Source organism: Thamnophis sirtalis, unplaced genomic scaffold (genome assembly GCF_051295495.1).
Source record: "Thamnophis sirtalis isolate CommonGarterSnake01/CBP01778 unplaced genomic scaffold, rThaSir2_p1.2 scaffold_3, whole genome shotgun sequence".
Taxonomy (NCBI): domain Eukaryota; kingdom Metazoa; phylum Chordata; class Lepidosauria; order Squamata; family Natricidae; genus Thamnophis; species Thamnophis sirtalis.
Window position 1 is genome coordinate 63,371,733 of NW_028261383.1, and position 288,358 is coordinate 63,660,090.

The following is a 288,358-nucleotide window of genomic DNA, read 5'->3' on the forward strand; positions in this document are numbered from 1 at the left end:
GCAATTTGGGAGTCCTCCTGGACCCACAGCTGACTTTAGAACATCATTTGTCGGCTGTGACCAGGGGGGCATTTGCCCAGGTTCGCCTGGTGCACCAATTGCATCCCTACCTGAACCGGGAGGCACTCGCAACAGTCACTCATGCCCTTGTGACCTCAAGACTGGACTACTGCAATGCGTTCTACATAGGGCAGCCCCTGAAGAGCATTCGGAGACTTCAGCTTGTCCAGAATGCAGCCGCGCGAGCAATTGTGGGTGCACCCCGGTACATCCACGTTACACCTATCCTCCGCGAGCTGCACTGGCTGCCTATTGGTCTCTGGATACGCTTCAAGGTGCTAGTCGTCACTTATAAAGCCCTTCATGGTATTGGACCTGGGTACTTGAGAGACCGCCTGCTGCCAATTACCTCCACCAGACCTATTAGATCCCACAGAGTAGGCCTCCTCCGAATCCCATCTACCGGCCAATGCCGATTGGCTACCACCCGGAGGAGGGCCTTCTCTGTGGCTGCTCCGGCCCTCTGGAGCTCCCCGTGGAGATTCGGACCCTCACCACCCTTCAAGCCTTCCACAAAGCCCTTAAAACCTGGCTGTTCCGACAGACCTGGGGTTCACGAGTTCCCATCCCTGCTCGAACTGCGTGGTTGTTGATTGTTTTTAAATTCTTTTGTAGTCGCTTGTTTGTTGTTTTTCCCCTTGTCTGTATTCCCTCCCTTGATTTGTGAGCCGCCCCGAGTCCCTCCGGGAATAGGGCGGCATATAAATGCAATAAATCCAAATCCAAATCCAACGAATGCTGATGATGGAGCAGAGTGGACATGTGAAATTTCTCCAGCTGCTTGATGTGCCTTCAGTACAGAATATTTAGGATTCATATTCATACGACAGAAGGGATAATCAACGATGAAATCCAAATCCCAGCTTTGTGGAGTTTCAGCTTTGTGAAGATATGTTGTGTTGAGTTATCTAGTACACAGCTGCCCCAGTGCCTGGGTGGTCTTGCTGATTCAGGAGTCAATTTCTTTGTCCAAAGACCCATTACTTGAGATGATGCTTCCCAAGTATTTGAAGCTGTTCACATTTGTCAGTTGGGTATTGTTAACAGGGATTTTTGATTCTATGAACCTGGTGTCTGGCAGGGATTGGTAAAGTACTTCAGTCCATTTCAGGCTGATGGTGATGCCCAGTGGTGGGTTTCAAATTTTTTTAGAACCTCTTCTGTAGGTGTTTAATTGTTAAAACTATTCCACACATTCTTGACTCTGAAAACTGGTTTTCTTTTAAGAGATCATCTCCAAGACCATTGCATCTACCTATTAATAGAGAATAAATATACAATGAAGTTCCTTCTTCATACACAATATTTATCAATTTACCAAGTCCTCTGCTTCTGAGCCTCTCTGTAGTATCAAGCAGGCGCCCACTGAAGAAGAATGGGAGATGAAAACATAAGGCAATTGCTATTAATCTTAAATAATATCTCAGCTAGGGCTGCACAAAAATGGCAAATAGACAAGGATGGGAAAGGCAACTCATGACTGAAACTTCTCTTCTGTAGATGCCCTAGTTCTTGAGGGACTCTAACTCTTCATTTTTAACGAAGTCTTAAAAGCACAGTTGTTGAATATGTTTTTAAGTACGGACTATGTCATTACATCTTTAATACTTCTGGTGTCAATTTGGTTATTTTTATTTTGTCTTTTAATTGTAAACTACCATAAAACCTAATAAATAATAATCAGGTGGCAATGCATAGCTGCTATGTTTGTACCCATTCCATTAGCACTGCATTTGCTCTATATTTCTTCCAAATATTGTTGCTTGAATTGTCCCTTTATTCCTCTCTTCTGTTTTCTGCACACAGAGTAAACATGGATCCTTGCACATGGCAAGTTTTTAGCATTTTTAGCAAGGGCTAGCATTCAGCTTCAACACAAACACTTAACCTTTACAGGATCATAGCACCTTTACATACATTACATTTTGATTGAGAGGAGGGTAAAACATAAGCAATACAGGTAGTCCTCAGCTTATAACCATAATTTGGACTGGAGTTGCATCACTAAGCAAGACAATTGTTAAATGAGTCACGCTTGATTTTATAATCACATTTTTGCTGTGATCATTAAGCAAATCACAGTTGTTAATTGAATCACACAGTTGTTAAGTGAATCCAGCTTCTTCCATTGAGCTTGCTTGTTGGAATCTGGCTGAGAAATCACAAATGATTATCTGCAACCATCATAAATAAATAGATGCCAATTGCAAAGTATGATGAACCAGTTCCTGGCACGTCAGGAGGGGAATTAGTCAGTGTTCCAAGTAGCCATGTGAGAGGGATTTGGCTAAAGCACAGCTGCAGCAGGACAGCCCTGAGATATCAGATGGAGAAAGCATTTACGTAGCTGCAGCTGGTCAGGGATGATGAAGAGGAACTGCCTTCTGCACTGATCCAAGAACTTGTATGGCAGAGAAAAGGCAGGAGCAGCAAAGGTCAGCCTTACCCTTGATGGGCTGCATTGGAAGCTGGCTATTCAGTTCAGTAGACAGATGGAGGTGATGCTGGGAACAATGTGTTCATTTCTATTGTGTGTTTTCTGGCCATTGTTATTCCTACATTGCTTTGGATTGACACCGTGCCTTGTCTTGCATCATGCCTTATGTTGTGGATTTAATTTTGCCTGATGGGTTTATTTTGATTGGGAAATTTTCACGTGCTTTGTGAACTCATTTGCCATTGCTCTGTGGACTAGCTTGGTCTGCTTGTGGCTGGACTTACTTGGGACAGTTCTGGGTTTTTGGTGAAGGGAATTGCTGGGGAATATTAATAAACCCATTAAAACCATGGTTATGTGTGTGTATGAATGGGACAGTACACCAAGTGCAGTGGTGGGATTCAGCCGGTTCGCACTGGTTCAATCGAACCAGTTTTAAATTATCCCCACACACACACCCCACTATGAAAGTGGATCCTGGGTGCTGCGCTGCAATGGAGAAATGGACAATGGAGCGGCCAGTGTGAGGGAAGGAGGCTGTTTTCCCTCTTTTTTCTCCCTGCTCGTCTTCCTCCACTTTGATAGTAGGAGGGTAATCATTTGCCTGGCCAAACTAACTCCATAGTTTTCCCTACATTGCGCCCAGTTTCGATGGTGCTGCCAACTTAATTCGAAATCCCTCTCACTTTTGTCCACAGACTGACCAACACCCCCTGCATGCAGCTCCACGGGAAATCACTCCCTCCACTTCCCTCCAATTCTTCACCTTCCCACGCAATCTCTCGGGAGCATCAACTCTTGCTCAATGCTAACCTCCATCCTCATTCCTTGGAAACCTCGCCTTTTAAAGGAGCCACATTCAGAAGGCTGAAACAGCTGTGAGACCAATGTGCAGATAAGCACCCCCGGAAACAGCCTTTTGGCAAAGGGTGGAAATTTAACAACCGGTTTGCCCAGGGTCAGGTTGGCCGTCATGGCAGGCTTGTTCCGCATGTGCGGCACAGCTGGAGGATGGGGATGGGCCACACCTCCCACGATAAGTCAACCTGACCCTGGGCAAACTGGTTGTTAAATTATTTGAATCCCACCACTGACCAAGGGCCTAAATTTTGATCATGTGACTGTGGGGATGCAACAATGAACATAAGTGCAAGGACTGCTTGTAAGTTTTGTCAGAGCTGAAATGGTTACTAAATGAAAGGTTATAAGTCAAGGACTACTTAACTACTCTTTGTTGTAACAGTTGAAATAAAAAAGAGAATTGCCCAGAGTTTTTCAAGTGTTTTTCTGCATTCTTGCAATTGTAACTGTTTTAAGAAGTGCTTTTATTTTCAAAAAATACAGAATCTATCCAATATTCCAGGAGTATCAAACTCCCGTCGTTACGGTGGAATCACGTGACGTGTTGGGACTTTTCCCCTTCACTAAACCGGGTGTGGGCGTGGCTAGCACGTGACACATTCAGCCCATAGGCCTTGAGTTTGACAGCCCTGCAATATCCTATTCGATGAGGGCAGCCACCCTAAGACCATCATCAGTAATCTACTTACTCTTATTTTTGATCCTGAGAGAGAATTCATATAGTTTAACATGCCTACAAACTGTACATTGCACTAAGCCAACAAAATATATTAAAGTTTTTCAAAAACGTGATAGCTAATCCAGTAAATTATGGTTTAAACAAAGTATATTTCAGTTCATCTAAACCATCACTGTCCAACCTTGGCAATTTTAAGACTTGTGGACTTCATCTCTCAGAATTTCCCAGCCAGGTTTGCATAAGGGTGTCAAACTCAAGGCCCATGGGATGCTTAGATCTGGCTCGCGGGACTGCCCTGGAAACATAGGTGCCTCTACCAGTGAAAACAGAGCTCCATGTTCGCTGGCAGAGGGCTGCAGGAGGCCATCGCAGTCGAAAACAGAGTTCTCCCTGGTCTTGTCTTCCTCCACTGGAGACAATGGATTCCACAGCCCCATCGGGGCTACAGGTGCCCCCGACATGAGTGTTGTCAAGATGGCCACACACCCTGGCCATCACACCCCAGGACAAGCACAATGCTGATGTGGAAATCAAGTTTGACACCCCTGAACTAAGCCAAAGTTTGCAAATCAGAATAAGCAACTTCATACATGCTAAGACAGAGAAAGGATAATCACATTTTTAGTTTAATGAACTGTATTAACCAGCTTAATGTCATTTGCTTTGGTTTTATGTCATGTATGCAGAGTTCATAAATTATGATAAGAAGTACACATGGCTTAGTGCAATGTATAAACTAAGGCACTGTTTTTGCCTCTCTGTATGTTGACCCTTGGCAGAAAGGTTTTATTATTTTTTTCAGTTTTCTCCACAAAAAAGATTGTAGAAAACACGACAGAGATCATGTGGCGTCTGATTTACCCATTAAATCCAGTGGATTTAGGCAAGGCGCTCAAAAATGTGCAGCATTGCCTGGCAAAGCTCTGCTACAGGACTAGGAGGAAAGTTGGCTTTCTGCCCACCTGCCCTTTCAGAAAGCGCTGAATAATTCTAACAGAATAATTCCAATTCTTGCAGACCTGATCTTGCAGATCTGATACTTGTCAGTATTTTGAATTAGCTGCATAGTCTGTAAAATATTCGCTTCTCTTTCTCTCTCCTTCTCCATCCAATCTAATTGGTTCATTTTGTTTATAACGGCTTATAAAAAATTGCCGACTGTAAATAACACGTGGCAAATTATTCTTCGTAGATCCAAACAGTGTAAAAAAAAACATCCCAAAACCAAACCCTTTTAAAGCCACGCTGGCGACCTCCAGGAAGCAATCCACTTTTGCTTCTTCGCTCGCGGTATAAAGCGCGAACAAGTGGGAAGGCATTCCCTGGATCCCGTCAATACGGACTTGAGACCGCCCTACGGTTTTCTCCAGAGAGCCTTTCCCGGTCTCAAAGGGCTTTTGGGAATTGTAGTCCTAGGGAAAAATATATTCAGCAGGTAGATTTAAAATTTTTTAAAAGCCTCAGCGCGCTTGCGCGGACGTACAAGGCTTTGGTAGCGGTTACCAGTGCGTGGCAGGAACCGGAAGGAACCGGAGGTGGGGCTTCCATCAACTGACGTGTCTTTCTGAGGGAAGCGTCGGGAGTTGCTGCTGCTGCTGCTCGGCCCTTCCTTTTCCGCGTTGAGGGCGCCGAGATGGGGAGTGAGTATCGCTGGACGGCGATGTAGGCGCTGGCGAGAGGCGACTGTGGAGAGCAGTAGCGGGCGAAGGGAAAGAGGGAGGGAGCCCGCCATTCGCCGAGATGGTCTCGAGGAGGAACGGAGACGCTGCTGGGAGGGGACGACCAGTTATGGGGTGGGGAGGTTGAGGGTGAAAGACGCGAAATGGCGGCTTGCGGGAGGCAACGAGCGTCCTTGCCTGGAGATGCGGCGAGACGGGGGTCTGTGGGGGACAGACAGGCTGTGGAGCCCCTCTGAATGGTCGCCAGGTGCGCCCGCTTAGGCTGTCGGAGTCGGGGGGGGGAGCTTTTTGGCGAGACAGACGGTGTCGGGGGGGGGGGCATTTCTGGGTGATTGAAGGGCGACTATCCCGAGACAGTAACTATTCAAGAAATAGTTCAGGGGACCTCTTCCGAGCTCCGTCCGTCAATAGGAAGAACAGTTCGAGGCTGTCTCCTTTATCTTGCAAAAATGGGAAGGACATAACAAAAACATTAAAGTTCGGACCAGGTTCGGATTTTCATCGGAGCCTATGTACACGCGAGATTGTTGGAGGTCAAATCTGAAATGTTTTGAAGTATTTTGTGGAATCACAAATAAAATACTCCGCTTTGTCGGGGGATGCAGAAAATACGACTTAAGCAACAGAATGGTCAATGCCTGGAATGCACTACCTGACTCTGTTGTTTCTTCCCCAACCCCTCATAACTTTAACCTTAGATTGTCTACTGTTGACCTCACCTCATTCCTAAGAGATCAGTAGGGGCGTCCATAAGCGCACCAGTGTGCCTAACATCCCTGTCCTATTGTCCTCATTTATTTGTTCCCATTTCTTGGGTTCTTGTTCAGGTTTATTTTATTCATGTTATCTTGTACATGAGTGACAAACTAAATAAATAAATACAATGGATGCTTTCACAGCAAATAGAAATGGGGTTAACTCTTGTGTTTGGGGCCTGGGTGTAGTTGCAAACCGAACTGCATCCGATTATAACTTTGTGCAAGTTTAAAAGGCCAGTTATCCCCAGAATATGATACATGATCATCCTGATTGTCCATTTACAGCTGCTGTCAGTCTTGTGCTTGCTTCAGAAAACCTAAATCCCACATGAAATGCTGCGCTTCTTAAGTTCCCTCTGACAATGTTTTGAGGCAAGCTAGAGTCCCTCCCTTCCCCCATGGGTTGTATTTGAACATGTGATGTTAATTGTTATAAACTTCTTGGCCCTTGATTGGTCCTAAATATTATCTATGTTCTTTCTTACAATTTGTTAGGATTTTAATCTTCATTTGTTACTGATTCCCCCCCCCCTTTTTTTTTTTACTGGCTTCCTTTTAAGATATTTAGAAGCAGATCAAAAATAATCTTAATAACGTGCCTCATGTAGATTGATATTATCAGCAGTGCATTTGTAATAGTTTGAGTGATAAGCACAAGGTGACCTGAAGGAAGTCTTGTAGTTTTAATATTTGTGGAACATCACAGGTAATGCTGAAATCAACAGCAATCATCACAGTGCTCTTACAAATTGTTCTTGTTGGGAAATTAAAGAGAATGCAAGTTAGGTATGCCATTGTTATTACAAACTCCTTGTTTTGATTGTCTTTGACTTCAGAACACAGATTTAGTAGAGGTAACGACTTAATTTGTATATGATGTGATGATCTTCCATTTATTTTTCTTCAAACAGGACTAAGCATTATGTGTCTATCTGTCCAGATCATTTTCTATATTTGATTTGTTCAAGATCATAGAATCATAGGGTTGAAAGAGACATGGGAGGTCTTCTAGTCCAATCCCCAAAATATAGATAATTGCATAGATAACTGTATAGCTTAACAATTAATAGATTTTGAACAAGCTAAGATTTTTCTTTTTGATGAATCTTTGTTAATTGATGGATGTCTGCTTAATTTCTCAAAATTTTCTTCACAGTTAAATTTCTTGAAGTAATCAAGCCCTTCTGCGTTATCTTACCAGAAATTCAAAAACCAGAAAGAAAGGTAATATATACATTACAGAATTATAGTTTTGGCAGAATATTTATAAAAGATTAAAAGGAAGAAACATTTTTGTCCTTTTCCCTATTTTTTTAAAAAAATGTATTCCAAAGTTATTCAGTTAAACCCTCTAGGTCCTTTTGACATCTTATTTTAAAGGAACACAATAGTAGGGTTTGAACGGAAAGGCAAAAATGAATATCTGTCCTGCAAATGACAGCAGTATGATTAACTAGAATATAATATGTTTATTCTCTACCTTGAATAAAATTATGCATCATTTGCTTGATGGCAGAATTCAAGATACAATTTTCTCATTTGCACAGTTCAGGCTGCCAATCCAACTAGCAGAATTAAATGTTGCTTCTAGAAAAGGAAGGGGAAACAAGCTGTTTGTTAAAATGGTTCTTTTTCTGTCCCCAATAAAGGGGGTTGGTTGGTTTTCATTTTGCCATAATATTCTGCCTTAAAGGCATCAGAGAGCTGTTCTTACAGTGGTCCTTGCCTAATTAGCATATATGGAAAATATTTGGCTATCACTTTTGATGACATTTACTGAAATACATAGAATTTTACTTATAGATATCAGCATGACTATGCCTCTACTTATGATTTCTAACTGAGTGCCTATAGGAATTTATGATACCAGTAATTTCTTTGGGGTCAACTAAAGGATAATTTTAACTGGAAAGCTTTGTTTTTATCAAAGTTCTGCTCATGTTATTGTTTGTGTGTGTGTGTGTTTTAGTAAAAGCAATGTGGAAATGTTGGAAATTTAAATATATTGAACATATTGCATTTCTGGTTTCTAAATTACAATAACAGATATAATCCTATATGACAGCAATTGGAGAGTCCCTCAGCCTTCTATTTAGCATTTTTGGAGAGTTGTCAGGGAAAAGAAGTAAAGAAGTATTGAGCTTCTTGAAAGTCATGTACAATATTAGCTGTTTTTCTCAAGGATATGTCATGCTTTGTTCTAGCCAAATGTTGGCAATGACAATTATTTTAACAATTTCATCTCTTATTGTAGATCCAGTTTAAAGAAAAGGTGCTATGGACAGCTATCACACTCTTCATCTTTTTGGTCTGCTGCCAGGTATTCATTGAATCCTTAGTCCTTGAATCCTTTCTTTAAAACCAAAGTTAAAGAGCCAAACCTATGATAATTTTGCTTAATTTTTTTTTAAAATCCAGATTCCCCTTTTTGGTATTATGTCATCGGATTCAGCTGATCCCTTTTATTGGATAAGAGTAATTCTGGCTTCAAACAGAGGTATTGAAATTCACCTTAATAATTTATTCTTTTTGCTAAATTTTATTTCTGTCTATCATAGCAAACTGGATTTCTCCTTTAAGTGAGTTAAGCATTTTGCATTCCCACTGACTTCAGTAATAATCAATATTCCATCTAATCAGTGGGATTTAAATATGCACTATTTTGGTTTGGATATTGTGATTGTAAAATGGGTTTTTGTGGGTTGACCATCATGATGCTGTCATTACAAATATAGAATATAGAAGGAACTGAGGCTGAGAAATTGATTGACTTTAAGTATAAAAAAGGGATTTCCATTACTTTGTGTCAACTCAATGTTATAGGACAGTCATTGTATAATAGTTAAGGCGCCAGGATAGAAACCATGATATTGTGAATTCTAGTTCTCTCTTAGGCAAAAAGCAAGCTGGGTGACATTGGGTCAGTCACTCTTGCCCAATGTTGACTTGAAGGCGTGTGTGGACATGCACACGGAGAATGCTATATATTAATAGCTAAGTGGATTGCCTGGAATTGAAGGAGAGAGTGAATCAGAAGTTATTGGTGTCGAGGGATGGAACTGACATCGCACCGATACGATGTGCGATCTTAGAGCTCCAAGATCATTGTCGATATATCTGCTGCTGGACAGTCCCTTTGAACCTAAACCATCCCATAGAGATGGTTATGGAGAAGGGCACATCCTGCTGATCCCAGGGACATCGCAAAGTCCCTGGTAGGTCCAGGAGAAGCTCTTTTTTCCGGCCACAGAGAAGCAGGCATTGAAGCTGCTGAAAGTTGGGACAGCTCCAGAACAGAAGAAAAGCGAGAGAGAAAGTGTGTCGAATTAGTGAGATAAATTTTATTATTAGAGAAGAGAACACCCAAAAAGATCAAAAGTAAAGTTAAAATCGAAAACAGAAGAGGTTAAGCGGTGAGATTAAGCCTGAGTCAAACTTAGTATGTTATCTTTATTTATTTATTTTTTTATGGATGGAACTTTTACAAATGCTTTTTACTTTTTAAACTGGATCGGTTTTTATTTTCTTCTTCTATTTTGCTTTTTTTAATACTTATTGATTAAGACTTTCCCTCTTTTCTCTTTTCAACGCTCTATTGAATTTTTTTCCCCTAAGAACATTTTTCCTTAAGTTTGGAATATAAAGAGGGGAGGAAAAGCAGAGGAAAAGAAGTAACACTGCTGCTTGGAGGCTTGGAAACATTATTTTTCTTGTTTTCTTTGAACATTTGATCTACATATCAAGGTTTTGAGCTTGTTTATTGAAAATGATAGCGAGAAGAGCACGGACTGTTTATACAGGTGCTCCTCTGGAGTGCTATCAGTAGCTGGATTGGAATGAAAAGAAAGCCTTGACTTGAAAGAATACAGTGAACTTACTTGGAATTTAATAAAAAAGCTTTGGATGATATAGTGGCAGCGTTTACTGTCTGGAGGAATGGCGCAACATGAAAAAGAAAAGGAAGTAACATTACAAATGATTATGCAAGAAATTAAAAAAATACAAATAAGAACAGAGAGCATTGAAAAGAGAATGGAAAATATTGAACAAAGAACAGAAAAATAGATGAAAAATTGAGAATATTTACCAAATTATAATGAAATTTGAGGATAGAGTTCAAAAAATTTAAAATGAAGGAATAATAGTGATAGTCAAACAAATGAAGTATAATGATAATGTATACAAACATTCAATTTGATATGTGATTTATATAAATTGCAAGTGATGACTATGGAAAGGAGGTACAAAAACCTTGTAACCAATCAACACACTGTATGTAATGGAAGATAGTTTTATGTTTTATGTCTTTACATAAAAAAATGTAAATAAAAAAAAGTTACTGGTGTCTTAGCAGTGCTAAAAGAGGCCATGTTTCCCTTTTTCCCTCTGCCTTTAATTTAATAAACTGCTGAAAACCAGCACCTTTTAGCTCACATAATCTGGTAAAACTCTCCTCTGCAGTTTGAAACATGCATAGAGGGAAAGTTGATAAGGTTAGTATAATACTAGTTCATATATTTTAACTCTGTTCTGCAGGTCATTTAAACAACTTTATTTTTGTGTTATATACTATATATCATCTTAAACATTTTATTTATTCTTTAAATTTGTACTCCCACTTTTTGTTATTAGTTGGCAATGCAAGTTCCTACACAGGGACAAAGATAAAAAGCATGATTCAAATTCCAAAAGTTCAGAATTCTTTTAATTATGCCTCTAAATTTTGATTTGCCCGGAAATAATAGCTTATGTGCAAAATCTTTACAACCAGCATTTTCTGTATGTTTAAAAAGCTCTGTCAAATTATTATGCTTCAATAGGTTGGAAAATGTTGTTTCTAAAGGATGAGGCTTGCTCATTCTGCTAAATGAACTGTAATAATTCAGCTTGCCTCGCGAAAGCAGGTTCTTCTAATTTGATAATATAACAGAATGATCATTTTTTTGCAAATTGGCAAAGAATGGAGTTCCATTGCAAATTTAAATCTTTATCTTTGTAATGTCTTGAAATGGCCAGTTATCTGTGTAGGGCTGAGCAGGAAAGGATTGGTAGGTCTTTCATTCTATTTTTGATTTCCAACAGGTACACTGATGGAACTAGGCATTTCTCCCATTGTCACATCTGGTCTCATCATGCAGTTACTGGCTGGTGCCAAAATAATTGAAGTTGGGGATACGCCAAAAGACAGAGCTCTCTTCAATGGGGCACAGAAATGTAAGGAACAGGAAATTTTAAACAATTTTTATTCTAGTCCAGGGGTATCAAACTGGTGGCCTTCGGGCCAGATGAATCATGCGCGAGCCATGCCCACCATAGCTCCGCAAAAAAGAAAAACACTGTGAAACATCTCGTGATGGCAATTTAACGAAGCAAGTTTGACCCCCGTGTTCTAGTTCATGCAGCTAATAGACAGTGGACAATATAAATTGACCTCTCAAGAAATTTGGAATGTTAAATTACATTCACTTTTTTTCTCCTGTAATTCTTTTCAGTGTTTGGCATGATTATTACTATTGGACAATCTATTGTTTATGTAATGACTGGGATGTATGGAGACCCATCAGAGATGGGAGCAGGAATCTGTCTCCTTATCACCATTCAGGTAACTTTTAAATTATTAAAACTCTTCTGGATGTAGACCTAGGATCCGTAAATATTTAAAAGATTGAAATTGGGCCCTTTTGCAAACTTGCTTAACCTAGCCCTTTCTCTGCAAAAATATTAAATGCTCTTGACAATCATCTGGAAGCTTCCTTCTTAGGCAGGAAATTTACTAGGGAAGGTTCTTACTTCTGGGTGTATTAATGTAACAACCAAAGAGCTAAGATTTACACATTTTTCAACTATATGTTTTCCCTTCCAGTAACACTATTGAGAAGGTAAGAGACTTAATCAACTTGGTTGAAGCTGACACAGAAACATAATAGCCAAAAAGGCTGCTCTCCTTAATAAGTGATCTCCACAGCCAAGTATTTATAGAAATTGTTGTGCCTATTTAATTGTTTCTGTATTGTTTTTAATTAGTAACATTTTAATTGAAGTGATTGATATCTTATACATTTCTCCTTGTAGCTTTTTGTTGCTGGTTTGATAGTCCTTCTGTTGGACGAACTTCTGCAAAAAGGCTATGGTCTTGGCTCTGGCATTTCTCTCTTCATTGCTACTAATATCTGTGAGACAATTGTATGGAAGGCATTCAGCCCAACTACAGTGAACACTGGCCGAGGTAATCATTCTCTGAAGAGACATATATCAATGCCTTGGAAGTAAGCAAGAAAAAAAACCTAAGCTTTTCCTATTTGTCCAGTATCCAGTGGCACAGCATGTTGAGTATCATCTGAAAAAGAAAAATTGCAAATTAATAAGGATAAGGAACCAGAGTACTGGTTTGCTTGAGTTTTAATGTGTTATGTTATCTTTAAGGAAACATGGCTACCTGGAACCCTGGATATCTCTGTGAAAATGTGTGTGTAGTGGTAAATTTAACTTGTTGGCAATTCATGCAAGAATTGGCTGAGTGGGAAACTTGTATCTCTCATTATCAGCAGTAATAATAGTTAAAGGAAACCCAGGGAGTTTTAAATGAGTGGATGGAAAACCAAGCAGCAAAGCATTGTTTTCTGCAGTTTAAATCCAATGCCTAGTTCTGTGAAGGTCCTGAACAATTCATCTTATAATTTGTACTGTTGATGTTTAAAGGTGCTTCTGGAAAGATAAAAAAAATAGCCCAGAAACAGGAAATACATTATAATGCAAACTTGGGTTTTATATTTGTATTTGCATGTAAGGAAACTCCATTCTGTTGAGCAGACATAGCGTAGTGCTAATAATGTTGACTCCTTATTGACTACTTTGTATATTACACTTCAGCAAGAGTGGTTTTTTCAAAGGTATTTCCCCAGCACTTGTGCAGATGAGACTAAGATTTGGTAATGCATATATTGCAGACTTAATATATCAGATAAAGCTATAGTTTGTTTTAATTGTAATTTATTGAAAAGGTAATTGTGACCTAGTTCACATAGAATCCTCAAACCATGCAAACCACAGTGGATCAAAATATGCACACTATATTATTGTATACTGTTTTAATTTTAAAACAACCAGATTGTTTTTTCAGAAAATTGTTAGCAGTATGCAGCAAACCAATTTTGTGTGGATCAGGAATGCTGGAGAAACATTCCCTTCAGTTAGGGAATTTATCTCCAAATATGTTTATAGTTCTTTTTCAGTCCTTCACAGAGGGTCCATTTATTTCCATATGATTAGAATTAGTAGACAATGATTAATGTAGCTTTATAGGCCTTTGGTTGCTTTTTATTATTGTTGTTAAAATTGTTACCATTTTATTTACTTTCTCTTTTATATATTAATTTCTTAACCTATTTCTGTTTGTTTTATCAGTTTTAGCTTATTTCTTACTGTCCTTGTAATCTGATATTATAAATTAAATTTAATAAATGGCAGTTGTTAGTTTCACAGTGCGATTTACATTAATACTAGTAATCACATGACTAAGAAGAAGGAAGTGTTGGGGTTTAATCTCATTTTTAGAGAATGAATCAATGTTAGGAGTAATTGGAGTATACAGAATATTCTAAACTGCCAACTTTTAAAGGCAAGGACTTTAAAGCATCAACAGCTTTTCCTATAGTAGTTAATAATTTCTTCACCTGTTCATTAAAAGGCATGGAGTTTGAAGGCGCCATCATTGCCCTGTTCCATCTGCTGGCTACTCGCACAGACAAAGTTAGAGCTCTCAGGGAAGCCTTCTATCGGCAGAATCTCCCCAACCTTATGAACTTGATTTCCACCATCTTTGTCTTTGCTGTTGTAATTTATTTCCAGGTATGTAACATTTTAACAGTAACAGAGTTGGAAGGGGTCTTGGAGGTCATCTAGTCCAACCCCCTGCTCATGCAGAACTATACTAGGGAGAGATATAGAATGACAATTTAAAGTTTAATATATTTTCATATTCTATTCAGGCCTGGAAAGATATTTATTTATTAAAGCCATATAATTTCTGATGAAATGCTTATTAATACATCACCAAAATATGAAGTTAGAATATTTCCACAAGGTTTATTGGAGAAATGTAAGATGTACCATAGATTAGAAGTGATACTGTGTTAATGTGAGTTATCCTTTTATCTTGGTGTAAAGCTAATTGAAACACTGTATATTTCTTGCTAGCAGAAGTAAGATCATAATTAGAGTTGTGGTTTCACTTGGTGACCACTTCACTTAACAACCAAGTTGCTGGTCCCAATTGTAGTCACTAAAGAAGGATTACCTATATAAGCTAATAAAGAGAGGGAAAAATGTTGTTTGAGATTGCTTTTTAAAAATAACCTTGATTTGATTGACCCTTGGGGCAAGTACTTTTGTGAATTACATTTTCTTTGTGTTTATATTTTAATTACTTTCCCTTCGTGATCCACAGGGATTTAGAGTGGACCTCCCTATAAAATCTGCTCGCTACCGTGGACAATACAATACCTATCCAATCAAGTTATTCTATACTTCCAATATTCCCATTATTCTTCAGTCTGCATTGGTTTCCAACTTGTATGTAATTTCTCAGATGCTCTCTGCTCGTTTTAGTGGCAACATATTGGTTAGCCTTCTGGGCACTTGGTCTGTAAGTATTTTGTAAGTTCTTCTCCATAACTGTACTTAAAAATTCTTCTAGCAAAGGCACCCCAGAAAAGATAGGTTTACAGTACTATACTTTTAAAAACTTGATGAATTCTCTAGCCCTTTCTTCCAAGTAGAAACCCACAGAATTGCATTGTATCTGATTTTTATTTATTATTTGTCTTAAAAGTGAGATGGCCTTTCATATTGAGCCTTACTTAATTTTTTGTCTTATTATCAGTTCCTTTGTGTTATATTAGCTTTAGTATATTTTATTATGTTATGCTAACAATGCATGCAGACATCTTTGCAATGCAACAAAAGACCTATCACCATTATACATAAATATTGCTAACTTGACTAAATTGGTTGCTAGAAATTGTGTAATTACTCACTCAAGAAAGTTTAATCCAATTTTGCTGAAAGCAATCTCTCTTCACTGTAGGATACCTCAACTGGCGGTCCTGCCCGTTCATATCCTGTTGGTGGTCTTTGTTATTACCTGTCGCCTCCTGAGTCTTTTACATCAGTTTTAGACGATCCTGTTCATGCAGTTGTTTATATTGTGTTTATGTTGGGTTCCTGTGCTTTCTTTTCTAAAACCTGGATTGAAGTCTCTGGCTCATCTGCAAAAGATGTAAGTAAACAGCATAAATCTCACAGCTTTAGATACATCAAAATGCTGCGGTAAGCACTTGAAAAAAAAATTCATGGAAAGGTCAAATTCAAACAGAACTATAGGATACGCCTCATAGCAAGTCAGGCTGTTGTATTAAATTTGGTATTGTTTCGTGCCTGACCCTGACACTCCAAGCACTTTCCCCTATGCATCTGGAGATGCTGTGGATTTAATCTGGATCTGTTGCTGGATATATGCTAGAAAATAGGCTTACCCTTGGTTCGTTTACCCTTGGTTACTTAACATCCAGGCCTACCCTCCACCCCCATCCCGCCAAATCTTGGGTGAAATAAATCCCTGGCTATGCTCATTCGCTAGCCATTCATTCTTCTCAGGGTACCAACATCTCTCATGTATGAATTTATAAAGGTTTATAACTCCTTTCTATAAATTATTCCCTGGGATTGAGAAGATGGCATTATGTTTTAATAAATTAAATATTTTTTTCTGTTTAGTTCCCATATCCTTGTACTATTTCTGATTTTAAGAACTATTGAGGTTCTTACATTTTTATAGCAACCAAATGTAGTGATTCTCTTCACAAAATGCTAATTTTTTTACTTATTTTGGAGTACAGGTTGCTAAACAACTGAAAGAGCAACAGATGGTTATGAGGGGTCACAGAGAAACCTCCATGGTTCATGAACTCAACAGGTGAGTTATAAATCTGTAGCGTTATTGCTATTTGAGCTTTCATTTGTTTCGGAGAAGCAGAAATCTACTTGCAGATTTAATGGCCTTTCTGTGCTCTCTCCTTGTTACTGAAATTCTAGTCTTAGAAAATGTTCTCCATAATATTTCTGAGAATGCCTGCTTTATATTTGTTAAGGCAAAGGCAATAAATTTCATGGTTTGTTTATTTTAAAACGGCAACTTTTTCACTACTGATGTTGATGTTAAAAGAAATAAATAATCACTTTCGTGTATGTAACACAGAAATAAAAGGTACATGCAGCCTGGTTGTATTTTAATTGAATAAAATTGAATGCTTATACAGGTAATCCCCGAATTATGACAGTTCACTTAGCAACCATTTCAATCTAGCCCCCCCACCCAAGTACTTACGACCCAGTGCCGAAGTTATGAGGCCATCATTCACCCTTATTAACGACTGCAGAGGCACTGCAACATTCGTCCTGCCTATTCCCTCCCCCACTCCTCTGTCAGGTCTTCACAGGCATGCCTGTGAAGACTCACATTTCAAAGATCTAGTGAGCTGTCTCCTCTCCAGGACAAGTGCGCCCTGCTCAGCTTCTCTGACTCACCGAGGCTGGCTGCCACTTCTGGAATGGTAGGCAGCTTCAGTGAGACTCCTCCAAAGGAGACTCCTCCAGGCTCGGTGTGCCGAAGTAAGGCTTTGGGGCAGCAAACCTGCGTCACTTCACACCTCTCATTAGCGTGCAAACACTCCCCCCAGAAACTGGAATGACCTAATCTCACGGAACATCAGGTACCCATTCTCTGCAAAAACGGATGGGTGCCTGGAGTCGCATGAGACCATGACCCCAGAAGTTTCCAGTCTTCAGGTGAAAAGTGTTTGAGCGATCCTGGGGCAGTTGGAAACGAAATGATTTGCTCTGTTTCCAACAGCCCCAGGGTTGCTCAAACACTTTTCACCCGGACGGAGATTGCAAGCTTAGCCTGCATGCAAATGATCATCAGGATCTGAACTTCCCTTCCTCAGATCAGCACATGGGTTCCCTCTCACACACAGGGAAGGGAAACTTCTACACAGGAATTTCCTTCTGCATATTGAGGAGAGCTGCCTGCTCTCTTGGCAAGCAGCTCTTTCACTTTATTCATTTAATAACCTACCCCAGGGGTCCCCAACTCACAGGGCGCATAAGCACGCAAAGTGTGAAATTAGGTTGCATGCATGAAACCATCCCCTCCTCCCCCTGCCATGCTCCAAGGAGCCAAAACCACTAATCTACAGTTTCTTAGAAGCTGCACCTGAGAGGGCTGAGATAGCAGTTGTTGAACAAGGCAATCACATGGGCACCTTGCTTAATGACTGCAACAATGTAAGAGTGTAAAGGGCAGGGTCAATTACTGTCATAAGTTGAGGACTGCCTGTAGTTTGCCTAAGTATTTTCTGCAGTAGCTATGCCAGTAGACAATTTCCCTTAAATCTTTTGGCCTAACTTGTACTTTGTTGCTCTTCCTTTTTTAGATACATTCCAACAGCCGCCGCCTTTGGTGGCCTCTGCATTGGTGCCCTCTCTGTGCTGGCAGACTTCCTTGGGGCCATAGGATCAGGCACGGGAATCTTGTTGGCTGTCACCATCATTTATCAATACTTTGAAATATTTGTAAAAGAGCAGAGTGAAGTTGGCAGCATGGGAGCACTTCTCTTCTAAATGCAATATTGTCTCATGGACCTAGGGACTGGCAAAGAGTGTTTTTAAGTTTTTGAAAATCAGGTGAAAGAGATTAACAGTTACACAAAAACACATGGGCATAACGCATTAATAGAAACACTTCTTTTAAATGTGTGAATTTTTTTTTTCTGAAGCACATTCCTTCGGTTCAGACTTTATTGGTATTTAGTTGCTGTTTTATAAATAGCTGGAAAATGCGTAAAAAAACATTTTTAGAAAAAAAAAGGTCTTCTGTTCTTTGTTATTGTTTGAAACAATTCTCTAAATTGGTTTAATCTGAGGGCCTTTTCTCCCTACTTCAGACTGCACAATTTTGTCCCGAAGTTGCTCGAAGGTTTTCTGGGTTCATTATTTAAATGAAGAGTGGATGGATATTTGTTGCAGGGTGACATTTGTCTCTTTCCCTGGAGTGGGGTGGGGAAATTGAGACTCTTCCCTCCCCTTCTCAAAATCACCACCCAAATTTACGTGAGGGGCGGGGTTCTTTTGATAAGCACATACATTAATTTTTCTTCTAGAATACCACACTTAGAACATCCAGATGTCTAGTCAAGCAGAGTCTGTTTTCAGTGCTGACTACTGCCTTTCGACTGTTGCTTTACTTCTGCCTGGGATGATAATAGGTACCATCTGTTGGTAGAAATCTCAGGTCATGTTACTCTACAGCAAGGCTATCAAACTTTGGGCCCACAGATCGGATGCGTCACGTGCTGGCCACGCCCACACCCAGTTTAGCGGGGGAGGGACTCCTGATATGTCACGTAATGAGACACCCCTGCTCCACAATATTTAAGATCATGTCTTGCAATGCTGTACTGAACAAAGGCAGCAAATAGTGCCATAGAGGAAACCTGAAATTTGTTAATTTGTCTTGTATTTATTATTTTTATCTCTTGACAAGTGTCGAATGCAGTATTTCTCTTGGAAGTTACTGTACTCCTAATAAGTTTTATTTGCCATGAGATCAAAATAAATTCTAAGCTAGGAGGTATGATGTTAACTATTAATCTGCTGCTTGATAAGTATGTGGAAGCCATTTACAGTAGAACCTGCATATTGATTCAAATGCTTATTGTCTCCCCACCAATTGCTCTGGAATAGTGACTACAAGCCATGCAAATTCTTGTCCACCTAAGAGGAACCCCTTTCTCTCCAGATAGTTTTATATGTTTTTCTAAGCTGAGGTGATGGTGCTTCGTTAGAGACCAAGTAGCCATTGCTTGCTTTCAGGGTAACACCTACCAAATAGGACAAGTAGCCATAACATTTTAAGGGTTATCCACTGCTTATAAAGTTCCATGAAGGCTTGACATCTGTTGAGATATATCATGGTTGTAAGGTGTTTTGTGTATTGTACAGACCAAATTAAAACATGGTATAATGAGAAGCATGCAGATAGAATTAATGGTCGTGTTGGCTCTTGAAAAGAGAGCAATGAAGTCCTGGGACCATATTACGGGCCAGTTGTTTTTCTCAGTTTCAACATGTAGAAATTTATGCCTTGACAAAAACACCACACATATTGAAATTAGGTCAAAAACTAGTACTGAGATGAAAGTGCCAAACCTCTGGCAGTTCTGCCATTTTACCCAGCAACAAAATCCCAGGAGCAAGAAATTGCTAACACTAATGGTATGCAAGAAGCTGAGTGTAATGCAGTAAAACTGGAAATAAAAGCTTAGGATCTTCTCAAGAACAGATACAGATGGGGGGATTGGTAGATACTGAAGACATCTGACTGATAAGATCTCCAGAGCCAGCTTTGCTGGAGTGGGTTCTTCAGTTAATAGGCTGCTGTGACATGGATATATTTTGGGCTATTTTTAATCCCAAAACAAGCGAAGAACATACCTTATGGTGCTGTAGTGCAATTCATTTGTATGGTCGTCTAGCAGGCAAAGCTCAAGGAAAGAGTTGTGTTCTGGATCAATTGCAAATCTGAATTTACAAGGTTATCTTAGTACTCCTTTTCAGAATACTTGTAAATCAATCCTTAACTTCATGAAATATACAACTTTTAAAATGTAACTGATAGGTAAATATTACATTGTATATTGCATTTTTGTCCATCCCATCCTATACATTTTATCCTATGTACTAAAGGGATCAAATAAGTTTCCATCAATTTCAGAACTGGAGCAGCAAAGCATCAAATTGAAGTGATTTGAAATGTCAGATCAGAACCTTTGGATAGATTGTGTGTATTACTGAAACTATCCCCCTTTCTCAGTTGAAATTTACAAATTGTGGAGCACTTAATCTGATCTGCATAGCCATATTGCAGAGTTTGAACTGAATGTTGTGATTGAAACAAAATTATCTTCTTTGTGCATAAAGCATTATTCAAGGATTTTATCAAATATTGTAGTTTTTGCCTCACGTTTGAACTATGACTGCCAAACCAGTATTTTAATTGATGGTATTAACATACCATTAACTTTATGCACTACAGACAAGTCCCATATTTTTATTTGCACAGGCAATAAAAAGTTGAGATATCCACCACTGTCCCTCTTCTATTTCAGTTGCATAACATTTTAACTTCAGAATAAAATTATTTCCTTTTGCTATTTCTCGGTTCAGTTGTTCTTAATAGAGATAAACTAAGGTGACCTGAGATGAATCCTTTTGTAATTTAACCTTTTTTTGAAAGGCAAAAAAAAGATGAGCAAGGTTTTCTTTTAATTGAATGTTCCATTGATTAATCAAACATATGGCTGCCAATCTCACGAAAAGTGACACTCAGTGGCTTATAACGTAAAAAGCAATACATATTTAAACATTAAAATGTAAAATCTGTATTTAGACATATTGAAATACAACAGTTAATTGGGATGCATTTGCTGATCCACTTGCCATGGTCACTGGTTACCTGAGAGGGTTTTTTATAAATACATCCATGCACTGACACTCTTCACTTGTCAGTTGGAAGAGACTCCAGCTAATGCCTGAAATATGAAACATCATCTTAAATGCTGTATCAGAGGCTGATAGCCTACACTTTGGTGGATTGAAAAGTTATAAAATGGCTTTAGCTACAAATTCATTTCCAGGCTTGGTTGCCATGATAAATAAAACATTCTGTTTAGCTCCAGAACAAAACCTATAACAAAAATTAAAATGGTCGTTTCTGGGTTTATGATGCATTTTGAATTATAGGTAGTCCTCGATTTACAAATTTAGTGACCAAAATTACAATGGAATCATACAAAACGTACAACCCAAATTTGAAGTTAAAACAGCCAGACCACCACATTCCAGACACATGATTGCATTTTGGCAATTGGCTCACCTTTATAGCCATTTGCAGCATCACAAGGTCATATGACTGATTTTTTTTATGTCTTTTGACAGTTTCTGATGCTTCTAGTTTCCAGTTTAAAAATGCCTGTTAGATGTAATGGATTTACCTAATAACAATAACTGCTGTTTGTTTAACAACTGCTGCAAAATTGGATCCAGTCACATGATACCTTGACTTAATAACGACAACAACTTAAGATCCAGTTCCAGGCACATTGTGGTCATAACTTGAGGATTACTTGCATACCAAATAGCATACATTTGACTTTCCTCTAAGCTGTTGATTGCCTACTTAATGAAAAATTGATTGTGTGTGTGTGTGTGTGTGTGTGTGTGTGTGTGTGTTTTAAACCTACATGTTCTAATTTTTCCTAGGACAGAATATACTCTAAATGTTCTTGATATATTTTATGGTACATTGTGACTGAAATGTGTGCTTTCTTCATGTTTTGTTTCCAGATAAAATCCCATGTTTATATTTCTTGCCCAATGAGTTTAAAGAGTCATTCATCTCATAAAGGCACCGAGAGAAGGATCACCAACAATATTCAATAAGCAGCATTTTAGAGGTCTCCTTTTAAAATCCCACTCAGTACCTCAGAAAAGGGAATACAGTAAACATCTGGCTTAAGAATGTATTCATGAAAGAAACTTTCAAATTGCAACACTTAAGTATCCACTAGAGGATGCTGTTTATTGCAGAACTAAGCTATTTGAAGTAACTTGTCAACCATATGCTGTTTCTTTGCATAGAAGTTACATATGGAAAAATACCAGACACCTTATGGTATATACTTGAACTTTTATCTGTAGTTTTAAAAACATATTTGGAATAGTTGCCACAAAAGTACTTTTTAGTTTTCTACAAGACCTTTCAAACAAGCAAAAGCATTACTGCATAGCCCTTCTGAATAAAGGTTTATAAAATATACAGAGTACTCCTGAGTGAGAGGCGCGTAAAATGTGTAAGCCACCTATTGCTGCTGAGGAGAGACTGAGAGTTGGCAGGAAAAAAATCCTGATCATTGATAGCATTATTGGATATAATGCAAATATGCAAACAAGTTGTTTGATAACTTGCAATATAAACAAATATGTTTAATCACTCAGATGTATTACATCTACTGGTGAGTTCTAGTTCAGTTGTTTTACAGTTCCTATGTAGAAATGGTTTTTCGCCTTATAACCATGTCACTTAGCGACAGAATTGCCAATCACAATTGCAGTCAGTAAGTGAATTAGCTGAAAGCATGCCCACCGCAAGCTTTCGTTGAAGCTCAACTGTTACTGAGAAATGTCTTCTATTTCTTAGGAAGAGGAAACAATATGTTCAAACTGAACAAGATCAATCAAATTCTATTACCAGCTGAGCTATGCCATTGTTTATATAGACCCAAGCAAGTTGGCATTTAATGAACAAAATATTTTCTGAAGCTGAGAAATTCTTGATCATATTCATCAATTAATTGTATGCATGAATTAGCCAATGACAACCATTAATAAGGGCAAAGAAGCTACCCTGAGTGCCAGTTTTAATGACTTGAAAAATCATGAATTGTTACAAGGAAAGTGAAGAGTGTAAGGATGTTTTGTTTCTTGATTGATTGACTGATTGATTGTAATACAATTTATAGATTTAAATTTTTCTTATAAAATAGCAATAGAAATAGCACAGACATATACTGCTTCACAGAGTTTTACAGCCATTTCTAAGCAATTTACAGAGTCAGCATATTGCCCCCATCAGTGTGGGTCCTCATTTTACTGATCTCAGAATGATGGAAAGCTGAGTCAACCTTGAGCCTGTTAGGGTAGAAGGAATCGAACTCCTGGCAGTGAGCAAAGTTCACTGCGCCACCACAATTCATCAATGACAATTTCTAATCTAGAAGTTTTGCTGTGCTGTAATAATACACTTGTGAAAACTTGTTCTTAGTTATTCTGAGACCAGTAACTGGTCTCCATTGTGCTTCCAAGCTAAGTAATATAGTTTTGACCTACCTAGTGACAAGTGTACTTCATCACAAACTGACCAGCAAAAGCAAAGGATTTGTTAAAAAGGATACTTTATTAATTGGGCTAGCATCAAATTAAAGCTCATCTATTGTACATCTCTCCCACTTGTTTGGAGGGGGAAAGCATTTTTGTTGGTAGAATGTGTAGTTCTGCAAATAACCTGCAACCTCTTAGAACAGGTACAGCAGTTTTTAGGAATGGTAGTTTCAATATAGGCCTAAGCTACTGTAATTACTGAAAATAAAGCCAAAGTTAAGAATCTCTAAGTAGGGCCCACAGAGTTGCACCAAAGAAGGAATTTTTAATATCCCAGGAACAATGACTAGTCTTGTTAATTGTTAAGTCATAAAATCTTAAACCTGACTTGCTGAAAAGATCATACTTGGAAAGAGATGCAATACATGTCGAGCTAACGTGAACCTGACAGTGTCATTATATTATTATAATTAATAGTATGTTCTTCATCTTTTACTCTAGTCTGCAGTAATCCAATCCATGGTATCTTTGTGATTTTCCAAGGTGCTTGAAGCTTCTTACTTCTGTTTATCTCTTTATTCAACATGCAATTTGGTTCAAAAGGCCACTGCTTTTATGATTCCCATTTTATAGGGAAAACAAATGTGTGTAGCTTTTTCCCAGTCTTTATCCTTCCTTAATTCTGTGTAGGTTACAGCACAATCCCAGTGCAATAGCTACTGCCAAACTCTCCTCCTCATTTGTATTCATCTCAGGAAGATCAAGAGTTTTCTGACAATGAGAGCCATTATGCTGTATTTTCTCATCTATGTGCGTAGAGGGTGCAAAGTCAAAACTACCCTTTCCTTGTCAACGGATGTGAAGGGCCCCATTTTTCCCCAGAGCTGCAACAAGCAGTTGGATATAGCCTATGATCATGAACAAAGAATCACTAAAACAACTTACAATATGTCAGACCACATGACTGAAGCTAAATGAATAACAATAAGACCCAGTTTGAAGAATAGGCTGTTAGGTGCAGAGTTTCTAATGAATCTGAAAGCACACAAGGAGGATCTTTACAGCTAAAGCAAGTTTCATCTGTAGCTCATTGGTAGTATTGGTCTACAGAGTTAGGAACATTCAGGTGTTATCTAAGGATTGGGAGCTACACTTGAATTCATTATATCCAAGGTTGATTTTTATGTTGATACTAGCTGATAATCCCGGCATTGCCCAGAACAAACCCCCCTTGTTTTTTGTATGAACCAATGCCCCTTACCAGCGGGACCCCCCTTGTGGAGTACTGTGAAGCCATTACCATGGCAACTCCACTGTGCTGTACAGTAGAAGTCATTTTAAGGCACAACAGGCTATATCTTAACAGAACTTGAATCCAAAATGCACATTATCACTGCCAAAAGTACTGTGATTTGATACAATAGATATAATTCATTCCTTTTCATTGCAGTGGCCCAGGTGTTCCAGAGTTATGCTGGAACACAACACACACACACAAACACACACACACACACACACACACACTGAGGGATGTTAGGGGTGTCTGACCCTCACAGTATTTTTTTCCAGAGGGTAAGTCATCTGTGTACCAAGTTTGGTTGAAATTGCTCAAGGAGTTCCAGAGTTATGCTGGAACACAAACACACACACACACACACACACACACACACACACACTTGAGAAAGATTTGGGATACAAAATTCCCTTTCCCCTTCTGCCCTCAATTCTTTTTATGATTTCCTATTTTTTCAACTGTTAAGGCTTAATTTGGTAATTTCAGCCACATACCTTTCCTCCTTTAAGATTGCTTAAAACTGGATCATCATTCATTCAATGGACAAGATAGCTTTTCTTCTGAAAGGAACAGCCACACTGGAATTTCCTCAAGTCCAGTCTGTCCCCAGAGGCACAAGTGGCTGCTTTGACTGGTAAGCCAGCTATGATATTACCTGGAAAATAATTGCCTAACCCCAGTGATTCCCTAGCCTAATAATCTCATGTTTGCAGTAATGAAGGAGGCTGCCCCTGAAGATGGTCTCAAAGTTGCAACTTATCCAAATGTTTAAGTGGGACAACTAAGTGAGATCATAATCTTGAAAGGACTGTCAAGACTGCCTATTAAATACCATAATGGACCCAATATAAGATGTTGGCATTAACCTATAAAGGCCTACATGACTTAGGATCTAGGAATTTAACAGGTAATTTTCCCTAATGCCATCCAAGACACTAACAACCCCAAGGGGGAATCTTCCTGCCCCAGGTTGATCCAGTTTACAGTAAGGTAGTCAAAGGTAGAATATCTCAGTGGAAGGGGACCTGTTAAGGGAACTGCTTTCTAAAGTTAATGTGCCTATTGACTGCCATGCCAATTTGCTTTCTGATTTAAACTGAAAATATACCTGTTCATGCAGCCACTTTAGAGTGACTTTAAGACAGTCTTGTTTTATTTTTTTGGATGTTTTTTTTAACATGTATGAATTTAAGGATGGTTCGTCTTACTGCTGGTTTATTTTAGATAGCTCTTTTGTAAACTATTCTGGGCCTTTTTGTGAAGAACAGTTTTATTTTATAAAGTAGAATAAATAACCTCCCATTGGTCTTTTGTTTTTGGTAGCTACTGTCTCCAATGATGGAAGAAATGGTACCTTGTAGGTTTTACTCATGACCGACTGCCACTATGCCTACTACATTAATTCTCTTCCAAGAATTGCTGTCTTAATTTCAGAAAATTTGGAAGGAGATTAAAAAATGTGGTGGGCTGTTATCATTTAGCTCCTCATGCTGGCCCTTCCCTTTTTCATCCTGTTTCTGCTTCCTTCTGGCCATATCTTCCATTTCCCATCTTTTACTTCAGTAGTAGGAATATCTCTAACAATATTTCCTTTCAAAATTTCAGTATCATATGAACTGACAACCTCAATTCTATCTTTAATAAATGGTTATTTTAATTCACTTTTTCTTTGCTCACCATTCTCCGGGTCTCTGCAGATTTGATGCTGTTCACACTAAAATTGAAGGAATAAGATGATTTTTATCAGTCACAGCGCCAACTGAGTTAGTTCACGGGGCATCATGACATCAGCACTTTTGGATTAAGCAAGTAAATGAGGAAGAACTTAAAAGGGCCCCTCCGGAGTCCATTGGGAAGAAATAGCCAGAGAGATTAGTATTGGAAACCTATAGGCTCAGAAAAATTGAATTCAATTATTTTATCTGAGACAAATACATATGATGTGCATGCACACTGAACACTTTTTTAGAAGTCATACTTTCATATAAATGTAAATCCCCCACCCAATTAAATTGACTCCTGATGACTTCACGGGCATATCCACATAACAAAATAAGAGTTGGGAGGGATTTTGGAGATCTAGTCCAACCCTCTGATCAGGCAGGAAACCCTATACCATTTCAGACTATTGATTTACCATTGCTTTTTCCAGGAAATGTTTTCAATTCCTAGTCTTGCCTATAGCCCTGGTATGTCTTGATGGACTCTGGTGTAGTGCCTTCTGTCATGGTCCCTTCCATACATACCATTATCCTCCTCTGAGATCAACCCTGATTCTTTTGGTCTTTTGGAGGCTTTGAAGATCTTGCTTACTCCTGGGCTTTGGGGACAGGATGTTAGAGGAGCCCAGTATATTTGTGTTTTGTATTGTTATGTGGTACTCAGTTATTACATTAGGATTATTTGTAATTGTATCTTTGTTTTGTTTTGTTTACAGGGCTATTATTATGTCGTCTCCTCCTATGTGAGCTGGTTGTTAGCTGCCCAGAGTAATTTATTTAAGATGCTCAGCCATATACATTTTCTTAATCAATCAATCAGTCAATCAAATACTAGCAAACTCAAACTCTGTTTGCTTTTCATGATTTGTTAGCTAAGTGGGCAATAAATAAATAAATAATAAAGGTCTTTGTAGTCCATCCTATTGTGAAAGCTTTTATGGGACTAAATAGGTAGCCTCAACTGAATAATGAATGAACACTACTGTTTCTCTCTTTTGACTATGCTAATGAAAGTATTTGCTGTATATATTCAGTATCGTTTCCTGAGTGTCTCCCTATTATAGATTCTAAATGAAAGTTTTCTAAATGACAGTATGTATGTAAGAATGCTGTTTGCATGAATGTTCCTGATGCTTTTGTAGAGTTGGGGCAGGTGTCATGTAGTCCCAGTGGTAAACAGAGATCTACCCTTCTGCCTGTCTCAATATAACTATGAATGTTTGGAAGATTGAAGAGAAGGTTCCAAGAAAGAAATCTTGACAGGTGGCTAGGGATATAATTTGTGAAACTAATATGCATGTTTCGTAGAATATATGAAACTAATACAGTAGGTATGGCAATTTGTTGATTGTAAGACAGTTGCTAGTCAAAAACCCTTCTACTCTAAAATTGCTTCAGTTGTTTCATGTATACAATACAGGGGGTGAATGTTGTTAACTTTAATTGTAGTAAGACTTGTGGACACTCTGAATGAACAAAATGCTCATTGAAAATAATGAGGGTTTAAGGATTTGAAAAAAGCATGTGAAGATGGCTTATGCTATAATCCTGGCAGGCAGTTTCATAAATGTGGCATTGGAAGGAAGGAAAGGAAAGGAAAGACTTTTAAGGAGCAGGAAAACTTTAGATTACAGAAGCTGATAGAGATAGATCAGGGATGGGTTCCTGCCAGTTCTAACCTCTTCTCTAGAAAAGGTTCCACAAATCTACAGTGCTGTTTAGAACCGGTTTCAGCTCCCTCCCCCAGCACATCCGCACATCATCAAGATGAAGAGCGAGAGGAGGAATTCTGGGAGTTGAAGTCCACAAGTCTTAAAGCTGTCAAGTTTGAACACCCCTGGGTTTTTTTTTTCTAAAGGTTTAGGGGTGCAAGGGTCTTGTAACCTGACAGCTTTAAGACTTGCGTGCTTCAAATACCAGAGTTTCTGAGCCAACATTTTGGTTGCTAAGCAAGAGCGTTTTTAAGTGAGTTTCACCACATTTTACAAGTTGGCCACACCCATCAGTCACATGGCTGGCAAGCCACTCCCACAAAGCAGGCCACACCTACAGAAGAGGTTCTAAAAAAAATTGAAACCCACCACTGAGATAGATGGACCAAAAAGAATAATAAGGACTCCATTAGATATAGAGAAAGAAGTAACAATGGTTAGGTTCAAAGATCCTGATAGCAGACATGGTTTCCAATATAGGATATAAAACTTATTATTTTGTAGCAAATTGCCTTCATTCTCAGAACAAATTACTATACTGTTTTACATCATTAATAATAACATCTGCCAAGTTATCTCACCTCATCTACATGGATGTTTTGCCTTATGGCAAAACACCATCTGAAATAGACCCGCTGTTCAACAATGTCTATGCAGCCAAATTACTACAGTGGAGTTTGGGCTGGACAAATGTGCTCAATTGTGGGAAATAGAAAAACAGAATGAATCAAGGTGACCAATGGAAATAACAAGTGTCTGGATGAGCTATTGATGATCAAATGTCTAATTACTGCAAACATCCTTCAAGCTCACAAATCAAGCATACTGAAGTAAAGAAGGTTAGAAGTGAGAGTAAAGAAGATCCTAATGTCTAAATTCAGTGGAGGAAATGCCATCAAGGCAATGAACTCTTGGGCCATTCCAGTCATTAGGTACACAATTGGAATAGTGATCTGACATCAAGCAGAACTGAAAGCTCTGGATAGGAAAACCAGAAAAATAATGACAATGAATTATGTTTTTCATCCATGCAGAAAACTTCACTGACCTCCTCACAAAAGAGCATAGTTGGATGTAGAATGTTGCAAGTATCCCAGACAGTTGAAGTGGGGGAGGGGGATATTGGAAGAATATCTGAAGGACAGTGAAGAAGATGTAATAAATCTAGAAGACAATGGAGACTAACTGAATGCTGGAGAGACAAAACTGACCTACAAGAAAGACCCAAATGAAGAACAGAAAAGGGGCATAACAAAGCAAAGGTATTTTATGGCCAACACATGGGGGGGGGGGGAACCAAGCAAAGTAGATAACAACAAGACCTGCAACGTATGTTCCACTCCCAAAAGTATCCCGGAGTTCTGAAAAATGAACAGAAAAAAGCAAAATAAAGATAAATTCAGTATATTTTTTTCTATCTGGAAAGATGAATTCATTTGGAAAGTTTATAATTTGGGAAAGGCTTACAAATGGAAGACAGTCAGTAGAGATTTTGTCCTTCCCCCTTCCTCTCTCTCATGATATAGCAAGCAGTTTTGAACTTGGTTAATATGTAGATGGAAGATTATCAAGAAATACTACTGCTGTAGGCTAGGGTGGGAGAAAAAAAAACTATAACACAAACTATTTCCATATTATCAAGAAAACATTGATGTGCCCGTGAGGCAATCAGAAGTGACTGAAGTAATATTCAGTGACTTGAATATTGCATAATATTAGGACTTGGGTAAGCCAGTAAAAATGTTGGACAGTTGATCCACTGAGACAAGACAAGAGCTATTGGCACAGGTGATTTAAAAGGCTGGATTCAAATTTATAGAGGGATTGAATCTGGCTTTCAAATTGGTTTTTAGGCTCAGAAACACCATGTTTTTTTACTCCCCACTCCACCCCAGTGGGAAGCAATGGGAAATGACCGCAATTTTTGTGCTTTTCATGTGGATCTGAAGTATCTTGCTTGTGTAGCCTTTGGATGTGATGGACTTCCCACATAACTCTTGGCATCTGAGGTATGGAGGCCTGGATTAGGGGAAGCTTTTGTCTCGTGGCCTTATATTTGCTACCATCACACATGCTCAGAGAGGAAATCCCTCCCTCCCTCCCTCCCTCCCTCCCTCCTCCTCCTCCTCCTCCTCCTCCTCCTCCTCCTCCTTCTCCTCCTCCTCCTCCTCCTTAATAGCTAGGTAATTCTTGGCAATCTACCATGTAGCTTAATCCAGTGTTTCTCAACCTTGGTGACTTTAAGTCCTGTGGACTTCAACTCCCAGAATTCCCCAGCCAGCATAGCTGGCTGGGGAATTCTGGGAGTTGAAGTCCACAGGACTTAAAGTCACCAAGGTTGGGAAACACTGGATTAATCTATGAATGAAACATTTAAGATAGGTGGTATTGTACACTACCTCTGAATGCATGCCATAAAATAGGAAGAACAATATATTATTGAATTAGCAGCATAGTGAGCCACCTTTTTCAAAAGTAAATCTCAGTCTAGTTTCTAATACTAAAAGATCTCCTCCAATTCGTTGCTGTAGAAAACACCTTCATATCGGCTTTTTTATTTTAAACAGTAGTTTTTCTTTCCAAACTTCTTCTTTCGATACTTGTTAATTCCAGGCCCACCGTCTCTATCTCTTCTTTGCATTGTGTGAATGACAGACTAATAATCTCCCCAGGCCCATGCTTAGCCCAGTAGCAGGTGTCCTAGTACCCACGCTGCATGCCACCTTCTGAAATTTATCAAGCATCTTCCTTCAACAATGATTTATTATTGGCATAATTTGCCTTGATACAATGAGCCGGCGAACATATTTCTGTACTTGGGTGACAGGCATTTGATGGCTCTCTAGGCTTCTACTTTATTTAGTTTTGAGCCTCATATGATTTTGTTACATTTCTGCCCCCCACACCCCCGCCCCAGCTTTCTATCCTCCCCACCCAACCTTTTCTCATTTTGTTTTGTTTTGTATGAGTGTGTGTTTCGTGTAACCCTGGGCCAGCTGACAGCGCTTGTAAAAACCAGAAGTCGATCTCGCAGTGGCTTTTCACCATTAATCAAGCTGCCTGGAATTGGAAAGTAACACTGACAGGCTTTTATCTTGGAGAGAAGGAGGATGGCAGATGTATTTTATGGTGGATGAGCCTTCACGGCTTCTATTAGGCTAGGACTTCAGTGGTACAAGGTGGTGGTTTGGGAGGGGGAGGGGGGAGAGAAGGAAAAAGAGGGAGGTGGAGGTTTGGAAAGGGGGGGGAGCTGGTGTGTGTGGGGGGAGTCAGACAGGAGAAGCTGGGAGAGGCCTACAGATAAATAGATCCGTCAGTCAGGCAATGTGAAGGTCTCTAGGCGGCCAGCCATTGTAGGTGACAGAAAAGGCAATCAAAGACAAAACAAATCAAAAGGTACATCTTATCAGCAGCAGGCCAGCTGGACTTCCACAGCACTCACAGGCCCTGCGGAGGGCAGGAGAAATTAATCGTGCTGTCGAGGCCAGAGAAATTGTCGCCGCTGAAGGTCCAAGTTCAGACTAGCAGAGGTGGCCAGCATTAAAGGAGAAAGAGAAGCGGGGCGGGCGGGGGGGAGTGAGAGGAGCGCGAAGGCAAGCAGGCAGTCCCACCACCGTCTTTCTCTCTTTCCCTCCTCTCCCCTTCCCCCCCCCCCCCCGTTGCCTCGGTCTCCTGACAAGTGCATTCATCGTGAGATGATAGCTGGGCACCTATGATTGGTACCTTTAATAATATAGCCCTCGCTCAGCTGTCACCCTGAAAGAACAATTTTTCCTCCCGCTTTTCTCGATGCAAAGATACATTCATAATGAGAAGGGTGACAGAAAGTGGGAGCTCAGCGAGCCAAGGAAAGTTTGGAAGAACATTAATCAAAAAGTGAAGCCGGAGGTGATGGTAGCGTCTGGGAGTGACGGGCACCATCAGTACGTGGTGTGAGGGGTGCCTGGGTGCACTGCAGGTGGACCTTACAGCTTCAACTTCCTGTCATGTTTGGGCCACCCCACACTGATGATACCCTGGTAGGGAGGAAAGAGTGATGGTCTCCTTCCACTTCTTGAATGTGTATCAACTTTGCAAACTTCAGGCAGTTATTCGAAATAATCTAAGAAATACTTGGCGGAGAGCAGATTATGCAGTAGCTCCCCAAATTGCGATATAAATTCTCACCATAAGACCATTCCTTTCTCTTTGGCTTCTTTTCTCTAATTCATGATGATGGTTGAACAATGTCCTGCAAGAAAGAATGCCTTCTCTTCAATATCCATGCCTGGCTTCCTCTCGGCAACTGTTATTCCAAATGTTCAGCCCCATCATCACGGTGATCTCTGCAGCTTTATTTCATGAAAAGTGCTACTTTTGGTGAACAATAGTTTGTCATTTAGGGCTTGGGTTTATTTAATAGTCAGAAAAGCTCATATTTTGGTGCATTTTTATAGTTAGCTGAGTTTGAGTGTCTCCCTGGCAGAAAGATATATACACGTTGTCCTCGACTTACGACAACTGAGCCCCAAATTTATATTGCTAAATGAGACATTCATTAAGTGAGTTTTGCCCCGTTTATGATCTTTCTTGCCACAGTTGTTAAGTGAATCACTGCAGTTGTTACATTAGTAACACAGTTATTAAATAAATCTACTTCCCCATTGACTTTGTTTGTCAGAAGGTCATAGAAGATGATGACCCTGGGACATTGCAATCATTATAAATATGAACCAGTTGCCAAGCATCTGAGTTTTGATCGCATGGCCATGGGATGCTGTAATGGTTGTAAGTGTGAAAAACAGTCATAGGTTACTTTTTTCAGTGCTGTTGTAGCTTTGAATGGAGGACCTCTTGTACTGTAAGACTAAATGAAAAGATAAATTATGCTTTGATAGTTTGACAAATGCAAATTCTATATGGTTATACCAGTGTTTTTCAACCTTGGGGACTTTAAGTCCTATGGACTTCAACTCCCAGAATCCCCCAGCCAGCATAGCTGGCTGGGGAATTCTGGAAGTTGAAGTCCACAGGACTTAAAGTCCCCAAGGTTGAAAAACACTGGGTTATACAATATATTTTTCACTTTGCCCTATAGAAAACTTTGGAAGTCCAGATTTCTTCTTAGAGTCCCTATGGAAGACAATATTTGGTCACAAACATGCATTAAAAATACTACACCCCCCCAAAAAAATCTGAGGTTATTTTGTGACTGTGTAAGTCATTCACATTCAGGATGGAACACATTCCTAACCCTGTGTCTGCCTTAGAATAGTGATCTTGCACAGACCAGATTAGAGACAATCGTAGATTTAATCCTAAATGGTCATCTGCTGAGGGATGTAGTACTGTAGAACTGATGCAGGCCATTGTGATGTTTTATTCAACATGCATATAAATAGGAAATAGCCAGCAGGAATCTAAAAGAGTCCCATCTAAGAGGAGAACAAGTGAGAGCTCAGCTAGAAGACAATGAGAGGAAACTCAAATCTGTCCACAATGCCTTAGATCAGGGGTCTCAAACTGGTGGCTCATGGGCCGGATGGATCAGGCACAGGCCACGCCTACCCCAGCTCCATGAATGGGTAAAACGTCGCGAAACATCACGTGACAGCAATGTGATGTGGCGAGTTTGACACCCGTGCCTTAGATTATTTAAAATTACAATAATTGAGCATCAATTGAAAAGCATATCATAAAAGGACACCCATCTCCAGGAAAACACCAGCAGACCACTAGCAAGAGCTGGGGGAAAACCTGAAAAGTAAAAGGGGATTTCCTTCAGCCACAAAGTAGAATGGTACGTGAGTTGGAGGGAAAGCGTACGGTGATAATAAAGGATGGGGACGGGGGGAAGATATTTTTCACGCACACATGCATAGGGGCAGCATGGAGGGGGTCGTGCATGCATGCACAGGGAGGCAGGGTGCATGGGATGGTGTCATGCACACATTGCATTATGGGTGTGGGCACGCGATGACAAAAAGTTTAGCCATCACTGTACTATAGGATACATACCTTAAATGCAGGGGTCAGCTGCTATGGGTTTGCCCGGATTCGGGATAACCCGTAGCTAACCTTATGGCCGGTTTGGAGAACCTCCAAATCCCAGCCCTTGTTGGCCCTGCCCACCCACCCTGCCCCTGCCAGAAGTCTCCACGCAGCCTGTTTTGGATGCGAGGTAAGTGCAGGGCCCTTGCAGAGGCTTGTGGAGACGTCCTGGAAGCTCTGGTTTTCACCCTCCCAGACGCTGAAGGAAAGCCTCCAGAGCCTGGGGAAAGCAAAAAGTCCCCCAGCCATGGTGCAGGAGGCTGACTAGGCCATGGCCACCATGGCCACGCCCACCCAGCAACTGGGCAGAGAACCCTTTGCTGAAATTTTTGAAGCCCACCTCTGCTTGAATGCACCTATTATATGCCGAAATGCATTCCAAGGAGGGAATGAGAAGAAAGAAAATGCAGATTGAGGTAAAGACTGAAGGTATTCTCAGGCAACTTCAGAATCTACAAAGTAGCACCTCGTGGTTCCCTAATGGCATCTAACCAAGGGTTCATCCCAAATTATTGCTGAAATTGTAACTTCGTAGCAAATATGCATAACTTAATCCTCATTGCAGTACTAAGGGGGAAGAGTAAGATATCTATTGTGACCCCCGTTTTTAAAAAGTGTTTTAGAATATTTGTTTAAAGCAAAATGGTGGAAGCATTAAAAAAGAAACAGTTATGTGTATAGCAATAGCAATAGCAGTTAGACTTATATACCGCTTCATAGGGCTTCCAGCCCTCTCTAAGCGGTTTACAGAGTCAGCATATTGCCCCCAACAACAATCCGGGTCCTCATTTTACCCACCTCGGAAGGATGGAAGGCTGAGTCAACCCTGAGCCGGTGAGATTTGAACAGCCGAACTGCAGAACTGCAGTCAGCTGAAGTAGCCTGCAGTGCTGCATTTAACCACTGCGCCACCTCGGTGTATGGAGATGACTCTGTTGTATTTGTCTACTTGGACTTTCAAGTCACTTTTTACAGACTTTTTTTTTTAATCAAAGGCTCTTGAGTAAACAATGATTGTGGGATAAGAGACATTGTCCTTTTATCGATTGCTAACTGGTGAAAATAGAAAGCAATGCATAGAAATAAAAAAAAGCAAATTTCTCAGTAGAAGGATTAAGAAATAAAGTCCTCAAAGGATCTATGCTGGGATCAGTGATTTTTAAGTTAATGATAAATTTTGTTGATTTAGGGATATGCATTGGCTGGCTGAGTTTACAGATGACACCAAACTGTGCAAAGAAGTGAAAACTGAAAATGTTTCTCAGGAGCTCCAGAAGAATTGTTTTAAAATGGGTGAACAAGCAATCAAACCAGCTGCAATTCAGTTTAAATGTGTGAATTTAATGTATATTGCACATGGGCAAAAGTCCCAAGCTTCATTTATATCGTGACGTGGTTTGAAAATTGGAAAACATATTTGGAGATCATAACTAGACGCTTTAGTGGATATGTTGATTCAAGGAGCAGCAGCTGTGAAAAAACAAATCCTGTATCAGGTGTCATTTGGAGGGGAACTGAAATCTGACTGCCAACATTGTAGCGCTCTCTGGAGCATCTATGGTACATCTGCATCTAAAACACATGGTAACATTCTCCTCATCTCATTTGAAAGGGTATAAACAGAGCTGAAGTGAGTTCCTACCTATTTGGTCCGGTTCGGCCGAATAGGTAGTAACTCTGGCGGCACCATCTTGATTTTCTGTTCTGCACATGTGCAGAACAATCTTCATTGAAAAAAATGTAGTTTATTCCTTTTTTAAAATGTTATGCGCTTGCACAGATCATTTTAAGTGCAAATGCGCATGCAAAAATTTTCAGGTTAGTAATGGCGGCCAGAACCCACCCGTGAAACAGAGCTGGAAATATTACTGAAGATAGCAAGAACAAATTATCAGGAGGCTTGGATATTTCTTCTATAAGAAACAACTAGAAAGTCAACAGTTCTTTGGCTTCAGAAATGATTGATTTGGGGGTGAGGGAACATGACCGAGGTGTATAAGCATACCTCGTATGGAGAAAACAGGCAGATCAAGGGTTTTCTTCTCCCCTGGAGACACTAGGACCAGAACTCACTCTGTGAAGATGATTGGAAGATTTATATTATAGAGAGGGAAAGCTATTTCTTCTTTAGTGCTTAATTAGCCTATGGGATCCATTATCAGAAGACAAAGGGATGGACGGTAACTTGGACAGCTTTAAAAGGGGAATAAGATTTATGGAAAATACTTTGACTGAGTCTTAAAGTCTCACTACCATTTTGCCTAGCGGAGAGTATGAATCCATGCATCCGCCCCAGTTGCAGGAACAATGGTGAACACAGGGTATGTGAACACCCTAGAGACATATGGTTGTTGAAATGTATTTGAATATAAGTAGCTCGGGTTGGTAAGGGATACGATGGATCAGTGGCTAAGACATTGAGCTTGTCGATCGAAAAGGTCAGAGATTTGGCAGTTCGAATCCCTAATGCCGCTTAACGGGGTGAGCTCCTGTTACTTGTCCCAGCTTCTGCAAACTTAGCAGTTCGAAAGCATGTAAAAATGCAAGTAGAAAAATTAGGAACTACATTTGGTGGGAAGGTAATAGCGTTCCATACGCCTTTGGTGTTTAGTCATGTTTGAGTTTAATAAAATAAAATTTGTATGCCGCCCACTCCCCTTGGGACTCTGGGCGGCTCACAACAAGACAAAAAAACATTTAAAATTTAAAATAAAATACATGCCAGCCACGTGACCATGGAGATGTCTTTGGACAGCGTTGGCTCTTCAGCTTTGATGAGCACCACCCCCTAGAGTCAGGAACAATTAGCATATATGTACAAGGGGAACCTTTACCTTTTAGCTCAGGTTGGGCTGTTGGTCTGAGCTCCAAGCTTGGGAATTTGGTTGCAAAAGTTTTGTCACCATTCGAGGAAACATCGTCAGTTGAATAGTTTTCACTGACAATGTCTCCTCAAATGGTGATGAAACGTTTGCAACCAAATTCCCAAGCTCGGAGCTCAGACCAACAACCCAACATCTGGTTGTCCATTGTGAAAAATCAAATGATGCCTTGACCTGATCCAGAGGGTCTATTATGATTTTATCATTCCCTCCTCTGGTCAAGGTGAATCACAGCCCTACAGAATCATGCCTTTCTAGGGCTCATTAATTCTAGTGATGATTGTGGTGGTAAGCAATGCCCATAATCTTTTCACTAATTCAGGAGAAACATAGATGATAATTCAGTGATTAATATGTAGACATTACTGTTGCTGAGTTTTACAATCTCACTCAAAATAAAAGTGCAAAAGCCCTAGAAGTGTTTAGTTCGACCATGTGGCTTCACTTTTTTTCTACAATTCTGTCATCTGTCTAATAGATCCATAATAGCTCCCAGAGTATTCATGATCATTTTGTAAGGCATAATAAACATTTATTATTTTGAAGTGCTACATAATAGCATTATAATCTTTGTTGTTCTTAATATTATTTACTATAGACCAATATGCTTCTATTATGTGTATTTTCTGTTCTTAAGGTTTTTCCCCAGAAAAAAACAATAATCTTAATTAAGAATAAGTGTATTATTATATTTTGAGCTTTTAGCTAAAGACACTATTCCTCTGAACTTTTAGTAGTTTGCATATATTATACATTTAGAATAGAATAGAACAGAACAGAACAGAACAAAACAGAACAGAAGCTGGAGGTCTTCTAATCCAGTCCTATAAACTACCATATTTTTGGACTTAGTGTTACACATGATTCAGATAAGGGCTTGTTTAATAACCAATAATAGTTTAGTATGTTTAGCCATGTTTGAGCCATATGTGATAGGAAAATTCTATATTTGCATCTTCAGATTACTAATGATTATGGAGAATTTAAGTGACAATATGGATGATAGACAGACAGATGAATAGAACAGATAGATATACACATAGATAAACAGACAAGACAGACAGACAAATATTCAATTATATCTATATAGAGGCGGATGGCATGTATAATATTAAATTTTCATTATGCAAATAAATTCTGAAGAAACTACCTACTATTCAAAGCATTCTTTTGGAGTATACAGTATTGAGAAGAAAAAAGGAAATATACTTACCCTCCAAAAATCACTATGTACTTTAAAAAAAACTTTAAAAAATTCAAATGTACATATTCATTTAGAGTTCAGTTTCATAATTACCACAGAAATTGGGGGTTTATTATATTTCTTACTAGACTTAATATTTTTTACTGGGCCATTAATAAAATAGTTGAGCTGATTTCTGTAATTTTTGGATTAGTTCCAGTATTAATATGATGAAGACAGTTCTGCAGCAGTGAGGCTTCATCTGAGGGGTGGGCAGTTCTACTAGTAAGAAGTCTCATATTATCTTGTCTCCTCCGTCCTCCACTCCCCAACAAGGTGGAATTTCTGGTTTATTCAGAAATACCTTGATTGTGACTGTCCAAGGTAAGCTTTGGATGAGGTTACCTTTCCTCTGAAAGAGCAAATGTACAACCTGAGGATCCTTCTGGATTCATGGCTCATATTGATCCACGAAGGAGGCTGATGGGGCCGTATGGAGGATGAAAACAGGACGCACAGAGGCCGAAAATGGGGCCCATGGAGACAAAATTTGGGACGCGCAGAGGCCAAAAATAGGGCATGCAGAGGACAAAAACAGGGTGCGTGGAGGGCAACAATGGGAGTGCATCATATGGTCAGGTGCATCTTATGGAGCAAAAATATGATAGATTGCAGATTCATGGATTCTGTACGGACTGCCTTTGAAAAGCAACTGGAAACTTCAGTTGATTCAAAATGCAGCAATTAGATTAATGAGTGTCAGCAGCAACTACAACATTCAGATGCCAGATAAATTACTGATGCTTTTCTGTTCAATTAAAGTGTTCACATTGAAGTATAACAATTCATATAGTTTGGCTCCAAGCCCAAGTATGGGCTATCTATTTAGGTAGAATCTGCCTGGCCTGTGCAAGGGAAAGGATGCTAACTCACAGTTTTATTGGGTAATGGACTCGTGTTTCTATAATGTCCTCATACTTCAGAATACTGTAGCCCCAAAGCAATCCCCGAAATTTTTCTTATTGGTTATTGCAAAGCTGTTGTCATTTGGCCTTTCTCATTGACTATTTTTATCCAATATGGTCTTGATTGATCGGTTTTATGATGTTTAATCCTATTGTTGTAAGCTGTCTGGAATTGTTGGAACTAGATGATTTATAAATACTTGTCAATATTAATGTAGGCGCCTATATATTCATTTGTGTAATTTTATTTTTTCCTTGTTATGCTTTCCTGAAATTTGAGTAGACAAATATATCGGAAAGACATTAGCTGTAGGTTTTGAGTAATTTTCCTCAAGATTAATTGCTGTGTGTGTGTGTGTGTCACATATGGAGAACTCTCCAACACTTTCTTTTTTCTTTCCTGTTCATTTTCTTATTAATAATCTCTCTTTCCAATAACAGCTGTCTGCTGGAAAAACAATAGTTTGCTGTTATCAGAAATAAAGGCCAAGTGATTAAAGGCGAGTCTAGCATTAGCAGTTAGTCTGTAAAATGGGGTCAAGATATTTCTTTCTGTAAGTGTAGGTGAGCAATAAAATGAGAAGGTAAATCCAATTAAACAATATTTTAAAATATTAGTTTCTGGCTTAATTTCACCTTGTTTTCTAAACACATTTAGAAGTTTAAGTACTGCACTCCATGAGATGGTGACTAGAGAAAACAATCAATCAATCCGTCAACCAATCAAATAAATGATCAAAAACATTCATCCATATAAAGCAATGAGAATCTCATGAGCCAGATTATGTGATATAGTTTGCAGTATAAGAAAGTTGAAAATTAAATCAGATTTTGTAGAGAATCCAGATGCAAATGGGTGGCTAAAACCTCTCAAGTGCATGCTTCTGATTTACATATTGATGTACCGGTAATTGCAAAATCCAAATGTTTTCTCAATAAATCTCTACCTGCCATTTAGAGATGTCACAGAGATGTGGCAAACTTTTCTAGTATGTATAATTGCTTTTCTTCCTAGGTTCTAAGGAAGTTAATAAGATTACATCTAAAAGCTTTGCTTTTTCGCCACTGAAAATATGTTATCATTCTATTTAAGAAGCTATAAATATAGTGCAGGAAGTTCCAATTTCACACATACAATATTTTTTCCACTCCCCCCCCCACTGGAAATCAATATAAGAGGGTTGTTTTCTGCTTTTTAGCATTTTGAATACCTCTTTTATTTTTTCAAAGAAGAAACTCCGGTAGTGTTTTTAAAATATATTCTTATTTTGTTTTGTATGTGAGAATTAACAGATATATCCGAGTGACTTCTCAGACACTCATTTCTGTCTGAAGTAGCAACAGAAGAAAATATTAAAATTGGGCTTCTCCTGCTCTTTGTGCCTTTGAAGATTTTTAACAACATATAGTAAGTCAAAATGAGGCCATTTAAATGGGTACCGCTTGTGCCCATTCTCTGTTATATTATGGGCCTTGTTTAAGACTGTTAAATAAAAGGGTATAATAGCTCAGACTAAAACACTGAATATAACATTATAAAAATAAAAATAACTTTAGTGCATAAAATGAATTATTTTATCTAAAAATATAATTCTAAAAAAATTAAGCATACACAAAACAAGTTTATAAGTGAGGTACAGGTACCTGTCAATGGCTTCTTCAGCTTCAACCTCAATAATACACGAGCAAACAATTGATACAAACTCAAAGTAAACCGTTACAAACCCGATTACAGAAAATACGACGGCTCTACCTGACTTCGTTGTTACATCCTCAAACCCGCACAGCTTCAACATTAAACTGTCTACTGTGGACCACACCCCATTCCTAAGAGATCCGTAAAGGGGGGGCGTGCATAAGCGCACCAGCGTGCCCACAGTCCGTCTTACTGTCCCCATTTATTCATTTCCTTTGTTCATGTCCATGTTTACATTTATACCTGCTATCTTGTACATGTTTGTCAATCTAATAAATACAAATGCTAATATAATACTAAAAACATCCCAAATGGACCCTGAATTTTACCAATTGCTATCTAACGATACCATTCCACGTCCTGTCCTATGGTTTTCTAAGGAAATCCGCAAAGCTTTATGGTAGTTTTTTAGGGCATATAGATAGTTAGCGCAGGAAAGGCGGGAATATATAAAAACCTCATTGAACATCTTGCAAAAGGAAGGGAAAATATAACTGGAATAAGAATTATTGGAGTATCCATTTTACTGTATACAAGTAAAGGACTGCAGGTACCGGTCCCTTTAAGATATTTTCTATTTTAAACTTTTGTTTTGGGATAGATAGAGATCCTTGTACACCCTTAATCTTATTATACTTGTACATTTTTATATTCAACGCCCATGGAAAAAGAGGTTAGCTTAAAGGGCTAAGATGAGCTTTTACATTAAAAGCACATGAAGAATGTAATTTTGCCATATGAGTATATACTATGTGATAATCCTTCATGTCCTTTTCCTGAGGCAAACACTGTAATTTGCATATGGGCACATACATTGGCCTCGCATCTACTTACTTGTTTAGAGACAGTTCCCAACAACATCAATGCTCACGACCTAAACAAAACAATCCCAATTGCCGTGCTTATAATATTCATCTGGCTACTATATCTTCCACCCACTCTAGGTTTAATATTACTACTATTTTTCACACCAAAAGTGAAATAGTACAAAATATGGGCCTGCTGTAATTGTTGTTAGATTATGTGTCACCCTGATAAGATGTAACAAATATTTTCCTACCCAGCAGGGCCCGTTTCCCTGTGGTTAATGGATGGAGAAACTTCTTCTAGTCTGCAGGCAATCGGTCGTAAAAACTTCGCTCTGAAGATTAATGCAAGGGCAGCAATTCTTGAAAATGGGCAGAGCTGCATTTAAAATAACGCGGCTACGTTTTAACATTTAATAATAAACCTTAATCTATTGCAATGGGATTCGTTTTGATTGTTCACTTTCTGCTAAATATATAAAACAAATCCTTATTTTTCATTTTAAATGAAAATTATCGCTTGACTGAAGAGTGTGATTATTTTTTCCAACTTAATCAGATGAATATCAATAGCACTTAGACTTATGTACTGCTTCACAGTGCTTTACAGTACTCTTTAAGCGGTTTACAGAGTCAGCCTATTGCCCCCAACAATCTGGATCCTCATTTTACCCACCTCTGAAGGATGGAAGACTGAGTCAACTCTGAGCTGATGAGAATTTAACTGAATTAGCCTTCAATACTGCATTCTAACCAGTGCGCCACCACAACTCTTAATATCAGCTATACGATAGGCATTTTCATGGGCAATCTGATATCAGTAATTATGATGGATATCAATACATGGGAGTCCTCGACTTGCAGCCACAATTGGGAAAGGATTTTATTCATATAACCCTATTTTAAGATTGACAATTGTTAAGCAAATCACCATGGTTGTCAAAAGCAAAGTGAATGCTGTGGTAGTGTGAATCCATTCTTCTGAATGGGAAACTGGCAAAAGAGTTGCGAATTGCAATTATGTGACCACGGGATGCTACAACCGGTCGTAAAAGCAAGCCAGCTGCCAAGTGCTAACATGCAATCACAATGCATGTAGCACAATAAAGCACAGCCAGAAGTATTTTACAGGTTGTAAAGCCCCTAATAGGGGATTATCATAATTTTGAACAGTCATTACGCGAGGACTACCTGTAAACCAGATAAACTTTTAGATATTTCCTATTTGACAATTTTTAACCATTTATTATCATTAGCTTGTCTCTTCTGGACATTTTACAGTAGAGGTGTCAAATTTAATTTCACTGAAGGTCGCATCAAGGTTGTGTTTGACCTAGGAGGACCGAGTGGTGGTGGCCAGAGGATGGGCATGCATCCCATTTTTTCTCTTTCCTTTTCTCATTTCCTGTCCCTTCTCGCATCGTCAAATGCAACAGCGGAAACTTTTCTCTTCTTGTATTTTGTTTTTAGTTTGTTTTGATAGTCCTCTGCCAGGAAAAAACGGAGCTCGGGGGGCCCTGCACACCCACACACCCCGTGGGCTGCCAGAAGCTGACAGGCTGAAAACGGGGTGCAAAATGAGCTTCATTTTCGCTAGCAGAGGCACAGCAGGCCGAACCATTGCTGTTTCCAAGCCGACCCCGTGGGCCAGATCTAAGCACCCCGCGGGCCACATCTGGCCTTGAGTCTAACACCCATTTTACAACTATTAACTATCTGTTGAAGAAAGCACCACTACTCTCCCAAAATTGCTGTTTCTTAATAATATATTTTGAATTAGGTCACATTTAGCAGAGGAAAGACACTATGGTTAGTACTTTGAGTCTTCTGGGAAAACAGCACTAAAGCGCTCCAGCGACACATTACTTTAACCTAGTGACATGAAAGCTGCCAGTTCAATTCTCCATACTATATCCACGTGAAGGTTCTAAGCCAAGAAAAATAACAATCCAGATGACCTCTCCTGATGACTTTGCACAGATGCTAATTGTCAAGAGAAACGTTCTGAGGGTAGTGCTTGTCAACTACATAGTAGTCTCAAGCACCATCATCTAGATCAGTGGTAGTCAACCTGGCCCCTACCGCCCACAAGTGGGCGTTCCAGCTTTCATGGTGGGCTGTATGGGTTTGCTGTAACTCTGCTTTATAAATTTTATAAAGTAAAGTTACTTCCCTACTTTATAAATCACCATTACTGTGGAACCGGTGGGCGGTTAGAAAATTTTACTACTAACAGAGATACAAAAGTGGGTGGTAGGTATAAAAAGGTTACCTATCCCTGATCTAGATAATAAGACTAGGCCTATTGTAAACAAAGTCTAAAGGATATCGTGGCAACTGGAATTGAATACTATTGGGAAATCAAAAGCCACCAACTGGCAAGCATTTTCCTATCTAGCTCCTCAAAGAAATCGATTTCTTTTCTTCAGATTTGGCTTGAGCCTTCAGTCTGAAATTCATATTTGCACATCACAGTGTGGAAGAGGGAAAATACATCAATTCCTTTATACATAATACATAAAGCTATAAACAGGTGTTTAATAATTTTAGAAAATAAACAGTTTTGCAAACAAAACTAAGGTTAAAGCATCCAAATCAGCAATAATTATGTGATCTGCATTATGTTCTCAGGTTCAGGCACACTATTAAAAATGTAGTATGCCCCAAGTTTATAAAAGTTCCAGAAATTAATTATTTGCATCAATATTTCCAATGAATTATACTTAATAACAGGATGGATCTATTTCTTTTTAAACAAAGATCTATTCCAACTATCACTCATAACCAACTTGATCTGCTGTCTGTTAAGTTTAATTGTGATATTAAATCCTAATTATAAGGAACCATTAGAGCTAATTGACAAACTATTCCTTTAAAATAATTCATTAGGACCTCAAAGGATTGATCTGGCATAACCTAACTGGAAATATTGGCTATTTAACAAAGATCATATACAGATCATGATTTGATAGTTTCAGCAGTTGTAAGTACTTTAGTATTGCAATACACTATGCATTTTTAGTGCTTCTAAAATACTAATTCGTTTTCACCAATTGAAGTTTAGGTTTATAGATATACATAGGTTTGCGTAAAACACTGAGGTCAAAGGAGCCTTTTCACATTATGCGCTTGTTGGAACAAAACACCCTGCATTTTGTCCCAAGCTTGGGAAAAAAACCCTGCATTGTGTAATTATTTTTTAAAATAACCCATTCACGGAAGAGTATTAATCACTAAACCAAAAGGCACACATTTTTACTGCCATTTGCCAGAGATAGTAAATATACAGTAGAGGAAGACAACTCAATTTAGTATACTTCTGAAACAGAAATATTTTGGAAATAAAAAACTGCTATCTGCCAGAAGGGAAATATATTGGCATTTACTATGGAGAAATTAAAAATTCAGAGGTTGTAATAAGTTGTTATACCTATGAGTTTTATGTGTTGTACTTTATTTTTCTAGGTAATTCCCCAAATATAACAATAAACATTTATAGAAGAATTATGCTCCTATCAGTTCCCAGGTTTTGTAAAAATATACTGTAATTGGGTTTAAGCTTGCATAATAATGTTAAACAGAAGCAGCTGTGAGTGAGAAAAAATATTATTTTCAATCAACCACCCTTTCACTAGAGATTATAAAAAAGCCCTATTTGAATTTCATAGAGTGGCATCAAATCTTCCAAAGTTGTTGAAGTGTATATATTTGCAAGAGATCATAAATCATCCAGCTTTAGACCTCTTAGCTACAGCGTTGGCCATCGAAATTGCAAAAAGAATATCAACACTGAGAGCATTCTTGATGTACTTACAAGCAAGACTAATTCCTGTTTTGAATTAAGAATGCTGCCTCCTTCCTCAACTATACCAGTTTAGCAAAAAAAAACTTACCACTTTACTTACAGAAAATGTTGAAACAGGTAACTTTTACTGGGTAAAAGTTCTTCTTGAAAAGATCAACATTTGAGTCACAAACCAAAATTAGTAATTTTTTTTAATTAAACATCTCCACAATTTTAACACAATATTTAAAAAGTAATATATTCTGTTTAGATATGAATACATGAGCAATCAAACCTAAAACAATCAGAAGAATTTGCCAGATGCATCCATTTCATATAGCACAAACATGAGATATCATGTTACCACAAGCCAAGATATCACCACCAATAATTAGGAACAAAGATTTGATCCTACTGTAAACAAGTAATTTGATATATGAAGTTTTCAGTTCTTTGAGATAATTATTCTGCCTCTTTCTTTGAAGAACTTGGAGAATGTATAAATCAGTTCTGAATGCTAGAAAGCTGAACAAATGTCTTTACTTCATGTATTTTTCCTGTTGATCAGCCAGGATTTTTGCTGAGGATTTGGCATCATAGAAGAGTTCATTTATTTCTTCAACATGTTCTTTGTCTATGCTATCTTTCCCATTTATTTTGGCTAGCAGATTGGCTGGGGTGAGTAACTGCACAGCATACCTATAGCCAAATAATAAAAACAATAGTAATAAGCAAAGATCAAATAAACATGCCAATTATAATTACAAACAAAACAGAAAATTTCTCAAGAGACGTATAAAAATATTTATTATAAATGCAGCAGCTTGGTCTCCAGATGTTACCAATATATTTTGTGGTTGAAAATATCAAAGACTTAGTCAAGACACTAATTATATGGAATTACAAAAACAATTTGCAGTAGACAATGATGCGATAACCTGTGAAACAAAATTTAAAAATCTCTTGCCTTTACTGCAGAGAAATAACTGCAGAACTACAGAATCCATGTTCACAATTATGACATTTTACTATAAGCAATAATTTATGTTCCAAACATTCTAGCCCTAATGCAGATTTTATGTTAAGTGCAGTGGCTGTGTTACTAAAAGAAAGCTTTAGAAAGATGGCATAACAAACATTAGTTTAATCTAGCTGAATCAGTTAAACTCCATGCAATGATCTTTATAAATCAATTACCAAGAAGTATTTTGATTTTGCATAACACTTATGAAGGGCTGCAAACATTTCAATAGTTCTGTATCATTTGGAAGTTAAAGTCTTCAGAAATCACTGGAAGCTACAACAGGCTTAGCAGTTGATTCTGATTACTTAATGAAAGAATTGTAAAATGCAGTGTGAAAAAAAGCAGCAGTTATGGCCTATTTTTATAGGATATGAACTTCTGCAATTATTATTTCTACTACTTTTCAGTTCTAAGTAGCTGTTTGCCTAAGAATTGCTGGATTAAAGAAGAGAAAGAAGAGAAGGAAGAGGGGGACTAAAAGTGAAATGTCAGAGGGAGAAGCTCTAAATTTGGTCATTATTGTGGATGAGATATTTCACCAGATGTCCTATGACAGTTAGATGAATACTAGCTGTCTCTTCCCGTCCAACTTTATCCCACTTCCAAACTGAATATCATTATATATTTATATTTTTCATACTTACCTTAATGTGGTTTTGGTGCCAATTTCCCCAAGATGATTCAGTGCTTCCTCACTAATATTTATGCTCTCTATTTGAGCTCGAAGTTTTATGATCTGATGAGGGGGGAAAACAGGATAAAAATGCATTTATAATACAAATTGCCTTTGGGGAAAAATATCTTACATTTGAGTATATGGCATATTGTAGCATCTGGGGTTTATAAAATCATATGTTTTAGGGGGAAGTTTATTTTAATTCTGACTTTATATCCAATTTGAAATATACAGTCTCAGTTCCTTTAAACTTATAATTGGAAAAATACTAGGGGGAATTCAGTGATAACTCTTTGTATTTCTAAAACATGAAAGAAAATGAACGGACTGACCCAAGGAACTACAGCGCACCAATTCCCACTTGGAGTACGGAGCAGCCTAATTTCTTTGGAAAGTCACAATTGCTCTTTCAAGGCTCAAATGCATATCAAAGTTTTTAGCATCCTGATAAATAAGATGGTTAAAGATGTAAGAAATTTTGTCTGTTAGTGTCACCCTCCCACAAAACCATTCAGATAAATCTAATCTATCATGAGCAGCCTCCAACTTGTACTGGTTTGAAGATTTTTGTAAAGTTGAAAAAGAAGATATCGCCAATAAGTCTGAGTACGGAGAGCGCTAACAAAAAAGTGGCACTAGGCTCCCTGCAGCCCATATTACCAGCTGAGTGATAAGGGGCAGACTGGATAATGATGTTGTGTTATAGTGTTGAGATAACTCTGGAACTGTGAGTCTCATATAATACAGGTATTTTTCACTTTGGCAGCTTTGTAAACAAGATATCAAGAAGCACTCGTTTAAATTAAAGCCATAAAAATGCAACACCAAGAGAATCAGAACGTGGAAGAGGAGAAGAGGGGGATGACCATGCAATTGGGATTTATATAATAAAAGATATCTGGATTATAAGGTTTCTTATTGAGGTTTCTTTTTGTACTGTTCATCACTGACGAATAAAGATTAAGTAATCATCTTCCTATATCTAGACTTTTCCTTTCTTTGTGAAGAGTTAATATCTCCAATTCAAAACTGAACTCAGTTCTTAAAAAAACAAGCAGATGGACTTTGCAATTCCAACCACAGCGATCACATTGGTTTTCAGTTTAGGTTTTTTGATCCATAGTCCAAAACATCTTAAGGCAAGTTTACAGAAGTTTCAAAAAGGGCATGTGATGTACCGTTTCACAATTGTTGTCCATTTGAACTGAAACAACTCTTTCTTCTTTACATTCTAATTCATAAAGCCAGAGGGTAACCCTACATTGGCTAAAAGATGCACGGTTTTTTTGGCTTTTGTTTCATAGCAGAGAATGGAGTCATGCCTCATAAAACAGCTGGGCCTTCACATACATTTTAAAGATTTGCACAACATTTTAGTTCTTTCAACCTCAAATATTAGAAAAAGATGCCAAAAATCTTTGGCGGCAAACCATCAAATTTTGGAAGAGGGATCAGAATGGAATATAAAAGCGCAAAATGTAGCTTGACTTGGTCACCTGTCTAGTTGTTTGAAGATTTAAATACAAGAGTACAATTTTGGCACATACAGATTCTTTGAAAAAATGACAAATAAATCCAGCAAATAATTTCCATACAGTAAACAACACTCGCTGCTGAGATCAAAGGTGAGGCACCTAACCTTGTAACTTTTCTGTCAAAGCCAGTGAACTGGCTGCCAATTAGCCATCAAATCATGTTCCAAGTTTGGACTTTGATATACAGTTCTAAACAACTTGGTACCACTTCTGTGGTTACAAATCTGGGGTTGATCATCAACATTACCGAGAAGTCTCAAAGAGGATAGCAAATCAGGAAAAAGAGGCACATCTTTTTATCTGCCCTCTGAAAGTTTCTCCACTCTCAAAATTAAAAAGGGATCACAACTGTATTGCTTAGATCTGTCTTGAAGATCTACTTCTTCAGCCAGGCTATCTCAATATGAATGGTTTTGCTTTCATTCTTTCCACATTCAATTTGCATTGCTCTTCCAAGAGTTTAAATTGACTGTTAATCTATTACATTTTAACAGAGGTTTTAAGCTGTAAACTGTTTCAAAACATAATAAAAGTATATGGGGTACAGTATATAAATAAATATTCAATATATAAATTCTATTCAGGCAACTCTGAAAAATAAAATAAGAATTTAGATTCTACAGTAATTAATACTTTGCCCTTTAAAATGGTATTAATCTAGTATCTACTCTTGGTGGTTTTCCCCCCCACAAGAGTAAAGACGAGTAAAGCAATTTCAGTGTCTCTTCTTATGTCTTCATTTCTAGCCCTCTGAACATGTTTAATGTCCTTTGCAATACACTCTTCCGATTCTTTTGAATGCTTCTGAAATATGACGCCCAGAACCCAGCACACTACCTGAGGTAGGCGTTGACAAATTTAGTTATGGAAATTTTGCTTTCAACTGAAACAATCTACTTTTCTGTCCTTTGCACTAAATAGAACGAGTTTCCATTTAAAAATATTCAGAAAGAATGCATAGAGCATTATATTTAATTTAAAGTAAGAATTATTGCTTTCATGAAGTCAATTTCTCCATCTCACCTCCTTTGTGACTGATTAATTTAATCAAACAATACAGAAGCTCATCTTCCAAATTCTTTCAAAAGTCAACAGTTCATAAAATAGACTTTTAACCATTTAACAACCCACAGGGGAAGATTCAGTGGCAACTTAATGGGATATATAATTTATAAATGTCCACAGAGAAGACTGACAAATTCTACCCAAATCAAAGCTGCTTGAAGTTATGCAATATGATATCTTTATCATCCTTCATGCCTCTGAAAAAGCAAGTCACAATGTGGAACGCAATATAGGAACCCTTGAATTGATTTTCTTGACAATGACACAACTTCTGAATTATCTTTATATACAGATTAAGGCCTCTGTGACACCATCTGTACCCTGTGATCACTCCTAGTATAATTTACATTATTCTGTCATATATAAAAAACCATCCCAAATATCAATGCTGCTAAAAATTTTTTAAAGCAACACACAAAAGCCTCCTCATACTAAAGGAAATGAGGCTGTACTGGTATATTTACGTTCAACAAATGTTTCTGTTCCTCCTTGGCACTTATCCAGCAAGAGAGACTATTATCTGGTGACAATGCTTTCCACCACTGACACTATCTCTTAAATAATACAAAGAATTGACATGATAAACTGCAGTAGCTTCTTTATGTGTCAATCCATAGTACGGAGACACTAATGAGGGGAATCTTTGACCAGATATTTCATAATAACATTCAAGAATTATAATCAATGTTTCATGCACTAAGATGGATCTGGGGATTTCAGAAATATTATTTTGCATGTTGAAAAACTGTGAAGGCCAGATTTCTCTTTGAAAGCGTTAACAAAGGTTGCCCTGTTCTCTCTAGATCAATTGAATGATGGATACATTAGTACCGTAAGGAACTAATGGCAGAAAATGAACTCTAGGAATTTATACGTGCACACTCTTCAAGACACTAAACATTTTAGCATGCAAGTGCTTTTCTAATCTTAAGAAAGATGAAGTCTTAAACCCCTGTATTCCATATTTGTGTGCCTAGAAATATATTTGAAGATAATTGTTAGCAACTGCTTTGTTAATGTAGCTGGCCCACTATTAATGTAAGTAAAAATAAAAAAACCAAACTGGAGGCCTTTGCACAGATTCATCTGGTGTGCCAATTTGGCCCTTTTCTGGATCAGGCGGTCCCATTGCTAGCCGCTACCTAAACTGTTTCTTGGTTTGACTATTGCAATGCACTCTGCATGAGATTGCCCTTGAAAACTACTTGGAAGCTACAACAGGTGCACAATGGAGTAATGTATCAGTATAAGTCACTGTGCCCATGTGACTCCTCTACCTCATGAACTGCACTGGTTATCAATTAATTATATTCAAAGGACTGAGTATAAACCTTTACAGCTCAAAACCAGGATATCTCCAAGGCAGACTGTCTACTAGTGCCCATCTGGTAAGATCTGGCAGCATTGGAACACTCCAAGTTCCCCTGCTAAAGTAATGTCATCTCTTTGGAGATGGGCCATCTCTTGCCCCCACCCTACCTGAGACAGTATTCCCCTGAGGGCAATACGGTACCCACCATAATGTCCTTTATTAAACAACTGAAAACCTGGCCATGTCAGTAGTCCTTAGGAATAAAGTTAGTGATCCCACTTCTGATATTGACTTGATTTTTACGTTTATAGATTATATAACTGTAGCAAAGTTTCCCTGACATCAGCCCTTAACACTTTTTGTTTGTCCCCCTTTTCTGTTGTTTTAAATTGTAATAGTTTCATATTGTACATCACCTAGAGTTGCTGTGGTAATTGAACTGGTTTCATTAAAAAAAAAAAGCAAATATGAAGTTCAAACATATACTTAAGCATAATTTTCAGCCAAGACAGACTTGTTCATGCATGTGACTGACAGTATAGTATGCTAACGAATAGAAAAACCTTTGAAAAATAACTTCAAAATAATTTGTAGTCACATTTGTATAAGAATCGGCTGCTTTATTTTACACTTTAATTACCTAAGTAAAGTTCCATAAAGTCATTTGCTGCCCATTACCCAAATGTTATATATGAAAGAATTACCTGTTTCATTTCTTGTGGTGTATATAACATAGTTCTAATTATCATTACCCGGTCCAGAAGATCCAGAGGTATCCCATGTGGAGAGATAATATCTTCGGTCCCTCTGAAAAAATATAAAGGAAAGTTTAGGCTTCTATATAACATCAGCATGCAATTTAACTCTTAACCTCCTTCCTGACAGACAATTATTTACATAGTCTAAGATTTTTTATTTTTTGGGGGGAAAACCTCATTTCTCCATTAGAGGGCACCCCAGTTTCATATGAAACATCTTTCATTTCAGATTATTACTTAAAATCCTTGATTCTATTTGGGGTTGATAGGGCAGAATGGGATAAGGAATGAGAAAGTGACTAGCGCTCAAGTGCAGTAATGTATCTTTCCTTCCTTAAAACGAAGAGGGATTTATTTCTAAAAATGGAATTAAGAACGCATATTCTTTTTATAAAATTATATATATATATATATATATATATATATATGTATGTATGTATGTATGTATGTGTGTATGTATATGTATGTGTGTATGTATGTGTGTGTATATATATAATTGTGTATATATATGTGTGTGTGTATATATGAATATATATATATATATATGTGTTTTTATTTGTGCTGACTTTAAGTATATATATATATATATATATATATATATATATATATATATATATATATATATATATATATATATATATATATATATATTCATATTCATAATTGGCTGATAAATGGGAAATTTCAGATTGTAACAGTCTCCACTATATGAGGCCAAAATATATTCTGAAAAAGTAGGGGGAATACCTAATTTATAGAATTTATGAAGAAATAAGGCTATATGCCTAACAGAGAGAGAAAAGGATAATATGATTATCATTTTTGAAATGCCATATTTATTTTCTATGTCATGATAATAAGGTTTGTTTGTTTTAGTGTGCAACTCAATTTTGAAAGATCACATAATTTAAAGAACAACAAAGATAGGCCAAAAATTATACTGTTATTAAGTTTGCTTTAGCTATTGTTAGGATAACTGCTGCTGCCTTATTCCTAATATTTGGAGTTAATACTGTTATAACAGCATTTATATTTTTAAAAACAAAAAAAATAGAGAAAGCATAATATGTACAGCATCTAGAACAGTGGTGCCCAATGTGGGGCACAGGCCCCACAGGAGGGCAATTTGATTTTTAATGGGGGTATTTTGAACATTGTTTAAACCAAGTTAATGGTCTTTTAGGCTCCGCATGAGTAGAGTTCACCTTTTGAGTAAAATAAGAATTATATGTCACAAGGAAGGCATCAGGATTTTAGAGATGCTTAGGTGGGGCATAGCCAAATAAAGCTTGGGAACCACTGATCTAGAACAACGTCAAAGAGAAGGAAAGGGCACAGGAAAGGCACCAAAGGATTTTATTCTTTTTTTCCTTGCATTTTCGACCTTTTCTTCTTGATGTAATTTTATTATACTAGTTATATGTTGCTTTGTGAACCTTGTTTTTCTTCTATCATGAACAGAAATTCAACATAATTAAGTAAGTGTTCAAGAGAGAAACAGTAAAAAGAAGAAACACATTTTTAATGTCTTTGCTTCATATTCATTACTGTTGCTATACCTGTAGAAAATATGATGAGCTGTGAAAATATTCAATCAAACCACACTTATCATCTGGAAGACATTTACAAGCTTTCAGGTATCACTAACATGGGGCCATATGAATCATGAAATAGGTCAGAATTTACAAGCTCTTGAAGCAATAGGGATCTAAAAGCATTTCCATCCTAAAATCAAGTGCTAACAGAAGACTAGAGTACACCAAATCACCAACAAGCTTAATAATCAAGGAAGCATAATTGTTTTTGAAAGTTAAATCATGACACCCCAAAGACAAGAAATATTTTTTCTTGATTTGTATCATATACAATGAATATGCAGAAAAGAAGGCAAAATTTAAATACATAGATGAACCCTCAAAGATTTTAGATAAATTTAAGCAATATCAAAATGATGGCTAAAAACGTTTGATATTTAGCTCTTAGCAGTATAGCATACAGTTAAATCATTGAAAAAACAACAAATCTGATCATGCTAAAATTAGCATTAGCTGTTATTGTAATTATACATTAAAAGGTACAATGCCAAGACATACTATAGTTAAATATGCACTGATATTTCATAACATGTACATTGCATAATGCAACCCCAAAACTTATTTCAATGTAAAATAATTTGAGAAGCAAAGACAAAAGCTGTCAAGATCAAAATGATATCTATTTCAGGCTATGAAAAACAAGCAAGTCAAAAACGGAGAAACGGAAACTGGCGGGTACAGAAGCAGGAGAATAGTCAGATAGCGTCAGTGTTGAAAATTATTAAACAGCATATTGAAAATTCATCTGGGGAAAGAGCAAGGCAAAAAAACAGAGTAAATTTGGATAGCTGGGTGTGTGTGTGACACAAGAGAGGAGGAACACCCCCCCTCCATTCTTCAAGAAACCCACTAAATCTTGATCACTGCAACATGAAATCTCTCTCCCCTACGAGGAAGGACTAAGCTTTAAGCACCGTACCTGATTACGCAGTTTCCCCGGTTGGAGGCAAAGATGACTATCGGAGCAATAGAAGATTCCAACGCTCGATGCAAATATGTGAAGCACTCAATATCCAGCATGTGAACTTCGTCCACAAAAAGTACGCCGGGGACTAACTCTGCAATGCCTTGATCGATGTATTTATTCACCACCTTGTTGATTTCGCCTCGAAGCTTGTCTGAATGGAAAAGAAACAGCAGACTTCTAGATATCATTTCATCAGTATTCTTTCCCCAAAAATATATAGCTCCATAGAAGCATATCTAATGTACAAGACCATTTCTTTAAAATACATTTAAATAAATGACGTCAGGCATTTTTTCATAAATACGATGCACATACAATGTTGGAGTGTTAACTTTTGGACAACACCCCCCCCCCCAAAAAAAACCCTCTTAAACGTTTTGATGAATCTAGTTTCTTCACTTTCCCTATTATAAAAGGTATTCTGTGAGATACTGGTTTGTTTGGCTCAAGACTTCTGGCAGCAAAACAAACATTTATACTAGTAAATTTGCTAACCTACAGATAAGCCCTGAGCCGATATTATTTGTTACCTGCCAAAAATTCAGGATTCTTTCATTTATCTGTACTATTCCTAACAGTTTCCTACATGATCAGACTCTTTCTAGTTTTGGTGAAAAACTTTAAAACAGTAAATTATCACTGAATGACACTTTCTCAAGTTTCTCATTTTTGAAGTATTACAATTTGGAATAATCTCTTGTAAATGTTGTCTTTTAAATGACAATGTATATAGTGAAGTGTATAACAAATAAACCAAGTCAAATAAATATTTATTAAAGGTAGTCGAGTTATGACTGGAATTGGCCGGGAATTTCCAACGCTAACACAATGTGGTTGTAAAGTAATCACTTAAGTGATGGCACTCCTTGCAGTCTCCGTTGCCATTGTTAAGGACAGTTCATGTGTTGTTAAGCAAGCACCTCCTTGCAACTTCCTTGTCGCCTTCCAACAAGAAGTCAATGGGTGTGCAGTCGACAGGCAGCTAAATGGCTGTTGCTAAGTTGGAGAGTGAGTGAGGGGTGTGCACGTGGCTGAAGATGCATGACAGAGTGTGATGGGGCTTCAGGATGTTATGAAAGTGGCCAGGGAGGCATGGCACAAGAGCAGTGTAAAAGATGGCTAGGCTGAGCCCAAGGGAAGGGTAAAACGCATCATCAGTCTTGAGACTCTTTGTGCCCACAAGAGATCCAGCCCTCTTTCAATTCTGTTGATTCTTCTCTACCACCAATTTTCTTTGACTCGAGGTGGCGCAGTGGTTAGAGTGCAGTACTGCAGGCTACTTCAGCTGACTGCTAGTTCGGTAGTTCTGCTGTTCAAATCTTACCGGCTCAGGGTTGACTCAGCCTTCCATCCTTCTGAGGTGGGTAAAATGACCCGGATTGTTGGGGGCAATATGCTGACTCTGTAAACCACTTAGAGGGCTGAAAGCCCTATGAAGCGGTATATAAGTCTAACTGCTATTGCTATTGACCACTAATGGTTCAGATTCTTATAGGGAGTATTAGCAAACAATAAATTTGTATTCATTTGAACCGCCTTGGCTCTTGACTTCCTATGCTTGACAAGCAGCAAAATTTGGCCCCATCGCACAAGAGGTTAAAGAGGCACAGTGAGTGCAATGAGGCTAAGGGAGGATGTGTTGCTGGCTGGCAAGGGTAATGTGAGTGAAGAGAATCTGGGATGGTGCACAGGTGGGGGAGACTTACCGGTATAACTTGCAACTTCCCCATTGTCTTTATTTCTAGGAAGCTGGGTGCTGCAACCATTTTTAGTTTGAACCGGTTACCAACAGCCCAGATTGTAAAAATGTGACTGTGGGAGTGCTGGAATGGCAAGAACCTCAAGAACTAAATACAGGTAATGCTCAGTTAACAACCACATGTTCAATGTCACTGTACTTTTGAATGGTTACTGAACAAGTGGTTGTTAACTAAACATTACCTGTATTAAGACATCCTCTACTGGTGGCCATTTCAGAATGAATGCAAAATTCTGTAATGTATCAATATTGTGACAAACTACCTTATGCTAGTTTCATTAAGTGTAATCACATTTGTATTAGACTGTGATTTCCAACAATTACACATTGATTAAATTTCATTCAATTTTAATGATCCCAAGCAATACAGACCTTGTTTCCTCTATGCATAAAGATTGCTTTTTCATCGCCTCTTTTAAAAACTTAACAAGATGCATTAATGTATCACCAAATTAAATAGAATTACTTCAATAAGAAAAAGATATTTGGAGCACCTGTGATTTCAGTTTTCTTTGGTTTCATTAGTTGTCCCATCATGGAAAGGATGTCTTGTCCACCCTACAGAAAATTGATTTGTGAATTAATGAAACTTTTTAAAAGTCTAATAAAGGACTGCTTGTACAGAAAGATTTATTAAGAATATAAGAATGTTGAGCTAAAAATGAAGTTTTCAAGTTCTTTATATCAACCAATTTCTAGTAACTATTTTAAAATTGATAGTCTATATGAAAATCCACCTATGTAATATCGATGATTTTTAAAATAAAAAAAAATGGATGTTTTTATTTTTATCAAATTTATTTTAATAAAATGCTTTTGGAGCAAAAATCTAAATGTAGTTGTCTATTTAACATACATTAATAATTTAGTTTATTCAGCATGAAATGGAGCTTAATTATGTAGCATGAGGCTTTATATTCTGCAATATTAGAACTGTCGGTAAGTCAACAGCGGGTCAGAGGGGGAACCACTCAGAGATGACAATTGCTCTTTAAAAATTATGATTTAAATCAAGTTGATTTGTCAAATCCACTCTGCCGTTAACCATTTTCCTTTTCTGTATGTGCATACAGTTTCCATTCGTACCTGAGGTCGAGCATTGGCTACATCCAAATCATGTAGTGTGACATCCTGGATAATTTCTTTCTTCTTGTGCACATCACCCTTTGGCAAGGGAACATATTCTTCAGCCTCAAGGTCAAATTCAGTAGCATAGGTGTCACACCTACCTTGCCTCTGTGGAGAAGAATTCAGAAATCATACACACTATATTTATAGTTAGTGTTATTACAAATATTCAGAGAGTGACATACAGGCTGATAAACAAAGGTCTTGTTTTATAGTTATGCACACGACAAGCTCTGGTTGACAGTTTTGAAAATGCCAGACTTGTCCTTGAAAATGAAAAGCTATGAAATTCTACTGTCAGGACTTTTCTCCATTTTTCTGGAAATGAAGAAAATGGAGTAAAGGACGAATCCAACTGATCTGGTAGAAAGTGTAGAAATTGTTTTAGATTCCTTTGGACATGAATGATTTATTGTTTAATACAAAATATTATGCTTGTCCATTAAACACCAAGTATCTCTTTATACTACATTTTAAATCAGATATGCTAACTAACGCAGCATTTCCTTCTAGATGCATATATCTTACGACAAAAAATCTACAGGAATAAAGATTAAAAGCTCTATGCATTTCTTATAAGCATGACTGGAATTACTTTAAATCTTCTTGCCTTGCTTTTATAAGAAATACACAAGTTTCAAGTCAAGTATTAAAAATCAATGAGGAACATTCATTGCAATTGTAACCCAGGGTCTCAGATAAAATTACCTTATTTATGAATTGCATTACTACTTTCTTTAGCGGTGGCATTCATGTAAGAAAAAGAGATTTCAGACTTCGAGAAAAAGGTAACATATACTAGAAGGGATTAAGGTTGTTAGGACATAAGACTTTTTACCAAAGGAGACAGGAAGGCAGGTCAAAATACACAGAGCTTCACGGCTACTTTCTTGCTTTACCTTGACAGCTCCACTGTTTGCTTCAATATAAATTACATCGCCAGCTTCTACCCTTTCCTTTTGCAAACTTTCAAATATGCTGGGATCCAACTGGAGTTAGAGAAAATAAACAATGATTAACTACATTAACATCAAGATCAGACAACCTGGTTTTATAAAAATCATGTTTGATTCTACAAAAAGCCATCCAAGAAGCAATATTTATAGTACTGGAAGAACATGCTCTAGGAATTTAGATTTATCTACATTTAGAATGAGCTAATTTGTCAAATTCAACTACTAGTTAGATTGATTTAATGCATTCTGCAATTATAATATAAATATTTTAAATTCAACATTATACTGTAGCATTCAGATGGCATTTCAGTTGCTTTTACATATTCTTCTTATGCCATCATTTAAACATCAGATACTTTGGAGAGGTAAAACTCTAAGATGGTTTAACAGTGGTTAAACCCTCTGATTAATTGGCTATAACTGATTCAAAGCCACCGTCATATAACTCATAAAACCCATAAAAATTTATAAAACACACTAACTAAATTCACACAAAATGCTAACCTAAAAACTATACTTTTTAACTCATGCCAAAACACCTTTTAAATGGACCTTTCAGTTGATTGTTAATGACTGATTTTAATTGTTTTTAATGGGATATTTAACTATTGTGAAATTTTGGTGGCTGTCAAATTATCAGGCTTTGTAGGGGGAAAAAGGTGTGAATAAGGCATGGTAATCACCATTACCCCAGGCTGCAGATTAGGAAGAAGGCCGGGGTGTTTAATATCTGCCAAGTAAAGCACTGAGACTAGCCTTCCTTGCCCTGAAATAAGAAAAGCAGTCAGAGAGGCTCATCATGTCCTTGGGAAAGTCTAAATTGCAGGAAAAAAAACCTGGGATATGCTGCTTTAGAGTGCACAGAAAAACTTCAGTTTATAAAATCCAGTGCATTCTTGCCCTGTTTAGAATATTAGTCAACATGTCCTAGGCATATAGCATTGTGTTTTGTTGTTTCCCCCTTTTTTTTTCAAAAGGAAAGGTGGGACGAGGTAACTTGGTGCACAGTAGGAGTGATGGTAACCAATATTTTAAGTCCCTGGCAATATTGAACAAAAATACTTAGAAAAAGCCCCATTGGTCTTAACAGGCTCACTTCCAAGTAAGTATGAATAGGATTTCAGTTTAAATGAATTATACAGCTCTTGAGAAATTATTTAGTAATTTAAAATGTCAAGTTTACATCACCGAGCAGAAGAAATGTTTATTTCAACTGTTTCTCTCAATGGGGGATAGACAGCATCTATAAACAAAAGTACATGTGCCAAGCTAACTGAAAGATAATTGAAAATTCTAACTGGATCTTATATCCATTTGCAAAATAAACCTATAAAAGGAGACAAGTAAATTAAAACTTCCTTGAATCTCGTTTATCTGTCTTTTTTATTCAAAAGACAGAACTATTAAGAAGCTGAAGAACATTTGAAACATGACGATAGCTACCTTTAGCTGTTTAGTTCCTTTTGCTGTTTTGAGTCCAATAATGACATGACTAATGGTTTTGCCGTATCCTCCCATAGGATTCTCAGTTTCACAGGGAGTCAATTCTGTGACTTCTCCTTCATAAACTTCCTTGGTTTCTTTAATTCTTAGTCCTGTAAATATTAAATATACAAGTTACAGGCTGCCATTTTTATTGGATTATTCCAGATGGTCAACACCTCCAGATATGCTTGTCAATTCAATGGAAAGATTTATGGAAAATAAATAATATATTCATAATAATAAAAATTCAAGTAACTATGAAGTTTAGGACAAGGAAAAAGAAAAAAAAGTTGTTTTTCTCTGTATGTCCCCTCTGTTCACAAGATAATCAAATTTAGTTTGGCAACCATACCAAGCATTGGGGCAAGTCATGAAAAGGTATAACATCTTTAAAACACTATTCCTGGATGCAACACCCCATTGTTTTCCACTTCCATTGCTATTTCTGATACTTATCTTGTATATTTTCAGTGCTTCTAAACTCAGGTTCAACTGATAAGAGCTAAAATTATATGTTGTTTTGTAAATTTGTCTTTGTAAATTATTGCTTATCCCACTGTACCATAATTTAAGAGTGAAAATATATGTAACCACACAAGAATTTTTTTTAAAAAAATATTACATTGCTGGCATTAAAAGAATGTTTGGATTACCAATGTTATTTTAAAACATTAATACTTTCTGAAAGAGAAATCAGCCCAATTCAATGGATGTGGAAAAATTTCTGTCACTAACATCAAATATTTGTTTAGAAGCATCTCCAGCCTAACATCCAGAAAATATGAAGCTTCAACAATGTAGCTGGCTGTTAAATTATTGCTATCTCTAGGAATGACAAATGTGTTTGACACAGGTTTCAACTGTTGGTTCAAATTTCCAAATCTGACAGGTAACTCTTCATCACATCAAGGAAATATTGCAGACGGTGCTCTCTCCATCTTTGAACTCTCTCTCCATGAACCCTGCCAATTTAATTGTAACTTAAAGACCATAGATGATTGAAAGTCTCTTTCTTAGAAAAATCAATGAGTCACTTTTTTCAGTTCCAAGGACTGACGGAAACATTTCTTCACTTTAATGCTACTGAATACTTAGATAATGGTCTGTGTTGTATCATAGGGAGCCCAGGGGAAATTAACAAATGTTGGACGCAATAATAAAAACAATTAAGCTATATTTAAGCAATACAAAAGTCTAAAAGGAATAGTGATATTAACTGTCAACAGAAAGTAACTGAAGATTTTATGTGCAAATGTTCATTCGTCAAAAGGAGCAACTGGATGTATAAATTGAAATTTAAATATTTCAGTTAATAAATTCAATTAATAAAAAGAAATTTAACTCCAGGAACAAGTTATTTGACCTGTAAATTGCTTGATCAAATTTATTTGACAACATACCCAATTAGACTCAAAAAGTATCATTTGTATTACTTTTGACTGGTTTTAGCTAACATATCATAATATAGAAAACACCAGAGTTCATACAAAGACACTAGGAGACAAGTCAGTCACTGTGCAAGGACACTGAAAAGAGAAGAAAACAAATGTGTCCTTCCAATTAAAGGATAAATGCTATGCACTGAATATAAAAACATTGGATGGTGCATGGATTTAATAAATAAATACATTCTTACACACACACACACATTTTTTTCTTTAAGTCTCTTACCAATAGCTCTTCTGAAATTTTCCATCAAGACTTCTGTTTTCTTTATTTCAGTGGAATATACCTCACTTCCAACCATAGGACAAAAGGGAACCTTACTTCCTAGCTCTTGAGCAATAGCTAGAGCCAAAGCAGTCTGAAGACAAGGAAAAAAAAATCACAAAATGTATAAATACACATTTAAATTACCCAACTAAAACTAATTTAAATTAGTGCAGAAAAATAATCATCTGATTTTAGTTTAATGTCTATAAAATAAATACTCTGGCTTGAATCCTGAATTGAATTCTCCTTCTATAAAATATTTTCTGTGTCAGCTCAATAAATCTCTTTTGGACCCCTGAATTAGAAGGGAACTGACAAATAATGAATGTATCTTTGCCCATTCTTCCGGTGGGAAACTCTGCTGATCCCAGTGCTTCCTGAAAACAGAAGAAGCTCTGGATTCTACCATTTTTATTCTGACCTCAGAGAAAAGAGACATAGAGACCATTGGGACAAAAGTTTTGATGTTAGTTGGCAGCAATTTAGCCTTTGAAAGCTATAGTACTTGGAATATGACATTATTGATTTATCATAAGAAGAGGAGTAATAAACATAGGAATTAAGTAATTTTTAACATCCATACTACTGTAAGGGTAAGACTTCACAATATTTGTAGCTGGGGGATGCATTTGGATTTTGACTGGTATGCCATTCCTCCAAAAGGAGACAAATCTAGGATAATAAATGGGTGAGAATAGGGGAAATGCAATAACTGATAATTACATATAATGTTAAACTATCTAAGTAACATTTCTTGGATTAGAAGGCAAAGTTAAATCATTTCATTCTTACCAAGTTGGAGGGCAACAAGAATTTAAAAGAAACATCTGCAGGGGTTCTAACCAAACTCAAACTATGTCAGCAAATCTGAAGAATGACTCAGTAGTCAACGGATAGGAAGCAGTTTACACATAAGTGAAGAGGAAACAAAGAGCCTTTTGATGCGGGTGAAGAAGGAGAGTGCAAAAGTTGGCTTGAAACTCAACATTAAGAAAACTAAGACCATGGCATCCGGCCCTCTCAATTCCTGGCAAATAGATGGGGAAGTAATGGAAGTAGTAACAGCCTTTATTTTTCTGGGCATCAAGATCACCGCAGATGGGGACTGCAGCCAAGAAATTTAAAAATGCTTGCTCTTGAGGAAGGAAAGCTATGGCAAATCTAGACAGCATACTTAAAAGCAGAGACATCATCCTTCCAACAAAAGTGCATATAGCCAAGGCTATGATTTTCCCAGTTGCAATGTATGGCTGTGAAAGTTGGACCATAACAAAGGCTGAGCGCCAAAGAATTGAGGTCTTTAAACTATGGTGCTGGAGAAGACTGCGAGTCCCTTGGTCAAACCGGTCAGTCCTAGAGGAGATCAACCCTGACTGCTCTTTAGAAGGCCAGAAGATGAAACTCAAGTACTTTGGCCACCTAATGAGAAGGAAGGGCTCACTGGAGAAAAACCTAATGCTGGGGAAGATTGTGGGCAAAAGAATGGGATGACAGAGAATGAGGTGGCTGGATGGAGTCATCGAAGCAGTAAGCGTGAGCTTAAATGGACTCTGGAGGATGGTAGAGGACAGGAAGGCCTGGAGGAACATTGTCCATGGGATCGCAATGGGTCGGACGTGACTTCACAACCAACAACAATAAAAAAGGAGAGTTAATGAATGTGTAGCTATTTCATAATACCCTTTATTTCACACTAACACTTAGGATCACCCAACACAGATGAAAGCCTTACATGGAAAAGGAGTTGCCACATGTTCAAACTGGCTTTACAAAAGGGGAAGGAACAAGACACATGATGCACCATGGATAATTGAGAAAGCCAAAGAATTCTAAAAACAAGTACATGTCTGCTTCATTGATTATAGAAAGGAATTATATTGTGCCATTCACATCAAAATGTGGAATGTGTTTACGAAAATGGAAATCTCAGAATATCTTAGTTCTCATGTGAAATCTATCCCAAAATCAAAAACCAGTCTGGACAAAATAGGAACAGTAGTGAAGTGGTTAGAACGCAGTATTGCATTCAAATCCTATCCATAGCCTGGAGTTTGATCCTGGCAGGGCTCGAGGTTGACTCAGCCTTCCAAGGCTGGTAAAATGAGGAGCCAGATTTTTGGGGCCATTATATGTTGGCATTGTAAACAACCCAGAGAATGCTGTAAAGCACTATGGGGCAGTATATAAGTCTAAGAGCTTAGGAAAGGAAGCTGGATTGGAAAATGAGTGTTGTTTCAAAACTGGAGCAAGAAATACTACTACTACCTTATGCTGCTGATGCTATTCTGATTGTTGAAAATGCCTATGATTTGCAAACCCTAGTAATCAAGGTCATGGAGTAGATTAAAAAAGAGACAAGGTAAATATAAAGAAGACCAAATTAATAACACAAGGTACATCAACCAGTGGAGATATTAAAGACGTAGATAGTTCCTTTATAGCAGATAGTGACTGACTATCCGCTATAAAGGAACCAAGTAAATACATCACAGAGTAGACTTGGGAGAGTAATGGTGAAGGCTTTGGAAAAATATATTTAGATACCATATGTCTGCAATACAAAAACAGAATCATGCAGCAAAGTTTTAGTCTGTAACACTCTATGGAAATGAAAGCTAGGTTTTGGAAAACAGTTCAGAAAAAGTATTAGTGTTTTTGGTGTTACAGAAAACTTCAGAGAATATCATGGACAGCCAAAGAAACTAACAAATATATCATAGAAAAATAATAATCTAGAGCTCTCACCCTAGGCACCAATAACCAGCTCAAATTATCATATTTTACATTTATTATGCAAAGATTTAGCTAGAGAAATTTAGCATGCTGGGCTGAGAAAGATGGAGGGAAAACAGAAAAAAGAGGACAACACAAGTGGATGACTCAATTAGAGAGACAATGGGTGTGCCACTGGAAGATCTAAAGGATTAGTTTGGAAGTAGATTGGCTGGAAAAAAATTAGGTGATTATTTAAAAGCTGGCACCAACCTGATGGCACAAAATAAATAAAAAATAAATTAGCATTTATCCCTTAATGCATTTAATTATTTTTCACTTTTACAATATAAAAATTATTTTACTAATTTCAAGAGATTGCACATAGCCTTTAGTTTTAATATAATGCATCTGCTTTGTAAAAGGCATTGGTAAGTAATCTGCTAAGTCCATTGTGGCTCTAAAATTCTTTTGGGGAATAATTAGGAAAAAAAAGCATTTTCATCATACACTTTTATAACTTAGTTTGACATATGTCTTAGCAGAGAGAAAATAATTTTATAAATTGTCTTAAAATTGTCAATTTTTAAGTAGATTTGGGTTATAAGAACTAAAAAGAAACAAAAAAGAAATATTATGGCAAGATTTGTGTGTGTGTGTGTTTATACAGGATATTATGGGATTTGGTTTACATACAATAGGCTGTTAAACCAAATTTTGTTATGCCTTAGCATTTTATCTTTCTAGCTGGAACATTTGGATGATGCAGCTCCAGAAACTACCAAATTCTTTAGCTGCTCCAGAGAGCAATCTGGAGAGTGAATAGATAGCAGTTTGGTGTAGCAGTTAAGTCATTAGGCTAAAAACTAGGAGACAATGATTTCCAGGAGCACCTTAGGCAGAAAGTCAACTGGGTAGCCTTGGGCCAGTCACTTTCTCTCAGCTCAAGGAAGGAGGCAATGACAAACTTCTGAAAAACCTTGCCTGGAAAATACAGACTGCAAAACTTGGAGACTATTCAGGCAGTCTCCAAGAATCAGACATAATCGAATAGAGAAAAAAAGACAGCACTATAATGATTACAATTTCTTTATTATTACTTTCAAGTTAAGGCTTTCCCCCCAATTATTTTAGCATATTATGTCTATAAACTACAAGGAGTTGGCCTATACCTCTCTGGATAAAAGGATATTGAACTCAGTATTCTAAATCATTTTCTCCAAAACAAATGTCTCATGTTAAAATTTGGAAGATATTACATTCATTTTGTTATTGCTTTATGATCTCTAGTATCTCATGGTATCTTTTCCCTAATTAAGATAATTTTAATTGCTTTGTATCACTTTTAAAAACCGTTTTATTACATTGTAAGTTGCCCAGAGTTGCTGTATCAGTGAAATGGGTTGCATAAAAATGTAATAAGGGAAATATATAAAAAAGCAAGCAAGCTATTATCAGTGTCAAACGTTAACAATTCACTAATGGTATAATACTTGAAAAGAAATGTACTTAAATATTATTACACCAGGAACTTAAGTAACCACTAATGTATTTAAAAATCTGCTAAGAAAGAAATTAAGAAGATACCTTACCTTGCCTGTCCCAGGAGGTCCAGCCAGTAATACCGCTCTGCCAGCCATCTTCTTACTTTTGATTAATTCCACAATAACACCACAAGCCTTCAAGTAAAATAATTGGAAATTTCACTGAGTTTGATGCAGCATAAGGATCAAGGGGGGAGGGGTTGCATTTTTCATCTAACAGTGCGTTTGTATAGGAGTATGTGTGCGGGGGCGGGGGCATTTTTGCTGCTAAGGAGACTCATCAAGGCAGCTACGAGGCTGGATTGAGGATGATGAGATGTGAAACCGGGGCTAGTGATGGGGAAAACCGGGTCCTTTGCGGAAAGATCTCCCAGAGAACCGAAACAAGTCTCTTACCTCCCGCGCGTTCTCCTGCCCCACCAGCCCGGCTGCCGCTGGCTTGGCCGCCCCGCTCTCGTCCAACCCCAGGCCCTTGACATGGCTGTGGGCCGCGATGCGCTGGGTCTTCGAAGTGCTTTTCACCTCCTCGATCTTCATTCCGCTGGCGGCGATTAGAAGCCAAGGAAAGGCCCGGCACACTCAGAGTCACTGCGTAGCTCTCAGCCGCCCTCGCGGAGTTAACGCCAGCACTCGCGTGTTGCCAAGGTTCCCGGCGCCTAACCGTTTTATGCCCCGCCCCTTGCTGCCTATTGGCTAGAGGTCGAGAAATCTCTCTTGTCTTTGGGCAAATCTTTTGTCACTCAGGAAGTATAAATTTAGGCTCTGTAGGGACAATTTAGAGTTGTGCACTTTGGAAGGTGCTCCGGTTTCACCATTAACTGCAGAAGAAGAGTACCGCGTAAGAAGTGGTATTTGGAAAGCGCTTTCGTACAAGCGTTGAATTACAGCACTGTAATTCTAACACATTCTAACAACAATATTACTAGATATGTTAGTAGCGTTTACAGAATAGGAGTCTTTGATTGGAATATAAAGTTACGTTAGATAACAGTTTTTTTGCGAGAGCAAAAACAATGAAGGAATTTAAAGATGAATATGGCCATTATAGATAGTTGACTGTCCCAAACTCAGTAGATTAAAAGTATGAAGCGTATAGTTTGTTTTGAAACAAAACTAGTGGAAATTGAAGGGGGTTTGTGGAAATTAGACTTAAATTACACAGTGATGTTCCTGACTGGTTGGCGGCAGTTTTATTATAGCATTACAACATGCTAACTCTGATTTCATATTATAACTTTTGTTATTTACAAAAAATAATTCGTGTGCAAAGGAGATCTTTAATAATGCTTTCAGTAATTGGTTAAGATATGTATACTTTGCACAAATGAAAAGGTAAATTTTTGAGGATCTCTCTCTGTCTCCTTGGTTTACCTTTTAGAGTTCATTTATGCAAAATCCATACATATCTAAAATATAAAGTAAAAATGTTCATAATTTCAAAGTTTTGTCTTATCTATCATAAATACATGATATAAGACAAAAGACTGCATAAGATGTTCTGAATTATGTTGTGAAAGATTACAATTTTTACATTATCTTCGTCTATAATGATTATTCAGAAAATCTTGGACTTGAAAGGGCAAAAGTTAGTAAAATAATTTGTCAGTGTTATATATTTTAATTTAAATTATATCATTCCAAGGCTCTATTTTAAGGTTTAAATATTATTTTTAAAAATACAGATGTAATGATTTCAACTGAAGAGAATATATGTAGCAGGAATCATCTATTACACACAGTGTAAGCACTGTCATAGCCACCATGTAGGATAGACAGACACAAATCTAGCAGAACACATCCATGAACATCAAGTAGCAGTCAGAAGATAATGAAAATTCCTTAATCTCATAACATAGACTCAGCCATATTTTTAATTGGGAATCTGATCATCCAAACCAAGCTAAATCCAGAAACATTAGGGAATTCCTGGAAGCTTGAGATTCAGACAAATCAGCCACCAATGGACACATTTATATACCATTCAAGAGGCATCAACCACAACAAAATGAACTAAAAAAGAAACAAAAGACATCATCTCCAGCAGCCAACATCCAGATAAGTAAGGGTTAACACCAAGCAAACAATGAATCTGAAAACAATACCCTGATCAAGGAACTACCAAGGAGAAAACTATACCCCACCAACACTTGCAGACAAGTGTTGTGTATATATAACTGGGAATAACCCATCTTCAGTTCCACTGATGATGTTATCTAGCTTGGTAATGAAATGTCTGCAAGCAATCTACCAAGCTTAGAAAGCAGAAAAGACTTCATAGAAGAAATGTAATATCTGGCTATTGTCATTTTCAGTGCTGCACCAAAGTAAGTAATATTTAAAATTTGATTGTACCATGTATTAATTATTTTTAGCAGAATATTTATTTTACATCCCAGGCAGAGCTGATACCTTTACTAAGTTAATAAATTAAAAATCTTATTTTCTTTTGACCCTGAAAATAAGTGCTTGGCCTTATTTTTAGGGAGGTCTTATTATTTTTGAGGTGCAGGAAGCGGCAAGAGTGGTCACCTCATGGCTGCTGCTGTGTTGCAATATTTTTGGGGAAGGCTTATTTTCAGGGGAGGGATTTGAAGAGGCAAATAAAAAAAAGTGTTTGCACTCTGCAAACCTCCCCTTCCGTTTTTTACGGAAACTGGCCATTTCCCCCCCAAAAGGCATGGATAGCCTTTAGGGGGCTTGCAGAGTGCTCCTGGGGGTGGGGTGGGGGAAACGAACAAAAACCAGCCCATGTTTCATGAAAACAGGCCCGTTTTTTATTTTTTTAAAAAGGGCATGGATAGCCTTTAGAAAGCTTATAAAGTGCTCCTGGGGGCTGGGGGTAAAATTGAGCAAAACATTTTTTGCTCATTTCTGCCCTCCCCAGCCCCCAGGAGCTCTCTAAAAGCTTCCTAGAGGCTATCCATGCCCTGCATAGCCATTTTGGTGAAGGGGGCGGGGTTTCAGGAGGCAAAAAATGCTGTATTCAGTGTATAAGACACACCCAGATTTTCAGCTTCTTTTTTGAGGGAAATAGGTGCGTCTTATACTCTGAAAAATACGGTATTTTAACACATGCGCCCAAAAGCCGAATTGGGCTTATTATCCAGGGAGGTCTTATTTTGGGGGAAACACATAATCAAATGCTATTACAAAAACAAGAATAACCTATCAAGATACCAAGAAATAGATAGAAGAATGATGTTTAACATTCTTTAACATTCTTTAACAACAAAAGAATGTTTAACATTATTTTTTAACCCAAAGATTTAAAGTAATTCAGAGTTGCTTTGTGAATTGCTCAGTGGTTAAAGACATTGAGCTTGTCAGCTGGAAAGCTGACAGTCCAGGTTCGAGACCTGAGTGCCATGTGATGGGATGAGCTCCCATTTCTTGTCACAGCTCCTATCCACCTAGAAGTTTGAAAGCATGTACATGCAAGTGGATAAATAGGTACCCCCTCAATGAGAAGGTAACAGCATTACGTGCACCTCAGCATATGCTCATGCTGGCTTCATTACAATGGAAATATTTTCAGACAATGCTGTCTTCCTCAACTAAGAAACAGAGATGAATTGGACATGACTGGAAATAGGAAACCTTTACCTTTAGAGTTGCTTCAGGCCATATATTGGTCTCATGTTTGAATGCACTGCAGCCATACTGAATAGTTTTAATGAATTCAAACAGTGACTCAGTGTAATTTCTAAACTGGCTCCTCCCTATAATACACTCTGTAAAAAATACCATGAACAGAGAGGATGGCATCATAAATTAAAATAGCAACAGAAAATATGTTTCAAATCATAAACTTAAACTATGTTGCATACATTGTTTATTTCTTATCCTAAACACTATTGATTTGACTCACTGTGTCAAAAATGAATCCATTTTACAATAATATCTAACTCTCTCATTTCATAGTTTTCATATGTTGTTTTTAAAAACATGTTTGAGACCATACAAGGATTATTGTTCATTTACTAGGAAATGAAATAGCTAGAGAAATAGCTACAGCAATGAACTTGCAACAAACCTTTTGGCATTATTAGGAAAAAACCCTGAAATACCACTTACTTTTCTTCTAAATATTGGTTGTGAATAAAATTTACATTGGAAGGAACCAGGGAGGATCTTTCTGAAAAAGAAGGATCAAATGTAAGCGTTTATCTCTTAACAAAACTTTATTAAAATGATGGTGTTTTTTGCCATTTTTAAAAGTATTTTACTATTAAAATAAAAAGAAAAATAATGGTATCAAAAATGTAACCCTTGCTCTATAGCTTTAATCAATTTATTTAGTCAGTGTATCTTCTGCTATTCTCCCTGCAAGCTAACTCACTTATGGTACATGTGTGTCTGAACAACCCACCTGTTACTGAGCACAGATGTCATGTGATAGCCAAGGAGGGACTGGAAACTTCCATTTTTATCAGACTAAAGGTTTGAGTTTACAGGACATAGCCTAGAGTCACACAAGCTTCCAAATTTCAGTGGGACATAGTGAACTCTGAAACTGTCAAATAGTATATTATTTTTGGAGAAAGAAGATTGTGTGAGTGATCCTCACATTTTTAACTTATCCCAAAGGTCTGACTTCCTGCCCTTTCTCCCATGAGGTTTTGAAAAAGTTAGTAATAGCAGTATTTTACAAAACATACAAGAAAGGAAATTGGAGAGGTAGACATTACATCAAATTAACAAAAGAGAAAAAAATGTTTTTGTGATTTCTTTTGTTTATTTGTGATTTATAAGGGTTGTACTTTTGAAATCTTATCAAGTTTTCCTTTTCTTTGGTCTCTTCCATATCTTTGCTGGAGGTCAATTTTGAAGGGTCTAGGATGGTAAACTAGAAATTTCTCAGGCTATAATATAATACAGTCTATATAATATAGAACAACCATGTTGATAATTAAACAGCAATGAGAAAAAAAGGATTATCAGTTCCTATTTGTGTTTTCTTTTTCAACTTTGTACATTCATGAAATAGCTAAATAGTTCTGAAACCAGAAGACTAGTTTAGGGTAATGTCATTAATCAACAGATAACTTTTGAATTTATACCAATGGGAAATCCTTCATCAGTTAAAAAGACTATTTGCAGCTGTGCAAGCTGATGAAATGAGAAACCGGGGGTTGTAAGTTTCTATTCACTTTAAGTTCATTTTTAATGAACCAATCAAAAGTAACTCGATTTTTATTGTATGCTTTTCTTGGCATTTGTGCCAAAGCTTATTGAAATGTGTGAATAAGTATGAGAAAGTATATAGTTACATGAATATAGGTATTTCTTCAAAATGTATTTTATAAGAAGTCTGTGGAGATTCTCAGTCATCCAGGTCATGGTTGTCCCAATGGAACCTTTTATAAGAACGTTGTGGATAGTGTCTTGAATATTTTATGTTTGCCTTTAGTTTTGAAGACAATGTAAGCTTATAGCCGAGTTTTATTCGGAAGCCAAAGTGGCTTTGGGCTAAACAGGCAGAATTTCAGGCTTTCCTTGTGCCTATTGCTGACTTCTTGAAAGAGCTTTTAACCTGCGCCTGCCGCTTTCCTGGAACTGCTTTAACGCGGACCGTGTTGCCGCGGGGGTGCTGTTGGGAAACGGACCAGTTTGGAAGCGAAGTGAGTAGACAGAGAGCGAGAGAGGCATCTATGGCCGGTGCGAGCGCCGCTTCTGCTGCCCCCAAGTCCGGCGACCCTCGCCGCCTGAATGTCAACGTGGGCGTTCTGGGTCACATCGACAGCGGCAAGACCGCCTTGGCCCGGGCTCTCAGCACCATCGGCTCCACGGCCGCTTTCGATAAGGCGCCGCAGAGCCGAGCTCGGGGCATCACCCTGGACCTGGGCTTTTCTTGCCTCTGCACCGAGCTGCCTCCGCACCTGGGGCCCGAGCCTGGGCTGCTCCAGCTGACCCTGGTGGACTGCCCGGGACACGCCTCCCTTATCCGTACCATTATCGGAGGTAAGGAATGGAGGCCGGCGAAATGGTTGACCGTCGGGTCAGGTTGTAGCCCCCACTAAGTCTTCTGCTTGGACTCGAGTGCCATATACTTTACTCTCGCCGAGAGATTGCAGGAAGAACGAGTAAAAACAACTAACCACCAGCGGGATGGTAGTGGTGAAACTGCTGGATTAGGAATAGGAGACCCAGCCTTTAGTCCACCTTCAGCCATAGGATTTGTTTGGGCAATCCCCCTCCCCCCAATCAGCCCAGGGAAGCTGTTGTGGGGACCTGCAGGTCTTGTACAGCTCTTAGATTTAAGTCCATGCAAAACTTATTAAATATTCCCCAGGAGCTGTTATTGCTCTGTATAGTAAGTTATTGCTCACATGCTGAATTCTTTAGTGCCCAAAGTAGGATCCAATGGTTCTTATTGTGCTTTGGAAAGAGAAAATGTCAACAAAATTCTTGGAAAGGAGGGTCAATTATTTTTACATGAGTCAAAGATGTTCTGACTTTAGATGTTTTTCCTGGACATCTCAAAAGTGATTTGATCCAACAAGCCCAGCCCCCTAGTTGCATCAAAAAGAGAGGAAGCAAAAGAGAAGTGGTGGCAACAGGTTTTTTTTTAAATGGCTATTTAGAAAAAGAAGACACCACTCTTTTTCATCCACTTGATCATATTTTTTTTCCCCTCTGGCAAGTGTAGCATTGGGATATGGGCCTAGTGCATGAACCTTGCAACAAGTGGATGACAAAGTATGGTTGATATAAGTGTGAGAGAGCTTAAATTCCCAGAGGATTCTCCTTGGATTGTGATGATGGTCAGACACCCTACATCAGTGAACCATCCCAGCAGGGATTCTAGTTCCTCTGTTGACTAAGCAGCATTGCTTTTGTAGGAAAAAGACATCTATCCTAAGTGTGTTTATTTAGAGGTGGATGACTTTAATATAAACTTCTCCATGTAAAATCTTATTAAATATAATTGTCTTGAGTTTAGAAACAACTAGAGCAGGGCTACATTCTAGCATTTGGCTTATGGGCACTCTGTGTGAGTCACATGTAATCTCCCATCTGAAATATTTTCCTGCAGCCACTAGTGCCAAGGAAGGTAGGCAGGATATGTCATCTCTTCATATCTTCTTCCCCATGAATGGCATAGGGAATTTCAAAGTGAAAGGTGCTAAGGCAGTCTATCGGCAACAAACTTCCTGTTTTCTGGAGCCTCAAATCCATCAGCAGCTGATTTTTTTCCAGGTTGAAAAGTGTTGAGATCAGTTCAATGTATCATCCTGTTGCAACATGAAAGGATTGGTGGATTAGTATAGTAATCCCACTTTGGCATTAGAAAGAGGAGGAATGGAGCATGCTCTTTGTAGAATATGCCTGACTCCCTTCCAAAGGTATAAATAGAAAACAGGTGACCAAAATATTAGGGATTTTTCCTTGCACTATTTTTTTAAAATGTTGTTTTATATTACAATGTAATATCTCCTGTTTTCATACTTTTGTTTTGAATTCCCTTTTGAAATTTTAAAATTTCGCCATACTGCCCTGAATCATTTTTGGAATTGAATGGCTTATAAATAGGATAAATATAAATTAAAAAATATCTGGAATGACAGGGCAATAAGAATGTGCTCACGACCACAACTTTTATCTGAATTACTGAGAGTCTGTTGCAATAAGCATTGATCTCTAAAGTGTTATTGATTGAGAGAAAAGTACTACTTATCTTTAAATAATAGAACATCTTGTGTTGGTAGATTCCTTCTCTTACTCTTTGTCATTGTATTAAGGTTATTTTATTCTGACTGGCTGATGAATTTCCTGTTATTGTTTTTTCTATTTCCATATTTACTTATTTTCATGTTTCTACCATATATTGATTGTGTGATTATGTTGGTTCATTTATTTTTAACCATTATTTAAAGAAATACTGGAAAAATGAACAAATTTTTAAATACATACACATCTTTCAAACACATGTATTACTGATCTGTGAACAAAGTCAATGGAGATTATAACACATAGACTTTAAATATTTCTTTTCACATTTCTGAAATGTTGTAGCATCTTCCTGATTGCAAAGTCCAGGTAGCTTGTAGCATTTAAAATTAACTTCAGTATACCAAGCATCTAAAAGACAGTAAGTGGGTCACTAATTTTTGCACTTTTAAATTCATGGTGTAAAGCAGCTTTTTATAATAGTTACTAAAAATATTTAATAATTCTAAAGTTGGAAACTGCATTTTCAATTTCTGGATTTTGGAAAGTGCTAAGATAATATGGAGACCATTCAGGAAGCAGACTTACTTTTTATATTTCCTAATTGAAATATTTCACTAAAAGTAAAGAGGAAGAATTAAATTATTATTTTTCAGGATTTTGCCTTGATTATAGAACTTTTTTAAAAGAAGAAAATATGAATGTTTCCATTATAAGTAATATGTTGACACTTCAGTTGTTATATGATTGTGGGTCAAATATTAAAGAAGGATTTAAAAAATCTGCTTTGAGTTCTTGAAACTGCTTTGAGAAAGGCAGGGTACAAGTGAAAGAAATATTAATAAATAATATTATTCTTTTTATATCAGATTCAGAATGTCCTCTATTTATCAGACCAATCTACAGGCAGTCCCCAGATTAAGAATGAAATGTTACTCAAACTGTTATATTTTTATGTAAATCAGAATAGGTTATTTAGTCAAATGTCTGTGTTGAGTTCCAATTTGTTTGACAGATAATTCTTCAGTATAAAAAAAAGTATACTTTATTGTAAAATTGAGATCAACAACACTTTCTGACTATAACCTAGCTGTACAGTTGAAGATAGTTCTGATATCAAACTGGAATTGCAAAAATTTTAGAACGAAAGAACATGGATATAGAGACCTCTGTTTGAATAATTTCATAAAAAGAACCTGCCTGTATTTGATGGCAATCTGAAGGTCTAGGTGTGCTTGTGTTAAAACCGCTTCAGTTAAAATTCAATCTCACAGTGGTCCCCATAGAATTAATTCACATAATTCATCTCTCACTGTCCTAAATCTGACTCAAAACAACAAATGATGTTCTTCCTTAGGGCGATGAACCTCTGAAGTGGCACCGTGCTTTCATGAATTGCTGAAAACCATTGAAAATAGGCTGTATATTAAAAGTGCACACATTGCTTTATGACACCCATGAAAGCATTGAGTGTCTTCAGCAGCTCATTAGCTTGAGGAAGGAGAATGCCATCCACCATTTTGAGTTAGAACATGTTGCTGGTCAGTTGTCTGCCATTTTAAGTAACAGGTAGCCTGCTTGTAACTATGCATTGTCGATAAGTTCTGACATTCTTAACCTCGACAAAACCTGTATGTCGAGGAAACCTTTTTGATGTATATTTCTTGAAATATGGATAATTGTTACTTCACTATTGGAAAATCTATTTAAATATTACTGTTTTTAATTCCTAAGTAAGTGGAGTTACACTTTTAGTTCTTATCAGGATTGTTGTTACACCTATAGAACTAAAGATTTTTGGACTAAATTGATTTTTACACATGTTTCTAATAATATTTTCATATTTAAGACCCAGACCTGTTTAAGATAGCAGTTTCTTTGTTTACACATGTGATTAAAAGCTCCAGTTTTCAAAATCATGTTGTCTCTAGATACCATGATTCCATTATGCTGGGCAGTACTTGACCTTGCAGATAACTTTTCAAGATATCAGAAAGATACTTTCCTTAGGGATAAAACTTTAGCTTTAAATAAATGCAGAATATTTGGACTGAACAAAATTGAAGAGAAATGGAAGATGGAAGTCATATTTCATTCTCCATGCTTGCATTTTTCTTAGAGACTTTGCCCTTGAAACAAAGCATATCATGCATTAAATCAAAATAATTTTTACTTATATGCTGGAATAGAGAATGCTGCAGATAGATTCCATCCCTGACATTTTGAAGAGGTTGGGTGGTAAGATTAAGTTTATAGTCAAGTTTGATTTACATGTTAAATTTAGCCTCCACTTCTGTTTCCATTGCATTTCTATCCCAGGGTTTTTGTTTTGAGATGCACTTCAGAATAGCCAATACTAAAGTATCTTATTCAAGGACAGCTGTCAAGGTAAGGCTTTTTAGCCAGTCCGGTTTTCAGAATTATTCTATAAATGCCTGAAAAATGTCTATATTTCCAATTAACCCTGAGTGGTTTTTGCTAGAGTTCATTGATAGGGAAAGCCTGCTGAGAGGTTATACAAGTTAATCTTTCAGAAGAAATTCAATCCCCTATTTTACTTTAAGACCACTCTGTGTAGCAAAGTAGTTTAACAAGTAGCAGATTTTTTACTTGCTGATAGTTAATTTCATGCCCTACAAAGGGTCAGCACACTAATATAGAAGAACATGATTACTTCACCTTAGACTCCCCCCTCCGCCCCCACACATACAGAGCACTAGCTGCTGAACTGTTTGTTTAAAGCTATCTGTTTTTAAGATGCTGTTTATCTAGCTGACTTTGAGCAAACTTTTATAAGTCCGTTCTGTTATGGCTCTCCAATTTATTTTTATGGAAGTGGGGAAAAAAGCAAATTCGTAACAATATTCTATTGAGAATCTGGCTTGACACAGATTGTCTGAACTCAGGGGAGGATCATAGGCAAATGTGTAGTTTTGTAATTTCTTAAACTTGTCTGTACCTTTGACCTTTTTACTCTTGACCGTAGCTTCGTTGTCACCATTTGTCCCTGCAGTTCTTTTCAAAGGCTGTTGCCTGCAAATGTCTGTTTCTACTTTGTTGCTATGTTCTTTTAAGGAAGGGTATTAATTTATACCTGCTATACTGAAAGGGCCAAGACTTTAGAACTCTTTCAAGGAGTTGGGGGAAGGAAGTGGGTACCAAATATAACAACAGTGAGTTTTGCTGTTTATATTACTGAAATGAGCATCTTGGAAGGACAAAGAATTGAAATTGACGAGAAAATTGAATTTAAGATTGCCATAGAAGATTTTCTCCCCTCTTCAATGATTCTTGTGTGTTATCTCTGTCATTGTTTTTAAAAAATTATTGTTGGCTTATCTCTCAAGCATTTAAATTTCATATTCCCTGATTGGTAGTGAATGAGTGAGAAATTTTCTTACTATAAGCATCATGATGATAACAAGACTGTTCTCTGTTTTTTTTTAGTCTTCAGGATACACTAGATTTTTTACACTACTAAGAATTTCTTACATACTAGTACAATCATTCACCCCAAGATATGTTTTAGAAAAAGATACTTTCCTGGGGAAATTATTTTTAAAAATAATCTATTATCTCTGTACTATTTTTCAGTGATTTGAAGAAATTTATTTGAAATGAGCTCATATGGTTTTTATTATATAGCCATGTATCTGTAGAACCTGAGATGCTGTTTGCCTCTTGATCATTGTTATGCAGAATGTGTGATATTCAGAGAATTTGTGGTGGTCAAATTCTTAATACATTACCCACCTTTTGCTTTTCCCCTGCATATGTACTTTTGCTGGGCTGCTTTGTTTCTAACTCACTCTTTGTGATATTAAACTGGAAAATAAAATTGGATAGCCGGCAGGAAGAAAGTAGCCAGTAAGAGCAGGGTAAAACATCTTTTCTATTCCTCCACATGATGAAAATTGCAACCTCCAGTTCAGTCCTTTTTGTAATGAAGGACTTTGACCTTCCAAGAAAATAAACTAAACTTAGAGGCCAGTTGGATTTAATCTTCAGAGTAAACATTTTAGGTTACCTCTGTGTTGCACTCTCAAGCAAAGTGACTTTTGAGTAAAACTGGTTAAACATTCTGTCTGTCTCAACTGAGCTCTGTCTCCACTGAGCTGTTGAGACTTACTATAAGCAGATTGTCCTTGGGTTGTATTTGCCAGTTAATCACTCTTCTATTGGATCAGAAACTTTTATGAAGTATTTTATTGTTTTTAATTTGTAAAGCTATTTCCCTCCTTTATTTAACATTTATCTTTAAAAATTTGAAAAGATCGTCTGCTGGAAATTCTAGTGCACAAGAGGGCAGTATTTGCTTGCAAAGGAAGATCTTTATGATAAACATATGTAGTGAGAGATCCTTTAATTTGAATTAGGACAAAATAAAATGTAGAATCTGGATAGCCTGAAGTTCAGTCATGAATTTCTTTTTTTCTTTTCAATGATTTTGAAAATTACCTTATTTGATTAAATGAAAAAGTGTGTCAACACTTTGTTTCACTAATTTTCTTTAGGTTTTTCTGAAATATACCCCTTTCTTTTTCCTGAAAAAAAAACTCTTAAAAAGTTTGATTAAGACATATATAATTAATCTTTTACATTGTGTTAAAAGTTATTCATTTAGAAAAAAAATAAAAACTATGCATATAGAAAAAATAAAAGTACAGGAAAATATTGTACTTTTCTGATGTAAAGTATAGTGTGTATACACTATACACCTTGTATAACAGTGTAAATGTTCTGTCCCCTCAAAATAACACAACACACAGCCATTGAAGTCTAAACTACTGGCAACAAAATATGAGGTGGTGTACTCATTTCTGTGATATACTGTGTATGTGCATATGTACTGTATATACACCAGTGATGTGCGGTGAAGCTTATGGCTGGTGAGGCAAAAAGAAAGAAAGCGGCTTTTGCCCACCCCGCAGCAGCTATGTCCGAAATAGAGGCGTCCCTCGCCTTGCAGCTATGTCCGACCCAGCTGCGGGGCGCGGGACACCTCTATGTCAGACAGAAGCGGCGGGGCGCTTTCTTTCGGCTTTTGCTTGCCCCGCAGGGCAAACACTTCCACCTTGCAGGCGCCAGAGCCGCAGGCCACCAGGAATACGTCCCGCCCACAGCAGAAGAGCGCCGGTTCCTGCCCAGGTTGGAGCAAGAGCTGCGGAGATGAAAGGCGAAGAGGGGTGGGTGGGGTGTTCCAAGAGGCCTCCTCCCCTTTTTGCGCTCCACAAGCCAGGCCTACAGCGGTAAGAGGCTCAGCTCTGCTTCTACCGCCCTCCCTGCTCCAGAGAAGCCGGCCGCGGGCGAGTCTCCGCAGCCCCGTTTCCATCTCCAAGCAGCCCCGGGAGGAAACGGGCCAGCCCTGCTTCCCTCCCCGGACTTTCCGGGAGCGGAGGACCCGCATTCCGCTCCCCCTTCCAAGTCCCGAGTGGCCAGCCTCAGCTTCTACCGTTTTCTGCCAGAGCTCCGGCAGGCCCACCGAGGAGGAGCCCGGAGCGAAAGCCACCTCCTGCCCACTCCGCCTCCTCCTCCCAGGCCCGCCTGGCCTCTTCCTTGCCCTCTGGGGGCAAGAGGCGCCTGCCGGGCCGAAAGCAGCGGAGCGGGCCCCCAGTCCAGGCCAGACCGGTGTCCAGGTCGCAGCGCTCCAGCCTCCCTTTCTTCAGCTCCCCCCTCCCCAGCCAGCCAGCCCACCCAGCCCATTCGTCCCCTGGCGCAGCGAACTCCAGCGGGCTGGGCCTGGCAAAAGAAAGAAAGCACCAGCCCGCCAGCAGAGGCGGGTAAAAGCCCCGCCTCTGCTGGCAGGCTGTCCCTCTCTTCTCAAACAAGCTGCCCTCCCTGCCTCTCCCCCTTTCCTCTCTTCTCAAACAAACTCTCAAATTGAGAGAGAGTTTGTTTGAGTGAAGTAAAGAAACAAACAAATACACACAGACAAATTACTTACAATGAAATTAATTACTTACGTGTCATGGAGGATTTCAACTCTCCTCTTGTCTGCCATGATGAAAATGTAACAAATGTAAAAAGAAAAAGGCAAAAGCTGCTGCTGCCAGAGTCTCCAATGGATGACTCTGCTGAACTGTTTAAAAAAAGTCTCTAAAAAAGTGCCCTCTACAGGAGGAGGTGAGAGAACCATGTGCCTCCTTTGCATAAGGAATTTTTCGCCTTTTAACCCTTGCTTAACTTTGCTCAAGTGATCATAAAAATAGTCTAAAGGAGGCACATGGTTCTCTCGCCTCCTCCTGCAGTAAAGCACTAAGCAGAGTCATCCACTGTGACTCTGGCAGCAACTACCTCAGCCTTTTTCCTTTTAATTTTTCTTTTCTTTTCAGGATGACAGTGGTGAGGCCCTGCCTCCCCTGCCTCCCCTGACTGCACATCCCTGATATACACCCACCCACTCATCCACACTCATAAAGACCTTCAAATAAGCTAGACACAAAGAAAAGAAGTTAGAACAGTGTTGTTAGGTATAAAAATGGGCAGGAGTTTTAATGGCCTAAACTTAAGCTAATGTGGTTTTTAAGCATATTTTCTGTTTGATTTTGATGGCCATGTGATAGCAATATTTCATATTTTCCTATGTTAGATTGTATTTTTCTAGGATAAATCAATGCTTTAAGAGGAGCCCTAAAATGTAACTCAGAATGAAATCCAGCCTGTTCATGGATATGAATAGAAACATTCAATAGCTTATATTTCTGAAAGTGTTAGTCTAAACTGTTACATCAGGGTAGCTTACCTTTCTTCAGCAATTGAGGAACAACTGACAATAAGGAGTTAGCTGAGATTTTAAATGTAATAGAAGTCCACAGGAAGCTAGTTGCTTAAAAAGGGGGAGGGGAAGAATGTCCATCAATTTACATTTAATAATAATAATATTTCATTCTGCTTTCGTAAGACCTCATGTGGTGTGTGCTCTACTAAATTCTGAGCATTGTATTTTGTAGAAAGATTATGGCACAATGGAAAGTATAGAGAGGAGAGTAAGGAAAATGATGAGAGGCCTGCAAATAATAACTTATGAAGTTTATGAGTTTAAACTGGGAAAGGCTCATATTAAATGCAATCTGATAATCTTATCATGCCATTGATTGTTTTCTATTGTTCCAGTGTAAATTTATGACAACTTCCAGACAATTTAAACCTCACTTCTCATTGGATATGCCCAGCTTGGCTAATGACAAGCCATAATGGCAGCTGTGATTCAAAATATTTAGTCAATATCAAATTGGAACCATCACTGATTCCACTGGTTCAATTAGAAGGAAGAATTTTTATTAAATATTGGGAAGAACATCCTAATGATCACCTGCAATGCCATTAACCTTCAAACCCTTCCATTGATAAGGGTTAGTGAATTTAGAATCAGCTTTCCTCTTTGTGATGCAGTTTACATTCTCAGTTGAATACTTTCTCAAAACTTTATTTGTTGCAAGGAGTTTCCACAATTAAAAAAAAAAACATTTAATTTTGTGCCATCCTGCCAACTGCATGGCAGCATTCTAAATGAGCTGTTTGATTATGTTATGTAGAGCTGAGTAAGTTTAGTCTCTCCTCCCTGGGATGGGGGTGGCAGCGATTTGAGACTTCATGATCATCTTGGCAACCATGGGCTTGTCCTAGGACATCACTGGTTCAATTCACATGATTGGCACTTTTAGATCTGGTGTTTAATTCAGAGCAGATGTGTCACAATCTGCTTCAAGGAAATTTTTCTATTAGTCCATTGTAATCAACAAATCACTTCTTTGTGATGGAGTTAACTGAAGCTACCAATATCTGCAAGGAGGAGGACCCATTAAGTTGGTGTGCCACAAATATCTGATGGATTTAAAAATAATTCTGATGGCCTTCATGGAGTTTCCCAGAGATCTGAAGGGTGGTTCTGTTGGATGTCTTTTAAGTTCTAGAATGTTGACAATTAGGGTGCTCAATAGATCAAGCAGTCTCTTTTAACTCACTGATCCTCTGCAGTCCCTTGATTTATTGAGAGGTTCTGTGATATGAAGTGACATTTGAATAGGAAGTGAATGTGACTAGACAGAAATAAGAATCCAGATTTGAGCCTATTCTTTGGCAATAAGGAAGGCAACGTGAAATTATTTCATCTTTGTCCATCTGTGGATAGAAGTGTTGGTCACAGATGGACTTTGATATTTTCCCTCTAATCTTTATCCTATGGAGGGCTTGGTTATGAGTATTCTCTATAGCAGCCCCCCTCCATTTGTAATGGTATTTTGAAAAAACCTTGGGAGACAGGTGAAGGAATGGTGTCTAGGGAATGGTCTGGTAAAAGAGGGTAAATCAGCAGCTGAATAGTGGGCAAAGCATGGCTCAGAAGGGACCCTGCCTAATTTCTCAAGATGAAAAGGGAGATATTACTTTCACACTTGCAAGATTCTGTTAATGTAGCCGTACAAAAAAGTAGAATTAGCTCTTAGAATTAAACAGAATTAGTGTTTCCTGTCTAGTCTATCTGATAAGGATGACATCAATCTCGCATGTCTCATACTCCATTCCAAAGAGAAGGATTTCAGTAATGGCCTTATTTCCCTTCCACCTCATCAGCATTGGCACCCACAAAACAAGAAGAGGTTGCCCTGCATTCTGAAGGGAAAGGAGAGAGTGCCCCCCTCCCCGTGCACTGTTCATGTTTGCAAACACCTGAAGAGTATGACAATTAGAATCCACTCCCACTCATCTCAAGAATGGTCAGAAAAGTATGTATTGTTTCAAATCTAGATAATTGCCTAATCAGAAGGAAAGAAGGAAATGAATATTTAACAGCTTTCTATACAAGATAGGGCAAGTTTGAATATACAAACTCAGTTAACTATGGAGCTGTTTTTTCCAGTTTCATGAATGTCGTATTTTCAGGAGTTTTAGCCAAATATGTGATGTCAGATGTGTATTACAAAAATTACAGGACAACAAACTCTTCGCCAAACTGGGAAAATATGCATTTGACCTGCCTCAGTTAGATAACAGAATCCCCATAGAAGGCATACAAATGGATGCAGAAAAGGTAGAGGCATCATGGAACAAACACACACACACAAAAGTGATAATATGAAAGAGGCACTTTCTGTGCTTTGCTAACTGTTACAGGAAATTTATCTCTAAGAATGAGTTGGTAACTCTCCTGTTTGACCCAAGACCAAGTGGCATTTCAAGTGTTAATTTGCCCTGTAAACTTGGGTGGAGGGAGTAATGAGCCTGAAGGGGAAGCTTGTTTGTTTTATTAAATTTATATCCTATCCATCTCACTGATAAGGCGATTTTGGCCCGGCTTACAAACAGTAAAAAGATAAATAGAAAAAGAACTAAATTTTAAGAACTATGCAAAAATTAGAATCAATGAGATAGATAGCACAGGGATGAGATCTATTTACCCCAACAACTACTTCCACCTCTCCTTGGTGCCCCAAGTCAACTGCCAAAACCAAGTTTTAAAACCTTTCAGGAAGGCCAAAAGGATAGGAACAGTTCTTACCTACAGTGGTACAGTGTTTCACAGGCCTATGAAGACAGAAGACAGCGTTTTTCTGTTTGATTCTGCCTGTTGGAATTCCTTAGCAGATGGGGTACGCAGCAAGCTCCTTCTGCTGAAGTGAGTGGGGCAGGTTAGTCCCATTGGATGAGATGACTCCTCAGATATCATGGTAAAGGTATATGGGAAAGATCTTGGGAGATGGGTTGAAGACATGTTGCCTGGGGAATGGTAAGTTAAGAGAAAGCATAGTCAATAGCTGGATAGTAGGTGGAAGAAGAGGCTCAGAAGGAACAAGAGGCTCCGTAGTTTGGCTATAGGTTATAAAGGAGAACATGGGAGATTTGTACTTTCAGATTTTAATGTAACCTTAAAATAAAGTAGAATTATCTGTTCACGTTTCTTATCTGGTCTACCTGGTAATGCTGAAACCTTTGGAATAGCTTGCCCTTGAGGCAATAATAGCCCATAGCTTTGTAGGCTTCTGGGGACAGCTGAAAACTAGGCTCTTCCAGAAGGGCTCCAGGGATTAATTATACCAGTGGTGCCTCATTTAATAAATACAATAAATTCAACTTACTACTTTTAACTTTAATTAAATCCAAACTTAATTGGATGACTGATTTAATTAGTATTATATCAAGTGGCATTTTATTTATATGTAAATTCTGGAAGCTGCCTAGAGTCCTTTTGGTTTCAGGTGATACATAAATCTCATAAATAAATAAACAAAATGTTTAGTGTGAGTGTATATATCCAGAGTAGCCCCATGGCGAGCTGGGTGGCAAATAAATTTAAATAAATAACAAATAAATAAAATATATAAATGAAAAGTTGAAAAAAAACTTCTGACTGACTTTCTGGATTGTGGTATTAGTTTTACCTGCTTAGGCTTTTCTTAAGCCTACATCACTCTGTTTGTGCAATGTTGTATGAAGTTGTGTTAAGGTACTGAACCAGAAGCAGAAAAACCTTAAATCCACCCTTGCCCATAAAGTTTCATTGGCTGACTTTGGGCCAGTCACTCCCCCTTATTTGTTTTATTGCTCAATTTTTAAGCCACCTCAATTGTCTGAACAATTCTAGGTGATTAGAAAATATTGAAACAATAACAAAGCTGAGCTTATCGATCAGAAAGGTTCGACGGAATGAGCTCCCATTACTTGTCCCAGCTTCTACCAACCTAGCAGTTCAAAAGCATGAAAACATGCAAGTAGAAAAATAGGAATCACCTTTGGTTGGAAGGTAACAATGTTCCGTGCACCTTCGACGTTTAGTCCTGCTGGCCACATAACCATGGAGACATCTTCAGACATGCTGGCTCTTCGGCTTTGAAATGGAGATGAGCACCGGCCCCTAGAGTCAGGAACGACTAGCTCATATGTGTGAGGGGAACCTTTACATTTACCTAATATAAATTAATGTATTGGGTAAAGAAATTCCAAGAATCAAGAAATAAAAAATTCAGTAATGTTGCAAAGTCACAAATAGCCCTGTCCTAAGGCCTGATGAAAAATATTTTAATGTCTTTCTTAAATGATAAATAACAGCTCTGAAAGTAATTGAAGGGTACATCTATTATATAGGTAAATCAGAGATTTTTAAACTTTCTTCATTCATAGTGCCCTTAGTCTTTCAGTAAATTTTTCACAGTGCTCCTAGGCCAAAGCAATATTTAACTGCATACTCAAACAGTGTTGTGAGGCACCCCAGGCTGTCACAGGGATGCCAAGGAATATTTAACTATTTTAAAAAAACACTAACAGTTTATTAAATAGTAAAATATCCTGCGGCACTCGTTTGAGTTCACTTCATAGTTATGGGAACTGAGAAGATAAATATTATTAATGAATAATGATTCCGACTTATTTACTATGTTTTGGATACAAATAGTAAATAGTAGAGAAAATAGGGGAGGCAAAAGTGAGGGAAAGAAAAGGGGGGAAAAAAAGGAGGCATTGACTTCCGACTCCCTTTGGTGAAGTAGAATAAAGTATTAACATCAAACCTTAACTTTTTACTTTTACATAATAGTATAAACTAGGCATTACATAACAACAAATCTATCTAATTGGCTAAACTCCAAAAACAAAGGTTTTTTTGCCCCCACCTCAAGCACAGAGTCCAGAAGCAATTTCCAAGTAGAAGTAAAAGTATTTGTATTTTTTTCCTTGATCAAAACAGTCAGTTTAGCCATCTCTGCTAACTCCATCAATTTTTGCAGGCATTCATCCATTGTGATGAACAGCGGCCCTTCTCAGACTTAGCCCATTTAATGTTCACTGTGATCATAGTTTGGCAGACCTGTGTAATAACTTCAGAAAAAATGGGTAGAATAAATAACAGAATAAAGAAAATGGATAGCTAAATAGGGGTACATAAATTTTATAAGTAAACAATAAAATGTGTAGATTGGGCTACCTCAAATATATTGAAAAAAATGCATAGGATAGAGAATTTGTCCAAATTTTTTTTTAGTTTTTTTTAAACTTTTAGTTTATTTTTCCCAGTCACATCTACTTGACCTACCAGAGTAGAGAGGCAGGGAATGTTAGGCCACTGCACACCAGAAAAACTAGACACAAGGACAGTTTTTCCCCGAATGCCATACTCTGCTTAACAACTAATTCCCACAACACTGTCAATTTACCAAGAATTTATTACTATTCTTCTTCTCTTCCTTCCTAGTATCTATCTCTCTCCACTTATGACTATAACCATGTTGCTTGTGTATTTCAATGTGTATTGTTTTTTCTGTTTCCTAGTATGGTTTGATAGGTTATTAGTAACCTTGACTATCACTAAATGTTGTATCTTTTTATTCTTGATGAATGTTTTTTTCTTCTCCTTATGTACACTGAGAGCATATGCACCAAAACAAATTCCTTGTGTGTCCAATCACACTTGGCCAATAAAGAATTCTATTCTAAGTCCCCACTCATAAAGAAATCCATCTAGGGCAGGGGTGTCCAAACTTGGGAACTTTAAGACTTTTGGAGTTCAACTCCCAGAATTCCCCAGCTAGCCATGCTGGTTGGGGAATTCTGGGAGTTGAAGTCCACAAGTCTTAAAATTTCCAAGTTTGGACACCCGTAATCTAGGGGGACCAAGGAGAAAGGCATTCTCTGTGGTGGTTCTCTCTTTGTGGAACATTATCCCTGCGGAGATAAGATTGGTCGCCACCTTGACACTCTTTTGCAGTGCCCTGAAGACATGGTTTTTCCAATGGGCGTGGGGACCCCAGAGTGAGATGGAGCCCCTCAAGTGGCTCATTTGATAATTGTTGCCACGGGGGTGGTGTGGTGGAATATTACTGCTTTTTTATTCTTGCATTACTTGGAATCACTGAGTGTGAGTTGGGCAGCCATATAAATTTTCATAAACAAACAAACAAACAAATACCTTCTACCTTCTTATTCAATAGGATCTCAGGATAGGTTACAAAAATCCCAAATGCCAGTAGCTAAAATACTATTAAAAAGCCAAAATGATAATACTAAGGGTAGCACAAAGACTGCAGAAATTTAAAAAGTAATTATAGATCAGACCCAGGCATTTTACAGCCTGTGAGTAACATCTGGCCTTTCTGCTGTCCTTGTTCAGCCTGCAGCAGCATTGGCAATGGGAAAGGGTATCAGCGATGAGAGGCAGGACAGCATCAGTGGGGGTTGGGATTGCATCAACAGGAATTAGAGTGGCATCTGGCAAGGGACGGGGCATCTGTGGCAGGGGTGGGCCAAAAGTAATGGTCCTTCACTGCAGTCCCAGTTTCTCACCTGGCCCCTTGGAAAAATTAATTGCCCAGTCTGGTGTAGAAGTGAAAAGAATGAAAGCCAAAGTAGAATTAAAAAAATCCGGAAAAATTGAAAATGTGGAACAGCATGCCACAACCATGTTTTCATTTGAAGACTGATATTTCGTATTGCAACCTGTTGTATATGAATGAAAAAAGTTTCCTTTGAGATTAGATATAACAAAAAAATTACTTCAGATATTCAGGTTTGATGGTTTTAGAATGAAATAACAATATAAATAGAGGCTGGATATAAACTAAGTTCAATGATGTTTTAAAGAGAGATACAATGTGATCATAATAATCAGTTGTATATTTTTGTTGAGCATCGTTAATAATTATACAGTATTACATAATAGTTTGTTAGCTGCATATGTCATGTGAGAAATATTCTGAAACAACATTAAAAGACAGTAACCTATAAAAATGCTTACAACTTCTTTGAGATGACACATGCAAGCAAAGATTTGCTTAATTCTCTGTAATTTCCCTCTTGCCAGTTCCATGCACAATGATTCTTATATAAATTTTCTAGAGAAACTTTTTATTATATAGAGAAGATAAACATCTTTGCAAATATATATTTAGTAATTTTGGATGGGGAAAATTAATTTGGGTTGCAGTGCAAGCATATTGTCTCTGAAATCTATAAAATTATTACGTTTAACTTGGTGTTGGATTATAACCCATAATATTTAATTCTGATAAAATGCCTACAGCAATTAATCATACATATATTCTCTGTTCAGTTTCTCTAATTTCAGATAGATATAGGTGGCTTCCTACACAATAATTGATATTAAAAAGTTTGTGTGCAGTATTCTGTGAAGAATTTAATTGCCTTAGCATCCTAGTATCCCTAAATCACACATGCTGTAATATTTTTGTCATATTAATTAGCTCTGCCCTGTTAAGGCTATGAGAGACATTATTAGCTTTCACAGGAGAAATTTTCAATTTTTTCCAAGAAAGTTGTAAATGATACTTTTATCTTGATATGCATATTGTGCTTATTAGATTGATCTTTGAGAATATTAAGCATGATGCACAAAAATTATTTCTTTTACAGCAGTTTTACTAGGACTGTGAAAATGTTCCGTATTAAGCAGTTTTAGATTTTTCTACACTGACTTCCAGACAGTAAGTTAAAATATCCTTTCAGGAAGAACTGAATGATGTTAAACAGATTATTGAGCACATTGCTGGAATACTTGCACTTATTTTTTCTTCTATCATAAATGCCCTTTCTGTGGTTCATTTACAATAAAGTGTGAATTAGTAATTGGCATACTCTCTTCAAAGCAAGAGGAAACAGAAGGAAAAGAGTACCAGCTTGGTCTAATGGTTAAGGCTCCAGGCTAGAAACTAGGAGACTATGAAAAGTGGGAGTAGATCTAATCTCCTGGTTGGGTAATTTTGGAGCAGTCACTCTCTCTCAGCCCAACCCATCGCCAAGGTTTGTTGTGTGGAACATAGAAGGAAGATGTATTAGATATGTTTGTTGCCTTAAGTTATTTATAAAAAGAATAAAGACAGGCTATTTTTAAAAAATATATAATAATAATAAGCCAAGGCTTCCAAGTTTCCTTTGGCGAAGAACACATTTATGACTTATAAACTTGCCATAGGGATGCGATGGCTCGGTGATTAAGACACTGAGCTTGTCGATCAGAAAGGTCAGCAGTTCAGCGGTTTGAATCCCTAGCGCCGCGTAATGGAGTGAGCGCTCGTTACTTATCCCAGCTTCTGCCAACTAGTAATTCGAAAACATGTAAAAATGCAAGTAGAAAAATAACAAACACCTTTGGTGGGAAGGTAACAGCGTTCCGTGTGCTTTCGGCATTTAGTCATGCTGGCCACATGACCACAGAGACATCTTTGGACAGCGGTGGCTCTTTGGCTTTGAAATGGAGATGAGCACTCCTTCCTAGAGTTGGAAACGACTAGCACATATGTGCAAGGGGAACCTTTACCTTTACCTTTTAAGCTTGCCATAGAAGGATCTTCTGGAGTTTAAGCGCCTTTTTTAGGACAAGGTATAAATGGGTAATGAAGAAATTTTATCAGTATGCTACTTGTTATACTATATACTATAAAGAAATGTGTAATAAAACCCGAATACAATAATTATAAAAATAAAATACCCCAAAACCAATGGTGGATTTGGCTAACTACACAAGCACACAATTCAGCAAGGGCCCAAACATCCTAAACCAAAGCCTGGGGGAACAGCCAGTTTTTAAGGTTTTCCAGAATGCCAGGAGGCGGGAGCCACAAAGAGATCAGGGGAAATCTAATTCCAGATGGTGGTTGCTACAACAAAAAAACCATGCTTCAGAGGTCCTAATAGATGACAATGCTTTACTAAATGATCCAGAGCATCCAAATACTTACCGGATTACACCTGCCAAGCTAATTCCACAAGAGGTAGGCAATCTGTCAAATAACCAGATTCTATGCCAGGTAGAGATTTATAAATTATAATCAGCACTTTGGTCCACACCTTGAAACATAGTGGTAACTCCAACCATTTTTATGTTGTAAGCTGCCCAGAATTGGATGCAAGATGGGCGGAAAATAAATGTCATAATAAATAAAATAAATAAATTGTATTAACTGGTATAGCTTGTGGAGAAGAGGTATAGTGTCACATAAGCATAATATTCATCACTGTCTGCTGTTCTGCTTTTTAAACCAATTAAAACTTCCGAGTGGTATTTAAGGGCAACACCAAAGAAAATGTATTGTAATATTAGAGCTGTGACACTAGGGCAGGGATGTCAAACTCAAGACCTACTGGCCAGATCCATCCTGTGGGGTGCTTAAATATGACCCACGCGGCCAGGCTGGAAATATCAAAAGACCAACCTGAGGTGCCTCTGGTGGCTAAAACGGGCTGTGTGCGGCCCCTCCCCTTGCCTCTTTTCACTTTCCATGGCCTCCTGCAGCACTCTGCCAGCTGAAAACAGCCTGAAAATGGCCCAAAAACTGGGCTGAAAATTTCCCAGAAAATGGGCCCCAAAATGGCCTGAAAAAAGCCTGAAAATTGCCCCAAAATGGTTCAAAAATGGATTGAAAATTGGACAAAACCCAGGCTGAAAACGGGCCCGAAAATGGCTGTTAGAGTGCTGCAGGAAGCCATGGAGGGTGAAAATGAGGCACAGAGGGGCTGTGTGCAGACCCCCTGCACCCTGTTTGGCTGGCAGGATGCTGTAGGACACATCCATCCCACTTCCCGCCCCCGTTCTCCCCCCGGCCTGCAGAGGAGAACTGCAAAGCTTATCCAGCCCTCAAAGAAATCCAGTTTGACACCCCTGCACCAGGGCACAAGTGACACCCTGAATAGCCTTATTTAGGAAAGGGTGCAATAGATATACTAGGTAAAGTTGTGCAAAGACCTTCCTGGCCATCAGCTAACACCTGCTCATTGAATACTTTCAGATTGCACACCACTTTTGAATGCAAAATGCAACCCATCTAAGATTTAAGAATGGAATATCTCCAGGTCCAGGTGGCTCCAATAGACACTTCCACTTGATTTGGGACTAAGTTGGAAGTGATTCCTATACATCCAAACTTGTACCGCTTCCAGGGATTGGGTTAGAAACTCCCCCCCCCCCAACATCAACGGAAACTATTCTAGAGGAAGGAAGAGAACCACCATATAACAGTGTCTCCTATCTCCAATCCCTGGAAATGACTCAGAAGAATTCTGTGATCGATAGTATCAAAAGCTGTTGAAATATCAAGGAATGCAAGGATGGATGGACCATCTCCATCCCAATTCCAACACAGGACATCAACAAGCACATAATGTGCACATGATAATGTATTAATTCAAGTAATATAAGCATCAATGATGTACTGTAAGTAATGATGGTACTGTAAGTTTAACAATGAACGTTGGTATCATAAAAGCCAGTCATAATAATTTTGAAAGTTAGAAAACCATCATAATAGTTAAGGCATGTAATAAGGAATTATAATATTTAATGACATTTTGATAAGTTGATTGACTACTTATATCATCAATATGAAAGTTGCAATTCCTAATCAAACCTGTGAAATATAATCCAGTCTTAGGAAATATTTATTAAACTAGTTACGGGCTTATCTTCTGAAAGTGGTATGGTATGTACAGATGGTTGCTATCTTGACCTGACCTTGGTCAAGTAACTATTTGTAACACTTACATATCTAATCTCAGCTAACTACTTTTGTCCATTGCCTTCATCTTCTACTTTTTTCAGCCTTACCAAGCATAATTTACTCCATTAGTTACTCATGACCATAGTATGTAAATTTCTCTCTGCTAATTATTGGCTTATGTGAAGAAGTGTCAGCCTCTGTTTCGCTACTTGCTTTCGGCTCCCATTGAAACGGGGAGGGGGAGGCATGGTATTTGGGAAGGGAAGTTTTAAGTACAGGAGAGATTGTGAAAAGGGAGTTTTGTTCTCACCATCTACTGAGCATGCTGGAGATAGTGGATGGGACCGCCAAGGCCAACTGTCCTGCATACCAACCTGATGATGTTTTTTGAAGATGGAACTCACATGACACCTGAGGGATTTGCAGATTGGACTAGGGATGGGGTTACCAGGGGGAGGGGGTTGGGTCACATATTGATATCTATGATTACGCACTCTTTTGCCTCAGAACTTGCTTTGCTTAGCTGCTATCTTTTCATAACCAGTAAAAGTACTCTTAATTCTGTGAAATGGAGTTATACAAATACTGTGATGTTTTATTTAGCACCTCTTGACATTTCAAAGTCTCCATAGCACTTACAAATGCTTACTGCAAAAATTGGTAATTATTGAGTTGTATTAATTAAGGTTTATATGCTATCTTGTAATTTCAGTTATGATGATGATGATGAGGATGATGTGATGATGATAATGATGAGGATGATGATGATGATAAAAGCCTATTTACAACAGAAATATGATACACAAACTTAAGTGTACCTGACTTTAATAGATATTAATTTTCAGGAAAAAAGACTAAACTTGTGAGACTTAACCTTGTACTATTTTTTTAAATATAATTTATATCTCACATTTTATGAAAAAGCTGAAGTTACTATCCATGGGTTCACTCCTAATTTAGCCTTCACAACAATCCGGGTGACTGTCAGGACTAGTTGCTGCAGTAACCTTGACAAGATTTTCAGAAGTTGCTTGCTCTTTCCTTTGTCTAGGGATGGGAGAGAGCTACTGGACTTAAGTCACCTGGATAGCTTCACATCTAAACTGTAATTAGAACTCATGCCCTGGATTTTAGCCTGGTGTCTTAACCTCTACACCAATCTGGCTCTATGTTAAAGAGTTAGCTTCCTCATTTACGGAAGTCTTAATATGAACTTAAAGGAGTCAGCTTAATATACCGTATTTATCGGCGTATAACACGCAGTTTTAAAACTAAAATTGGAAGCTTAAACCCTGCCTGCGTGTTATACGCCGATCTCAGCCTGGCGGCAGTGTCACACAGACTGTGGAAGGAGGGGGAGGAGGAGGGAACCAAAGAGAGCTTTTACCGAGTCTGCGCCCCACAGCCAGGACCGTCCTGGCGCCTCCAGCCGCGTTTCTTCCTGCAAAGCCATTCGGGCAACCCGAGAGTTCCGCTTGACGCCAGAAGGGCTTTGCAGGAAGAAACGCCGCGTTTCTTCCTGCAAAGCCCTTCGGGCAACCCGAGAGTTCCGCTTGACGGCCTCCCCCCAGCCGCCGGAGAAGTTCCCTGCGCGGGGAAGCCGGTGCGCGCCGCTGGCTGCCTGGCCGCGCTTGGCTGAGCTCGCCGCCTTCCTTCGGTTTTTAATTTGCGAGGCCGTTGCGGATTGGCGGAGGGCGCCGGCTAATGGGGAAAGTCGCTCCTTTTCCAGCTGGCTCCGGCGGCTTTTGAACTTTTCTCCCCCTCGGTTTCTGAACGGCGGGAGCGGCATTCCCGGGGACCGGGTTGTGTGGGTGGGGGTTAGGCGTCGTTCCCGTCCCCCTCTCCCCCCCACCCCGGCTTCTCAAAGGCGCAGCAGTCCTGCAAGGTGTAGAGGTTGGGGATGGCGGAGACAGACAGACAGACAGACAGACAGACACACACACACACACAAGAAACGCCGCGTTTCTTCCTGCAAAGCCCTTCTGGCGTCAAGCGGAACTCTCGGGTTGCCCGAAGGGCTTTGCCTTTGCAGGAAGAAACGCGGCTTGAGGTGCAAGGACGGTCCTGGCTGTGGGGCGCAGACCCGGTAAAAGCCTCTCTTTGGTTCCCTCCTCCTCCTCCTCCTCCTCCTCCTTTCTGGAGCCCCTTCCTCAAAGATTTGGTACCAAAGCAATGGCGGTGAGGAAGTTGTGTCTTTTGGATTTTGCACTGTTGTCTTTTCAATGGTTCTCAGACTGGTTGAACCTTTAGCAGCTGGGGTGATATTCATTACTGTTAAGGTTACAATTGGATGTGTTGGACAAATCTTAAAAACTTTTATTAAAACGTTTGACTTAACTAAAAACGTCTTCCTTTTTCTTCTTCTTCTTAAATATGATTTATTTATTTATTTTTACTTCAGAAGTTTGATGACCGTTGTACAAACTAATCCAACCTAAATGTAGAGGAGGAGAAGAAGGGGGGGGGATTTAAAAAGAGCAGAGGAAAAAGAAAAGAAAGCATGAAGAAAACATAAAGAAAGGGATGGGAGGGAGGGAAGGAAGGAAGGCACTTTATGTTGAAACAGAAAATATTATATAAGGAAGAAAATGGAAATAACTTTTTGCTCAAAGAGGTGTTTTTTCATTTCATATTTGCCTTTTAAGAGGAGTTAATGTTATAATTCATGTTCTAATGTTATAAATTTTAATCCAACATTAAGTTCCGAGCTTCCAAGTCATTTATTTTTAATGAAAAAAATTTTTACTCAAATTTTTGTGTTAAAATGGGGGATGCGTGTTATACGCCGGTGCGTGTTATACGCCGATAAATACGGGTAGTTAAATTGCTTAATTTAAACCAGAAATATCATGGAGGTAACTGGGTGATTTGGAGCAATCACTCTCAATTCTAATCAGTAAAATTAATTTTAGGTGATATTGATAATACAAATGAGAACTTGATCAATGTTAAACATAAAATATATTCTAATATATTCTAATTAGAATTTAATCTGAATCAGTTTTTATTTCCCATGAAACTTTCCTCATAACCTTTAAGGCACTTTCCCCAGCTTAATACTAATGGTGGTGGGGTATTTTTACATTCTGTGTCTTAGGTTTTTTTTAACATGAATGAAACATGTTTGATCTTTTCAAAGATCTTCATACTTGGCAGCCTGTAGATCTAATGTAGGTAGGATGATTGTTAAAGGTATAATATTTAGAAATTTAACTAATTTAAGTAAAATTTAGGGGTCAACATAGAACATAATAATGCTAAAAATGTAACCAATATCTGTTTATAAATAATGTAAAAAATGGTTAGAATGATTTGTAGTAATCAGCTGTAAAATCTTGGTGATACAATCCACTTTTGATAGAAATTTCTATTTGCTTTTGAACAGAAAACAGTTAACAGATTATTTCCCCAAAATGAATTAATTCATGGGCATATTTTGGCTCTATTATGTAAATAAGATTGTGGGGTTTTTTTGCTCTCTGTGCTTTTATGTATCAAAAATTTGAGCTTAAGTTGCTCTTGTTGCTATGAGCCCAGGCTCATTTAGTAATTTCAGCATTTCATTAAAACATGATCAATAGTCTTTTAATTAAATATAATTGTATCTTATCAATGTATTTTGAAATTAGGGATTGCTGTGGGGTTATTGAATGTGTCTGACAGCACTTTCAGCAGGTTTTTAGCTGAAAACAATTAATGTTCAAGTGAATTGGAAAAACAAGAAACATGCTAAATTAGTATTTTCTATCATTTACCTGTCCATTTTAACAGTCTCTGGGATTTCAAAGAGTTGCTTGCAGTAAGATCTTTAACCAGTTCCATTAGTATCTCACCTTGGTCACTTTGGATGTATACATGTAACTAAGATAATTACAATTGCTTTTTTATAAAACATCTGTAGAAATGCCATTTCACTCATTGAGTCAACTTCCTGCTCAGGATAGAAATCCAAATTAAAGCCCTGTAACAAAAGGCCATCTCATTTCAGTATGAATGTAGAAGGGGAGCCCATGTGGATAGGGATATAATTACTGTACATCCAAGTAACTTCTGCTAAAGTTTGGCTTCTTTGATTATACATGAGCTGAGGGCTATGAAGAAGATTGGGAGATGGATGTGTATTCGTAGACCTGTTCCATAATGATAGTGATGGTAAAAAGGATTTCCTGTTCACAACCACTAATTAATCCTTACAGAATTTCCAGCAACCCTTTCCAAAAAGCTTTGGGTAGTGATTTCAATCTGGACCTCTGGAAGGTTAGAGGAATTTTAATAGCACAATTTAAAAACATAAAAGTTCAAATCCACCACACTTTAGCTTCCTTTGTTACTAGCTTTCATTTAATGTATTAAATAAAATAAAAGTGTCTACCATACTGTTTTGTCTTACTTCATTAGATTAGTTTGAAATTTTAGAGCTTGACAATATGGAGAAAATGTTTGACAAATTTCACCCTCCACAAATATGCTCTACATTTTTTATGTACAATACCCATTTCTTGAGTAACAGTGTTAATGGGCAGTTCCATAATACACAAACTTAATTAGGACAATTTAACTTTACTTTGGGTTGGGTCTAATTTTGCCACTAAATTTTGCACATTAAAACTCACTTGACTGCTTTGTAAGATGATGTTGTTTAATAGAAATGGGAAAATGCAACTGAAGGAAACTAAAGTTAAATAAATAAAATAAATAAACTGCATATTATCTTCTGGAGCCCTCAGTGATACCAGCCAATTCATTGTTTAGATTAATTTTTTCTTGCATCTCCCACTCATCGGTGTAAGTGCTTAGTGGTTTATTGTACCTTCTATCTACTTAGGCTAGTATCTTGAATGGATCAAATAAGCTCACATTAGGATTGCTTCAATATGTAATACATGTGACAGATTTTGACATATTTCTTTAGTACAAAATTTTATTATAGGTTATGCCTGGATTGGAATTATAAATTCATACATCCAGTCATTCGTGAATTTTATATGTGCATATAACATTGTGAAATGTATAGGTGATCTTTAAAGTCTTTCATTGCAGGACTTATCTCCTAATGTCATAGCCTTGAGTTCTATCCTTAAATAACTTTGCCAACTGATGTTGATATACAAAAGAGTTCTTATTGTAGTGGCCTTGTTTACATTGCTTCTTGGTAGTTCATTTTTTGATGTATGGCAATCTTCTACAGTTTTGTCATCTTCTTCTAATATTAACAAAGCTTACAAAACTTTGTCTAGAGCTTAGAAATTAAAATAAGTTTTTAATTTCTGAACATTTGTCTGTTCTTTTGGTTAACTTTATTAAATGTTATGTCAATGCCATATTGACAAGTATATCATTACTTTCATTCTCTGCCCTAACTCCAAGGTCTATGTCAGTGATGGCGAACCTTTTTCTTATGGTGTGTCAAAATTGTCCTCCCCAGCCTCTGGAGGCTTTCCTGAAGCCTGGGGAGGGCGAAAAACGGCCCCACCCTCCCGGCCTCTGGAGGCTTTCCAGAACTGACAGCTGGCGTGCCATAGGTTTGCCATCATGGGTCTGTGTTGTCATTCTGTAACATTATCTTTGATAGGAGATAACATTTAAGTGGGAAGATAGTAAAGAAAGGGATTTCTAAAAGAGGCATGCAAATTGTGGATGAGGAAAGATGTGTGGTACCATAAAATTAATGCAAGCAAGATAATTAGGGCTATTGTGAGAGGAAATCCTTTAATTCATTAATTATATGGCTTTAACTGGTTAGTGCGATGTAAAAATGTGTTACAGCTCAATAAACCTACTTTCTGAAAAAAAGATTTTGAATGAAGATGAAAATTCTTCTTCAGTGTGAGATAAAAGTTACCATTCACAATTTAAAACGATACTATCTCTTCTATTTCCTTTTTTAAAAATCTAGTCTAAGTATATAGAATATAGAGAATTCAAATAAACTAGAATTAAAAAGTAATTGCACAGTTCTCATTACTGTTCGGATTGTGAACACTGATTTTTTCTCAGTTTCTCTTAAATATCTTTGGTTTTGTTTTGGAGAAGGAAAGCCATATTTGTCAGCCTTGGGAAGTAGTCCAGAAAGGAGACCAGAATGGTCTTGTCTGACCATCGTCTAGGCTGCAGCCCTTCCTCCTGTCTAGCAAGGTTATTCTCACAATCTATTTACATTGGGCTACCCGTGATCCCATTTTATCTCTTCTTTCAAGGTATAGAAAGCCACATGAAATGAAGATGTATTTTATTTAGAAATGGGAGAACTCTTTTGCTTATTTACTATAGGCATTTCACCAGCTAGGGCAGGGATGTCAAACTCAATTTCATTGAGGGACGCATCAGGGTTGTGTTTGATCTCGGGGTGGGGGCATGGCCAGGATGGGTGTGGCCAGGGTGGGCATGGCCAGCTCAACATCACTTGTGTGGGGGCATCTGTGGTGGCCTGGACAGGGCTGGCAGAGGGCTGCTGGCAGAGGGCTGCCCCGAGCTCTGTTTTTGTTGGCAGAGGCACTGCAGACAGTCCTTTGCTGTTTCCAGAGTGGCCCCATGGGCAAGATCTAAGCACCTCATGGGCCGAATCTGGCCTTCAGTTTGATACTCCTGAGCTAGAGAATTTGGACTGTAATGAAGAAAATCACAACCACCTAAAGTAGTTTCTTTACAGATAGTAGGGGATTTTTGAAAATATAAATGTGTTAATGGCTTTACTTTGGAAAGCTTTATTTATCTTGTCTTTAATTCATGCTATTAGTTTGGCAAAGAGATGGAAGAATTATGATAGAGAAAACAATTATATAAGATTAGTGATGAAGGAGCTGAGCTGTTTTATGACTGGTATATTTATAGCCTGATTAGAAACTGATGTTGATTGTGACAACACTAGATTTTTTAAACAAAGAATCAGCATTCTGCTGAAAATATATTTATCATGTGCATTTGATATAATGTTATTATGTATAATAAGGCCATAGATTTTTAAGACTATATTTTCATAGAGTATAACTTTTAGCAAAGCTGAATCAAGGTGTCTTTTATTAGCCAGCCAGCCAGCCAATCAATCAATCAATCATGTTTGGGTTTTACTATACTCACCCAGTATATTTGCAATTTCATTTTAATTTAATCATTAAGACATCCAGAATCTAATAAAATCTAGCAAGGTAAAACACATAAACCAAGAACAATCTAGTAAAGCAAACTAATAGTTAGTCATAGGCTCCCAATTTATTTCTAAAATTAGATCAACTTCTTTAGCTTCTAAAGTCAGGGGCTAGTCTAATTTCCAGGGGTGGCTGTTCCAGAAACCTGGCACTATTTATAGAAAGGCAGTTCCTGTGTGCTTTGCTCCCAGGTATGTCCAAAAGTCACCATTATTCTTTCATAATAAAATTGTTTGTAATAAATTACGTTTATATTTACATTTTGTAATAAAAGCAAGAGGAGAAAAATGCTATCCCAGTTGTGTGCCTAAGTAAATGATTTTAAACAATTCAGAAGTTGACATCTATATCTGCATGGACAGGAGGGCAGCTAAATAAGAGGCAGAGACAAAAGAACAGGGGGGGGGGGAATGAGAAGTGGTGTGTTCTGAGGGGGTGTTTACTTAGTCATGAAAAAGTAATCCGAATAGCTGCTGATTGTGAGGGAAGCTTATTGTTCATTGTTGAGGATTAATCACTATTTCCTGTGATTTCCTGTGAAATTGAGTCTATAGGAGAAATATAAGGCAACTAGCAGTGGTGGGTTGCCAATTTCTTTTACTACCAGTTGGGTGTGCTTGTGCATGATGCTTCTGCATATGCACAGAAGTGTCTGGGTGGGTGGGTGGAGCCTCCCATCACCGCTACTACTGGTTTGCCCGATCCGGGCTGAATCGGGGTCAACCCACCTCTAGAAACTAGGATTTATAAAGCAGGCTTACCGAATACAGGTGGTACAACCATTTGTCTAATGGCTCTTCAATGTTACAAAGACATTGAAAAAAGTCATCTATGGCTTGTCCCCTTGCTTATGACCACTGTAGCATTTCCATGTGATCAAAATTTGGGTGGATGGCACGTATTTTTAAATGGTTGCAATATCTTGGGGTCACATAATCATTATTAACGACCATGTGATTTGCTTAACAATGGTGGTTAAAAAGGTAAGCTTGTGTGTGACTCAATTAATGATCACATTGCTTAGTGAAGGATGTTCTGACCCCAACTTTGGTTGTAAGTCGAGGACTACCTGTAAGTGAATTGGGAAAGCCAAGAATGGTTTGTGAGGGAGTTTTCCATTTTAAAAAATATCTGACAATTTTCAGTTCTGCCTCCTATAAAAGCATCATTATGTTTCCATTTCAGTCGTGAAAGATTGATTGAAAGGTTTAAAAAAAATGTTAAGAAAGTATCTTATTCCTGAGTTATACTAAACATAGAAATATTAACATCTGTATTTAAGAAGGGAGAAGAGAGGGTAGTATACAATTCTATGTTAGACTCCTAAGCATTTAGGTAGTATTTTTTCAGTTTGTCAAATGTGCCTTTGGTAGGTAGAAATAATTTGATTAGTTTTCTTGTATTCTGAGATCTTATCAGCTTTTACTATATCAGGACAATTTTTCTGGATCTTTTTTATAATGGACTAGCCTTCTCCAGTTCAACCGTGGGTGGTTCATTCTACAAATTAGCAACGTCGTTTTGTATCTTGGTAGGTTGCCAGTATAGCCTGTGGGCTAATTATGCTCCCTTGTTGGTGGAAACTGTTGACCATTTGCAATGCCTGCTGACAATTGCCTGCTTGGTAGACTGAGTTTCGTAACCTTGATTTGGAATGCATGTCTAATGTCTTCCACTCGGACCTTCAGTCTTGTTCATAATGTTACGTTTAATGGACTGTTTCAAAACTTTAATGTACAATTTGGTTGTACAAGGTAATTTACCACCCTGATTATATTGTACTAGTACTAAGGAACAAAACAGCACAAACTTAAGCTTCATCCTAACCAGTCTTTTACTGGTTTGCCCTGAAGCTGAATTGCAGCCAAAATTTTTTTGTTTTAGGGAGTAACTTTTTACACAATAATATTGGTATTACTTCTGTAATGATTTTCCTAACTCTGAAACTTTAAATATATTATGAAATGATAGTGAGAGAAGAGAGTAATCAATCAATGTCATCTAATAGGTAAGGCAACTCAAGTTGCTTGTGATGGTTATACACTGTTTTAGCAATATATAGCTATGCACATTTAATAATAAACTATGTTTTGTTCTCCTTTCTGAAAAGATTCTATGGACTTAAGACTCTGAAGGATTCATTTACATAATAGTGGTTAAAGGTTTTTTTTACATTATTTTACTTTAATTGAGTATGATTGTTTCATTGTACTATATGCATGTTTATTGCTGCATCTGGTTTTAATGTCTTAATTGCAGGATTCAACTTTTTCTTCATTAAGCCCCCCCTCCATTATAAAGTTACAAAGAATAATATTATTATTGTAGTTAATTTTTATCTGATGTTTTCAGTAGTTATTAAATTATTGGTGAATCTCTGAATGGCATGTTTCTATCTCTTTTAATTTCCTTTCTTCATAATTTAAAGCAATATGAAACTGAAAACGTTTCTTCAAATTCAAGATTAGTTAAAGTATGTTTATATTAATGCATTGTCATTGTGAAGTAGATTTTTATAAATCTAAATTGTTGAATTCTTTTCAATTTTACTTCAAAAGAAAGTGATTTCATTTCTTTTGGCTTTATATCCAATGTCCAGGGTTTTCTTTAATAATAGAGGCACCTATATGAGCATTTCCATCACTTTCCTAGAGAAACTCTGCATTTGTAAATTGTTTTGTTTTTTCGTTTGGGTGAACCAAACTTAAGAAATATGAAAGTAAAACTGAAGGAAAATAATAGGAATTTCAAGTATGTTGAGTATGGGTGAAATAATTAATTTCTTAAAGACTATCCATAAGAGTATAACCTGGTATTTGTGCAGATTATAAAATACTTCTTAAACATTGAAGTATGAAGGTCAATAACTTACTTGCCTTCATAAAATAATTATATGCATATTTTGCTTATATGCATGCTTTTCTCTCTCTCTTTATAAATGGATCTGAATGTCCTACATTTGTTGTTAGGGTGTCAATACCTGAATTTTCTCCAGTTTAATGAGAAGAGGTTGGCGAGTCAGAAGAGGTACCTGACTTGCATCATTAAACATTACAAGAGGGGAAATTAAGGCATTGGGTTGGCGTCATTTTTTTTTTCTTTTGTAAATCTTACTTTTGATGGAAAGGGAGCCCTGTCGCCAGTAAGTCCTGCATGCATAGACTCTCCCCCCGCTGGTAAAACAATGAACACATTCAGGCACAACTCATGTTTTCAGTTATTAAAAAACAGAGCCGTCTGTCTCTGCCTGTGACTTTAATCTTTAAGCCTTTATTCCCTGTACCCCACCCCCTCTTTCTTCCCCCAACCTTTTGTTTGTGAAATGCGGAGCTACAGGATATGTGGGCCTTGAGTTTTTTTCCCCCTTCACTGTATTGTACATTCCTTCTGTAACTACAGATGTTTATAACTATAAGTGATGTTATTCCAGGGTTGGTGATGGTGGGAGGAAGCTAGTAAACTTGCCTCTTAAGTGGCATTTTTGATTTTTCATTCTTATTTAAAAGATCTATGAGAATTTTGTGGATCGGCTAGTATGTACTTGGGACTGTTCACTTCATGAAACAATCGTTTAAAGTATTAAAAACACCAGCACTTTTCAGTGTGAATCTTTTTTTTTAAAGTATCATTATTCTTGGTGGGTTTGAGCATAATCAGTTTTGTCTGCTGGCAATAGGTCGCATGTCCTTTAAAGTTGTGTCTTCAGGTTGCGGGATTTACAGTGCTATGTGCTACATGTAAAATTGAATTGAACTTTGAAAGTACAAATAATTTTATCTGAGAGACTATATTCCTTCCAAATAAACCATTCAACATTATTGTCAGCATTATCTGGACTTTGCTTCAACATGTGGCCAAGAGCTTGACATCAATAATGAACAACCAAATTTTTTTTAATCTTATCTGTATCACCCAAAGAAACAATCTCTCTTGATTTTTTTAAAAAAAATATATTGGATGCTTTGCTAAGGTGACCAGATTTTAACATTGGTAAAGAGGGACACCATTGATGGGGGGGGGGGGGGGGGTTGATTAATTTTTTTTAAAAAATTGGGACTTTTTTAAAACCCCGTGGGACGTGGGGCAAATTGTTCACGTGTGCATGCTCACATTTGTGAACCTGTAGGATTCATCACTGGTCCTAAGTCACTTTTTTTAGTGCTATTGTAAATTGATTAGTCATTAAATGAACTGTTGTAAGTCAAGGACTACCTGTACTTTCTAAACAAAAAACCTGTAACCATATATCCCCATAACCATTAGTCTGATCAGCCCTTGTAACATATATCACAGCCTTCAAGATGGGGACATCTGCAATAAGAGATCAAAAAAGATAGTTTTCAATTATAGGCTGGAACCAGCATCTTGACTATTCTGACTCCCCACAACCCTACTTCATGTTAATATAAAGAAATTAGGTGGATACAATTACATATTGAATTCAAATTGACTTACAATCGTGTATGTGTGTGTGTGTGTGTGTACAGAGTATATCTTATACATATAGCATTGTAAAGGTGAAATTTCCACCTATTGTCATGCATATACTGGCTGCAAAAAGGCGCAAGGAGGGGGTGAATTGACAGCAAGGGGTCCGTACCGCCGCTTACCTTAAAGCTCTCGCCTAGCCGAGCTCTGGTGTTGCAGCCACTGCTCGCCATTCCCTCAACTTGGATTTTGCGCTTTAATCAGTGGGGTGTGTGCTGGGAGGAATCTCTCCTCTCCTCCTGGCACACATCTCCCTGCCTGAAGTGCTTCCTCTCGCCCGCCCGATCTCTGCTGTGGGCGAAAGAGAGCTGGGAGGACAGAAGAGATTCCTCCCATCACACACCCCACTGAAAGCGCTTTAATCAGGGTGCGTGCTGGGAGGAATCTCTCCTCTCCTCCTGGCATGCACCTCCCTGCCTAAAGCGCTTCCTCTCGCCCACCCGAACTCTGCTGCGGGCGAAAGGGAGCTGGGAGGACAGGAGAGATTCCTCCCAGCACGCACCCCACTGAAAGCGCTACCTTAGACTTAGTGTGGATGGGCGGGGGAGCGAGCGACAGTAGATGGGCGGGGGAGCGAGCGAGCTATAAAAGTGGGACTTTTTGAAAACTGCACGGGGCGCGGGACAAATTGTAGAAAAGTAAACATACTATCCGGCTTTCAGTGAAGTGTCTCCTGGCTCTAATTCTAATAATGATGACGTTATTGATCTATTGTAAAAGATTGCTCTAAAAATGACTACCATATTTTTTGGAGTATAAGACGCACTCCCCCCCTAAAAGTGGGTGAAAATTTTGGTGCATCTTATAGACCAAATATGGGCCTGGTTTTGGCCTCAGCGCAAAGCGTTTTTACCCTCCCCACCACCAGAAACACTCTGCAGTGCTCCACATGTTCCGTTTTTGCCAAAACCAGACCTATTTTTGTCCTTCTGAACCCTCCGGACATCCAGTTTTGTGCCCTCCCCAGCCCCTTGAAGCACATTGCAGTGTTCCACATGTCCCATTTTCATCAAAAAGGGCCTCCTGACCCCTCCTCACATCCCGTTTTTGCCCTCCCTAGCCCCAAGAAGCATTCTGCAGGCCAAAAACAAGCAAAATGGTCCGGGAGACCAAAAACAGGCCCATTTATGGTGAAAACTGGCACATTTATGCCAAAAACAGGATGCATCGAGCCCAAAAACTATTTTTTCCTTGTTTTCCTCCTCTAAAACTAGGTGGGTTTAGTAAATTGCACTTTGCATTCATATCTGACTTAGAGAAATTGGTGTGTGCTCTATGTGTAGTAATTTAAGAAGTAAGCATCTAAAAGCCCATATTTGGTCATTGCAATTTGGAATAAAATAAAAACACTTTTCTGCATTGGTACGTTGTATAAGAATGTGTTTTAATTGAAACTAAAACTACATGTTTTCAATCTTCTCTGCTTGCATGTAAAGGACTAAATAGATTTATCATATTTTACTATGGTTTCCCATAATAATAATCTCATAATTTTAAATTTACTTATATGTGGGAAATAAAAAAGTAGGTGTAGAGTATTGTTGTAAACACTTGGTTTCAGTTTATTGTATAATTTTGGAATTTGTTCTTGAACTGCATGTGCAAAATTACTAATTATTTATAAGAAATATTTATATAATTTTGCTAAGTTGGAAGAAATACTATAAAAACAATCTTTGGTTATTGGCATTATGGCTGTATTCTTCTGGAAACTGGTAAATAAGAATGCAATTTTCTCAACCCCTTAAAATTCAGTTCTTGAAAATACTAGGGAATAGGATTTGGAACCTGGTTAATGACAGATAAATCATAGAACCGAATCAGAAAACAAGAAGCTAGAAGCAAAGCAATCCAATGGGCTCTTACATATACAAGATTTAATACCAGAACCCAGGAATTCAGTATCAATTACTCTCCCTTTGTAGATCTAACACAATATAATGCAGGAGTTCCAAACTTAACTGTCACGAGTGCTGCATGAGAACTAGTTTGTTAGCCTGAGGGCCCCGACACTGAAGCCTTTTCATGCAATGATACAAAAGACTTTAGTGAGTTAAAAAATGAAGAAAATGAAGAATATACTGTTAAACATAGAGCTGTTGCAGCACAGCTCTGAAATATCCGATTTTGACCACTTAGCTTGCCGGCCTTGAATTTTTTAATTAACCAGAATGCCAGCATTTGGTTTCATCATAGTGTTAATAAATAATAGTGTTTTCCAGAACCCTATCTATGATGATATAATCTGGAAAATTCATCCCAATAAGATCTGCCCAAATCTTGCTTTTTTCTTTCTTTCTTGGTATGCACAGAGATCTTGCTTACTTTCTCCTTTCCATCTAAGATATTTTCAGGCCAGATATGACCTTATTTGTTTGGCTGTTTTCTTGTTCCCTCTTTTAAGCAGCCTCAGCTTCCTAGTCCATCATTTTCACACGCCAAGAGTAACTGCATTGAGAGTTTTATACTATCTCTGAATCACTGCTTATCATTGAGCAGTGGTGTAAGAGGCCTCCAGCTCTGACTGTTGTACGTAGCAACTGGTTGGACTAAGGTTAGTTGTAAGGCTGCTGCTGCTGCTAGACCACTCCTCTTTCCAAAGTAGCATGTGGTGAAGGCTTATGAATCCAAAATCCTAAGAATCCAGAATCCTAAGAATTGTAAAAGAATGGCTAACAGTTCAATTGTGGTGTACATCAGAGATGGGTTCCTACCAGTTCGCACCAGTTTGGTAGAACCTGTTCGTCAAATCTACCGAACCGGTTAGAAGAGCTTCCACCAGTGGACCCAGAAAGCAGGCCATACCTACAGAAGAGGTTCCAAAATTTTTTGAAACCCACCACTGACACACACATACACACACACACGGACATGCACACGCGCGCACACACACACAGACTCACAGAGAGAGAAAGAGAAATAAATAAATAAATAAAAAGAAAAGAAAAGTGAGAGATGAAAGAAAAAAAGGAAAAAGGGACAGAGAGAAAAAAGGAAGGAGAGAGAGAGAGAGAGAGAGAGAGAGAGAGAGAGAAAACACATGGTTGGCAAGCCACTCCCACAAGGTCACATGGCCGTCAAGCCACTCCCACAAATGAGGCCACACCCACAGAGTAGGTTCAAAAAATGTTTGAAACCCACCACTGGTGTACATTCTGTATTATCTGAATATGCTGAGCTTATTTAGAAGATCCATTTGTTAATGTTGGCATCCCCTCAAAACCTTTCCATAGAGATGTTCAGGGTATATTCATTCATTCAATATTTTATCCTGAAATTATCTTGCTTTTGAACCAATAGTGATGTTGTGTGTCTTTTAATGTAAGGTCTTGGGACCACAATATTTTTCTTAGTTTATTTAGGATTCATTGATTAGATATATTCAGTTCTATTTATCAGGGTGCATTTATTAGAAAACTTTATTTAGGTGTTAATCAAAGATATTTAAGCTTGTACCTGAGAATTAAAAATACAATATGCCTTTTTTCAAGGACGATCTGAATGCTCTGGATGATGGACTTGGATATTTATTATATGAAAAAATAGTCAATGTATCTTTAATTTGACCAACATATTTGTAAGAGGTATTTCATTTTAAAATCTCAGGTTGTTTTGATAGTTGCATAGGTAAGATGTGTTGCTACTGCATTTTGGCCAGGGATATGTATGTACAAAAGCTACCTTTCAATAGCTTTTTAACTGTGAATTCTATTCACAATATTATTTCATTGACCTGGTTCACATATAACATTCAACTATTTCTTACTAAAAGAAAGGTAAATAAAGTTTAGAACCTTATATTTCTTGCCATCAAATTGCATATTTTATATTGTTGTGCTCGCAATATTCAAGTCTATTAAGATTCTTTTCAACCATGAGAGTCTGTTTCCTGTGATATTAATAGTGTCCCCTTCCCTGTCTCTCAACTTTATGACATCTGTAAATTTGATGGACATCTCTTCTAGCCTCTTGTTTGTACCATTTATGAAAATGTTGAACATCACTGGATCCAGGACAGAACCCTGGGTGCACTATTGCATACTTTCTTATTAGACTAATGTTTGTAGTAGCTAGCAGTTCCTCTGTGTTCAGCTGTCTCATTTAATAGCATTTGTTTCAACTCTGATAGTCATCCTGTGGGATTTCATATTTAATTTATCAAATTCAGCTACCATATATGAGTGAAGCTACACAATTTAAGTGAACAGCTTTAAAATATTCTGTTGTATACAATGAAAATATGAATTTAAAATTATTACAATAGATACATCTAAGCAGAGTAAGCTCAGGAAGAGACCTAGAATCCACTTAGAAGCTATGTTTCTCCTAGTAGGTGGAGAAATCATCCAGGCATGGATATGACTCCGTCAGGATCCAATCTGAGTGGGTCTACAAGCATTAAAGATACACCCACGAGGCTCCTCCTACCCAGCTTTGACTCAGTTGATCCTTCGATTAGCTGTGTCTGTGTATCTCTCCTTGCTAAATAATTCGATTTTAAACTAAATTCTGGCTAGAACTTTCCAAATTTCTTCAAATTGGCTCAATTTCAAATTTAATTCAATTGGATCTTTTTTCCCCCGCTTTGGAGACTTTGTAACCTTCCCAGAGGCTCTTGCCTCGTTAGCGGCTAGTCTACGAGGTTTTACCTCAGGCTCTCATTATTTGGCTGATTGCTGCAGCCGCGCTGCCCGAAGAGCTGATCGCTGCAGCCGTGTTGCAAGAAGAACTTGCGATCATCGTGATCTCGCCAACTGAAGAAGCTTCAAATTGCTGCAGCTGCCCAAAAGCCGCTTGAGCGCAGGGCGTTTTCGCATGCCGCCGCTCTTCCTTGCTGCCTCAACAGCGTTCCACCTTTTGGCCTCAGACATTGCTTTCTGCTGGGCGTTCTTTCTCCTGGCAGCGGGGCCATTGTCGGGTGGCAAATTCTGTCGAGTGCTTAGCCGCCTTGTTGGTTCGCTCCCTCAGCCTTTCCTCAGGCCTGGTCTACTCCGGTGACCATTTTCTTTGGGTGGGAAAGCTGCAGGTAGCCATTTTGTGTGCTACCAACTGTGAGTAATGTCAGCCAACGAGGCTTCTACCCCTCAAGGGGATATTCCATCTCCTCCAGCCACCATTCCTCCTTCTCTGCCCTCTGAACCATGGAGTAAAAAGAGAATCTCCGTTTCTCATCCACCCTCAGCCACACTGGCTAAGGCCTCTAAGACTGTTCAATCTCAGGAGGCCTCAATCGTTACCACCCCTGGCTTATACCGTGACAAGGCCTCAGATTCTGCCCCACGAAAGGCCACCTCTAAGACTAAGCATTGCACTGCTCCTCTCTCTGCCCCAGTAGTTTTTCCCCAAATAGTGGTCAATCCTCCTGAGGATCTCTCTACTGACACGGATGGGGATGTTTCCACCCTTGCTTCTCCCTTGGGAGGATGGGATAGGGTTTCAGGAGGAGTATGATTCTGAAGGGGATGGCAGTGTCACTCGGGACATAGATGTGGGTTCCCCTTCCCCCAGAGCTGTTACTGTCAATCCTAACAATATGGCTGACATCATAGCAGCGGCTATAGAACAGAGGATTGCAGCAGGACTTCAACAGCAGGGCCCGATTGCTAGCACTACTCAGTGTTCCACTTCTAATAAGTCAAACAAGGGCCATTCTTCCCGTTCTCAGGGGACTACTCCCGGGAGCACTTCTCAGCGTTCTGCTGCAGAATCTGAGGAAGAGGTTACCCGGGATTCTGATTTTTCGAATGATGAGGACTTGACATCCACCCCTTCGGCCTTAGTGGGTCGATTCAAGCCTGCATTGTTTCACTCTCTCTTATTCAAGGCCAAAAAGGTCTCTGGCATCCCGGCCTCAAAACCATCCTCAACTACAGAGGTTGACACGTCTGACACCACAGACACACTCTTTTTGTGTCCACTTGTCGAAAAGAATGTGGTCCCTTCCCCAAAGCTGTTCTTGGAAGTAATTCAAAATCAGTGGGCTTCTCCTGGGGCGGGACCTCTCCCTTCTACTCTGGACAAACAATTGTACAATGTCAGCCCAGCGCTTTCTAAGTTCTTGGAAGTGCCTTCCATCGACTTACCTGTGGTTTCTCTTTCATCACCTAATGCAGCTTCTAATGCTCCAGAGGACACTCTCGTCCTGAGGACAAATGCTTTGAACAGTCATTAGTTAAGGGTCATCAATCCTCCGCATGGGTGGTCCGGGCCGCCTCTTCTGCCTCTTTCTTCTTGGCTGAAGCAGATGCAGGACAGAATTCCTCCTGCTGATTCCTGTTCTCATCAGGACATCTACAAGCTCAAAGCGGCAATGGAATACGCTGCTGATGCCTCTCTGGATGCTGGTAGGTTCTCCTCCAAGTTGACGGCTTCATCAGTCACCACAAGACGTCTTCTATGGTTGAAGCAATGGCAAGCGGAGGCCAGAGTAAAGTGACATTTGGCTTCTTCTCCTTTTTCTCCTGATCTGCTCTTTGGCTCACCTTTGAAACCTCTCTTAGTAGAGTCCAAGGACAAGCAAAAGGTGCTTCCTTCTGCCAGCCACAAAACAGATTTTAAACCCTCTTCTTTTTTCCGTAGGTTGTCCTTTCGAGGGACGGACAGGGGATTTGCCTACTCCCGTCCTCAATGCCAAGCTACCCCGAGACAGGGCCTCCATCTCAGGACAGATCCAACCGAAATTCCCAGCGTTCCTCCTACAGGAAGCCCTTCAAGGGCAGCTCCAACCGTTCCTTCTGAAAGCAGAAGTAATTCTATCAGGGACTTCCCAATTGGGGGCCGTCTTTCAGCTTTTGCCGATCATTGGGACGACATCACCAACGATGCCTGGATCAGGCGTACCATCTGATTTGGCCTTGCCCTGGAGTTCCTCTCTAGCCCCCTGCAGACTTTCGTACTATGTACGGTTTCTAGGGACATTACCAAAAGACATTTGGTTGAACTCGCAATTGGCCATCTCCTCCAAATTCAGGCCCTTGAGGAGGTGCCCCCTGACCAGCATGGGCAGGGATTTTATTCCATCTTTTTATAGTGCCTAAGTTTTTGGGGGGGGGAGGTTGGAGGGCAATCCTCGACCTCTAATTTCTAAACAAATTTATAGTTTACAGGATGTTTAAAATGCACTCTCTGCTATCCATCTTGGAGAGCATGTGGCCTAATGACCTCCTCTCCTCGGTGGATCTCACAGAGGCATACCTCCATATCCCTATTCTTCCAGATCACAGGAAATTCCTCCATTTATCCTATGTGGGGAATCATTTTCAATACCGTGCCCTTCCATTTGGTTTGTCCTCTGTCCCAAGCGTCTTCACCAAAATCCTTGCTGCGCTGGCTGCCCATCTTAAAACTATGCCAGTCAGAATTCTGTTACCTTGATTATATTTTGTTGCTGTCCAGGTCCCCGCACCAAGCACTCAGAGACGTCCAGATCACTCTTCAGACCCCGGAAGAACACGGATTCCTGGTCAACTTGAAAAAAAAGTCATCTGCAGCCCACGACTCGCCTCACGCACCTAGGGGTAGTGATAGATACCTCCCTGGAACAGATCTTCTTATCACCAGAATGGCAGGTAAGCATTTGCGATCTAGTCTCATCCATCAGAGGCCATCCGTAGATTCCTCTCATTCACCTGTCACAACTTCTGGGAAAAATGGTGTGCACCTTCAACATTGTTCCATGGGCCAGGTTCCACAGTTGCCAGCTCCAATGATTTCTGCTATCATATCAGAAGGCAGACTGCAGTTGTTCGATGCACAAGGTTTGTCTCACCTCAGAGGTAAGCCGGTCCCTCTGCTGGTGGCTTTCCCCTGCCTTGGAACAGTGCTCTCTATTTCGCGACCCCCCCTCACTCTGACCACAGATGTGAGTCTGCAGAGCTGGGGGACTCACATTCTGTCGCACACAGCCCAAGACCTTTGGTCACACTCCGACCAGAGGAACAGTATCAACTGGTTGGAGCTCAAAGCTGTTTTTCTTGCTCTTCTTCAATTCGAACATCTCATGGCCAATGTGCACGTGCTCATCCTTACGGACAATACCACCGCCAAAGTGCACATAATCCAACAGCGGGGGACGAGATCTCGACGTCTAATGACTTTGTCTTTTCAACGGGTCCTGGGCAGAGACCCACTTATTGTCTATCTGGGCCGAACACATCTTGGGGGCCCAGAACACTCAGGCAGAGAACCTCAGCTACATGCACATTGACCCGGCAGAGTGGAGCCTGCATTGGCGAATCTTTCAGCAACTGACAGTCAGGTACGGTCTTCCGGTTCTCGACCTCATTGCTTCCCAGAGCAACAATCAACTGCTAAGGTATTTTGCGCACTATGCAAGACCAGGGGCGGAGGGCGTCAACGCTCTGAGGTGCGAGTGGCCTCCGGGCCTTCTGTATGCCTTTCCCCCGACACCTCTTATACAGCGGGTGATACGGAAAATGCTGATGAAGGAGGTGGAACTGATCCTGATCGCTCCTCGCTGGCCCTGCAGACCTTGGTTTGCCCGCATGCTGAACCTTTTGGTAGCTCCTCCATGGCAACTTCCCCAGTTTTCCTCTCTGTTCCTTCAAGGATCACTCCAACATCCTGACCCTCCTTGGTTACGACTAACCGCCTGGAGATTGAGTGGGAGGCTCTAAGGACTGCCAATCTACCCACTGAGGTTATTCACACAATTCAAGCCTCCAGGCGCTCTTCTACTAACAGCATTTACGATGCCACTTGGACACACTTCTCTGCCTGGTGCCATAGGAAAGACATTGTTCCCTTACAGGCTTTTATCCCTAATATTCTCCAGTTTCTGCAACGAGGGCTATATCTAGGACTCTCACCAAACACTCTCCGTCGCCAGGTTTTGGCTCTATCCACTGTCCTGTCACTAGGTTCCACTCAGCCCATCTCTCATGACCTGCTTATCTGTCGCTTTTTGAGACAATACATAGGTTCCCGACTTGGGACGTCTCCAAAGTCCTGGACTGTCTAACTCAGACTTCTTTTGAGCCTTTACATTCTGCATCCTTATATGACTTAACCTTAAAAGTGGTTTTTCTTGTAGCTATAACTCGGCGAGGCGTACTTCCGAGTTGGCGGCATTGTCAATCAGACAAGATTTATGCATCTTTCATCCAGATAAGGTTGTTCTTCGCCTTGATCCAGCCTTTGTACCTAAGGTAAATTCTGTATTCCACAGAGCCCAGGAACTGGTGCCTCCCGACTTTTGTCCTCAACCATCTCATCGACTAGAACGTACGTGGCATTACCTTGATGTGCGACGTGCTCTGCGCGTTTATATTAAACGAATTTCTATTTTCAGATGCTCTGAGGCTCTGTTTGTGAAATTCCAAGCAGGAGGTAAGAAAAGCTCCAAGGCCTCTTCTTCTGACATTGGTCGTTGGGTACGAACTGCTATTTCTAGAGCCTACTCTGCTCTCTCCCTGCCTGTTCCGCCCAATATCACGGCGCACTCCACCTGCAGCGCGGCCACCTCTGCTGCTTGGTCATCTCAAGCTTCATTAGAGGAAATCTGCTGGGCGGCCATGTGGACTACTATATCTCCATTCATCTGCCACTACAGGCTTGACAGATATGCCTCAGCTGATGCTTCATTTGGCTGGCGTGTGTTGCAGCGAGTGGTCTCTACTTAGGCTTCTTAAATTCTATTCAAGTCCCTCCTAATTGGACAGATTGGGCTTTGGTATGTCCCATGCTTGGATGATGTCTCCACCTACTAGGATAATGGGTGTTGGTTACTTACCTGATACGCCCTTTCTCAGGACGGTGGAGACATCATCCAGCCCCACCCTTTCTTTATGCCCTAATCCTTGATTTTTCTTTTCTTACCTTGAGGAGAGATAATATCTATCATCTGAGACTGTTTACACAGCGATCTACAAGTCACGTCTTTGTCTAACCTGGGTAGGAGGAGCCTCGTGGGCATGTCTTTAATGCTTGTTGACCCAGTCGAATTGGAACCTGATGGAGTCATACCCATGCCTGGATGATGTCTCCACCATCCCGAGAAAGTATGTTGGTAAGTAACCAACGCCCAATTTCAACCAGAATTTATACCTCTGAGCTGGTTGTGAGAAATTTGGTTTAGTCTGGTACCCTAACTATAGGTAAAGGTAAAGGTTCTCCTCGCACATATGTGCTAGTCATTCCCAAATCTAGGGGGCAGTGCTCATCTCTGTTTCAAAGCCAAAGAGCCAGAGCTATCCGAAGACGTTTCCGTGGTCATGTGGCTGGCATGATTAAACGCCAAAGGCACATGGAATGCTGTTACCTTCCCACCAAAGGTGGTTCCTATTTTTCTACTTGCATTTTTAGATGCTTTCAAACTGCTAGGTTGGCAGAAGCCGGGACAAGCAATGGGAGATCACTCCGTTACGCAGCGCTAGGGATTCTAACTGCTGAACTGCTGACCTTTCTGATTGACAAGTTCAGCGTCTTAGCCACTGAGCCACCGCATCCCTCTTAACTAAAATGTCCCTCTATATCTAACCTCTATACCATACTATAAATAAATTGACAGATGGAGACAATAATGAAGTTTAAAGAATGTAGTATCTCTATGATACTTAAAGTGAGTCAATAGGGATTTATAGTTGCAAATCAATCAGAAGTCATGGAATCTTAGTTTCATTCTTGTTTATTAAAAATTAGCCCCCTTTTATTCAAAACAAGATTTAGTGAGTTAGGATTTATTGCAATTACACATTGCTTAAAGACACTGCAGATAAACTCTGTGTAATAAATACATAAAATATGTTCCAACCATTTTTATAAATATCCTGAGTAATCTGTGTTGGATTTTCAGAGGAAGCAAATGAGAAATTAGAGTGTTTGATTCCCTGTTGCTTATCCAGGACTTTTGTCCTTTAGGGTTTAGTGACACCTTCCAGATGGAACAGCATATCTCAAAATACTTATGGGATGTTGGAATCACATTGGGAATTCCTGTTTCTTTTTAAAATATTGTCTAAAGCTCGGGTATCCGGTTCTGACACATGATTTGCATTGGTTTATAGAGGCTTTTTTTCTTTCTCTTGTATAGTTCGTGCACTTTTGGTCCTTTCTCTTTAATGTGGGATTTTGAAGGTTTGCATAGTCAGGAAAAAAACTTCAGTGTTCACCCCGTCATTTCCTTAGAGATACCTACAAAAATCCTGAATTGCTTATAGTTTCTCCCAAGGTGTTACTATGTAAGAAGTGGAGAATAATTTACATGCTTCAGAATAGGAATTTTAAAAAGCACAAAAAAATGTTAAGAGTGGGGTCACAGAAGGAAGTTTCATACTCACTGCATGAAACAGACAATATTTCCTGAAACAGGAGATATTAATCTCAAAGAATTTAAAATAAAATATTTATTTTATGATTTTTTTTAAAAAAAAAGTTTAGTGTGGAGGGGGAAAAGAGGAGAATAATCAGTCTTTTTATCCTAAGTGCAGATGAAATTGATTAAACCTTTTAAAACTCGCCTCAGTCCACCCGGTTTATTAATTGAAGAATTTCCTCTTCCCCAGAATGGGAAGTACATATTAAAACAGCTCTGCCCCCAAATAGCAGTGATACTTGAGAACAGCAGATTTTTCTCTTCTGGGCTAAGAGGAAATCCTAACATGGTAAAAATCACACAAGGACACAAACAAATGTGAACACACATCTGTGTACACATGTATTTTAAATGTATTTGATGAAATGTTATTTAGTTTTCTAAAACATGGTAACTCATTGTAGCCCGTGGTTCAACATTACTTTGCGTCTATATATTAAATTACTTTTTCTGTAATTCAGTGCAAGAGTTGGGCTGTTTCTGTGAAGTGATCCAAATAATTAAACTTAACTGGTAGCAGTAGTTTAAAGAGACAAACAAAATGCCGTATTTACTATTCTCTTATGACATGTGAAACCTCTTAACTCATTCTCATTTGGACCATCTTCCTTTTTCCTCTTCTTGCTAAGTTTTTATTGTGTTTCAAGATCAAGGCCTCTACAGTTTTTGATATTGATAGATACTGATGGACTAGTATGATCATGTGCCAAGCTTAAGGCACCTTTTTGGTTTTATTTTTATTTTTTAGGGGCAAAAGTTCATAAGCTTTGAACTGAGTAGCTGAAAATTCATCTTTGGTGTTCATATTCACTTATAAAAATACCCGAACACACAAGTCATGCGTAGAATTTATAATTTAACTGTTTAAATTGTGTGCAGCAAACTTATAGAATTATTAAAAGTTCTTGAGTTGTGAGAAATAAAAGAAGTGTGATAAGAGATACTATCTGTAAATGTATAGTCCACAGTGATTGTAAAAAAGTTTCAATTATATATTGAAATAACAATTGTGTTATTTTTATTTGATGTTGATTAGATAGTCTTTTAAGTGAAATGATTTAAAAGTAAATTCCTATGATTGACTCCTTTTGTATACAGAAATTTAAACATAAATATTCTGCCATGGTTAATGTTGCCCTATTTTAATCCTTCAGAGCAAAACAAGCTAATTTGCCTCATAAGCAAATTCTTTGATAATTATGTACCACTTTTCTTGAGAAACATAGGTACTGAGAAATCAGTCATCTTGTTTGGAGTTTCTTAGAAGCTTTTATTTTTTTGAAACTCTTAAAGCATGCATTCAGGAACCTATGGGTCAATGATGAAATATGCATATTTCTACATTTACTTCTGAGAAAACAGAGTTTTTCTATTTCTCATCAGATGATTTTTCATCTTCAGTGGGTTATGGAGAGGGTATATTTCTGTGGACTGAGAAAGAAAGTGGATTTCTTTTTTTGAACCAGTGATACCTTCCTGACTTAGTCTTGAAGAAAAGACTATTCTTGGTTCACAAGGAGATGGGGTGCACTGGGAGAGGGCTTTGACAGTCGAAATAGGCTTCCTCTGGCATTGTCAGGCCTGATTCAGCTTTTTATCAAACGCTGTCTTGAAGTCTACATATAATGCAAGGCAGTTATACTATGCACACCTTGCTAAGAATAAGTCTATCTTTCATATTCCTTCCAAGGAATAAATCCCAGAGAATAATTAGTTTCTGAGTTAATCTTATATTCTTGAGCTGTTCATTTTGTTAAAATGACCCTGCATTTGGGCGGTTTTGAGCTTCAGGACTATAGTCTAGAGAACAGATTTCCTGATGTTTCCCCAACCACTGGCATCTTCAACCACAGATGCCGGAGAAATATCAAGAACTCTGTTCTGTAGATTACGGCCCTAAATCCTGAAGCCCAACACTGTCTAAGAAATACTGGCTGTGTAAGTTGACATTAGTAAACTTACCATTTACTTATAAATATAAACATTTATGTATTTTTACTCAGTTGCTTTTTTGGAAAGTACTATTGCTTACTGTATTTTCTATATGCAGTATGATGCAGCATTTTGGGGACACTTTTAATGTTTCAAAGTGGCATTTTTATTTCCAATTCTGAGGCCATTGTTATAAAAACACTAAGACTATTTCTTCCAATCACACAGAAACTATGATTCATTGTACATTATATTTTAGAAGCAAAGGGTTGAAGGATGAAATCTGAGATAAGAAGGGAAGGGAATATAACAGGGCTAGGACTCGGATCATTCCCGAGGTATAGAATCTGGTGCTAGAAGAGTGAAGGTGAAAGCATAGAATTGATTCATTTAATACATTAAAAGCATTTAATCTAATGCATTAACAAGACTGGTTTGAAGATTTTTGGAAAACAGTTGCTAGAAGAGAAGCCTTAGTTTTTAATTCCAAATGAGGAAACACATTTGTATAACCTTTCAATAGAATAGATTGCACAGCACAAGGACTGGGAAAAACTGCCAGTATGAGATGGCACAACCAAATTTATGGCAAAACAATGTTTGCCATAACTAAAACTGTTATTTCAATGTTTGAGCAATTAGCACCTCTAAAAATAATTTAGATCTGTTGAAAAATGATTTGGAAGTCTCTGCACAAAAGCACACGGAGAGTTTCCCTGCCTTTATTGAAGCTCGTGCTCAAATAGACAATCTAGTGAAGCGACATCCCTTAGGGCAAAAGAACAGTAAATTGTAAGCCAATAAAGGTCTAATTATTGATGGAAGTGTGTAAGTACTCAAAGAAGTTACCTCATCAAAGCTGACCTGTTCCTTGCAATTAAATCAAGTTTTTCTTCATTTATCTTTGCCTGGCCTCAATTCCAGTCACTGGATCTATAGAAGAGCAATTGTAACTTCTTTGGGGCAGTTTTCGCATTGCTGCCACTGGCAAATAGATTTGTGCATGGTTGAATGACTCTCAAGCATGCCTGGCATTTAATGAATTTTACTGCCTTTTAAGCAATCTATATACCACACGTGTTGCATAAAATGAAATCCTTTTCATTTTAAAAGGATTTGAAATCCCAATCAGTTTTCCATTATGGAAGGGTAACTCCTTTGCTCAGCTCTGCTGTCTTTGATACCCACAGAATGCCAAATGTTCACCCTGATATTAATAATAGTATCTTCACTCCTTGTTTGTTCTTAACTAAGCCAGAACATAGAAGAATGATAATTAAACAAACGAGGCTAAGTTTGTTATGGATGTGTCTGCCCTTATCAGTGTCTTTGGAGTCCTCAACTTGTTCAGCTCCTTCAACCAATTCTCTTTACTTGTCTATCTAGTGTTAACAGGAATCCTTTTTTAACCATCCTTGGCTTGATAGCAAACGCCATGCAGCCAAGAAACAACTGCTTTCTTGCTTTAAGAAATATAAAAAAGATCCTTGTTCTTATTCAGCCCAGGATCTCCTGCCCTTCAAGACAAAATATAAACAGGTATTACAGACTAAGAAGAGAGTCATGGAATCAATTAATTTTTGTTCTAAAAATTCACCTCTATTCTGGAAATGCATAACCCTTCAATCTGCTTGCCTTAATTTACAAATTTCATCTTTTATTTTTGCTTCAGTATGGCATAAGTTTCAGTTAATAGCTGGGTTAAAATGAATGTCAGAAAACATTAAAAAAAATGAAGACAATTAAGGGCAAACAGAGTGGCTAACTCTGCTGGAGCGGGAAGTGCAAAATCCACAGGTTGATTTAAGTAACCACATATAGCATGAATATCGGGAAGTGCTTATGAAATACAATGTCAGAAGTCAGAATCTTTGTGTTTGATGGCTTCTAAAGTTTTGTTATGTTGTGGACCTAGATAGGTCATTTGATTAGTGTTTTAATATGAACTAATGAATCCTTCCTGACTTAATATGTAAATTGGAATTCGATTTTGCACTTTTCTTAAATGTTCTGATGAAAAAAAACATAAAAGTATGTCTTAAGAAATTTCTACACGCTACTAATTGCCAAATATATAAGTTCTTTCAGCCAAATAAATCTATGGGGTGAAATGTGGATTTAGTAGTTTTTATTAAAACTAATTTTGAATTTCTTCTAGTAGCATGAGAGAAGTACAGGAAGCCCATATGCTTTATATTTCATAGTTTCTGTGCTTCTTTAAAATGCCTTGGATATCTGAGATGTGCAGGCTCCTTTTCTGCGGGAGCTTGCACATCTAAGTGTGGAGGGAAAAGCACAGATTACATTTCAGACATAACAAAGAAGCATAGAGAATGAAGTGCAAGTCATTTGTGCATTCTGTTCCCCTGTTTATGTTCAAAGCCAAGTTATCCCACACCTCATTATCTTCAAGCATAATATCGTAATGATACAGCCATCTGATTTTGTGAATATGTACAGTCACAAAGTGGCTATTTACTCTCCAGCTTGTGGAGATATACCAGGCCAGTGAATCTCACCTTGGAGCAGATGCAGAAACATGGGACCATGATGAAGAAGAGACTTCTATTCTCTGAATAATTGTTGAATGAAAAATTGTTTTTCTGTTTGGTATGTGGAAGGAATATTTCAGCCTATTAAACTGCATGCTTTTTGATTAATATTATTTTTGATATTGTGAACATTTGATTTTGAATTATGAGCCTTAGCTTTTTCTGACTGCATCTTGAAGTTTTGGGCTATTTGAAGATAGTTATACTTCTCCTTTTTTGTCCCTCAGCTTGTCAGAGAAATAGAACCAAGTGAGATGTCTTCCAAACACATGCTTCTCAGTCCTTGTGAGGTGGAGGCCATCACTTGGCAAAAGCCAACATTGAGATAGTGTAGACTATGGTCTACAAATACCATTTTTTCTTGACACACCATCTCTTGAACCAGCAGTTTACTTCTGAAATCACCCATTACTTCATTAGATATTGGCCATGCATCGGAATTATGCATGAAGACACCAGCTGTGGTCTTAAGTCTTCTGCCTTTCTGCCTAGACATTTGATTTTTTTTCAGACTCTTTTTTGTTGTACTGTTCATCCCAACATCAAAGAGGAGAAAGGTATAATAATCAGTAGCCTTGATTAGTTGGATAATAGTGATAGCACTTATATACCACTTCATAGTGCTTTTACAATCCTCTCTAAGCAGTTTACAGAGTCAGCATATTGTCCCCAACAATCTGGGTCCTTATTTTACCAACCTTGGAAGGATGGAAGGCTTAATCAACCTTGAATCAGTCAGAATTGAACTCCTAGCAGTGAGCAGTGAGTTAGCCTGCAATACTTCATTCTAATCATTGCGCCACCACTGTGCCACCTGCACCAAGCCTCACTGTCATGTATTTGAACTTTGCACTTTGAGAGATAATATACTTCCTTGATAGATTGATAGGTTCCTGATAGCTTCCAGATAAACTCCTGGCTGTATATATTCCGAGGCTGCCATTCCACTGTTTTAGCTGGGGAAACTTCTTCAGAGTAATCTGTATCGTGGCATACAAGACTCTTGATAGTCAAGAAAAATAACAAATGGATCATCGAACAAATCAACTCAGAGTTCTCATATGAGGCCAAATACCAAGCTGGATTTATCATAGTTTGGACACAATCCAATAGTTTAGAGTTATCATGGTTTGGACTTTTGGTGTGCTGTGTGTTAGATTTTGCCCAATGAACTCATATAACTCTCATGATAGGAACCTTTGAATTTACCAGCATTTCTGCCTGTTTCTAAGTTTCAGATTGATTTAAGATTATGGTCTATTTGGAATCTGTTCATAATTTTCTATTATGTTAATTGAAGACTTCCTCATTAATTATAGCACACTAAGGAAAGAAGGAACAATATGAGTTTGGAATAGAGTAGCATGCATTTCTTGCATAAGTTATGAAAATATTTACATTCATGGTCTGTTAAATCTGATCAGTAATTCTAATATCTCCATATGAATTAAAATAGAATAGAATATAATTCTTTATTGGCCAAGTGTGATTGGATACACAAGGAATTTATCTTTGGTGCGTATGGTCTCAGTGTACATAAAGAAAAAAAAATACATTCATCAAGAATTATAAGCGGGAGGAGGAGCAACTGACGTCGTGATGATATGATATCTCTGCCGCTGGACGGTCCCTTTGGACCTAAACCGTCCATAGAGATGGTGATAGAGAAGAGCACATACTGCTAATGTCAGGGACACCGCAAAATCCCTGATTGATCCAGGAGAAGCTCTTTTTTCCGATGACAGAGATGCAACCATTGAAACTGCTGAAGTTGGGACAGCTCCAGAACAGAAGGAAACCGGGAGAGAAAGTGTGTCAAATTGGTGAAGAAATTTTATTATTGGAAAAGAGACTACCCCCCCAAAAAATCAAAGCTAAATTCAAATTGAAGACAGAAGAGAGTAAGCGGCGAGATTAAGCCATATTAAACTTAGTGTGTTATCTTTTTTTAATTTATTTTCTTTTTATGGAAGGAATCTTTACAAATGTTTCCTACTCTTTAAATTGGATGGGTTAGTTTTTGGAAAGTTGGAAAAATGGCGCAACATGAAAAAGAAATATTAATATTGCAAATGATTATGTTTGAAATTCAAAAAATATTAGTAACAAGAGAGAAAATTGAGAAGAGAAGGAGAATATAGAACACACAACAGCAAAAATATATGGAAAAATTGAGGATACTTATCAAATGATGAAAGTTGAAGACAGAGTTCTAAAAATTGAAGAAAAAAATGAGCAAAGAGATAAGAAAATTGTTGACACTGACAGTAAATTGAGCGTGGTTGGAAATGGCAAGAGTAGATATGGAAAGGGGAGATCAATGGACTGGAACTCTATCTCAGACCTCAAAGTATAGAAGAAGAAAAGAGAGAAAATTTGATGGAAGTAAGGAGAGAAATTTTGACAGAAGCATCGGTGATAACCAAAGACAAGCTGATGGAAGGAACAGATGGAGGGTTTCGAGTTTTTATAAGATACACAATGAGCAACAAGTTGCGAAGAGAAGTCCATACAAGACTTACCAAGAAAGCAACCAAAATATTAATACTACAAATGGCAAGAGATATAAGACTGCACTACTATTGGAAGGACACAGGTTGATGTAATGAAAGTTTATAATAAAAATTAAGTTAAACTTAGTTAGATTTAGAGTATTATGTATAAAATGGAGTGATAATAGTTATAGTCAAATAAATGAGTAATAATGATAATAATGCATATATATATATATATATATATATATATATATATATATATATATATATATATATATATATATATATATATCAGCACAAATACAACACTATATATATATATATATATATATATATATATATATGTATGTATGTATGTATGTATGTATGTATGTATGTATGTATGTGTGTGCGTGTGTGTGTGTGCCAGTTTGATTAGATAGATAGATAGATAGATAGATAGATAGATAGATAGATATAGTTATAACCCCCGGGAGGAAGATCACTACTTCCATTCTCTGTCCATCGGCTTGTCACAAGAGACCATCCAGAGAGAAACCCAACATTTTTACTGTTGCCTTTGTTACATTTGTGTATTTGTGCTGATAAATAAATAAAGGGAGACTAGTATAGATCTATTTCAAGCTATTTAGCTCTCATTAGCTACCCTTACTGGGATTCGAACCTGTGCTGTATTGCATCTTAGGCAGATGTGTTAACCACTAAGCCAGCCGGGGCTCAGCTGATAAGGAGTGGAACTCTGTGGCTTAGTGGTTAACACATCTGCCTAAGATGCAATACAGCACAGGTTCGAATCCCAGTAAGGGTATGGCTAGCTGATGAGAGCTAAATAGCTTGAAATAGATCTATACTAGTCTCCCTTTATTTATTTATCAGCACAAATACATATATGTGTGTATGTGTGCGTGTGATTGATATGAGAATTTGTTTAAATTGTAAGAGGAGACTACAATAATAGTAATGTATATAAATATATTTGATTTAATAATGTGATTTGATATGAATTGTAAGTGATGACTATGGAAGGGATTCACAGAAATCTTGTAACCAACCGATTGTCTGTAATTTGTAATGGAAGATGGTTTTATGTTTTTTGTTTGTTTGTTTGTGTTTGTTTAAAAATAAAAAAAACTTTAAAAAAAGAATCACTTAGTGATAGTCATAGGTTAGTAGTAAGCAATCAAATCAAACAAGAAACAAATGATATAAATTGTAGAGATACAAGCAACATGGTTATAATCCTAAATGGGAAGAGATAGGTACTAGGAAGGATGAGAAGAAGAATAGTAATGCAGTCTTAGTTTGACAGTGTTGTGGGAATTAGTTGTTTAGCAGAGTGATGGCATTCAAGGGAAAACTGTCCTTGTGTCTAGTTGTTCTGATGTGCAGTGCCCTATAGATTCATTTTGAGGATAAAAATTGAAACAATTTATGTCCAAGATGTGAGGGGTCTGTAGATATTTTCACAGCCCTCTTTTTGATTCATGCAGTAATCAAGTCCTCAATGGAAGGCAGGTTGGTAGCAATTGTTTTTTCTGCCATTCTAATTATCCATTGAAGTCTGTGTCTGTCTTGTTTGGTTGCAGAGCCAAACCAGACAGTTATAGAGGTGCAAATGACAGACTCAATAATTCCTCTGTAGAACTGAATCAGCAGCTCTTTGGGCAGTTTGGGCTTTCTGAGTTGGTGCAAAAAGAACATTCTTTGTTGTGCTTTTTTGATGATGTTTTTGATGTTAGGTGTCCATTTTAAGTCATGAGATATAATAGAACCTAGAAGCTTGAATGCCTCTACTGTTGATACTGTGTTGTCTAGTATTGTAAGAGGTGGTAGTATAGGAGGGTTTCTCCTAAAATCTACCACCATTTCTACGGTTTGGAATGTATTTAGTTCAAGATTGTTCGGGTTATACCACAAGGCTAGTTGTTCAACCTCCCATCTGTATGAAAAATAGATTCTGATATGTAAAATAAGGTATTTTTTTTAAAAAGCTAGCATTTCTAATGTTTCCTTTGCAGACTAGATCTTTATATCAAATTTAGAGTCTTGACTTTTAGAGTTTTGACTTTGACTTCTGCTTTTTTATTTTGATTATTTTGGTCCTAATTTTGGAACTGACTGTTCAAGCACCTTGAATCGTTAATATACAGTGTTTTCCAAACCATCTTTTTCTAAATAAAAATATGACATAAGAAATATTCACCACAACATTCACGATTATGTGTGTTTTGATTCCTACAAATCTGTTCCTTTCTTTCAGGTGCTCAGATTATTGACTTGATGATGCTTGTGATAGATATAACAAAAGGAATGCAGACTCAGTCAGCAGAGTGCTTGGTGATTGGACAGATTGCATGCCAAAAGATGATAGTAGTTTTGAACAAAATTGACCTTCTTCCCGAGGGTAAGCGGCAAGCTGCCATTGACAAGATGGTGAAGAAAATGCATAAGACCCTGGAAAACACTAAGTAAGTAATCTGCCCAACCTGCTTACATAATAGGTTTTGCATTACTCTCATTCCCTTTTTTTTCTGTGCCACTTTACTGTAGGAGTTTTTGATGAAATTCCTTGAACTGAGTGTACTTCCTTAGAATAAATCTTTAAATTGAATATGTTAGTCAGATAGACATTTTGTTTTTGTTGAGAGCCATAGTTGCTCAAAGATAATCTGTTAGAAGTTGAATCAATTGTGGTTTGGAACATAAGTAAAAGTGAGGGGGGAGATACCTGTTGTCTTTCTGACACTCTTCTTTTGTGCAGTATCTGACACCTACTCCTCTTCCACAAAGGAGTAGATAGCTTTTATCAGGTAGAATAGAGGAATAAGTCTTGATGAAAGAAAATCAGCATGGATTCTGCAAAGGTTAACTCTCCTCACAGTCTAGAGGGTGTTTTTTTTTTTTTAGATTGTCAACTGAAGTAAAAATGAAGGTTGACCTATACTTACACTTTCTAAAGTTTATTATTGAAGTTATTCATAAAAGATGCTTAAATAAACTTTGAGACCAAGGAATAAGCTGTGTTTTTTTGGGTACTGTTAGTTCTTGCTTAACAGGGGCTGAAATTAACAGGGACTGGAATTTCTATCACTAAGTAATGCTTTCCTAAAGTACCATGTCCAGTTACTATGCCGCATAGCAACAGCAGTACAGTAGTTCATGGTTTCCATTGTGATTGCAAATTCCGACTTCCTGCTGACTTCCCATTGATTTTGTGGAAAGACAGTGGGGAAGGCTACAAGTTGTGAGAATATGACTAACGGACATTGGTATGTTCAGAAAGGCAGCCCACTTACTGAGCACCTGGATCACAATAATATAATCACTATGGGGATGTGACTTGTTCAGCACCATTGCAAGTTTGAATGGTTGCTGAACGAATGGTTGTTAAATGAGGATCACCTGTATTGCTAACTGGTTAAAAATCAGAAAATAAAGAATAGGAATAAATGAGAAATTTTCCCAATGGCGTGAAGTAAGAAGCAAAGTTCTTCAAGGATATGAATTGGGATCAGTGCTTTTTATTGCTTCTTTATAAATGATCTTCATTGCAATAAGCAGGGAGATAACCAAGTTTGCAGATACACCAGGATGCTAAAAACCAAAGGAGCCTTCTTTTTAAATGAACAAATAGTGAAATAAATCACAAATATGATTCAGCTTAAATAAATGTAAAGTGAGGTAATTGGAGCAAACATAGTTTAGGTATATATTGCTGGAGTGTGAGCTATTTCTATCCGACAAGAAAAAATATCTTGGTATTATAAAGGGTATGTCAACAAAGATTCTGTACCAATATGAAAAAAGAACATTGTAGATAACAATAATTAGAAAAGAAATTGAAAATAAGCACCTGAGGACACGAAGCAATGGGTGGAAACTAATCAAGGAGAGAAGCAACCTAGAACTAAGGAGAAATTTCCTGAAAGTTAGAACAATTAATCAGTGGAACAATTTGCCTCCAGAAATTGTGAATGCTGCAACATTGGAAGTTTTTAATAAGATGTTGGATTTGTCTGAAATAGGTTTCCAACTCTCTTATCCTATCCCATTCTGTACCATCCCATCCCATCCCTATCCTATCCTATTGCATCTCATCCCATCCCATCCCACCCCACTCCACTCTACAGGGAAAAGAAAATATTTTTTCGCACAGCAGCTGAAATGTGATCACAGGAATGTGGGGAGGGTGATATGACATGTTATGACACTCAGAAGTGTTTTACAGTGCCTGTTCAGGGCCTATCATAATTTCACAGAGTCATAAAGCAACTGGTCATAAGTTCAAGTACTACCTATAGTCTATTGTGTATGCAGCAAGAATTCTCCACCCTTTGTATCAATCATAAATTTTGGATCTACCCAAGGATCCTTCAACATTCCACAGCACTTTGGGTGGAATGGGGGATGCAAGAAGGAGGAAGAATCCATTATACAAATGGTGTCTGTTCCCTTTGAAGTCCAGGGCGTGACAGCACAATTACTATCCAAATAGAACCCCAAGGAACAGAGATTTGGGAGAAGCATGACTGTGCTGGAAAACAAAATTTGTAGAAGTGAAGAAATGTACATTTCTAAGATTTAACAGAGATAATCGATGCCACAACTACAGACTCCGTGTGGGCAGTGGTTCGATAAGGTTTAACCTCTTTATTACTTTAGTGCCCTAATTTGCTCCCTGACCCAAAACAATGTATCTGATTGGCAGATGTTTATGCCAGCTTTGATAGATTTAGAAAATAATTTCAATTCAATTGGAATATAGCTGCAACCTTGGAGTTGACCTCTGCAGCATTCTGTTTCATACCATGTGTTGTCATTCAGTTTTTCATATCAGTGACATTGGCTTTGATCAGTCTTGAATATATTCAGCTGTATGTATGGTTCCTTTTTTTTCAACTAGTAGTAGTGACATTCTTAATAAGGTCTGGAAAATAGTCATTACTAAATTCTGCTAAAATGTTTTCTTTTGAAGTAAAGGTTTAGCTACTTATATACTTGTGTTTGACTTGAAATTCTGGATTCTTCCGGATTTCTTTGCTGGGCCTCCTTCAATCCCATATCTATTTCATAGAGGTGTAAGGATATTGTGCCTTAAGAAGGCCCCTTCTCGGGTTAAAAGGCACTTATTTTGTCTGAATTTCTTCTTTGTTCTAATTCTCCCTGACAACAAACTTCTTTCTCTGTCCATCTCCTCTTTTCAACTCATAAAAAGTACTTGTGATTTGGTTTAACAATTAAACATTTTCTGTACTTTTTGTTGAGCATATATTTAAGGCGCTTTGATAGTACTTATCATAACAATGCCAACATCAGTTTTTCTGCACAGTTTCAATAATGTCCAGGAATCAATTCCTTACCTACTGTTGATAATACAATGGTGTATTTTAGATGAATAAACTAAATTTAAATATATTACTGTTAGAAATAGCAATACTTAAACTAAGTAGTTGGTTAAAACTATTTTTAAAAACAATGTTTCGCTGGGGAAATTTATACCATATATGATAAAGGTAAATGCTTACCTCGCACATATGTGCTAGTCGTTCCGATTCTAAGGGGTGGTGCTTATCTCTGTTTCAAAGCCAAAGTGTCAGCGCTTTTCAAAGATATCTCCATGGTCATGTGGCTAGCATGACTAAATGCTGAAGGCGCATGGAACACTGTTACCTTCCCACCAAAGGTGGTTCTTATTTTTCTACTTGCATTTTTACATGCTTTCGAACTGCTAGGGTGGCAGAAGCTAGGACAAGTAACGGGAGCTCACTCTGTTACGCAGTGCTAGAGATTCTAACTGCCGAACTGCTGACCTTTCTGATTGGTAAGCTCAGTGTCTTAACCACTGAGCCACCGCACCCTTACCATATATGATATTTTACCATATATTCTTCAAATATATATATATAAATATATACATTGTTTTGGAAAGGTATGTAGGGAAATTAATTGTCTAATATTTCACTCAAAATCTTCAATATTAGGAAACAATAAAAAATAGAAAACATCTATGGATATGTTAGAGCTGTTGAAGATTTCTGAGATGACTTCCATGCCTTTCTGATCCTTTATTTCTGCTAGGGCATCTGAGATACATTATGATGTTGGCCTAAAAGATGAATGGTATGCCAGGTATTGATCAGATAAGCCGTAATTTACTTGGCTTGTTGGTCATTTGATTCTGGCTTGTTTAACAAAATATGCCTAGAATAAATGTTAGTTTAGCAATAAGAACATTCTTTCAATATTGAAGTGATTGAGTTCCTATAGCTGAATTTCTTCGGCACCATGAAGAAAATAGGAAAGTAACAAACATATCTAGTGATAGCTTCATTATGGTTTGAAAGTACAAAAGCAATCTGAGATGCTACAGGAAATTATATTATCATTCTATTATTTCAGTGCCAGTATTACAGGAGGCTACTAGTCTATGCACAAAAAATATGAAAGCCTTCCTATAAAGGCTTCATCTGAGCCTTTCAGAGCTCAAATGAGCAGATCCTCAGTGGTTGGGGGTTATTCAAAGCTGTATTAATTCCAGTTATGCCTTTTTCATATTTAAAACAATTTAGAAACTAGTTAGATTATTGTTTTTGTTAATTTATAGCTAGGGATAGATTGAAATTTAATAGAATAGTAATGTTATGTAAACCACACTGGGAAATGTCTGAATTGTAACTGTATTATACAGCTGGTCTCATAGATGGATTCTTTTTTTTGGGGACCAGGTTCCATGGATGTCCTATAGTTTCTGCTGCAGCAAAACCTGGTGGTCCAGAAGCCCCAGAAACTCTGACTCCAATAGGAGTTTCGGAATTAATTGAGGTAAGTATCTTTAAAATGCTAATATTATTAATACTATGTGATGGCTCAAGGTTGTAGGCATAATCAAAATCCTAGTTCAATGGACTGGTAAACACTCCTTTGATAATAGAGTGGTAGAAGCCCATGCAATTTTTTTGGAAATAAGCTCCACCTTTTTTAATAGTACTTACTCTCAGATAAGTATGTATGGAATTGAACTTTTCTTCGTACATTAACAGTTTTGCAAATGAGTCTTCTATATTCCCATTTCTTGAGACTGATAAATGCACCATAGCTTGATGCATTTACAACAGATTGATAGAAATAAATACCATTCACAGATAGTTGAGGTGGCAGAAATTGAGAAATCCTATCAGTGATTTAAAAGGGCTGAATTAAAATTAAAAGACAGCACTGAGGCACTGATCATATCAGCATAACAACAGGCACTACCAGATCCATAGCAGCAGAGATGCCTCAGAGACAGTCCAACACTGTCAAGATGTGACAGAGTGTAAGATGCAGTCAGGAACACATATATTGAACAGCACAACCATGCACCTGGCATTATGTGCAGTAACATCTGGTGGCAATAGATGTAGCTGTGCCAAGTGACAGCAACATCAGGAAGAAAGTGTGTGAGAAGCCAGAGAAATACAGGGCCCAAAGGAAGAAAGTGGGTGGCTGGTATGTATCTTCCTCAATCCCGGAACCTCTATCAAAGGCCTGGGAGTTTGTGGATTCTGTGCAGTGTCTTAGCTATTCCTTAGCACTGCACTCTTCTGAACAGAGAGCTTTAATGTTCTTCCTGGGATTGCAGCTCTATTTTTTTTAATTTTTTAAAATTATTATTATTATACAATTGTATCACAGCGGCCAGTTGTTTCGCCGGATTTGGCATTGGTTACTAGTCGGGCCCCACCCAGGGGCCTAGGACGTCGTAACGTATTTTCGTAATATGCGTGCAGATCCAAGCAGTGCGGCTTTCTGCATTTGACTGATGGTGATTTTGTCAATTTTTAGCTGTTTTAAATGTAATTCCAGTGCTTTTGGAATAGCACCCAGTGTGCCAATTACCACTGGAATTATCACTGCTGGTTTGTGCCATAGTCGTTGAATTTCGATTTTTAAGTCCTGGTATCTTGCGATTTTTTCATGTTCCTTCTCGGCGACCCTGCTATCACCTGGTATTGCGATGTCTATGATTGTGACCTTATTTTTCTCAACCAGTGTGATGTCTGGTGTATTATGCGCATTTTTTCAGCTGATTATTATTATTATTATTATTATTGTTGTTGTTGTTGTTGTTGTTGTTGTTGTTGTTATACAATTGTATCACAGCGGCCAGTTGTTTCACCGGATTTGGCATTGGTTACTAGTCGGGCCCCACCCAGGGGCCTAGGACGTCGTAACGTATTTTCGCAATATGCGTGCAGATCCAAGCAGTGCGGCTTTTTGCATTTGACTGATGGTGATTTTGTCAATTTTTAACTGTTTTAAATGTAATTCCAGTGCTTTTGGAATAGCACCCAGTGTGCCAATTACCACTGGAATTACCACTGCTGGTTTGTGCCATAGTCGTTGAATTTCGATTTTTAAGTCCTGGTATCTTGCGATTTTTTCATGTTCCTTCTCGGCGACCCTGCTATCACCTGGTATTGCGATGTCTATGATTGTGACCCTATTTTTCTCAACCAGTGTGATGTCTGGTGTATTATGCGCATTTTTTCAGCTGATTATTATTATTATTATTATTATTATTATTATTATTATTATTATTATTCATTTAGCGTATGGGATATCATTCATGGACTAGCAATATATATTAACATTTCATCTAGATTATCTAGATTAGCAAATATCGATGTCTAAGCCATCTAACTATTGAAGCACAGCATTGTTTATATTTTTTTAAAAATCAGATACTGGATCAGTATATGCGCTCAGTTTACAGCTGGTCATGATGTCATCTACAACTCTGGGTGCTCCTGTCACCACTGGGGCCACTTTGGCCTTTACTTTCTACATGTTCTCCAGTTCCCCCTTCAGGCCTTGGTACTTCTCTAGCTTCTCATACTCCTTCTGACAGATCTTGAGCTTCTCATACCCCTTCTTCCTGAAATTTCCTTTCTTCTCCAGCTGCTTATTCTGAGTGGTGTATTTCTGAATAGAGCTAGTGGAAAATGAAACTTCAATTGCCAGTGTGCCTTTATTGTTCTTCAAAACCTTTCCATAATTTTTGTATTAGATAAAGTTGTAAAAATAAAGGAGAAAAATCTGCATTTTGACCTTTTAATTATGTATGTGCATTCTGGGAACTAGTACGTATCCTTTCTTCCCCAGAATTACAAATAGTTATTGCCGCTATATTTGCATAGGTGTTGGCAGAAACTTTTCTGTGACATAGTTTGCTAACCAGGCTGATTGCGCTGCATCAAAACTTTAAGGCAGAAAATCAAATCCAGTTGCTACTGCTAAATCTGTACCTCCTGGGCAGTGCAAACAATTTATTTGACCTTGGACTATTCCAGTCTTGTTGCAACAGAAAGCTGTGCCGTGGTGAAATCAATCACATACCTTTTCTCTTCATTTCTTTGTGTCTTATGTGACATTTTGTCAATATATAGGTCTTATTTTCTCTTGCTTTTAGGTCCTAAAGTCAGAGGCTTATATACCAACAAGAGATCCTTCAGGATCATTCCTTATGGCTATTGACCACTGTTTTTCCATCAAGGGCCAAGGCACTGTGATGACAGGAACTGTTCTTTCAGGCTCAGTTAATATTGGGGACAATGTGGAAATTCCTGCCTTAAAGGTGAGTATATCATTTTTGGTTCTAACATCTTTATCAAAGAGAGAACAGGCCAGAAAGTTTGTTGCTCCTATAGTATTCCATTTACTTAGCTAGCTTCATTTGGCTTGCTCAATAGGAACTTTAAAAAAATCCTGGAATATTGTACAGAATTGGGTAGTTTTTAATATAATAATGTTGGCCTGATTCGCAAACTATATACTTCGCAAGCAAAATGGATGCCTGAAACTGAGTCTTCAAAAGGGAAGACCCCAGAGACAAAGGAGATAAAAAATTTAAAAAGGAAAAAAAAGAGAAAGAAACTCTTTCAAGGCACTTAAATAGAGAAAACATCTCATCTGATTTTACTGGTGCAGAAAAATGAGAAGAGATCAAATTCAGGATATTTTAATGAAATAAAAAACAACAGATTAACACTATATTTGGCTGCAATGAAAAGTGCCCAAGAATCTAGTTTGGTCCTTGCGGGAATAAATGTTGATATAAAAAAATCATTCAGGAAATTTTTATTATGACATAAAAATAATAACAGTACTCTTTCCTTATAATGAAGAAAATGACCAGCAAACAAAGACATGTAAATGAAAAAATATTAAATTAAAGGATAAATAAGAAATTTCTAGATCCAGAAAAAGCCTGTTCCCAGTGTTGAGTCTGGCAGCTATCTAAATTCAGTTACCAACCAGTTGGCCTTGATGAAAGAATTCAGTTTTATCTAAATGTTCCATCCTTGTATTTTAACAGCAACTTAACCTTTTTAGTTGGCCAATTGATTAGCATAATAGAGAAAGAAGAATCCAATCCTATTTTTTTAAAAAGTGTAAAATCCATCAAGATTTAGTCTTGAAATAGAGAATTAGTATAATTACTTTATGAATAGGTCAGACTCATTATTAACTTTAAGAAAAGTCCTTCTATACTGATACCATTTTTGCACCCAAACTATTTTTTTGTTGTCATCGCTGCTGCTGACTTCTACATGTAGAAATCACTGCTTGATTCAAAAATTCCCATCCTTTGTTCCTGATCACTTTTTTCCCCATAGCTCAAAAGGTGAGCCATGAAGTGTCCTATTACCATTCCTCTGTTCAGTTTATTAACCTCTGTGGGGGAGGATTGTCTAAGAGTTGGTTGGGTGAAGCAGGAGTTTTCTAGTGCTTTGTACATCCAATATCCTGCTGAACTACTTCTGGATTGGAAATAAATTATCTTAACTGTTGAAGATAGATGATATTATGGGATCATGTATGAAATGAAGCTGAAGAGATGTAACACAAACTCTAAGAGGATCAGTTAATTAATATTATTTCTATGGTGATACTTTCAGAGCATACTCTGCTCATTAAGTAGGAATATCACTTTATTTATATATTACATCATTGAAATAAAGCAAGGCTTTTATAGGAATCAAAAATATAAAACCACCATAAATACCAAACCTATTAATCTTCCCATTTTCCATAAAAGCAGCATCCAGATTAAAAACTCCCCCCCCCCAAAAAAAACCCAAGAAAAAATGGAACTAAAGAGGCAGTCTGATTTATTTGTATTTCAAAATTTTAGGCCACCCAACTCCATTGAGTCTGAACAGCTTCACATATAAAAACTGTAACTCAAAATAAAACCCCAAAGACAGCACCATGTGGAAGGGACAACAACAGATTCTCTCCCTCACCCACAGAGATACCATCGTAGTGTCCAAATATTCCATGGAAGAGAACTGTTTTCAGTACCTTTTGAGAAAGCAATAAAGTTTAAGCATTTGAGCCTCAGAAGTAACCTGAGAATGATTGCCAGATAGAATGGCACTATAATTCACCATTTGGCATAGTAATTTTAAGTAAGCATGCATCTCCCAACTGCATGTATATGGATATGGACAGTTGAAATTACAATTGGAGATTAAATTTGTTTTCCTGTTATCTATTTCATGAAGTGTTTAACTAGGTTACCGGTGGGAAGTTTTACCAATTCTCAATCCTACAAAGCAATAGAAGAGAAAGATCTTATAACACATTGTGGATTATGACATTCCTTGACCTTTCGTTGCCCTGACCTTTTGCTAACTGAGATTGACAGCTGATGCCCACTGGGCATTGGGGACATTGCAAAACAGCTGCTTTCGAAGTGCAAGGAACCCTCCCAGCAAATAAAGTGGCATCTCATACCTATTCTACTAATAGACTTCGACGTGTGTGACCGCCTGAACTTGCCGAAAGGAGGGACAGAGCAATTAAAAATAAACAGTGACATTCTCAAACGCCCATACTCTCTGATTGAGGTTGAGAATGCCAGCAGAACACAGATTCCTTTACAGTGTTGACTATGTAAATTGCCATCTGGGGTTGATTATTTGAACTGCAGTGAGAGAATGTTGTGTGCTGCGTGTGTGTGTGAGAAATTTCTGACGTAGCAAACAATTCTTCAATGGAGTAGTTTAATACTACTTGCTCAATGGTACTTAACATGCTGAAGCAAATAAGTCCCTTATTTGTGGTTTGAAAATGTAGTGATAATACAATTTTTTACTAGCCCTCTGGTACTATGCACATTTTTAAAATTGCCATGCATGTGATATGTCTTTTGCCATTTCCATTTTAGAAGTATCATTTCTGAGCACTAATATCCAATAGGACATTTTCTCTCTTTCTTAGATTGGAAGTGATTTAATACAATTGGGATTTGTGTTTGCCTAATATTCTAGTATGTGCACCATTAGAAGATATGAAAGACCAGGTTAGGGACAGATTTTTGTCAAGGGAAAAGCCTATCTATGTGGTTACCAAGAGCCAACAACAACTTGAAGACATACAATCAAACAATTCAAAAACACTGAAGAAATATCTTAGTTTGATGAGTGGGTAATCACTATATTTTATAGGCTGGGTTGTCCTGTTAAAATAGTTGCACGCCATATTATACAAATTGATTTGTGATTAATTGAAAGTATCATTTTTCAAATCTGAGACCTTTACTACTCTAGGTCCTAATTTTTTTCTAAAACTGAATTTATCAGTTGGAAGTAGGTGATCTACAATTGATACAATCTATGATAGGCACTTTACAGGAGACATTCTTTTGCTATGATAAATAGTATGATTAAGTTAATACTCATATTTGAAATGAGTGGCTGTGTGCTCCTGCAATCCAGTTGTGATAGCTTTGGAAGACCATTATGATACAATTTTCCAGTATGGTTTCTGGAGTTTATTTTTGTTATGCTTAAGTTGGGTTGGCACATTTTTGTTATTTTTCTTAACTGTAGTTGCATATTTGCTTATCACTGCTGCTTTGGGGTTGTATATTTATTATAATTTGTCTATTGTATCTTTCTTCACTGAGAGTTGTTTTCAATTATGATGTGATATAAACTTATAGATAGGTACATCAGGGGATACATTTTGAGTTAGATGAAGAAACTTCAAAAGTCTTTAGGGTTTTTTTTTCTTGCCTTATAGTACAATTTTTGAATATAGTGCATTTCTTAAGTTTAATATTCTTAAATCATTTGTATAAGTGCAGGAAATAGTTTTATTGAGAACATACCTCTCCTAAAGGTTTGGATAAGGGTGAGAGAGAGATTAAAATTTTTAACTATGTTACAGTAATTTTTAAAGCCTACGAATAATAGTAGTTGTACACATTTATAAGTGTTTGCAAATTTCAAATCAATGGTTTAGTAAGGCAAACACAATCCTCATCATTCTCTCTTCTTTTGACTAAAATATCCCTTCAAATTGTCTCTTGCTGAACTGCATATAAACTTTTCTTTTTTTAAAGGAATAATTGTCCTAAATTGTTCCTGACAGTAAATGTAATTGTTCAATGGGCTGAAGAGTTTAAGAGAATACACTGTTTTGTATTCAGGTTTATCAGGTTCATTTTGATCTGCTTTTTTACATTCATACCTTGTTCATAGACCTATGTTGGAATGTAAGTAGAAATCTAAACATTTTGAGTTTATTTATTTGCTGAACTGACATTAAAGCTGAATTTATGCCCCACCTTTGCATTTCTTTCAGCTTTCAAACAGGTGGACATTAAAGCTCAACATCAGTGCCTTAAATTGTGCTTGTGAGCAATTGATAACCAGGTCAAATCTGTCAGTCATGGCATTATGTGGTCCTTTTACATTGCACTGGTCCTTGTACATTGCGCTGTCATTGTCTAAAATAAACAAGCTCAGCAAATAAGAGTTTTTAAGAGGCTTGGAATGTACACTAAAACAATTAAGCTATTCTTACAAAATCTTGAAAGCCTCATTCTACCTCATTTTATACTTAGCATAAATGAGGTGGAGTTGTTCTGAGTTTCTTTCACATCTTTTCTACTGTCTTAGGACTCAGATATCTTTTCTGTAATGGCTTGGATCTCTCCTTTAACTTCTCTCAGTCAAAGCAACTTTCTATCATAGGTCAGTTAGGGGTCCACAGGCCAAAAGTCACCCAATGAACTTTTATGGCTTAGCAATCCAAATCTGTGTTTTCTAAGTCAAAACTCAACTTCATAACTGCTACCACCATTCTTCAATATTATGTAACACTAAAAACTGATCCTGACTTACTGTAATATGCATTTATCTTGCATGTGAACTAGAAGTAATAATAGAATCCAAATTAAATGCTTTTTGGAAAACAAATATTTTTTTATTAGAATTTGAACATCTGAGTCTTGTAATTTAGTCATGGTATATCATTTTCCACTGATGATTACATCTGAGAGATGTTTGGCTTAATTGATGTTATGTAGGAACATAGGTTGGTTTAATAGATTTATTTCATGTGGGATCAGTTTATAATATGGAATAAGAGAGCTACTGAATAGATACACAATTCTATTCTGGATAGAAGACAGTTCATTTTTTTCTTGGTTGGGACAAATGGAAACAATAGTGGAGGGAATGCTGCAAAGCTTGGTAGCATTAATGTAAACTGTATGTTGGATCTCTACTTGTGTAGTTAATACAGTCAATGTTGAACAGGAAGGAGCCTGATTACTGTTTAAAAAAAACTCTATATGTGATAAATTCAAAAAATTGAATTATTTTGTTTGCTTTAAGCTGCCAAATATCTGATTAGAGTCTACTTTAGAATAAACATATGTTAACCTGCTGTTTCTAAAAAAAACGTTCTTTTCAATAAAATATATTTATGAAGGAAAACTCATTGTTCTGGTGTTCTACCAAATAAGATCAAAATACAAATATAGTAGAACCAAAATTTTTAGAAATCTTGGAAGTTGGAAAACAAATTTAAATACTAAAATCAAAGTATGTATATAGTTTTGCCTTTTGATTTCTAATTTTTCATTCAATTTAGGATTAATTACTATTTTTCTGTGTTAATTTGTAATGGTTGTATTGTAAAATGTTAACTCTGACTTTAAAAAAATTCATATGTAATGTAAGTTATAAGGAATCATGATTTGTATAATGATTTCTGTCGATTAAGAGTTTGGGGAATGTTGAGTTCATTTTAATTTATTGAATTATTAATTGGATCATTTTGACTGTTTTGACTTTATATATTTTTCTACCTTATGTCACTAACTAAAAACTGTATATAAATTTAGTTTAAACAAATGGAATATTTTCATTCAATGAAAAAATATATAAATTAAGGAAATTATATACATGTATGTACAGTATGCACATCTAATTCCTGGCAGACTTTGATCATTAACATTTTAAACATTCCATATCTATTATCTTGGATAAACATTATTTCCACCAGGGTCTCTACTCCAAATGGGTTGTGCTGAACATTTGTCTTCTTTGCTACATGTTGAGTCTTGGCTAAGTTAGACAGCATCAGTTTCTTCCCTGGCTCCAGCTCTTATATTCTCTTGGCTGACCTACTGAACTTTTGTCCTGGACTTGTTTAGCAGGGAGCAGGACTGCCTCATTCTTAAATTGCAGCACTGCATCCCAATAGAAGCTAGTGCTGTAGAGCAGACCGCTGACATGATATGTAGATTGATTGATGTCGATCTACTATTAGAGATGGTGAGCTCTTCATCCAGCTTGAATTTATATGCTTAAACATGATGTTGTATTACAGACTGCCTCCTGTAAAGTGCTCTGTGTGTGTGTGTGTGTGTGTGTGTGTGTGTGTGTGTGTGTGTATGTATGTATGTATGTATGTATGTATGTATGTATGTATGTATGTATGTATTTATTTACAACCCCCGGTATGCCCAAATATGGGAGGAAGATCACTACTTCCATTCTCTGTCCTTCGGCTCGTCACAAGAGACCATCCAGGCAGAAACCCAATATTTTTTACTGTTGCCTTTTTGTTACATTTGTTGTATTTGTGCTGATAAATAAATAAAGGGAGACTAGTATAGATCTATTTCAAGCTAAGGTCTCTTGTGACGAGCCGAAGGGCAGAGAATGGAAGTAGTGACCTTCCTCCCATATTTGGGCATACCGGGGGTTGTAAATCTAAATAGATACCTTTCACCCTGGCTTGGCTGATAAGGAGTCAAGCTCTATGGCTCAGTGGTTAACACATCTGCCTAAGATGCAATACAGCACAGGTTCGATTCCCAGTAAGGGTATGGCTAGCTGATGAGAGCTAAATAGCTTGAAATAGATCTATACTAGTCTCCCTTTATTTATTTATCAGCACAAATACAACATATAGGGCTGATAGAACTTTCCCTAATGTACACTATAAAGTAATGTCTCTAATGTACATATAGTGTTAACATCTGTTTTCTGCCCTGGCCCTTGAAAGAAGGCCAGGGCAGAAAACAGATCCCACAAGAATGACTAGAACTATATAGGCTGTAAAATCTTGGAAGCCTGATCTGTGGTTTTATTTTATTTTATTGCTTCTCTCTTACACCTAAGTGAGCTATAGGTAGCTATTGACCTATGACCACTTTTGCATGTATGGAACTTGGAGTCCTTCTCTCTCAGAATATGTGGAGAGCTCTAGGAAGCGAAGGGAGAGAAAAAGGCTCCGTGCCTTCTTCGATTTCAGCTGTCAAGTTCCAAGCAGGCACGGATTGGCAAGGAGCTTTTACAGCTAACTCCCTGAGATGAGAGGGAGTCTTCTTGGCAGGCAGCAGCTGCTTGCAACTTTCCCTGATGATTTCTCCTTTGACTTTTTGGGGAGGCCAGCAGGAAAGATTGTAAATGGCGACCACATGATGGTGAGGCAGTTGACAACTGGTCCCAAGCCAAGAACTCAGATCATGACCACATGATTGTGGGAGGAAGTGGCATGACATTTTAAGATGGTCAGAAGTTCTTTACAGGCTATGAAGTGCCCTTTCCAAGTCCACCATAATTTGGATTAGTCATTAAGTACCAATAACTGTTCATTAAGTAAGGGTTATCTGTAGATAGTCCTTCCCAGGTTTAGAACTTACTTTTGTTTTTGTAACCATTTTTGCATAGTTTGTCCAAGATCAGCTTTCTGACTCTCTACAAGTTCTGTGCAAAAATGTTTATTAGAGAAAATTATCTGCAGTAACAAAGATTTCCAGTTTTATTTTTAATTTGCAGGGAATGTAACAATGAAATAATATGTTAGTAATTATGTCGTTGGATTCATATCTCAGAGTAATCCATAATTTGATTTGATTTGGCTTAGGGTATTTTATGAATTAAAAATGTGATTTATTCAGTAAGACTACAAATCATGGCTTGGATTGATACACGAAACAGGTCTCTCTGTTTCAGCCACTTGTTGCTTTTCTTTTAGTTTTTTTTTTAGTTTAACTTGATTCATCTTAAAAGTTCTGAAAACTGGTACCTAGGCTGTGTTCCTGGATTAGCTTCATGTAGTAGTATTAATCTGAAATTGCTCTTCAATTGTTTCAAACCATTTCAGTGATCTGAAGTGCTCCTCATGACTAAAAGGAATGACCTTCAAATTAAGATTCTAAGACTAATGCTTCAGCCATTATCAATTATTTTGAACATTAAAAGTCAGCAGATGGAGCCAAAGACTTATAGAAAAATTACTAGAGCTAAATGAATGTTAAATTACAAAGTGATTTCCTTTCTCTGTAGTGCCAGAGCAACAAATACTTAGACAAGAAAAATGAACATATACAGAATGCTCCTTAGCCGTTTTATATATACAAAGATAGTAGGAATTTGGAAAGGAATAAAACTGTTGCTCAAGTTACTTTTTCTATTTTGGTCAAAAGGCATATAAATTATTACTAAAGGTAAATGATAAAAGCCTTTAAAATACCTAATACTATTTTGTAGCAGCTATTATTTTTGAGCATTCTGGCAGTTGTTCTGCGATTCAAACTGTGAAGTAGATTTTTTATTTTATTTTGAGCTCTGATAATAGAGTACTGCAACTTTTTAAAGACATCTGAAAACGTCTTTTTTTCTCCCTCGTAATTCAAGGGAAAAGAGCACTAACAAATCAGAGAAGCACTTATTTCTTCATTCAAGGTTAAATATTATGAAAAATATAGTGTACTATTAAGTTAATGAATGTGGATAGCTTAACTGGTGCAACTGGTGCTCTGTTCTTGGTGTTTTCACAACATATAAGAGTATAAATGAGATGTGCAAGTTTAATTGGTTAATGTGCTTGATTCTACCAACATTCTTTCATTTCTAACATTTTTCCAGTTTGTATATAAGAACAATCAAAATACAAAAGGCATTGGTTTGATAGACCTGTACATTAAGTTTTTGCACTTTTCAGGATAAAAATATGTTTGAATATTTTATGAACAGAAGAATAAAAAGCACAGTTCAGTATAATTTTAAGAAAGGAAAATTGAGGCTTATTACAACCTTTTAAAACCGAGATAGGACTTTGTTAACACAATCTCTCTTCAAAAAATTGAAGAATATAAAGCATGTGTGTGAATTTTTTGCATTTTAGTCTGTTATTTCCTGACATAGTCAGGTATGCTTCATCTCCAAATCCTGTTCTGATATACGAAGAAACAATTGAATTTATACTGTCTAATATGGGCAGAACGAAGAAACAATTGAATTTATGCTGTCTAATATGGGCAGAACTTGCAGTATAGAAGCCATTTTCCTATATTGTAAGAAATATATTTGGATGAGAACACCTGGATTTATCTTAAGATATTTCCCATTCAGTTGGCTTCCCATTATGAAAGTACACATTTTGTGACCAAATGTGTACTTGCTGCTGTTTTTTATGCGATTACATTATTCTGTAGTGCAGCCATACAGTGTGGATTTGCATCACATGGAATTGTGTGTTTACTTATCTTTAATGCTGATCTTAGAAGTAAAAATATGTTTCCCTTTGTAGCTTTTGTGTGATATAAGTACAAATATTTCCCTGCAGATTTTGTGGTAATGTGTCTATTTAGCTCCTGCAAATAATGAATTCCATTTCTCCTTCAATTGTATTAACTGTTTGGAGTATATTTTGAGATTCAGGTTTTCACAAAAAGATTCCCAAATGTCCCATTTTAATTCTTTCCCAAATAAAGACACGCTAGTTGCATGTGTTGGAATTTCAAATTGTTGAATTGTAATGCTTTTAATATATAAACAAAGTTGTCTTACATTGATTTAGATAGTTTATTTATCTCTCCCATTATTATGTAGCTCAAATGGCCCTTCCAAATTTTAAATGGAACTTTTCTATCTCTGCCAAAGTAATTTTTACAATTGATAAATAAGAACAAGTCAGAATTAAAAATAAACACAACCAGTTTGCTTTATCTTTTTAAAAAAGTGTATTATATTGTTTAGATTTTGCATCCGTACTTGGTAATCTGCACTTGTAGGATATTTCTCCACAAAAAATGTGCACTAACAGACCATACTGTTGTTATAAGTGTAACTGTAAATTTTAACGTCTATTACATCATTGTACAAATCATGATACCTCATGTGTGGCCTATATCTCTCAACACTGAAAAGACATTTCTTTGCTATGTGAGTTAAATTAATTGATGGAAATATATCTCTTTTTGGGGATTATTTTTGTGCCTATTAACTGTTTCAAAATAATTGTCTGCAAATGAGGAAAAAGATCAAGTACTACAATATTTTCTTTCCACCTTTCCTAGTTTCTAGCTTTATTCATTCTAAAGTGCTCTTCTGTCATTGCAGAGAGGACATGTTTTTAAATGTAAATATTTGAAATAAATATTTCTGAAACAAATTGGCATAGATTAATAAAGCATTGCTTAATCCTTAATCTTAATTCTTAGCATGTTTTGAAAAAAATGTAGTATAGATTGGTGTCCTGTAGGTTTTTATGGTTAACTTTGATCATTTTATATATCTGGCTGCCTGATGTTAATTAGGCAGATATAAAAACATGAAATATATGAGTGTACAGTATATGGGTTATAAAATTTTGTTCATAGTCTCTAGATTTAGTTGATTTTTTGGACATTAAATTTTTATATTGGAAATTATCTCAGTGAAACTGTCTCATTGTTCTGGGAATTCTAGATTCTTATTTCTCTGGTTTCCCTTCATCTTTCTTACCCTATTAATTCAGCTTGCTTTGCAGAAAAAGTAACAATGGGAAGGAATAGTTCTGTAATTTTTGTTCTAGAAGGAACACCTCAGACTTAAATTTTATTAGTTAAGTTGTGAACTAATACTGGGATGAAGTACTTGAAGTTCCAGAGCTATGTGTAGCCGCTGTATAAACTTGTTGCAGCCTATGAAATTTTCATTGACTGATTCTGAGATGGAAAATAGGAAAACTATGATATAAACTCTAAAATAAGCATTTTTAAGTTCAGAAATAAAAAAAAATGAAAATCCCTAATATCCAGTCCATTCATTTAATGGATTTCATCTTTTTAAAATAAACATAGTTCATAGCCACCAAATAATTACCCATACATATTTTAGTTCATTCTTCCTTCTCTTTTTTCCATGTTTTGTTTCAGTTACATGAATTATGTTCAAAACAAGTTGAAACAAAAGTTTCAAAACAAGTTAACTTCAAACCAAGTTGTTTCTTTTGAGGTGGGATAAATGGAATAAATATGATCGATCAATCAATGAATAAACCATAATTATAAATCTAATTTGTTAAATTAACCAGAGTTCATTATAAATCTATTTATGGTTTTGATGAAATGAGAAAGAATGATTGAACACAGATTGATCAAGCCCTTCCATCCACATAGAAGGGAGGGAGGAGTGTGCAAGAGAATGCAACCCAACTCCACCCTTAACATGGGTAGAATGATGATACCTGTTGCTTCGTCTCTCCACCTTGTTAACTGTTTAAATTCTAATACCCTTTCCTTACATTTTAAATTCCGTTTCCAACTTGTTTTTGTTATTCATGGTTATGCTATGAGATGTTTTTTATTAGCCAGAGTACCTTAGGTTATATAAGCAGAATAGGCATGTGATGATGGAAAAACATGGGTCCTTCATGTTTTTAGATCTTTGAGAGAGGGTTTTTTTTTAAAGTGTGCTTTAAGGTCAGTAAAGGTCTGCTATACCTGTTTTACGTGCTTTTTCTTTTCACTAAAAATATTTTTTACATTTTAAAATTTATTTTTTGTTTTGGATGGATATTAGATGATACAAAATAATAAGGGGACCTTCCCAGGGCTGTATTAATATTGGCAGGCAACTGAGTATTCTCCAGAGGTTTTGTGATACACATATTCCCTTGGTTTTGGGTCGGCTGGTTGGAGATGAAGTCAAAACATTTAGAATATATGAATTCCACTATTGCCTCTCTAATTACAAGGGCATAGAGTCTACTCTATAAGTATTTCTTCTCTACTCTAGAGAATAGCCTAAACCTGAATGTTGTTGTTAACGTTGCTTTTGAAAATTAGATTATTTTCCCATGTGTAGCAATAACAAAATACATTTGCATAACCATCCTTAAATATAGGTTCTCATGTGGTTCAACATGCAGGCTAGGTCTAAGACCTCCCTGGATTTTTGGTTTATGGACAATATTCTTTTCTCCTTTAGTTGGCAAATATTACAAGTTGACTGAGATACTGATTTTTACCAAGGTTTCCAAAATGTAAATAGGAAAATGTAGTATTTTCCTAGCATAAGAGGTTAGGCATATGGATGATATATTAAAACATAACAATTTTAAAGTAAACATTAGCATTTACATGCTCTTAAAATAACAGGAACAGAATGTAATAAGCAGTCTGTCCTGTCTAACTATTCGGGCTAATTCTGCACAACTTTTCTGCTGCAAGTTTAATAAATTTGCATGCTTATTATGTACAGTATATTCAGTGTTATAAAAAATGGTCCTTTTTTAAAAAGACCAACTATTATAACAAGTCTACTTCTGTGCTTTAAAGAAGGCTTATGTAAACAAAAGGATATTTAAAAACTAAGCAATGTATCAATTTAATTTTAACTACTGTTATCAATAAGTGGAGAACCTTTGTTTACATCTGTTAATCAGATTGCAAGGGTTGGATCAAGCTGAGCCAATGGGTCACTTTATATTGCTTGGGGGATCTACTTAATTTTTGATATGGGGTTATATCCAACTTTGTCCATTCATAAGTAATATAGAACTGATAATTTTGGAAAAACAGATTTTCTTTTTTCATTTAATTTCCCGAATGCCTTCTGTATCTTTTCTAAAGATTAAGCAATCCTCTTGTGAGGATTTGGAGAAGTGACATTGTTGGCTGGAACCCATGATATCTAGGACTTAAATTAGAGAAGGATTACTCACTGAGCTGTTGGGTTGGGTTTTTTCCCCTCCTCTTTTAAAGACCTGCAATAGTGAGACTAAACATTGGAAATAACTTGGATTGAAAAATTTGTACTCATTTGGAAATATCCAACTGAACCCCAGTGAATTCCTGACCAATTTAATGGGATTATAATGTCATTTTCAAATTCAAATTCATTTTCAAATCCACATTAGAGTTAGATGTTCTGAAACAGGAAGAAAATTGAAGTTCTGATATTTTTTATTCTCATGATTGGTAAACATAGAGATTTCATTTAATAAGCAAGATTATATTGGAATGCCATTTTTACCAGTTTGGTATCTAAGTCTTGATTAATTACAGTATTAATTCTTCTTGGTCAATATGTTATATAATATGTTCATATTTAAAACAAAGGCAAGGGAAATGTTTGTTTTATAGAAATTGTTATTGTTAGAACGTCTTGCATTCAGTGGTGGTACTAAAAAGGTTACTGCATTTTAATGTATTCTCTGAATTTTCATATTTCTATGAGAGAAAGAACACAAAATTAATATGGTTAAAATAACTTTCTTTCCATTATGTTATAATTAAAAGCCAAATGTTCATTAGCAGAAAATGATGCTCTTTAGGGGGGTTTATAAGAGTTCATAATATATTAATGGTTTTCTCTCTTACAGAATCCATGTTTGCATATTTCAAGTGGAATATTTGATAACAATTAAATACAGTGATAGACCTAAGAGAAAGCTCTTGTTTTGGCATTGAGATTAAGACTAGAAAACTTGTTATCTCCCCCCACCCCCCTTCACTTCCATGAAAGAAAAATAGAGCACTTTATTTTAGTTACCATATAAATTAGTTCAGTTACTATTATCACCCATTGCTGGTGGTAGAGAGTTCTGAGTAATAGTTAATTTTTTTTTGAAGAAAATGATAATTAATTTATAAGCCAGGATCAGACCTTTCCTATTACTCAAAACTCATCCTGTTAAATGTTTTAATGCGTAAAAGTAATATTTCATTAAGCAACATCCAGGAATAATTAGTTCATCAATGATGACTTGGAACAAAAGTCATTTACTTTTAACTTTATAAGTTAGGAATTTTTGATGTGTGGAACACATCTGGGGCTTTTAAGAAAGTAGAAAGAAAAATATTGAATTGTTTACCAAGGTGAAAGTTTTCAAATGACAGTATCTCTTTGGTTTCAGAATGTTGCTTTTAGACTAAAAATGGCCAATTGCCATATTGTGTATTAAAATATATTATATTATTATGGTTTATTGCACAGTCAGCCAGATATTCAGACTGTATTATTATTATTTGTTAAATGTATTTGCCTCCTATCTTACTGTAGAGTTACTCTACATGATGCTTCACCATGATAAGTACAGCTTTGGATTCCTGCCTGAATGAATTTTTCTTCTGTGCTGAAAATATTAGCTATGTTAAAGTCATTTTTGTTTTGAGCCTCTTTTAAGCCTTCTTTAATATTTTTCTGTATTTGAGTTTAGAAAAAGTTAGCAGGATGGGCCTATTTGTCTATTATAATGGCTGCTGCAAGTGTATCATTACTCATTTGTAGAAATACAAATGACCACTATAGAAATATGATAATAAAATCTTTATATCCTGTATTCCAGAATTTCAAAAAGGCAAAGTTGCAGGTGTTTTATTATTCTGAAAACTAGTTTTCCATATATTTTTGAAAGATTAATTTCTTGCTTTTTCAGATTGTATTGTTTAAAAAATGCTTCCTTTTAAAATTATATAATAAAGCAATTTTGTTTTCTTTTTGCCAAGATATATAAAAAGCTGTTTTCTATTCACAAAAAGCAGCACTGAGATACTACACTATATTTTTCAGTATCTTTTAAAAGCATCTTTTTATATTTGAATAATTTGGCTTAGCTTTTTATCTCTAAAGTTCACCTTTAAAATGGGCCACTTTACCAGATTTGAAGCAAAATCTGCCACAGGTAAACATTACTAATGAAAGCAAACTTATGTGAAATTGTTTTTCATGCTTTGTTTTGCTGGCTTCTTTCATTGGAAAGTGTTAATTGACACCAAATTTCTTACATTAAAAGAATATTGCAGTTTGATAAAAATAGAATTTTATTTCCATAGAGAAATGAATACAAACATTGCTTTCCCCTCCCAGTAATTTTGAAAGCATTAAAAATGTTCTTTCTAAAGAACTGATTTTATTTTAACTCCTGATTTCTGTGTTATGGTGGCAGTGTGGTTTTGGTATTGTTTTATTTTTAATTGCTCTTTTTACTACAAGATGGTGAACTAATTGTGACCTCTATCCTCCATTCTCAATTGCTTCTGACTTACTCTGCTAAGTAAAAAGAAATAACCTAACAGAGCGGTAACCAGATCACCACTGCCACACCAAGGAAACAGGCAAGCGTTGGGATGCACTTTAATCTCTCTATCCACACAGCTCTCATTTTAATTTGCAAAATTGAACCCAGATCGAGAGCAGTAAAGCCTGAATATGGTAAATATTCATGCCTCAGTGATCTAGAGTAGCTCCATTACATTTCAGAGATTGGGAGAATTACCTTTTGGATTATGTATATTCATGGGCTGATTTTTATTTGAGATATATTATTACTCACATTGGGCTACATGTAACACATTCTACCCAAACCAGCTGCCTGACAAAGCTCCAATGTTGCTTACACATAAAAAGTTTTACTTCTGTAGCCTATACTTTTCCTTCTTTTAGGCTTTTTAAAGGTTAGTAAAAAACAAAACAATTTTGTTAAAAGAGGGGAGGGAAAAATCATTTCCTCTGGATGTTCCATAAATCTTTCAGCCCTATGTTTACTCTGATATAATATTTTGTTGTGCACTTTGAAGTTTTAGGATGAAAGTGCTGCTATTGTTTCAAATATAAGACTTGAGTGAAAAAGAGTAATTTGGTTTATTTTTTTGGAATAATTAATTTCTCAGCGTTTTGTTTTCTTACCTGGTGTTTTCTTTGTTTATCTGAAAGGCAGCTGGGAAGAAAATAGTAACTTGCCAACAATTTGGTTATTTAAATAAGTATTAATTATATGCTTATTTTATAATACTGTATGTATGCACAATTGCTGAAGAACAGACGTGGTGACTTTTATTCTGCATGGTACTTTAGATTATTTGAACAGATTATTCCAACAAAAACTAATTTTTCATATTTAGTAGGACTGTGCAAATCTTTTGGAGGGCCTTCGCAGCAAAGCGACAAGCAATTCACTATTGATCAGAGTGTCATGACAGTCACATCTTCCCTAAGAATACAGTCATGGAAGTAGTTGAAGAAAAATGCATGGTGACAATCTGGGAAGCTTGTGCGATGCATCTGAGCAGGCCATTTTGAATCACCAGAGGATCCAGCCAAGAAATGGCACTTTGCTTGTGGTGTTGTTACTATCAAAATATGTCTGAAAGATTTGGCTGGCTTAATAGTTATGTATTACATTGTATATAGAGAGACTTGAACTAGTTTACAGTTTTTTACTATTTATTCATGGCTCCTGCCCTTTGAAATATCTCCCCCCCCCCCGCACAAAGTGAGAACCACAACAATTTTCTTGTGTATAGTGTATAAGATGCACTCCCCCCGCAAAAGAGTTGGTGTGTCTTATACGCTGAATACAGCCATTTTTGGCCTTCCAAAACCCTGCCCCATGCGTCCGTAAGGGCCTAAAACCTTGCTCTGCCAGTTGGCCTGGAGCCAGAACATGATGGGTGGGTATTACTCTGGAATTGGCTATTGAAGTAAGAGAAGACCCAATTTCTCCCCTTGTTCTTCGTGTTCCCTTCTCCCTCACATCTTTTAATGATAAATTATTATTATTATTATTATTTGTTTTGTCCCTTTTAATGTTTACTAATTTTAATATTTGTAAGCCAAGCAGAGCTGCCTCTAGATGGGATGGATGGCACACAAATGTAACAAACAAAACAAATTTATTAATTTTATTTATATCTCACCTTTCCTGGAAATAATATAGATACCTTCCTCCTAGGAGGACTATTTTCTCTATAACAAAAACCCTGTGAGGCACATTGAGTTTAGAGTGACCAGCCCAAAGACACCTGCTACCCTGCGAGTTCTTAGCTGAGGGAGCACTTAAACTGCATCTCTCGGGTATGTTTCCAACAATTTAACAAATATGTCACAGTGGCTTTCTTTACATTTTCTTTGCATATGAAGACATTTGTCTTAAAGATGAGGGTACAGTGAAAAAACCTAGAATGATTACCAGAGAAAATTAATAACATTTCTGTCTTAAAGTCGCTGTCTGAAAAGCTAATGTCTCTTGGTTCAAACTGAATCATAGTTATAGCTGAGGATTTCTCAACAGATAATGTTTTTCCATTTTGTGTAATTGAGAGACTGATTTTTATTTTTTAATTTTATTGCCCTGTCCTCTTAACCAGTCCAACTAAACATAGCTCAATTTTCACAATTTATAGTTATTTTGGAAATTTTTACTAAAAGAGCTAAATCTAGCTGCCAAAAAATTGCAAAGTCTCATGTTGTTACATTTGTGATCAACAAAACAATATCAAGAATGTTAACATTAAGAAAGTACAGCTGGATCTGATGGATAGCCTCAATCCATAAACATTAGCACTGTCTGATAATAAATGGGTTAGTCTTTAAAATGTCACAAAGCTCTTTTGCTTGGTTTTCTCCCAGAAAAACTAATTCTTTTATGAAGATTCATAGTTTCTTTATGCAGATTCATGGCTCATTTATCCCGAGAAATCAACCCTTAATTTGCTTATGCTCTTCAGGAGATTATCCAGGGGTTGAAGAGGTTGCAAGTGAATAAAGAACTTCCAGTTGATTAGGTGCTCTGGGCTTGCTTCATTTTGAATAAGAGCTAGAATAATTAGTAATGATGAGGACCTGTTACAATAGAAGCACAATAGTATAATAAAATAATAGAAGCACAATAGCAGAATAAGAGAGTGATTCAATAGAGTTCATAAAAGGGTGCTGCTAAACCATGTCTTCCTGAAGTCTCTGTATGTGGTTGCTTAGTCTGTGGAACTGTTCTGAATGAATAATCTTTACAATCATTTTTATGACTAAAATTTTGATTTAAAAATATTCTATTTACGTGTCTGTTGGAATTACTTGGTGACTTTAGTTCAGTTCTTCCCCAGCTTTGTCTTTAATTATTTTAAGTTGAAGGTGATCCATGGCTTCATAGAACATGAACCCAATGTAGCTTCCCTAGAAAAGTTCTGTAAAGGTTTAACGTTTTCTATGTTTAGAATGGGCACTATAGCTTCATGAAGTTTCATGAAACTTGATAGATTTCAAAATCTTCTAGACCCGGGATGGCGAATCTATGGCATGCGTGCTACAGGTGGCAGGCGGAGCCATTTATCAGGGCACGCGGGGCATTGCCCTGTCAGTTGGCCAGTGCGCATGTGCGCACTGGCCAACTGAGTTCACCCTTTTTTAAAGCCATTTTTGCCCTCCCCAGGCTTCAGAGGCTTTATAGGGATCCTCAGGAGGGCAAAAAGAGCCCCCCGCCCCCCGGAGGCCCTCTGGAGGCTTTAGGAGCTTCCCTGAAGCCTCAGGAGCACAAAAAACTGGCCCTATGGGCAAACAGGAAGTTTGGGATTGGACTTCCGGTTTGCTCGTAGGGTCGGTTTATAGGAACTTGGAAAGGGCGAAAACAACCTCCCCCGCCCCCCAGAGGCCCTCGGGGGGCTTCAGGGATCTTCAATAGGCTTCCCTGAAACCTCTGGAGGACTAAAAAGGACCATATGAGCAAACTGGAAGTCACTTTGCTCAGTTTGTTCAGAGAGTTTGCTCAGAGGGTTGGTTTAAGCCCTCCGGAGGCTTCAGGGACCTTCAGGAGGCTTCCCTGAAGCCTCCGTAGGACTAAAAACCATCCTACGACCAAACTGGAAGTCACTTCTGGTTTGCTCGTAGCATCCTTTTTAGTCCTATGGAGGCTTCAGGGAAGCCTCCTGAAGGTCCCTGAAGCCTCCGGAGGGCTTAACCTGACCATACGAACAAACTGGAAGTGACTTCCAGTTTGCTCGTAGGGTCATTTTTTGCCCTTCATAGGCTTCAGGGAAGCCTCCTGAAGGTCCCTGAAGCCCCCCGAGGGCCTCTGTGGGGTGGGAGAGGTTGTTTCCGCCCTCCCCAATCTTCTATAAAGCCTCTGGAGCCTGGGGAGGGCGAAAAAAACATGGAAAAATGGGGGGGAAGCACCTCTCATGCGCGCATGTGCACTGGGGGGTCGTACATTGCATTATGGGTGTGGCATACCTGCGCACGACCCCCTGCGCTCCCCCCTTATGGCACGTGAGCCAAAAAAGGTTCGCCATCGCTGTTCTATTTAAATAGATCTGAAATAACAGTTTAAATATCATTCAGTATTCATTGTGATTATAATTGTATTATTCTATAATTATCATGGAAGAAGTTTGACTCCTTTCTCTCGCGCTCTCTTCCTTCCTCTTGTCCATCCATCCATCCATCCATCCATCCATCTCCCACCTTTATTATTTTTATAAATAATTCAAGATGGCAAACACATCTTTCTCCTCCTTTTTGCTCCCTTAATAACAACCCTCTGAGGTGAATTGGGCTGAGTGTGAATGACTGACTCAAAGTCACACACTCATACTTTTGTTGTATTTCCTGCATTAAGAGTCACAAGACCAATTTGGAAAATGTTAGAACAAACGTATAATTTCAGCCTTTTATTCGCATTCAGAGCTGTGGTTGCACAGTGATTAGAATGCAGTATTGCATGCTAACTCTGCATTCCACTGCCAGCAGTTCAATCCTGACCAGCTCAAGGTTGACTCAACCTTCCATCCATCCTTCCATTCTTCTGAGGTGGGTAAAATGAGGACCCAGATTGTTGGGGGCAATTTGCTGACTCTATTAAACTGCTTAGAGAGTGCTGTAAAACACTGTGAAACACGGTATATGTCTAATTGTTATTGCTACAAATATAATATTCTGGGATAATCCCAATTTGACAGTTGCATTTTCATTCATTCCTTTATTTATTTGATGTTGTGAATAATTAGAGATACTATATCTCTTTCAATCAGGATTGTTTAAACTATTTCAGAAAATCCTGGGGTGCCACAAGAACTTGATGAGGTTCCATTGCAGACAAAGAGCTTAACTTTGATATAGCCAATTTGCTATTACAATAGCTTTTTTTAAATAGGGTTTTCGGGATTTTTTTTTTTTAATTAACAGGTTGCATAGCCTGAACAAGTTTGAAAATAACTGTTTTAGATTAGCAATCTAGTTTTTAAAGCATCTGAATGTGCATGACAGATAGATTACCTAAAATTGTAAAATGGCTCTGTATTCTGCTAAATGCTTAAGATGAATTAATAGTATCTAAAACTCAATTTTACTATTCGTATCAGAATGAGTTTTGGGTAATTCCAAATCTGTGATATAGACAATTATGGAATATTTTAAAGCATATATTAGTTATTTATAAGAACTATAGAGTAAAGATTTTCAATATCTCATATTATCAAATAAAGAATATTAAATTCCTATTATTGTGGTATTAGGTTTCTTATCTTAAATTGAGATTAATTGGACAAAATATTGTTTTTCACAATTCCTGACCTCTCCAAAGTATGCTGTTTATATTGGCAATATAAAATGGTTTAATTTATGGTATTTGCAGGACGCTATAAATCTTGTAAATAAATATAATTGGATGACTTATTTATTTATACAGAATAAGTATAATTAAATATTTAATGATTCTATTTAGCTCACAACAATCTATATGATATGGTCTTGTCCAATTGTTGCCTAGTTTTGTTTATTGTATTTTATAAACATAGTCTTAAAAGATTAATATGATGTGAAGATACCTCTGAATTTTATATAAAATATTTTAAATATAGGAAGAATAATGAATATGCTGATTAAGGAGTCAGCAAAAAAATGTCTCTAAGCTATTGAAAAGGCAGTAAAATTCCATGCTTATAATTTTGGATTATTGTTGTCTATCAAATAAATGATTTGAATTGTTTTCCATTTTCTGACAAAGAGATGTTAAAATATTTCTTTGGACAGACTCTGTGATTGGCAGTAAACATCTTTAGACAAATCTGATGTTCTTTTTCATTCTCAGCATTCTCTCTCTTCTCTTAAGCAGTCTCTTTCTTCTCTCTTGTCTAAAGAGAAAAGATTGGTTCTTACCACTTAGAAAACAAAGAAAGTTAATAGTGTATTTTTCTTTTCTCCCTGTGTGTCCATTCCATTTTATGTCTGTTGTATGTAATCTATGTCTCACTTAAACAGATGGCAACCTTCCCATTTAAATTGGGTTAGATGTTAATAACTTGATTAAAGTAAGCAATGGATGGATGGATGGACAGATAGACGGATGGATGGATGAATTGAAACTGTAGAATAAATGGTATAAACTTGTTTAACACTCAAACTACAGTGGGTTTTTTGGGGTTTTTTGTTTTTGTTTCTTACTTTATAATTACTAGTTAGCTGAATTTGTTGTGATTCTACTTATCAGAAAGGGCTGGTTATGTTTATATCTTGTAACAATAAGATGCAGTGACAGCACTGGAGGTAGGAGGATGCTTGGACTCTTATCTGAAAACCTAAGAGCTATAGCATATGGAGTACTGATAACTTAATGAAAGTTGGATAAATAAAGGAAAAGAAGCTTCATTGTATCAGAAGAAAAATCCATTAGTGAGGTTTTGTATGCTGTTTTCTATTAGTTAAACTGCTTTGAAAATCTTAGTGAGCTTTTCCTTTGGTCTTCAAATAACAGGTTCTTTTCTTATATTGAACACATTTGTTTATCTTAAGGGCCTGAACAGTTTGGGTGCTTTTAATTTATCTCTCCTTTTTGCATTTTTTATCTGTGTATGAACACATGGACTTCCCAGTCCTCCTCCTCCACCAAAGCAGTTTCACAAACCTCTACATCATTCTTAGAAATATTAATGTGATCATGAAGATAAAAATATTAAACATTCTTTCCTGATTTATTTTCAGGCATTACAAGATGCCACCCCCCCCACCCCCCCTATCCCTGTTCACATGAAGTCTCTCTGAGCACAGTTTACTATTCTGGCAGTATTTGTTGCAAAATCTAAAGATGTTACTACTTTGATGAACTTAAAGTTACCATATGATTAGTTTTGGATAGACACAGTACTTTTCTGCTGAAGTTGGTGTCCAAAATTGATGCCAGACGTGCCACTAAAAATATATTTTTAGTGACAGAAAATTAGGAAAGCAGGTAGGATGGAAGTAGTCAAAATCCATTTTCACAATGTCATTGGACATTGTGATGACTGATGGTTTTGTGATATTTATAAATATGCATTTATGTTTAGCTATCGTATTATTCATTTTAAAGGGAATTATACTTAGCAAAAAAAATACAATCTTGAGAAAGTGAAATTAGTTCTTTATTCAAGATAGCTCTATTGATTTTTAGATCATAGATGATATATGACTCAAGTATGGAGATGAGGAAGCTTAGTTTTCCAAATGTTAAAGTTAATTCATAAAGCTTTCTGGGCTCAGGACTAGTTTTATTGCTCAGGATTAGTTTTATTGCTCAGTTCATATCATAGAATTCTTAGGATAAATCAGCCTTTAAAAACTATGCACACCAGTATTTGCACATCACTTCACTGACTGTGAAGTGATGTGTAAATACTATGTACCATGGTTGTGTTTGACCTTGGGGGCCCAGGGTGGGCATGGGCAGGATGGGTGTGGCCAGCTTGACCTCGCTCGTACCAGGGGCACCTGTGGTTTAACAAGGGCTCTGCCAGTGAAAATGGGCTCCTGAGCTCCATTTTTGGCTGTGACAGCCTCCTGCAACCCTCTGCCAGCAAAAACGGAGTTTGGGAGGGCCATGGGCGGCCCATCCAAGCTCTGTTTTTGCTAGCAGAGGCACTGTGTGTGTCAGTCCTTTGCTGTTTCCAGGGTGGCACCATGGGCCAGATCTAAGCACCCCATGGGCCGGATCTGGGCCTCTGCCCTTCAGTTTGACATCTCTGTACTATTGGATGCCCCTGATTTTCTTTTATAAAATACAATATGAATCTTTTTTAAAGTATTAATTTACTTGAAAGAATATTGAAACATTGTAAATATCTGAAGAATATATTGGCAGTTGCTCACATAACAATGATTTTCTCTTTTTTGTGGGGACTTTAATGAAAGTTTAATGCACATAGAAGTATTTCTGTATATGCAAAATTAAATGCACAAGCTCTGGAATCATTTACTTTAGACTTGATGGGGGAATCAAGTTTTTAAATTTTATTTTTTATAAAGAGACTTTTCAGTGAAAACTAAGAACACCAGAGAAAGGCAGAACAAGGGATTTTAGGCTAGTTAATAGAAATTTTAAAAGTAGTATTATACCTATTTGCAATAATAAATTCCTCTCTAAATGTTTAGCTAATAATTTTTTCTACAGTGTAGTCTGATGGATGCTTGTTTTGGACATACGGTTCATTTTTTAATTAATTTTTAATGGATATGATTTTTTTATCTGTTAATAGTATTTGTATATTTCACATTCTCTTATGTTTATGGCTTATAAATGGAGAGATAGAGCAGCAGAATTTCAAACTTGGAATTATTATCTATACAAGATACTTCATTTTAAATATACTAATTTTTTTTAGAAAAGATGTGTTCTATATTTTAAAAAAAGTTTCATAATGTGAAAACACATTGAATCTTCTGAGTTCCTGTAAAATGCTACATTTTAAAGATTTTTCAGGGTTATAAAGATGAGTTCAATATGCATGGGTAATGAATGAATGAAAAAAATATTGAGTTAAGTCTGCATTGAGTTGTGGTCACTGTGCTAGCAGAAAAAGCAACTAGATTAGCTGAAGAGGGAGGGACATGATATTAAGTTCTCCCCCACTTCTCCCTCTGTCTCTCTCTCTCTTCCTCTCTCTCCTTTCTCCTCCCCCTCCCTCCCCCCTCCTTCCCTCTACAGGAAGGAGGGGAGGGGGGAGGGGAATCCTGTATTCCCTAGACCTTCTCCAAAGGTATTAAGGGCTACTCCAGAGAATAGTTATCACAGAGGGAGGGAAAATTGATCACAGACGAATATAACTCTTAAGGTTGGAGTAGTCAGTTTTCAGGATTATAAGCTTTTTAAACTGCTGCCCAACAAATGGAGTACAAAATATAGGGATTCAGGAGGATGAACAAGTACTAAGAATTAAGGAAACTTTGTTTCTGGCAACATGCTCAATTGAGGGAAGTGTGATTGGTACCAGAACTAAGATTATAAGTCTTTTCGCATACATTCCATTTACAATTTTGTCGCAATTAATCCCATTACCCCTTCAGAATCCTTTCCTGCAACATAATTTAGTCAAGTAAATCTCCTTAGTTCTTGCTATTGCTGGATAATTGGATGTCAGAAATTTTGCAGTTTATTGCACATCATCTAGGGACCTACCAGTAGATAGAAATTTCTCTTTTGCCCACCCCTGGCTTAAAGAATAAATGTAGAACAAAAGAAAAAAGGAAAAGAGAATCAAACCATATTAAACCAGCTGGTTTGTCTTAATCAAGCTGAACCAACTTTGATAGTTTTAAAAAGCTTATTTTCCTGCTACTGTTTCTATTCTAAGATGCTTCTGAAATAGAATAACTAAGAAGATTCCAAGTGTATTAGCACCAAACTTTATTTTTTTGTGTGGTGTTACATTGTCTCATACATTATGGAAAGATTAGAGTCATAACCAGATAATAACCATAATAATATACAGTAGACTATAGTTCATAATCACTAAATCATATTTGTGTTTATTCTTTACAAATTGATGAAAATGAGATTATAAAGTGTTTTTACACATTATGCAATATATTTCATTATTGTTTGACAGATTTAGGGAAGACCAAATGTGATAAAAAGGATTGGAAGCTATATAAAATAAATGAATGAAGATTATTCTTTAGAAATACAGTGCTGTATGTGTTAAAACAAAAACATGTATATACATTGTCTTAATACATTGAGATATGCTATCACAGAGCAATCAGAAAGGGAAAATGCTTACCTTTGGAGATAACACAGCCTGCCTAAGAAGCAGCAACAGCAAATGTGTAGGGGGAAATGAACAGAAAATATAGTATCTTAAATTATGTAACTCATTTGCCTTTAAAAAAATAAATGGGCTAATTATTTATGCTGGGTCAAACTTGTCTTCTGCATAATTTTGACTACTATGGAAGTTACTAAATTCAAAGGAATAAGGGCTGACATTATTTTCTTGCATTAAAAAAATTGAGCATTCCTTTAGATAATTTAAGATAAATTTTCTGGGTAATTAACGAGAATGTTATAAAACAGCAAAAATAATACCTTACTATACACAGAGTACAAATATTTTAAATTACTACTTTAAAATACAAGAAAAATGCTAACAGTTTTTTTGTTATACTTTTCTCCATAAATAGGTGACAAAGAAAGTAAAGTCAATGCAGATGTTTCATACTCCAGTCACCTACGCCATGCAAGGGGATAGGGTTGGAATTTGTGTAACCCAGTTTGATCCAAAGCTGTTGGAACGAGGCCTCATTTGTACACCTGAATCTCTCCAGACGATCCATGCTGCCATTATCTCTTTAAAGAAAATCCCATATTTTCGAGGGACTCTTCAAACCAAGGCGAAGTTTCATATTACAGTTGGCCATGAGACTGTTATGGGAAGAGTGATGTTCTTCAGCCCAACTCCTGATGACTTGAGTAAAGAGCCTCTGGAAAATTATTTTGACTTTGAAAAGGAATACCTTTATGAGGAGGAATATGTTTCCAATGATTCAAAGTCCTCAGAAGAAAACAAGGAAAATGGCCAAGTTGAAGGAAAACCGCTCCCAAAACAACAGTGGGCCTTACTTGAATTTGAAAAACCAGTTACCTGTCCTAAATTTTGTCTTGTAATTGGATCAAAATTGGACACTGATATTCATGCAAATACTTGCAGACTGGCTTTTCATGGAATACTTCTCCATGGAATGGAAGAGAAGAATTATACAGAGGAATGTCTGCCAAAACTCAAGGTTTACAAGATGAAACATAAAGAAGGACAAGTAGAACGGGTAAGCTTGCATGATATAATATAAGGTTTCCTTGGATGTGCAAGGATCTTAATATGGGAAAGGGTAATTAGGAATGGATTATAAGAAAAGCAGATTCCCATCGTTTATTAAGGAAGTGTTGGCTTGCCCCTTCTCAAGAAACCATCACTAGATCCAACCATACTGGACAACTTTCATCCAGTTTCCAACTGTCAGCCTTGGGTTCCCCAGAAGACTCAGCAGCCCTATCTTAAGAACTGGGACAATGGTTTTACACAGTCAGCAAAATTAGGTATGACTTTCCTATAGAAGTTAGCAAAGCCCAGAAAGTGCTGATCATCTTTCACATTATGGGGGAGGGAGAAGGTGCCATGACAGAATAGTCATCAATAGAATTGATGGATATACCTGTATGCCTTCTGTGGATTTTCCATAGTTCAATTGAGTCCAGTCAAAAGTGCATTTTTCTAGTTTGGCAAAGAGTGTATTTTCCTGTAATTTTGGCAATACATTTCTGACATGGGTGATATGCAAGAGGGCACCTTCAGAATAAACTAATATGCCATCTAAGTACATATTAATACAGTACCATTTCTGAAAATATTAGATCTAGAAAAAAAAAACACCATAGTTAAACAGACTGAAAGGTATCGTTGTGTGTTCAAACTTACTGTGTCTTGTATCGAAGGTTGTTAAATACTAATGTCCTTTTTTCATCCTGTTTCAGCACTCCTGAAGTCTAGTTTTATAAAGATCTGCATTTTTTGTAGCTGATCTTGAAGATCTGAGATAAGGGGGAGTGGATGATAGCTTCTAATTTTTAACCTGTACCCATGGTTCCCTCTAGAGTGGTTGATGTTTTCCCTTGTTTTTGGGTGCCAGTGCTGGTGAGTTGGAAGGGTAATGAATCCTTTTTTGATATTGGTGTGCAAGTATTTATTGAGAATGGCTATTCTAGACATGAAATACGGTTTCTTTGCTGGAATTTGGCCTACTGTCTTTAAATTGATCATGCAATCAGATGCCTATTGTGAGGGTAACATGACTTCCTCTTCTTTTCTAAAGTTTGCATAGTGGACATGGCAGTACCTGGAGACAGCAGAAGGAGAGAGAAAGAACTGGAGAAACTAACAAATACTAGGACTTGCAAATAGAAGCTGAAAAACTATTGCCAAAAAAATCAAAGATCGTACTATTAAAAAATAGGTGCCTGAGTCACAATCCCAAAACATGTGGAGCACCCCATGAGCACCATTGACACTGAAAAAAATCACATCAATCAATTGCAAAAGAAAGCTTTACTTGGTATAGCTTTCAAACAGTGATGATACCTTTAACACTTTCAAACAACATCTGTCTATCCCAGGTCATTGGGAAGGGCTTGATAGGTAGATTAAAAACTCCAAATCTAGTCTAAACGTTTGGCTGACTGTGTAACAAACTATTCTACAGCTGAAATGAACTAAGTTAGTAACGTGAGTTAGATCCAGAGCTGAATTTCTTGGCTGAACCTCCACATATTTTAAATAGGGCTAAACTTTTACTGGAAGCTGCAGGAAGCTTAGTCTTCTGAAAAGCTCCGAATAATAGAAAAATAATGTTTAGCATGCTGCTATTACTTTCTCCCCTTTGATGGAGTATTTCTTTAACATAAAAGTGATTATGGAGACATGGATATATCTCATTATTATTAATATGTTTAATTTTCTAACAAACATAATTTGTGTTTATGCAGAGAATAATAGATAGATGGCTTGGAGAAAACAGCAACTTGGTCCCTATGGGGAAAAGTATGAACAAATGGCTGATGAAATCATTGAGTGCTTTAAGAAATGTCCAGCCTCTGGTTTCATAGAAATACGAATTCAGACGGTCCCACCCTATTGCTGATAGATGTCTGGAGATTATAAAAACTGAATTTACAGTGTCTATTCTTGACATTGATGGAGAAAAACTATGTTCTCTTTGTCAAGGAAGGAAGTGGGTGGTTGCCCTTCTCTCAATGCTGTAGAAAGGCACTAAATAATAATGTCTTTTATATATGCACACATATGTCTCCCGCCCCCAGGAACTAGTGTTCCTATTAACATATTAAAGGAGGAGGTGACAGTTTAGCTTCAAAACATCTAGGAGAGTTCAAATAAAAAAAAAATCAGACTTACTTTCTGTAGCTTGCCCATTTTATAGGGTTTTGTTTCTGGAAAAAAATGGGGAAAACTCATTTCATGTAATTTTAATTGACCTAGTTCTTCACCCTTAATGATAAAATGTATGCAACTTCTTCATTATTTAATGGCCAATTCATCATGAAATTCAAATCAGGCAATGATGGATAAGAATTTCCTCTTGATTATTAATTTACCACACTACTTACATCGCTCCCTCAATATCCACAGCTTTGTTCTACTTTTCAACAAACAGAACTTGCTAAAGATTGTTATGGCACTCACCAGGCAATTAACAGATTTTTGCTCAGTTGTTTGTTTTCAGAAAATATAATGGTATAGGTAGCATAAGTTAGGTTATAGTAAAGAATTGGTTTCAGACACTTTTTATTCTACTGCTGTAACTCCTGCTCACAACAAGATCTCCTGCTAGTCACAAAGCTATAGAACTATCAGCAGCTAAGAAATCTAGTTGTAAACATTCCATCCATATGCCGTGTCCTGGAAATCATATGGAACAATTCTTAGAACTGCTTAGAATCTCATTTCTTTCAGTAGTAGCTGGTATAAGCACTGTAATGAAGTATATTAACTACACTCCTGCCCCGTTCTGTCCCATAGGGTTGTATGTGGGATTGTGGGGGGGAGAGAGGGGGGGAAGAGGGAGGGAGGGAGAGAGAGAGAGAGAGAGAGAGAGAGAAAGAGAGAAACTATATTAGCTGTGACAATAATGGCTAGCTTTCTCTTACCCAAATAGGTTCTCAGCAATTAAGGAGGAGTAACACAATTTATCCAACCTTTTTCCACATATTATTGCATATGTATCTTCACATAAAGGAGCAAAGATTCCTTTGCATTAAACTTGATGGTTACATAAATTTTACACCTTTATAAATTACTGCCAATAATTTGTCAGTACTTTCTTCTAGGATGGAATATGGTAACAGTCTGTGAAGCAGTGTGGGTTGTAATCTGCCTGAACATGGGAATAAACTTTTATTTGAACCTATACGATGGCTGGAAGAGCAGTAAAGCATTCAGAGTTCTCCTTTCTTATTTTGTTGTGTTGCCCATCAGCTTTGTTTAAGATGCACACATATGTCTCCCGCCTTTTGCTTTTTTGAGAAAAACAGGCAGGAAGTGTTGCTACCTGGCTACTGGGACTTGTAGATTTAATATTTTGCTGATGAAATTGCTCATATTCAGTGTAGTTCTGACTTATCATGGGTGGAATCTGCACAATGTCTTGGGACTCTCTTTAGCCTGTGGGACTCTCTTTAGCCTGTGAACTCCATGAAATGGGGAAAAAAACATTCTTGCCCTTTCTGGCTCCTTCAGGTTGTTGGGCCATCATGAAAAATTGGCTTTCATCCTTCTTTAGGGAGAAAGCTCTACTGTATGCCTTAAAAGAGAGACTATTGTGCCACATTTTCAAAAAAAAAACTTAGCTGTTTTGAACATGCCCGGTCTCCAACCTTCCCCTTTATTAAGAAAGCCATTCCTAAGTGGATATGAAGTTTTTACAGAAAGTGCTAGAGGACTGTCTGAATAATTTCACTCTGAATTCAGATCTGGGCATAAATTAGCATTGATTGCTCTGGTGGAAAACCTTGGTTAAGGCCTAGAAGTCATTGAGATACTTCTGGTCTTATGGGGCTTCTTAGCAGCAACAGTTTATACCACTGATGGCTAACCTTTTTCTAAAGGTGTGCCCAAACTGTGTGTGCACTCTATCACGTGCGCGCGTTTCCGCCCACATGTGCATGTGTGAATAACCCCTCCACCTGCGCATACGTGAGCAACCCCCACCGCACATGTGCGAGGGAACCCCGTGGTGGGGGGAGATTTTTGCCCTCCCTAGGCAAACCAGACCAACCAGAACTTCTGGTTGACTCGTTGGGCCTGGTTTTCACCCTCTCTAGACTCTGGAAGCTTTCCTGTAGCCTCGGGAGGGCAAAAATGGCCTCTCCTGGCCCTCCGGAAGGCTGAAAATCAGCTGAGGGCTGCCGAGCACTGTTCCCTCTAAGGTGCGTGGGTGCACAGTCGCGCAGGGGGCAACAAAACACAGCGCAGCAGTTTCCAACTGCCGCGCAGTGAGATTTAGCACGATGGACTTTAGTCTGCAGGCGGCTAGGAGGCTTCTGTCAGCTGGTCTGGGATATTATAGTCCCTGGACACACCCAGAGGAGGGCGGGCCTTTGGCCAACAGAAATGTTGCTGCCTAGGGTTATGATTGGTCTCCCTCCGCCGGCGTGTGGCTGATTGACAGGGAGGCCGTACCCTCTTGGATCAAAGTTACTGAGGAGGGAAGCTGTGGCAGCAGCAACGGCAGCAACCAACTCTCCGCGGGACGTGCAGAGCATGCTTCTTTCGCGGTTTGTCAGCTAAGCTCCCATGGCTGGCTGGGCTCCCCGCAGTTGGTTCCGTTTCCAAATGCGGGTGTGTGGGAGGCGCTTGCCATGCAAGCAAGTGGAAACCCACGCCGGGTGTACACATGTTGTCTGAATCCAGCCTCTGCGTTCGGAGCATTGGGGCTCAAGGTTTTTTTCACAGGAAGGCGGAGTCGAGCTGGTGCTCCACAGATTTTATTTGATTTTAGAAAAAGAAAATAAAGGCTTCTTGGTCCACCTGGACCGGAAAGTCAAAATCCGGAAAATTAACCTTGTTTAGAAAAGTTTTCCACTGATGGAAAAATAGTGTTTTCCAGTGAAAGTTTTTTCCCTACTTTTTCTTATTTGCTTTTTTGCCCTCTATTCCTTCTCTTCTCTCCTCTTTTCTTTCTTCCTTTTTTCTTTCCTTTTTCTTTCCTTCCTTCTTTTTTCCTTTTCTCTTTCTCTCTCTTTCTTTTTTCTGCCTCTTTTTCTTATCCTCCCGCCCTCCTCTCCCCTTTCCTTTTCTCTTTCTCCTCTTTCCTTTTTTGTCTCTGTCTCAGTCTCTTTCTCCCTCTGTCTTCCTTCCTTCCTCTCCCCTCTTTGTTTGTTTCTTTAAGTGCCCCAATTGCTGATCTACATCAGTTGGTAATTTATTCATAACTTGCTAATATCACTGCAGACTATTGGATAGTAAGGGGGAAAGTATAGTCCTCAACTTACAACAGTTCACTTAGTGACTAAAGCTACATCAGCACTGAAAAAAATGAATTACAGCTGTTCTTCACACTTATGATCATTGCAGCATCCCCATGGCCACATGATCAAAATTTGGATCTTTGGCAACTGCCTCATATTTATGATGGTTGCAGTGTCCTGGGGTCACCTTTTGCAACCTTCTGCCAAGGAAAGTCAGTAGGAAAGTCAGACTGACTTAACAACCAGGTTACTGATTTAACTGCAGTGATTCACTTAAGTGTAGCAAGAAAGGTTGTAAAATGGGGCAAAACTCACTTAACAAATGTCTCACTTAGCAATAGAAACTTTGGGCTCAATTATGGTCATAGATTGAGGACTACCTGTATAGGGAGATTTCTTTACTTAATGGATATTTACATGGTAGAATTGAGTTTCAAATAATACTGATTTCGTTGTCTTGGGTGACATCTATGAAAAAAAATTCAGGTGCTCAGGCATGAAAATGTGTTGCTCAAACACTATACTTTTCCGCTCACACTGAAAAAAAATTAGGGGGAACATTGCTGCCGAGGGCTGCCGTGCTGGCAAATTTGGCTCCACATGCCACCTGTGCCATAGGTGTGCTATAGGTTCACTCTCATGGGTTTATACCATTGGCCATAGTAGCCTTCTGGACTGCCTACGTGGGTTGGAAATGAGCGTAGTTTATTGCAGTGTCCTATGTGAGCAGTTTAACTGGGATGATAGAGGAAAAGGAGTCAGCCCAGTAAGCATTAATTTGATGTGCAACAGGAGTCATTCATTTCCCTCATGCTATTTAATATATTTGAAATTGCTAGGAGAGATCATTCCCACGCTGGAGACAAGCTGGAGTTGTACAAGTCTTGACATAATTTAGAAGATGTTGAGGACTGGGTGAGGGAAACAAATTTGAGATTGAACTGTAGAAAAACATGTATTTTTCATTGTTCGGAAGGGCTTTCTGTCAGCTCCACTGATAATACAGAATGAGTTGACACTCCCCAGAAAGAGAGCAGGTATATAACTAAGATATCCTCCTAGATTCCTAGTTACCAATAGGCAGACAATCATTACTCAGCTTCAGTTAGTCTGACAGTTATGATTTTATTTGAGATGAGTCACCCTGACCCCATATAGATTGCTTTTCAATAGTACAAAGGAAAGGTGACTAGAACTTGAGTGACCTTCTGATTTAGGAATAGGCACAACTGATACAGCAGGTATCGCTGGTCAAAGGCCGTTTTGGGCATGGCTCCTTCAGCAGGAAAAGTGAGTCCAAGATGACCCACAGATTGTATACAGTTTTGAGTGGGAAATGCAACCCCATCTAAGACTATTGAAAGAAAGTACTCAGATTGGGAGGGAGAGGGCAGGGTGGTGGTAAAAAATCCACAGCCACTTAATTATGATAGGATTGAGCCTGAATCTATTTCTCTCCATCTCAATCCACACGGTCTTTGGATTCTAAGATTGGAGATTGACAGCATCACTTGGCTGGCCCAGGCTCAATCATTATGGTCCATGCATTATTTGCATATTGGTGATAGTGGATCCTGAACCGATAGATGTGGTTCCCTGTAGATATTAATGAGGAAGAAGAGAGTATCGAGCCCTGAGGTACTGTACACTTAAGGGACTAAGTGTATTAGCCATCCCCCTGCCAAATGTCAACTGAAAACAGTCACTGAGAAGTGAGGAGAACCACCAGGATATAATTGCTCCTAACTTCCAACCCTGCAGCTGATCCAAAAGTCATTGTGAGATCAAGGAACACAAGGATGGACACACATCCCCATCCTGACTGACAGTAGTCATCAACTACTATCAATGCTATCTCCAGTACTGGATCCTGGCCTAACATTTGAGTGAAATGGTGATACTTTTCCTTCAGGATCCCCTGAAATAGCTGTCCAACCACTTTCTCAACTGATCTTCCTAAAAAGGGAAAGCTGGAGATGGGTTGACTTTTATTCAAAATCACTAGACCACTAGTATGGCTTCCTGAGGAGACAGTGTATCACCATCTTCTTCAAGGGGAAAGAAACTACCCCATCACTCAACGAAGCTAACACCACTGCATGGAACCAATGATACTTTATTTGCTGGACAGTCTTAACAACTCAAGAGGGACCTGAATCTAATAAATGACCAAACTCACAGTCTGGAGGACTCAGGCTCATCCCAGATAAATTCATAAGACCATGTCTAGGTCCTCTTAAGAGTTAGTCTATCCATTAGAATATTTGGAAGAAAGAAATTTAAACGGGTGACAGTACTTTGAGATATTTAATAATAACAGAGAACTGGAAAATACTTACACTTCTATAATCTAACCCTCTTTTCCTGCCTTAAACCTGACTAATGGGATTTTGTGTTGCTTCCTTGGTAAAGCTGTCATTAGGGACTTGACAGGGATTACAGTTTTATGATACTGTGTTGGTTCTAATGTTTATTTTTTATGGATAAAGTCATCAAGAATAGGGTTTAAATATAATAAACAAATGCAAATTCTCTTCTTCCTGATTTTGTTCAGAAGTGGGAATCACCAATTAACCATGAACGAACAATATAATTTCATATATTTCTCTGTCAATGAATTCTCTAAAACCAAATAATTTAGGATTTATGTTTTGTAATGTTATTACATTAACATTATAAAATTACAAAAAATAAAAAGTTCTGAAGATGGGGAGACTAGGAGTTGTTAATACAGGGAGGAAAGTAGTTCTCATGGAACCAACCAGCCCTATGCCCCCCTACGTGTCCCTATGCAAGACTGCACACCCAGGTTTTGACCCCTTTACAGAAGGTGGAGAGATTGAGGGCTTTCCTCAGAGACAACAGCAGAGAAGTGGTCAGGCTTTCCTGACCACTTCAGTCGAAATATGATCTACGAATTATAAACACCTTCCCAAAGATGGACTCTAGCAATTGAATTGTGGATTTCTTGCATGCCTCTATTTTACACATGTTTGCACAAATAACTTTAAATCCTCAAAATGTTTTGGTTAAGAAGTAATATGATAGTAGAATAAGAAGAGGAAGAAAATTTTCTTAGTTTTATTTGTGAAGTGAAAACATCACTGCTTCTTTGTTGTTTGGGACCTGTTCAATGCCTCAAGGAGAATTGCTTCCTAGTGAAACTATAGGCAAAGGTTTTGACATGTGAAAGGCCTGCTCAAAGACCATTGGTCAGCAAGGTATTATTTTAATAGGCAACTTTGAGTGCAGTATTTATTTATTCTGGCTTGTATGCCGTTCCAGTTGTAATGACTTTACCTGGCTAAAACATAAAGAATTGCATTTCTTGGCAACAGTAGTTACTGTACTCTGGCTGAACTTAAATTCTTAGTAAGATTTTTTTTAAAAAACCCAAGTTATTCTAAGTTTAACATTTTAGACTGCATATAGATAGTGTTTATAAACGCTCAGGCATTCATCATAATGCACAGCTCATAAACCACTGCTGTACCTCTGATCTCTAGTTATTTTCTGAATACATTGCTATCATGCACATCTGTAATCATACAGTTTCGGTTTTTTTAGTAAAAAGAGGAAGTTGCCATTTTAAAAATGGTCTCTAGGCAACACAATTATCCCTGTAGAATTTGTATTATTTATGCCTTGTGTATTTTTATTCCACTTTTATTATTTTTATAGATAACTCAAGGTGGCAAACATACCATACCGCCTCCTATTTTTCCCACAACAAGTTTGTAAGTTGGGTTGGGCTGAGAGAGAGTAACTGACTCACGGTCAGCTTTTCATGTCTAAGGTAGAACTGAAAGTAGCAGGTTAGCAGACCAAGCTGGCGTTCTCGCATCTCATCTCAGTATCTTACTTTGGACATTGTATGATGGGTTGTAGAATTATCTGTTTCTTTCCTTGTTTTAACATTTTAGATTTATAAAATTTACTCTATGTATATGAACAAACATATATGTATTTATTTTGTGGCATCTAGTATGCATGTGCCACTGTGATGTCAGCATCTTAATAGTAAACTCAGTGCTTGGCAGAATCATTTTTGCCACAATTCATGTTTCAGCTGCTTTAAAATCTGAACACAGGTTTGCCCGGTTGTGCTTGGCTGCTGATGGCATGCTAAATAATGATGATAACACTTCAATGAGGGCAATCACTGAATAAAAATGCACAATGCTTTCACTAGTTAAAACCCACAGTAAAGTAAGAGCATAAGAGAGATATTTATTTTTTGGCTGCTATTTTGTTTGCAATTGAGCAATTTTGTACAGCTTAGGAATGTGGAGATAATTGTATTCTCATTTGAAATACCATTGTATTTAAAAATGCAGACAACATGGGGAAATTTCAGCTGTACCGGGAGAAGAGTAAAAGATATAGGCATTAACAAACATGCATTAATATGGCTTTGGCTAATCTGTCACCAAATTTTCTAATGAAGTAGCTGTAAGAAAACAAAAATGCCACATTAAAAAAAAGTATTAAAATTATTTGGACGGAAAGACTGAGTTTGGCATATCAAAATTGTTGTATAAACATTGTTGGGATTATTATAAGGCTATTTATATACTCTTGCAAATTTTGGTTTGCAGAGCTGTTTGGACAATTGTATTAAGTAACGAGTAGGGACACAATGGCTAAGTGGCTAAGACGCTGAGCTTGTCGATCAGAAAGGTCGGCAGTTTGGCGGTTTGAATCCCTAGCACTGTGTAACAGAGTGAGCTCTCATTACTTGTTGCAGCTTCTGCCAACCTAGCAGTTCAAAAGCAAAATGCAAGTAGAAAAATAGCAACCACCTTTAGTGGGAAGGTAATAGTATTCCGTGTGCCTTTGGTGTTTAGTCATACTGGCCACATGACCACGGAGACATCTTCGGACAGTGTTGGCTCTTCGGCTTTGAAACGCAGGTGAGCACTTTCCCCCTAGAGTTGGGAACAACTAGCACAAATGTGTGAGGGGAACCTTTACCTTATTAAGTAACTAAGTAATGTAATAGACACTTAGTTCATATGCAATAGTACCTCAATCTGTGCTACCTCATTATGGTAGAAGGAGGAGATGTTTCTGGGAGGAGTGAACAAAGAATGCTGGGAATATTTGCCAAGGGTATATTTTCCATCAGGGTTACCCAAAACATGAAGTCAACTAGCTAAAGCAAGCAGGCAGCTCTATTGGGCAGAAACGATATAGAAAGATGTTGGAGGTAGATGATCACTTCAGTGACCATGACAACTGAAAATATCACTTCACGTTGCATGGGCAAAAGCAACAGTAAACCAATCCTATATTTTTCCCAAGAAAACAACCTACATAGAAAATATAAAATGATTGACAATATAGGTCAGAGGGCTTTAATATACTACTGAGGAAGAGCTGAGGAGCTTTTGAAGTAAAAAATAGGGTTAATGCATGGCTAGTTAAAAGCTCTGGGATATCTTGTTGCTGATGTTGACATACAGGAGAAAAGAAAATCCAAAGCTACAAAGACATAATTACATTGGGAACATGGAACATAAGAAGCATGAATACAGGAAAGTCTAACAGTGAAAGGTGAAATGAAAGGACTACAAATTGACCGTAGGCATCAGTGAATTAGATGGACTAGGAATACTTTCAGTCAAAAGATCATACTATTTACTAAGGACCTGAAAACCAAAGAAGTGGCATTGCTTTTATAGTTAGGAAGTATATACTGAGAACAGTGTTTTGCTACCATCCAATCAATTGTCAAATAGACTTTGTGAACAATCATTTAATATAATGATTGATACAGAAGAAGAGGAGGTGTTTAAATTTTATGAGCAAATTCAGTCTGAAATCAATTAAATATGTAAGCAAGATGTCCTCACTGTCATTTGAGACTGGCATGACAAAATTGGAAATATAGGGGATAATAAGGTTTGATGATTTAGGAAAATGACGCAGGAGAATGACTTAGAATTTCTGCTACTCTAATTATTTTCTTATAGCTAAAATTGTGTTCAAACAACCAAAGTGATCCCTGTGTATGTGTGTATCGCCGTCTGACTTCAAAAAGAATATAGCCTGTGTTAAGAAGACTTAACACAATGTACAAACTATTGTATAATATCCTTAACTTTACATGCTGGCAAAATAAAAACCCTACTGGAAAGGGAGATGCCAGATGTTCAAGCTGGCTTTAGAAAAGACTGAGAAATGCAAAATATTACTGCTGTGAAATTAGAGAGTCAAGGAGTACTAAAAAAATGTCAGTATGTGCTCCATTAAATAGAGAAAGGTATGTAAGTGTGTCAATCATGCCAGGCTGTGGAATATGCTTAAAAATGGGAACACTAGTACATCTCAATGCCCTCATGAGAAACCTATGTAGAAAGAAGGGAGACACAATATGGAGAGAACATGGAAAAATGGACTGGCTTTATGTTGGCAAAGGGATGTGACAAGACCGTATATTCTCCGTTTATTTATTCTACCTATATGCTGAATATATATAAAGGGAAGCTAGATTAGATGAAGATGAGCATGGTTTTACAACTGGAGGAAGCAACATCAATAACCTTCCGATAGGTGAAAATACAAGGGATCTGCAAGCTCTAGTAATAAAAAAGAAGCACAGTGAAGAAACAGGACTAAAAATATGACATAAATATAAAGAAGCTCAAATTAATAACATGTAGAATAACTACTGTATTTTTCATCTTATACCAGAGTATAAGACACACCTTTCCCCCCCCCAAAAAGAGGGTGAAAATCTGGGTGTGTCTTATACACAGAATACAGAATTTTTGGCCCGAAACCCCACCCCCTTCAGAAAAATGAAGTTTGGGAGGGCTGCAAAGTGCTCCTGGGTGCTGGGGTGGGCAAAAATGAGGGAAAACGGCCTGTTTTTTGCTTGTTTTTGCCCCCCCCCCAGCCCCCAGGAGCAATCTACAAGCCTCCCAAAGTGTATGCATGCCCTGTTTTTTTGTAAAAAACAGGCCCGTTTTTCATGAAAAATGGACCATTTTTTGCTCGTTTTTGCCCAGCCTCCAGGAGCACTTTGCAGGCTTCTCAAACTCCCTGCCTGGCCCGTTTTTCACAAAAAATGAGGCGTGCAGAGGGTTTGGGAAGCCTGCAGAGTGCAAAAACGTAAAAAAAAAAAACCTCTTCAAAATCTAGGAGCATCTTATAGTACGATGCGTTTTATAGTCCGAAAAATACAATAACATTGAAATTGACAATGAAAATATCAGAGGTGTAGATAAATTCTGCCTTTTAGGTTCAATAATCAACATTAACAGCAGTCAAGAAATATACCTCAGACTAGTACTTTGTAAAGTGGCCATGAAAGTCTGGGAAAAGGTATCTTCTTTGCTGGTTTATATTATAGATTTTGCAGCTTAATTGCTAAACAGACTTAGTGTTGTCAAGATTGAGCTTCAATTCTCAGAATTTTCTTCAATAGCCATGCAAGATGCAGATTTGAAAACTAGTTATCTGGAGGACACCTGAGGTTATGGAATTTGGGGTATAGTTATTGAAAGTGTCGGCCAGTCTACTGCCTTGTTTTTCTTCCCTAGTATCAGCCCTACCAGGCAGACCAAACTAAGAAACCAGTGTCATATAGGCCAGGACAATTTTTTACCGTAATAGTTTCAGTAAGAATCTTACAAGTCTGAATATATATGTTCCTCTTTTATTTTCATGTGAACTAGGGAAGGACTTGTCTGAGATGTTTTCTCAAATTAGTTTCGTAGCCCGGACTCAAATACCACATATCTGACCGATTTGTGGGTCACAGCTCTTCCTTATGATCTTTAAGGTCATTTCCCAATGTTACGGTATGTCAAAAATTTTCAACTTTCAATTTCCAAACATTAGGGGTGCTCAAAAGTTATGACATGCCCTGGGGTTTGTAAATGTATTTTGGTTACTTTAATATAATTTAGATGTGCTTGGTAAATAACTATATAAATATATAACTTTTAACCATTTTGTCTGTTCATTTGTCCTCCATAACTCAGTCCTCCTGTTTTTTGTTGATATTAAATTAGTGCTTTTGAACTTCGACTGTAAAAGTAAAGGTGGCCAATGTGGACATGATCCCCAAATGTGCTCCAATTAACAATAATGTAGTCCAACCATTAATTGCCAAGCAACCTGAAGAATTGGAAAAGAAAATTCTGTATTATTTTCCCCATATATCCAGAGAAAATATAATTGCTTGAGAAACGCTTTTATCAAATCAATTTCAGTTTAGACTCATGCAAGGAATTAATGGATATGTGCAACAAACATAATTTCAAATTAAAGTAGATGGAAATGTCTGTTGATGAATTCCAGATACAGGTAAAAAATGAATATCCACAGACTCCCCCCTCCCCCCAAAGCTTCTGGTAATTCTCACAGTATTTTTAACATTTTATCTCTGTGAGCTTAGGTTTTCCGCTCTCACAAACATAACATTTGCAAAGTAGGATAATTAACAAAGATTGAGAAAGAGTGTGGTTGTCCAGCATTTTCCTAATATTAAAAGTCTCTGTAAATCTCATCAAGCCTAAATATCCTGCCAGATGGCAAAATAGTAATTTAATGCCAGTAAATTTCTTTTTGTTTGATTCTTTCTTAGTAACTTAAAATTAGAAATATACTGGTAATTTGTTTCCTTGTCAGTTTTGCTTTGTTTTTATAGTTTTTCATGTGGGTTTTTTTCCGTTGGAGGGGCTTGTTTTTGGCGGGATTATGTATTTTTTTTTCCATTTCTTTCTGTAAAATGTGATAAGAAATAATAATAAAAGTATTTATTAAATATTTTATACCAGTATAAATATACCAGTAGCACAAATAAAGGTAATAATTAAACAATTCTGAAGGTTGTTCATATATTTACAATACCTTTTTAATGAAGTTGTAATTGCAACGTGGTTTTCGGAAAACAAACTTTCTTAGTTTATCTGTAGGCCAGGGGTGTCAAACTTGTGTTGTTACAGCAACGTCACATGATGTATTGGGACTTTTTCCCCTTGGGTGTGGCCAGTGTGTGATGCAACCAACCCGCCGGCTATGAGTTTCACAGCTCTGCTTGTTATAAGCTTCGTTTCATGCAGTGATTCCATTCGTGGCTGCAATATGCATGCTTGAAATAACTGTACTAGTGGGAAATGAAACAGTATATGAGTATGAATTGCCTTCAGTGAAACAAAGTTGAAATTGCCGCAGATTTCATATAGTCAGCATACAACTTCCTGTGTCACCTTTTAGGTATTGGAAGAAATGTTCATCTGGGTTCAGTTCCAAGTGGGGAAAAAGACACTGGATTCATGGAAGTTGCTTTGGAAAGAAGGGTTTAATGGTTGACAGGATCATATTCCTTGAAGATGTTGGATGAAGAAAAAAAAGGGCAGAGATGCTGAGAGTGCCTGAGGTTTATACCCTCACTGGGCTTTTGAATTTGAGTTTGTATTCTGATTGGTTGTCAGACTCACATGGGGCCATGCAGGGGCAACTCTGTAGGCTGTCCTGAGTCCCAGGCTTGGTTGAGCCTTGCTGGAGGATGTAATCTTCCCAGGTGCCATGTGATGAGATGTATAGAGGGTCAATCAAAGGTGGGTTGCTGCCAGTTCGCCCCAGATTGGGCGAACCGGTAGTGGCCGCGGCAGGAGGCTCCACCCACACACTTCTGCACATGCGCAGAAGTGGCACACCATCGTACACGCACATGAGTGAACTGGTAGTAAAATTATTTGCAACCCACCACTGGGGCTAATCCTATCATGTTCTGAGGGCCATGTCTTAATCCCATCACCCTGGAGCTGAAGGGTGTGGGGGCAGAGAGTTGCAGGAAGGTGCTTTGTCTTTAAAACATGTTTCCCCTTTTCTCATCCAGGGAAACATAATATTCTGCCTTTTTAATATTTCCTAGAATATTTCATTCTTCTAGGAAAGGGTTGGGTGCTAACTTCCTACATAGGAAAGACAGTTATTCCTAGGCACTAGGAATAACTAGTTGTGAAGTTGTGTTCTTCATAGGCTCTTAGGATCACAGTGTCTTTCTGTGTCTTTGCAGAGCCCTCTTTGGAAATCTTTTAAATATCTGAGACAGCTTTCAAGATAAACATGTCTACAGAGTGTGTGGTGTCTACATATCCCTTCAGTTCGCCCCCAACCTCTGACCTAGCACTATAGGGCACTTCCTGGCTTCTCTGAAAGGAGTGAGTTGAGGCAAATTGTTCGTATGTCTTCTACGTTTATCAGTCTCATTCCAACATAGCAACTAACTGAAACTTGCTGCAAGGACATGAGACTTGGGTTTTTATGCTTCTATATTTTTAAATCTTCACAACATGGCCAAATTAACAATAACTTAATTTAAACACTAAACCAGGGTTTCTCAAACTGTGAGGTGTTCCTCCAGGGGAGGCATATTCTAGGGGGAATATACATTAATCTAACAGTAAAAGGAGGTATAATGGCAAAAAGTTTAGGAATCCCTGCTTTAAACTTAATGACAGTTGATTGAAATAGCTATCAGGTTTGAGCTGGTTGTTGACAATCATATTAAAAACCCTTTTAGATGCAGAGAGTTGACCTGAATTCCCTTTGAACTCCCACTAAAAAATAAATTCTTACTATATTTTTTTCCTTTTATCCAAACCAAGACATTATGATGAATGGTTTGTAATGAAACAACTTTAAACCTAGGCTGTTAGGAGTGAAATGCCCAATTTATGAATGCCCCAAATGGTCATAAGTATGACAAATGATCATAAATCACTTTTTTTCAGTGCCATTGTAACTTTGAATGGTCACTAAGTGAACTGTTGTAAGTCGAGGACTATCTGTATTAGTTTTTTAGTAACATACTGCAAAACATAGGATTTGGAGGTATAGAAACCCAAACAGTTAATAAACAAAGTGAGCAATGCTAAGTTATAACTGACCTGTAAAAACTTGGAGAAGGTAGAGGAGGAAGTTCTGTTTAAATGCCCTTTATTCATGCAGAATTAAACCATGTGTTTGTGTTGAATGTCACAACATAAAATGCAGCTCTTTGCAAACATAATAATCCAGTGCAAATAAATTAAATCAAATCAAATTAAATCAAAAGGATTTTAAAACTGTGTACTTTATATTAAAGTTTGTGCAAAGGGGAGGGGGGAGGGAGGGAGGGAGAGAAAGAGATGACTGATGGTTCACCTGTGTTAATACAATAATATTTTTCCCCTGCAAACAGAAAAGTCAAGAGGGAGGGAATATTTAATAAAATGCAATGCTAGTGTGCCCTTTACTCTAAGCCATAAAACAAGAGCAGCAGAAACAGTCTCTTTGAACTGGAAATCCCTTTCTAAGCTGCTGATCTAACCTAAGCAAGAGAAGGAGAATTTACTAGTCAGAAACATTTGTTCTTTGCCCCCCTTTCATTTTCCTATTTTAACTCCTTAAGCGAGTTTGATGCTGCAACTCTGCCCATAAATTTTAAAAAAATATTATTGTAATGTAGGTCAATGAACTGAAGCGCCACTGTACACCATGGCGGATTAAAATCAGAAAGTCAACCCGCTTCCACTCCCACTAGGTCATATGACAATATAAACAAGAAATGCAAGGAGCCTTTAGCTTTTTCTTGACCTAATCCTTTGTTTACGCAGCACTTAAACTGACTTTTGGGGTCGTCTCTGTCTGGCATTAAAGGCCTTAAGCTTTTTGAAGTTCCCCTGAAGTTAATAAAATTAGTCTGCCCTCACTGTGAGGCCTCTGTCTACAGGGTCAGAAGAAGAGTGTGTATCCGTTGTTGTCCACAGTATTTTTCAACTTCATATTTTATAACCAGTGGAAATGAGAATCTAAGAGAGAAGCAAAGGCCCAAAGACTGCTCAGCTAATGGCAAAATGATAGCCCTGGTAGAAGTTCTGAGAACGCAGGATTTAAGGCAGAATCCTTCTTAATTGCTGATAAAATAATAAGAATTGAATTTCAGTATGAGCAAAGAATTACATTTTATAAACATTAAAGAAGTGTATGGGAGGGTATGTAAAAAAAAAAAGACGTTTTGAATGCAATAGTGCTTCCTGACCACTGTCATCGAGTATAATTGTCTCTACTAAATCAGATATAATAATTAACAAGCATATTTTAAAAGGACATTTACAGCCATGTGCGGCATACTGGTTAAGATATTGGATCGGTACCAGAGAAACCCAGGTTCAAGTCAACCTTCAGTCATAGAGGTTCACTAGGTAATTGGGGCAGTTGTGGTCTCTTAGTCCAACGTACCTCACAGGGTGATTATTGTGGGAAATATGGCAGGAGAAAGTACTATTTATGTGGCCTTGACCTTCTGCAGGAAAAGCTGGGATCAGTCTAACAAATGTATACATTTAGAACAGAGGTAAGAATGACTATTGATAATTAGCTTGGTAATATTATGGTTAGGCAAAATGATATTCTGGGGAAAAATTTCTCAACTGCTAGATTATAAGCAGCTATCTTGTAGGTAAGCTACCTTGTAGGTAAGCTGTTGATAATTCTGTTACAAGATTATATTGTAATAATCACAATATATGATAGCATTACCTAGTTGCTAAATTGGCATTAAAGAAGGCTTCTGGATCCAAAGCCTATTTTGATGACTTTCATAACATCTGCTTTAAGACTAACTCTAACAAAATTCTGAAATAGTTACAGAAATTCTAAGAATAATTCTGTGCAAGTCTTGATGTGCATCAGGGTTTTTCAAACTCGGCAAGTTTAAGATGTACAGAGTTCAACATCCTGGCTTGAGAATTTTGCAATTTGAAGTCCACACATCTTAAACTTGCCATCTTTGAAAAACACTTTCGTACATACAAGGTTTGGTCTGCTTTTTATTTCAATTGATCAGCGTGATGTATACTCATTTTAATGAAGAATCAAAAACCAATTTTCTTTAACTCAAACAACACTTTCTCTTATTTTTTTCAACATTTTCTTTTCTTTTTCATATCAGAACTCTTTGACATAATACGAAGACCTAGTATCTTCAGGGGTTAGTGGTAATCAGAAATATTCATACCTTGGGAATTAGGCTCACTTGGTTGCATCTGTCCTTTGCCAATGCCCAAGGAAGCATGTTTATCTTTCCCTGTGCAACAAGCTTGCTGCCTCTTGTATATGATTGCTTAATTATGAATCCAAACTTGACTCCCACTGGTTTAATAATCTTTAAATTAAATTCAATGCAGCTGGTTTAAAACATAAATGTGATTACATTTTAACTTCCAACTTGAAGTTTTGAAAGTTGGACTGAAATATTTCGTCTTATTCATGCAGGCCAAATATTTTCAAAATATGAAGGTGGTGTGAAGATAAATGTGTCAATATGAATAGAGACTGATATCTGATGACTTTTCTTTTGAATGGTCTCTTTACCTTGACTGCCATATAGTTTCTTCAAAGCTGTAATGTTTTGCCTTATGGTGTTTTATTTTCCTATATTTTCCTGCTTGTTTTCTCAGCCCTTCAATGACTATTTACTCAGATTCTCCTAACATTTATTTCAAATCAAGCTAATTAAATTAGAAAAGACTGGTGGAAATTTTCCATTAAAGAGCCAGATTGCTTTCTGGTTCACGTGCTGAAAATAATATAATCCTTCCCTTATCCAAATTATTTTATTTGAAGAACTGATCTAACACTAACTCATGGCATTATGTTTTCCAATTGAGACTAATAGATCCATACTGTGGATCCATGAAGAACCCAAGCATGTGCCCACCTCACTGCTGTTAAAAGATAGACGTTTCAGTGGGATAGAACAGGAAAAAAAGAAGAAGGGAGAAAATCCATCAACAGTCTAGCCAAGGTTCAGAAAATTAGCCAAGGGAAAAAAATTGACAAGGGATAGGCACAGGGATTTCAGCTGGCAGAATTGGGAAGTGCATGGAGGTCAGGAATTCTGGCTATGGAGGCTGGAGGGCTAGAGAAGCCACAGTGATCACAGTAGTGACCTTGGAAGATCATGGTGTTGACCTTGGGGCTTGTGAAGGCGGCCTGAAGAGGCCTGAGACACTCCAATGTGGAGGCTCAAAGCAGCAAAGTTTTCGGCTCACCAACAATTCAACTTATGGAAGTGTGGCTGACTCCAGCCCTCTGGATGTTTTGGGTAGAGTGGAGGTCCACAGGTGCTGACCCTTTTGTTAACATAGGGGGTGATTTACCCTACTACTGAACTGGGAGGAAGTAAGTAGACCAGAGTGTTTTCTTCTTTCTTTTTTTTCCTCTGCAGAGCTTGTTTCAACTGAATCCATAGTCACCAAAGATAACTGAGCCCCTTGTGGGTTGGTTGGGGTGGGCTTGCAGGGCTTTGGGTTTGGTTTTCTTTCTAATGGTTGGGTACATTGTCTTTGGGCCTGGGAGAAGGATGCCAGCAGTGGGAGTGGACTGCGGGTGCTGAGGGAACAGCCACATCAATGGTGACAGGCAGAGGGAGATATGGTGGGAATCTGAGATAGGCTGCACTCTGCAACACCAGCTCTTCTGTTCTGAAGTGGTCCCACTGTCCAGCTCTTGCATTCTACCCTCTCTGCCAGGGACCCAGAACCTGGAACTTTTGACTTCTGCTTTTGAATAACAGGCCAGCGTGTAACAAGGTTACCCTAATTTATGATTCTTATATGGAGGAGGGCGCCAACCTGGCATGTCTTATTAAGGGTTGGGAGTGTGGGATTCTCCTCTAGGAAATATGCCCACTTAGATTTTTTGTTTTGCAACAAAAAAGAGCCCTGGATTTGATACGGCTCTGTATGGATTTTCTTCCTTTCTGTTCCTCTTTGCCGCCATTTTTCTTTTTCTTGCACTATTTTTTATGTTTTCTGTATTGTTTTTTTTTAAATGTTTTCACAATTTTAAACTGCTCTGTGTTGGTAGGAGTCAAGTGTCATATACATTTAATAGATTATTATTATGGTTGGTCTCACAGTCTGCCCAAGCTATCAAGTCCTTCCCAAGGATCTGGGATAGGCAGATGTTGTTGCTTAATAAAGACTAAAGTTATCATCACAGGATATAAGCTGTTCCAAATAAAGCTGCCTTTTGCAATTGCCTGATGGTAATTTTGTCAACGCCAATGGTATTAGAGGGATGCTTCAGATGTCTTGCAATTGCACCCAAAGTTCCTTATTAATTATTATTAAATGGAAAGCAGTGGAGGTAGAGATAGAATTGAATTTGAGGGATTATGATGTGTCCCTAGTGCAAGAATGAGAGGTTAGATCTGTTATTATAAAAGATGAATAAAATATTACCTTCGTTATCTAATGTATGGTGCCTGAGCTCAAGTTTTTATTTTGTTGAAAAGGCTTACGTTTTAAAAAAATTCTTGTACATTGATTTTTGTGTGTGTGTGAAATAGTGAATTATGGATAGACAGGTGTTACAAGTATGACCCAGAGGAATAGTATCTTCCTTATAAAATAATTGTGAAATAATTGGCTCTCTATATATCTACTTAGGTTTAGGTATCAGGGATACCTAAACCTAAGTAGGGATATATTAGCCACTCCCTACCAACAGACTAGCTAACAGAATTGACAGACAAATATATAATGTGGAATATAAATGTAATAAATATAATATATAAATACAACATAAATGTAATAAAATAATTTATCATGAAACTCTCCCCCTTTAAAGTAATAAGATCAATTAAATAGTCTAGCAAGTTTGGACAATATGCTATATGTTATGTTACTTAAGAATATATATGCCTCAGAATCAGATACAACATCCACATCATTTCCAACTGAGTCAATAAAATGATATGCCATGCCAAAACTATTTTAAATAAAGATATGAAATTAATCAAGTATTGCATTTATTTTTCAAAATGAATGTAGAATTTTTTTTATTATTTAAGTTTTGTACCCTATCTTTTCTAACTAACGTTAACTTTAAAAAGATGTTACATCAGACTACAATACAAGTAATTAAATGAAGACTAAAATAAGTGTTTTGGCATATTGAGCTTTTTATATTTCTTTCTAATATTGCTTCCTTAGTTGAGAACTTCCTCCTCAGCTTACTTACGCATTAACTGTTTGTTGCTTTTATGGCTTATTCATTCACTGCTCCATCTTCAGTTTTTTTCACAGGGGGCAGGGCTTCCTTCCTTCCTTCCTTCCCTCCACTCCTTTGGCCACCAATTTTGATCCAACTCTCTCTCTCTCTCTCTCTCTCTCTCTCTCTCTCTCTCTCTCTCTCTCTCTCTCTCTCTCTCTCTCTCTCTCTCTCTCTCTCTCTCTCTCTCTCTCTCTCTCTCTCTCTCTCTCTCTCTCTCTCTCTCTCACACACACACACACACACACACACACACACACACACACACGTGTTCTTTGGGGGGGGGGTTGAATTACTCCGGCTCACTGCGCAAAGTCGGCTCAGCATGTGTTCGGCCCCTGCTTACGCTGAATCAAATCTGCAGCCGGCGGGACCATTTCAAAGCCGCCAGTCCTCTTGCTCCTTCTCCTTCACCGGCAAAGCAGCGGGTGGTGCCTCCCCCTTCGCTCGGAGCACCTCAGCTGGGCTCTGGGTTATCCCTGCCATCGCCTCCACCTCCGCCGCTTTCCTACTAGCTCCCGCGGCCTCAAGCACGGCAGAGGAGGAAGGGGGAGGGATAACGCGGGGGCCAGCTCAGGTGCTCCGCGTGGAGAGAGAGGCACCACTGCGGGAGCTTTGCTGGTGAAGGAGAAGAAGCAAGAGGACTGGCGGCTCATCAAAACAAGTCTGGGGAGGTCCTTTGCAGGCGGCCAGTTCTAGCTGCCTGCAAAGGACTTCCCCACGTTTGCTTTGGTAGAAAGCTCTGCGCGGCAGTTAGAAATCTCTGCGCGGAGGTTTCTAGCGACGTGCGCGGCTGCGCACGCGCGCACCTTAGAGGGAACAGTGTCTGTAGTGTCCTAAGAGCTTTGGAAAAGGTCTAATGTTGGGGCTGTCAATGATCTTGTTATTCTTTTCTATTATAAGTTGGGAATAAGAAGCTCAGTAGGACATCCACACCACTGCTTCCCAACATCTCTGATTGGATTCTGAATTACTTCTACAATATCTAATGTAATGTAATGTAATGTAATATCTGCAGTAACTGAAGCAATGGAATAGAAACATCCTTAATCAGGTTATGAATAAGATAGAATCCATGCATTAACTGGAATAACAAGGAAGTAGTTCTGAGCTACGAAGCGGTTAAAAATGTCTCTTTTTTCCTGTAGCTTCGCTGGGAGGGGCTACAGCTAGGTTTAGTCACAGCCTGATTGGTCCAGAGACTGAGGGATTTTTCTTAAGTATCCTCCTTTCCCTCTCGGTTCCCTCAGTCTTTGGGAAGCACTAGCTGTGGCTCCAGTGAGGTACTTATTGATATTATATTATTAATTCGGTTAATTGGATATTTTAAAATTACAAAAGAAAGGCATCAGACTGCGGGCCTTGGAGACGTTCTCAGTCTCATCTAGGTGAGGAGGGCCTGGGCCCCTACCCTGGGCCTGATAAAGAGCTTGCCCGATTCCTGGGTGCACAGGGGTGGCAAGGTTATATCGCAGTCTTGGCGCATTAAGGCTTGGCGGGCGGCTTCAATTTAAATTGTCGGTCTAACATGAACCTTGCAGTGGCCAAACAACACCCTATAGCAAGGTCTTGCTGCTGCTGGAGCCTCAGAGAAGCTGCAGCTTTAACGATCCGCCGTGGCTTGAATTAAGCGCCCCTGCGGAGCCGCTTAGAAGGGAGTGGTGCGGCTGTTTGATAGAATGAGGAGTGGAGATCGAACTTGCGCCATGGGAGTCCATTGGGGCTCAGCTCGTTGCGAGGCTGCAACCTAAGAGCCACTAACACGGTACAACCTTCTCTCGTCCCACGAGGCGCAGTGTCATGCATAGGGATCGTTCTGTGGGCCCGGCTCCACTCTCGGACACTCTAGTGGGATTCCCTTCCAACGTCAACGCATGAGCAATTCTCCGCACTTGACCCCCCTGTCACCCGGACTTCGCTGGTCTCTGAAGTGGTGGCTATCCCCAGCGTTGAACCGCGGATCCCAGTTTTGGGAGCCAGACCACATCTCCATTATGACAGATGCGAGCCTCTTCGGTTGGGGGGGCCATGATGGAATCCAGCCTGGCGCAGGGTCACTGGTCGAGGGCCGACTTGCGCCACAATATAAACTGGCTGGAGCTGAAGGCTGCTCGCCTGACCCTTCTACATTTTTGAGACTCAATAGCCAAACATCACGTGCTGCTCCTGACGGACAATGTTGCCACAAAAGCCCACATAAATCGTCAGGGGGGACTCATTCCAGGAGCCTGCGGCTGAAAGCACAGAAGCTCAGGCTCTGGGCAGAGAAGAACCTGGCATCGATAGTACCAGAACACATCTCGGGCATAGCAAACCAGGCTGACTGGCTGAGTCGGGAGACGGGCGACTATGGAGAGTGGCAGCTGATTCCAGAGCTCTTTCACAGAATTTGCCTCAACTTCGGCAACCCGTTGGTGGACTTGTTCGCCAGCCCAGCCAATGCTCAACTGCCCAGGTTCTTCTCCCACTTCCCAGCACACTACACAGAGGGAACGGAAGCTCTCAGAAGCCCGTGGCCCCGGGCCTCCTTTATGCCTTCCCTCCCCCTCTAATCCAGGGGACCCTGAGGGAAATAGTGTTAGAGAGGGCACTCCTGGTAGCCCCTTACTGGCCGAGGTGGCCTTGGTTCGCGGATCTAGTCCAGTTGTCCATATCTCCCCCCTGGAGAATTCCCCTGGAGGAACTCGTCCTGTGCCAAGGGGTCCTGGTCCATCTGGAGCCCCAGTGGCTCCAATTGACCGCCTGGCACTTGAGTGGTGCCTCCTAAGGGATGCCAACCTGTCAGCCAAGATCATCTTTACCATCGAGGCATCCAGGCGACCATCGACCACGCCAATTTATGATTCGACGTGGTCGACATTCACCTCCTGGTGTGGAAGATTCCACTTATCCCTTACTGACGCCTCAGTTGCCCAGGTCCTGGAGTTCTTACAACATGGCCTGGATTGGGGTCTCTCCCATAGCACCTTGCAGAGACAGGCGGCTGCCGTCTCCTCGGTCGTGGCAGGAGAGGGCCGTTTCTCCCAAGCCCAGTCTCCTCTGGTCAAACGTCTTCTAAAGGGAGCAGCGAACCTATGTCCGCCCTCAGTTTACAGGTTTCCGATGTGGGATCTATCCCTAATACTCAGGGCTCTCACGGAATCTCCATTCAAACCATTGAGAATGATACACCTTAGGTACCTAACCCTGAAGGTAACCTTTCTCATTGCCTTTACCTCGGCTAGGTGAATTTCAGAGTTGGGCGCCTTGTCGTCCAAGGATGATTTGTGTCAATTCCACCAAGACAGGGTCGTCCTGCGACTTGACCTGACCTATCTCCCAAAGGTTAACTCCCTGTTCCATAGATCTCAGGAGGTTGTCCTCCCTAATTTCTGCCCCTCTCCTTCTCATGAGAGGGAAATCCTTTGGCACAGGCTAGATGTACGCCGCGCATTGCACATTTATCTCAGGCGCACATCCCCCATTAGGTGTTCAGAGGTCCTGTTCCTGTCCTTCCAGCCCAGTACTTTGGGTGCCAGAGTCTCTTCAGCTACCATAGGCAGGTGGTTAAGGCAGACAATCACAATGGCCTATGAAGCTCTGGGTCAGGCTCCACCACAGGGAATTACAGCCCACTCCACTAGGAGTGTGGCTATCACAGCCACATGGGCCACCAGGGCTCCACTAGAAGACATCTGCAGGGTGGCCACCTGGGCCTCCCCGACTCCCTTTATCCGCAATTACCGTTTGGATTGTTTCACTTCGGCGGACGCGGCCTTCCAACAGGTAGCGACCTCCCCTCCCCTGGGGTCAACATCCCGCTCTGGGATGTAGCGTGGGTATGTCCCAGCTGTAGCTCCTCCTGCCGAAGCTACAGGAAAAAGAACATTGGTCCTTACCTGAACGTTTCTTTTCTTTAGTGAGGCGGGAGGGGCTACATCCCCCCCCCATGTCACTGTTCAGCGGGGTTCGGGGTGGTCGGGGGTACGCATGTGTGTCTTGGTTTTTCTTACATACTGTTGCAGCTTTTCCATTCGACCTCATGAAACTGGGAGCCGAGAGGGAAAGGAGAATACTTAAGAAAAATCCCTCAGTCTCTGGACCAATCAGGCTGTGACTAAACCCAGCTGTAGCTCCCCCCCCCCCCCGCCTCACTACAGAAAAGAAACGTTCAGATAAGGACCAACGTTATTTCTCCATGAACTCACATTTGAAATTTTGGATGATCTGTGATGCTTTTGATTATCTTTTTTTTTTCAAATGAGATGTACTATTGTTAAAAAATAAATTTCAGAAATGTCCAGCGACATGTCTTGTGCAGTTAAATTAGCTATGCTTAACACGACTTTGACAAATCCTTATGGATATCTGTAAACCTTTTGTGCTTTCATCAAAATAATAAAAGCAGCATTGTACCTTAGGCTCATCCCTTTCATATAAGCATGCAACAACATTACAACACAGTTACAAAAAGAGCAAATGCTTCGATTGAGGCACCATTTTTATTAATCTGTTCTGAGTCTGTTTGCCCCCCCTCCCTATAAAGGTAGTCCTATACAGGTATAGTCTCTGCTGCTGTACAGGTAGTCCTTGACTACAATAGTTTATTATTGACTGTTTGAAGTTACACTGGCACTGCAAAAAGTGACCTATGACTGTTTTCCACACTTAAAATCATTGTAGCATCCCCACAGTCATGCCATCAAAATTCAGACATTTGGCAACTGACTCATATTTATAACGGTTACAGTGTTCTGGGGTCATGTGATCATCCTTTGCAACCTTCTCACAAGCAAAGTCAGTGAGGGCAGCCCACACTAACAACTGTGTGAATAACTTGACAACTGCAGTGATTCACTTAACAACTGGGGCAAGAAAGGTTATAAAATGGGCCTCACTTAGAAACATAAATTTTGGGCTCGATTGTGATCGTACGTCGAAGACTATACTGTTCTGATCCCAAAACAACTAAGAGAAGTCAAGGCTTATTACTAGTTACTTGGATACAAAATCACCAAGGCCTTCCAGAGTTGCAGACAAACTTGGAAGATGTCATACCGTTTATATATGGTTGTCCAGAATATTATGTGGCCATATGAATTTAGTCACCATTAGCTGACTCTGATTGAAGTTTTAATGTTACCATAAAAGCCTCATTTAAAGAGGCTATTATTACGCCTTTTAGCATGTGTTACATCTCTCAGATTGGCAACTGCTAAAGTGACATGTAAACTTGATTAAACAAGATGGTTTAGAAAGTTCTGGCCTTTGTAATTCACACAGCCCCTGGAAGAAGGTCATTATCTGGACTCCATGTTTTCAGTTTGACAACAGTGTTCATTTAGAAATTGTTAGTGTTAATTGTTAGAGCTGCTGTGATTTTTTTTTTTTTTTTAGTGCTGCGAACTTGCATCTTGTCTGAGGATTCAGACACTTGTAGACACTTACTATTTAAAGTGGGAGCATTTGATGGCATATCTGCAGATTTCATACCGTCTCCTTTACTATTTAACTTCTTAAAACACCATTCCAATATGTGAATGAATTGGGAGCTTGGTGCTGGGCAATATCAATATGCGGATGATACCCCAAATTAGTTCTCCTGAAAGCCTGCCTGTAAGTGATAATGGGCTGAATGATGGTTAATAAACTGAAATGGAATTTAAACAAGATTGAAGTGTTTGCTGAGTGTGAGGGGTAATAAATTTAGGGACATGGTAGATATTTTGTTCTAGATGGAGCTATTTTTCTGCAGATGGAAAAATTATGCAGTTTTGAACTGTTTCTTCATTCAAAACATGCTCTGTATCTCAGATTAAACCAGTGGTTAGAGTTGTTTTTTATTCCCTTCAGCTGATGTATCAGATATACTGATTTATTTTTTAAAAAAATGATGTTAGAATAATGGTGCATAATCTTTAGGGTAATTTTCATAATGTACTAAATGCTGGATTGTTTTTATATGTAGTTTAGAAAACTGTAATACTACTGGTAGTATAGGAATGCAATGTAGAAATAATAATTATATAATTTTCTTTCATTTTTTCCATTTGTTTAATTTGCAGCTGTGTGATGATTATAGCGTGATTGGTCGTTCATTATTTAAAAAAGAAACAAACATCCAAATGTTTGTGGGTTTGAAGGTCAAGCTATCTACAGGAGAAGAAGGTGTAATAGAAGGAGGCTTTGGACAAAGTGGAAAATTTAAAGTCCGCATTTTGGGTAAGTATTTATTTTTGCCACTTTTCTACATCGACAAGAAGGAACTTAGATTCCTATCCATGTAGGAACATAATATAGTAGATAGCATGTGATTAACTTCAAAAGAAACCTCTAGGTTGGTAAGCTTATATCAGGTACTTCAGTGCCATTTACTAATACAGTGAAAACTAACCTGGTACAATTTCTCAGTATAATTTATTTCAGGAAGAAGGTTGGCCATGATTTAAAGAGTTCAGGCAAATACATCTGTGAAAAACCACATTGTCACCAAATTGACAGCATACACTCAATTATGTAATCACACAAATGTCATGATTATATAGGGAAGAAGGTAATTTGTCCCCCTTTCACCGTGGACATTGGTAACTCAGGATTTATTAAAGCTGCACCCTCATCTAGTACCTAGATCCCTTATCAGTGGCATGCGAGAGGTCAGTGAAGGTCAGCAGTGGGCAATAAGAGTAGATGGTGGAGCTCAGGATGGCCAAAAAGATAGTGGTAGTGGTGGATTGAAGTCAAGTGAACATGGCAGAGCAGGAGAAATATGAAGTCCTCTCCTAATAATGTTGCGGTCCTGGCTTAATGACAGCAACTGGGGCTACTAGAACTGTCATTGTTAACCAGTGCAGTCATGTGATATTTAACTTTCACAGCAATGTAAATTCCAATCTCAGGGTAATAAAGGAGGACTACCTATACTTTATACACTACTATAATTTGTTTCCCCCCTGTAAAAACTTAAAAGTGTATGTATGAACTGCATTCAAATAAAAGTGGAACATCAACATATGGGTTTGATTATTTTTCCAATCAATTAGAAAACAAATAGTGGAACCTCTTATGTATTCTTGGTCTGTGACTGTAATAGAGTTTATTACTTATGTATATATAAAATCATCTCAAAATTACTTAAATATAATACCATTAGTTCCTAAAATGCTAAAGTAAAATTGAGAACATAGGAAATATTTTGCAACAAGTGTCATTTTGCCAAGCAGATTCAAATGTAAGCACAAGATGGTGATTAGAGCATTGATCATAAATGTGCATTGCTAAGGCATTTTTATTTTTTTATATAATATATGTATTAAATAATTTATTTTCATATGTCAATCAAAAATGTAGATAAGCTTTCTTTTTGAAGATCTCAATGCCATTCAATCATGGCATTCTCAGTCTTTCTTTCATTGTGACTTATTTACTTTTCCTTCATATATTTGTTTCATAATTTAAGAGCATAACAGTGTGCTGCTGAATTGGACCCCTGGCCCATTGTCTTTCATTTTCTACATTACCAGATCATCTGCAAATAAATGGACATGCTTATTCATATCCTGATTCATGTACCTCAAGCTTTTGGGATAATTAGGTTGAATTTTGTACTCTTTTAAATTAATGTGAAATTGTTTAAAATCTGAAGAAATTTATTTTGACTTTAGGATGCATTTAATATAGTAACAGAAAATAATTTATTAGACTTATCAGATAATGTTTTATAATAAAAGCTTTCAGTTTCCTTGATGATGGAAACTTAATTTAGTAATCAGTGTATTAATTCTCAGGGCTTGGGTTTTCATACTGTTGCAACATGTTAGTCTGAAATTCATGCAATATTGTTTTCAGAAAAAAATAAAAGAAGTCTATAATATAGAAAATATTAATGTATCTAGTACTATGGATTCTTAGCAATGAGAGAAAATTATTATACAACATTGCAATGACAAATCTATATCTAGCTTTAACAGTTGTTGATAAATGTTTTTGTCGACATTTGTACTGATTTTCTTTTAATTGGGCAGCAAGAAAGAGGATAGCTTATTTTATGTGGGAGATAACCTTTAGGAATTCCAATTAATAAGGAGATTTAACATTCCAGTCAGTGAGCTGCGCAGTTTTATGTAGATTATGAGAATTAACATCTAAACGTACTTTGGTTTTAATAAAGAGATTTTATATTGGCAGTTAATGTCTCGTTCAGTGGAACCTTAGCCAAAATAAATGTTTTTTAAATAACAGAAACAATAATGTTTTCTTTGAGTTTTATTATATTGGAGGTGGCATGTTCTCATATCAAATGATCCTTGACATAATCTGGTAATGTACTATGATTGTCTCTATAACTTATACTAAACTTTCCTCCTCTCCTCTCCTGTCTCCCTTCCCCTCATTTTGGTAGGATTGTTCAGTATTACATTAGAGGTTAAACAATAAAATATTCACTTGCCTTTCTCCTTTCATTAAATGGCTTGTGCAATTAATAATAATTTTGTACAACAAATTTCTTCCCACCCATCTTCTTGCTGAAAACAAGCTTCCATGTTTTTCTTACCGTTATGTATCAACGGTCAGTGGTGTATTAACCATTAAGCAGACTAAGCACATGCTTAGGGCACCAGACCCAAGGGGGCATCACAAAGTTGAGAAAGAAAGAAAAACACCAATGAAGATTTGTACAGTATGTACAAAGGAGGGGCACCAAGATTTGTTAGTGCTTAGGGCACCAGTGAGCCTTAATTCGCCACTGGCAACGGTAACATAAATAAGACAGTTTGTAGAATCAAAACATTATGCTCTGGAAAATAAAAAGCAGGTTAAGACGATTGCTAAATGTCTGTTTCTTTAAGAGCGACCAACATTTCATACAGAGAATAGTAATGTGTTTGACGTTGTTTAAGTCAAATATAGTTCACATTCCACTGTTAGACCAGTGCTGCTTTTTTTATATGTATCCTGTTTGTGGGTTTTTTTTTAAAAAAAAATTCTTTAATTAAGTCTAGCTAGTCTTATTCCCTTTTCTGTTTGTCTCTTTGTATCTCTTTTGTTTTGTTTTTTTTCATAAAAGTTAAGTTTCATAAAAATGTACTCATTAAAAGTTAGTTTGGAAAATTCTTAAGGACTCCTAAAGATACTAAGGATGCCTATGTAATACACCTCTTATTTCTGAGACAACTGGAAAGTTTAATTTGTTAAAAGTGACCTAAAAGTAAGAGATACAAAAACAAAAACCACCTGGATATATGTGTGTATTTGAGTTCTTAGAGGCAGTTGCAAAAAAGAAAGAAAGAAAGAAAGAAATTGAGGCAATATGAATAAATTACTTGTTATATGTGAATAGAATGCACAAAAAGGAAGCAAAAAAAAAAAAAAAAAAAAAAAAAAACCCAGGAGGAATCCAATAGTATCTTTTCCAACTAACAAATTTATTAAAAGGCACGTGCTTAAAAAACCTTGTGCTTTTTAATCAAATTTGCTACTTGAAAAATGTGTTAACAGAACTTCTTTTTTTGCCACCATAGACTAATACAACTTTCCTCCTACAGTGTCTGTAAAAAGAAAAAAAGTTACATTCAACTTGTTATGAAGGTGTTTGGATAATTAGTCCGAATAATATTAGAACTATATTTGTTTTCAGCTACCCTATTCACATAGTCAGATTGTAATCCTAAATATGCTTTCATGTGTGAATCCTATTTTATTTTACAGAGTTTATTTCTGAATGGACGTATATAATTTTTCTAAAACTTGCATTTTCAAAATATTGGAATCTTAATGCTGGAAAGAGAAATTTTGTACTGTGTGAGAAATGTCTGGCAATTTAAAATTTTTCAGAGAATTGGATAGATCCTTTGGTTGTCAAAAAATATCTTTGGCTTCCTGCTTTTCCTTTATGATATTTCCTATTTCTTCTCCTTTGCTCTTAACATGTAATATTCATGTAATTGTGCCTAAGAAAATAAAAAAGGACTAGAGAAAGGTTGAAAGGACTAAAAATGGTTTTTTAAAAAAAATATATAAAAATAGGTATAGTTTTCTGCATGGTGGAAAACTCTGAATTTAAAAAATTAGGCATTATTATACATGTACAAATTCAGTCATCCCAAAAAGTATGACAACATTCACTTTGATGCACAAGTAAGTTCGTAGAGCACTCTTTTCATAGCCAGTGCATATAACATCAATAATTTGACATAATTGTATTCATTTAGACTTGCCAGTAGCTTGTTCCCTTTCAGTTTTGCAGTAATCTTCAACATGCTTAATCAGAGACAAGACTCACTCCTGTGCAAATATTCTACCCAGCCAGGAGGAAGAGAAATGTTTGGATGGGGGGGGGGGGGAATTCATTATTTGTGCTTCTCTCATGGAGCAATTGAGAAACATATCCCTCTTTTGTAATTAAGAAATTAATAATCAGGTTCATTTTCATTTCATTTTTCTTATTGTATAAATTTCTGCTATTTGCTATAGAATGATGGCATATTTTATCTAAATCCACTCACACACGCACACACACAATCTTTTCTTTATGTTTTGATTTTGTTATACTAGATAATTCCCAGGTTTCAAGCTGGTTTTCATTGTCCTGAAATGGACCTAATCAGGTAGCTGTTAGGAAAAGATTTGTCCTTCCTGTTGCTCTGTGGCCTTTTGTCTGCAGGGGTTTTCTCTACTCTTTCTGAGCTGAATAATGAGATATTGCTGTATGTATGTGTTGTTTCAAGCCAGCAGTGTTTTTCATTCAGAAGAAGCCATGCATATCCAACATATTCTTAACTATTCTGTGAATGCTTCTGAGTTAGTTTGACTTTAAACATAAAACATCTTTCTTTTACTACGTAAGAACAAATGAGATGTGCTGAGAGCAATATCAGCTATGGGTTGGTATTAATTTCAGTAGTTAGGGCATTTTCTTGGGGGAGCTAGACAAACCCAAAATATGGTTATTTTTCATGGTGTATTATCTTTGCTCTTCCAAGACTATATTTTATTTGCACGTTCACTTTCTCTCAATAAGGTATTATTACTGTTATTTTGTTCAGTCTTTAAAAAGTTAAAGCACCCTCTTCTTTTTAAAATGAAAATGTTGGCGATTGCTCTCAACACGAAGTGAGCACACACAGAAATGGGGAGGATATTTTGCTTCTAGATTCAAGACAGAAGTATGGTTTTTCAAAGTAAACTTACTCTAAAGTGGTAAAAGAAACATTTAGTCAGAAATAGTTTGTTCAGCCCTGATTTCTGAGATTAGGTATCTTATAAACAAAAGTGTAGCTGAGGATTTTTCTTCTGATAGAGAACACCTTTGAGTGTAATACTAGGCATCATGGTCTTTGGAGTTCATTTGCATAGCCTAACTAAATTTTTCTGCTAAGAAAAGCTTTCTCTTTATCAAAGTTCACCTATTTCTGAATGCTTCACCATTATCCCATGTTCAGTATGCTCAACAGAAACATAGGCCTCTTAGGGCTTACTAGAGCTCAGACTCTTCTCCATTCCTAAAATTTAGCATCATAGCTCTTAAGAATGTTTTTTTAAATGCTTAATATATGGTATAATCTCTGGATGGATCTAGTTATAGAAAATATGCAGCTCAAACACAGTCAGCAACACTTGCTATCTGGAAAGGCAATTATGGGGGGAAATGGAAGCAGAGCACTTACATTTTGAGTCCATTTACATGCATGGGAACAAGCTATTTAGCATCTATAAATCCAGGAGGAGTTGCTTTAAACATCAGGAATTTAAATGCACATGTGTGTTTTCTGCTGTTTTTTAAAGCACTCCAACTGCTGCCTAAAAAATGAAGATTCTTAGATTGTATCTAATATTGTCTTGCTGACTTTTTGTATGTGCACATTCCTTATTTGTGTGCAGTTGTACCTTATACCTTGGTTTCCTTTAGCATTTTGTCAGAAAAAAACCCTGCAGAGCTGATTAGACGACTGCTAAGAATAATGCCACAGATAAATTCAGAGGCATAACAGCTTACTTATTCATGTACTTCTAGCATTGATTAGATGAAAAGGAGTGGAAGATGCAGTACATGCAAATGTTTGCCTGGTTGATTACCAGCTACTGCTATCTTTCTATTCATCTACTAACCCAAGAGGACATCTGGTAACCAACCATATATCTGGTCTCCCTTATACTATCCAAATAGGTTGAGAGTTGGAGTGCCTAAATGTAAAACCAATATGCTCAAGTGGAGGCTCTTATTGGATAACAACACGCTGTGTGCATGTGGAGAGAGACAGAGCCTAGCCCATCTGCTGATATGTTGGCTACTACCAGAGAAATGTACCAATAATGGCTAACGACAAAGCCAAGAAGGTGGCTTCATTCTGGCAGTTTAAAATTTGATCTAGACACATAAGAAGATCAAGATCTGGTAACTAGAAGTTTAAAGACTTGGTATGGCAATGGCTTCAATCTAAATTATTTCCATATCCAGATAATTCAATTGTCTGAGTACCACCTAATATTTCTTTTGGTTTTGAACAAAGATTCTTATAAGCCTCATGAGTCAATAAATCAGAAGAAAACATTTAGAATGGAGATGTTGAGGCCCATGGCAGTTAGTCAGCTTAGAAACCTGTCGTATATCCATTTGGGCATCTCACAGAAATGCCCAATGCCCTAGCAGTCTGTCACAGTACAATTTTAAATTTGTGCCCTTTTTTTCAAACTCCTGAGTTTACATCAAATTGATGATTCTGTGAAATCAGAATGTTTACTGGGTGCAATAGAAGGAGAAATTATGTACTGTATACCACGAGCTTCACTGTCAACCAAAACAAATGTTTTTTAACCCAATTTTGAATCCTTCTGGTTGTCTTTGGGAACTGATTTTGAAAGTTGTTTTCAGTAGATGATTATCTTGTCTGAGAAAATAGATTAAACTTGATTATTTTTACCAGTTTGTTAGGTCCATCTGAATAGGGGAATTCCAGATCTAACTATTATCCCAAAGGTGAATGTTGTATATCACAGACACATTATCCTTTTTTATACCAATACATAATTAGACCAGTTTTTTATACCAATCCTTCTGTGTTTAATATTCATTTGGCTCTTAGGACCAGTGTTCAGGAAGTCTTCGAATAGCAACATACAACAATTGTGTATTTGTGTCCTATATTATGGGACACAGGAAAAATGTATGACAGAAGCAGATAAATCAGGGAATTTTAGTAATTTTCCACAAAATGCATAGAAAATAGGGGGAAATTATGGGAAAAATTATGAATGGATGTATAATTCTTTGATCAATTGACACATTTATTTGAAGTCTTGAGTGGGGTATTAGCATCCAAAGCTGCAAAAACGTGAATATTTCATAATATCCTAGGGAACCCCATGACTTTTGAAATGGATATTTAAAACTAGGGATTCTATGATACACTTATAATTAACTTTCCCAGGTGAAGTCATATTCTGTGAATGAGATACAGAAATTTATTTTGGACTGCTTTCTCAAAGAGGACAAGAAAGCCTTTTCCATATGGGTTTACTCTGTTGAGCAGAGACACTAGCAAGTTGATTTTTCTGTTTTATTACTGCTCAATGGATCATACAATTTGATTTTTTAAATATAATTTTATATAGAAAAAAATAGTTTTGAAGACAAAGAAGTACATAATTATGTTAATGTGGGTGAAGACGCATGTTATAATTAGAGAGTTCTGTGTGAAGGAAATTCTATTGAGATTTTTAATCAATTGTTAATCTGCTGCCAAATCAACAGCAACAGGTAAATTGATCTTTCTATTCACAATTAATAACATACGGTGGTTTCTAAGGTCAACAAGACAGTGCAATTTCAGTTAAGTAAGTAGAATTAGATTGTTTTGGTTCTCCAGAGATGAGTCGACATGTTCAAAGAATCCAACAGAGAATGGCTTATCATTGAAATTTTGTGAGACTTCATACTGTTCGCAATTTTTGTTTGTGTGTTGCAATAAGACAGGATAATCTTAGTCTTTAGGGCAAATGGAATTTAGGTGAGCTTCCTAGCATCTTGCCTTCCATTTATTTGAAGAAAAATCAGAACCAGTGTCCAATATAGGTTTGGTATGTTGATTTGAAGCTGAAGCTGAAGCTGAGCTGGATTTCAGCAACAAATGAAAAAAAAATTGCAAGGGCAATTTTTGCTGTAACTGTAGGTCAGTAAATAATTGTATTGTATTTAAAAAGGTGGAGATAAACTTTGCTTGTTCTTTTATAATTCCCATTCTCTTTACTCTCTGAAATAAACAAAAATGAAAAGCATACACTTTTTCTTTTGCTACGTTATAGACAAAAGCCATCTGAGGGTGATAACCAGAGATGTATCACTTTCCTTTTATGAATCTTTTTCGAACAAATTTAACTATGGAAGGATAATATGGGGAAATCTGGATTATATTGATTAAGGTAGCACTCACCCAAAGAAAAAAGTCTGCCTTCTAATAAAAGGCAAAAGATTTACCGTATTTTTTGGAGTATAAGACGCACCTTTTTCCCTCAAAAAAGAGGCTGAAAATCTGGGTGCATCTTATACACTGAATGCAGCATTTTTTACTTCCCGAAACCCTGGCCCCTTCACCAAAATGGCCATGCATAGCTTGTAACAGGCTTTCAGAGAGCTCCTAGGGGCTGGGGAGGGCAGAAATTAGCAAAAAATGAGCCATTTTTTGCTCAATTCCCCCACCCAGCTCCCAGGAGCACTCTATAAGCTTCCTAAAGGCTATACATGCCCTTTTTTGGCAAAATAATGGGCCCATTTTCATGAAAATGAGCCATTTTTTGCTTGTTTGTGCCCCTGCCCCAGGAGCACTCTACATGCCTCCTAAGGGCTATTCATGCCCTTTTTAAAAAAATGCACATGTTTTTGCGAAAAATGGGCCATTTTGGGGAAGTTTGCAGAGTGCAAAAACTTTTTTTTTAAAATTTGCCTCTTCAAAATCTTGGTGCATCTTATACTCTGGTGTGTCTTATACTCCAAAAAATACGGGTATATGATCTGAAGAGAAACTAGAATCTTGTGCTCACTTCAGCAGCACATATAATAAAAATGTCTGTCTTATAAGTATGTGGTGAGTTGGCTTTATAACATCTCAGGTGATTAGCTGACTTGTTTTACACATCAAGAGTTATTTTCTTGATTTTTGGATCAAGGTTTATTTTTTGTGCTGTTCAAACAAATGTATGTACGTTTCTGTTTTGGAATACCAAGCTGATCTGCTGTTTTAGGAAACGAAAGTTTCCTAAAACTGGAAAATTATGTAAATTAAGTATATCTTATTTTTCTCTAGCAGTATTTAGGTCTTAGTTACAGGAGGTGTATAATCTGAGTTTCCTTCTATGTTGACATGTCTGTGTTTCTCTGTGTTATTGCTTCATAGCTAGGAAAATAATGTTTGCTGCCTTTTTTATCTAATCCTTGCTTAATCAGAGATAACTACTGTATTGCCCATATGGAGAACTGCTTAATATAACTATGATTATTTTAAACTAGCTTTCTTTAGAGAAACATGGCTTTTAAAGAAATTCAGCTTGCTTTAAATTAGCCATCATTAACCAGTGGGGAGGAGAGGGATGCTCCCAAAAGCAAATAAACTGTGTTAACCAAAAGCATAAATGAAAATGTATTAAATCCTCTGTATTGTTCAAGAGAAGAACTTTATAGAAAAGACTGAAGGAGTTGGAGAGATTAATAGCAATAGTACTTACACTTATATACCGCTTTACAATGCTTTTACAGCTCTCTCTAAACGATTTACAGTGTCAGCCTATTGCCCCCATGATCTGGGTCCTCATTTTACCCACCTCGGAAGGATGGAAGGCTGAGTCAACCTTGAGCTGGTCAGAATTGAACTTCTGGCAGTGAGCAGTGAGTTAGCCTGCAATACTGCATTTTAAACACTGCGCCATCATAAGAATTCACAGGTCTGCGACTAAAAAGCTGTTTGATTATTTTCATCTAATTTCTATGTATTTTGGTGTGCTGAAAACAAATAAAATATTGAAAAACCTCCTAGACGTCATGATTTGCCACAACATGCAAAATTGTCTTCAAATTTATAATACATACCCAGTACCCCACCCCCCTGCTACCTTGGAAGAGATACCTAGCTCTGATGAAGGTGAAGTCATACCTGAACCAGATGACGAATCAAGTTCTGACTTTGAAGATGATACAAGACCAAAATTGTTTTCTCAGGAGGAGATGAATGATTTGGTAAGAGACTTGAATCTTCCCAAAAATGCTGCTGAGTTACTCGGATCAAGGCTGAAAAGCAGGCATTTATTGTTGCCAGGAGTGTCATCTTCATGGTTCAGACATCATGAAAAGGAGTTCGTTCCTTACTTCGCCCTGGAAGACAAGTTGGTTTATTGCATCGATTTAATTTAAATTGATGGGTCAATTTAAAATCCAATACGATTCAGAGCAATGGGGTCTTTTTATAGATTCTTCAAAAAGAAGTCTCAAAGCAGTTTTACTCCACAACGGTTTTTACGCTTCCATACCTGTAGGTCATTCCGTACACCTGAAGGAAACCTATGAGAACTTGGAATTAGTTCTTCGTAAACTTAAATATGAAGATCATGGTTGGCAAGTGTGTGTGGACTTGAAGGTCTTGTGCATGCTGCTCGGGCAACAAGCTGGGTATACCAAATACCCTTGTTTTCTGTGTCTATGGGAAAGTCGAGACCAACAAAATCACTGGACCAAGAAGAGTTGGCAGCCGAGGGTGCTAACAGTCGGTGAAAAAAATGTCCTCCGAGAAACTTTGGTATCTTCCCATAAAGTTCTTCTATCACCTCTCCACATAAAATTGGGATTGATGAAGCAATTCGTAAAATCACTTCCAAGAGATGGAGAATGCTTCAAATACTTGGTCACCAAGTTTCCATGCTTGTCGGAGGCAAAATTGAAGGAAGGTGTGTTCGTCAGACCAGACATTAGAAGGCTTATAGTTGATCAAGAGTTTGTCAATACCATGACGGATCCTCAAAAAGAAGGGTGGATTGCATTTAAAGAAGTCGTACAGAAATTTTTAGGCAATAACAAAGATCCTCACTACAAAAAGATCGTCGGAAGAATGCTGAAAGCATTTCAAGCTTTAGGTTGCCTGGTGAGTTTGAAAGTGCATTTCCTCCAGCCCCACCTTGACTACTTTCCTGAAAATTTGGGAGCTGTGAATGAGGAACAAGGTGAACGATTCCACCAAGACATTAAAGAGATGGAAAGGAGATACCAGGGAAAATGGAGCATTACAATGATGGCAGACTACTGTTGGATGCTTCAGAGAGACATTCCAGATGCTACTCACAAGCATAAATGCACCAAGAGGAGCCTCACAAGGAAGAAGAATCGAGTTTAGTGTGTGTGGGTGAGCTCATTTCAGTTCAAAAAAGATTTTCATGAAAATATTGTAATAAAACTTTAATTTTATAAGTCTATTTCCATTTATTTTGAGGTATTGCCTTATTTAGCATAGTTACCTAAATTGTCAGGAAATGTGATGTCCTATGACAAAATGGAGGTCATTTTTGAATTCAGCGCACCAAAAAAACATAAAGATTACGTGGAATAACCAAAACAGCTCTCGAAATTTTTTTTTTTGCAGACCTGTGATTGGATCTCTCCAAAATGTTTGGAAAGTACCAAAAACACCAAAAAAACACAACTAGAAAGTCTAGAATGGTACAAAAATACCATTAACTGACCAGCAGTGTATTTAAGAAATAATGTCAAGAGCAAAAAAATATAAAAAAATACTTCTTTTAGGAAACAAAAAGTTTGTTTAAATGATACGAACAAGAAAAAAAACTCAAATTGCAAACAAATAAAATATGGTAGGTGATGTAGTTTGTGAAGAGCATGTTGTTTATGAAATTAAAACAGCTAGTTGTAGTTTAAAAAATGTTATATCAGAAACAGGAAAATAGCTGGGGGAGAACTTGAAGCACTAAGTGACAAAGAGGAGAAAGAGATTGCAAAGAAGCTAAATTAATCCCTTAATATCCATCTTTACTGCAGATACCTTTCAGTGTAGGAATTGTTGCATGAACTGTTATTTTCAGCAGCAGAGATTAAGGAGCTGAGGTGTAACGGGGCATGGATGTAAAAGACAGAATGTGATTGCTTGGGCCTCCCGGATGCTCATGAGAGGGCTTCAGATTTTTCTTTTACAGTCTTGTGGCACCTTCCCCACAAATCCACTAGTACCATTTTACTAGAAAGAAATGGCACACTCTTCCTCTATAGGTTTTGCTGATGAACGTATATGTTTAAAGCTAGGTCCTTCTCAAAATGAATATTGACCGGTTCATTAAGAATTCTAAACCTTTTAGATGTAACGAAATCAGACATTAGAAGAAACTTGGATACGATAGGAGAAAAGAAATGAGAAGTTATTCTGAAATACAGTACAATACAATACAATAGCAGAGTTGGAAGGGACCTTGGAGGTCTTCTAGTCCAACCCCTTGCCTAGACAGAAAACCCTATACCATTTCAGACAAATGGCTATCCAACATCTTCTTAAAGACTTCTAATGTTGGGACATTCACAACTTCTGGAGGCAAGCTGTTCCACTGATTAAAAGTTCTAACTGTCAGGAAATTTCTCCTCAGTTCTAAGTTGCTTCTCTCCTTGATTAGTTTCCACCCATTGCTTCTTATTCTATTTGCAGGTGCCTTGGAAAATAGTTTGACTCTCTCTTCTTTGTGGCAACCCCTGAGATATTGGAACACTGCTATCATGTCTCCCCTAGTCCTTCTTTTCATTAAACTAGACATACCCAGTTCCTACAATCGTTTTTCATATGTTTTAGTCTCCAGTCCCCTAATTGTCTTTATTGCTCTTTTCTGCACTCTTTCTAGAGTCTCCACATCTTTTCTACATCGTGGCGGCCAAAACTGAATGCAGTATTCAAGTATTCCAAGTGTGGCCTTACCAAGGCATTATAAAGTGGTATTAACTCTTCACGTGATCTTGATTCTATCCCTCTGTTTATGTAGCCTAGAACTGTGTTGGCTTTTTTGGCAGCTGCTGCACACTGCTGGCTCATATTTAAATGGTTGTCCACTAGGACTCCAAGATTGACCTCAGTTAGCTGCTCCTGCTAGTAAAGGATCTAAGCACAACCACACCTAAGATACTTTTATAGCTCAGATATCAGCCCATAAAATACAACATAATCTGTACTTCAAGTACCTTCAATGACTATAGCTTGCTATCCAAATTTCTAGCTCCAAACCCTGTTGTGTTAGCTGTGGGTTTGCTCATATGGGCTTCCAATCAACTTTGGAGAAGATTGATTGATTGATCATGTGCTATCAAGTTAGTGCCAGTTTTTAGTGACCTCATATCTAGACTTTTTCCATGACAATTAGAGAAAACATCAAATCAAAACAAAGGCAAACTTGCCTAAGACCAAATATTCACTCTCTTGACTGACTCCTTATATTTAATTTCCTGGAGCTTTAATTTTCTTTTCCTATTACCTTGACAAGTCACTGCTGTTCTTTAATTCTTTCGGCATCTGAACCTGTTGAAGTGGAATTTCTCTGTATTCACTGCTTGTTGCAAATCACATGTTCGGTGGTAGCCTTATTTCCATTGATATTTTAGTATGTCCATTTTATCTAGTTCCATACCAATATGAAATGTTGTAACATATTTTTCTGAACTTTTCTTTGTTTTGGTAATGGGCAGTAGGATTTCTCAAATTCAACCCTCATTTGTTTATGACAGCTTATATTGCTGTCTCCAACTGCTAGCAATATTTTCCCTAACATCATGACAGACTATTTCATTAAAAAAAATATCTTCATGAACAAGTGGAAGGTAATAGAACATACTAATTTATTGAGAAAACTTTTTGCTCAAAATCTTTATTTTAGCAGAGATTGCAGATAACATTACTGAATTTCTTTCACTCTTCGGTATAGTTGAACATCCTGCATAAAGTTAACAAGAAAGTCTTTGAGAACTTATTTGTATCTTATATATTATATATTACACACACACACACACACACACACACACAGAGTTATGTGTATGCATATGTGATTGTGTCACATTTATTGAAGTGAGGGTTAGGGTTAGGGTTAGACTGCTAAGACTGCTCTCAGCTATGCTTGGTAACTTTAGATAGGTGAAGGCACTAAGCTGGTCATTGCATATGAATTTGCCTATTTGTTATTCTTAAAAAAAATCATGAAGTACGGAACTTTGAAGTTGCAATAACAATATGCTGTAAGAATGGCTGTACCTCTCCTGTTTGTATTCTGCCCTTTCTTTCATTAAAATATCACATGTGGAGCTAAGATCCCTCAAATCTAATGATGGACTTGATTTATTGTGGACTGTTTGAAACCTGTATGATTTAATAACCGTCTATGTCTCCTACATGTTTTGGGCAAAAGTTCAGTTTTGAAAGCAAGTTGCTGTGCTTAAGGTTATTAGTGCAGTGGGGGGCATAGGTTGCAGATTTTCTTCTATTTCTCTTTTACAAACAAGGTAAAGAAGAAAATAAAGAGAAAGCTCCTATCTGTGAGCAATCTAGGGTAGAGTTTTCTAGTCCAACCCCACCAAAGGGTTTTAATTGGAGCTGTCTGAGCCAGCCTTAATACAATTTAGTTATCGCCAAGCAGAAGGGTTTTATTTATGGAACAGGCCTCTCCAGAACTTCCTTCGACCTCTGAGAAACTGTGAATTTGAGAGAGCTGTTTCAGCTAGCATGCCAGGTTGGTGTATGCATTTCTTTAATAAGGCAGGGATTGATGTCTCTTACAGTGCAGAGGTTAGGTAAACAAGAGCCCCGTGCTTCACTGGTTTCCATGTTCGGTTACTTGTCTGTAGGGATCTCAAAAGGTTAGGTTAAACTCCCTTACAACTTGCAATTCAGGGTAAACTCCCAGCATTTTTGTTTAGGAAGGTTTAAATGCTAATTACAATGATCAAACAGACTTTAAAGATGTAAATATATAAGCATTCATTTTCTGGTGTAACAGTTTTTTCTGGTTTTTCTTAAAAACACACTGTGTAGATGGTATTGTTGATTGAAAGTCCCCATTACTCAACAATATCCCTGAATCCATTTTAAGTTGCTTATGTTGTTATGTCTCCAATGTAGAAAATGCATTTTTCTGTCCCATGAAAATGCATTTATTTTGTATATATATATATAAATTGAATTGAATTGAATTTTATTATTTGTATGCTGCCCTTCTCCGGGAGGGACTCAGGGCGGCGAACAACTCAAAAGGGGAAAAGGGGAACATAGAACAGAATACTAATAATTAAAATAAGCAAGAATCACACAGCCACACAAGTCGAGAGGGGAGGGGAACTCATCAATCCCAGGCCTGCCGGCAAAGCCAGGTTTTGACGGCTTTTCGGAAGGCCTGGAGAGAGGTGAGGGTCCGAATCCCTGCGGGGAGTTCGTTCCAGAGGGCCGGAGCTGCCACAGAAAGGCCCTCCCCCGGGTAGTAGCCAGGTGGCATTGGCTAGTAGATGGAACCTGGAGGAGGCCAACCCTGTGTGATCTAATGGGTCTTTGGGAGGTAATTGGCAGTAGGCGGTCTCTCAAGTACCCAGATCCAATACCATGAAGGGCTTTATAAGTTACGACTAGCACTTTGAAGCATATCCGGAGACTGATCGGTAGCCAGTGCAGCTCGCGGAGGATAGGTGTAACGTGGGTGTTAGTGATTGAAGGCACTAACCCGCTGTTTCCAGCCTTGTCGTTTTGAAGGTGTCTAGCTTCTTTAAAACAGTCAGGCAATTTCCAAAGCTTTCTTAGCAAAGGAAGTATGAACTTAATGTCCTTTCATAGTTTCAACTATAGCTGAAGCAAGAATGGCAAATTCACTTGGCTCCTGGTTCTCCCATCCTTTGGCAACCACTGCCTTGCAGCCCCTTTGTGAAGAGCCACCTCCACATATAGTACACCATGTGGGCAATCTCACATGCTTTCTTTTTCCAGAGAGGAACGAAGGAGCCGATTTACTCATTAGTTCCTTGTTCTTAGCCACAATCATCAGCTCTGCTTCTCACAGAGGTGTCCTCAGTCTGCCATTTCTTCCCTGGAAGTCACAATCAGTGGAGTTCTGAGTTCTACATCCTGGCTTTAAACCAACTGAAAAGGATATGAACAAACCGTTGCTTTTGGCTCCACTGGAGCTGCAAGCAGACAACATTACCGATATCCTTCTCTAAAAAAAAACCAAAATGGATTTTTAATGGATTATCAAATGAGGTAAATTCAATCCTTTCTCCCCCTTTTGCATCTTGTAATACCTTACAGGTAGTCCTTGAGTTATGAATACAATGGAGCCTGCCCATTCCATCCGTAACTTGAGAATTAGTGGAAGTGAATCTCATACCTTAAGCGACATAATTCCCTCCTTTTGCTCATGCATTCGCTAATTTAATGCGTGGCTCGTTCAGTGCACATGAGGTATCTTGGGATGGGGAAGGCCACGGGGGGGGAGGGCTAGTGAGGGAACAGGCCAACTACTTCAGACCACCCAAGGCCTCTCCCGACCCACAGATACCTCATTCTCCCTCCACAATTGCTTCCCCCCATCATGCCATGCCAAGTGACTTATGTGACTTATGAGCCGAGGTGGCACAGTGGTTAGGGTGCAGTACTGCAGGCCACTTCAGCTGACTGTTATCTGCAGTTCAGCGGTTCAAATCTCACTGGCTCAAGGTTGACTCAGCCTTCCATCCTTCCGAGGTGGGTGAAATGAGGACCCAGACTGTGGGAGCAATATGCTGACTCTGTAAACCGCTTAGAGAGGGCTGAAAGCCCTATGAAGAGGTATATAAGTCTAACTGCTATTGCTAACTGCTATTGCTATGTTATAAAAATCTCTCTCTCTCCAGCCTGTTTCTTTGCCTGCTCCCTCCTTTCTCATCAGCAAAGGGCTTGATGAGGTTTCCGGCGCTGAGAAAGCAGCCCTGTAAGGCCGCATGCGACCTTCTGTGGTTGCTTTCTCACCCCAGATCGGTTTGACGAGGCTTCCCCTTTTGGGTGTTGCTGTAGTGCACATCCTTTTATTTATTTTGAATTTGTATGCATGATCATTACTATTTCCTGCAGGAATGATGTTATTCCATTATTGTGTTGTATGCCATCCTAAGAGTATCCCCAGATGACAAAGTGATAATAATAGCAATAGAGGTATAAAACATAATAAAATAAATTAGAATACATTCCTCGTGCTTGACTGGAACTCAGCAACATATTAGGTTGTTTTTTAAAAAAAAGATATACTGGTAGTTAATTTCTTTAAAAAGGGAGATATTATATCGAACACGCGTGCTTCAATCCTAACAGTGAGAATGGGCAAATCTAATTTGCTTTACTTGATTAAGTGAGGAATTCATTGTAAAGAGTTTTTAGTTAATTAAATTAAATATGAACTGTACAGTGGTTAGCTTGATTTGATTTAAAGTGCAGTGGCCTGTATTTGCTAGTTATAATAGTTTTATATAGGTATCATACCATAAATCCTTTAGGTGTTTTTGTACATATGCCAAAATGTGCTAAAATATATTTATGATAACTTTTCCTAATGTATACATGTTGTTTGCAGTAATTGTGTTATAATTTTGCTCATCTCTACTAAGTATGTGAGTGTGTGTGTGTGTGTAAGCATGCACATAATTTTACATTCTATTTATTGTATTCTCTTTTAAGATTCACATCTTCCATTGTTAAACTGGCCTGTAACCCCCATTTTACAAATATAAATGCAGGAATCATTCTATTACATTGACTAGAGATCAGGCAGTAGATTGTGAATATTGTTTTTCAATTTCTTTCTCTATGTATTTGGATATCTGAAATTTTGAGCAGCATGGGTAAACTGAGTAGATTTTTGTGTTATGGATGTTCACTTGCTGTTTCCTGAATGATACCCTGCAAATATTTGAGAACAGGAGGATGAAATGATTACATCCATGATTTGTAGCTTCTTCTGCTTTATTTAGAAGTGTGGGTAGAGGAAAATTGTGTATTGCATTATGAACAAGATTTGTGGATGATAGATCAGGTCCAAAATTTGGCCACTCAACCTTTTTACTTCATAACAAAGTCCTTGGCTATCACTGCATCACAGGTTTACCACATATTTAATGATATTGGGTTAAAATAAATACATTGGAACATACTTGCAATTGAGAAAATTAAAATATTGTCACATGTCTTTAAAAATAACTTGGCATTTAGGGAGGTAGCATGGTTAGTTGAAGGGGAAAATCTGACATAATTGGGTAACCCAATGTTATTTGGGGGGTTCAAATTCCATACACATGAATCTCTGCATTTTACATGACTAAGTACAGTGCACAGGCTTTCGGAGCTTTTAGTGAAAAGACCATTTGTGTCTAGTCCTAGCAGGGAGGAAAAAAACTTGCTACTGGCTCATGATAATGAGCAGTGCCATTAATGAAATCATTAGAATTTTTTTGACCTGGTTTCTTTCGTTTACTACGCTACAGTCGAGAAAAGATGCTGTTGCCAGAAGAAATGGGGTAGTAACCCAGTTTGTTTTTCCTTCCGGGTATGTTTGGGGATAGGTGTCTGTCTTATTTGTTCCATTGTTCTGGAGCGTCACATCTTCAGGTGGGGGTATAATTTTAAGACATGATCCAGTGGTGGGCATTGTGCAATAGAGCTTTAGGAAATCTCTTCTTGAGGCCTCAAAAATTAAGAGGTCCTTGTGTTAATTGGATTTCACCAGACTCATCTGCGACCGTTTCATACAACGCTATGTTTCTCTTCCATGAACTTCCGATTTGTTGAATGTAGCAGTTTGAACCTTTTCCCTTCCTATTTACTATGCTTAATAAAACTGTTGCCTATTATAGCTTTGATGCCTGTAGGACCAATTCTTAGTTTTCCAAATTCTCCCATTACAATTAAAAGTTAATGTGGCAAGAGTCTTTAATAATTCTTCTACCGAAAGTTGGAGGGGGGCGAAAGAAAGGGTGTATGGAGGGTCGAAGAGGTACATTGGGTTTCTATTTTGGGGGGTATTGTTGACAAGAGGAATGGCTGTGTTTATTGTTTAATATTATATGGCCCCGGTTATGCACAGTATATATGTGACTGTACGAAATGAAAATGGAAAATAAAAACATATTTACAATAAAAAATAATAATAATAATTCTTCTACCAATATTCTGAATGTTATCACAAACAATTTTGATATATTTTCTGAATTTTATGATAACTTCAGTATCATTACTGAAGTAAAACAAATTGACATATTTCTTAAAACATATAGTATTCTGGTTAGGATAAATGATTTTTGAAGCTTTTATAGCATGCTTTGTTTTGTGCATGTGCTTTAGTTGAGAACAGTTTTTTCCTTTTAAGTATAAGCTTTATTTCAAAATCTAGCGTCATGCCCATTTTATTCATTTTTTCTGAATGATGAAACCCAAGATACATCTTTGTATTACTTTAAAAAAAATTATTCCAATAAAAAAAATCCAGGTGGCCGCTTGGACTCCATACATATTAGAGGGTTATTAATGACCCAATGGGACACGGTAACTCAGTGGCTAAGATGCTGAGCTTGTCGATCAGAAAGGTTGGCAGTTTGGCAGTTCAAATCCCTAGTGCTGCATAATGGAGTGAGCTCCCGTTACTTGTCCCAGCTTCTGCCAATCTAGCAGTTCTAAAGCATATAAAAATGCAAGTGGAAAAATAGGGACCACCTTAGTGGGAAGGTAACAGCATTCTGTGCACTTTCAGTGTTTAGTCATGCCAGCCACATGACAATGGAGATGTCTTTCGACAGTGCTGGCTCTTCGGCTTTGAAATGGAGATGAGCACCGCCCCCTAGAGTCGGGAATGACTAGCACATATGTGCGAGGGGAAACTTTACCTTTATCTTTAAGGACACAAATTTTAGTTGAAATATCATCTTGAGCCAATCATAAGTCTGAACAGGCAATGCGATTTGCATCAACAACATGTAATCATACTCTGTGCATTCATGTTACTTTATAGAGACCCATGCCTTTTGAAGCAGTGTATTATGGTTGCTGAAGTTGATAATGTATAGTGTTAGTCTCATGCATCCTTCAAATAAGACTCCATCATTTTTTGAAACGGGCTGTTTCTTTATGCAAATCAGTGTGCCGGCCCAACATTGTCTGCTTTTGTCGTCCTTAAATAATATGTGCAGTCTCACTTAAATGTTGTGCTTTGCATTTAATCAGTATTAATATGATAACAGGGATGAAACAACTGAAGCGAGCCCAAAGAGATTATCTTTCCTTAGCCAAGTGCATCCATTACCTTGGAATTATAGGTTTCTATTAAATGAAACTGACAGATGGGCATTTGGAGGTAACTGTGGAAGAGAGCAGGAAAGGCTGAGATGAAGGGGAGAGCAAGGGCAAAGTTAAAGTTGAGGAAATCTCTGTGAAAATAAAACAAATCATCCATCTTGATAGGTTGGCATTTTACCCTCCTGGTGTTCTTTATTGATGCTGAAATTGAATCTAGCAGAATTCAGAGATTATACTACTGTGATTATCCAGAAATAAGTGGCAGTTTCAGAACAAGAATTCACCATTGACTAGAAAAAAATCAGTCCTGTTCTTGACCGAACTAATGTCCTAAACGTTTGGAAGAAAGCAAAGGGAGGGAATTTTATGAAAGTGGGGGGGGGGGGGACTCAATTGAAGCATTTCCATCTAGTCATTAAACAATAAATCAAATAAATATCTCCATTTAGGAACTGTTGCAACAATGTTAAAAGCTGTGACTAGAAAGGAACCAAGACAATAATACTATAAATAATTGTAGATGTGGAAGATTGCACAGAGAAAATAACATAATTAAAATGATTTTACAAGATGGGCAGTTCACTAAGATAGATAGTGTAATGCAATATGTTAAAATATCTGTTGTTTAATGCAAGTTTGTAGATGGGAAGCATCTGTCTTGACAGTAAATTACCAAGAATGACCCTTGCTGTAGTACTATATTGGAGAAATCTTTACTTTTCAAAAATTATACACACACACACACCACACACACACACACACACACAATGTGTTTTATAAGTTAATATAATTTGATCTAGTGTATAATAAGTTTGGTCTAGTGGTTAAGGCATCCAGCTAGAAATCAGGGGACTGTGAGTTTTGGTCCCATCTTTGGCATGAGGAAAACTTGGGCTAGTTACCCTCATAAGATTGTTGTTATGGGGAAAATAGGAGGAGGATAGAGTATTTGGCATGTTCACCATCTGGAATTATTTATAAAAAATAATAAAGGGAGGATATAAATCAATATCAAGCCAAAAAAGTAGATGGGGCTTTTCTTTGGCAGCTCTTTTCTAAGCAGAACATAAAGCAGTAGTATTGGTGAATCTCCAATATTCAGGTTTGAATAAGAGTTAAAAAAGATGAGTAGGAGAGGAGAATAGCCTCTTCAGGGAATCCCTTGGAGTTTAGAGTTTTTGCTGTTTTACTAATCTCCAAAAGCTAAGCAGGATCAGACATACTTATATATTGAATAGGAGACCATCAGGAAATCCTAGAGCTGTAGGCTAGGCAGGACACTTTTTAAACAAAATGGGAAAAGAAGGCAAAAACAAAAGTATTATTTCTGAAGAAAACTAAATGGATATGCTCTATTATTGATCATCAGGATGTACTCAAGGAAGTGTTTAGTGTTACACATTACTGTTAACATTCATATTTGTTCAGAAGAAATGTAATAATATGCTTATCATTATGATCTCTTTGGTTATACTTTATGAACATAGATCTCCCTTTTTATAATGCTTTTGGTAAAATGGGAAACAGTATGCCTTCCACTGAAATAAGTCATCTAGCTTCCTACTTTTTTTAAAAAAAATACACCAATCAATCACATTATCTCTGAAATAAATAGAAGTACAGTAAAAAAAAAAGATTCTCTAGTACTCCATTCAAAAAATTCAAAACAGAATTTTAGTCCAGGGAGTTAAGTTTATGTTTATTTTACATAGTTTGCATATTTTGATGAAATCACCAAGTTTGCATATTTTGATGAAATCAACAAGGGAGGTGTTTATTTCAATGTCAGGTTACTATTCTGTAGAAATAGGGCAGCAACTGAGAGGACATGCTTCTGTGGACCATGAAGAAGGTCTCTGATCAAGGGACACAAGAAGAGGTGCCCAACTAAATTTTATGAGGCAGGCAGATAGGTTACTGATATAAGGTGTTACTACTGATACCCAAGCTCTGAGCCATGTAGGACAGAGGTGTCAAACTCACATCATGGTGGTGTCACATGATGTATCGGGACTTCACCCCCCCCCCCATTGCTAAACCGGCTATGGATGTGGCCAGCGTGTGACGCATCCGGCTTGTGAGCCAGGAGTTTGACAGCCCTGATTTGGGCCTTTAAAAAGTGACAACAACACCTTAAACACCCTTGAAGACAATTGTGATGGCCTTAAGTTTAACGTTTAGAAAAGTCTTAAATCCCTTCCTTCTCTTATACACCTGCCACTATTTTATAGGAATATTAACGTGGATTGCTATTTTCTGTTTGATTTTGAAAGTTTTTCAAGAAAATAAATATCCTTTCTACTCTATCTATGGTGATAAATGTTCATTTAGATGGAAATTCTATTGTTCTTGGTTATGTTTCCTTGAATGCTAAGTCCAGGATTTGTTTGTAGTGCATAATGCATCCACTGATTGATTATTGCACAAAAACGGTACAACACAAAACACATTAAAAATATAGGAACATACTAGCTTTCATTGGCTACTTTTGTGAATGTCCTATATCCTAAGCACGTAACACCTTACTACTTCCTGACCTACAGGCCACAAGGGGGCAGTAAGGTGTAGATAAAGAGTTAGAGATTTACCCCACCTTGTCTTTTACTCTGCCTATTCTTGGTTTAAGAGTTTGCTAATCAAAGATCACTTCTTTCTGCCTTTCTTCCCAAGAATACCCACAGACAGAGACAGACACACACAGAGTACTTGGACTCTCTTCCTAATAGGAGTAGCTAGGTGGTTATTAGGCTTTCCTTGTCTCTGTGATGTATTTCCTGTAAATCTCTTCTCTGTTATAGTTACAAAACTTGCATTATTAATCAGAATGCTTCAGCCTCCAACCATGAATGCATACCATGCAGAAAATCTAAATTAATTAAGTTTTGTGGCATCCGTAGGTCTTAAGTTTCTTACTGAAAGCATTAATAACATATACCTTAATGGGAGTTGACTGACTTCAATCTTCAGCAAAATTAGCAATTCTCAGAACTCTATGCTATAAATTTTTAACTAAAGCAAAATAACTAATTATTATAAAATATCCAATAGTACAGTATGCTTTTCATTAGCAAGATCAGGCAAAAAAACAACAAAAAAAGTCAGAGCAGAAATAATCACCCACTTCTGTCAAACATCAATAGAAGGCAATAGTTGTGATGAAGAAAACTTTTTGTGCCCTCCAAACAAAAACACTTGTCCCATGATGAACCTGAGGAAGAAATTAAAAATATCAACCAGATCCAACAATAAAAATTGAATGGGCCCTCAGTTTTCTTACATTTTGTTTGATTCATTTCTGCAGGGGAGTGATTCATTTGTAGTCTTATTCTTACTTAATCTCACATAATACTAGGGTTTTTTTGTAAATGCAGTTTGTTAGTAATAGTATCCAATTACAGTGAAAATAGATGGAGGCTTCTATGATTGTCTCAATCTGTCTGGGGTAACCAAGGTCTGTTTAAAAGGAATGGAGCAGACGGTTGTCATGTGAAATTAAAACTAGACACTTAGAGCTATCAGTTGACATATTGTTGAATGCTGCAATATGGTTGAAGTTGCATATTAGCTTAGCAGATCAGGGGAATGCCGCAGACCTCGTGTACTTGGACATCAGCAAAACTTTTAACAAGGTTTCAATAGTCTCTTTAATAAAATGATTAAATACGGCTAATGATGTTATGGTTGTCTCGCAATTGACTGAATACTATATCCAAAGGGTACATTTTAGTTAGGAGGAAAGTATTGAATGGAATGCCACATGGCTTTCCTGAAAGAGTTGAAGAGGTACATCATGTTTGTAGATAATACTAAATTAGGAGGAGTAAATAATAACTTACATCTAAGAGAAGGTTTAAAAAGATCTAAACAGACTTAGTATAAATCAAATAGGATGGAATTGTAAAGCGAAAACGTTTTGCATCTGGATAGAAAAAAAATAAAAGGTTCAAGACAGAGAAGGCCTGGCTTAGCAGTAATGCATCTAAAATGGGCAGGATCGCCTTCTTCACCACAAGTTAAACATGAGCTAGTCATGTGATGCAGCTGCTAGGGCCGTTATTCATTTAATGTTGGTTCTTTTGCTGTTTCCAATGTAATTATATCTTGAAACAATTTTCAGATTGAGAAATTCCAGAATTCCAAATTAGCATGTTAGTGTGTATGAAAAGAATCAATATATCTTTGTGAATCACAAATTAAAAATAAGTCAGCAGTGATAAAGTTGCTTAAAAGAGAAGTGAGATGCAATAATAGGAATATAAAGTTCAGGCCACAAGAAATAATTGTTCTACATTACTCTTCATGTCAGTTCACACATAAAAAAGGACTACCACAGATTGGAATAAATTCAGAGGAGGACTACCAAATTTAGTCAGGTATCTAGAAACCAAGCTCTACAAAGATTATTAAACTTCCTGGATAGATTTAGTCTAGAGACTAGATGAACAATCTCATTTTCAAATTTCTGAAGACGTTTCACACAGAAGAAGGAGATGGCTTATTCTCTTTAACTTTGTATGTCCTATTGTTTTTAAGCTCTTTTAATTTCTTTTTATTCTGTAAGCCACCCGGGATTGGGCGGCAGAAGAAACCTAATCAATTCAATTCAATTCAATATTGCCCTAAGGCCAGGACCAAAACCATTTAGTTAAAACTACATGCAAGTAGTTTCCGGCTAGACTTCAGGAAGAATTTTCTGACTGTATGAGCTGTTGGTTAATAGAACAGGGTACTACATGTAAATTCCCCTTTGTTATAATAGAGGCTAGATGATCATCTGTTTGATACTTTATTTGGTCAAGTGTAATTAGATACACAAGGAATTTATCTCTGGTGCAGAAGCTCTCAGTGTATCATAATCATACTCATACCAATAACAGGGATAGTAAATAAGATAATAAGGATAAATAATAATATTACACCAATACTATATAGGTAAATATACATAGACATTAGACAGCACTGTGAGAATTAGGTGTTCAGCAAAGTGGATCTTAAATGCTCTACAGAGAGGTCGCTTCCAAATCTATGGTTCTGTGACAATGTATACGGCTGGCTATGGCAGGGAAGGTGACTTTCCATTTGCTTCATTTTAGTTGTCAATGATTTGAATGGTGTTTTAGAAGTATTATCAAAACTGTTCCATTGATGTTCTATATTGACAATACCTAATACAGTGATACACATAACATCTACAGCCTTATAGCAGCTTGTGCTATTCATATGCAGCCAAGTGTTGAGAGCAGTGATTGAAATGAAGTATTACATGATAGATGGAAATGTACACCAATTGCAGATATTCTGTGAAATATTTTTATGATAAAATGGATTTAAAAGCTTTGAAGCTTTTTCATAGAACTGTGAACTTACTGAAAAGAGACTACAGAATATGTTAATTATGTTGCAATAGAATGGAAATCTTGTTTAAAACATACCCAGTTCATACCTCCTTTAATAAGAAGCTCTGGAGTGATAAATATAAGGTGTAAAGTACTGCAGCAGCAGCATATGCAGGCTTAAAATTATTTGTGCTTTGATAATAAAGTCATTTTGATTTTGAGTACATATTTGCTTTCTACATATGTTTATTATAAATTATCTGCATGTACTCTGTGTGTATAAAAGTGTGTATGTGTGTGTATATACTCGCACACACACACACATAGATACATACGTGTATTGATGTAGGTGCTATTCAGTAATGCTTACAAGTTAATTAACAACAATTACTTAAGAGATATAATGAAGCATTACAATAAAACTGAATAGTAACAAGATACAATACAGAGAGGCAAAATAAAATTATCTTAATTGCTGTTTTAAAATACATTGTAAAATAATAGCAATAGCAATAGCAGTGAGACTTATATACTGCTTCATAGGGCTTTCAGCCCTCTCTAAGCGCTTTACAGAGTCAGCATATTGCCCCCAACAACAATCCGGGTCCTCATTTTACCCACCTCGGAAGGATGGAAGGCTGAGTCAACCCTGAACCGGTGAGATTTGAACAGCCGAACTGCAGAACTGCAGTCAGCTGAAGTAGCCTGCAATGCTGCATTTAACCACTGCACCACCTCGGCTCTTAATAATAATAATAATAAAATGGTCTGCATGGAATCAAATAGATATTATAATGGACTCTGGATGAGCCACCTTTTCCTGGATATAATAAGGTTTCGGGATGCTCGGGTGATGAAAGCTAGGGTAAAGGGTCCCCCCCCCCCGGAAGTTTCACTAATTTACATGCCCCAGTTTCTCCTTGTTGTAGGATGGCAATTGTCATTCTGCCTGATCTTATGAACAAGGCCGGCGGACTGGAAATGGACTACCTGGCTATAACACCCTACTGATGTGATCATTGAACAATACTTTCTGTTTGCTTTGTGCCCTACATACAGTTTCATAGGTGAGCTGCACATGAAGTTGGTCTGCAAATTACAGGACATTCATTTTGCCAAGAAGCCATTTTCTTTTACACTGATATGGTTTCAGGGCTATGATTGCATCTCAGAGACTTGGGGTTGATACTACCTGATAGACAACAGGAACTGAAACAATACTAAGTTCCAACTGTTAGATTTTTCATTAACACATTTCTCAATCACAGTTCTTGAAGTTCAGACTTTTCCATAGTCCATGTGTTGTTGGAGATGGACAGATATCAAATATTTAACCCCTTAAACAGGTCGTAGTTTTTATCAACACTTCTGATGTGAATTTCATGCCAGAATCTGTGAAAACTTCAGTTATCCACCTTATCCTTATTAACAGATCCATTCAGTTCTGATTCATCCAGACTGTATCCATCTGGCTCTGAGCCACTAATTCTGGCTATCAGACAATGTAAACCAGAATGGATTGCTCTCACATTTGCAGCTTCTGGATGTTAGCAGTCACTTTCTTCCAGTTACTGGGTTGTGAGTAGCTCATATACCTCCTAGAAGGCTTTCCTATCTCAGCTTTCTTGCCAATCTGCCTCAAAATCTCATCTGGTCCTAGAGGAGTTAGGAAGTGGCTTTACCAGAGATGATCTCACAGATGAGAAAGAATTGTAGTGAGAAACCCTGGAAGCCCTATGTTCACTTCTCATAGGTGCAGCTGCTTCTGGGTTGGTTTTTCCTTGTCTCACAGAAGGCATATAAACCTGCAGTGGACTGACCTGTGCTTTGGACCCTATTTTCAGTTTTCCTTTGGAGGAAGTATCTACTTGGGTAATTCCTTATCTGATAGGCAAATGTTGAGTAGGTATCACTGAACTTGTTTCTTGGATAGTGAAACTTTCAGTGGGTATTTTCTGATTTCTAGAACATGTTGTATGTGTCTATGATCTCTCCTCAATTTCTGTGGCCTCTGCAAGTAGCATTTCCTCATGTGTGCTCTCAAACAATTCATGTATTTTTTTGTTAGAAATTTTATATCAATGCTAGCCAAGCAATCTTCCACATGGTTCTTTTTTTGTACTTGGAGAATTTGTGTGTTGCTATTGTTAAAGCAACAGGACATGAAATTGATTTTGAAGGAACCAAATTAATCTCCAAAATAGAACACTTCAACAAGAGAATAATTATGGAAGCCATCGAAATAGAGAAACACCCCCATAACATGACAATATCTCCCGCCTACCAGACATCTGGAAACCAGCCCTAGTCAACAAACGAGCCCCACCCACCACCCAGGCCATTACAACACGAAACAATAAGGGACACACAGCCAGCACCAATCTACCAATCATGATACAATCCCACGACCAATCATTCCACTTACTGAAACAAAGCCAGCACTCCACACACCCCCACCAAGATTTATAGAAAGATGGCAGCTCCGACCACGCTTTAAGCCCAAAACCCAGCCTGAAGATGGCGAGTGAGAAGTCGCCGAAACGTTGCCAAAAAAATCTCAATCTTACATGGGAAAAGACCCAGGTTTCATATTGCAAGATTACTGTTCAAAAGTCTTGATATGAAATTTGCCTCGTTAAATTGTAATCACTCTGGATCCAGGATCAAGTGTCTACTTTTATGAATATGAAATTACAAGATAGTGTTTTACTTAATTAATGTAGTTACAGCTTCATTCCATAAATTATATAATTGGGACACAAGAGGTGAATTTAATTTGTTAGCTAATAAAAGGAGGCAAGTGAGATAATTTACTAACTACCCCAAAGAGCCATGATCAATGTATTGATATTAATATTGGAGATGATACAAAATAAATTAGAATTACTATCATTGTATATGTTTTAACTTATGTAGACAGATAATTATCTTTTCAAAACAGAAAAATATATTCACATTTTAGACATGCATAAATGATTGAACACAAGTATGTCTTGACTGGCCTTGACTAAAAGCTTAATACTTTACAATGTAATTAAAATATTTCAGTGTGGTTCATTAAGAAATATATACATATGAGAAAATGTATTGCAAGCTTGTTCCTTTTAGAGAAAGAATAAGGTAAAGTGAGTAAACTTGAATTTTGGAACAGTTTGCATGAATATAACATAGAGGATTGATTCCAGAATAGTAATAAGAATGGTAGGCAAACAGTACAATGCTTAATGAATGGTTCAGTATTGAGGAGGGAGTAAGACAAGGTTGTGTGACATTCTGTTGGGTGGGTAATGTATTTATGGATACATGTATAAATAATTCCTCTGGTGACATTTGAGGTGATTTGACTAGGAACATAAAACAGGAAATAAATAAATAAAATGAATGTGTACTTTTGTAGGTAAATGATGCTTGGCTATTGGCCGAGAACCCAAATGATTTTCAGAGAAAACTGTATGTAACAAAGAGCATGGCTCTGAATATTTGCATTAATATATCAAAGCCCAAGGGACTGGTCTTTGGCAGGGAAATTGCATAAGCAATAACAATAAATAGAGAAAACTTAGACTAAGTAGATGAATTGGGGTACTTTGGTAGAATGCTTAGTAAAGATCTGAAAGTACATGGAAAATTTTTAAAACTTGTACATGCTAGCAAAAAACTAGAAGGTTGTATGTATATGGTTGCAAGTAACAAGTTTTTTTTAAAAAAAATGAAAATGGTGCGTATAACAATATGCTTCTGCTCACTTTTTTATATGGAAGTAAAGCTTGGTGCAGGTCAAAAGAAACATAAAAATAAGAAGAATGTAATTGAAATCAGGTATGTAAGTATGTGTCATAAAACAAGAAAAAATAGGAACAAGAATGAGTGAGTGGTGAATGATTGTGAATTGAATACATGAGTAACAAATATGAAAGAAATACATTAAGATAGTTTGTCATACAGAGAGAATGAATGAGGGTCAGATTGCAAAATGAATATATGAAGAAAAAGTGAAGAGTTGAAATGGAGGGAAATAAAGTTATGTTTGGGTGAAATTGATGACATCCTGAGAAAGAGAGAAGTGAGAATTCTCAGGAATGAAATGTCGTGAATGCAGTGATGTGTAAATATAGAAGCAAAGATGATTTACTATGATCAAAATATGTATGTATATATAGAAGAAACTGCACAATAGGTTGAGGTATGTGCACAAAGGAAAGACATAATAAATTATACAAATTAGTTTTAGCTATGTTTTCTTTTCCTATTTCATGCCTTTAATTTATTTGTTTTAGTACTTTTTTTACTCTTTGCTGAAGACTTCATAATGTTACTTTCCCTAAAAAAGAACAGACTTAGGGACTGATCTATGTACAGGGAGTCCTTGGATAGGGATCACTCATTCAGCAACTTTTTGAAGTTACAATGGTGCTGAATAAGTAGTATTTACAACCGGTCCCACAAGCAAAATCAGTGGGAAAGCCAGCAGAGAAAGTTTACAAGTCTCTCCTGCCAGTTTTTTTCTCAAAGAGCTCTGTTATGGAGTATGAGATCCCAGGGATCTTGTCATCTGGAGCTCAACTCTGTGCAGCCACACTTACATCTTGTAGCAACACCTCTCCCCAGTCCACAAACACTTGCACCTTCCAGAAAACATTGACTTGATTTGTGGGAAGTCCGCAGGAAGTTGCAAGTCACAGTCATGTGAGGTCCTTGTTTAATGACCTGTGATCCTCACTTAATGATAGGAACAAGGACTGCTAGAAGGGCATCGTTAAGCAGTGTGGTCATGTGACATTGAACTTTACGATGGCATTGCTTAGCAATGCAAATTCTGGACTCAATTACCATAATTAAGCAGGAACTACCCACACATCTAATTTGGTGCTATATTAATAAGGGGTGGGATGTCGCTATACAAGTTCCAGTTTATGGTGGGAATATAAAAACTGTTGAAAATAATTGAGACTCAGGAAGCACAAACAGAAGCAAATTAATGAATGCAAATATGGCTTCGGGGAAGAGAATGTTCTTTACATCTTGTTCTAGCATAATTGACCTTCTGTAGCATGCATGGAGGCCTCAGAAAGAGGGCAGGAGCTGCACAGGCTGCCTATGATTTGACTTTAAAGTTTGTTATGACCTTGAGCTATGTTCTTGTTTGACAGCACTTAACAAAAGCACATTTGATGTAACATTAGACTTTCAAATCCCCTTCCAAGAACAAAATGTTCCTTTAATATATTGTTAAATCTAGAAATTAAACGACATCAATGAAGACACGACGGTCTTAACTTTAAAAGTAGCATGACAACAAAGCATCACACAGAAAAAAATCCACTATTATTCTTTTCTCCTTGCAATGAAAATAAAATACCCTGTCAGAATGAAAAGTTCTCTGGAGTGTGGTCCCTAAATTATTTTTCTTATTCTGGAAAGGAAAGTTTTCTGTTCTTGAAAAAACAGGTGGGGATGAACAATAAATCTCCTAATGTGCCAAAAGAAGGGTGTAAATGCACAAATGCATGCTGTTATGCCCCATATAATCCTATAACTTTTCTGCAGCATATATTTATGCTGATTTGTTAGAAAATAATATTTTTGCTAGTGTGCTATTAGTGTACATGTATCTCTTACTATATGACATCCAAGAAACATTTCTATCATAATAGAGCTACTATAGCCACACAATCTGAGGTGGTAACCATAGAAGAACAAATTTGTTCCTCATATCAAGTTAGAGACTGCTTCATTTATAATAATCATTGCATTCTACTTAGTAAGACATTACTACTGCCTACTTTACTGATGGATAACTAAAGATGGTAAACAGGAACTTGGTCAATAGCATTTGATGAACTCATCATCATACGCACGCACACACACACACGGCAGATGGTAGAAGTTACCTGGATATGTCCAGCCCATAGTTATTTTGAAGTCTTGGTGCCCAAAAGAATTTCCATGAATACAGTTGTTCAAGTTGGTTATTATCATAGCTAGAACAGCACTTGATTATTTTTTAAAAAACTGTTTTCCCCCCAGTTTGCAAGTACATAAAATCCTTTTGCTTAAAAGCAAATAAGTCATTTGTAGTATTGACAGAAGTAAAATGTTTCCTTTTGAAACTTCTTTCACAGAGCTAAGATGTTCATAGACATTAATGATTAAAAACATTATTCTGAATGGCCCAGACTTATAAGGGTCAAGACTTGCATTTTTTTTCTTGCATTTCTTTTACATCAATCAAATAGTCTGGTTTTCATAGATTTGTCTTCTGTAGTGTCATTGTGCAGATTGCTTTTTCCCAGGACACCAGCAACTGTCTTAATTGCTATTTGTTTAGTTGCTAATGTATGGGCTATTTTGTTAAACAACTTTCTTTCCTGTACCATTTTGTTAGTTAGAGCAATTTATTATACTTTGCATTCTATAACTAATTGTATTATATGTTTAATTTTATATTTGAGGTAGTAAAATATCATTTTGCCATATAATAAACTAAAAGATTTCAAGCCTAATAATTACTGTATTACTGAGATTATGCTGCATTATGAGCAATGGCAAAGTTTTTGTTTATTCAATACAGCCACACTTGCAGGCCATTCTTAACAGGAAATTATCAAAATAGCTTATAATTTGCAGTGAATTATAAGATAGCCTAAAACTCAAAAATAGAAGTCTGAAATTAAAATGAATTAAACACTCAATATTTTCAGAAATAAAATGATATTTTGAGGCTCTTGCAAGAGCATTAAAGGAACCAATCTCAGCCTAGTTCTATAATAATAAAATTATTATTATCTGTAATAATAAAAACACTATTCTAATACAAGTATAATACTATTTAAATGTGTTGTTTTTGAGATTTGCTATAATATAAATATTTTTATGTTCTCATTTGTAAACTCACTACAGATACATAATGGTAGCGTTACATAAACATTGAAAATGAATTAAGGAAAAAGTCTGCCTGCTGTTTTAGGATGGATATTCCACAGTTCAGAGGCCACCATTTCATTGTTAAACTTTCATCATACTGGAGAAGAATTTATGGAAAAATATCCTGAGATTCAGTTCAGTATATATGAGGAGGTTATTTCTCATTCACTAATCTAGTGGAAATCCCATAGTTATTTGAGCTTCATTGTAATTGTCTTTGGTGATATGCTTTCTTTCTATATATATATATATATATATATATAGATAGATAGATAGATAGATAGATAGATAGATAGATAGATAGATAGATAGATAGATAGATAGATAGATATAGATATAGATATAGATATAGATATAGATATAGATATACATACATACATACATACATACATACATACATACATACATACATACATATATATATATATATATATAGCGTCCAATGACACTTAAATTATCATACCTGGTAAATTAAAGATGTATCCATGTGGAATTTTTTCCATGTCTGTTTTATTATTTCTTCCACAAGTTCTATGTGTGTCGTTAACGGAAGTAGTCAAATAGATAATGGAATCTTTCACAAAATTGAAATGGGTGCCACAATGGAGAAGTATTAAATGTTGGATCTTCAGATATAGATCTGAGGTTCCATAATCCAAAAGATTGTGTATGGTATGCCTAACCACATCCTAAACTTTTTTAGCAAAAAGGGAGGATAAACTTTTGAACTTTGTCATTTTTGAACTACAGTAAGTGCATGGGTGAGGACAATCAGAGCTGGAACTTTCTGTATAGTTTAGAAGTCCTAGATACCAAACCTCATATACTATAGTCGCGTAGAGGCAGGCAACTACTACTTCTAGAATAAAGGATGATTTTTGAGGAACACACTGTCCTTTTTGCCCTTTTCTTGCCACTAGAAAGGGCGAGTGGCAGTTCAGTGACTTCTCCCTTCGTTATGGAAATAAGACTGATAGAGTAATCAGGATGCTACATATGGAGCTTTTTAAATTACTGCTCCTCACTTCTTTGTTAACCTTCATTATTCCTGAAGATTTTTAAGTCACAAAAATGACATTCTTAATATGTAGAATTAAAAAAGGCAATATGAAAAATACTTTTTCCTTGTCAATAAGCCTTTACCCTTTAAACCAGTTATCTTAGTTTCTGCTCTAAGTATTTTAATTGAAGATTAACTACTGTTAAAGAGTATACAAATTTAGGCAGGGTACATTTGAAATATTAAAATAGGCCACAACAAAAGGTAAGAATGGGGTAGTCTTTCTATTTTAATTCAAAATTACTAAGCATACTTACCTTTATGGCAAGTCAGTAGACTGCTCTTAAGGTTCTGTGAGCACTTTTAAAACTGATAATTATAACTAAAATATATTTCCCAACAATACGTTTAGTGTATTCAATAAATTATGGAAGAAAGGTGCATACATTATTCCTATCATAATATAAGCCCTTGTTTAATTTGTTAAATACAGAACTTACTTTTGTGGGGGGAAAAATACGTACTCTTTCATAGCAGGTGGCAGCATCTAACTAAATTGGCTGAAAGAAAGATGAGACTATATCATATCTGGTTATTGGATGGAAGATAAGTCAGAGATCCCGGGGTTGCAGCTAGATTCAATTATCACACACACAAACACTAAAAAAAGGCCTGCCAAACCATTTCCATGTTGTGACCTAGAAAACAGTATGTTTGCGTCCATCCTATCTTCAAGAGTTTTGCTCAAATCAAGGAAGATATTACCCATAAATATTTTTGCTATTGCAATATACCTGTAGTAAACAATTTGCAGACAGTTAGATAATTCCAACGTGTAGACAAAATGCAGTAGAAAGGTAAAGGCTTCATTACCTGTGTGGCATATGATTTCGGTTGCTTTTTGTCTGTTGTGCATGGCTACTTATTTTGGAAAAATGACTTCAAAAATCTTAATCACATTACAATGGCTGAAATTGAAAGAAATAATTGAATATGTTGCTAAGTATTCCAGAATCAATATGCACATTCTTGGGATGGCATGCTCCATAAGCTATAAATAGGCCATTATGTTATAAAAACATAAAATAGGAATAGAAGCGCAGAAGGCAAAACTATTTTGTGAGATTACTTCAACAAGTGAAGAAGCTATCTTACTTCAGCTGCTAAATTGCCTTACTGGGCTAGAAAGATATAAGGAAGGAAAGAATTTATAGAATTTTGAAGCATAAAATTTTGCAGTATTCAATGTGTTATTGCATAAACATTGTCCTTTCCCAATACTTTCGCTGAAGTGATGTTTAAATTTTTGTGTACTTATATGGAACAAGGCATTTCCAAGACTCTTTAGGATTACTTTATTTTTTTCTTTCAGTCTTTATTTAAAGTAAGGGATTTTTTAATGACAAAAGCCATGAATATATTATAATTTCAATTTTCATAGTGTGAAAGATTTCTACACTAGGTCTTTATTGTTTTTGAAGAATTCCTTACTGTAGTTAAGAAGCTTAATATAAATTAAAGAAGGTATTAAGGAACATTAAGACATCAAAATGTAGAGCACTCTTTTTTTTCTCTTCTCTGGATGCTCCAAATAAAAACATGTTGAATAAAATGTAATCAAAGGGCCTATTTGGAGAACATTGAGTGGCTTTACAGCTGTGTGGTAGAGAACCTCTGCTAAGAGCACAATTCAAATGAAAAGCCCTTTCTTTTCTCTCCCTAATTCCCTTTGTTGTGGTGACGGCAGAGTACAAGTCTGATAAAAATTTAATCGCCTTATCTTTTTAAAGCAAATTACACATTTGTTTACACATAATTTTTATAACGTAAAAGTCTTCTACCCAGTATCTCTTCCTTTCTAATGAAATGCCTAGAAATAATCATAATCATAACTTCTATACCATTGGCATTGACAAAATCACCAACAGTCAACTGCAAAAGGCAACAGCTTACATCCTGCAACAGTATCTTTAATATCATCAAACATCAAGATCTACTTATGCCAGACCCTTGGAAAAGACTTGTTAGGTGAATAAAAAGGCTAAACCAAGTCTAAACATCTGGCTGACAGTGTCAACAACAACAACAACAACAACAACAACAACAATACCAGCAGTGGTGATCTTAGTCATTATCAACATACTGGATACCTTACCAAAACGCCTTGGATGACATTGGAAAAATCTCTGCATTCCATTTGTTGATGATAAAAGCTACACTATTTGGCTTCCACACATGTAAATACAGTGATACGTTACAGCATCCTAGTTCTTGGACTAGGAATCACATCCTGAAGAATTAGTGCTTGTGCCATTATCAATTTTACTTTAGAAATTGTTTCTTTAATGGCTTCCTTACCAATACTTGCCCTGATTCCAGCAAATTCAAAGACTTTCTAGGTGTAGCGTATCAGTTTTAATGGCTTGGCTTAGCTGCTGTTCTGGTGGCATGATCCAACCATTGCAGTAAGGGAAAAGGGAAAAGAAGCTGACTTTTGGGCTTGAAAAGCAGCTGTGGTGTCACAAGTGCTGATGAGATAACCTGGTTGTTAGCTAGGACTGTGACCGTGTGATTTTTAAACAGCAGTCCTGTTGGTCAAGACTGGTATATAGATGATAAGGATTAGAATCTGAGGGGGATGACAACCTCATTCTGGGCACAAGAGCAAGAAGGACAAAACTGGTTGGCAGCTTCATTCAAGACTCCAGAGGGGAAGGAGAGGATCAATTGTCAGAGGAGAAGCTCTGGACTTTGAAGAAAGACTGGGCAGAAGTTCCTGATCAGAGAAACAGTAAGGTATTTGACAGAACAGTTCCAGGAAGAGGAGGTCAATCCATGCTGAGCACCCTGCAGTAAATTCCAGTCCGTTTGTTTGTTTGTTTGTTTGTTTATAAATGAATGAATGAGCGAATGAATTTTATATGGCAGCCCACCTCATAGAAAGTGATTCTGAGTGGCATACAATAAAACATTCTACAGAACTGCTTTAAAACATTTTTAAAAAAGATACAAGAGAGAATGTTATATGTGATGCAACTATCATGCTGGCTTCTTGTTGCCAGGAGATCCTCAGATCTGTTAAAAAAAACACTTTTAAGAGGGATTTTTAGAAGATCATAAAAGTTTGGGGTAACCTCATCTCAGATGGATGATGTTCAAAGAGTGGATGCCACAAAAGAAATAAATCTCCTAGGTCCATCAGAAAGAACTTCTTAGCAAATGGGACCCAACCAACCTCTCTTATTGGACTTGGTAGATAACCAAACACCAGGTAAACACAGTAGTATATGTATCTGTTGTTAATATCTACAGAAAATAGCATTACTTTATATATTAAAAGGATAAAGGTCTCCACAGATACATTTCTCTGTGTCAATGGCCACCTTTGCAAAAGCCTAATTCACCTCTAGTTCAGAAAGTAAACCTGTCACACTCTGATGTTAGATCTCCACATATCATTCCATCTACTCAAAGCAGTCTATGTCTCTTCTTTCAAAAGTAAATGATGACCATTCTGACTCTTCTTCTTTATTCTTTACTTGTGAACCCACTCATAATCACTTAGATGAGATGAGCAGCCATACTAACTGTCATTGTCATATTCAACATCAGGCAACCTTTGCTCTTGTCATGTTATCAGGCAGTTGGAGATCAGTCACAGTCCTTTCTCTCAGAGAATACTAGAATTTAATAAAAGTAAGACTTTTTATGAAGGATTACCTGTGGGAATAAGAATGGCAACACACAATTACTGTATTTTTGGAGTTTAAGACACACTGGAGTATAAGACGCACCAAGATTTTGAAGAGGCAAAGTAAAAAAAAAGTTTTTACACTCTGCAGACCTCCCCAAAACGGCCAGTTTTTCACTAAAACAGCCCTGTTTTTATGGAAAAAAAGAGCATGCATAGCCTTTAGGAGGCTTATAGGGTGCTCCTGGGGGCTGGGGGAGGGAAATTGAGCAGAAAACAGCACTCTGGAAGCCTCCTAAAGGCCATTTTTGTGAAGAGGGCGGGGTTTCAGGAGGCAAAAAATGCTGTATTAAGTGTATAAGATGCACCCAGATTTTCAGCCTCTTTTTTGAAGGAAAAAGCCGTGTCATACTCCAAAAAATAGGGTATTTATCACATCTGCAGATAGTTGGCACTTGTAAAGGTAGCTTTCTGGGTAAAGGGGCCAGAGGAACTGTTAGAGAAGAGGTCGGAAAAGGTTATTTTAGGCACTTGGAATTTGGATTTTGCTTGGAACTGACAGACCCTGTTGTGCTCGGTTATCTGCGCAGTGATTGAGCTTGTTAGTCTTGACAGGGTCTTTGGGTCTTTGAGCTTTGCTAGTTGTGTTTTAAATCCTTTCCTCCTGGTTGGTCAGGGCTTTGCAGGAGACACTGTATTGTTGGATTGATGTAGTGGTGAATGAATTGTAAGCTAACATTTTATTCCTGGCACTCACCAACCAGGAGAACTTACACACACAAACTCATTGAAGGTTATAGGCACATTTATGGCCATCACTGCTTATCATGTTTAGAGAAACCATAAAGTGAGGCTCTCACATGAGTCTGAAAAAGTTGCTTTATGAGATGTATTAACTGAGTGCACTCTACATCGTTTTTTCAGGCTTGCATAGAAACTTGCAAAATGGTGGGTGGTTTTAATGAAAGGAAGAGCGGTGCCTCCTGCTTGTGTGAGGTCCAAAGCAGTTCTGAATTATTTTCAAAGTGTGCGCAGCCTTAGCTTTTTAATCTGAAGGATTACCAAAATGTGTATCTACAGAATATGCTATAGAAACAGTTGCTAAGCAGGTGAGGGATAGCAATGTTGGAATAACGACTTTTGCTGGAAATGATATACTATTAGTAACAGTTGTCAAAGCATTATGATACTTGAAAGAATGAAAATAGCATTTGATGGCTGTGAAAGATGAATGGATACCAGAGTTACTAAGCTACAATGCCCCAAGGCTACTTGGCTGTACAGTGTGTCTCTGCCCATGCTTCTCTAATATTAGTCTGAGGTGGAGGCGAATGTGCCATTGATTCCATAAGTATATATGCCTTATATCTTTTTTACTTTAGTCCCATTATATACACTTCATATAATCCAGAAGTAGGGTACAGGATAGTTCTGTATTTGAATAAGAGTTGCTAACAGCAACTCTTATTCAAATAAATTTCTCTCCATGAGGAAATTTACAGTATCAGGAAGAAAGCATCTTTTTTCTCACTGCTGCTTTGCATTGTTTGAACCAAGCAGAAACAGTGTATTAGTAAACTTTTACATGTTTATAGTGTTCAGGCTCCTTTAGCTTTGAAACTTAAACTCTGTTATGTGCAGTAGATGAAAGTAGAGGATTTAATTGAAAAGAAGGATATTACATTATCGGCTGTTAAAATTACTTTCCCCCAAATTTTCTATTTTGGTTGTGAGAACTTCTGAACTGACCCTCCTGAACTGTTTAGTGTTGTAATTATTTAAGTACTGGTTGCTGCCTTTCAATTACACAGAAACATTAGATGGCAATTGAAATTGTGTCAAGAGTGCCTGGGGACCTGTTACAGTGCAAATTATCCTAAACTGTTTAGCAAAGATTTGTTCTCATTGAAAAGGTTTAGGGAAAGAAGGTCCCTTTTTTTGAGCGTCTGGCTCTGCACATGAAAGTGACGCCAGCAATTGGAAGCAATTTGTGGAATTGTTTGATTACATTAATTATGGCACCAGCAAATAGGACTTTGGGAAACAGTTTTGTTTTCTTGCATTCTTTCTGGATTGCTAGCACTGAAAGCCAAGATACAAATGTGCATTTCAGGACTACCAGAAAATACTATTGTTTAAAATTGGCAGGGTGCGTGAAAGAGTTATATCCCTTCTTGATGTGAGGATACGCCAGACAGCTTAAGCCTGAATCTACCTGTTCTTTTGTTCTTGGTCTCAAATAGGTTCTGTCATCCCTTGGTAGCCAGAAACTTAGAGTAGATTCTACACTAGCCATAAGATTAAAGTAGACCTGTATGGACAATTACATAAGATATGTAGAATATATAACATATTTTTCTTTAATTTTCTGCTTAGCAAGGCATCGGGACTTATATTGAGTTAGGCATACAGTATGTGAAGTGTAATTTTAATTACTGAAAATGTTTTTTTCTAAGAGACTGTGTTATAAATTAATAACAATAGCTACATCTACTTTTGCTGCAAAGACATTTTAAAACAAGTCCTTGTTCTTTCCCCTCCAACAACAACAATAAAATCCTATTCAGCTCATATAACTTGATGCAGACAAAAATAGAAATAGCTTTCTCTCATATTCCTTCTAAGCAGAGGAAAATCGTTCACACTTTCCTTTGTGGTTTTTAAACACATTTCTTCTGGTGCTGTTTCACATTTTGTTTTCATAAATTTTCAAGCAAACATTGTTTTAATATCTTTTTTGCTTTGCCCCTAAGCTCCTCTAATTTACTATTGACTTAGTCATATTTGACAAAGGAAAATAAGGCTCTTGGTTTAACTACTGTCTATTCCGCTTTGCATTTGTCAGCTTGTCATCTGATAACTCTGTCGAACATTGAGATACTGGAATGAAATTTGGTAGCCATTCATTCAGGACACAATTCTTCCTTTTGTGTTTTAATGGCATTGGAATGAAAGTTATGTGTACCTATTCAGGTCAACTGGCTGAAATTAAAAAAGGAACTCCAACTTCACACTCACAAATATGCACACATACAAACCAGAAAAACATGTAAGGTTTTTTTGAGGTATAAGAATAAATGGTCAGATAATTTTCTGTATTTTTAAAGACAAAACCAAGATCAACCTCTGCACTTGTTCTCAAAGATCCAATAAGATACTTTTTAAAACATGAGTGCAATATTGTACTAAGAGTCGAGGTGGCGCAGTGGTTAGAGAGCAGTACTACAGGCTACTTCAGCAGTTCGGCAGTTCAGCTGTTCAAATCTCACCGGATCAGGGTTGACTCAGCCTTCCATCCTTCCGAGGTGGGTAAAATGAGGACCCGGATTGTTGGGGGCAATATGCTGACTCTGTAAACCGCTTAGAGAGGGCTGAAAGCCCTATGAAGCGGTATATAAATCTAACTGCTATTGCTATTGCCTTTGATTGTTGAGATTTTGGAATGAAAATTTAAGAAGAGTGTCTCGGGACGGCATGCTTAATTTCAAAAACTAATCCTACATCTATCACCATACTGTGTCAAATATATACTGTTTTAGAATAAACTTGTTTTTCTGAAATGTTGAAGAGACATTTCAGAATAAAATAGAATAATAGAGTTGGAAGGGACTTTGTAGGTCATCTAGTCCAACTCCATGCTCAAGCAGGAGAAATTATATCATTTCTGACAGGTAGTTGTCCAGTTTCTTCTTGAAAGTTTCAAGTCATGAAGCATCCACAACTTTTGAAGGCAAGCAGTTCCCTTGGTTGATTGTTCTCACTGTCAGAAAATTTCTCCTTATTTCTAGGTTGAATCTCTCCTGGATCAGTTTCCATCCATTATTCCTTGTCTGGCCTTCAGGTGCTTTGGAAAATAGGTGACCCCCTCCTCTCTAAGACAGATCCTCAAATATTGGGACACTGCTATCATGTCACCCTTGATCCTTCTCTTCACTAGACAAACCATGTCCAGTTCCTGCAACCATTCTTCATATCGTTTAGGTTCCAGTCCCCTAATCATCTTTGTTTCTCTTCCTTGCACTCTTTCTAGAGTCTCAACATCTTTTTATAATGTGGTGACCAAACTAGATGCAATATTCTAGGTGTGATCTTACCAAGGCTTTATAGAGTGGTGTTAGTACCTCACGTGATCTTGATTGAATCCTTCTATTAATGCAATTTAGGATTGCATTGGCTTGTTTGGCTGCCACCACACACTGCTGGCTCATAATTGATTGATTATCCACTAAGACTCCAAGTTTTCTCTCACAGTTGCAGCTATTAAGCCAGGTTTCACCCAATTTATATGTGTATTTTTGTTTTTTCTTGCCTAACTTTTCTTGCCTTACTTTTCTCTACATTGTATTTCATTTTGTTAAATAGGGCCCAATGTTCAGGTGGGACTCTTATAAACAGTAATTTTAATTAGTAGCTATGAATTCTACAAGACTAATATGATTTTTTTCCTAGTTCTGCTTTTTGGGAATATGGCCTCTTGCCATATAAATGCAGTTGCCTCATTGTCACATATGGACACACAGATACACACAGAAAACCCACACATAATGGAGGAAAAACTCTCATTGTCTTCTGCTGGAGTGGAGGAAGCTGATCATTGCACAGGACTTTACAGTATCTGTAAGTTCTGTCTGCTTTTTAAATTTGTGGAAGACTTTAAGAGATGTCTTTTCAGATATCTGTTACCAGCCATTACTATAATTAAAAATAAGTTGAAACATTGTTTTGCATATCCATTATGACTAAGATGAATTAATATCCACACAGTAATAACAATAGTAATATTACATTTATGTTGTTTTTTTGTTCTGGAACAACAACAACAACAACAACAACAACAACAACAAATCTTCAAGTTGTGGCATTAGCACCTATCCGCATTATATTTCTTAATATATTATGTTTCAATTGTTTTATTCTGTATCTATATCACATTTAGTAAGAAGTACATAAGTACTATTAATGCTCCTACAACTTCCACAGAGTGAGGTATTATACAAAGAGCCCTCCTTTTCTTTTCTTATTGTCACTTGCATAAAGGCAACCTTCAGAATTTAAGCTATTCTTTTAAGAATCTTAATATTGCAGCAATGTTTTAGTACTCCTAATATATGTACATCCCAAAATCAATCTTGAAGCAGTCTAAAGTTTATTTTAAACATGTGCAAATGTTTTTCATCAAAATACAGAAAGAAGTTGATATTTGCAATATCCAAATATTATGATTTATTTTTAAAAACATGACTTGAATCTGAGGTAAAAATATATCAAAGATCCAGACACTAAATTGTATACTCACAACACTAAATTTAGATACAGAGTTTAGATACTGAATTTCTCAGGCCGGGAATGATAGTTCCCATTTTTATCTTAACGAAAAGGCAAATGGGGAAAATTCTTCTCCACTGCTTGGGAAAAGCTCAGATTAAATGCTGACAGTGAATTGAGAAAAAACTCTTTCAGTTCTAAACCTCTGGATTAGATAACTGTTTTGTAATATATACCAATATATAGTTCGCAGCCATTCAGTGTTGGATGGAGATAAACAATCTGTCTTTGAGTTATTAAAATTATGAAATTTGATACCTGAACAGAATCAGTACCTGAATCATAATAGAATATTCATTAGAATTTTAAGTCCTTCAGAATTTTTCCAACATATAAATGAGATTAGTATCTAATGTTATAATAGCTGGATTCTAAAACTGGTGGATGATTCAGAATCTTTAAGAGAAGGATGTGGACTCTGTAGCCTTCCTAATATGATTGGACATGACAGTCATTGGTAGTTCACGACGATGAAGTTTGGAGTACTGTAACATATCAATAACTATACCTTCCTCAACCCTGAGTTACAGTTATGCTAAGTTACAGGTATTTTTGAATGAAGATATCCTGAATGAAAGTTTTTTTCTGGTTTTTAACATTTGCTCTATTTTTTCAGGAATAGAATGATTATTCCTACCTACGGTAGTTATAGTTTCATTTTTCTAGACTTAGTATAGTCATTTATGACTGGAAATCTTATATCTTATGGGAAATTGCAGTGAATGCTCTATTATAAATAAATAAATGAAGAGATGTTGTCTAACATTTTCCTTGGGGGTGATGGGACTGATCAGTTTTACTGCTCCTAGGTAGAGAGAGAGAGAGAAAAAAAATGAAAGTCCATTTTCCCATTTGAAATGCAATACAATTGCCTCATATAATCATTACTTATTAATGAGTTTTATGCTCTTTAGTTTGTTTCCTGTCAGGTGTAAATGGAGATGGGAAGCAAGAAGCTGCTTTTGACAGAGTTCTTCCAGCCAAGGTATACAAAAGAAGTTAATTGGGCATCCCAGTTACAATAGCAAAAGATAGTGACAGTCTTCATGGACCTCTAGTACTTTAAGTATTACAAGTCTGTATTCCAGAAATGAGTCAGATAACGCACATGCAGAGACTGGCAGTGAATTATGAGTGGGCTTTAGATTTTTTTTACACTGTTGAGCAGGTCTAAGTTAGAAAGAGCAGCGGCCTCATTTCAGCAAAGTCTTTATGCATAGTGGTTGTAAGTAGTTAAGGTAAAGAAAACTCTTATGTGGTAGATTGTCATATTGTGATAAAGACCTAAGACCTATATGTGGTGGACCCTTTTACAGAGATCAGGGTACACTTGTCCCTGTTACTACAATTAATAGAATGAATAGCAGTGCTCAGAGCTGGTCCATGGCAATTTTAACCAATATAGTCTCTACCATAGGGATAAGTAGCAATTTTTTTTGCAGCTAGTGTACATATATCAAAATTATTCTTGTAAAAGTGGAAATTTTCCTGTAAAAAAAGAACCAAGGGCCGAACCTGACTCAGTGCAGTTGAGTATGCAATCGAAGAAGTTTCTCATGTCAAAAAATGGGTCAGGTAGAAGAATTGCTTTGGTCATGAATTCTTGTCTCAAGGATCAAGAAGATATGCCATCACATGTCTTGTCATGCCATGCATGGTTATTTGCTTTCAAGGAGGTGTTTGAACTGTAGGGAGGTGGAGTTCTAATGAATGAGAACATCCTAAAAGAGTTCACAAGGCAGCTGATTGTCAGCCTGGTTCAGTTTATTCCACTTGAGAGCATGCACCTTGCTGCTGAAATATTCCTACTGTTCTTTCCTTACTATTTATATGTTATAATTAGTTAGTTTTAACTGTCAGTCTGTCAAACTCTTTATAGGCAGTGCTCTCTAGGCTATCCATGTCAAATATATTATAGTAGTTTTTGGCAAATAACATGGCTCTTTAAAGTACAGTGTGTAGGGTTCCCATAGTATGCTGCTCTTAGGTCCACAGCATGTCAGTGTTATTAGTGATGGGTTATCTGCTGATTGTTCTGGGTCTACTATCCATTGGACTCAGATTCAAAAGAGATCAACTCTTTTCTGTTACTCTTAGGTCCTAGAGAGGAGTAGGCTGACTAAATGAAAAGGAGCCCCATCATTTCTCCTTAGGTAGAGAAGAGTCCTGCTTTCTGAGCAGTGGGCTCTGACTCAGCTTCATTTTACCGCATTGTCGGGTTATACCTCACTGCTTTTGCAGGACAAATAGAAATATTTCTACAATTTAACTTTCTACAGAAGTTACCTTTCCACTATTAACCAGTAGGTCTTTACCTTACTTTTCACTACCTTTCCTAGTCAAACAATGTTTCCTCAAAAATAAGACAGGATCTTATTTTCTTTTGACCCCGAAATAAATTCTTGGCCTTATTTTCAGAGAGGTCTTATTATTTTTGAGGCGCAGGAGGCAGTGAGCGTGGTCACCTCATAGCAATAGCAATAGCAGTTAGACTTATATACCGCTTCATAGGGCTTTCAGCCCTGTCTAAGCAGTTTACAGAGTCAGCATATTGCCCCCAACAACAATCCGGGTTCTCATTTTACCCACCTCGGAAGGATGGAAGGCTGAGTCAACCCTGAGCCAGTGAGATTTGAACAGCCGAACTGCAGAACTGCAGTCAGCTGAAGTAGCCTGCAGTGCTGCATTTAACCACTGCACCACCTGCTGTGTTGCAAGATTTGGGGGAGGGCTTATTTTCGGGGAAGGGCTTATTTTAGCGCATATGCTCAAAAGCTCAATTGGGCTTATTATCCAGGGAGGTCTTATTTTCAGGGAAACAGGGCAGTCTAGCCTAGATTTAGCCATAGCCTAGTTTATTCTGGAAGAGGGCTTTAAATAGGAGATTAGGATAGATGCAGCTAGGTGGGGAGAAGCAGCAGCAAAGCTTAAAAGCAAAGGAAAAAAGATTTGCATAACTAGTATGCAATGGGAGTAGTGATATATACATATCACCTAACTGGAAAAAATAAAATTTTCAAATAAGCAAACAGATCTCATTTGAGAGAGTAGCATTAGTGAAGAAAAATGTGCATTTAAATGTCAAAATGCTTGGATTTTGAAGTACCTGAAATGGTTATTTTGAAAATGGAATGAAACATAATGAAATAAAGCATGGTCTATTCCATTTTCAGTCATGGGGCATATGAAACAGCCATTTCAAGCTTGAAACCTTTTTGCACATCTGTCCTGCAGTCCATGTATTCAGTGTTGTTTTGCTGTGGCAAACTAGCATCTGTAGATCATGCAAACACCAATTTAATAAGCTGAATATAAATAGATCATAAAGAAACTAGAGGTTTGCAAGAAAAGCCTAGGTGACATTTGATAATGCCGTATGTTAAACAAGAAAGAAGGAGATGGACGAGATCATCTTTCAATAGATTCTGTGGTTTTTCAACAAATCATCAAGACTGAACATAAGTGCTCTGTATTTACACATGTAGCTTTTCAAGATGGTTAAAAAATAGCATCCCCATCTGTACTAATAGTTTTATCTCTGTTTCCTCTTTTGGTTCATACATCTGTCCACCATTTGCATTTTGCAATTTATAACTTGGTTCTTTTGTTGGTTTTCTACAGTTCCACATATTGTTTGGTTGTTTCTATAAGTGGGGTAGATGAATGCAACAAAGTTCATGGAATTTTCTACTTGCACATTGGCTTGGTGTCATTCGATATGAAAAACCCTTTCTTAAATGAGTACCATTGAATCTAAATTATCATATTTAAAAATAGTGTTTTTTATTCTGTGATACATGATATGGCCAATGCACAGTCCTGTTTTTCTAACATTGTTCTGAGAAACTGAGCCCGTGATCCTCACGTCAGATGCCAGCTTCTTTGGGTGGGGAGCTCACCTCTGCAACAAGGAAGTGCAGGGGAGGTGGTCCGCCAACGAACTGGCACACAATATCAACTGGCTGTTGAGGGCAGTCTGCCTTGATCTTCGCAAGTTACAGTCATACCTGCAGGGGCACTATATGCTTGTCCGGTCGGACAATGTGGCGGCGAAAGCACACAACCACCCTATGATGCAAGGTCACTGCAATGGCCACAGTTCTGTCTGTAGACTCTTCTCAATCACTCAGCCGTCCCCCAGCATAACGGCCTTCCTTAACCTGCGGCCGCAGGTGATCCATCGCTATCTGTCCTGGGATTTTGCTGTTGTTCTCAGGGCTCTTTCAGAACCACCATTTGAGCCTCTCCAATCTTCTTCCATCAAGCACCTTTCCTTCAAGACTGCCTTCCTTGTCGCCATTATCTCGGCGAGGAGGGTGTCAGAGCTGGCAGCTCTGTCAGTCAGGGAGGATTTGTACCTCATCCATAGTGACAGGGTCATTCTCCGACTGGACCCATCATTTATCCCAAAGATCAATTCCTATTTTCACAGGGTCCAGGAGCTCATCCTCCCAAACTTTTGCCCGAGACCTACGCACCCTAGAGAACGCTGTTGGCATACCCTAGACATGCAGAGAGCATTGAAGAGGTACATCAAGCCTACCTCCTCTTTCCGACACTCGGAGGCCTTATTTGTATCTTTTCAACTGGAGGCCAAGGGCCGAAAGGTATCATCTTCCACCATTGGCTGTTGGCTCAAGGCTTGCATTTCCTTGGCCTACGAACACCAGGGGGGAGGTCAGTGCCTCCCAGACTGACAGCGCATTCAACCCAAAGCACTACCCAGGCCTCGATTGAGGAGATCTGCAAAGTGACAACCTGGGTGACACCATCTTTATTTGTCAGGCACTACAAGCTGGACAAATACGCCTCTGCAGACTTTGGAAGACGTGTTTTGCAGAGCATGGTTTCTGCCGAATCTTAACATGGATTGTGGACTTCACTGGGGACACCGTCCCTAGTGACCTTTTGCTTGGGCATGTCCCTTGCTTGGACACTCCAAGCAGTGCACTGCAGAATGACCATTGGCTTACCTGAAGAGTCGTTCTTGGTGCACTGTGGGAGTGTCCAACCCTGTCCTGGGGTATTATTTCCACAATGTCCTGCTTTTCCGTGTGAGGATTTATTGCCAGATGGACATCTGTCTCAGATGGACCATGCCTTCATTGAAAAACTGAGGATGGAAGGAGCCAGAGGGCATGACCAAAGATTTTCAATCCAGTCCTTGGGCAGTGGGACAGAATTTAACCCTTGCTTGGACACTCCTGCAGTGCACTGAGAACGACCCTTCAGGTAAGCCAATGGTCAATTTGCTTAAATAAACTTTGTGTGTGAGTGTGGTTGTGTGTACACTTGCTCACATGTTTAAATTCTGGATGAAAAGTTTCCTGCCCAGTAAAGTATCAAGACTCACCTCATGCCCAATATTAGCTGCTGTTGGGTTTTGTGTTTTTTTCTAGACTTGATTAGGAAGATGTGAACAAATTGGCAGTAGGTAGTAGCAGGTAGAAAAGTAAAGAAAAGTAGAAAGGTAAGAAAAGTAAAAAGCAACCTCTGCCTTTCCTTCAGCTTGTTCCCCGAAGAAATAAAAGCCTATTCTTTGTTGTGTGTTATTTGAATACCAAATTACTGATTGCATATTTTTATGTTTAGTTGTATAGTCAAGCTACAGAAGAATTGCCACTATAAAAATGTAAGCTTCAGCTGATTTTCAGAGAAGAAGTTAACCGTTGAACTAAATTTAGTTTGCTTTTATTGGGAAAAAGTTATAGTTACAACTTTAACTATTTTCTTACATTAATCCCCTGACTGAATTTTTTTTTTAATGTGGAAGTTTGCTTTTCCCATTGAAATGGGTAAAGCTTATACTGAAATAGATATGTAATAATATATACTAATTGGTATCTTAGATGGGTTCTTCTACTTTCAGATGTTCAATCTACAAATGGTATTCACTGCACAAAGCCATTGTGTTTACTTGCTTTGAATACAATGCAACAGTAGGAGGATCATTGCAAAATATGATGGCTTGTAGGAAACATAAATATTGCTTCAATTTATAAGTATATTTGTTTTTACAAATTAGTTCAAAGCTAATGTGAGGAAACCATTATAAGAGAGCAGACCATGAGCAAGTAGGCTGATGTTAGGAGCCTACGTGGAGTGGCAGATGTTTACATTTCTATCTATGTGTAAACAATTGATGCCATAAAGCTAGAATAAAATTCCTTTTTCCTTCTTTTATGTGTATTCTTTTTGTTTTTATATCTAATTAGAATGGGGAACACTACAATAAACTTGTTAAGTGAAATGTAGGTGATGGATGGCACAAATTGAATTAGTTAAACCTCCTGTTTTTCCCTTGACTCTAGAGTGCTACCCATTAGTAACACACACACACACACACACACACACACACACACACACACACACACACACACACAAAGTATAGGTATTTTTGAGCAAAGTGGGCCACTGGGCCACTTGCCTATTGTGACTTTCAAGCTAATGCCTTCTCTTTCTCACACACAATCCCTTTCTTTTTAAACACACGGACCTTTTCAATTTAATCCATTAGCAAGTTGGCAAAATAAAGTAATTGTCCAACAGAGAAAAGGGAGAGAAATCTATTAACATTTGTTACAAATCCAAGTAGTACAGGCAGCACTTAATTAATGGAACAGATTTCTTACTATTTATTCAAGCTTACACAGTCATTGTTCAGAAGAGATTAGACTCTTAATGTAAGTAAGTTAAACTAGACCTCCATCTAAAAATATCAGTCATTTCAGTTATTAAGAGTCTGATGTCTTATTTGGTGAAAGATATATTTTCCTTCATTTCCTCGGTCTTGTAAAATGTAAAGTATGCATTGTGTGTAATACGAGAAATCCACCGAGGTAGATGAAACCTAGATTGTGGCTCCCAGCCTGTCTGCTTGTGCTTTCCCTCTTTGTGCTGCCTGTGTCACAGAGCCTCTTCAGCCCATAGACCTCCTGGCACCAGAGTGAAAAAAAAACCTACCATGCCATTTGTCAGGGTGTGATGCCAGCAACTACCTAATCAGTTTGCAGAATAAGGGCCTTGGGATTTGATTAAGTAATTTAAATACCTAGCTGTAATACCTGAGCTGCTTTTGGCTGGCAGCCCACTTGGTTAACTACCTATCCTTTTTTTTTTTCCTATTTCCCAGCTACAAAATGCCTTGGAGATAATTCTCTGCTAAAAAACGATACAAATTTGCAAGCAAAATGCTCTTCAGCTTCTATTTCTTCTCTTTTTTTTCTCCTCCAAAGTTTAATATGATTATGCTTTTGTAAAGCTTGCTTCTCTGTCTTTTTTCCCTTCTTTCTCTTTGCTCCGTCTGCTCCTTCTCCGTGTAAAAGCAGTGCTGAACGAGTGATTATAATTGTATAATTGTTCTGATGCTGTTGCTACTGCAATGGTTTCTGCTGGGAACAATTCAAGTTTCTGTTTTTTGAAGTTTAAATAGAGGGGTACAGTCAGTGGTTTAGTTTCTGTTTCCAAAACTTGCATTAGGGTACAGAAGGCAGGAATGTTACTTTATGCCTTCTGAATGTTACTTTAATGCAGCACTGTCTTTTCCCCACACAGTTCTGTGAGAAGACACTGCTGCTTTAATGAGATGGAGGCAGGTGCTATGCTTGTGCTTTTGCATGCTCTGAAGTGCTTGTTTGGAATTGAGTAGAAAGTACTCTGCCAGTCCTGTTTTAAGGCTTACAGAGCTTCCTTGTAACCATCCTTACAAAACAGAGCATCTCCTTCCCATAAAGATTATTCTTCCCACAAAGAATATTCACCAGTGTAAGTCAATAGCTAGGAATCATATTAGACAAGAATGAATACAGTATAATGGAAGTACAAACTGGGGCAATTAGTTTTTTTAGAAACAATTTACTGTTAAGAAAGAGCAGGTTTACTTTAGGGAGGATTTGATCAATAGATTTTGTTGCAAACTGCTTTGAATAACTGGAAAAGCAAAAAGTATATAAACATCACCAGACAAATTTATTTATTTATTTATTCAGTCTAATTCTTCCCATCACAATCAGATTAGTGTCAGTAGTGTACATAACTGTTCATATTTCCAGCAAACATTATAATTTAGTTATACTAATAATTATTAATGGATGGATGAATTAATGGGTGGATGAATTTGCTACACCCCCTACCGCAAACACATCCTCTAATATACAGAGGTGAAAATTGGCTTAGTCACAATAAATGGATTGTATTGTTCCTTGTTTTTAAATGTTTTAACAATTTAAACCATTCAAAGTTGGAGTCAGCTAACATATACATTTGATAAGTTATTGCTGTTATTAATATGTATTAATATTGAAGTAGCTGCCTACAGTTTGCATGAAATATGATTCTCCTGATAAAATTCTAGGTAAATAAATTGTTTTAATAAGAGTATATTGCTTTATGTGAGTCTTAATTCCACATCCATTGTGCACAGCTGCAGGCTGCCACGTATTTGAGATTATTTTTAGTTACAATTGAAAATAATGTTTTAGCTGTATTGGCCTGCACAACCATTGTTTAACAATGAGATGGCTGGATTAACTAAGAAGATAAAAGTGAACATACTAGCTGAAAAAGTTCATCCGGCGGAACTAGCTTGTAAAGATAGCATGTAGAGCAGCAGTAGCAACACCCTCGTCCTCCCCCCCTCCCGCATTTGGGCCTGTCTCTGCTGATGTTTTGTAAATCTTTGAAGTGATCCTCAGAGTGAGCCTGTGAGTGGTTTTTTTTTTTTCCCCTTTTCCTTTTAAAAAAAAAAATCATTTCTAGAACAGAGACAAAAGATTGAACAAACAAGTAAAGGGATAAATATGGTATTTATAAGAGTTACCAAGATTCTATAGTTAGCGTTCAGTATATCTTTGACTAGGAATTAGCCTTACAAAACATTAGATTGCATCTAAATATATTAAATTATTTACTACTAATTTAAATCTCTGAACAAAGCTCTAAAATATCCAGTTTGTTCTTTAAAAAATACAAAAAGAAACCTACTAAAACATTATAGACAAAAAATATAGTTGAATTGCTAGAATACATGGAGAAGGCTTTTTGAGAGCCAAAATAAGAATATGCATGATTATGAAACCCTGTTCAAATGTTGAACAACAACTATGAGTATACAACAATCTATAAAAACTTTGTCTATTACATTGTTGGCATGAAACATTTTCTCCAGCTCTTATAAACACATATTTTTGAGTATGGACATAAAGCATACTGTCCTCTTGACAGAAAAAAAAAACCCTGATACATATAGAATTGTTTATCTCATTTTCATCAGTAAACATATTGAATCTGATATGATTTTTTTAAAAAAAACTTGATGACTTGAAATACTGGAATTTGAAAAAGCTTGTAAAATGGGGAAAAAATTAGATCTTACTTAACAGCTGATTTGAACATTCTTTCACAAGTTAAGCTGATAATACCCACAAAGGAGAGCAGCAGCCAATTATAGTGACCAGACCAATAATTCTTTATACTGTACTAAGCTTGCTATATTCACATTTTACATTTTAAAGAATTAGTTTTGTCTTTTTCCAAATTAACTCAGAACCATATCTTAGATGCCCACATTTAAAACTTACTATGTTGACTGGCTATTCAACTTTTCTAATAATATTTACTTTCCCTATTGCAAGATCATACTTGAAAGAGGTGGGAGTTTGACTTACATTATCATATTCCATAGGCTAGAGGAACTATGAGGAAGTGTTGGATTATATCGGAAAAAATGACTGAAGAAGAAAAGAAAAGGAACTACATTTCTTGTCCTGTTTCTTCTTCTTTAGGCCTTTTTAATATGCCTTACAAATCTCATGGTGGACACATCTTTTCTTGAATATCTATGTGTTCTGGTGCTGAATCAACACAATTATTGTAACTGTGAATGGACCTTTAGTTTGTCTGCAATGGAACAGATCACCTGTGCTTGTAGACGACCTGTCTCCAGTAAATCATAAACATCTCAATCTTATTGTTGGGCCATGATATAAGAATCTGTCTCTGTATTTCAATATGAGAGGAGAGAAACTGATTAAGTGTTTGAGATAAGGTTATGTGACACCACAGGTTAGAAATACCTGAGCTGAAATTGGCTTACTGCCCAATATCTACATTTGCAGAATATTCAGCTGAATTGGGACTGAATATGCTTTTAAGGAGATCTCTGCTAGCAACTTGGCCAAAACATTGCCGAGTCCTGAATAGCAGTTACTGTTTTTGTTTTGATTTAGATTATCCACAGTCCCCACATATTAATCCCAAATGTAACAAGTTAAATGAAGACATTTAAAAGAAAGATTCTTGAATAATATATGTTATTTTAATTTTTATTCTCCAATAAAACATTTGAACTTTAAAAAATAATAATTCTCCTTATTGTCACCACTTAAATATAACCTATGCCATATACAAGGTAGGTAACCTGTATTCAGGAAGTTGATATATTTATCCTGCAGATCAATGGTAATAGATGGTAGATTTGTCCATTTTGCTGGATTTTCTGCAGTGCTGTTCTTGCTGTGGAACCCTGCAAACAATTTGGATAGGGAGCTCATATCCAGAACAGAACAGAATAACAGAGTTAGAAGGCACCTTGGGGGGTCTTCTAGTCCAGTGTTTTTCAACCACTGTGCCGCGGCACACTAGTGTGCCGTGACATAGTGTAAGGTGTGCCGTGGGAAAAACACTTTATATATAGTCAATATAGGCACAGAGTTAAATTTTTTAAACAGTTTCTAATGGTGGTGTGCCTCGTGATTTTTTTCATGAAAAAAGTGTGCCTTTGCACAAAAAAGGTTGAAAAACACTGTTCTAGTCCAACCCCTTGCTTAGGCAGGAAACCCTACACCACTTCAGACAAATGGTTATCCAGCATCTTCTTAAAAACATCCAGTGTTGGGGCATCCACAACTTCTGGAGGTAGGTTGTTCCACTGATTAATTGTTCTAACTGTCAGGAAATTTCTCCTTAGTTCTAAGTTGCTTCTCTCCTTGATTAGATTCCACCCATTGCTTCTTGGCTTTCCCTCAGGTGCTTTGGAGAATAGCTTGACTCCCTCTTCTTTGGGGCAGCTCCTGAGATATTGGAACACTGCTATCATGTCACCTCTAGACATAACCAGTTCCTACAGCTGTTCTTCATATGTTTTAATGTCCAGTCCCCTAATCATATTTGTTGCTCTTTTCTGCACTCTTTCTAGAGTTTCCACATCTTTTGTTCTGGGGCAACAATGGTTTAAATCTCCAGCCCACTTAATGTAAGTCTCTGACCGTGGAACCCCTTATCCAATTGTAACCAAGTTGTGGGAAATGAGATTGACTTTGTATTGTTCTACTATATAGCAAATTTGAGCTTTCTTACAATACAATACAATAGCAAAGTTGGAAGGGAACTTGGAGGTCTTCTAGTCCAAATGCCTAGGCAGGAAACCCTATACCATTTCAGACAAATGGCTATCCAACATCTTCTTAAAGACTTCCAGTGTAGGGGCATTCACAACTTCTGGAGGCAAGCTGTTTCACTGATTAATTGTTCTAACTGTCAGGAACAATTTCTCCAATTGTTCTAACTGTCAGGAAATTTCTCCTCAGTTCTCCTTGATTAGTTTCCACCCATTGCTTGTTGTTCTGCCCTCAGGTGCTTTAGGTAATAGTTTGATTCCCTCTTCTTTGTCGCAACCTCTGAGATATTGGAACACTACTATCATCTCTCCCCTAGTCCTTCTTTTCATTAAACTAGACATACCCAGTTCCTGCAACAGTTCATCATATGTTTTAGTGTCCAGTCCCCTAATCATATTTGTTGCTCTTTTCTGCATGCTTTCTAGAGTTTCCACATCTTTTTTACATTGTTGCGATCAAAACTGATTGCAGAATTCCAAATATAGCCTTACCAAGGCTTTATAAAGTGGTATTAACACTCCACATGATCTTGATTCTATGCAACCTAGAACTGTGTTGGCTTTTTGGGCAGCTACTGCACACTGCTGGCTCATATTTAAATGATTGTCCACTAGGACTCCAAGATCTCTCTCACAGTTACTACTATTGAGTGAGGTGCTACATATACTGTACCTGTGCATTTTGTTTTTCTTGCTTAAATGTAGAACCTTACTTTTTTCACCACTCAAATTCATTGTGTTAGATAGTGCCCAATGTTCAAGTTTGTCAAGATCCTTCTGTATCTTAAGCCTGTCTTCTGGAGTGTTGGCTATTCCTGCCAGCCTGATGTCATCTGCAAATTTGATGATCAATCCCCTCGTCCAAATCATTGATGAAGATGTTGAAGAGTACTGGGCCTAAAACAGAGTCTTGGGGTACTACACTGCATACATCCCTCCATGTAGATGCAGTTCCATTGAGGACTACACATTGAGTACAGGTACAAATCCATCTGGTGGTGATGCTGTCTAACCCACATTTTTCTTTTTTTTATCAAATAGTAGGTTATGGTCTACAAGATTTGGAGATGGTTGCCTGGAGATGTTTCCTTTCTAATAGTTTTTTTTCCTTTTAACTTTTCAGGTGGGGTGAAGCCAGAAACGAAAGGACTTCTGACTGCCATTTCTAAGAAGAAGCCCAAGGCAGGGAAGGGAGATTCAGCAAAAGAGGATGAAAGTAGCAAGGTGGACTCTGCCCAACCTGTTCATATCACTCTTCTTTTTAAAAGATATGTCTTTGATTCACAGAAGAAAATGATTCAGTCTTGAGCCATGTTTGAAGTCTTAAAGACTGAACACCACAATGACTTGATGGCAGGTTCCATAAATGGTGCACATTGTCTTCTCTCTCTTTCTCTCTCCTTTTCCCTCTCCCTCCCTCCCTCCCTCCCTCCCTCCCTCTCCCTTCCAGTTCCAGCCTCCTGTGATATAGGTACAGATACATGATACTTTTTTGCAGGTAGTAGAAATGTTTCCATATTAATATATGCAATTTAAGCTTTTTCATATTTTTGATAATCGGATATTATAATTGAATCAATAAACAAAATTAATGGAAAACTTGATGACAAGTGAAATGCAAATACATCTGAAATTAAATTGTTTACATTCTTATATGTTCAGGAATACAAATACACTACTTATAGGGCAGGGATCAATTTCTGAGTGAGGTTTGTATTTTGAGTATCATTTTAACTGGCTTCAGTTTCATAACATCTTCAGGGATGTACATAATTTCATAGCATATCATTAACTTTGCTGTTTCATGGTTCATAATGGCTTTCGTATAATTTTTGCATGTACACCTATCTAAATATGAAATGAATCTTTCCTTTTTTTCTCTCCCCCATTCCAGAAAAACAATAAAATCTCCCTGCTCATTTCCCTGAATAAAATAAATACTATTCAACATCACAAAAAATCTTCATTTTTATTACCGAAATAACAAATTAAACAAGTTTTTAACGTTATTAGTTTTATTTTGGTGAAACATTAGTAAACTGTATTTATAAAACTTATTAAATCGCAGTTTCAGCTTCCTTTTTCTCTCCCCATACAAAATCTCTCATTCTCTAGCAAAACCAAAAATTGGAAGGGGAAACCCAAAATCAACCATATTTAGGGAGTGGAGCAAGGTCGGTGTTTCTTTCAAAAATCATTTTACTTGATGAATGGAGATTTGTGTCACAGCCCTTAAGCAAATTTTCTTTCTAACCATTATTTGTTGAACAAATTTTGCAAATGAACATAATTGTCAAGAAATAAATTCCCAATTTCTTTTTCCTCTGTGCCTGGTGATGCCAATAAACAGATAAAATTTCCTGGGAGCAATAAAGTTTGGGAATGTTTGTATGGCTGCTATTTATTGTGATTTCTTTCCTGGAGGGGTGTGTGTGTTTCTTCCACCTTTTTTTCAAAAGGTCACAATCCTGTGTTCTTTCCTCTGATGACATAATCTTAAACACTTAACCTAAACTTAAAACTATATTATAAGGTATTGTCATGTTGACTAAACTGTTTCAAATAGAAAAGTAAGGTATAAATATAATACATAAATAAAATATTAATAGAGGCAAGGATGAATTTCAGATAAAATAAAGTACTCATGAATCTTAAGAGCTATTGAATTTTCAATTGCTCTACATGATGAAAGACTTGGTAGGGAGACCTATAGGGGGAAAAATCTTGAAATAAGGATTTCCCTATTGTAGCCTTGTAGAATGACAGATTTGCTATCTAACTTAGCTTGGATTGGATTCCTTTAAAGCAGTGAGCACCTTTAAATCATTTCCTAGAGCTTGAGTGATGAACTTGGGTGCTTTCTGCTGAAGCTTTAGTTACAACTCCTAGGATTACTTTCAGGGTAAACTATAAGTAATTCAACATTTAGTTATTGAATGAGTAACTTCTGCTATTCAGATATACAGGGGGGTGGAGTTGTAGAGGAAAATAGACATTTTATTTTCATGTCAGACGTTTTCATTGCAATCTTCATTGTTTGCCAGGTGATCCAGATGGGATTAAGAGAGTATAATTTCAATCACCCCACAACTTCTAATCTTTTTTTTTTCAAAATGCATAAATAGTCTTTGTAATAAGAGTTTTCATACATGCATATAAGTGAGCATGTGCATGTATTGCCAATAATACCTGCAACCTTTTTTTTCATGGCAGTATCTTTATTTACATATTTTAAAGTATAATACAAGTGGTCTTTGATTTATGACCACAAATGAGCCCAAAATTTCTGTTCCTAAGCAAGAGAGTTATTAAATGAGATTTTCCCCATTTTATGACCTTTGTTCTTAAGTGAATCACTGCAATTGTTTAAATTAGTAACAACGTGATTGTTAAACTAATCTGGCTTCCCCATTGACTTTGTTTGTCAGAAGATCGCAAAAAGCGATTACGTGACCCCAGGGTACTGAAAACTGTCATAAATATGAGTTAGTTGCCAAGCATCTGACTTTTGATCACGTGACCCATGGAGAGTCATAAGTGTGAAAATAGTCAAAAGTCACTTTTTTCAGTGCCATTGTAATTTGAATAATCACTAAATGACCTGTTGTAAGTTGAAGACTACCTATATTGCTGTTGTTCAGAGAACATGTTAGTGGGTGGCAAAATATATATATTTAAAACATGTTCTGGGGCAACAATGATTTAAATCTCCAGTCCACTTAATGTGAGTCTCTGACCGTGGAAACCCTTATCCAATTGTAACCAAGTTGTAGAAAATAGTCGCTAACCTACCTAGCAATTATAAAATAAGGAAGGAGCTGAAGAGAATCAGGTATTCCAGGTGCAGATTCCAAATAAATAGCAGCATAAAATGTGCAACATAAATGAGCTGAGCTGAATGTGAACTCTGGACATCCAGCCTTTACTTATAATTAGTGTGTTACACTCTACTGACCCCCAGTGTTTCATTAAAACTGTAATCTCCCTACTACAGTCTCAGTTATTATTTACAATTTATTTGCTTAGTATGTTTTACAGCACTTCCAATGTACAAATAATAGAAAAAAACAATTACAGAATTGCTCAGAGAGGTGGTGGACTGCTCTTCCTGAAATGCGTTCAAATGGAGACTGTCGGGAAGCTTTAATTTGAATTCCTGCTTAGCGGCCCCTTCAAGTTGTAGGAGAGAGGAGGTCTGACACATGAATGTCATCCATAACATTCATAGAAAAATGACGAAGTGGTAAATTTTCAGTGAAAATCTGAATAATAGGTGCTTGATTTGCCATTCAAAGCACATAAAAAATTTAAAAGTAGGCTGTTTTTTTTCATTTACTGTTCACCATTCAGCTAAGTAGATATGAATCTTTTAGCTCCAATTGTTTATAAATGTTGGAGATTCGAATTCAGGAGCTCTTGTTAAAGATATGCTCTTGAAGCAGAGTGCTGAAAATAAACCACCGAGCAACTAAACTGCAGAACGTTAGAAGAATTTTAGATAATGTCTTTTCTCTGTTCAATGGTATTTTGTCCACCTGAACAAGTTCCCTCATTTTCACCTTCCATTCCTATAGTGTAGGTAATGCTGAATCTTTCCATCATTGTGCATGCAATAATTTTGCTGAAGTAACCTTGTCCAAAAACAAAGCACCATGACTTTTTTCCAATTGTTTATCAATCAGTTCCAAAAGAAAAGCTTCTGGTTTCAAAACAGCTGACCCTTTCCTGATACCTCTCGGTTTCTCTCCAGTTGTTGGACTGGGCCTACAAAGGTATTCAGCTACTCCATCAAGAAAGCTGCCTTAAATTGTTTTTCATGCTATTTCTTTTCTTACTGCTATATTGGCTTTCAAAGTCCAAGCACAAAAGGTCTAAAGTTACTTAACGTTCCTCTCACTTTTAAACATGTTTAAAAGAGGACCAGTTCTAGAGAAAATGTACTGAACATTTAGCAATAGCAACAGCAGTTAGACTTATATACCGCTTCATAGGGCTTTCAGCCCTCTCTAGGCGGTTTGCAGAGTCAGCATATTGCCCCCAACAACAATCCGGGTCCTCATTTTACCCACCTCGGAAGGATGGAAGGCTGAGTCAACCCTGAGCTGGTGAGATTTGTACAGCCGAACTGCAGAACTGCAGTCAGCTGAAGTAGCCTGCAGTGCTGCATTTAACCACTGCACCACCACCTTCCAAATGTTTGTGGATGCTCACACATAACAAAAGCAGAATGGGACAACTCACCGCAGCCAACTCGCTATGGCCAACTTGCCATGGTCAAGCTGCCATGGCCAATTTGCTGTAGCCAACTTACCACGGACAGTTTGCTGCGCAATAAATCAACAATTCAATTTATTTAAAATATTTTTTTATTTTATTTTTTGTCATTCATATTTCATTTTGTCTCTCCTTTGGCATCCTTTTTAAACTTTTATTTATTTTTTATTTATTATAATTTGTCAAACTAAAACAGGAATAATATTAAAATGCAATGACAGGGACGATAGGCACATTAGTGCACTTATGCACGGCCCCTCTATGGATCCCTTAAGTATGAAATTAGGTCCACGGAAGTCAATATGTGACTAAAGCTGTGAAAATTTGTAGCTGAGACAACTCAGCTACAGATTTTGACAACTGTGTTACAAAAAAAATTTCTGGCAAGTTTAATTATTCTATTCTACCATTTCTTTGATATTAGTGTAACTCTTGTGCCACAGCGAGTTGCCCTGCGGTGAGTTGGCCTCAGGAAGTCAAAAGTTTTTATTTAACTATGCATATGAATGCAGGTTAAAACAGTTAATTCACGTTTGCTTCTTCTCATTTTATAGCACGTGATGCCTCAAGATCATTTTATGCTGAAGCTACTGTATAAGATGCTTATCTTATACTTTAACCTTTTTTTCCTATTTCCCTTTTTTTCTTGCTTTCTTCACACTCCTTTGCTCTTCTAGATGGTCTGGGATTTAATAATTGCTGCTTTGTTTGGCTCTGTTGGAAACTTACTCCCAATACTAATGAAGACCCTGTAACTGTTTAAATGTTTAAAATGCCATATTTTGTACTATGGTGCAAACATCTTGAAAGAAGGCATTTTAGGAGTATTTCAATTTATTATTTGTAGTGTCTCCCTATCTAATCTCATTTAGAATGGACTGTGGGCAACAGGAATAGTTCTAGACAAACAGTATACATTAAGTTACCTTAAAAAGACAGCTTTGTTTTTGAATTCTCTCAGTATTTCACTATGAACTCTGAATTAATAAAGGAGAGGAAGCCGTTTCTCTCTCCCCCTCCCAAAGCCCCCCTGCCCCCATCTACAGTAGTTAATTCTGAAAGAAAAACAGAAGTGCACCCAGGAACTTTGATTATAATGTACTATTACCCTGATCTCTGGCTACTGTCCTGAGGCTGTTGGATATACATTCAGAAAATAAGTGAAATGGTGGAACCAAATGATTACAAGAAAATCAAAGCTTTTAAAGACATTTGTAGAATGAACAGATGTTCAAATGTTCTTTTATTTGGGCTCCAGACAGACGCAGCTGAGATTTTGCTTTCATCCTGGTAATCGGTGCATTATGGTGTAATTTGTAAAAATGGCATTAAAAATATTAACAGGGTCATATTGTGATCTACTGACTCTGTTTCATTAAGCCGTGAAGCTCCAGAATGGCAGCAAGGGAAAGGATTAAATGTTGTGGAACATGTCGTACCGCTAGCATCTGCTGCAGGAGACAATACCCGTAATTACTGCAAAAGTAAAAGGTTTGAAGCAGATACTGAGCAAAGCCAGAAAATGAGAAATTGATGCCGATATCCAGGGCTTAATGCAGCATCTTGGTTGGAGAAGGTGCCAGTTGAATGGGGCCGGGTGGGGTGACCCCGAGGGCACAGACGAACCTCCCGGTGACCTTAAGGACCTGCTTAAAGAATGCAAATGTCCAACTGCCTGCACGGAGTATAAATCCTTCAATTCCCCAGCATCCATTCATAGCTGAAGAAGCTTCTTGGATGAGAAGCAAAACGTCTTCAAAGAAAAACCAGAAAGTCCAGTTGCCTCACGAAAAAAAGCACCTTTGAGACAACCATGACCTGGATGACTGAAAATCTCCACAGGCTTCTAGGAAGGGAGTTTCTCCCCTCTGGTGGAATTTATTTCGGCTTCATTTAAAGCTTGATCCCAAAGAGTTCTGTTGCCAGCTCTTGGTCCCAGCTGGTTGATGGCAATCATGGTAATCAAGTTTAAGCTGGAGCTGCAGTTGTGTTTGTAACATTTAGTAATTTGCAGCAAATAGAATGGGGCTTTTAACAACATAGCCAAGAACACCCTTTGTGTTGCTACAGTTTTACTAGTGAAGCATTGGGGTGGAAAGGAAATCCAAATCCTGCCATATTGTGGATTGTTATGCCCAGCTCCCTCAGTTTAAATATTTAACGGCACGTCTGTTACCAGAGTTGCTTCCCCATCTAGGAGCCCTTCAAAATCCTCAAGGGACAAATTGTTCTCTTATCAGCTGAAAGTGTAATGCGGTTAAGATCAAAGGATAGGATACGGCAGTTCCCTTTTGCCCCTTCTTCCATCTCTGAGTCACCGCAGTTGCACTTGGAAAACAAGATGTGATTAATATGGTGCGTCGGGCACTGGGCTCCTAACAAAACCCAAGCCTTGGGTTGTATTTGTGAGGGAAAAGGAAGGGCTGGAGTGGTGAGGTGTTGGTTATCACTGAATGAGTGCAGAGCAGACTCCTAATTGCCACTCTTTAAAGCCATTCAGAAGGGGATGTATGAATTGAAGTGGCCATTTGAAGGGTTCTGAGCACAAAAACTACACACTTTGGGTTCCAAAATGTTCTCCAAACTCAGAAAAATGGAATATTTCAAAATGGGCTGTTCTAACATGTCTTAATTGCTTGCCTTCTTCTTCTTTTCCCCCCCCCCCCAAACCTGAATATGTGTATAGTGTATTTGTCACAGGTGCATTGTTAGCTCCAAAGACTTGGGAGTCAGAGAGAAGATCTGCCATACAGAAACTGCTGTATTGACATTTATGCACAGAAAGAGCAGACGCTCCATATAGTTATCTTATTATTGCATTTTGTTCTTAGTACACCACTACAAAACACCCCCCACCTTCCTCCACCTTATTAAAAAGTGGTTCCTCTTACCCACCAACCCCTCAAATTAAATACAAGAAAAATCACACCCTCCTCTTTGCTTACAAAATATGTAACTGATTTATTTACGTTAAATTGTTGCTTCAATCCAATACATTGTTGTCTAGCTTTTTGGACCTCCCCCCCATCTAAAAAAAACAAAATAAATAAATGATAAAATCTTGTCCCTCCAATCACAATTAATTTATCTGCATTAAAAAACCTCTACTACTTTGCTGTGGAGCAAACTCTTTAATGTAAATAAAACAGTCATTCTAAAGTGGAGGGTAATTGGGATTCTCATTTTAATGTTCTTTTCCATGTGGAATATGGAATGATTGCTACATTTGGGTAGCAACCATCCAAATAAACACTGTCTGTCTGTCTGTCTGTATTTATTTATTTTCAGTAAATGTTTCTCCCTCCCATACAATCAACAGATAATGAAATCACTACTAGATGACCCACACGATCCCTTCCATCTCTGTTAATCTGTTACTCCAAGAATTAAACTCTGAGGTGTCATAAACAGATCCCAGCAACACAAGGGAAATTCCCACACCTTATGGGAGTTTATACTAATCTGTAACAGAGCCGGCATCTATGTTCTATCAAGCAGAAGAGAGGCAAATTAGGAATCTCTAAGCAAGAACTGTCAATCAATCCTAATCCTGTACAGAAAGGTTTTTTGTTTTTTTTTTGGTATGCCCATGCTGTGCCAGAAAAATGTAGACTGGGGACAAGGAAATGTCGAAGAACTTGCCCCTAAACTATGGAGCTACAGTAATGGGCCAATAAAAGAGCAAGGAAAGATTCTATTTTTGTTGTAATTCTTGTTGGGGCTGAAGGAAAATCAGTTAAACCCTTGTTCAAAGACTGGGAACTATGTAGGAGATAAGAAAAATGCTGACAGATATGTTTATAGTCTCTTAAAAACATCTTTGCTACAGGAAAATTAGAGTTCATGAGTTGTAACAGAACATTTCATGTATTCCCCCATCTCTTTCCTTTCAGGTGAGTTATTCGATGCAGAAATATGCACTGTGCATACACAGTTTGGTTGTCAAATGCAAACAAACAAACAAATGATTTTTTTTTTCCAAAACGTAAGGAGAACCAAATACCAAAAATAATGTTGTTGGAAACATTATACATTAGGAAGAAGCCTCAAACCGATGGAGACGTTTTCACTATTTATCCATTTTCGATGGGACATGCTGAAGTGAATCCATTGTTAACCTCTTTCCTGTGTTTTATGCCATATGTATTATTGTTTAATAATAACTAGACAAACCATTATTTGTTGGTAATCATTTCAGAGATATTTCCTGACCTAAACAGAGAAATAGGATGATCATGGGTGGGGCAAAAGAGGAGTGGGAGCAACTACCAACTTCCTGACAGCTTCCCCATTGGCATTCCTTGTATCAAGCTGACAGGGAGTGTTCAAAATAAAGACCACATAACCACATGGCTGTCTGCTGTGACATGGCAATGTGGACAGCACTAAGCAATCACAACTTTGCCAAATTTCAATCCCATGGGAAGCAAGGATCCAGGATTTTGGATGATTTTCTGTAAATTAGTCCATTTAAGGTAAGTTGATTCAAAAATTGTTGCCCTGTGGGGTTTTTTTCCCCAGTTGAAAGTTACAAACAATCAACCAGGTGAGTTTTAGTCGTACATAGGTTTATTTACAGTTGCACACTAAACAGCTCTGGGCAGCCCATGACAATAATGGTTCTGAACATGTTTAAAAATCTTCCTCGACCAATTTTCAGTAGGCTGCACTATAAATAGAACTCATTTAATATTATGACCATGGGTATTCACACTACTTGGATGTTACATTCAATGACAAAATGAATGGAGTTTACATTGCCAACATAATGACACACATTTTGTCATTTGTCCCTTGGTTCCTCCCATAGATGCCATGCTATCACCATACATTTGTGAATTTATTGGGGGGTGGGGAGAATAAGGGGCTTGTCCACAGTTTCTATTGTTTCTTATAGTGCAATAATTAAAACATTTTGAATTTTCTACCATCAGAAAATAGAATGAATGGAACAAATTAATAAGAGTAGAGAAAAGTTTTTCTTTAACTTTCAACAACTACTACTAAGTCTCATTCTATGCATTCCATACTATTAACTGCATGCATACCTCTGCATTTATTTACAGGTATGCAGTACTCGCCCTCCCCTCCAAATTCTAGAATAAATCTTCTCTTAGGAATTAACACATTGTTGGTCATGGTTTCACCTACTAGTAGTTTTCTTTGTGTTCCTTTTATTTTTGTTCTCCTCTTCTTTGTCTCTGTCATGGAATTATGTCAACAATTTTGCTACCTGAGTATGTAAACTTTCATTGTCTATTTGTGTAAAAAAAAGGGGGGGAGGGAACCTTGCTATCCTCTTGATTGCAGGTTCAAAGACAAAAGTTACAGTGCAAAATTGAATTAGGTTGTGTAGATACGGATATCCTGAAGAGTAAAACTGTTGTGCAAAGATACTATTAGGGTTTTTGAAGTCGTTTCTTTTGAACATTTTCATTCATAGCATCCAACCCACTTTTGAGCCATCTGAAAGTATATGAATATTGACCATGCAGAAAAAATCTCATTGTAGCTGATACATGGGGGAGGGGGTGTTCATAAACATTTCTTGATGCAAGGTTTCTCTTTTGATCAAATAGCTGAAATTATGGATGTCCATTTATTATCTCAAATTGAGGTGCCATTTAAGAAATGAAAAGTTCTTAGGTTTTGAGGTTGTTGTTGTTGCTGTTTGATTTTGCATGTTCTGAAATGCCACCTCTGATTTCCCTGAGAAGTAAATGCTTCTCTTCTTGGTGACCCCATAAGTTGTTCACTTCTATAGTGTGTTAAGGGGACACGGTGGCTCAGTGGCTAAAACACTGAGCTTGTCAATCAGAAAGGTCAGCAGTTTGGCGATTCGAATCCCTAGCATCATATAATGGAGTGAGCTCCAATTACTTGTCCCAGCTTCTGCCAACCTACCAGTTCAAAAACATGCAAAAATGCAAGTAGAAAAATAGGAACCACCTTTGGTGGGAAGGTAACAGCGTTCCGTGTGCCTTCGGCGTTTACTCATGCCATATGACCACAGAGACATCTTTGGACAGTGCTGGCTCTTCGGCTTTGAACCAGAGATAAGCACTACCCCCTAGAACAACTAGCACATATGTGTGAGGGGAACCCTTACCTTTATAGTGTGTTATCAGGTGAAAGAGGATATAGAGAAAGACCATTCAGTTTATTCATGATCCTATATCAATGGGCAACAAGAGTCTATACACTAAGAGAAAGGTCACATTTCTGGGTCTGTCTCCACCCTCTTTCCCTCTCCCTCCCCATCTCCCTCTTATTTTTGTAGGCGTTATCTGTAATTACTGTATGCCTCTTCCATCCATATAGGTACACTTGGGACCCAGTGGCTTATAATCAGTAGTTCACCAACATAGATATATTCTCCTCATGATTCAAAATTATTAAAATTTATTACTAAACCAGGAAACTATTATTATTTGGTAGATATATTGCTTTTCCTCCAGAAGCTTGAAACAGCTTCTATGGGGCCCTCCCTCCATTTTATCCCTACAACAGCACTCCTGTGAAGTAGCTCGGGCTGAGGGCAGTGACTCAGGGAGTTACCTTGCCTAAGAATGGACTTGAGCCTTCCCACTCATAAGCTAACATCTAAACTGAGCACCACATTGATGTACAAAAAATTTGGGGGACTGAATGTGTCAGATACCTTTTCAGTAGGTTCTAAAAGACCAACTTCCCTTGTTCCCAAAGTCTTTATTTCAGAATTGCAAAGGATGACTCGTTCTCAAAAGAAGGAGCACGTGAATTTTGACTTCTATTAGTCCGTACAATTTTTTTCTATCCCAAAATTTCACAATTTCAGATAATTGTTCATTGTGCTTGCTAAAGATTTTCTCTTTTGAAATGGAAAATGTTATTTTAAAAATGATAATGATAGCAAATTATGATGCAAATACTAACTGTTCGTGAAGTTCCCATTTAACGCATAATCTAGGATTATTTTTTCCCCTTTGCCAATATTTCTATTCCTTGAGCATGAGCCATACATGCAGAAATTCTGAATGTAAAGCACAGTTGATATTTGCCTAATTAAATGAAGAGCTCTGTTCTGGGGATTATACTGAGCAATGCACTTACCCATTTTTGAGAGAAACTGAGCTCATGTCATCATGTCAATATTTCTCTTTTTCCCTCTTTCCTACAATACAACTAAACAACATTGAAGAGTTTGTTTTTACAAAAGAATGGATTAAACTGAGTACTGTAATATTAAACCTGTACATTAGAAACTCTAGGTGTTACATTCTTTCTCTCGGAGGCACCATCTTAAGTGTTTGGTATTATTTGCATGAAATGCTTGAGTGCAAGATTGAAATGAAGGAGAAGAAATGTTTCTATTCATAAAGCAAATAATGGCAACCATTCTTTCAAATAAGTGAATAGAGGACATGCAATGAAAGCTGAAGCAGGTCATCAGATTCCAATATTTATGTCAATATGAATACTAATTATTTTTAACAATATAAACATTGGTGCATTGGTCCATATTATTTATTTAATATAGTGATATTAAAATAAGTCATTAATACACACACACTATGTATATATATAAACTTTGTAGTATGATTTCCTGCATGATTTCCTGTCATAACACTTATATTCAAAAAATACAGCAAAAATGAATAGCAAATATATGTAATAATGAGGTAATTATATTGAATTAATAATATTTGCCTGTTTTCTGGAAACATTGGAAACCACTGACAAACTTCAAAATGAAAAAAGGAAGACCTTGAATGCATGAAATTTCTCTCAAATTGGCTTGTCAAAAGGGAAACTAACCAGAGTTCTTTATCCATGTCTATGTCAAATGCTGGAGAAACCAGGAGATTTGGGCAGTTCAAAGAGTATAAAGGTTTATTTGCAAGCTTAATCTCTCTACAAAATCTGAACTACTAACGGTCAAGGGAAATAAATGGGAATTAAGAAGGCATTAAAAGTGGGAAGGATGTAGATCTCTTGCAAGAGCGAAGGGACTCATGAGGGATGATGAGTTTGACTCCTCCCTTGGGCTCAGCCTTTGCCATCTCCTACAGTTTAAGTGAACTGTAGCAGTTTGCAGTTTGAGCAAACTCGATGTGTTTAATTTTGATTTGATTTGATTTTGATTTTATTGTATTTTTATGCCGCCCTATTCCCAGAGGGACTCAGGGCGGCTCACAAACCAAGTCGTGAGGGGGGGGGGAATACAAACAGGAAAAAAAGACAGGGACAAAACAATAGCACAATTTAAAAACAATCAACAGCCACACCATTCGAGCGGGGACAAGATTCCTTTCTAGAAAAAGCCAACCAGGAGCAGGGACTATGAAGTAGCTCCATGATAAAGTCAGAATTACTAGAAATCTGACTTAATTATTGCCTTTGAAGACATAAATGTCACTCTGAGATATTGTGTGTGTGTGAGAGGTGAGTGGGGGAGGGAGGGAGGGAGGGAGAGAGAGAGATGAGGATAATTATTATCATGAACTCATTCCTGGTCAAAAATGTGAGGCAATGGGAGACTGGAAAAAAAGTCTATCTGACAAATCTTACAAGTAGATATGACTACTAATGGTTAGCCAGTGAAAGCTAGAAGTGAGGGTAAGATGTCTGGTATCCAGGTTTTGTTCCTGATTGATTTGGTGTGTGGTTGAGTTGTTTTTAGGCAGCCTGAAAGAGGCGGCGTTATGAGATACCTTGCCCTCTGACAAAAGAGATTTGTTCGGAAAGCACTGTCTGTCTCCTGTTACTGAAATGGGTACCAGTAGTGGGAGGCACAGTAGCTTTGTCCAGAATCATTTACTTCAAATGCTAACACAGCATGCTCTTTGAAAAAGTAACAAAGACTTCTTCAGTTGGTACATAAAGCTTGCTAATTTACAGCATTAGTTTTGCTGGCTAGTTCTCTTTCTTTAATTAGGAATTTTAATCAGGACATGCTGTGTATTAAGATGTTGGAACTGTAGTGATGGAAGGATCATCTCTCTCTCTCTCTCCAGGCCTGCCCTTTCACTGGGCTTTCGCGTGCCCCTTCTACCTGTGGGCGTCTTTCATTCTCTCTGCCAGATCATCTGTTCTCTGAATAATGAATATAAATCTTTTCCAGCTTGATTGGTGGATTTTAGATTAGAAACAGTAAGGAGAATTTTGTTTCCGTTCCCCATTATTTTTATTACTTGAAGATAGCGTACATATGTTGAAAATGGACACCCAAGCCTTTGTTACATGGCACATCAATCTGAAAGCATAGAGAACTAATACAAATTGTCCAAATGCTGGGCACATTGACTGCCTATCTGAGAATGACAACTTAAACTGGAAATTTATTTGTTAAACACATTTATGTGGCTCACACACGGTGATTCTGGTTGGTTTACACCATTAAAATTCCATAGTATAACCCCACTCCACCCCCTAAATCCAAACATTATGGCACACTTTGTCAATTTAAGCAAGGAAGACTGTTTGTACATTGTTCCTTTCCCCCTGAATAGTATCCACATTTGTTTATTTAATTTCTTGCAGTAGTCATTACAACCCACTTTTTAGAGCAAGCTCTCATAAGAAGATGTAGAACAATTAAATGTGATGAATCACACATGAAGCATCAAAGGCCTAGGAAGATAGCATACAAAGGAAACTTGGAAGCTCAAAAACCATACGGCATCATTCACCACTGTTAAAGAAATCAAGGTACATTTGTACAAGGCATGCATATAATTCTGTAAGACGGGACTTTCGTATACCTTAAATCAGAGTGTAGCCAAAAGGACCCTGGGTGCAGTGGGAGTTGGCTTTGGGGCCATTTAGATTGAGGAAGTCCTGCTTGCTGTCCTTGGAAACTAGCGCCATATATTTCCCATGGTTCTTCCTAGTAAGGCAGAAACCAGAGCCACAAACGTTTGTTTTCTTTGGTCATGTTATACAAAAGTGTCATTTATAGAAAACCAAAGAAAACAACAACTCTTGCCATCTCCCATTTTCTACTTTGCTAGGAAAGACTGATTAATGAGAAGTTGGAAAGTTGGAAACTGCAAACCTAGCAAACTGATGTCAAATTCTTACATCCTTGTCTTCCCTTGTTCCCTGGGCTTTTTCAGTGCAAATTGTGCAAATTAAAATTTCGTCGCTGGGATCTGTTTTGGCATCATAATAAAAGGAAGTTTTATTTCTAGAAGAGAAATTGAGCAGCTGAAGTATAAATTTATGGTGAGAAAAGAGTTGATATTTAGAAACAGAATAGAATAGAATAAGAGTTGGAAGGGACCTTGGAGGTCTTCTAGTTCAACCCACTGCTCAGGCAGGAAACACTATACCTAAATGCATGGTACCTGGTTAGCAATTGTAGCTTTTCAAAATGTGGAATTATTTCACTCATGAAAATGTCTACTAAACACTTGAAAAGACCAAATCCAAATTCAATCGCCTTCATTTTATCCCTAGTCAAAAATGCAGTGTAAATTCATTCTTAATCATTCTAGTTTTAAAGTAATGTTTTGCTTCATCCCTCAACACAATCCTTGCCATAGGAATGATGTGCATTTCCTCATTGGCAATGTGGGTGGCCATGTGGTCAGGGGCTGGTATCTGTCCAGCTGTTTTTGGCTACTTGAAGTATTTCAGACATGCCCCCATTCTGCTAGCTGCTGGGCATCGTTTTCCATAGAAATTTTGGCTTGGACTGCTAAAGAGACGAAATCTCTGATTCCCGCAGAGGGCTAAATCTGTATTTTTAAAAAAGAGCCCTAGTCCTGCATAGACAGATGATTTAAAATAAGAAAGACAGCTGGATTCTACCAGTTCTATGTTGATTATTCTGTCCCAAATAAATGCATTACAATTCCTTAGCTATGGTGGTGCAGTGGTTAGAATGCATCATTGCAGGCTAACTCTGCCAACTGCCAGGAGTTCAATCTTGACCAGCTCAAGGTTGACTCAGCCTTCCATCCTTCCAAGATAAAATGAGACTGTTGGGGGCAATATGCTGGCTCTGCAAATGGCTTAGGAAGGGCTGTAAGTTGTATATAAGTCTAAGTGCTATTACTATTAGCTGCTTTTGTTGACAAAGTAATTCCTACATTACATCCATGCTTTTGGCTCCCACTTTGTGGGAGAGGTATTTTGCCTACTATTACACATTTTGCATGTTCCATTTGCTACTTTTGGGTGCTGCTAGCCGCAGTAAAATACAATACTGAAATGGTTAGTCCTCAGACTGATGAGGATTTAAGAGACAGCCCATCTTTTTTTTTTAATCAATGAAGAGATTCACTAATTTGTGTAGGCTCGTAGAAAAGCAGTTAAAAAGAAAAAGAGGAAAATACTATCAGGCCAAACCCAAGAACAATTAAGACCAATTCAACCAGAGTTCACTTCTTTATGATTACACACAACAGACAGAATCTTGCCAGACTAAACCCTTACTACTCTCAACCTAGTGGATTTTCCTTGGGAAATTCTAGGAAATGGCTATTTGAACTTTCTCTATCTCCTATCCAACTCTGGGTGATGCTGCTTCTTATCCTTCCAGTCCCATTTTCTGGAATGTACTCCATTTTTCCTGGGAAACTGCTGCTTCAGTCCATCAAAGCAGTTTCCCTCCATGGGCAGCAGCTCTCTCAAACAGTGTCTTAACACATTAAAGACATTGTCAATCCTCTGATAAATATTGCATTTGCTGAAATTCTGACCTCATCCCTTCCTTAACAAATCCTTACAAAATGGACTCTATGAATCTTGTGCTTGGAAAAGGAATTAAAGCAGGTACCACCATTCCAGATAGCAGTAATGAACTTGCAATATATGAAAGCAGGAATAAAACTGAGAGTCTGGTCTGTTTCACTTTTAGCCTGAAGACAGGTCAAATGCAATGTGGATGACCATAGGATGAATGAGAAAGAGATTGTCCAATGAACCGCATCACCCCTTAGATTACTTGCACTGGGGCAGCTTGTAGGCAACCTCCCATGATGGCTCAATTGCCCCTCCACACCTTTAAGACAATAATTGGAGGTGGTTTCTCCTTCCAGTGGTGCTGGGCAGGTGGAGAAAGGCAGTCGGGAGAATATGCCAATATTACCTAAAGTTTCCCTTTATATTAAAACTAGTAGCTAGAAAGCTGTGCTTCGCAACAAAACTATATGATCGGGCTATGCAGGAGGAATTTGGTTCAGAATTTGTTGGCTCAGTGGTGGTCAGTGATTGAAACACATAAAGAAATATCGCTCCTGCTGCCTTGAGTCCGGAAGCAGTTCCATAGGTGGAAGGCACAGACATTTTGGTGAGGTACCGACGTTTAGTACTGTAAGGAGTTCCAAACCGCTCCTGAGTGAAGGAGTGGAACGTCTGCCAGTTTGAAATCAGGTAATGAAATGTGAGGCAACTGGTAGTTGGAACAGAGTTCTTTTCAGGTGGGGAGGGGGAGTAGAACTCCTTAGCATCAGAGATGTTAATTATGGGAATAAGTATTACTAATGATCTGATGGTCATTTCAAAAAATCCTTTCTCAGCTAGCACCTAGAAGCCGAGAGGAGTTTGTAGGCTTTACAGTTCTGGAGATTTCGTGATGAGTGAGTGGTACTTTATATATATATATATATATATATATATATATATATATATATATATATATATATATATATATATATATATATATATATATATATATATATATATATATATATATATATATATATATATATATATATATATAGACACACACACATACATATACACATACCACATACACATACATACACATGCATACATACATATTATAAAGAAAGCCTTCTTTGGAAAAATAGGCAATGGCAATAAAGGCTGGTGCTTCTCTGCTGACTTATGGATTGGAATGATATATGTTTCTTAATGTGACTGTGAGAAAGAGTCTCTCTCATTCCCTCTCTGTCCTCAGGCAACTGTGAAAGACCCCAGTAGACCTCATTGAGAGTGTCCAATGATATGCTATGAGGTTTTATTAAAGTTGATGGTTCTTTTAAATAGTTTACAACTTTTTTTTTCTATTTCCCCTTGTCATGTGATGGGAACAACAGTGTTGCTGGTTGAGGTGGTCCAGGGAAAGATGCTTTTTTGAGGACTGGAGTCAGCCTTCCCAGTGTTCCACCTCTTCATTTCTGTCCTCTTATCCCTCCTTTTGCCACTTCATTTCCCCCTGTTCTTTTCCTTCCCCCTTCCCCCATTTACCAAGTTGTGGTACCCATTGCTGACTATTTTTAGAGGTATGACACTAAGATCAGCATAGTGGTAGTCAAATTCTAGCAGCGGTACCGCACGGGAAATCACAAGATAGTTATTATTTTGTTTCCACAGTAATTTCAATAAACAGGAAACGCAAAATTTCACAGTATTCAAAAAAGGTTCAACAAACTTATCTAAAAACTATCAATAAAACCTTGAATGTTGGGTTTGTACCAACTATTCTAAGCACATTCCTTTCCATGCGATGATAATATTTAACGGGTTTCTCCTATTATTTTTACATCTTACATAAAAGTACATCTTAATGGCTGTTCTGTCTGAAGAATCTCGGCAGGATATGCTATCCAAGACTTGGAAGATAGCTATTAATCCTGCCTTTTTTTTTTAATGAAACCTATAAGCTGGAAAGCCATTTCTCAAAGCAGGAATTAGCCTGGCTATATTTTACACATTAACTAACAAATGAGAAGAAAATCTGAGCGATCTTTGGGGACCAGAGTTTGTTTGCAACCAGGCTACTCTATCTGCCACTAGCACTGACGGAAACCTGAGCGCTCCATTAAAGCTCCTTGCGCTCTGTTTCTGAAGGCCCTTTGTGAACCTTTGAGGTTGTTCATGAGATTGACAGACTGAATCTTTCCTATTCAATGCCCATCCCCCATTCCAAGTCATAGGGGACAAATGACAAGACTGGGGGGAAAAAAATCTTTGAAAGTTGGACTTGTTCCTAGCATCCTACACCTGTTGTGCTAATGAGAAAAAGATCTGTGCATTCACAAAGTCCTTTGTTAGCAGTGTAAAAGTACAAGCAGACAATGCACGTAACACTGGGGATTTTCTGCAACTGCACTAAAGAAAACAGGCAGCTTGTTTCTCCCCAGACTCTCCCACCCCGCCGGACTGGTAGCAGATGAAGGGCTAATAATTATTATTTAAAAGTGGTGAGAGGGCAGCATTCTGATGATGATGTTACCTAGTTGGGTAATGAAACATTTGTAAGAAACAACCAAGGTCAGAAAGTATCAAGGATCCCACAGCATTCAAACCAACGGTGGGATTCACTTACCTTCCCTACCAAGTTCGCAAATTTGAGCACACGGGCTGCATCTGCACATGCGCACCGCCTTCTGTGCATGCGCAGTGCTTGTGCATTACATTGGGGCAGGTGGGCAGAACCTCCTGCAGCCACCGCTATCAGTTTGCCCAAACCAGAGAGAACTGGCTGAGTACTACTGATTCAAACCTAGCCAAAAAAGCAAAAACATTTCCTTGCTTGCACTAAGATCTGATCACGGCTTGAGTTCAGACAATCAGCTTGTCCTATTTAACTTGATGTTCTATCAATGATGTAATGTCTGTCTGTAAACATAGTAATTTGAGTTATGATTTACTTATTTAATTACACTGCCTGCTAAAGAGATATCTTAGTAGTTAACACAACTGAATAGAACATATTCAATATATGATGCTGTACCATCAATACTCATTTAGATATATTGGTAGTAGCAATTGTGTGTACTGATTATTATAATTCACATGTAGCGAAGTGGCACCTAAGTTTATCCAAATCCCTGCCCGGTTATGAAGGTCATAGTGTGCTCTAAGGTAAACTTAATTTTACAAATAGTGTTGGGAAGATGGCATATTTGTGTTGCTGTTCTATTAATGCAATGAACATGTGGGCTTTCAACTTTCCGGTCTCAATGAAGTTATTTTTTTATATAGTCTGTAATGACCTTTAGTAAATTACTTACTGTTCATCATTTATTTACTATAGGAGTATGCTTACCATATTAGCATCCCACAGTTTTCTATAGAATTATACAGGCGTGCTGTTTATAAAAAACTTATTTTTAGAATTTGAACTGTGTTCCCTCACTTTTTGAGGTACTTTCACTTTACTGCTCAAATTAAAATGTCAGGCTGTGCCATGCACTGTATCACTGCTTGCCAATTAAATGATTCCATGGAGCCAGGGGCATATACAGTACAGCTAAGGTGCTGTATGGGGTTGCATATCAGGTGATCTGAACTGGGATATCTTTGCAATGAAGCAAGGCACTGGATGTGAGATTTCTGACACAACAGTACTAATCCTGCTGCTTACTTTTTTTTTTTTTGGCATTTGTCACCTTATTCACTTGAAATATCAAGGTGGGTTTTGGGTAAGAACTATTATAAATGTTACAATTTTACAATCTAGTCAAAAATTGTGGATTCCTCATACGTGGCAAACTCAAGTAACTCTCAATTCAAGACAACCAGAAGATCTAACAACTGAAAGTGAAATTATAGTTTCAGTTGATGTTCCAGCATCTTCACATCTATAGATCCAGAACTAGGAAAATAATCCTTTGCAGAAGTACTACACAACCCACCAGACCAAACATTGAAATACTCAGGCTTATGGAACCTATTGAGTTTTGACCCGGTACTTATTTCCATTTCAAAGGAAATCTATCTATCTATCTATCTATCTATCTATCTATCTATCTATCTATCTATCTATCTATCTATCTATCTATCTATCTATCTATCATCTATCATCTATCTATCTATCCCTCCCTCTTTCTTTCTTTTCCTTCCTTCCTTCCTTCCTTCCTTCCTCCCTTCCTTTTTTAAACCACTAATTTCCCTCACAGATGGATGCACAATAAAGCTTAAAATATAAAAACAGTATGTAAAAATTAAAAAGTTAGAAGAAAGCAAGGTTTATTAATATTAAGGATGATTAATATACAAACCAATCACAGAAACATCCATGCCAAGATCCTTGGCTGAGACAGTGAATCAACTCTAAAAATAATAGCACTCTCTACAAACAGCCAAAATATGGCTCTGTTACATAGATGACACCACTGTCACAATAAAGGGGGAACTGTTGGAGAAGACAAACAAGACAATCAACATCTTTAAAGGAACACAACATACAAAGAAAAAAGGGGAAAAACTATATTTCCTGGTTATTCTAATCAGCAGAAGATATAATGATACGACTACAAAACTAAATTTGTAGAAAACAACCCACACTACATGCTTTACTACCAAAGCAACAATCCAACTGCCCACAAGAGGAGCTGCAAGATCAGAATATCAAGGAGACAAACGGATTGCTGCCAATGCAATAAATATCCACACAGCTTTATTAAACAGTGCTTAGCTACAGAACCTATTGGAACACAATTATTACAACCTATTAAAAGGAGCACTTTTCTTCACATCAAAAACTGTTGTGAGACATTCAACAGACTACTACAATCTTTTGGTATTGCAATAGCACACAAATCAACAAAATTCCTTCCAAACATTTTAAACAAACTCACAAGCTAAATAAGTAAAGAAGAAAAACAAGAGTAATCTACAGAAGTAATAGAAGGACCTATGTCGAAGAGATAGGTAGAAGAATGCACCCATGAACATCAACTCACAAATGATTATTTTGAAAATTCCACAATTTCTCAAAATATAGTCAAATTCAGTTCTAATTTCAATTGGGAAACTGTTGACATTCTAGGCCAGAGTAACCCAAACTCTTCTAGTCATCAACCTCTTCATGAAGTTTTAGATTGTTCATTGAAGCCCAAATATTTTGTTAGTATATGAAAATAATTTAATAAATATTACTTTGACTAACCGTATTACTAATCCCAAACCACAAATGACACCAGCCAGCAGTTTCATGTGGTTGGTGTATAGGACGGGAGAAAGAATTAGAACTCTGAAGCAGAGGAAAGGAAGAGCCTGGGGAAGTATCTCTCCCTGCCAACCAACTCTGATTGGAACCAGCCCTGGAGAAAGGAAGAGAAACATCATAAAAAGGTGCCCCCAATCCCCAACCCACCAAGCCGGCTCAGAAGCATATCATGTCAGTCACTAAGAGGTCAAGGAGGATAAGAATGGATGCACCACTGGCATCTCAGCTCTGCTACAAGGCATCAAATGTCAGATGTGGAAGATCAGGACCACATGTTAAGTTCCAATTAAACTGATTCATTGCCTATGCACAGGAATCTAATTAACTAACAGGTAGCACTGTTTTGGAGCTAGATAAGAGTTAAAACAATTCAAGAAGGGTTGCACTTAGTCCGTTTGTGGCTACGTAGTGATTCTAGGATGATTCCTCTTTTGACTCCAGGCTCCTACATCAACAAGCATGACCAAAGCTGCCTTTGGCTTTCTTAATTATTCCACAAGCAGCAATAATAATATTCCTTGTTCCTCACCTTTTTCTAAAACTATCTGCAGTGCATGGCGTAGTCCTTTCCATATAATATGCGCTGGTTGATGATTATTTTGCTAGGATGTGCAATTAAGGTGCCTGTATGGCAGTTTGTGAAACCAATTAAGTCTACCTTTTTTAGTATTCTTATGTTAGCTGACCTCTTTCAATTTGCTGGCCACTTTGTCATTCTCCAGATTTACAGGTATAGTATCCTTAAAATCTTTTGCTTAATTTTCCCCATAGTACTGCTTTTCTGCATCATCTGTACTAGAGGTTTTTCTAATTAACATCTTTACTGTACCAAATTTCAGAATACTCCTTCCATTTTTGCTTTTTAATCAATTGCTATCTCACTATCTGTGTCCTTCACCACACCAATTTGAGTTCAGAGATTTGATTTTGGAAGACTTTCCTTTTGGTGTGTCTGTTTCCATCTTTGATGTCTTTACAGAAATCCTTGTTCTACTGCTTCTTGTCTCTTCTAACAGTTTTCTAAAATTTTTGGATAAGTACCTTCCTGAGATCTTTATTTATCTTGGCTTTTATTTCTTTGTTTGGCAATTTCCACTGTTCCAGTTTACTTCCTTCTGTTTCTTGGTCTTTGTTAGTCACTTTTCACATTGACTTTAACAACTTCTTGGATTTCATTCCACATTCCCATTTCTTATTCATGAGGTTCAGGGCTTTAAATTAAATTCCTGTTGTTCTACTTGAAAACAAAGGGTATATGCTTAAGATCATATTGTGAAAACTAGTTAGCTTTGTTCTTCCACTTTTGCTAACCTTCAAATTTATACATGAGCAGTTTTTGTTCTGTTCCACAGCCTGCCACTGGTCATTTATTTATTTATATATCAAATTTGAAGTCCACCTATCTGACTCATAGAGTGACTGTGGGTGGCACTTGCTGTTATAATTTTTTCCATATTCCTGTGCCATAATATAGTGCATTTGATTTCTTTGTGCTATTCCATCTGATAATGTCTATATGTGTGTGTGTAGTTCTGGTTGTTGGAAGATTGTGTTAGCAATGAAGATATCATTGGATTGGCAGAAACTGACAATTAATTCTCCTAATTAATTTTTTCTTTCTCAGGCTATACAGTTCAAGTACTTCCTCCTTATTTCTTTTGGCATTCTAGTCTCCAACTACATACAGCACATCCGGTTTGCATGTTCTGTCAATTTCAAATTGGGCTTGACCATATAATTTGTCAACTTCCTCTATGCTGATTAGTTGCAGTATAGATATGCATATTAATACCATATTAAAAGGCTGTTCATAAAGTCTCATTGATATTATTCAGTGATTGACTGCATGGTACTCAATTACTGCCTTTGCTATGTCCTTTTTGGTTATGAAAACCATTATCTTTTCGATTTTGTGACGAGTAAAAATCATTGTGATTTTCTGACTGGAACTGTCAAATTCTAATCCATCTCAATTACGGATGCCTAAGATGTCAATATATATGTTGATTCATTTCATATTTCACTGTGCTGAGTTTTCATCCATTAATGTTCCACTGAAATTCTATCTTTGCAGCTTTTCCTGTTGATCAGCATCAGGAACTAGACATCTAGAACACTTCAATCAAGCCATTTGTTAAATACTGTTAGTTCTCCCAAAGATCCTCAGCTCTTTCTCAGTAGCATGTTGATTGCTCTCTTACCTGAGGGTCCCATCATCTTGCAATATATCTTCAATTGCTTCATACTGTCTATACATCTGGTTTTCTGGTAAAATACAGGAGTCATTTATCATTGCCTTCTACTGAGCATTATGTAATAAAATCTTTGCTCTTGTTCATAACATGATCACCCACCTTCAGCATCTTCCTACTGCCTCCTATAGGTGCATATTTGTCTAAACTGGACAATTGTGTTGGCTTCACAGAAGGCCTGGTGGCAAAGTGGTTAGAATGCAGTATTGCAGGTAAACTTTACCCACATCTTGGAGTTCGATCCTGACAGGGCTTGAGATAGACTCAGACTTCCATTCTTGTGAAGTCAGTATAATGAAGAATCAGATTGTTGGGGGCAATATGCTGACTTTATAATAAACCGCTCAGAGAGTACTGTAAAAACTATGGGGCAATAGATAAATATAAGTGATATTGTTATTGTTATTGCTTTCACACCCGGGGTGCCCTGAAGGAACTAACCACTCCTGACATTCTTTGCTCTCAACCCTCCCAAGACCCCACTCCCAATGATGAGATGGCACAGCATACAGGATCCCAGAGATTAGATGTCGGTAATTCTGCAAATCCTCCCCAAATGTTTATTTAGCACTTCAGTGGGACTGTAATGTTAGAAACTGATGTGAAAGAGCATATATTGTCCTTTTAGTCTTACTGGCCCTTCCAGGATAATGCAAACGTTTCCCTGCCTTTCCCAGCTTCTTCCATGTAGGTCCTCGGTTACCTTTTGGCTTCTGTCTTCGGATGTGTTTATAGAGTGCAAGTCCAATGATGAGGACATTAGAGAGGATTTGGCGGTCCAACAATCCCTTGAGTTTGAAATGCTCTGGCAGGCTTCCTCCACATTGCCTGCCAGGTAAGTGGATCATCTGTCCATTTTTGGCCTAAGCAGCTTCAATTACTTTGTGTGGCTGTCATTCTTAAGCTGTGAAAAATAGCATGAACTATTCTGCCATGGAATTTTTATTGTCCCATTTCCAAGACCCTTTTGGGGGGTGGGTGGCTCGGTGGGAAGTCCCTATATTTATCACCTATTGTTTCCAGACAGGCCAGCCCCTCCCCATATCTATCCATTCATTCAGTCTTAACTTATGAATGCTTTTCTAAAGGAACGCAAAAATAAACACCGTGTAAACGTGCCTCAGAACTGAGATTCTTCCTCATATCCCATTTATCTGTTTATCTTCTGATAGTGAGTGACATGAATATAAGCAGTGTGCAAAGGCCTGACATACTCTTTTCAAACATTCTGTCATTATCTGGACATAAATATCCCACTGAAAAATAAACACCTGCTATACATATGCTTATATAGGATTTTACTGCTTTCAGATCTACATGAGAAAATGCTAGAGTTCAGGTCTATTTTAATTCCACTGCCTGGCTATTAAACCTGGAGTGCTTCTCCTGATTGATGATTTTATTTTATATAGCTAATCCTAGGCTTTATCCTGATCTGAATGCCTATATATTTCCTACGCTACACTTTGACCATTTTATGCTTTAATTTTAAAATCCTAACAGGGTAACTGTTGAATAGATTCTCTGCAGGACAATGTGTATTGCCCTGATTTCTGATTGGAATTTGAATTGTTTCCATGGACAATTGGCAGATAACTTTAAAAAGTATGGCATAATTTTATATATTTCTCTGTATACCTCAGCTGAAAGCATCTATAATTTCTTTTTCTACTTGACTCATAATATCATTATTCCTATTTCAGGAACTGATTTGATTTAACCAGCATGTTTTCATGGTCAGACCCAAGTCCTTCTTACACAGAGATTAATAAAACACACATGGCACAAAGAAAAAAACAAGAAAAAAACACAGACTCTTATCTAATTGCAATTGCTTTTTACCCTTTCATCATGAACTTCAGGGAGTTGCAGTTGTTTTGTCTCTACAACAACCTTCTGAAATAGGTAAGTCTAATGCCTGGTACTCAGCTCTTAGATAAAAAAGCAAAGCAGGAATTCAAAAAAAAATACTGTATATCCAGCTCCTCCTTTGCCGCCCTGTGCTCAGGAGGGAGGAGTGTGGGGGAGAGAAGTAAGAGGACGGCTGCTTTCCATGACGTTTGTGTCCTTCCATGTAATATTTATTCTCACCAGAATCGGTAACCCACTCAGTACATGGGTAATTCCGCTTCCATTCCTGGGAGGTCTGCACCATGCAAAATCGTTCCTGAGAAGAAGGAAAGAACCTGTGAACACAAATGATTGGCAGGAGCCCTTCAGATTTCTGTGGTTAATGTACCAGTAATAAGATAAGCCTTATCTTTCAATGTTCGTGGAATGGAGACCTTGATGGAAAACAGGCTGTGGGGTTAATACAGTTTGATAGATAAATGAGAATAAAATAGAGTGAGCAGGAAAGTCTACTGTATCTGAGAAAATAAACATATAATTTTTTCCCCACCAATATGGGTGTGTTTTTGTGTTTAATATATATGTATAAATTATTTGGCCCTGTGTGTGTTTGCAATGTCTGCACCCTGTAATAAGAAGGAGCCATCCAAGATAAAAATCTCTCTCCACATGCCATTCAAAATGACAAATGCCACCATCCATTGCCTTCCTTCTGTTCAAATCAAGATACCAACTGAGAATAGACAGGCGACACCAGCAGCCTTTGAATGTTTCAGATGGCCAATTCACTTAGTATGAGTGAAGCTGGGAGGAACCCTCAGTCTTTAGAATGGCAACGTTCTATTGGGTTCTGTCCTTTGTTTAATTAGTTTAATATACCAGCCACAAGACAGCATAAAAGTGTTCAATGTTATTATCTCTGTTTTAAGGTGCCCCCAGAACTATGAGGCAGAGAAGGAAGGCTATTCTTGAAGAACAGTGATAAAAGCTGTTACATTCCTACCTCGAAGCCAGATTTTTCATCCTTACTCCTGGCTCCCTTGTGTTCTGAAATTTGCCAATTTGTACAGCTCCTGGAAAACTGATTTTATCATAATCAATGCTGTGGATCCCACCAATACCCCATTGTTTATTCTGCTCTCTTTGTGCTGGCCAAGCATGTGGTACACCTCTACTGACAAGTTCACCATGTTGCCTCTAAAAATGTATTAGAAAGATTGAATGTTGTAGAAAGCTCAACTTTCTACCCAGCACACTAAAGAACAGTTTAGGAAATATGCATTCCACTCTAGCAAGCTTGGGATAGAGTAAGGTGATTACTCCTTGATAGTAAATCTTGTTTTTTCTGTGGTCAACTTTGACTTACACTTTCCCTATGTATTATTATTTTCTTGGCTCTTGTTTTCTTTATTAGTCTTTTGCTATTTTTAAATCCCAACCAAGAGTTACTTTGCTTACTGAAGTGGCATACAAGTTGGTAGATGGATAGATACTGGTAGATACATGATAGATAGATAGATAGATAGATAGATAGATAGATAGATAGATAGATAGATAGATAGATAGATAGATGATAGATGAATGGATGGAAAGATGATAGTTTTAAACAAGGGTATCGTTCATTCATTTTTTTCATTCGATTTCTAGGCTGTCAAGTTGCAAATTAATATAAGATGATGTATAAACAGAGTGAAAGCGTATAATGACAAATAATCAAGCAGACAACCACATGGAAGAACCACACCCAAGCACATGCTACCATTGCTTCATAAATCACCCTGGCTGATTGCCTGTCAGATTCTAAAAGTTGAATGATAGTAAGATTAGGGTTATATAGGTTTTAGGGAAAGAGATGAGGGACGTTGTTCCAGATAGCAGGGCTGCTTCTGGTCCCATAAGATGACACCATTTGGTTGATGACACCTGGAACACATCAACCCTATTTGATCTTGTAAGATTGTAGAAAAAATTGGAGAAAAGTAGTCCTGCAAGTATCCAGGCTCTAAACTCAGCTCCTAAAGGCTAACTGGTAACTGGGACAACATGTAAAATAGAAGAGTCACACTCATAACCTACTTTTGCACCACTGCTTTCTGAACCAGATATATTCTTTCTGAGAGATCTTCACAGCTTCATGTAGAATATATTTCAGTGGTCCAAATGAGGGGTGGCTATTACATTACAAATTATTACCCTTAATCTCTAATATTTTTGCTGATCTCTACAAAAAATAATTGTCTCCAGTTATTATTCCCTGCTTTTTCCTTCCAAATAATCTGAAAAACATAACATACACAATTATATGAAATATAGTATTGAGAGACAATAATGTAAAACATTACAATAAATATTTTAAAAATATTTAATGAACATTTAACTCCATGCTTAATACTCATGCAAAATACAAAGCCCAAAATATAAAAATAAACCATATTTCTAAAAGTTAATATACAAAGTTCATCTGGGTTAACAAGCAAAAGAGGCAAATTCATTCTCAGATTATGTCTAACCTTTTCTGAGGAAAAGGCTAGACATAATCAAGTAATGACTTAATATTATGGAACAGAAAGAGTCAGCAGCATGAGTAATTACAGAAGTAGGACAAGGGGAGATAGGTTGCACAACTTCCATGCCAAATACACAAGCTGATTGGGGTAATTGATTTTGAGATCACAATTGTGACTCTAGCTGGAACATAACAGGTGCCATTGGTATGCTTCACTTTAGGGCCAAGCAGACAGTGTGGCTGAACTCAGTAATTATGCTCCGTGTTTGAGACAGATTACATGAGAGTTGGCTGGTCTCAAGATTATAGTGGAAGTTGAAGTCCTCCATGTCCCTCTCCATTCTTTTACAGTTGCTTCTTCTTTCCACTGCTATAGAATTTATTCCTAGTCTTTGCTGGAGTTGTCTTGTCCACTTCTGGAATTTTAAAATTATGATATTCATAAACTTACCATTGAAAGTAACCAAGAATCATGCTTTCATGAAATCAAATGTTCAAGCTGTATTCCATATATAAGATAAAGTGGCAAAATAATCTTATTTCAAGAAAAAATATATAACAGATTTTAAGGAAAAACTGGGCCGTTTTAAATGTTCATGTTTTCATTCTGATCCTATTCTGAAAATAGAATTAAGAATTAAAATCAATTTTATTGACAAGACTACTCGTCGGTGACCCTTGTGGTGAGAGTGTAGGGTTATCAGTCTATTTTCTTGCATATTGCATTCTGACATTCAGAATGAATTGGAATTATTCAGCTTATAGGGGGAGGAGTAAAGTATCTCAGAGATTTATCTCCTTGGATCAATAGTGCATAGTAGGACTTATGAGAGAAATTAGATTGATTGGCTCCTATTTAATAGGAATTATAAAGTTTCAGGGGAAATTAAAAATGTGAATGTGCTCTGAGCTAGGATTTTTGTTTGAGAAACACTCAAATCCATAATCTTCTCAGTCAAAACACTGAGCCAAGCAAGGGAGATATTAAAATTCCATTTTGATTAGCTTGCTTCTGGAAAGGTGACCAAATGTGGACCACAAAAAACATATATGAATCCATCTTTTTTCTTAATCTTAGCAGGCATGATTAACCATTTTGCTCCTAAAATTCTCTGTACACACAAGGCCACTGTCTGCTCTGGCGGGCTCTGGAGACAGCAAAAATCAGATTACATTTTTTGCTTCTTGGTTTAACGGTGGCATGTTGTTGTAGTTTGACATAAACTTTACTTTTTCTCAAGTGACCGAAATCTCTGTTCTCATCTGCTTTTTTCCAAGAGCCAAAACGTTTAGATGCCTCCACTATGGTTTATTTAACATTTTCATAGTGGCAATGCATAAACAATCACCTAGAAATAGGAAGTTTACAATACTTAAAATGACCAAAGTGTCTTTCTGTGTTATGTGGTTCTGCCATATCACTCTTTGCTGTCAGCTGCCTTCAGTGGCCCTGTGTTTGTTTTTTATCTTTAAAGGATGTGTGAGAAGTACAATATGATCATCTTTCCTCCTAAGAAATGATCTGTAGATATGGATCATGTGAAACTTTCATATCAGATATATCAGTTGTTAGTGACAAGCAAACTGATCAAGGCTTGATGACTAAAATAAAACGTTTGTGGGGCACAGATTGCAACAGATGCAATGGCTTTGTTGTCATTTACTATTGTGCTTTGCAAACCAGGAGTTATGGTTTAGCATAAATTATGGCTCAGCATAATGAACGAACCCCCCATTTGTGGTTTATTCAAAAAATCATGGTTAAACTAACCACAGCTTAGCGTGATGCCTAAACCAGGCTACGGAGATTTATTATCTTCAGAATCATATAATGGTTATATTTACTGATTGTAGTTCACATGAAATCTTACAAATATTTTGCTTTTGCACATAGTTTTTTTTATGAATAAAGAGTAATACTGTCTTTCTATTTATCCTAACAAATATCATGCTATCTCCATGTCTGATTTTTATGTTATTGCTGACTATTAAACTAAACTCCTTCTGTTTGTTTCTTTAGATTATAGGCCAAAGTTTATTGGGTTCAGTTTATATAGGATAGCCATCCAAGATTGGCATTAAATGTTGATTTGCAAGTAAGAATAAGTTATTATCAGTTATTATCAGAAATAATATTATATTCCCCAAAAGTATTGCTTTCTAGTGGAATCCATTCACACCTTTAACGGTGAATTAATGAAGAAATATAAAAACATCTGTGACCCAGGTTTTAGTTTGATCATAAGCTAACTCCATCTCTCTCTCTCTCTACATTTGATCACATATTGCCTTGCAAATCTCAGTATTCTTTCTCACCATTTCTATATCTCATGCTCACATATGACCTTTCTGGTATTTCAAATAAATGTCCCTGCACATATTTTCTTGTAGCTTCCTTGCACACATATTAAAAGCGTATCCAGGAAAATGGAAAACAGATTTCAGTTGTGCAACAGATGACAAAAGGTGTCCTTACGAAGAGCAGCCCTTCTGCATCTACAGAAGTAAGCTTTTTTTAAACATAATTTTCTCGCAAAAGCACAAAATATGGAAAAATAAATCAGAAGCTCCAACTGCGGCTCTTCAATAGATTTTCTTTCCTTTGGAGGCCTCCCATATCCAGAGAGCACATTCATTCATGTGTGGATTGGAAGACTGTTTTTGCTCTTACATACGATCTCTTAAGATTAATTTCAAACAATTGCATGGAAATATATCACCAGGATCAATCACTGGGTAATGAGGCAGACTGCTGGACTACCCTGCTCAGCCTTGCCAACCCGGCTAGTCAAGAGAGAGGCTGGAAGCTTTTAATTAGCCCCATCAGGATCCCAGGCTGTGCCTAGAGCTGCAGTCATGTTTCTACTGAATGGTCTTTCCCTGGTGCTTGTGATGGCCAAATCAGGCAATGTGGCGGCTGTAAAGGAAAAAGTGCTTGGGACCATTTCCACTCGCGTTGGACAAATATTGCAAAGGTCACTAGCAGCAGCAGCAGCAGCCACCCTAAAGCACTCTGGGCCAGTTATAGCACTTTCCCAGGGAGTTCCAGGATGGTTGTTTAAAAGGTGCACCTAAGCGATGAGCCAAAGCGGGAAAGTTTCCTCAGCTTTTCAGCAGTTGCCCTGATCTCCTCTGCTCGGGGAGCGTGGGGGGAGGGGGGGCTTTCTGTATAGGCCCGAGAACAGAAGCAGGGCGAGGAGGGAAGCCGCCATTCGGCGTTGGCGAGGCAGGCATGAGCGCTCCTCGGCAGTCCCTTGCCTCGGCAGGCAGCCCGAGAGCAGGAAGATCAAGGAGAGGCCCCCAGTCTCCCCTTCCCGCCGATATGCCCGGTGGCTGCGCGAGCCCAGCGGAGCCCTTTATCTTCTGCGCGCTGCTGCAGATCCTGATTGCCTCCCCGCCGGCCCCGCGCAGGAAGGTACACCCAGGCGGGGGGGGGGGGGGTAAAAAATAAAAGAAAAGCGAGCGCGAACCAGCAACTGCGGCAGAATGCGATTACCAAAGGAAAAAAAAGCAGCATCATTAGCATTTGCCCTCGATAAATGAGCAAAGGCATTAATTAGACTGATTTACTCTCAGCTCTTTCTTCCACCCCTCCCTCCTCTTTCCCTTCGCCTTGCCTCGTGCCGCAGTTCCCCCCTTCCTCGTTATCAAATCGCAGCTCGGCGACTGCCCCGTTGGTACATTTTCATTAGCTTGCAGTGGTTGTCAGAGCTTAACACCCTACTTTCCCGAAGCCCAGGCAGGCTGCGAGAGCTAATGGATATGGAAAGCAGCCAGAGCTGATAGCTGCTCGATCTCTCCTCTGCCTTACAGGTGTTTCCATCCTTCCTGCCACGTTATCAGGGCGGAGGGGGGGGGGTTGTTATTTCCTCTTGCCTCCTCTTCCTCGCTATTTTGAGGCGCTTTTCTCTTCCTCGCCCGCTCTTTCCACAGGCAGCCCGCCTGAAGTAATTGCTTTTCTTCTATATTTCTTTCCTCCTCTTTCTTTTCCTTTTTTTTTTAAACCCTAGCGGTGTTCTCCCCCTTTTTCATTTAATTTAATTTTATTTTGTGCGATGTCCTGGTGATCAAATGAAAAAAAAATTGGCATGGTAAGAAGCAGTGATGTTGCTGCTGTTGCCTGTTTGAATGTAATTACTAGGATGAAAGGGAGAATTTTAATTAAGATAATTTTCCTCGTGCACGCGCACTGGTGTACACACACACACACACACACAGACCTATTTTTGTCCCTCTTTGCAGTCACGAAAACACTGGCTTGCTATTTTTGTTGTTAATTATAAGGTAGGGAGAGTTGCATCAGGTAATGCTTTTTTTTAGCCCAAATTGACACCATGTCAAAGGTATATAATAATTGAAAAGGGGTCAAAATGCATATGATGGATATAATCCCCACCCTCCAACCCAGATGGAACCACTGAATAACTGATCCAACAACTTGGAGAACAAAACAAATTGGTTTAAGTCATAGTTGCCTATTGATAGCATACAGAAGTTAGTTGGTTATAGAAGGGGACCACTGGTTATGGATTTACTTTGTCTTCTGAAAATATAATCTTAGCAGTGGAACTGAAGACAGACAACATGATCAGGGCATATTGCCCAGTTAATTTAGGACAGCAGTAACAAATTTACTGGAGAATAGAAGGCTAACTTTGTTTTCCAAACTCTGATACCTCTGTGAGTGCTCTGTCCTTATAATATCAATAACACTGGGCTTCAGCTTTCATATTAATGAGCTGCATTGTCTGCTGGCATGTTTCTGGGTGCACTTCAAGATATTTTTAAGTATTACTTATTGTGGGTCCTAGGAGCTAGCTATCTCCAGGACCACCTATTCCAGGTAGAATTTGCTCACTAAGGCAGTGGCAAATGGCTTGCTGAGTATCATTTCCTTACAACACGAAGGACTCTGAAGTGAGCCTTCTCCACAGAAGGTCTCCTCATTGGGATGTTCTCTCACCAGACATGAGATCTGAGCCCCTCATTCCTAAAGAGACTTTTAAAAATGTGTGCTTGGGGAGCTCGGCAAGGACCAGAGATGTACTTGAATTGGGATGAATCTAACTGCTTTCTGTTACACAATGTTAAGGTATTTGTGCTGGTAGTATTCAGTATATTCATTCTGTGATAGTACCTGATAATTTTGATAGGCATAGGCATAACTGTAAGCTGCTTAGAGTTGCACAGTTGAAGTGCCATAGAACTATTTGTAATGAATAAAATAAAAATTTGATGGAATGCAGCATCTAAAATATGGTATCAGTAATATAGAGACATAGAGACCTTGAGATGTGATCTAGAACTGTTGTGACATAGATAGACATCACCAGGGGATTTAAAAAAAAATATTTATGACATTTAATTTGCTTGCGGAATGGGAATTTCCAAAATGAAGTGTGCTGTAGAAGGTTTGGGATTCCCCATTTGCACCGGAACTTTGGTCCTCCAGTAAAGCTCTTTAAAATAACTGAGCCAGTTGCACATTGCAGATATTTGATTTGATTTGATTTGATTGTATTTCTATGCCGCCCTATTCCCAGAGGGACTCAGGGCGGCTCACAAACCAAGTTGGGGGGCGGGATACAAACAGGAAAAAAAGACAACGGACAAAACAACACCACAATTTAAAAACAATCAACAGCCACACTATTCGAGCGGGGACAGGAACTCATCAGCCCCAGGCCTGTCAGAACAGCCAGGTTTTGAGGGCTTTGTGGAAAGCCTGGAGGGTGGTGAGGGTCCGAATCTCCACGGGGAGCTCGTTCCAGAGGGCCGGAGCAGCCACAGAGAAGGCCCTCCTCCGGGTGGTAGCCAATTGGCATTGGCCAGTGGATGGAATTCGGAGGAGGCCTAATCTGTGGGATCTAATCGGTCTGTTGGAGGTAATTGGCAGTAGGCAGTCTCTCGAGTACCCAGGTCCAATACCATGAAGGGCTTTATAAGTGACGACTAGCACCTTGAAGCGTATCCGAAGACCAATAGGCAGCCAGTGCAGCTCGCGGAGGGTAGGTGTGACGTGGGTGTACCGAGGTGCACCCATGATCGCTTGCACGGCTGCATTCTGGACAAGCTGAAGTCTCCGAATGCTCTTCAAGGGCTGCCCCATATAGAGCACGTTGCAGTAGTAGATATAATGCACCATGCAGCTTGGCCTTGGAAAAAAGAGATTGGGTAATAATATGGCGCTGGCTTCATAATTGGTCCTAATGTGCCAATCTAGTTCTTCTCTTAAATGGCGACTGAAATTCTAGAAAATGCTTTGGCTGATACTTTAGGGATCAACCATAATATTAGAAAGGGATCTCCAAATATGAAGGATTCCTTTGTCATGCCCTATTTCCTGTTCTGCTGTTACCTTAGAATTGCACATTTGAATTGTGGGTGAATAGACAAGGAAAATAAAACTTTAAAATGATCTGATCATAGTTGGGAGGTGTTCTATTTATATCTTATTTCACCCCCCCCCAGTTATTTTCCCCTTTTAAAATGATAATGATGACGAAATTTTAAGTTAATAGTATTTCATCAATATGGTTGAATAATATTGTCATATATATTTCCACTTTCATTTTGTTAATTAGCATAATCATAATTGGTGTAATAAAAGTATTTCCGAAATGTGTATGCGTGATCATAAATGGGTCACTTGGGAAAGCACAGTTCAGTTTTGAGGCTTGTTTCTAAGATCAGCTGGTGGGTGAACTTGAGAGTGGGAACTCCGGTTGGAAAGACTTTGCAAAGAGTCCTCTTGGATTGGCTTGTAATGGCTGGCTGCAACTAAAAAAACAACAGCCATAATTGAAACCAGACCCAAGTCTGTCCTGCTGCGCAACGTGCAGTCTCTCAAGTATTCATGACACAAGTTCAGGTCAGGAGGAGAAAAGGGGAGAGGATGGGTAGGAGTGACAGCAGCACAGTTTCTCTGGGTTCCATGGTTACTTTGGAAAACTACTTCTTGGTAGTTCTTTTATTCTTTTGTTCTCCATCCTTCCTTGCGTGCCTCAGCAAGCAGATGGGAAGAATATTAGGAGCCATCTGAATGCAATTCAGACACACAGTCTTAAGAAAGAGTGATTAGGACAGCAACAGCAACATAAGTGGTGGGAGGGAGGGAGAGAAGATAGATGAGATTCAGAAGAAGATTCCAGATAAGGCCTCACTATTGGATGGGAGAAATATATAAACAGTTATTACAAATTCTATCTGGGTGGCATCACTTGCTGCTTGCTGCTTCATTATAGCAGGGAGGATCTCAATAGTACCTTGCAAAATGGAAGTTAAGAAGTACATCTTAAGGTGCATTTTTTTTTCTGTGCTTTATTGGAAGATGTTGCAAAATAAGTATTTCTTAAGAATATAATCGTGCCTCCAATTAGGCCAGTGTTTCTCAACTTTGGTAATTTCCAGGTTTATGGACCTCAGTACCCAGATTTCATTTGTTAGCTATGCTGGCTGTGGTTCTCTTGACTGAGAACCTGAACGATTTGCAGCAAATTGAAAGTAAATGTATTTTAAAAGTCAAAGTAGTTATGTTTGGCAAGAAAATGGAATGAACAATAGCAAGTTATAAAACACAGCGGAAATCATAGAACAAGTAGATGAACAAGGCTACATTTGTGGAAAGTTTACTAATAATATAAAATATATGGTGGTACTTTTAAGATGTACAAATGCTAATAGAAACTACTAGTGGGTTGTATGGATGTTGTGTGAACCCAGTGAAGTCTGGCTGATTTGGTGACAAATTATTAAACATTTAGAACTTGGTGAGTTATGTGAACTAGGACATTGGCTGAATTCAGACATACACATAGTCTTAATATGGTTTGTTAAGTTCAGCTTAAATGTTCTATAAACTCAGTCACTGTGGCATGAAAACTATCGTTTATAATTCGACCTATTGCATAAACCCAACGAACTGGAGCTTATTCAAAAAAGCACCCAATTTCAGAAAACTGCCATTGCTTCATTTGCTCGGTGCTGCTTGCTTGCTTTTCTGTAGGTTACGAGAAATGGCAATAAATGCTGAACTAGTTAGAAACAAGTTTGCTGGTGACAGTGGCGCGTTGTCTGGATCAGTACAACCAGAATAAAAAAAACTTGAGTAGTCTCGGAATATAATTTTTGGCATTTGGATCTGAAAGTTTGGGCTTTCAATGGACAAGGTACTTTCCTTAATCTTAGTGGGAGGTCAGGTTGTGGAGGAACCACTGAGATGCAAAGGAAATCTGACGGAGGCCCCAGCCTTACCCTGTAAAGCCCTCCGGGTCTCTCCAGCCAGAGAAGGAAACAGATTTTTGAGTTGGCAGGCCTCCATTACACCTCCAAGCTAAGGGTGGCGGGCAGGCGCAGGGGGGGATGTCGAGGAGGAAACTGCTACAGCTATAGCAACTTGTCTAACTTTTGATTGCCAAGCTTAACTTGAAAATGGCAGTTTACTCAGCCTTGGAGCTTGATGTACCTGAGATGCCTGTCAGTGGCTGGTTCTTCCTTACTGGCTGATAGATAGACGGATGATAAAATAAATTCTGCCATGAACTGAATTTTAAAGAATAGTTTTTAGTAGACATTTATAACCTTTGTCCCTGGCCTGCTTGGTTCTCAGAGTAGGCACTGTGCTTGAGATGAATGCACTGGGAAGAATTGACAGGAAATGTTTCACGATTTAAACAAATAAATCTGTAGGTATTTTTTCATGCCTGCTGCCCAGCTCTTCCTATCCCGTTAAGCTAAATATTTGCACAGTAGTACTATGGTAAATGGGGGTGAGCAAGGCCTGAGTGTATTTCATTTCGGCGGCTTCACGTTTGCCATCAGCTGCATTTTCTCTCTCTCTCCCTCCCTCCCTCTCTCTCTCTCTTTCCCCCACCCCACGTCTGTGTGTTTTTCTTAGCAAGGTCAAGACGAGTTTTGCAGTCCAAACGGTTCACTGCAATTCTCTACAGGATATCCTCGTTTTACTTTAATGGGGAGGAAATTAATGAAACATACAGGCCCTGGGGCTTTGAATACTATACATTAATATTATCCCAACTCGTTGTGGTATGTGCTCTGTCTCAGACTAAACTTTACACTGGACGGAGGAAGCAGTGATCAGATTCAGGTGCCTGTGAAATTTAAGTTGGGGGGCTGGGAAGTAAAGGAGGAGGCATGGGTGGGTGGGTGTGGGGGGGGGGGAGAAAGAAAAGCAAGACTTAAAGTAGTTTCCTTCCGTTTCAGCTCTCGTTAGTGTGAGAAGCAGGGAGGGCCAGTTGAAACCAAGTTGATGCATTACAAGTGAGGACGACTCTTGTTCTTGACTTTAGGTCTTTGAACACCAGATGTTGAGGAGAAACAGTTGATTTTAAAGGGACCAGATCCACCTATTTGTCATGTTAGATGAATGGAGCTATGTCCAGGTTTAGCAGAAGTATACCTTGGAATACCAGAAGATGGGGGCCAAATGGCAGGATAATTTCAAGTATTTGGAGCTCCAACGATGTTTTTTCAAAAGGCAACTGGACTTCCTTTGTTTTTCCTTGAAGGCGTTTTGCTTCTCATCCAATAAGCTTCTTCACTACTTCTTCTCCAGTTGTCTTTTGAGAAAGTACTTTTGGGTCAACCTTAACTTGGATGACTGAGAATCTCCATAGACAAGTATTGGGAAGCATTTATCTAGCCATTTTCAGAAGCAGGACGCTTGACTTGCTCCACGAAGGTTTTCTTTCATTCACGAGTTGCCCTTCATTGGTGAATTTCTGGTTGATGGGCTTGAAAAATAAATTACACAGTTTAGCGTGATTTGGGAAGATCATTGGGGGGGGGGAGGAGTTGTGAGTCTTTTGTAGTATTAAATCTTTTGCCAATCAGCCATTCAACTGTCTCAGAGTTTTGTTCTTTTTTGAATCAAGGGTTTGGATTTCTCCCCTGGTCCCTGCTAGCAAGCCAAATGATGTTTGTGGTCCAGACCTGGTCAAAGACCATCTGTTCCATCTACTCTCCTTGGAGCCAGTATATTCTAATCAATGTAGTGGAGGAACAAACAATAGATTGGCCGCAGGGGAGAATTTTACCTCTGTTTGGTGCTTTTGATTATTATTCTTTTTTAGCAAGGGAAGGGAAGCATGTCCTGCAAGGCTGGAAGGAGACAACACACAGTCTCAGGAAGGGGGGGGGGGGGAGAGCCTAAAGAAAATAACACTCAGAAAATAGAAACTTATCCTAGGAAAGGAGATGACAGACTTCTCCTTTTGCTTTCTTCTGACATGCTGCAGTGCACAAGCTTGAATGAAGGTGCTGTTGAGCACAGGTCCAACCTCCATTGGAGGGACAGGCCTCTCCATCTAATCCATAAAGCCTAAAGTGAGTCCTCCCTTCCTAAAGCCCTCTGCATCTGGTCCCCTCGTCTGAGCATCGTTTAACATTTCCCATCAGGAAAGATGAGAGCTAAGCTGTGTCACTGGACCATAAGGAAGGCTGCGTGCCAAAGAATTGAGACCTTTGAACTACGGTGCTGGAGAAGATTCCTGCGAGTCCCTTGGACTGCAAGGCGATCAAACCGGTCAGATCTAGAAGTGATCAACCCTGACTGCTCTTTAGAAGGCCAGATCCTGAAGATGAAACTCAAATACTTTCACCACCTAATGAGAAGGAAGGACTCACTGGAGAAGAGCCTAATGCTGGGAAAGATTGAGGGCAAAAGAAGGACAGGGCAACAGAGAATGAGGAGGCTAGATGGAGTCACCGAAGCAGTAGGCGTGAGCTTAAATGGACTCTGGGGGGATGGTAGAGGACAGGAAGCCCTAGAGGAATGTTGTCTATGGGGTCACGATGAGTTGCAACTAACAACAACAAAGCTGGGTCATAGGGGGATTCTGGCTTCAAATGTCTCCTCACGCTTCCTCTGTGCTTTGCTTTTCCCAATAGACAAGAAGGGGCCACACCTGTCCTACTTGATAGTAGTTTGTAGCACCTTGAAGGACAATTTTCTGATAAATCAGCTTGATGTATCCAGGACCTCATTCCAAAACCCTGGACCTCACTGGGGAACATGGAGATGGAAAGTATCATTCACACCACTTTCCACTCTGGACTTATGAATCGTTTCGATGCTTCCTGGTTATCAGATCTATGTGAAATGAATTAAGATTGGCAAGAGCCAAATCTCGGTGTTACAACTTAAGGAACAAGTTTGACAAAACTTATTGGAGAGCACATTGTCTTCTCTTGGAAGTAAGAATGTTTTTTTAAAGTCTTTATTTCTCTTTTCTGTTGCTTCTTCAAGATGTTATCCAGAAGAATTGTTTGGCAAGCAGAAGAGCTGGCTCAGGAATTGAATTCTCAGTTAATGTCTGGATCAATTTGTTAAGTGCTTTAAAAAGAAACTTGTTTATCATCCTACAACTTTGCATGCAGCAATTATGTAAGCATCAGAGATACTGTCTGAAGCACTGCCAAAGCCAGAGTTTGGGGTATCAGTTTTAGTTGTTGCAGCCTAAGGAAGCAGACAAGATGCTTGAATTAGTCCTTCTCACCACATGTAGGCTTCCATGACTAATAAGATTTAGCTGGAGATGTGTGTGTCTGCAGGGGCTAAGGATGGGGAGAAGAGTGGGGAAAGGGGAATGACAATGCTTAATTGGAGTTAACCAGGAATGGTGAATGCAGGTGCTGGTAGCCCTTGTCTTCTGAAATAGGGCTCCTTTTGCTAATATCTCATTTGATAACATTACCCTTTGGAGACAAAGGAAATTGATTGAATGCCAGCTTTAGATGTTTTTAGAAGAAAGAGTGATTTATCAAGTTTAGACTCTAAATTGAAGACAGGCATCCTTCTATAGTTTGAAATGGCAATTTTTTTTTAAAAAAAAGTAGTCTTGAAGGATCACAATGTAGGGGTTAGGGCTAGGTGGACTAGCAGTTCCCAAATTGGAACTTGAGCGAACAACCTGCTTTGAATGGAGTTATGTTCTGCCTAAGAAAAGCTCAGAATGTGTTTGTCTGTCTGTTTGTTTGTTCATTTTATTTATTTAACCAAATTATACAGCTGCCCATTGCACAAGCGTGACTCTGGCAGCATCCAAAAGAACTAAAAAGAATTCATATGGTATAACTGAGTCTTAAGGAATCTTTGGAAGCTTAGAAAAGATGAGGCCAACCTCAGCTAGGGAGAAGATTCTATAGAGCGAGTGCCACAGTAGAACAGGCCCACTGCTTAGAGCCTGCCAAATGTAGTTAATGGAATCTGTAATATAACCTTTCTGCTAGATCTGGTGGGATTGGCAGATGAAATGAGGGAGAGACGCTCCCTCAAATAATTTAGTCCCATGCCACGAAGGGTTTTAAAGGTCAAAAGTACCTTGAATTGAACCTGGACACAAATTGGTAGCCAATGCTACTTGCAAAGTAGACATTCAAGTGTGTTCTACCCAGTGGTGGGTTTCAAATTTTTTTAGAACCTCTTCTGTAGGAGTGGCCTGCTTTGTGAGAGTGGCTTACCAGCCAAGTGACTGAGTGGGAGTGGCTTGGCAGTCATGTGACTGGGTGGGCATGGCCAACTTGTAAAATGTGGTGAAACTCACTTAACAACGCTCTTGCTTAGCAACCAAAATGTTGGCTCAGAAACTCTGGCATTTGGAGCACGCAAGTCTTAAAGCTGTCAAGTTACAAGACCATTGCACCCCTAACCCTTTAGGAAAAAAAACCTCAGCTTGACAGCTTTAAGACTTTAACGTTTAGATAGGACTCTTAGAGGTGGGCGGGCGATTGGTGAGCCAGCCAATGGGTGAGCGGTGGGTGGGGCAAGGGTAGTGCAGATGGGCAGGTGGAGGGAGCTGGAACCAGTTCTAAACGGCACAGTAGATTTGTGGAACCTCTTCTATAGAAGAGGTTAGAACTGACAGGAACCCACCCCTGGTTCTACCATACATAATTGCTTGCATCACTTTACAAGAATGTAAAATCAGTAACTTTCTATATACTTCCAGTTCAAAATCCAGCGATCTTAGTGATGATATCTAAAGCTCTAACTAGTTTAAGATTTTGAAAACTTAAGGGAGATTTGTCCCTCCAAGCAACTTGCCGGGTATTAAGATATTACACCAGCTCTTCGACAGCTTTGCCCCATTGAGAGTAGTGCTTTAACTGGAAATATAAAACAGAACAACTTCTAGAATTATGTGTTCAGTCATAGAATGGGCTTTCTGAAGGGATCACATCAGTTTAAAATGTGATGGCATGCTAAGACTTAGCAAATAATTATAATCAAATTATTGATTATAATTTAGTTGTGTTTTGTCCTCTAACCTTGCGGCCTGTAGTTATTTCCTGTTATTTACCTTTACTGGGATTTCTACATATAAGACAGCTTGGTAATATTTTCTTTTCTTTTATTGGTAATATTTTATTTAATACCTAATAATAAGTGCATTGGTCATATTGGTCATCTTTCATAAGAGTTATCTCAAAGGCTTGATAAATCAGTCAGACAGATATAACTTCAAGTCACTGCATGTTTCCCAGGCAAATGTGCAACTTGCAAGTACGAAATAAGTCCTGCATTTGATGGGATTTACTCCTTGGTAGGTGTAGGTCAGATTGCAACCTCAGCCATTTTTTTCAGCCAAGGTTTCCCTCCCATGAGTGGATATGGTACAGGAAGGTACCTGCAAATCACTTTGCTCCTAAAAACATCAAGTTGGTGAAGAAAGAGATTAATAAGTATTATGACCTGCAAAGAAGATTCTGGCATTCTTGGGCTGAGCAGCATAGCTAAGTCTTCCTTTTGATGTATTTCTTTGAAAAATGGGAAAGGTGGTAGCTGGACTTATTTCAGGTCACACTGAAAGTTAATTAGGGAGCAAAGTTCCCATTCAGATTTCCACTGACTAGCTGTTTTGGAACTTTTGTGTCTAAAGGTTCCTTCCATTTTGCTGATCAGAGATCTTTAACATATTGTAGAAAGTTAACACCCACCCCTCTCCCAGAAGAATGAAATATTTTGAGAAATATTAAAAAGGCAAGAGTATTATATTTCCCTGGATGAGAAATGGAGAAACATGTTTTTTAGAGGGAGAAAGCAGCTCCCACCTTTCTTAATAGCCCTCAGCAGATGTCAGCACTTAAGAGATAGATAACTCTATTCATAAGCAAATATCCTCACTCAAGATCCAACCCAGGGCAAAGCCATCTCAGCAGTCAATCAAAATTGGGAGCTCAGACAACCTATAGAGCCAGCTATGACCCCTACATAACTCCTGACAACAGCCAATAGAATACATGTTCTTGCACAAGAATAGGAAGCTCAAGTGCAAAGCCCAAGAGGAGGTAAAAAAAATTCCACTCTCAACTCCATGTGGTCAGCTGCCCAGAATCCATCGGGTTCTGCTTCATCATTAAAACCTCTTTGCAATCAACCACCATGTTTCTAGTGTCCTTCTCCCAGCTTGGAACTGAACAAGATGGATATTTCTTCCAACAACATAACCTAATATATTAGACCCAGAACTATCAATGGTGCTTTTAATCATTGTTTCTATTATTTTCTTTTCATGCTCCCCTTCATGGTGCAACTGGCTCAGATTACAACCTTCTATCAAAAGGGAACAAAATCTTTGACATTTCTGATTGGGAGTTAGAGAACAAAACCTTGTTTGGGGAAATTTTAAAAAAAATATTGGAAAGGTCACCCTGGTGGGTTTTTCTATGAGGAAATATTGGGGCATTCTTTTCCTTCCCCCAGATGTTAAAATTCTGCATATTTTCTATAGTCTCGAAGAAGGGGGGGGGGGGAAATCTCCCAAATCATTGCTCCATCCATTTGATTTTAAACACTGTTGATCTGTTTGCCTTGTGGAAAAACCACAGCTTGAATATTACCACATTTTCTAGAGTAAAGGCCCTGCCTTGGGATACAGGGACAATTTATTAAGGGAAATATCTTTAATTAATTTGTGCACAAGTTCGTATTTTTCTTTAATTCTTCTCCCCAGGCTCTTGACCCATAGTAATGAAATCTGAGAATCCTTTTTCAGAAAATGACTTTCTCAGCATTTTTGTTCCTTTTAAAGTTAAGTGTATCACATAATGACCATGAAATGTTACCCTTTATTAGGAACACACTTTTCACTGAGAGTCTTCAAATAGACTTTATTACCAAAAGCTTGACGTTAAGCTGCCATCTGCTTGCTTTACCAAATTGGATGTGGCTGGTTCCTATGTCCTAACTCCTGTTGGAAGTTTTTGCTTAATTCTCTGGATGCCAATTTTGAATAGTAATCTGGAATACAGTTTGATTTAGAACAATGACCTGCTGGATTATAAAACACCTGTAATCTTCTCCAGTTTATTCACAGCAAAAGATGCCTAAAATAATTAAGTATTTGATTAGCAGCCAGCTGAAGGGCAAGGAATGTGTTATGGGGGCTAAATTAAGGGCAGAAAGACGCAGCTTGGTGCCCTTTGGAAGTTTGAATCAAGAACTGCTAGCACAGCCTTTGGTCCAGAATTTTAAATGTTTGGGAGGGTCTCTACATGTTTTTGGACAATATAAACTGTCATCTAAAATAAGTGAGTATCTCTCCACAGTATCCTTGTATACGTATGGCCTCCGTTTGAAAGGACGGGGGTAGGAAGGTGTTTTTGAATAGTATGTTGAATTCTATGGAGACCTGCTTCATGTACTTACTGTGGGAAATTGAGCAACTCCCCGCAAGAATTATGTTTGCCAATTATAGTAGAGAGCCTTATTTACAAATGGTTGCTCCTTTGAAGGACCAAATGTGGATGGGTTTTAGGAAGCAAATTATTGTAGTGAATAGAATTGGAGATGGATATTGGGGTAGCAAAGAGGTTCTCTGCACAGCACAGCCATGAATCCTCCAACTCTACTAATTCACCACGCTATTGATTTTGAGGCCGAAAACTTGTCCATGCATCAACCCATTTGCTCTTTGGAACAAAAGCAACATATACTTTATCACCATTGATTTTCAAGGGCTTAAAATGGGAATTCTGCAGGCTTCCTTTTTTATCTGTGGAAATTTACAGATAAGTACATTTGCTCAGTCCCGCTGGAAGGCAGCAAGTCTTTCAGACGTTTTGCTCAAACTGAGATCTTCCTTCTTTTCCAATATTTTACATCTTCGGTTTCCTTCAAAGGGCTGCAGCTTGTGTCAGCATTTGTATGTGGGAGAATTACAAAACCCTTTGAGAAGCTAAACCTTCAGCTTTGAGCTGGCACTTCATGCTATGTGGGTCATGTTTTCCCTGTTTGATCACAGCCTAGGCATACAAACCATTGGTGTACTTTTTGATGACAAACCACAGGCTTGTTGGCTGCACATGTTCAGCTGCTGTTCTTGTTGCCCTAACGCTGCAATGGTGGTCTGTAATTTCCCTTGTTTTCTTCTTGCTTTGTGGTTTAGACCAGTAGGTAGACTCTCCCTGCCAAACCCCTCATCCTCTCCCAACTGGGCTTGCCCCAACTGTTACGCCTTGACCCGTCCGTTATTTCAGCCTTCGTTATTAAATTGCCCCCCAGTTGTTATCAGGAAGATTCAGGAAGGTGGGTGAAAAAGGAAACATAATCTTATCTGGAAATAGAAAATGTGATAAGGGCCCCCTATCTCAGAGCTGCAGGGTCTCTCGTGGTAGGGCTGCAGCAGTTCCTTTGAGCATAATCACTGGCTCCATCTCTGCTAAATCACCTTTCACACAGCTCAAGCCTTTGATACAAAGGCCTCCAGCAAAATTAGAGCAGGATTGTATGAGACCCCATAGCCAATGTATTAAAGACATGGCTGATCAGAATTATAGGGGAGCACTCAGCTATAATTGCTGTAATGAAGGCGGGAAGTTGGAGAGACAGTGGGGAAGTAGAGGAAGATGGCCCGTCTGTGCCTTGATGGGCAAAAGAAGATAAGTAGTGAGAGGGGGGGGGATGTAACTTAATTTTAATTTTGTTTTTTTGTTTTTGTTTTTTATCTAGGAGTCTAGGATACCTTCAATAGGTGGCAGCACCTGGCTGGATTCAGAAGCTAAGCATGGTTCAGGACTAATTAGGACTCAGAAGTTCAATTAGGGAACTAAAAAACTTAGAAAACCCTTCTTAGCAAATCATTTCTATAATGCTGTCAGCACCAAGAGCTGACCTAGACTTAGCTTCACATTCTTTAAGCTCTAAGATAGGGGTGGGCAATTAATTTTCCCAACGGGCCACATGAAAAACTGGGGCTGTTGTTGAAGGCTAAGGCAATAGGGCTGTAAAAGTGTATAGACATGAAAGCACGCATGCGCATATGTAAATTGAAAAAAATAGTTGCCTTCAAAATAAAATCAATGCAGTTGTTTTGCATGCAGTTATTTACATTCGATTTCTGATTGACCTCATGTGAATTGTACAGGGAGAGCCAAAAAGGCCTGTAAAATGCCTAGATCTCCTCTAAGAACTGAAGGCAATGGTGTTCAGTATTTCAACACAGTTTTGCTTGGAATGGATAGATTTATTTATTTGTATCCTGCCTGATTATTTTTATAAATAACTCAAGGCAGCGAACATATCCAACACAACTTCCTTCTCTTATTTTTTCCACAACAACCCTGTGAGGTGGGTTGGATGAGAGAGAGAGGATTGGCCCAAAGTCACCCAGCTGGTTTCAAGATTAAGATGGGACTAGACCTCACACTCTCCTGTTTTCTAGCTTGGTGCCTTAACCACTAGACCAGTGGCCTCCAACCTTGGCAACTTTTAAGACTTGTGGACTTCAACTCCCAGAGTTCCTCAGCCAGCAAAGCTGGCTGAGGAACTCTGGGAGTTGAAGTCCATAGGTCTTAAAGTTGCCAAGGTTGGAGACCACTGCACTAGACCATACTGCATCATTGTTTTTTGTAGTCCTCTGGTTAGTGCCAGTAAGTATTCCAAACAAATCAACAGAAACATCAGCTCAGTTCCTTACCTTGCTGGCTTTAAAATGTCCCAGCTTGGCAGATGTGTTTACAAAAGCACAAAACCCAGAATAATAAACCAGATACATTTCTGTCAACCCTGTTATGTGGTCCAGACCAGGGAATCAACACCAAAGGAAAGGTAAAACTACTTTTCATGAAATTGGCTAGAATAGCAGAATCTCAGAAATCTATTTCTCCCCTTTACTATCTTCCATCTGGTTAGGGAGCTGTCTGCAGTCTGTCCTACTGCACCAGAATTATACACTTTCTGGTGCTCTTAATGGGAACGCCTTTCAAGGCAGCAACCCGCCAGCACATACCAAATTTCAGCACATGACTTTGGCAGTGCGCTCAACCCACAAACCACTTCTGAACTGTATCCAGTGACTGCACTGAAGACCTCATCTCAAGCAAAGAGTATTCAAAACAGTACTTGAATCTGGCTAAGCCATTAGGTAAAAGGGATCGTGTAATTTTTTGTGTTCATCAAATCACCCCCAGAAGACTACAGAAGTTCTGTGATCTTCTGCAATCATCCCAGAAGACTACAGAAGTTGAAGGGATGGCTTCTATGCAGCAATCAAAGGCATGAACTGCATAGAACTCAATCTCCTTATCAGAAGACTGGTATAAATGCATCATTCAGCATTAAAGACCAAGGCAACATTTGCAGTGATTCAGAGAATACTATGACGTCAGTGTGCAGTAAATTGGAGATTTCTTATGGTACACTTAAACTAACAGAGATCACTCTAATAATGTAACGGGTCATGAGAATAACCTTGGGAGACAGGAGGAAGAGCTGCAATTTATATAGTGGTCTGATATTAGTACTCATGTTTTGGTTGATATCTGGGCTACTTCAAAGGGCTGACACAAAGAGACTGAAGAATTTTCAGAAAAGAGAAGGCAAATAAAACGATTCTGAAATCAGGCTGGGAACTGCACATTATTTGATTGGGGGCTGCTTAATCTTTTCCTTCTCTTTATCCCCCAAATTTGTTCCTGAAGGGGGAATATTCTGTGATATTTAAGTTAGAAATATCAAACTTTCTTTATTTGGTTCCTTTCTGATGCCTAAATTGTATAGTGAGAAGCATCATGAGGAACATGATGTACCTATGTAATATTGAAATGAAAAGTAAGGATAAATTATACCTGTGATAGGGAACCTATGGCAAGTATGCCCAAAGTGGCATGCGGAGCCACGTTGCATGGCATGTGTATATTTGCCCATTCCTCTTCCAGGTTCCGGTGCAACAATCAGCTGGCCATTGTGTGTGCGGCAGTGCCAGAAACTGGAAGAGCTGATCTTCCATTTTCCGGCATGAGCCTGTGTGCTGGCCAGTTGATCATCGTGTGTGCCTTCCCACCAGTAACTGGAAGACTAGCGTGCACGCCCCCTGGTCAACTCCTCTTCCGTGTTGCATCTCAGACAAGTGTGTATGTGCACATGTATGCGCTCCCTTTTCCGTACTTGATGCCGAAAGGTTCACCATCACTTAACTATACTTTATAAACCCACTCGCATTCCCATTGTGGCTGCTGCCTTCTATTAAAAATGACATTTTTCTTGCTGTGCTTGTGTTTGTAAATCTGGTCAAACTGAAAATAATTTACCCAAGTTCATTAGGGATAACCATTTTAGTTCATCCTTCGTCAAGTTATGTGAATGGGGAGTCTACCTTGAATTTTTTTGGCTTAAAGATGAGTAAAGTATCACGCTGCTGTTGGAGTTGTGATTGTAGTTTTTATAACATATTGCTTGGGGAATTCTGGGAGTTGAAGTCCAAACATCTTGAAACCACCAAAGTTGGGTATAACAGCACAACCCTTGACCTTCATGTGCAAACACCCCCTCTTGTAATTGTGAGCCTTCCAAATTCTGCACACACATTGCCTGTTTCTGAAGAGTTCATTTGCTGTGGGGTTGTTTTCTTCCCCTTGTTTGGAAAGGGGCCTGCAGTTCTCAAACTGTAATGCCCCAAACCAGAAAATATGCCTTTGAAGTGTACTCCCCCTCCCCCACTGCATGTTAAAGACAGATTTTTGTGCATGTTAAACAAATGATTGCCTTGAGCCAAAGGCTATTTTTCTTTAATGAAAGGTATATGCTGAACCACCCCCTTCCAAAAAACAGTCTTTATTTTAGTAGTAATATCATGTGCAATGATTTCTCTGAGCCTTGTTGACTGAACCATTTTACTTAATTCTGTCACTTATTGGATTTGAATAGAGTATATGCTTATCATTCCAGGGCAAGTGGGAAGTGGCAAATAACAGGGTGTAATTACCATATTTGCAAAGCAGAAGCCATTTAAAGCTACTTAGATTTTATTTTGTTTGTTTGGATCATCAGCTTTCATTCCACAGTAAGGATCTACTCAGCCTTTTGGAGTCTGAAGTCCATCAATAAGTTGACTTACCTATCAACTCTCCAGAGCATCAGTTTGGTTGAAAGATACTGTACTTAGAACCAAGGCAACCCGAGATGTGGTGACAGCTGCAAGCTAAGAATGACTTTGGTATCATGCTAGCTTACAGTCATGTTTTTTGTATATGTTTACAAACTCCATTTCTGTATTCAAGAAATAAATATTTCTAGAATGAAGTGATTGGATTAGTTACCTAACTTTCTTCGCTGGGAGCCTAGCCTTGAACATCTGGAAGAGAGGATAATTCTCCTCCAGTGAATATAGAAACTATTCTGTCTGAGGCATTGGGATGCTAAGGCAGTTACCCAATCAATAATACAATCAGTCCTGTAATGCAGAAAACCAGGCCAAGGTTTTTGAGATTCAGACACAGTGAGGCACCAAATTAAGATAGACTCTAAGCCTAAGGTCTGCTCAAAGAACAATAAGGCAACTTATAACACAATCCAACACAGCTTCTAGAATTTTGTTTTAGGGACTCGCTGTGCAGACTTGAGCATTTATAAGGTTAAATATCTTGGGAAGGAATTAACCCCGTTCTAATTGTCAGTCACTAAACTTTTCAGAATAAATTCATCTTCACAAATGGTTCTGATGCCAAGAAAATTTGTTCTTTAGGCATATTTTTATGCAAATGTGGCATTCCTTAAACTCAATAGTCAATGACTATTGTTGAGCTTGGTTTCTGCCTTTATTCTTAAGATTAGTAATACCTGTGGACCGTTAGTTGGGTTAAAACAGAATCTAGTACATTACTCACTTTCCAAATAGAATCTGAATTAGAGTTCCATAATTTGGGTGGTGTTATAGAAAAGAAATATTCTTGTGGTTTCCCATAAAAAAAATCAAAGATGGCAGCACAGAGATCAAGAAATGCAAGATTGAGTTTGAATCCAAGTAGAAGCATGAAGAGGTTGGCTTTTCACCTGGGTCCCAAACCATTTATGTAAAACTATAATTACTTTAAACTATGTCAGATGTTTAATCAAACCTGCCAACCTAAGAATCAGTTCTATAAAATCTATACATGCAGCACTCTCATGCAGACAATCCAAAGTACAGTATATATCCGGTATATAGATGATACCTTTGTCATAATAGAAAAAAAGACCAACTAGAGAACACACACAAAACTATCAACAACATCTTCAAAGGAATCAAATTCACAAATGAAAAAGAAAACAGCAACACGCTACCCTTTCTAGATATCCTCATCAGTAGAGACAGTGATAGCAACTAGAGACACAAGTATATTGAAAACCCACCCACACCAACCAAGCATTCCACTATCAAAGCAACAATCTAACCTCTCACAAGCGAAGTTGTGTAAGACCACTGTTGAGATGAGCCCAAGCACACTACAACAATCCTGAACATCAGAAGAATGAAACAGATAATCTGTACAACATCTTCCAACAAAATGGATGCAACCACATCAAAAGTGCCTAGCCATTCAACCCAATATAGCACTACCGTCACAAGCTGTGAAATGATAACACCACCAAACATTAAGACATCTAAGAAACCTCCAACAGACTATTACAACCACATGGCATCAGCATATCACACAAACCAACTAAAGCCTTCCAAAACATTCTAAATAAACCAAAAGATCCAGCAGCCCCTGAAGAAAAAATAGGAGTCATCTACAACATACAGTGGAAGTATTGCAACAGCGACCATATAGTACATAGGGCACAGGCAGAAGACTTGCAGAATGCATCAATGAACACCATCTAGC

The 288,358-nt window shown here is 37.8% G+C and overlaps 3 protein-coding genes across 4 annotated transcripts; 2 read left to right on the forward strand and 1 right to left on the reverse strand.

Annotated features, from left to right (window-relative positions):
- Nucleotides 1-5,547: 5,547 nt before the first annotated feature.
- On the forward strand, nucleotides 5,548-19,767 carry SEC61A1 (SEC61 translocon subunit alpha 1). Its single transcript, XM_014064029.2, has 12 exons — nucleotides 5,548-5,677; nucleotides 7,631-7,698; nucleotides 8,729-8,794; nucleotides 8,893-8,971; nucleotides 11,557-11,688; nucleotides 11,967-12,076; nucleotides 12,547-12,700; nucleotides 14,162-14,322; nucleotides 14,921-15,118; nucleotides 15,560-15,751; nucleotides 16,371-16,447; nucleotides 17,967-19,767. The coding sequence occupies exons 1-12, from the start codon at nucleotides 5,671-5,673 to the stop codon at nucleotides 18,151-18,153; spliced, it is 1,431 nt and encodes a 476-aa protein (XP_013919504.1). The 5' UTR covers nucleotides 5,548-5,670; the 3' UTR covers nucleotides 18,154-19,767.
- A 25,961-nt stretch (nucleotides 19,768-45,728) lies between these two features.
- Nucleotides 45,729-66,420, reverse strand: RUVBL1 (RuvB like AAA ATPase 1). Its single transcript, XM_014064030.2, has 11 exons — nucleotides 66,168-66,420; nucleotides 65,820-65,906; nucleotides 61,474-61,606; nucleotides 59,761-59,912; nucleotides 58,261-58,350; nucleotides 57,320-57,469; nucleotides 56,728-56,791; nucleotides 54,427-54,625; nucleotides 51,859-51,961; nucleotides 47,211-47,302; nucleotides 45,729-46,241 (listed from the first exon to the last, which is right to left on the reverse strand). The coding sequence occupies exons 1-11, from the start codon at nucleotides 66,306-66,308 to the stop codon at nucleotides 46,082-46,084; spliced, it is 1,371 nt and encodes a 456-aa protein (XP_013919505.1). The 5' UTR covers nucleotides 66,309-66,420; the 3' UTR covers nucleotides 45,729-46,081.
- Nucleotides 66,421-71,372: 4,952 nt separating this feature from the next.
- On the forward strand, nucleotides 71,373-239,858 carry EEFSEC (eukaryotic elongation factor, selenocysteine-tRNA specific). 2 transcript variants are annotated; one of them, XM_014064031.2, is made up of 7 exons: nucleotides 71,373-71,732; nucleotides 123,082-123,289; nucleotides 127,547-127,643; nucleotides 130,273-130,437; nucleotides 155,588-156,229; nucleotides 183,545-183,701; nucleotides 238,586-239,855. In XM_014064031.2, the coding sequence occupies exons 1-7, from the start codon at nucleotides 71,423-71,425 to the stop codon at nucleotides 238,768-238,770; spliced, it is 1,764 nt and encodes a 587-aa protein (XP_013919506.2). In that variant the 5' UTR covers nucleotides 71,373-71,422; the 3' UTR covers nucleotides 238,771-239,855. The 2 variants fall into 2 exon arrangements, with proteins under 2 accessions (XP_013919506.2, XP_087565108.1); XM_087708982.1 differs by lacking the exon at nucleotides 130,273-130,437 and having other exon boundaries at nucleotides 238,586-239,858.
- Nucleotides 239,859-288,358: the final 48,500 nt, after the last annotated feature.

What these genes read in the sequence shown, in the direction of transcription:
- SEC61A1 (XM_014064029.2), top strand. An exon ending in TTCAAAAACCAGAAAGAAAG is followed by an intron (nt 7,699 to 8,728) that starts GTAATATATACA and finishes CTCTTATTGTAG; the next exon opens with ATCCAGTTTAAAGAAAAGGT. An exon ending in CTGTTGTAATTTATTTCCAG is followed by an intron (nt 14,323 to 14,920) that starts GTATGTAACATT and finishes CGTGATCCACAG; the next exon opens with GGATTTAGAGTGGACCTCCC.
- RUVBL1 (XM_014064030.2), bottom strand. Translation starts at nt 66,308, where the DNA reads ATGAAGATCGAGGAGGTGAAAAGCACTTCGAAGACCCAGCGCATCGCG. An exon ending in TAGCCAATGCTCGACCTCAG is followed by an intron (nt 56,792 to 57,319) that starts GTACGAATGGAA and finishes AATTTTCTGTAG; the next exon opens with GGTGGACAAGACATCCTTTC. An exon ending in CGGGGAAACTGCGTAATCAG is followed by an intron (nt 51,962 to 54,426) that starts GTACGGTGCTTA and finishes ATATTTTTTCAG; the next exon opens with AGGGACCGAAGATATTATCT.
- EEFSEC (XM_014064031.2), top strand. Translation starts at nt 71,423, where the DNA reads ATGGCCGGTGCGAGCGCCGCTTCTGCTGCCCCCAAGTCCGGCGACCCT. An exon ending in AAGAAGGACAAGTAGAACGG is followed by an intron (nt 156,230 to 183,544) that starts GTAAGCTTGCAT and finishes TTTAATTTGCAG; the next exon opens with CTGTGTGATGATTATAGCGT. An exon ending in ATTTAAAGTCCGCATTTTGG is followed by an intron (nt 183,702 to 238,585) that starts GTAAGTATTTAT and finishes TTAACTTTTCAG; the next exon opens with GTGGGGTGAAGCCAGAAACG.